The sequence below is a fragment of the Stegodyphus dumicola genome, chromosome 9 (assembly GCF_044657685.1).
Source record: "Stegodyphus dumicola isolate Sdum_Otavi_A_Nest chromosome 9, ASM4465768v1".
Taxonomy (NCBI): domain Eukaryota; kingdom Metazoa; phylum Arthropoda; class Arachnida; order Araneae; family Eresidae; genus Stegodyphus; species Stegodyphus dumicola.
Window position 1 is genome coordinate 67,009,291 of NC_140776.1, and position 263,554 is coordinate 67,272,844.

The window sequence follows — 263,554 nt, forward strand, 5'->3', positions numbered from 1 at the left end:
ACGATTGTAACTGATGACGTCAACCTCAGTATCAACAAGTGAATCATCCAATAGCGTGTGGTTTCCAAGTGGAATGGGGCTGAATTCTTTCTGTTTCCAATAATTAATATGCGAGGTCTCTTTCTATTGACATGATCTTTGCGATATAATTTGTTGTTGTTATTATTGTTGCTAAATCTCCACACCCGAGATTATATCCATATACGAACGATCTTATGAATAATTTTAATTTGGTGGTCAGTTGGTACACCTGCCATTGACTGAAAGCTTTAGACAACAGTGATGATACAACGAATTTATTGCAGCCAAACTGTTTTCGAATTTTGATGCAGAATATCTCGAAGAATTGAAAACAAATGCTTCAGACCATACCACCCTCCACTAACATCTTGAAAATAGTTTCAGATAGGCAAGTTATATCACCTCCTCTCTCCATTCAGAAAAGAATAAAGTATTATAATCATTTAGTCCCTTTCGGGGACTCGAATAGGGCCAAACGACTAAGCAACTGACTTCTCTAACCGTCACAGTGTTACGGGCAGCTTAGTTTCTAACACATGTTGCAAAAATTCTATAACTTATTATTAATTATTATTATATAAATAATTATTGTAAACACGTCTTCTTATAGCAAAGCATATTAATAAAATAGAGAAAAATAAAAACAAGTAATTACGTAAAAATTATTAAAAATTTAACTTTAGGCTTTCTTCCCGAATGTTTTCTCTAGAATCAAAATGCATCAATGCTGCGCTTTCTAATATCCCCAGTCGTCTTTATTTTAGAGGGAAGATATGTCAAAAATAACATGTCTGAAATGATAACAGTCTGGGATGTAAACCGTCAAATCTGCCATTTATTGTGTGCTGGCACATTCATTTTTCTTTTATATAGAACATATGAACGCAAAAATATCGCAGAGAATTAAAAAAAAAAAGTCGTGGCTGGAAGTAAGAATAAAAAATTTAATTTTACTTTATATTCCGTACTAACTTGGGGCTTCATATTATCAGGTTCAATGTTCCGTCTTACTTTCTTCGGGAACATGCAAGGACCTGACTCGGAACAGAGAGCTTACTAAAGCTATGTTCAATAACTGTGGGAAGTAGACAGGATACACAAGAAGGGTATACAAAACCCTTTATTTTTCTCTATTTACAATAATTTCCGTACTTCGGAATACAAAGACCCACTACTTGTGGTCTAAACGTAAGAATATAAAAATAGAACTAAACTCTAACTTAACTTTGAAATAATAAACGTGGAAGATTGGCCTTATATTAATAGGAAGCCGTATGTAGTACAGAGAACTGTTAACACTACAATACGTTTAAAATTATCAAGAGGATTAAACCTCTGGCCTGGAAGGCAACCAGCAACTGAGTAAAACTTCTAAGGTAAGCGGCCTGCTTCGACTAACTCTTTCCTCTCTCTCGCTTGGCAAAAAGCCACAACTTAAGCACTTGGCGTTCGCCAGACAAATTTTGCATAAATAAGTTAACGCTTATAATTCTGGCCGGAAGTAGAAAATAAGAAGTGATAGTAAAGATTTAAAATAAAATAAACGTTAGTAAAACTTAAGATCCTTACATACTTCCCGCCAGAGTTATTAGTTTGAAACTGAGGTCTAAAACGACCTTGTTGAAAACTTTTAGCTCTAGAATCTAACGCGAGGCCAATCGTTTACAAACATTTTTCACTAGAAACTAGAAATTTAAAAAAAAGAAATTTGTTTTTACAATAGCAGCTCCAAGGACACGCAATTTTTTCATCTGTACTGCATCTAAACAGGAGCTTTTATTCAAATCTGGTTCCTTCCAGAGATCTGGAAGGAAAACTAGTTTAATGAAATGTTACACAATGAAATGGCAAGTAACATGCATATTTATATTTCTCTTAACATTCTTATTTCATTCATGACTATTTTAATTATCTCTCCCCGTGCTCTCTGACATGTGTTGTAAAAGAACACCAAACACGAATGTGTTTATGTATACGTGTTCAACACTTCCTCCTACAATCAAAACACTAACGTGTTAAAATTCAACATACCAAGACCTCGTAACACACCCTAACTTCAACTCTAAACCCTGAGGTACTATTCTGAAAGTGGCTAACTCTGAAGTGTAGCGTCAGAGAGCCTAACTACATTCATTCAACCTTTAACACATATTCACCACAATTTAGTCTTTTTACAGTCACACGAATAAAAAAAGTTTTAACATTACTTTCACTTTTAACATATCACGGTATTTCTTAACATTTAAAATAACAGTTCACATTGTATATAAGAACATATTAACATGCCGTTAATATTTCGCATTTGAAAACATACATTAGTAGTACATTGTTAACTTCTATTCTTTTCAAAGCAAGTGCCAATTCTTTCTACATTGAAATACTACATTTCAAAAAGTCTTTCAGACTAAAACTTCTTTCTTGCCAGAATGTTTTAAATAAAATTTATATAATAACTTTTACAATATTTAAGTATTTACACATCGCTATTATACATCAACTTTAGTTTTACGCGCGAGTAATTGAAAAACATAATACCAAAATCGGTAACAACTCATTTCTCGCCCTTTTGGCGATAAAGGTAGACCTCGCATGAGGTAAAACTTCTTGAAATCTGCCACTTGCAGTAAGAATGAAAGATTAACTTAAATTTGCAAAGTAACATAAAATTTTTACTTATCTTTGTGATATTCGGACATTCATTTCTGAGTCCAGTCTTGGAAGGTAGCGCAGATTTTCGTTTGATTTATCCTCCTTCTTGTGCGGGCTCGCCCTTCAGTGCCTTCCTCTAGAAGCTTTCTTTTTTTTCCAGTTCGGTCACCCTTGAATACCTTCTTTTTCGCCTCTGCCTGTGGTCTTGGCCGTTTGATGGCAGCTGGTCTTGGCGGAACCGGGAGACTTCTTTCGCGTTCCTGCTTGGACCTCGTTGCTGGCCGTTCAAATTTTCCTTGTAACTTTTCCTCCGCCGCTGGTGGCCCTTCCGCAGTTCGGCGACATTTGCTGCGGAGAGTCCTGTCGGATGAGTAGATCTTCCGTCTTAGAGCCGGGTTATAGTTGCCGTCATTTCTCCTGGCTCTCTTTGCATACGTCGTCCTTCTCCCTTCTTCATTCTGGGGGTGTTCGTGAGCTCTCTTTTCTGGACGGTGGAACGGCTTCTTTTTCTTGTTACCTTCAATTTTCCCGCGGAGAAACTTTCTTTTCACTTGCTCCTGCCTCTTAATGGCTTGCCCTTGTACTTGTCGTTGTTCCAACTCTGGAGCTTGTGCCTGCAGTGTCTGCCGTGCCGGATCCTGCAAAAGATCTGTAAATATTTGCATTTTATTACGATCATAGTAGGGTTTTATTTGATCAATGTTTGCGGAGCAGGTTTCACCATTCTTGGCTTTTAACACTACTACAGCGTGAGTTATTTTTTCTATGACATATGGTCCTTCAAATCGTGGAAAAAATTTGGCAGTTTTATCTTCTGGTGCTGAAGAAAGTGAATGCTTAATTTTTAATACTTCATCCCCTACTTTATAAGTTACTCCCCGTCGTTTCAAGTCATAATATAGCTTTTATTTTCTCTGTGCTACTTCAGTATTCTTTTTTCCTTCTTTAATTAGTTTTTCTATATCACCCATTTTAAATTCTGGGGCTCTTTGTTGCACATAAAATAATTTATCTAACGGTGTTATAATCTTTCTGCCTAAAAATAACTCAGCAGGAGTTTTGCCCGTTGTATCATGTTTTGCGGTCCTAAGGGCGAAAGCAAATTCATTGACATAGTTATCCCAGCTTTTATGAAAATTTTTAACATAACTACGGATAATTTTCACTATATTTCTATTGACCCGTTCCGCTATATTTGATTGCGGCCTATACGGGACCATTTTTAAATGACGTATGCCCAGTTTTTGGCACATGTCTTCAAATACATTACTTACAAATTGAGGACCATTATCCGATATAACTTTTAGGGGCGCCCCGTATTTTAAAATATATTTATTTAAAATAGAATCAGTAACTAATTTCGCGGAGGCTCGTTTTAAGGGAAAAATTTTGGTCCACTTACTAAAATGATCAACCATAACAAGGAGATAGCGACTTTTATTTAACTGACTTTTTGGGAAAGGGCCCAATAAATCGATGCCAATTATTTCATTTGGAAATTCGGATTTAATGCTATTTAGAAACCCGGCCGGGCGGAAATTAATATAATTAACTGGTTGACATGTTGGGCAGGACTGGACATACGCCCTTGTTAACTTTTGCAGTTCAGGAAAATAGACTGCCTCGCGTACGCGTTGGATAGTTTTTCGAATACCAGCATGAGAAGCTAAAGGGCTGTCATGGAGCTCCTGCAGGATATTTAATCTAAGACTAGCTGGGATAACAGGTCGAAATTCGTTGTTGGAATTCGTAGTTTTTGTATAAAATAATAGACCATCTATTAGTTCGTAATGGGCCGCCCTATTTCTTATTGCCACAATATCTTGGTGGCTAAAATTTTCAGGATCCTTTAAATACTCATAAATGCTTCCAAACTCAGGATCCTTACCCAGTTCGGTTATTACAGTTTCTCGGGAATTTATTGTACATGCTGTGAGCATTGCTACCTTTACAGTATTACCTTCTTCATCTATTTTAATTCTGGATAGGGCATCTGCTACGATATTTTCCTCTCCGGGGATATGCTTGATTACCAGATTATATTCTTGTAGCTTTAGTGCCCATCTTATTAACCTTGGGGATAAGTTTTTCCCTGAGTACAATCTAGTTACCGCCGTGTGATCAGAGTACACTGTTATTGGCGCCTTTCCAAAATAGGCTCGGAACTTTTGCACTGCTAACAGAACAAGTGCCTCTCTCTCGGTCGCGGAATAGTTTCTTTGTGTTTGATTTAAAGTTCGGCTAAAAAATGCCACGGGCTGTTGATTTTGCGAAAGTACCGCTCCTACCGCATAATCCGAAGCATCCGCTGAAATTTCTAAATTCTCATCCTTTTCAGGAAATTTCAACACAGGGGCTTGCGTTAATGCTTGTTTTAATTTTTCGAAAGCACTATTGGCTTCGGCCGTCCACGAGAATCTTGCCTTTTTCCTTTTTAATTTTAACAATGGTTCAGCAATAGCTGTAAAATCTTTTATAAAGGACGTATAATATGAACAAAGTTCTAGAAAAGAAGAGAGCTTCTTCGCCGTGTTTGGAGTCGGATACTTTTGTACAGCGATTATTTTTGATTCGTCTGTCTCGATTCCTTTCTGAGATATTTTGTAACCTAAATATTTTAATTCAGGGGCTGCAAATTTGCACTTTTCGACATTAACTTTTAGACCGGCCTCATTTAATAAAGAAAACACCTGTCTTAAATCCTGTACATGTTGGTCGAGATTATCACTAGTAATAATGATATCGTCTAAATAGATAAATGTGGACTTTCCAAGAACAGGCCTTAACACAATGTCCATACATCGCTGAAATGTTGCCGGTGCCCCTGAAAGGCCAAACGGCATACGCAAAAATGCATAAGTGCCAGACTTGGTTATAAAAGCAGTCTTAGGCACTCCTCAGACCTAAGCCCTATTTGAAAATAACCAGTCGTTAAGTCTGAAGTCGTCATATATTTGGTGGATGTTATGTTCCTTAGAATTTCTTCAATAATAGGTAACCGATATATCGGATATTTAGTTATGGAGTTTAATTTACGGTAGTCAGTTGCGAATCTCCACCTTTTTGGATGTGTCAAAGGATAGTCATTATTTTTCTTACATAAAACCACCGGGCTAGCATAACTACTTGAGATGGGCGTTATGATCTTTTTACGTAGCATATCGGTGATATGCCATTCTATAATTTTTTCCTTATTCTTATTATACCGGTATGCTTTGTGGCGAACTGGCATTGAATCTCCGGTGTCAATACTATGGTTAGTAACCTGGAATATCACTAAATAACGAAGCAAATTCACTTACCACTTGTCGGATTCTTCGTTGCTCTTCATTAGGCAGGTGGTCAAGTTTTAACATCGGCGGTTCAGCCTTTTCTTCACGAACTGGTTTCATTGTCAGCTTAAAGGACGCTTCATTAAAATCTAGCGTTGCTTGTGCCTCTGAAAGAAAATCTATTCCTAAAATAATATGTGCTTGCAGATTCTTTACTATGAAAAACATAACCTTTACTTGTTCGTCCTTGATACGGACATACAGCGGTAATTTACCTATACACTTACATCTTTCTCCTTGCGCAGCTAACACTGTCGTATTATCCGAATTATATATGCGATATTTACAAAAATACTTCCTAAAAAAATCTTCTGCCACACAGGAACACTGCGCGCCTGTATCCAGGAGTGCGGTGGCTGGGATATTATTCACCAAGACTTCAATCTTCGGAAGAGTCAAATTTTTGACCATTACTGTATTTAACTTGAAGGAAGAGGGGTTTTCGTGGCCTTCGGATTTCCGCACCCTCCCGTCAGCAGAAATCCGTTTTAGTTTAAATTATTTTTCATTTCTGTGCTTTCCTTCTTTTTCCACTGGCCTTGAGACTTTTTTCCTGGATTGCTATTGAACTGTCGACGTTCGCCGGCTGTTTTTGAATGCTCGGGTTTCCTTGCCCACTGATTCGCTTTGCTTCCGTAGCCGTGTGCTTGAGTTTGCTGTAGTCTTGGCGCACCAAATTGGTTTCGCTGTTGATATTGGCGTCTTCTTTCAATGTCCGCCGTTCTTCTACTTTCAAACTGGATTGCTAGCTCAAATAACTTTTCCAGTGTAGTCGGATTTCTTAATTCAATAAAGTCTTGCACTTGGGGCAGTAACCTCGGCAAAATCACTTGAATTATCTCAGGATCCGGACGGTTTCCATACAAGAGTTTGAAGACGTGAATTTTTCTTAAAATAAAGCTTGAGAGATTTTCGATTCTTTGCTGATATATACTGAAAAGTTCCGTTTCTAATTTCGCACGATCCCTTACAACAGGGAAGACTTTTAGTAGGGCAGTCTTGAAATTTTCGTAAAAATAGGTGGGACTTCCTGCTTGACCCAAGAGACTTCTGCCTATACATTTGAACCAATTAAGCGCTTGGCCCCTCAAAGCGCTTGTAGCTAAGGTAACTTTTTGAAATTCGTGCACGGGGTAGAGCATGAAGTGATCATCCAATTTTTCCAAAAAACTGGTTACCGGTGAGTTTCCATTAAATGTTGCTTCTGGTTTCATCGAAGCGCGCATGGTCTGGACGACGTAACCAAATCCTTCCAGGGCGGCAGCTGGCATTTCTGGATTCTGAGCCGCTTCTGCAGGCAGCACAGGTTCTTCTTGAAACTCGGCCATGGTTATTCTTCTTCGTTGGGCGCCACTATCAGGTTCAATGTTCCGTCTTACTTTCTTCGGGAACATGCAAGGACCTGACTCGGAACAGAGAGCTTACTAAAGCTATGTTCAATAACTGTGGGAAGTAGACAAGATACACAAGAAGGGTATACAAAACCCTTTATTTTTCTCTATTTACAATAATTTCCGTACTTCGGAATACAAGACCCACTACTTGTGGTCTAAACGTAAGAATATAAAAATAGAACTAAACTCTAACTTAACTTTGAAATAATAAACGTGGAAGATTGGCCTTATATTAACAGGAAGCCGTATGTAGTACAGAGAACTGTTAACACTACAATACGTTTAAAATTATCAAGAGGATTAAACCTCTGGCCTGGAAGGCAACCAGCAACTGAGTAAAACTTCTAAGGTAAGCGGCCTGCTTCGACTAACTCTTTCCTCTCTCTCGCTTGGCAAAAAGCCACAACTTAAGCACTTGGCGTTCGCCAGACAAATTTTGCATAAATAAGTTAACGCTTATAATTCTGGCCGGAAGTAGAAAATAAGAAGTGATAGTAAAGATTTAAAATAAAATAAACGTTAGTAAAACTTAAGATCCTTACAATATTTGTACTCGGCTTTTCTGAAAGATTTATATTTGCACCTGGAAAAGGTGCTTAAGTGATTAAAAGAAATTCTTTAAGACAAAACCAATAGTAATTAGGGAAGATCATCATTATACTTTTAAAATCCAAGCACAAAGCGTTGTTGTATCCTACAGAGCTTCAAGCTTAATCTGTATCAACGGCAACAATTCAAAATCCTGAGATGAGACATGAAATTCTCTTTTATTGTATCTATGCTAAAGCCTAGCTTTTGCTGATTTTTCATACTCCATGTGGGTATTTGTTAATGAGCTGGTTAATATTTCAGCAAGACAAATTACAACTTCTTCCTCGCTTAAGCAGTTAAGTTCTCTTTCAGTACTCTTACATATAACTTTAGAATTTCGATTATTTTATTGTGGGAAAGCAAGCAAAGGCTACTTGCTTAAGAGAAAGATTTAAAGAAACTGGTCCATATTCGGATCGTACTTGAAGGAAACTACAAAAACCTCTACGCAGCCAGCTCGTTTCCTGGATCGAACAACCAGCATTCAGCAATCTTCACAGCTACTGGTGAGGTTAGCTATTTCAGAGCAAGAAGCATTAGAAACACTAGAATTCAGTTATCTCTTGACAGGATTCAAATCATGGATTTTCCAACTGCTAGTCAGACGTATCGCCGTGATTGGTATATTGGTCAACGACGCCAACTGTCATGTCATTGAGCCTTGATTCAATCTCGTAGAAGACATAGACATTGCAAATATATTGTAAATATACAGTGTCAGTGTGGAAAGGGGGGGCACTTTAAATACCAAGGAGCCGAATGTCCTCTCGCAAGAGGCATGGCGTTAATGGAAGAGATCTTGGATCCGTCTTACGGGGTGTTTACCATCAAAATTCGAGGGGTGGGGAAGCTGTACAGTTATTGTTGTAGGATTATACCTGTAGAATCAATGGGGAAGTTCTGGTTTCCCTCCTACTTCTTCCTATCCTGCTAGTTGAACATGTTACCATTACACCAGGAGAGCACGCGTAGAAGAATGAAATATTTCTTTATAATCAGATGAATTGTATAACCTCTTAAAATTTAAACGAAACTGTTCAAATCTATCGCTTAAAAATTTTGTTGCAATTTATCGATGATTGATCTCTTTCCATAGAGATGGCAATAATGGATCAATTCCTTAGTAACGTATCAGCGTAAATTTAGCACACTTTTAGGTATGAGGAAATATCACGACGATAGTAATAGAAAATCGTAAAGTTAGCCCTATAAAATTCTGGAAAACAAATTTGTATTAAATTAATATTAATTGGGATAGCATAATCGGGCATCAAATGTATCCTAGGCTGAAATCTTTAATAACATTTATAATGTCAAAAAAAAATCATCCTTTTAGAACGAAAAACAAAATTGTCTTCTCCTGGCAGACCTTTCCAGTTAAATTGAAATATAGATAATGTTTTATGGTTTGGTTATGAAAATTTGCCTATTTAAATAAACAGCATAGGTTATTTTTCCTTTCCGTAATGTTATGCAATTTACTTTGCGATGGAAAAACATTTAATTTTTTTAGTTATTCACCGTTAAAGTATTTATTGCAGAAATTGCTTTGCATGCCTAAAGCATATAATATTCTTAAATTCCTAACGGTCAAACGTAGTATTACTTTTATTGTATGAGAAGGTCATCCGGTACTTCTATTATCAATTTAAAGCTATCAAACAAGGGGTAAGTGAGGATGGGGGGAAGTATTTGAGAAAATCTTATCGCTCGAGTAGTTTCTCACCCGCAGACGATTGCTCCGACTTCCGGGAAAGTTAAAAAGGAAATAAACAAACAGAAAAACAAAACCTAAAACAGCAACAAAAAGTAAATCCCATCAAATCGAAGAAGCAACCCGAAACGGAAAATCAGAATACCTACATCGTAAGTGGCCATTTCTCAGGTTAAAATAAAATAAAATAAAAGGCGAGAAAAAGAGAAGTAAACAAACGAAACGTTTCCATCGTCGCTCACCTGGTGAAGATGGAGAACGAAGAATTGGTCAATCTTCTTACAGTTCATGAGATTTGTTTGTCTGGTGTCTGCAAGAGGGTAGGTTCCGGTCGAACGGTTGTTTTGTTTTCGCCGTCTTCCTTTTTTTTTTCCTCCCCTTCTCATTTTTCAGAGGTCTCACCGAAATTTCTTGGAAGTGTCCTGGAAGATGGATCGTTCGCAAAAGTGCGAGAAAAACCGCGTCAAATAATTTGGGTTTTAGTCTTTTTAATTTTATTCATTTATTTTTTCCTCTGTTAGTTGATAAAGTGCAGTAATCGTAGGAATCGACGCGTGGTTCCCTAAGTGGTCTGCAACCTGTAGATCCAGATGTTTTTTAGACGACCTACAACCGATTCAGCCAGTTCCTAACTCAGTCTTGACAGCTGTATTTCCAACTGAACCTCAGACAGAAGGGTTGAGTTGTTTTATTCCCGTGTGATCCCATACTGAAATTATCTCCTCGCCTCATTTGCAATACAGTCTGCGATTTTAGATCTTTCACGAACAAAAGAAAGCAAAGTCACTGCTCAGAACTTAATGCTTTTATTATAACTGGTAGATCTGAGATCTGGATATCCGTTATTTCAATTTTAATAGATATATTTCAGTCTGAAAGCCTTGACATAGTAAATTAGGGCTTTGGATCCCCTTTAAATTTCAGTATATTGCATCATTTCTTCAAAGATTGTTTTGTAAAAACCCTTATTCTAACCAGTACAGTAAAGTGCAGCAAGTATAAAAGACAAAACGTAAGTTTTTGTCTTTCAAAATTTGGGGATTAACAAAGTCAGATCACGTGATTGTGTTGTAATAAAGATAAAGCAAACTCCCTCATGTTTATATTTATATCAAAGGGTTGAAAAGATGCTAGAGTGGGAATGATCATCAAGGAAAGCTTTTTGTTTGGATTGAGTTGGGAATAAAACTAGAAGGAGTGAACTGGGAAATGGGTGAATGGAGACATCTTACTTCTGGACTTCACATGTTCTTAAACTTAACGAAAGTAAGGACCGTAATTTCTTCGTAAGCTTTTCAAAGGAGGGATGTTTCTTAATTTCTTAAAATTTCTCTCTTAAATTCTTATTTCAACATGACAGTTCCTCACAAGTGGCATTTGAGCACATCATCCGGGCGGGAACATGAAATTGTCTAGCAGGTGTAATCAGTTATGGGCAACAAGTGACATTATCGCAAAGTCTGTCAGAAACAATCAATCAGCATTATAATTTATCGACATAATTTGTTTAAGTAGTGCTTATTTTTGCTCTGACGGCTGGTTGTTCTGAGTGTTTCTTGTAAATTATTACTATTTTTTTTATCTTTTTATTATTGATGGTTTGTGTGTTAACTTTATTTATTAAATATCACTTTGTGCTTATGCCATATAAAATTCAATCCAGTAGCAAAATCATAAAACATTTAAAAACAGCTTTTCTTGGACAGTCTCGCGCGCTGGAGATAAAAATGTTTTACTTTATGCAGTTTTGTAGATATTCATTAAAGTTTTACAAAATATGAAATAAATAATATGTAAGGTTTATCCTAAGTTTATAACAGTTAATTTTAAATTAAAACTCCTTTCCTATCTCTCCTAATTTCAGCTTACAATTCCTTACCAGAATGAGTTTTTAGAATCACGTTAAATGCAAATGAAAAGGAGTAGTATTTAAGTCAAAGTTCTACTGACTTCGAGAGAGAGAATCAGAGTTCCTGAATAAAGCGCGTTTGCCTTTTGGCCACGTTTATCTAAACTGTTACTAAGCTCGGCCGTATTATGTGCCCTTGATAGCTTCACTAGATAATTCAATATTTAGGGGGTCAACTAGTTAGGACTGTGTTAGCTTCGACTAAATCTCTTTAGTTAGTCATTAAGTAAGTTTTTTTGAGTTTAAGCCGAAGTGAAGGCTTTGTTGTACGTCCTGAGAAAGGGACCGTCTGTACACCTTTAGTTTGAGTAATAATACACTTCTTCAGTTTACGTTTCTATTACTGAACTTAAGCGATTATTCGCTTAGTTGTTCACTAGGTTCCTCCACACTTAGTTAATAGATAAAAGAGAGGAATACTATAAATAAATCAATATATAACGGCATCCTATGAAATTATTGAGTATTTTTAATTAAATAGTCCATGAATTAAATGCATTTTCAGTATTTAAATCAATCCCATTCCAGAGAAAGAAATGAATATTCTTAAGAACTGCATATATTGCTTTCAGGTAGCATAGTTTGTTAATCCACAACAGAGAGATTAAATTTGAAAGAAAAATATCTTACATTTTGCCGTATGGCAACAGACTCGAATGAAAAGTGAAGCGACTCATTTATAGGGATTCAACGCAAAATCCAATTTCGAGACTAAAAGCCCTTTCTGGGCTTAAAAAAAAGTGGTGTTTATTCCTCCCCCCTCCCCCGCCAAAAAAACATGGACAACTTACATGTTACTGAGCATAAAAATATTAAATATTTCTTATAAAATTAGGACTTCTATTAATGAAAGTACAGCGAAAGAATGAATACCGATCGATAATAAAAGATCACAAAAAATAGTGCGAAAAATACAAGCAGAGGCATTTTTGAAAGATAAAAATAAAACAAAATCATTCGTCGAAGCATAAAATTCTTGAACTCATTTGACTTAGATTTTTCATTTCCTCTTTTCTTATCTAAACTTAAAAGTGCCATATTTCTATATTTTCAGTTTTGCTATAGCAGAAAAAAGGAAATTATGCTTATTTTCTGAAATCATTTGTCTGACTTATTTGTATTACTTGAAACAATTACTTTAAGTAGTTTCATTTCTTTTAAAATTATGGAGCACGAGTCACTTTAAATGATGCCATTTATCTTGATAATCATCTTAACATTTGGAATATTTACGATACGACAGAATCAGACGTTTAGTATATTACAGATATATGAATATTTACATTAAACTAGCCCATATTGACTACAGTTCCATTTCATTTGGGAGAAAAGTAATAATAATTGCCGCATTCTTTTACCCAGCATGTGCAAATCAATCGATATTTCGGTAACTTGTACAGCTAAAATTCATTGATACTTCATTAATAAATGGGCACATTTAGTTCTGATTTTAAACGCTAATTAGGGCTCACCCCCCAAACCATAACAAAGCATATGAAGAAATATGTTTCTCGAAATCCATTATTCAAACTTAAATTTTAAAAGATAAAAGGTTAGTTCCAGTTGTAAAATACTAGTAAAAAAACGGAATTATTTTCAAAAATATGACATCAAAAATCTTTGATTAACCTTAATTTAGTTCCTCACCATTCCTATATAATTTTAATTTTATGAAATTATAAAGAATAAACAAAAATATGGCTATATAGTATTTTTTAGCCAAAAGAGCTATTCGTCTCGAAACGTGCACTGGTTCACTTTAATGCACTGTTTCACTTTTCATTCGAGTCTGTTGCTATTGGGAAAAATGTAAGATAATATTCTTTCATATTTATTTTGTCTGTTATTAATTAAAAACTAAACTTTTTAAAAGCAATAACGCAGTTCTTAATAATGTAATTTTTTTTTTTTTGCTTTTTAATCTGATTGATTTAAATAAAAACACATTCAAGTCATGATATATCTAATTAAAAACATTAAATATTTTTATAGAATGGCATTACATATTTTTTTACTTTATAAATATACAGAAGATGTATAACGTTCCCATGTTAGTCTAAGTGCATATTCATCTACTATCCAAAAAAAGGTTTCGTTATTCCACCAGGGACATCTCTATGGATAATCCCTTCTGATAAAGTATATTAAACTTTAAAAAAGTAATAGGCTTTTTTAAAATCTAATCTCTTTCAGATTTAATTTTGTTTGCAAAGAAAATCGTATCACCAACTCGAGAATGCAAAAATTATGCAAAGTATGGTATACATATGTGCTTATTAGATTTTCTTTGATTTTACTTTCTAACAACGTTTTGCCATTTTATTCCAAACAATGCAGGTTTTCTGAATGATTCTTGTAAATTTGTTCGCATATTACCTAAACTTTAATAGAACCTAAATTAACCGTGACTATATAAATAAAGTTCTTTGTCAGCCGAATCGGCACTCAGTTTAAAGAAATGAATGGAATAGTGAAGTAACATAACAAATGGTAAAGTGAAAATCATTAACCTCCGTGAATTTTATCAATAATTGATCTTTTGCCTTTTCTTATCAATAATGGGTCATTTAACTGTCTTCCCAGTACGTTATGATAAAAATATGGTTTACATATGTGAAAATTAAAGCAATGCTGTTGATAATTAGTTCGTAGACATGCTTTAAAAATCAAAAGGATGAGAGGTGAAGAAATCATTCGTAGCATAGCTAGATGAAAATTTCAGTAATGGTAATAAAATTGATAAGGACGACAATGAACTGAAAAACATTAGCCATGATGAAGTCTTGGCTCATTTAGACTGGAGGCCACATCTCTCTATCTAACGAGAGAGATTCGTTTGTGGAAGATTTTCAGAGCAAATTGACTCATGTACACATGACAAATGAGAAAAAGCACGAGAATTTCCTTGCGGCCAACTCATTCACCGGGATTTTAACTTGGGTTGAACTACTGGTAGCTGGTGGTTTAACCTTTTGGCCATTAATATGTGCTGAAATCTTGAGCAGAGTTGGCCATTAATATGTGCTGAAATCTGGAGTTTCAATAAAAGGAAATTAATTTTTATTTGTACAATTTTGTATATTTTCCCTTTCACAATTTTATTTTTCGAAATTGTTCTACCATGAATTCTCTCTTTAATTGGATTAGTTTTGATATTGTGTTAAACCTCTTATATACAGTTCCAATTATTATATTATAGAGGAATTGCCTTGCTTTTATTCCAATATTCCCTCCTTCTATTCCTGATACTATTACCGCTTGAAAACAAAGAGGAGAAAAATACGTTGCGTATACTATTTCTGAAAATATGGCTTAATTGATAAACATAGCGCATTAAACAGCGCACATAAAGGCACACTAATACTATTGTATTATGTATTTCAAATAACATATCAATTTCAGCATTTTTGTTTTCTTAACTTACACAAAATACTTTTCTATTTCTGCACATATTTTACATTGTTGCCACCAAAAATCAAAAGAATCTAAATGGTATGCTGAAAAAGCTAGGGGTGTGGAATTAAGCCAGAAGGAGAAAAATGCAAGTAAATACGGCATTTTTGTCACAAAATAAAATCTTTTATAATTTATTTGAAGGAAACAAGTTTTCAGCAATAAAAGTATTAAAATATTAATAGGTGCACTTGTGTACTCGTTTCTAGAATTTCCAATAAACAGTTTCAGAAAACTTGTTAAAATAAAAATTAGCATGATTTAAAATTTTCTTTCTACCTCTGATAATCGAGATACCAATGTGTTTGGTACTTTTCCACTAAAGCCATACCCGAATTTTTGTGATATTATGGAGCATTTTGGCTTTCGATGATGGACGAAACTGAGTTATCACGAATAATAACTAAGAAATATTCTTTACTTTCATGACAAAATCCTCCAAAATAATTTCGTGTTGGAAGACCTGGCTTCCGTTACTTTAATTTATTTAATTTTTTATAAATTTTAATCTGTTTTTCCTGATATTATTGTGGCCATCGGTTCAAACAATAATTCGAGATAAGTAGAAACTGGCGCATATCTTTATCACGTTAATTACCAGTCCACCGTTGTGTTCTATCTCTTTCATTTCAAGTAAGCTTTGGTTCGTGATACTCAAGTGACGTTAACTCCTGACACCATAAATAAATAAATCTCACTGAAGCAACGAATGGAATGCGAGATTATCACGTTGTGTTCGGAATACCTTTTTTTCTTCCCGGCATAAACGAACGTTGGGCATCCATTTCGATTTCGCGTCGACTTTTAATTTCATGAAATGGTAACTCAAAACAATCTTTCTTTGCTAAGAATATCTTCTTTTTAAAGAAGCAGAATATCACCTTTTTCTCTTGGCAAATTCCAAGCTGTGTGTATGCGTGGGAGGAAGGAAGATTAGGTAAAATCGCGGTAGTGCGAATGATGGTAATAAAAGAAATTATCGCCAGAAAAGAAGAATGATCAAACTAGCGACACCAAGGAAATACAACAGAACAAAAAAAGTACCAAATGATATAGATTTAGGAAAGAAGTTTTACCGAGAATTATTTTCGTTACATACTCGATTCATCATTGACTTAAATTTCACTTCTTAGAGCACTCAAGCTTTAACGGAAAAGGCCCCGGCCAAAAATTAGAACAAAAATCTTCTTTCATGAAAAAAATTAAGAATATAAAAAGATGGCAAGACTTCTTTCCTCCCTAAACCTTCAATAAATACCATGTAGAAAGCATGGGAAAAAATATAATGATTAAAAGCATTTGTTCTAATGACTACAACTAGATGTATTTGTTCCTACAAATACGCACTCAGTGACCTTGTCAATATTATCGACGCGAAACGAAATAGGAAGCTTCTTCGAGAAGTTGTGTTTCTCCAATTGGTTTCGCCCAGGAAAAATTTGAATACAGGTTTCTAGCTGCAAGTTTTGGGCAAGAGTTGCGTTCAACGATACGTTTCGCGTATGTAGCAGCAGTGTTTTAGGACGTTGGGGGGGGGGGAGGTAACTTCTGTTGGCAGTTCTATTTCATACAGTTTTAGATAAAAGAGAGAAATTAATCAGAGAAAAGTTCTACTTTGTACACTACACTTCTGGGAGGATTTCCTTTACATTTCTGAGAGAAAAAATTTCTAATTGAGTTTCACGTCGATAGATCTAATAAGAGTTTAAGTGATATGGGATTACTAATGCTTTCACTTCGTTAAGAAAAATGTTATAGCAACGTGCAACGGCATAGAATAATTCAGCATTCCGAGGTAAAACATCTACAGTAAGTGCCTGTGAGATAAATTAGTATTTATTTTCTTAGGTAATTCATTTGTATTTAATTGTGCCGAAGCATATGAATTACACAAGAATTAATAAATACCATACAATATTTTTATACTCATAAGCTATTAAAGAGAGTACATCAAATCATTAGAATCCCATTAACTTCTGAGATTTCATTCTATACCATCTTAAAAGTTCACTCATATCACGTTCAACTTCATTAAAATATTCTGTATTTGGATCCATAGCTTCAAGTTCCAACAGAACCGCATTCATTATGGAAAACATCTTCTTTTGCAGTTCTTCAGCGTTTTCCTCTTCTGAATCTTGCAGCGTGTCTAACTCTTATTAAATCCTCGTTTGTTAGCTCTCCATCGGCGTAATCTGTGTCTTCAACATCTGAATTAAGAGCATTAATAAGGCCCGCAATTGCTTTACATCAGTTTGTTCAAGATTATAAAACGAATCGATATTGTTCGAGAAACTTTTTATGCCCTTTTTCTATAAGCCTTGCCTACACTTATCTGTCACTTTGTCCAAAGTTTAATATTTTTAATGCAGTGTAAAATGTAAAATGATATCTAAAAACCATGAAGGGTTACTACACTATTTTCTGTTGCTGCTACAGCTTGGGGAAAAGTCGTGCGCAAATTAAACTCTCTGAGCGTAGCTGTAGCGCCCTGGTCCATTGGCTCTAGGACAGCAGTTGTATTTTTAAAAAGGTGCACTAACTTTATGTCTGGCTGTAGATCATAAAGGTGCTGGAGGTGGTCTGATGGAGCGTTATCAGGATGTGGAATAATTTTAAAAGGGACTTTTTTCAAGCAAAAATCCTGGACTAATGATATGAAACAGCTCAAAAACCAATCTTCGAAATTAAAGATAACCTCATCTATCCGTTTTTATTTGCACGGTACTAAGCGGGCAGATTATTCTTACTGACGTTCTTTAATGCACGTGGGTTTTCGGAGCGACAGATCAGGAAAGGCTTTAACTTGAACCCAGCGGCATGCCTTCCCAACAACAGCGTGATCCTGTTTTCAAAAGCCTTGAAATCCAGCATTTTCTTAGCTACTTTGTGCATATAGAACCTTTCAGGCATTTTTAACCACACTGAAGGTGAGGTCCGAGCAGTAGGTGTCCATCCAATTCATCAACAAATTGTTTCGCTGCTTCTACATCCGCGCTTGCCACCTCATCACCTGAAATCATCTATGTCTTGCTGTAAATGGATGGTTCTGTAAATTTTTCGCAGCTTTAATATAAAGTAATTTTTCCTTCCGCAGGTTTAGTTTGGTTACTATGATTGCGGCAAAGCATGCGATGGTTATCTGCCTAAAGGAAGGAATGCCTTTGTGAAGAACTTTCTAAGTGAAACTGGCTCATATCTACTTTACACATTTTTTTCCTCTGTTGAAACCGCGGATAACTAAGTCCACTAACATCAAAGTGTGACTGTAATGTACTTTAATTTACGTTTGTTAATTAGATATATACTAAAAAGTAAGGATTAAGATTTAAGAAATGCGTTAATTGCATTTAACTCTCTGTTAATGTTTGCCAGTCAGTTATAGACTGATTAAAATCTAAAGACAAACTAAAAGTTTTACGTTTTGCCGAAAGGCAACATTCTGACAGCCGGTTATTCACGAGGCGCATATGTTTCTCGCAGCGTAGTACTTTGCATGATGAATGGATGACATATTTATGCAGCGTTACATAACTTAACGGGCCAAAAAATTTGTAAAAGCATTGTCAAATTCTTTTTTATCATCAAAATATATTCCAACCCATTCCTTTCTGCGTTCGATCAAACACTTCATATTCCAAGCATACAACTAAAACTTATACTGCACCTGTTATAACAATGGTAAGTAATTACGATTATCATATCACACAGTATATACAGCATGAAATATTTATGATGAAGGAATATAGACGATTTCCTCCTACGTTTTATAACCCAATTTAATGTGTATCTGCATAAAACGAATTTTAATAAATGGTAAAATACTTTAAGTACTTTTTATTCAAATAAAAATTTAAAGTTATGTATCAAAATTACAGCTGTGGCTATATTTTTACATGTTTTCTAAAATCAACATCACAGTTGCTGATCTTAATTTTTAATTGGCTGCAGTCGTAACAATTAATCAGAGAGGAGAGGAGAAAAGATATTTTCAGGAAAAAAAGAAAGAAAAAGAAAAGTTTTTTTATTTAGTTTCTTTAATTTCTGCACCTTCATTCACTATCAGCATTTATTTATTTATTTATTTTTCTGGTTTCCATCCCTTGGAACCTCCAAATTTCACAAGTGAAACTTCTGTCCGACAGATGGCGCTAGAAGTATATTTCTCAAATGAGAATATCGGAGTTGAAATTACTCGGGAAATAGAAGTGGAAGGATTTTCTAAGTATGTAATCTTCAATTCTTTTTACAATTGTTCTTTCTCTAAAGTTAATAAAAACGAAATGAGACTTTTCTTGAAATAAATTCCTGTGAAGAAGATAAAGGTAGGAAAAAGGGAAAAAAAAAATCTGAACGACGTAGTTATTTTCTGTGATTAATTTTGAGACAAAACAGTTTCCTAAGAGAATTGAATTTTGAAACGATTTTAATTCTAATTTGAAGTCAATTTTAAAATTTATTCATTGAGACTAATTCGACAGTTCCTTTCAATTCTTATCGCATTCCTTTTTTTTTTATTTGCTTTTCATAAAATGGGAGAAAAGTAAAGATGTTAAAGCATAAAAAAAAAAATATATATATATATATATATATTCTTGGAGGTCAGAATTAAGATATGAAATACTACTTATTTCCAGAAGGCTGGAAAATTTAGTAGAATATTTTTGTAGAATTTGACTTGATTCACAGCATGAGATCACGAAGTAATATTTAAATGGTTTATTTAATAGAAAGAAATAAAAGTAAATAAAAAAAAGTATATAAAGATGAAGTTAACGGTATGCAGGATTAACATAATGATGCACCAACAGTCCTTTTATAAACTCTGAAGACGTGTGAGCCGTCTGCTCACGTCTGCCCTCCACTCTCGACCAGGTCTCAGCGCTGTCTGGGATGATTCTTACTGCGCTGGGTGATGCTATACTGATGACGTCATAATCCTGGTATTCTAATTCAGCATTGGACGTTGATGACTCCCACAGCTTCGGCCAGCCTGAAGAGGCATCGTCCTCGATGTCTGTTGAATGGACATCACTATCATGTACCTGCAAAGATAATAAAAAAAAAAAAAAGAAAGAGAGTATCAGGTCCTTAGGTTTTGAGCTGATACACGCATTAAATCAATTTGACCATGGCTTCATATGGTCAGCCGCAGTAGATGTCAAATTTGGTCCTTCATGGCATCCTACTTTCTCGACTTCATATCTATCATTTAATCGAACAGCTATGATTTTATACGGTCCATGAAACTTAGGTCGTAGTTTCAAACCAGTCCCATATTGAGTTCTCTGAATGGCTACCAAGTCGCCAATCTTGTATAGTTTCGGTTTCTTACGTTTCTTGTTGAATTGTTTTCGATTCTCTTCTTGTATCTTCAAAATGTTGTTTTTCGCATCTTCTCTCATTTCGTCACGTTTTTGCATCAATTGTTTTAGATATTCTTCATTCAATATCTCACTAATTCTCAAATCTTCTTTATTCTTCATTTTCGTACCTATGAGAAGCTCAAACGGTGAATATTTCGTACTTCTCGTAGTTGAACTGTTGATTATTCTCTGAACATCTGAAACATATTTAAACCATTTCGTTGAATCTTCATGTGATAATTTTGACAAAACAGGAATCAAAATTCTATGAATTCGCTCAATTTGTCCGTTACCTCTTGGAATACCGGTAGTAATTTTGACATGTTCTATTCCTTCTTCAGTACAATACGCTGAAAATTCTTTCGATGTAAAGGCACTACCTCGATCTGAAATGATTCTGGCTGGATTTCCAAATACAGTCTGTTGTTGCTTCAATTTTGAAATAACTTCTTGCGTAGTTGGTGATTTCACTGGATAGAACCAAGTAAATTTCGTAAAAGCGTCGACAACAGTTAGAATGTGTTGGTATCTCTTGTTCGTCGATGGAAGAGGTCCAATAAAGTCGATATGATACGTACCCAAGGGAACGTTTTCTTTTGGTACAGGATGAAGAAATCCTTCTGCTTTTCCTTGCTTCTTGTTGTACAGTATACATTCTATACAGTTAGCAATTACTTTTTCAACTTTACATTTCAGTCTGGGAATATAGAATTCTTGCTCTACAGCATTCACAGTTTTATCTACAGCAAAGTGACCTTTTGTATGTACCTTCTGTATGATTTCATTCTGTAAGGATTCTGGCTCTACTAGAAGATCTTTACCATTTTCAAATTTGTACAAAATATCATTTCTCACGAAGAATCCATTTTCTTCTCCCTTCTCAACTAAATTCTTGATTAACTTCACATGTTCATCTTCATTCTGTTGTTGTACTAACCGAATCTTCTCAGTTACATCGGATGTGTATGATGTTAAAATTAAAGCATTTCTACTTAAAGCATCAGCATGTTTCATTTGGCTTCCTGAACGATGTACAATTTCGTAATCGAATTCTTCAATAAACATTGCCCATCTCGCAATTTTAGGAGTTAAATCTTTCTTATCTAAAGTTTTCTGAAAAGCGCTACAATCAGTTACAATTTTGAATTTAGTCCCTAACAAATAGTTTCGAAATTTCTTCAGAGCTTCTATTACTGCAAGGGCTTCTAATTCGTAACTACAGAGTTTCTCTTGCTGCGGTGAAGTCTTCTTACTCATATACTGGATTGGGTGATAATTACCATCATCAGACAATTGGAGTAATACCTCACCAAAGCCTTGACTACTAGCATCAGTATGAAGTTCTAATGGATATCCTTGCCTAAATATGTGTAGAACAGGTGCCTGAGAGAGAATTTCTTTTAATCTGCAAAAAGCTTTCTGTTGTTCGGAATCGAACTTAAAACCAATACCTTTTCTAAGTAAGTCACTAAGAGGTTTAGCTATTTTAGCATACTGAGGAATGAATTTACGAAAATATCCCGTTAGTCCTAAAAAGCTTTGTAGTTGTTTACAGTTACGCGGTTGTGGAAAGTTTCGAACAGCAACAGTTTTGGAAGGTGATGGTCGAATAGTTCCGTTTTCAATTACATGTCCCAAAAATTCAATTTTGCGTTTTAAGAATTGGCACTTTTTGAAATTTAGTTGTAATCCATACTCCGAAGCAGTTTTGAGTACTCTTTCTAATTTGTCTAAACATTCAACTTCATCATTAGCCGGTATGACTATATCATCCATATAAATAATTAGTACACCTTCATTTAACAAGTCACGAAATACTGAATAAATGTACCTTTGAAAAACATTTGGACTAATACATAAACCAAAAGGAGCTTTAAGAAATTCGTAGATACCATTATGTGTTACAAAAGCGGTATATTTGGTGCAATTTTCGTCTATGTCTACATGGAAAAAGCCATTTTTCAAATCTAGTGTCGTGAAGACCTTTGACTGTTCTAAGCGATCAAGTACTTCCGGAATTAAAGGCAGTGGAAATTTGTCTTTAATAATCTTCTTATTTAATTTCCGATAGTCCACGCATAAACGTTTCGAATTATTACGCTTGTTACACAAAACAATAGGCGCCGAATAATTAGAATTGCTAGGCTTTATTATGCCCTCTTTCAACCATTCCTTAATTTGATCGTCAACAATTTTTTGTTCCGCGAAAGACATGTATCTTCTATTTTGACAGACAGGAATATCATCGCATAAATTTATTTGCATCTTGAAGTCAGATTGTCTATTTTTCCGTGGTTGGTACGAATTAATTAAATTACACAGTCTTTCTTTATGTTCTGCATTTGAAATATGCGATAAATCAATCTCGTTGACAGAAATAGCATTCACCAGATGTGAAAGGTAATTAAACGTCGAGCTACTTCCGCTTTCGGGACTTTTGTTTACATTAACAGAGACGCCAGACGATCGCGAAGGATCATAAGCATTCTTCAATGAGATAGCAATATTCAAATTTCCCATAACGCAACGCACGTTAGAATTTCGAGATGACTCAGCAGTTATCAAGTTTACATTACTTTTATTCCGATGAGAAATTATTTGAAGGCCATTCTCGGTAAAAGAGAAGTTAAACTGACTCAATACATCCAAACCTAATACAATTTGATTACATAATGACTTAACAACATAAATTTTCGTACGAAGTGAAAACTCATCAATTGAAATATCAGAAATGAAAAAGCCGATGGGGTACGTTTGCTTTGATTCAATTCCGTTTAATGTGATATCGCTACAATTTAAATTAGGAGAACCAATCTGCTTGTGTAACTCTATGCTGCATATCGTTACATCTGAACCAGTGTCAACTAAACTATCAACTAAATGATTATTTATTTCTACAGTCTTCCTAATTCTATCCTTGTCACAAATTCGTTGTAATAAAGCTGCTTGATGTGTCTCGGGGGTCTGCTCTGGACAGTTCGTTGAATAATGCCCGAACTTCTTACATTTTATACATTTTACACCCTTTGATTTGTTTACACAATGCTTAGAATAATGCCCAAATTCCTGGCAATTAAAACATTTGACCTTATTAACGTTAGATTGATTTCGGTTTGATGACGAAAGCTTACTTCTATCTTTAACTTGAGTGTCTACTTTCGGTTTCGGATTTTTAAACTTATCATTGTCCGATCTCATTCTATCATAAATTTTAAGCCTTTGTTTAAATTCAGATATTGTTTCGCAACCATATAGTATAGTTTTCCTAACCACCGAATCGGGAATACCATCAATAACATATTTAATTAATGAAGCATCTTCAATGTTACCTCGCGAACACATTTCTTTCATTTTCAAAAAATACTCATCTAAAGATTCATTAGGCATTAATTTACGTTTACATAACATTTCATGCAACTCAGCAGAATTAAAAGCTTTACCATATTCAGATTTCAAAAGCTTTTTTAACTTACACCAGTCATTAACTTTAGGTTCACTCTGAATAAATAGTTTCGCTTTACCTTTTAATGATCTTTTAGCAAAAACTAATTTATGCAAATCACTTAATTTCAAAGAATTTATAACATCTTCAAATTCATCAATCCATTTATCAACATTTTCATATGCATTACCAGAAAAAGGATTAACAATACTTTCAATATCAGAAAAACTAAGATGAGGTTTAAAATGATCTTAAATTGGAAGCTGCATACTGTTATTTACTTGAGACTCATTAAAACCAGGATTGTCTCTTTGATTATCATCAAGCATTACTTCAGAAAATTTATTAATAGTTTCATCTTCAATATCACTATTTTCTTCATGCAAAATATTTTCAAATAATACAGATAAATCACATAGGTAAGAGACAATTCGGGTTACGACTTCCGTTTTTAAACCTTCTGAATTTATGCACAGTACATTGCAAACTTTAATTAACTCATTCAAAGTAAAACTATTCTGCACTGCATCTATTTTCTTATTAAATTCTTCGGAATCTGGTTTAAAAATAAAGCCAGAAAATTCACGTAATCGTTTCCGGTTATTTCGGTCTCCATCAGTATTAAAAATAAGCTTATGCAAACTTTTGATTTCAGAACTTTTACTGTTCTTTAAAGCTGCTTCCAATTCTGGAATTTCTACTAACTTCATATTGGAAAGAAAGTTTTGTACTCACCCGACAGATGATCGTCGTCAATTGGGTAATCCACACTTTATACGAGTAATCCAATAAATCGAATAACTTGTGACAACAGTTCACTCAGTTCACAGTTCAAAGCACAGTTCTACTACTCGAACATTTTGGAATTCGAGGCCGCACGGTTGGTCGCCATATTTTTTTGTAGAATTTGACTTGATTCACAGCATGAGATCACGAAGTAATATTTAAATGGTTTATTTAATAGAAAGAAATAAAAGTAAATAAAAAAAAGTATATAAAGATGAAGTTAACGGTATGCAGGATTAACATAATGATGCACCAACAGTCCTTTTATAAACTCTTGAAGACGTGTGAGCCGTCTGCTCACGTCTGCCCTCCACTCTCGACCAGGTCTCAGCGCTGTCTGGGATGATTCTTACTGCGCTGGGTGATGCTATACTGATGACGTCATAATCCTGGTATTCTAATTCAGCATTGGACGTTGATGACTCCCACATTATTGATACAAACAGTGTTCGTTCGTATTTCAAGCCATGGAAGAAATGAATCTAATAAGTCAGTCGTTAAGCAGGGAACAGAAAGACAAAAAATATGGGAAAAAAACACGCTTTCAAGAATTAAGTTTTATTTTCATTTCGGAAATTTTGTCGAGAAAAATTATTACAATACAATTAAGAGCTTAACTTTGAACTACAATGTTAAATATTAAAGTTTGTAAAAATTTTGCGATGCGTAAAACCCATGAAAACAGTTCTTTAAGAGAAATAAAATTTCGCGGACAAGTTGTTACAAATATTGTCTTTGTCTCATTTATCTTCGTACAGGAAAAAATCATGTACTTTTTTTCTTCTTTTTTGAACTTCCTGTAGCCGGCTTGATTATTGCCTTTCTATAAAAGCAACAATTCTTTGATAACGTCAACCGAGCTGAATGAATCCAGCTAGGTAATCAAGGACTTTACTTGTATCACTATCGCTATCAAATGAGCAATCAACTAACACCTCTTTCTTATTACTGCGATTCATCTAAAAGTTTCTTCATAACACTTATAGGGTACAAGATATTTGCAACGAATGAAACAGAGAGGAAGATAGTAAAACCATCCTGCCTGGCTAAATTCTGAAATTAAAAATAATTCATTATAATTAAATGTTAGGATTTTTAGGTAAATATTAAAATAGATGAAGGATGAATGCAGTCAGGTAACCAGTAGTGGCACATTGACAGGTAAGCCGGGCCCTATTTTATACAATTTAACTGCAGTTTTTTCACGCAAGGAAAAAATTATATAAAGTTAAAAAAAAAAAAAAAAAAAAAAAAAAAAAAGGCAATTTTGACTTTTTTATCATTCCTATCCGTTCTAGTTCGAAATGATGTATCAACATTCAGTTTACGACTTTTAACTTCCAGCGATTCTTAACATTATTGTTTGTTAGCTTCACCCATAAATTAACCATAACAAAACCATAAATTAACCCTAACCATAAACAAAATAAATTACGTTATCATTTATAACAGCTCACTTATTCCATCAGCCGAATTAATACAGCGACCAATCAGGAGTTGGTTAAATATACGATGGCGTTACATTTATGCAGAGTTACATAATTCAATGGGCAAAAAATTTTGGAAAAGCATTATCAAATCCATTTTTAGCATAAATGTATTCCGACCCTTTCCTTTCTGTGTTCGATCAAATACCTCAGATTCCAAGCATACAACTACAATTTCTACTGCACCTGTAATAATAATGGCTGTAATTAGTTTGTACTGTAATTACGATTATCTTATCGCATTGTATATATAGCCTGGAATATTTATGATGAATACAGAGGAAATCAATACAGCGGCCAATCAGGCGTTGGTTAAATATATGATACGAAATATACGATATAAATATACGATATATATCGTATAGCTGTAAACTTATAAGTAGGTCAAAAGTTCCTTAGCTCTATACTTAACCAAACACAGTGGGAAGAGGAATGATATTAATAAACTCTGGTATTTTCTTTTTAAACTCGAGTCAAATGTTTTCCTCATATGTAATATATGAATCACCTTCATTTGGTTTGATTAGGTTATTCGGATATGGCAAATCATGCAAGGTCAGTCTGCCTAAAGGAAAGGATGCCTTCCTGGAGAGGACTTTATAAGGAAATCTGGCTCGTATTCGCGTTACGCATGGGGAAAAACCACGAAAACCAAACATATAGCTAACCCGTTCGCCTGGGATCAAACCTAGGTAGATTAAAAATTTTAGAGACCCTAAGCACTTGAAATGATTTTAGGGTCCTCGGTTTCATTTTTGACAGTTTTTTTCTTCATTCCATCCCTGTCAGTCTCGACTTAGCTGCACTGCATATTTCGTGATAAAACGTGCAATGGGGAGTTTTTTTTTTTTTCTTAAAGCTTCAACTTTTTTTTTCCTTAAATGTTAATCAGTCTCTCTTCAGCTGTCTATTTACCGCTCGGGCACTGGTGGCCATTTTCCTTAGAAAAAAATATGCATGAAAGTATTACACAAAAACAGATATTCTTCGGATGCTTTTCAACATTAAACATTATATTGACCGTGCATATCATTACAAAAGCGGCATCTTAGTTTTTAAACTTGCAAACCCAGATTAGGGAGGAAATCTTAATTTTGTTTATCATATCAGAGTAGTAACTTAAAAAATAATTTAAAGTAAAATCTGAAATTTCAAATAAAAAGCAAATATAAGTCTAACCCAGCATTTCTCAAACTTTTTTAAACTGGAGACCACTTTTAGAAATTAGTATACTTTGCGGACCACCTTACACTTGTCTCCTTCGAAAACATTTTTTGTCGCATATGTTACTATCAATGTGGAGTCAATAGAGTCCCCAAGGTATTTTTAAAAGGCAATTAATTAAAATTCATTCAGTTTTATATTGGTTACTAGTATAACTGGTAATACATAAAATGTCAATATTGGAAGAAAAGTGACGGGAGATTACCGTATGTAATTTCCAAACTCGGAGATTTTCAGCTAGTTTTGTGGCATAAGCAATCAATTTTAATTTTATTTTTCGTCTCATTGGGGGAATCTAGGAGGACCACAAGGGCATTTTTCAAAGATCACTTGTGATCCGCGGACCATAGAGAAACTCCAGTCTAATCGAACTGCATTTTAATAAAGTAAAATGAATACATGACACAAGAACAATATATAAGTTTCGTCCACATAATATTATGTTTCGGCTTTTCAGAATTTATACTGTTAAAACAAATGACAAATTTTGTAATCATGGCAAATAAAATATTTATCTTATAATCATGACAATATTTTACAATCATGAAAAAGAAAAAAAAAAAAAAAAATCTGAAAAGTTTCAGATTTTACATTACGTCCAAAGGGGCGTTTTTTAAATATTTTGTGTGTTATCTTTATTTATTAAATAGCATGTTTTTCGCACTTAAACCATAAAATTCTGTTCAAGAGCAATATCGCAAAGTAATTTTAAATTGAGCATATCATTAGAATTTCCGGTACACATTCGGAGATAAAAATGTTTTTTCTGTACAAAGTTGCCATTACTCGCTTTGAAATCCTTGTGTTTGTTGATCAAAAATTAGTTAAGCTTTACAAAATATGAAATCGATAATAAAACATATTCCAAATTTCAAATTTGGGCTTCCAGATGCCCATATTCGCAGTAGGATTACGTCATTCAAAACTGGATGGCTCTAGGTACCGTTGCTTTATCACAATGCGAGAAACATACATAAATATATGCAGATTCTTCATTATTTAATTTCTTCAAATATAACACAGGGCGATAATATTTGTCGGCAACAGTTTGAAAAGTGAAACGGACATTCTGAGTGATTCGATGCAAAATCGCAAAACGAAAGTAATAGTCCCTCAGGGGCAAAGCCTCCTTGGGCTAGAAACGAATCTTATAATCATGACAAATAAAGTAATTCTCTAGAAATAATATGATATGGTGGACATATAATTAAGTATATTGTAAATTAACTTGTAAGAACAGATTTTCTTTTTTTGTGTTACGTCCGAGTGCCTTGGATGCCCAGTAACTGATGAAGGCAGACTCCGCAATTTCGATTCCTTAAAATAAGGAATTTTTACGGTGAGCCATGGTGAAGGAATTTTTATGGAAGGCAGACATGTTAATACTCTCCATAAAAGTACTGTAAAGAAGGTGTCTCATTCTTCAGAGAAATAACGAATTTTAAATGCTTGGACGCATAAAATTTTGAAGATTATTGTAATAAATAATACTGTTCTGAAATTTAACTCCTAGACAAAAATACATTATTTGCTACTTTTTTTACCTTTAAATTGAATATGTTCTTTATTTTATTTTAAGATAATCTTATGAAATCAGATATATGTTAATTTTTATCAAATTAGATGACAGAAAGCATGTTAATATTTTATTAAATTTCATTACTAAATCTGCGTAATTTCTTGCACAGTTTAACCCATTAGAAAAATGCTACAGACCTAAATTATCTTATCATACATCTGTCCAACATTTCATTTCATATCCACTATTTTCATTTGCTAATTAAAAAAACTTAACTTCTTCATCATAATAAAAATATTCCATTAAAATTTTAAATTACGTAAAAAAGCAAGCTTTGCGTAGCTTATATATAAAACTCTATTAATTTTAAAGGCGATTAAATTTCTTCATGAGTCAAAAGAAAAAGATATTTTACCCCCTGAAGATAAGACCTATGTGCGGTCACCCTTGAAATCCGTAGAGTTTTATTATCCAATATAAAGCTGCCTTTTTTTTTCGGGGGGGGGGAGAGCTAATTTTAAATTTTAAATTGGGAAGCTTCTTTTCCAATTTAACGATCAGAAACGAAATTATGAATATTGCAGAATTACTATGTGTATTTTTAGAAGTTTTCCGATGTCAGGACACTGAAGAAACCACAATGTCCTCGTAAGAATTCGAACCCTGAAGCTTCCAAATGCATTAGTGTGGCTTCCTGTTACACCACGAAGGCGTGCGGACAGGAAGGTGAAAACAACTTAGATAACAAAAACATTTTACTATAATTAAAATTAATAAAAATTACGAATCTATAAAAAGTATTATGAATAGCAAGAAAATAATTATTTTTTCCTTTCAATGCTTGGTTTACATTATATATAGTTTTTTGTAAGATTTTATTGCCTAATATGTTAATTTTTTTTTTTTTTTTTTGTTTCGAGAAAAGGTCTTTTATTTTTATTTAAGAAGCAGTTAAGGGGTGGAGGAGGGTCTTATTTCGTATTTTTTGACACCTTCTTTCTTTTGATTAATTATACAATTCATTTAACATCTGAAGAATGTATTTTTAATGTTTAAACTCCAAGTTGGAGCCCTAAAAGTCCCCATTGGATTTATTAAATAGACGCACTCTGAGAAGACAGCTCAGAAAGAGGCCAGGAAATCTCGGAAACAGGATTTAACGTCTCAGGGGAAAAAAAAAGTGTGGACGATTTCACAGAGCAGGAAGGCATATTATATGACCCGGACTTTGCAGATTAAGCTTATAAAGCTCATTATTTGAATACTACTTTTCCTATCTAAAACTTTAAATGCGTTTTCCCCACGACACAATTTTTCGCGTGATGTACAACCTAGCTCAAAAATTAGAATACCATTCCCCTTCAGATTTCATACAGATGCTCTTTAATTTATTAAGAAAATCTTGAACCTATAAATCTTGAACCTTTAAAATCTGTATTAAATAACGTCTATAACATATTGACTGTAAAAAAGAATAAATCAGTTTTTTAAAAATGGTTTCAATATGTACTTAATTTTTTTTTTAAATTGGGGTCAAGATCTTCAGTGTTGCGAATTTGGTATTTAAAAAGCTAATATTAGTTCAATTATAAATTAATTGGTTTTATTTCTCGCGCAGTGCAGCGCGTGACGAATATTAAAAGAAAGCTAAGCCGGAAAATTGAAAATACAAGAGCGCGTGCATTAAATAAATAAATATCTCTTTTTGATTTCGAGAAAGTACTGGAAAATTCTAGCGCGTGATTTTAAAATCTTATAAAAGGAGGAAAACATCTCAGTTTGAGTAGTTGCTTAGTTTGTTGTTGTTTAGAAAACTGCTCTTGTTGATTGTAGCGAATTCGCGGATTAGCGTTCTTTAGCTGTTTTGAATTACGTTCTATTGGACATTTGAGTAGTTAAAAGATAACTACTGTGAGATATTGTAATACTGCATGATAATTTGAGAAAATTTAAGCATTTTTGTTGTGATAATAATAAATTTTTGTTCATTTTTCATCGGACTTGTGCATTCATTTCATAACGAACCCGTACGCACGCAACAATTTTTGGTGGCAGCGGTGGGATTTGAATGCCAATAACAAGAGCGATGGAAGAGCAATTAAGGCAGTTAATATCAGCCTTTGGCTCATTTAAAGAAGAAATGAAATTGGGCCAGGAATCCGTTAAGGACGAAATGAAAGCCGTTCAAGCTGGTCAAGAAAAGATTGAAGCATGTCAAGAAGAAATGAAAAGAGAAATTACCTGCATAATAGAAAATAAATTTGAAGCTATGGAAGGCAGAATTGACACAGTTGAAAATAAAGTTGGACAAATTGAAGAAAAAGTTTCTTTCGTAAAAGATCAAATTGAAGAAAGAGTTTCTTCGGTGAAAGAAGAAATAGAAAAAAAAGTTTCTTCTGTAAAAGAACATATAGAAGGGAGAGTTTCGGCTGTGGAGGAACGAATTGAAGGAAGAGTTTGTGCCGTCCAACACCAAGTCGAACAACAAATTGATGAGAGAGTTTTTGCAGTTGCCAAAGAAATGGAAACGTTAAAGAAATTCGTAGCGACGGCAGGGAGCAAGAATGATGATTTTAAATTCTTACCGATGCCTGCTCGTCCATTTCTGAAGCTATCCACATATGATGGGAAGACATCCTGGCAAGTGTACAAGACGCAGTTTTCTATCGTTGCGGATGCGAATGGATGGGATTCCCAAGCTAAGGCCTGTCATCTCGCCGCTTCTTTAAGAGCCGACGCAGCGGATATCCTTCAGACTCTTCCCGAAAACAAAAGGTTAGATTTCAAAGCTCTGTCCGGCGCTTTGGAGCTGCGCTTTGGCGAGAAATGTTTAAAAGACTACAGCAGGCTTCAATTAAAATCCCGTCAACAGAAGCCCACTGAATCACTTCAGGAGCTCGCCACGGATGTTGAAAGGCTGTCACATCACGCCTTTTCGGAGTGCCCGACAGAAACAAGGGAAATCCTGTCCCTGCAATATTTCATCGATGGCATCCGGGATACTGAAATACAAAAAGCTCTACGAATGGCGGATGTAAAAGATTAAAAAAGCGCTCTAGTGTACGCCATGAAATTAGAGGCAGCCCAGCAAGCCACTCGTCAAGACCGCCACCCAGTCAGAGCTGCTCAAGTCCAGGAGCCAGGGGATCAAGTCACCGCTCGTCTAGACGATTTAACTAGACAACTGAACGCCTTGAGACGGAATATTGGTGAGAAGAAATCGACCGTTAAGTGCTGGAACTGCGGTGCTGAAGGACACATACGACGAAACTGCAGAATACCCCAGGGTACGGGTGTTAAGACCGCTTCTAACAAGCAGCAGGGAAACTAATTAGTGGCCATCTCGCGGGGCGGAGGTTGCCAGATAATGAAAAGCCCCAGTTTAAAGCGCTTCAGATTTCTGCAGTGAGAGGCGGCAGTAATGGACTTTTCATAATAGGACATATTAACGGAGTCCCCTGCAATATGACGATAGACACAGGAGCCAACGTTACCATCATCCGAAAAGATTTGGCTCAACAACTGGAAAGCAAACTTATCTGGACGCCGCCCTGCGTTACCCTACAGACTGTGTCCGGTGAGAAGATCGACATCAATGGGAAAGTAAATGTTAACATCACGTTTGGAAGTGCCGCTTACCATCACACGGCATATGTAGCAGAGATCACTGATTCTTGCATACTCGGATTGGACTTTCTAAGGAAATACATTTTTTCCTTGGACTTTAAAAATAACGAATTGCATTCTGCGTCTGAGGACATAACGTTATTTGGAATTAATAATGAAGAAGTGAAATCTGTCCACAGAATCATAGCATAAGGCAATATCACAATACCGGCAAGAACAGAAATTTTACTCCCTGGATCTATAGCCGAAAATAGAAATTTCCGCTACGGCATCATAGAATATCCCAATAACTGTAATAGCCCGAAAGGAGTACTAGTAGCCTCAACACTCGTCGACCTATCGAGAATGGTTATCCCGGTGAGAGTTGCCAATGTAACTGAGAAGGCGAGAGTTATTAAGAAAGGCGACGTGGTTGCAGCATGTACTCCAGTAACCAGCGTTGAAAGAAAGAGCAATATCCAAGAATCCGTGTCCTCATCAGAGAGCATTACATCGGAGTTATTGCAGAATGCGCAATTGAACGATGAAGAGAAGAATGCTGCCGATCGCGTCATCAAAGATCTTCAAGTTGTTTTCTCCCGCTCGTCTTCTGACGTGGGTCGAACTAGTTTGACACAACATAGAATAGATACCGGCGATCAGCCCCCGATCAAGCAACATCCAAGACGTCTACCGTTTGCTAAACAGGAAGAGGTGCGAACACTGTTAAAAGATATGGAAGAAGGCGATGTCATCGAGCCTTCAGCGAGTCCATGGGCATCTCCCATCGTTCTCGTCAGAAAGAAAGACGGCTCAACAAGATTTTGTGTTGACTATCGCCGGTTGAATGAGGTTACGAAGAAAGACAGTTACCCTCTTCCTAGAATTGACGACATTCTAGACACTCTTTCTGGAAGCAAGTGGTTCTCAACACTTGATTTAAAGAGTGGGTATTGGCAGGTAGAAATACAGCCTGAAGACCGAGAAAAGACGGCATTTACTACGGGACAAGGGCTTTGGCAATTCAAGGTGATGCCGTTTGGACTGTGTAATGCGCCGGCAACATTCGAACGTCTTATGGAGACTGTTTTGAAAGGTCTTTCCTACGAAGCCTGCCTAATATACCTGGACGACATCATCATCGTCGGAAAGAGTTTTGAAGAACATTTAGAAAATCTTAGGAAGGTGCTTCAGACACTGAAAGAAGCCAATCTGAAGCTGAGTCCCTCTAAATGCAAATTGTTCCGAAAGGAAGTGACTTACCTGGGACATGTCATCTCTGCAGAAGGTGTGCGCACGGATCCTGAAAAGGTATCAGCGGTTAAATCCTGGAAACGTCCTGAAAATGTCCATCAGCTGAGAAGCTTCCTAGGGCTTTGCACCTACTATAGGAGATTCGTGAAGGACTTTTCTTCCATCGCAAGACCCCTTCACAAGCTGACAGAGAGCAAGCAAAGATTCTTGTGGACAAAAGAATGCGAGGATGCATTTAACAACTTAAAGGAGGCTTTAACATCTGCTCCAATCCTGACGTATCCTCAGCTCGACCGACCATTTATTCTTGACACCGACGCGAGCAATGAAAGTGTCGGTGCTGTTTTGTCCCAAGAAATAGACGGCCAAGAACGTGTAGTGGCGTACTGGAGCAAGTGCCTGTCTAAACCGGAGAGGAATTATTGTGTCACCAGGAAAGAGTTGCTCGCCATAGTCAAAGCCGTAGAACAGTTCCATCACTATCTATATGGCAGAAAATTCCTGCTCCGCACCGATCATGCATCATTGACCTGGCTTTTAAATTTCAAGAATCCTGAGGGTCAAATAGCCAGGTGGATACAGAGACTCCAAGAATATGACATCACTATCCGTCATCGTAAGGGATCATCACACGGAAACGCCGACGCCCTGTCTAGAAGACCTTGTCAAGAAAGCTGCCGATATTGTTCCAGGGTGGAAGCGAAATACGAGCTGCTGACTCCGGTCGCAAGACAAATTACAACATCAACATCGGCTGATCGAGAACCGTGGAGTGATGATGAAGTCAGGAAAGACCAGCTGGAAGACCGCGACATTAAACCGATAATTGATTTAATGGAGTCATCAACCAGAAAACCTACCTGGCAGGACATTTCTATCTGTAGTCCTACAACCAAACAGTATTGGGCACTCTGGGATTCACTTCACATTCAAAACGGCGTCTTATACCGGAAATTTGAATCCGATGATGGGAAGACGTTCCGATGGCAGCTGATACTTCCAAGATCCCGCATTCCTGATGTCCTTAAAGAACTACATAACAGCCCTACGGGAGGTCACTTTGGAATAATGAAGACCTTACAGAGAGTTCGTGAGCGCTTTTACTGGAATAATGCAAAGGATGACGTGCAAAAGTGGTGCCGATCCTGCGATGCCTGTGCAGGTCGGAAAGGACCGAAGAGACGCAGCCGAGGCAAGCTGCAACGTTACAACGTAGGGGCGCCTTTTGAACGTATCGCCTTTGACATCTTAGGACCTCTGCCACGAACTGCTGATCGCAACAAATACATACTCGTTGTCATTGATTACTTCACCAAGTGGCCTGAAGCGTACCCTGTTCCTGATCAAGAGGCTGTCACAGTAGCTGAGGTAATGATACAGCACTGGATTTCCAGGTTCGGAGTGCCTCTTCAGTTACATTCCGATCAGGGAAGGAATTTTGCCTCGGCAGTAATCAAAGAACTATGCAAACTACTCGGCATTGACAAAACTCAAACGACGCCATTGTATCCCCAGTCGGACGGCATGGTAGAGAGGTTCAATCGAACCATCCTTAATAACCTCTCATTAGTGGTTTCCAGAAACCAACAGGACTGGGACAAGAAATTACCACTCTTTTTACTGGCTTACCGCAGTGCTGTCCACGAGACTACCGGCTATTCTCCATCACAGATGCTCTTCGGTCTTGACCTTCGTCTGCCTTGTGATCTATTGTTTGGCCGCCCTCCGGATGCTCCTTCATCGTCTGAGGAATATATTCAAGATCTCCAGGCCCGGTTTGAAGTGATGCACAACTTTGCATGACAGCGAGTCAACTTGGCGACGGAGAAGATGAAGACCCGATACGACACAAGAGCTACTGAACATCAATTCCACGAAGGAGACAAGGTGTGGTTGTGGAATCCGACTCGACGGAAAGGACTTTGTCCGAAATTACAGTCACCTTGGGATGGCCCGTACACAGTCCTAAACAGGCTGAATGACGTCGTGGTTCGGATTCGTAAGTCTTCGAACTCTAAACCTAAAGTCGTTCATTACGACAGGTTAGCACATTACTATGGCCATAGTACATAATGTAAATAATTGTATATAGTATAAGACCATGGTCCATTTTGTTTTTAAATGTGTCTTTGATTTGATTTGTATTTAGTATTTGATTTGAATTTAGTATTTGATTTGAATTTGATAGCATTTGATTTGTTTTATGTATTGCATTTATTGTTCATGTTGTTTATTATTGTAATGTAATGCTTATTAATGCATTTATGCCACAGTTGTAAATTTAGCTTCCTGTCCAGGGATTGTACTGCCCGGGACGTGCAGTCCTTAGGAAGGGGGCAGTGTTACGAATTTGGTATTTAAAAAGCTAATATTAGTTCAATTATAAATTAATTGGTTTTATTTCTCGCGCAGTGCAGCGCGTGACGAATATTAAAAGAAAGCTAAGCCGGAAAATTGAAAATACAAGAGCGCGTGCATTAAATAAATAAATATCTCTTTTTGATTTCGAGAAAGTACTGGAAAATTCTAGCGCGTGATTTTAAAATCTTATAAAAGGAGGAAAATATCTCAGTTTGAGTAGTTGCTTAGTTTGTTGTTGTTTAGAAAACTGCTCTTGTTGATTGTAGCGAATTCGCGGATTAGCGTTCTTAGGCTGTTTTGAATTACGTTCTATTGGACATTTGAGTAGTTAAAAGATAACTACTGTGAGATATTGTAATACTGCATGATAATTTGAGAAAATTTAAGCATTTTTGTTGTGATAATAATAAATTTTTGTTCATTTTTCATCGGACTTGTGCATTCATTTCATAACGAACCCGTACGAACGCAACAATATTGACTGTAAAAAAGAATAAATCAGTTTTTTAAAAATGGTTTCAATATGTACTTAATTTTTTTTTAAAATTGGGGTCAAGATCTTCACCAGATCATATTAATGAAAAATTTGATTTCCGATAATTAGGGCGACCTGCACCGCGCGCAAAAAAAGGAGCTAACTTCAAGTAGCTGTAGAGTAGCTATTTCGAATTTTTACGTCATACGCAGACAAAAATTCTTATAGCATTTATCGTCAATACTACAATGTTCTTTACTCAAATTTATATATATATACAAATCTGGAAGCGTTTCAGATTTTACACTACACCCAAACACGCGTTTTTTGCATTTACATGCACATACCCTTTTCGAGAGCATTATGGCTTTAAAATTTTCGGTAGATAATCTCGTTCGGAGGACATAATTTTTTTTCTGTACAATGTTGCTATTGCTCGCTTTAAAATCGCTGAGATTTTAATAAAAATTCATTAAAGTTTTAGAGGATATGAAACAGATAATAAAACAAATTTGAAATTCAAAATTTGGGCTTCCAGATACCTTTATTTATTAAATATCACGTTCTTAGCACTTAAACCATAAAATTCAATTCAGCAGCAACATCACAAAATATTTAAAAGAGCATATCTTAAGAATTTCCGGTACACAGTCTCGCGCGCTGGAGATAAGTATTCTTTTTTCTTTTTTTCGTACGTTGCCGTTGTCTGCTTTAAAATCATTGAGTTTGTTAGTCAAAAATTCGTTAAAGTGTTACAAAATATGAAATTGATGATAAAACAAATTAAAAATTCCAAATTAGGGGGTCCAGATGCCCATATTCGGTGTAAGATTACGTTATTCAAAATTGGATGGCTCTTAGTACCGTTGTTTTATCACAATGCGAGAAACATTCATGCATTTATGCAGATGCTTCATTACTTACTTTCTTTAAATATAACAGAGGGCGATAATATCTGGTGGCAGCAATTTGAAAAGTGAAACGGACATTTAAAGTTTCCGATGCAAAATGCCAAAAAACCTTTTCAAATTTCATAAATAAATTCGTAAAAAAAAAAAAAAAAAAAAAAAAAAAAAAAAAAAAAATCTGAAATGTTTCAGATTTTAAATTACGTCCAAAGGGGCGTTTTTTAACATTTTGTGTGTTACCTTTCTTTATTAAATATCATGTTCCTCGCACTTAAACCATAAGATCCAGTGCAACAGCAATATCGCAAAATAGTTTTAAAACGAGCATATCTTTAGAATTTCCGATACAGAGACTCACGCGCTGGAGATAAAAATGTTTTTTCTGCACAACGTTGCCATTGCTCGCTTTGAAATCCTTGAGTTTGTTAATCAAAAATTCGTCAAAGTTTTAAAAAATAGGAAATCGATCATAAAACAAATTTCAAATTTCAAATTTGGTCTTTCACATGCTCATATTCGTTGGAGGATTACGTTATTCAAAATTCGATGACTCTATGTACCGTTGTTTTATGACAATGTGAGAATTATACATACATTTACGCAGATTTTCATTATTTAATTTCTTCAAATATAATGCAGGACTCTAACATTTTATGGCAACAGTTTGAAAAGTGAACCGACATTTAACCGTCCGACGCAAAATGCCAAAACGAAACTAATAGTCCTTCGGGATTCAAATCCCTTTGGACTAAAAATGCCTTTTTATGTGGCCCTACGTACTGAACATGCGTACTAAATTAAACATTTCGAAATATACGTTACTTCGGGAAAGTGGGATAATAAGTTTAGAATATTAAGGCGACTAAGAATACAAATAAAGGACAGTATTCAGAGCATTCCCTCTAGAGAACAGTCGATATTAGTCGAAATTAATTTTAAACTTTTAACCTGTGTTTTAGAGAAATCCGAAAATTAATTTAAATAAATCTCTGCTAGATGTTCCTACATAATCAATGATATACGATCGTATTTATAGAAATAACCTGAATAAATATATTAAAATATTCTAAAATTTCTTATCTCCGTTATCGATGCAAATTTATAATAAAGCAAAATGCCTTTTTATTATTTTTCAATTTTATTCTTTCTTTTAAAAAAGGAAATTAATTAATTAGTCTTGTTTATTTTCGAAGGAAATTTCATCAAATTTGCTATTATTAAACAAAATTCCCCAAAATACATTTTTAATTTAATCAGCTGTCAGGTATCAGAAAAGAAAAAAAAAATATGGCATTTTAATTAAAAAAATAAATTTGTCTATTATTTTTTCTCCATCTTATGTGCGGGAAATTAGAATTCTAACTTCCGAGACGAGAAGAAAAATCACAAAATAAAGTGTCACTCCCAATTTCACTTCAGTGGCTTTTTTAAAGTATGAACCAGAAAATTTTCTTTCAACTGCTTTGTCTTTTTTGTTACGTCTAACATTTTTTACCACCAGCATACTAATTAAGTAACTAGATAGATGCAGTTTTGCTTAACCTTTTACATAATTTTGTTCATTATTATTTTCTCAAAGCAAAGAGATGGTTAGTCGGCGGCATTCGATAAAAAAGATCGATAATTCATTAGTTCAAGAAGGTTGCGTTAGTCTTATTATTGTATTTTTACTATAGTTATATTATTTTTTCCCTCTTTTCTTTTCTTGCCTTCTTTTAGTTTTAATTAGTATTTTACTGTCAAACCTTGCTATAACAACAATGAAAACCATTTGTCTTTTTTACAGATTTCTATATTTTAGACACTCGTTAATTATAAAGGTATATTTTATATTTTAGACATATTTTTGGGCAATGTATATCTATATTGTTACGTTCGTACGGGTTCGTGGATTTGAAATGATTGACGACAACACTTAATGAAGGATCAAAATGCAATTTATGAGCCAGTATTACCCAGGACAGCTCCAAAAACACGTTCACAGAAGTCAAAAAACTACGACAAACACGCTGAAACAATCAGCAACACAGCCTTCAGTCTATCAGCCTATAACGGTAAAGACAACTTTACGGCGAAGCACTAGAGTACAGCTCCCGACTCGGTTGGGTCGTTCTCGGAATTCAACATACTCTCGAGACTCTCCACTCTAGAACTCGTGATGCACTCGACGATACACTCGATAGCCTCAACGATGCACCAACTCGCGGTACACTGTTGAGACACTCTCGCGATGCACTAACACGCGATACACTTGACGACCAGCTCGGCACTAGACTACACACACTAAACTGCTATTCTGCGTGCAGGCATTGTTTATATAGCTTTCAGCTTGCTTTCGGGAACATTCTGGGTCAAACCGGTAAGAATTCGTTCTAGAATTCGCCACGACCAGCTCGGCATTAGACTACACACACTAAACTGCTATTCTGCGTGCAAGCATGGTTTATATAGCTTTTAGCTTGCTTTTGGGAACATTCTGGGTCAAACCGGTAAGAATTCGTTCTAGAATTCGCCAATTTTATCTCCAAGTAGACGATTTATGGCCAAATATGGCAACCCGCAATTCTTTTGTCATTTTTTTTAGCAACTCTAAACCCGCTTTGCGGGTCAACATACACTGTGTCAGACCCGCAAAGCGGGTTTGTCAACACATACTGTGTAGTTTTCACTATACATTTGTTAAATTTTACTATAGGGACATAAAATCTGAATGCCTGAGTGTATAAGATTACTAAATACTGGTAATTTATTACGATTTCGAACCCAGGGCAACGGGCTGGCTGCATAGACTTCCAAGTATAACTCGAATGCGAGGTAGTTTCCCTAGAAAGCTCTTCACGAAGATATCCCTTCTCTCAAGCAGATAGCCCTCATATGTTTTGTTATGATCAAATAACCTAACAATAAACGGTAATATTATAACGGTAAAACGTTATAAATGAAGCATATTTCATATTCATAAATTGTAAACTCTCGCCATTAGAAACGTTTTTAGCCTAATCTTTCGATTTCTTATACTATATCACGTTATGTTAACACGATTACTTATCCACTCTACGGAAGAAATTGGAAAATCTAAGAAGTGCTATCATTACCCACGACATAAACTTTTTAATATTATCTCACAAATTTAAAGAGCACACTGCTTAATACAATGAGAGGTTTCAAAAACCCGTGTTTACTAATTCATATCTTTATTCATATCTTTATATATATATATATATATATATATATATTTGGTATGGTTACATACAAAAAAAAATATATTTCATAAAGTATATTTGTACGATGTATCTGATATAGTTCGTAATAGTTTATTCAGCTTTATGCACTTACAAAGGGAGAGCAGTAAGAAACCAAATGAGAGCAAGTAAATGAGAGCAGTAAGAAACGGAAGATTAACGGCCAGGATTTCAAATTTAAATGTCTATCCCTTACTTTTTATTTCTTAGTCTTTCATATTACGATTTTAGCTAGATAAAATGTACACTGAATAATAGCGTAATAATTATAAGTTACACGTCATCGAATTCAAAAATAAAAAATAATTTCAGAATGTTTATCTTACACACAAACATGGTTACTTATTAATTTCTGCCATATTTGATGGTATTTCTGTCACACATGAGGCTTAACCAAGCTATGGCAAAGAGCTACAGTGGATGGACAAAAATATGGAAACACCTTGTGAAATGCATGTTTGAAAAGAAAGATTGATTTTAATGAAATATGTAGGTGGCGCTGGCATTTTTGACTACTAACGCCACCTATACAACTTCGTAAATGTGCTAAACAGTTCAGTTGTTGTCGGAGTACTGTTATGTAAGATTGTCATTCCATTATGTCAGAGTTAACAGACTTCGAACGTGGTCAAACTGGTAGAGCACGTATGGTAGGTGCTTCCGTAAGCAAGGTAGCCGAGGTGTTTAGTGTTTCAAGAGGTAATGTATCGAAGATTTATTCCGCATATTTGAAAAGCGGAAAAACATCATCTGCTAAATCACAGCGCGGACGAAAGTGTGTCTTGAGTGATCGTGACAGATGATCATTAAGGGCATTAAGGGCAATTGTGACGAAAAATAAGAAGACCACAGCTGCAAAAGTTACTGCTGAAATGAATGTTGTGTTACCGAACCCTGTGAGTACCAAAAGAATTAGAAGGGAGCTTCATAAACAGGGAATTGCTGGCCGAACTGCAATTGAGAAGCCACTCATCAGTGATGCTAATGCCCGTAACAGGAAAAGGTGGTGTTTAAGTCACAAAGCCTGGACTATAGAGCAGTGGAAGCGAGTAATATGGTCTGACGAGTCTTCTTTCACATTGTTTCCCACTTCTGGCCGAGTTTACGTCTGGAGAACGCGATCTCAAGCCTATAATACAGACTGCTTGTTTCCAAGAGTGAAACATGGCGGGGGGTTCTGTTATGGTTTGGGGAGCCATATCGTGGTTCTCTGCTAGCCCCATGATAACTGTGTCAGGGCACATGACTGCCAAGACTTATGTGAACATTTTGGCCGATCAAGTTCATCCCATGGTACAAACTTTGTTCCCCGATGGTGATGGTGTCTTCCAAGACGACAAAGCCCCTGTTCACACAGCTCACATTGTCCAGGACTGGTTTTCTGAGCACGAGGATGAGTTGTTCCATCTCCCCTGGCCACCACAGTCACCAGACCTGAATATTATCGAACCTTTGTGGTCTATATTGGAACGGAAAGTGCGTTCTCGTTATCCACCGCCAACATCGTTATCTGAACTTGCCACCGTTTTGCAGGAAGAATGGTATAATATTCCCTTGGCAAACATACAGGAACTGTATTTATCCATTTGTATTTATCCATTATCAGACTGTAAGCTGTTTTGGATGCGAACGGGTTTCCTACACCATATTAAGCAAAGAAACATGTTTTTTTAAAGGTGTTTCCATATTTTTGTCCACCCCGTGTATATTAATCGCTTCTTTGGGGTAATAAAGTGTATTGAAAATAGGTTTCTCAATTGGATGTAAACAAGTGGGAAACGTTAGTTATACCTTTTAGAAGCAACTCTGATATTACGGTTAAATTTGCTATAAAATATATCTTTTCATTATTATAACCATATGATAAATAAGCCCTCAAAAACTTCCAGATTTTTTGCGTATTCACACGACAAAAGCTACACTTTATCGCACATATTTTTAATAACGCCATTTACTTTCGAGGGATTCCAAGTGACAGACGTATCTCACAAAACAAACATTCGAAATCATAAATATAACTCACATACTGTAAGCGATAGGCGTATCTCATAAGAGACCACAGTCTCAAGGGATGAGTCTGGTCTCAAGTTCTCTTTAAAGATATGCCTTTGCCATTTCCAAGGTCGAGCACGAAGTCGATGAAGGGGACATGCATATCCAACACTTCAGTGCGGGCGGGAAATTTTGAGCAAGCGCGATATTCATCTCATATAATAAAAAAATCTGATGTGTACACCACATGACTTCCTTGTACGGAATATTAAATTATACGCATTTTTCTTGCATTTCATTTAAACTTATTGGATTGAATTAAGTCTACTTCGCCGACAGCGCATAAACCACAATAGAATAAATGCATTCTTTAAAATTCACTCTAACATTTGTTTACCATAGCGACGCTCTGGCGCTAGATTCACTTAAGAATTATTACTGTAACTAAATTTGTATTACTGTTAGTTTGCGCGCAGTGCTTCAGTACAAATTTTAAATTTTCGGAAAATACAGTTAGTTTTTTCTTTATAAAACAAATTCTTATACACTATTAAGTAAAATAAATCAAGAAAGATAATTATCGATGTATAAAGATGACACACTGAAAATTTCATATATGTATGACAAAAACAATTTGACTTATTAAAACTTGAAAATCAGCTAAAATTCTCACTTTTTGTGTTGCGAAAAACTGATGACTCCCCTTCAGTATTATATTTCGTTCACATTATAACTCATAATGCACAAAATTTATATCATTTAAAGAATAGAATTATCAAATCGTTGCCACATGTTCTATTCAAATACTATAATAAAGCTAGGATGATATATAAAGAAATTAAGAAGAAAAAAAAAAAAAAAGAGAAAGAAACAGTTTTTCACAGACGATTGAGTATTTCTCATTTAATTAATTCAGTTCTCACTTCGCGAGAAGGCAAAAATACATAAAAACTCAAAATATCTATATTAAAAATTACGAAGTAAATCTCAAACACTTATTTTCTCGAAAAAATTCCAGAAAGAATTAAGCACGATTTAATTGGCAATAATAAATGAATGCGTTATCTTTGTTGTTGCGAAGCTAAGTTTCTCTAGATTGGCAACAAATCCACTAGTCTCCTGTTTCAATGTAAACATCAATGGCCGCCATTAAAATAGGCTTAGCGGCAATTAAACAACTTTAAAATTGCTGATAATTCTAAAAATATTGCACACAGATTTACTAAAGGCATAAAATCCTTAACCGGAAGATAAAAACAACATAATTCAATCATTTTTAAAGCTAAAAATGTACAATTTACAAACATATAAGAGTAAAGAAACTGAGATCACTGAGCCGGGTAACAGAGTGGATATATATATAAATATATTTATATACGTTTGGTGCGGCCGATTGCAACCAAAATACGAGGTGCACATCTACATGTTATAGCAGTCCTATATACAAAATTTCAACGATCTGAGGCTACTCGTTTTTGAGTTATGCGAGATACGTACGTACGCACGTACGTACATACGTTCGTACAGACGCCACGAAAAATTCTCTTCAGAATTCATTTTAAAGCAGTTTTATAATTTTTTGAAGGAAAAGAGTATTTTATTCTGTCCTTACGTACAGATATCACGCAAAAACATCGTTAAATTGCATTCGATAGCGTTCAAAATGGATATTTTCGTTGAAATATGCTGCCTGAAACTTTTCGCTATTACAATACTTCCTTTTTACTTCGTACAAGGAAGTAAAAACCATCAGACATGAACACATATTCGTCTAACTTTAACTGAAATGAGTATATCCGATATTTGATAACCGGTAGTTTTGAATATTGGCGCATTTCTAGATGTTTATTCATGGCAATTAGATGAGGTTGTACAACTGCGTAACTATTTCCTTCTATCCCGTTTCGTTGCAGAGGTGATATTTTTTATTTATTTTTCGATAAGCTGTAACTGCTTTTAGCTGCTTATAAGTAACTAATATAAACGCTATAGCGTTTATATACTTTATTAAACCTAGTTGTGCCGTCTGAGACCATCAAATCCGAAATCAAAGAAATGCGTACGAAGTTTCCTTCGCTCCGTGTGTGTAACAAATCTGGGAATATCAGTAAACTCAGCACAAGTTTCTTGGAATTGAAATCATAAAGAACGCATCTTTGACAAAAGCATAAAGGGTACCCACCAGGATCTAACTCTCGTGGCTTCTAGTTTTCAAGCAGTGAGAAATATGGAATTAGTCGAAATTCTTTTATAGATTGGCGTTAAAATGGCTTAGGAAAATATAAGGACTGGTATTACGGAAATTCAGAAAAATTTGAAATAACTAACAACTGGACTAGAAGAGAAACACGCTAATGTGACAATCAAAACCGTAAAAAACAACCTTATATTTAGCGTAGGTATAATGAAACACTCAATCGATTTCGAGGGCAGCTAAAGGTCCCTCCTCATCAGGAGAAAGAAATACATAGAAAGAAGAAAATAGGAATCACAGAAACACGTGGTGCTTATCAGCACTGCATGTGGTTATAACTAGATTTTTAATCAGAGTTGCACTGGCCGCCTACTTTTACTGAGCCAGGCTGTCTGATCAAGCATAAAGAAATATTAGCGAAGTTAAAATAGGGAGCGAGGGGCAAATGCACATTACGCTCGAAATCTGAACTTCAAATAATGGAAAGCAACCACTGAACGGATTTTTATACCCTCTGGTAGTACCAAGTGCGAGGAGGTAACGCCATCTATCGGCAAAAATAATTGAATTAAGACAGTAGAATTTTAAAGGCATTAGGAAGGACTGGATTGGACTTCAAATCATTAACTAAACTTTCTAAATCTTTGTGAATGTGAAAAGCCTCAAGAAAATCCAATTCGCCTATGGAAGAAGCCTTTTGGATGATTTTTGCAGACCCAAAATCAAAATTATGGTTAAAAGTCCAGCTATGATACGCTATTGAAGACTTGTTAATTTCCCCTTTTTTGACATAAGATTCATGTTCCTTGATACGAAACTTCAACGCTCTTTTTGTTTGGCCAATATATCTTAAACCACACTGACATGATATACTATAAATTCCCCAAGAATTCAAGACAGAAACGCAATCTTTTAGAATCGAAGGGTGAATTTTATTAATAGGGGAGAAACCGACTTGAAAATTGAATTTCTGGAGAATCCGTGCAATTTTATAGCTAACAGAAGGATAAAATGGAAGCACGACAAGGTCATTGATATTATTTCTAACAGTGGAATGTCTTCTTTGATGGGAATCTGAAAATTTTTTGACGGCTTTATCAATAATCACGGGAGAAAATCCACGGTCAATCGCAACTGCTCTCAAATAATTAAGTTCATTGGTAAGCAAAGATTCAGAGGAACAAACTTTTAGCGCGCGGAAAACATAATAGTAAAAAGAAGCCATTTTTTGCTTAACAGGGTGGCATGACTTGGCATGGGGTGGTAAACAAACTGCAAAGGGTTTACGGTACACAGTGGTGCTAAAATCGGTTTCATTGCGGATTATAAGAATATCGAGGAAGGGGAGGGAATTGTTGGATTCAATTTCAAGAGTGAATTGGATGGCTGGATCAATTGAATTCATAATAGATAGAATCTCGGATAAATCCTCTTTATAACCGTCAAAAAGTGCGAAAGTGTCGTCAACATACCGAATCCAAAGACGAAAAGATAATTTATCAAATAATTTCATCTCAAAATAGTGCATATAAATGTCAGCAAGTACCGGACTGAGAGGATTACCCATAGCCAATCCTTCAACTTGACGAAAATATGCATTTTGGAAAACAAAGTGGGTTTGACTTAGAGAAACTTTAGTAAGCGAAACCAACTCATTAATTTCAGTATGTGTGAAGTGAAATTCCACTTTTTGACGGTTATAAAGAGGATTTATCCGAGATTCTATCTATTATGAATTCAATTGATCCAGCCATCCAATTCACTCTTGAAATTGAATCCAACAATTCCCTCCCCTTCCTCGATATTCTTATAATCCGCAATGAAACCGATTTTAGCACCACTGTGTACCGTAAACCCTTTGCAGTTTGTTTACCACCCCATGCCAAGTCATGCCACCCTGTTAAGCAAAAAATGGCTTCTTTTTACTATTATGTTTTCCGCGCGCTAAAAGTTTGTTCCTCTGAATCTTTGCTTACCAATGAACTTAATTATTTGAGAGCAGTTGCGATTGACCGTGGATTTTCTCCCGTGATTATTGATAAAGCCGTCAAAAAATTTTCAGATTCCCATCAAAGAAGACATTCCACTGTTAGAAATAATATCAATGACCTTGTCGTGCTTCCATTTTATCCTTCTGTTAGCTATAAAATTGCACGGATTCTCCAGAAATTCAATTTTCAAGTCGGTTTCTCCCCTATTAATAAAATTCACCCTTCGATTCTAAAAGATTGCGTTTCTGCCTTGAATTCTTGGGGAATTTATAGTATATCATGTCAGTGTGGTTTAAGATATATTGGCCAAACAAAAAGAGCGTTGAAGTTTCGTATCAAGGAACATGAATCTTATGTCAAAAAAGGGGAAATTAACAAGTCTTCAATAGCGTATCATAGCTGGACTTTTAACCATAATTTTGATTTTGGGTCTGCAAAAATCATCCAAAAGGCTTCTTCCATAGGCGAATTGGATTTTCTTGAGGCTTTTCACATTCACAAAGATTTAGAAAGTTTAGTTAATGATTTGAAGTCCAATCCAGTCCTTCCTAATGCCTTTAAAATTCTACTGTCTTAATTCAATTATTTTTGCCGATAGATGGCGTTACCTCCTCGCACTTGGTACTACCAGAGGGTATAAAAATCCGTTCAGTGGTTGCTTTCCATTATTTGAAGTTCAGATTTCGAGCGTAATGTGCATTTGCCCCTCGCTCCCTATTTTAACTTCGCTAATATTTCTTTATGCTTGATCAGACAGCCTGGCTCAGTAAAAGTAGGCGGCCAGTGCAACTCTGATTAAAAATCTAGTTATAACCACATGCAGTGCTGATAAGCACCACGTGTTTCTGTGATTCCTATTTTCTTCTTTCTATGTATTTCTTTCTCCTGATGAGGAGGGACCTTTAGCTGCCCTCGAAATCGATTGAGTGTTTCATTATAACTACGCTAAATATAAGGTTGTTTTTTACGGTTTTGAACTAACAACTATTTTACCGAAAGTAAAAGGTGACGACTTGTATGAAAATGATACATTCAATAAAGCATTTATAAAGGATGAAACATGATTTCCGAAAATATGCTTTTAGATGAGCAGAAATAATTTACTTATGGTTTTAAAAAATACTCCACTATTATCACAGTGTCCGATAAAAATCTTCGAGGTTTTCAGTGAGTTCCATTTTTTTCCAGGCAACGCATATTAACAAAGTAAAATGTCAAAATTCTATCACTCACGAGTGGGAATTCAGTGTCTGTACTTTTTACAGCTGGTAATAATCATCACTATTTAAATATCTAAATGGAATTCTAACTCAGATCCTCTTTGGTTAAACATAGACATAAGAATTGCTTCTATAACGTTGCTGGTATGAGGAGTTTTTTCCTTTTGATATGCAGTATCTTTAATATAGTCTAAAAGAAGAGATATATTAAAATCCGATCAGAACTGAGCTTTGGCTATTCAACGAACCTTCCTCTGCTTATTTGTTTTTTTTTTGGGGGGGGGGAATAGAGAAGAGAAAACAATCCGTATAATTAATGCATAATACAGTGAGGTTCGATCCTCGTGGAAAATCATACCTACTGCAGTATGAGTAACTATAGTATTCTGAAGGAAACTGAGAAGTTTCCTAGTCATACCATACTCGTATTCCGTCTGCTCATGGGAAAACAAAAATACTTTAGGAATGTGATCATGCAAGATACCGCAACAGACAAGACATTAAACTGGCACTGTGAATTGGATTGCGATACTGGATTACTGAAAAACATTCGAGAGTTAATTGCGTAAGGCTCGGAAGACCTTTCAAAAGAGAACCGACTTATATTTATATTATATGTGAAAAAACAGCAAAAAATTTATACGGTAGTATAAACCACCATCGGATAGATAAAAAAATACCTTCAGAATGAAATTGATTTGGAATTTCTTAGGCAATTTACCGAATTTTGTGTTTTTCAAAAGTCGTTCGATACTTTCAGCTGCCGTGTTGTTAACAATGGTGGACTTTTAAATTAAAAGATTAAGTCTTTTATTGATAGCCCGATTATTTTAATTTATGATGCTATTTCATTTCTAAAATGGAATTTAAGAAACTGACTAAATTTGTGCTATCAGATATATCGGAACATGATATCATACGCACTTCACTGCTACTCTGATTAGAAGCAATAATTTTCTTACATCCAAAAGCAATGATTTTCTTCCCTTTTGCTATTGTTATGAAATGCCCAGCTGCGAGATAAGATAGCTTCTCCGCAAAGCGGGTTTAGGGTTGCCGGAAAGTGGCAAACAAAGGTAGGGTTGATAGATTTGGCGCGAAATCGCCCACTTAACGACAAAATTGGCGATATGCCATAGATGGAGCGAGAACATTCTAGAAATAATTGTTACCTGCTTTCCCGAGAATGTTTTTAAAGGCAGGAAAAAGCTATATATACCATGCCTGTACTCGGAGTAGAGTATCGTGAAGAGTATCTAGAGTATGTTGAGTTCAGTAGCAGTGTCTTGAGTTAAGAGATTAGCTCGAGTGCGTTCGACTGAGTAGGGGGCTGTACTTTAGTGCTTTGCTGTGAAGCTGTCTTAACTTTTATAGCCTGAAGGCTGAGTTGTTGATTGTTTCCGCGGTTTGTCGTAGTTTTTCGACGACTGTAACGCCTCTTTGGAACTGCTCTGTGTAATACTGACGAACATATTGTGTTTTGATTCTTCTTTAAGTGTTGTCATCAATCACTCCAAACCCACGAAGGCGTAGAACGCAACACTATCTTTCATGTTCTACAGATAAAAATGTAGAAAAAATCCTTTCAAGTTACAAGGCTTTAATTACATGGGCTAAAAATTAAAAAAATAATGTTTAGGTATAAAAATGTTCTTGGCGATATACTAAAAATAAAGTGAGGTACTGTATATATATATATATATATATATATATATATATAATTGGTATAAGAGTATTAAATGAATTTCAAGGTACAATAAATAGAAGTGATAGTATAGAAATGGAATATAATTATGATTACCTTTTAATGAATTTAAAATTTCTTTTTGATAATTGTGATAAAAAAGTGATATTATAGAAGCTGCATGATTCAGTTCTTAATCGCATATGACCGAACATATTTTGGTAGCTAAAAAATTCATTTTTGCAGTAATTGTATGTAATTTTTAAAACCACGAAATGTAAAAGGTTTTTCTGTGAATTTTATTTATTTTTATTTAATACTAGTCATCACTAAAAGAATCAGTTAATGCATAATTGCTAGGCAACATGTATTATAGCTTGCTTTAACTATTATTATTAATAATGCCACTTTATTAGCTTCAGCTTAACATTCCAATTACGCTTTATAGACGCAATTTTTTAATTCTTCGCTCATGGCAATAATAATATAATTTTAAATAATTATTCTTGTGAAATATCCCGATTTAAATGGATTTATCACCCATTTTTATTCACATTAATAAACAGTAAAAAAAAAAAAAAAAAAAAAAAAAGATGCAACCATGACAACAAAATAAGCCGTAAGAACGGCATGCTACATTAAATCTTATTAATTAAATATCTTATATTTTTATTTTTCAAATTTTCTAATCTTTTGCTAAATTTTTCACTTTTTTTTTCAAAACTTGGGCCTTTCTTTTAAAGCCCCCCTTCTCCAATCTAAATGAAAATGGCATTTCAATTAATAAAAGAGCATTTGCTGCGTTAACTTCGAAAGCAATTAATTTTATTACTGTTTTAATTGCAGAGTTACGCATCTTTCCTTTGTTCATCGATTTATAAACTCAATCAATAACGCAGGGATAAAAAGGCTTACCTCTTTGACGCATATGCTATCCATTCCAATTCAGGTATTTCAGTGATTTTAATTTCAGATTATAAATAAGTCAGTAAATTGGGAGAAATAAGATAAACAATTAAGTGCGTCTTTTCAATTTTCAGTGGGCCTAATGAATAACAATTTTACCGTTCCCTCTCTTGATAATTACATACGCGTTAATTTGGCAATAATTCATTATATTTCGGGTGCCCTGTCATTTGTTAAAGGAAATGCTAATATTTATTTGTTGTACTCTATTATTATTTATTTATTCTAATATAGTAGATATCATATTATTCGTATTAATTGGAATCGCAACCCATCCGGTTTTAGGGAAAATCTGGGTAATTCGGTTTTTTGTTTCGGTAAGTCAAAATGCATACTGATTGCAACAGAAGAGGAAAAATTGAAATTTTTCTTCTTTCATATTTTATTTCAGCAAAAATTATGCAATTAAAATTGCATTAAGTTCCTTAAAACAAAATGCGAGTGATAATGTAATCAATAGAGTTGTAAAAGAAAGTTTTTTTTTTTTTTTTTTTTTTTTTTTTTTTTAAACTTTCGTAAACTTAGAATATATTTCTACTTCAAACAACAAACTTAATCTTTATTTACCCAGAACATGCAAGCTATTTCTGTTTCAACAAGAGTAACTCAAATGTTACTTTTTATTTATGCAAGTCCTAAAACGCTAACCGTAAACCTTGCTTGTATTTTTACTTCATCAAATTATTAAGCAAGGGAATTTTTTTATGCCTCTTTAACTAAGTTTAAATGAACAAAAAATTCTGAAAGTTTTCAGATTTTATATTAAATCCAAAGAGGGTTTTTTTTTAACGTTTTGTGTGTTACCTTTATTTATTAAATATCATGTTCTTCGCACTTAAACCACATAAAATTCAATTCAACACCAACATCACGAAATATTTAAAAAGCGCATATATTTTTAATTTCCGACAGACAGCCTCGGATAGTCTCAACAGACAGTCCCGATGGAGATAATTTTTTTTTCCGTACAGTGTTGCCATTGTTCGCTTTGAAATCGTTAAGTTTGTAGAGACATTAGGTATTTTAATTGGAAGCAGACAAGATGAAAAATATGCAACCGCCTTCGCCAGGAATCGAACCACGGACCTCTGGAATACCGGCCCGGCGTGCTACCGTTACACCACGAAGGCACGCTAGGGAAGTGGGAGAAATACCTTATAAGTTTGTTAATCAAGAATTCGTTAATGTTTTACAAAATAAAACAGATAACAAAACAAATTCGAAATTCAAAATTCGGGTTTCCAGGTGCCTATGCTCAGGCGGAAGATTGTGTTATTCAAAATTTGATGGCTTTAGGTACCGTCGTTTTTTCACAATGCGACAAACATGCAAATATGCAGATTTCTCATTATTTACTTTCTTTAAATATAATACAGGCTGATAATATTTGGTGGCAACGATTTAAAAAGCGATTCGCCGTTTTTAGCGAAATGCTACAAAATGCCCTTTTGAGACTAATAGCCCTTCCGGGCTACCGCCGCTTTGGGCTAACATCATTCTCTCAAGTAAAATAATGATTTTAATATATATATATATATATACACTGACTACCAATAAGTATTTGGACACCTGTGATAGAAAAGAATAACTAACTTTATTCAAAATCAATAGTTGGTAGAACCTCCACGAGAGGTAATTACAGCGTGGACCCTCCGGAGCATACTTTCCGCAAGTCTTTGTATGAGAGCTAGTGGTATTTTCTTCCACTCGGCTTGGAGAAGACATAGAAGTTCCTTCACCGATTTTGCACGGGTAGTGCACCCCTGAATTCGGCGATGCAACTCGTCCCAGAGGTTCTCGATAGGGTTCAGGTCTGGACTCTGGGCAAACCAATCCATTCTATGAACTCCATTGGCACCATACCAAGCCTTGGTTAACGTCGAAACATGACAACTGGCATTGTCGTCCTGAAAGTAACAGGGGTCCAACCCGTAAAACTGCCACAACGTAGGAAGCACACCATGAAGGGGGACCAAGGGTCCCAGCCCATACCAGGAGAAACACCCCCAGACCATAATTCCACCTCCGCCAAACTTGACTGTAGGCACAATGCATTCTGGCAGGAGACGTTCTCCAGGTAGACCCAGACCCTGCCATGCGAACGGTAAAGGGTGATCCTTGATTCGTCACTCCAAAGAACCCGTTTCCAGTGATCTACGGTCCAATTTCGATGTGCTTTGCACCACATTAACCGAGCAACGCGGTTAGAATTTGTGATCAAAGGCTTATGGGCAGCAGCACGACCATGAAAACCAAGCAGATGTGCTTCCTTTCGGATGGTATTCATTGAAAAAATACTCCCGGATGCCTGTTGAAACTCCTCGCGGATGAGGGCCATCGGTTGGGTGCGGTTCTTCCGAATTTCTCTGGACAGCATTCGTCGGTCTCTATCTCCCAGTTTCATTGGTCTGCCGACTCGGGGCACATTCCGACAATCACCGCTCACCTTCCACTTCTTCCACATAGGCCACTGTCGATTTTGGGTACTTCAGATCGCTAGATATGTTCCTTAAGGATCCGCCACATTTGTGATACCTGATAATTATACCTTTCTCAAAATCAGAGAGCTCCGAACTGCGAGACATCTTGCATGCGACTAAAGCCGATGCTGTTTCCTACACGATATATACCGGTGGAGTCCGTGATGTACCTTAGGACCGCAGCAAGGTTCTTTAATATACTAAGGTTAGGCCAGGAACGGAAAAAGCGTGCCATTGGTTGCTGGTAGTGACGTCACCCGGGAGACAAGACGCATCGGCCGACGCGTCTGCTACATGATTTTGGTAATGGAAAAAATGTAAACTAAAGCAAAATGATCATTTTATATGTGGTAGATACACCAGAAATACCGGGTATATACTTTCCGATTAAGTATTTTGTTAAAGAAAATGTTTATTTTATGCACAGAATTCGTACGAATGCTGAAAATAATTGTAAACATTAAATTCTTTTCGTAAAGGAAAGCATTAGAAAATGAAAAACGATATTTAAGTTAATTAAGGGAAATAAATATTGTAAAACAAGGTATTTTTCAATATTTTTTCGTAGTATTGTTTGCACTAAATAAATCTTGTTGAACAGAACACATGATGGCATAACTGCTAAGACCATGGTAAAAACATAATCAAAAAGTATTATTCTATTTATTTTCATTGCTCATGCACTTTTTTTAACACAAATGAACTTTGACATTCCATGAGAAATATATGATCGTGATTTTAAGTTTACATATCTAAAGCAAAAATATATATAAAAAGATTTGACTTAACAAATTCATATTTAAATACCATAAAATTCTACAAATTTCTTAATATCCGTCATTATACTTTTAAATAGTATACTTATCACATTCCTTTTAAAGCGAAAAGTCACTTCATACTGATTCACTTCAGATTTTAGCAGAAGTGCATATATTTTCAGTATAATCTAAAAGTACTCTTATAATCCCTTACACTCCCAAGATTTCTATATAACATTTATCCTGACGTGATTATTTGCTATAGTAAATAATCTTCGATATTGGCATCCTATTCTTCCTTCCATACATTAAAAATGGAACAATTAAAATACATTTTCTTACACATATACGCACAATAATAATAATAATAAACTTGCCCTACATCTTAGTTTCGGCCCACCAGCGGCCGAGCGGTAAAGTCGCTGAACACTGGTAGTTCGGTTCGAATCCCGCGAACGGACTGGCTGCATGGGCGTTTTCGTGGTTTTCCTCATGTGTAACGTGTATACGAGCCAATTTCCCTGAGAAAGTCCTCCACGAAGGCATCACACCTATTGCGCAGATAGCCCTAGTGTGCTTTGCCATAATTAAATACACCACCACATCTTAATTTCAATTCAGCCTGTACACAAATTAAATATTTTTAATTACTAATGTATTTTTATCAGGTTGTTTCTTAAAATACTTTTGTTATACTCGAAGTATGTGTTCAATATTGAATTATTTTTCTTTCTCTTATAATTAAAAACAAGTTATATGAAATCAAAATTAAAACATATGCAGCAGTTAAATAACACTGAACAGAATATCTTACTTACACTTTCGCTATTTTTTCGCTAGCATTATACACAGATTTATTTTCCTTCAGATTCAAGCATGTGTAAGTTATATCAATTAAATTACATCACACATACCTGTATGCATCAGTTAAATAACACTGAAGGAAATATGTCACTCACTCATTCGATGTTTGCATCATAGTGTGGTCGAGAAATTGTTCTTTCCTCACGGTGAGGCATGTATCAGTTTACTTAGTTCGCAAAGCTTAACCCAGACGCTGCTTCAATACATAGAATTACGTTTGGGATGTAAAGAAAGTAACCAAAACATGTGAATGAAGTTGGATACTCGAATTTATTAACTAATCATTCAGGTACTCAGTATCGGTAAACATGACACTGAGTTTAAATATCTCACTACGATGTCTCATACACAAAATGAAGATTATGATAAAAAATTATTTAAAATGAGAAATTTTTCAATTTAAAGGTAAAATAGCAGTAAAATGAAAAATAAATGTAAAATTACATCACAGTTATGCATGAAAACTACATAAATTCATTAAAAAAATAGTTATTTTATCTGGTTGTAAAGAGTGTTTTCCGCCAAGAAACGTATTAACGTGTATAATTCTGACACAACGCTATAGCACAATTTGACACTTCCGCCTAGGTATAATAGCAAATTAACAACACAAATCAAATCAAACTGTTGATGCAACGAAAGTAAACAAACGCCAAGAACTAACGCTGTCACCCACATGACGTCATGCGTATGTGGCATAACTTTCTCCCTGCACTGCGCATCGCTCTTGGGCCCCCCTCCCTGGGACCGCAGATATCGTCATTTGCATAGGTGTCCAAATATTTATTGGTAGTCAGTGTATATTACACATTTTAAGACATTCTAGTATCGCATACATTCATATAAACTAATTTAAAAGCTTCTTAAAATATCTGTGTTGCATTGTATCACATTTTGTACAGCGTAAATCAACAAAAAATGTTTAAATACTTAAATCATTAACTATAGTACTGAAGTTCAGCTATTGTAAAGTATTACATTATAATGTGTAATTGTATACAGAGCTCATCTATAGTATAATCGATTTCTGAAAAAGTGAAGATCAATCACTGTTTAGAATTCTACTTATATTTTTTAAATGCATTCTTTTAACAATCTAATCACCTAGGCACTTTCATAAAGCTTCTGAACTGCTTCGTGAAGTAAACTCTTGCACCACGTTTTCATTTCATCGTTATGGCTTCTAAATTTATAAACTGAACTTTACAAACATTAATAAAAGAAATGCATAATACATAATAAACAAGCATTTAAGGTAAAATTAATTTTTCGCAATTAGAGCTACCAAAATCAGCCCCGTTCAACTATATCTTTGTAAAATATCAATATATTTAATCTAATTAATCGCATAATAAGCAGGCATCTCATGTTCATTTACATGTAAATGAATAACATGAATTGTTGGAAATAAAAATTAATCATTTCTAAAGCAGATGAATATTTTAACTTTTATTAAAGCAAGATAGTCAAACTAGAGGCTGAAAACTAATATTTTGATGTATTTTGAATAAGTAAACAACTCTGAAAGCAACTGAATTTATAAAAACAGTTGAATTAACGGAAGTATTATTTAATTTCATTTACTAAAAAATATGCAAAATGCTTGAAGTATGTGAAAATTAAAAAAAATTACCAGAATTTTCGCCTTTTCTATTTTTAGTAAATTTATAAAGACCGTATTAAAGTCACTATTCGTGCCTTGAAATACAAATTTTTATACTCATCATGATCGAAGTTTAACGAGGCGCTGAAAATGCAAACACAATAAATCATGTCTTGACTTTTCAATACTTTTCCAAGAAATCCTAATAAAATTATTGTTTCATAAACGGCTATTTCTTTCCTGAAGTGATGTTCATGCCACGTCAACGTCCTTTTCAACTCTTTTATCCGCTTCAGCTATTTCCGGTAGTTTGCACTTTTCGTTGAAGAAAATCGCTTAAAAATCTCCCATCCATCATTGAATTTTAAGAGGAAAAAAACGAGATATGCACGAGATCATCTTTCGGCGAATATCACGCATCGTTGGCTATTATCGAGAACAATTCTGAAGGAAGTTACAGAAAAATAAGATAAATGAAAACACTGGTAGAAAATAGCCAACCGCAGTGAGGTTGGAGATTACAAGATCAAAACCAAAAGCTATCCTGTTGAAAAAAATCAGTGTTTTGGAACTAGAATTTATCATGTCTATGATGGATGCTGCGCCATTTTGTTATTACGATGTTATGGATAATGTTCTCCAGATCTAAATTTTCCATTGTAGGATACCGCGGTTAATAGTTTTTTAAATGAAGTATTAGAAAAATTATTTTTAAAGTGATAGTAATAGTAAAAATAGACTTATAAGTATAAATAAAGAGTTATGCTGTCATTGAACCCACCTGCGAATATTAAAAAGGAAAATAACTTTAAAAATAATAATGAAGTTCTATTTGAATAATTTTATTTAATAACATTTCAAATGGAGTGTCTGGAGCTACAGCTGTTATAGTTAGATTAACATTTTTATGATTTAAAACTTGTTAGTAATGTTATGTAACTACGTGCAGAGTAGGACGCAGTGATAGAACTATCGAAACCTTACTCAGAATAGCCGACAAAATCTCATTGCAATGATCAGATCATTTTAAAACTTTTGAATTAAAATGTGATTTGAATTACGTCAGATTTTAACTAATAGCTCTTTCTTCTTTCTACTGAATAATATTTTCTTTAATGTTAGTTGTAACAGCAGTTGATGGCAATATTATTTTGAATTTGTTAGACCGAACAATCGCCATTTGAGATCACCGCCTAGATACTGAGTACCCAAAATACTGAAACCATTTATTTTTTATAATATAGACTGTCTTCTTGCTACCGAAAACTCTTACGCGATGGATACTAGGATTCCAAAAAAGAAGCTCCAGAAGTTGGTGATGCCAAAGCACATATGCTGGGGAAATTGTGTCATGGCAGTAAAGTAAATTCCTATTTTTTTCAATATATCTCTTATTCGCCAATGTGATATACGGTTTATTTTGTTGCTGAACGATGCCATCTGCGCAAGGAAATGTAGTCCATTCAAAGAGGTACACTTAGTCGTATGAAAGTTACGAATATGTTTGGCATAGTAATGAATCCAAGTGCTAAACATTTTACTCATCTGCCTCGCTTTGCATCCACGTGAGAAAGAATCCTTGGATAAATCCATATAGAGGCTTTTCTTTTCTCCAGTGCAGAGAAACAGGAATTCACCTAACCCTACTATACTCACACAATCATCAGTTCACCAGAATCTATGATCAGGCCTCAACTGCAGCTGTTTATAGCAATAGGCTGCCAGGCCTTTCACTGGGTTTGCAATTGCAGGAGCATAAAATAACGTGTATAATCGAGCACTTTGGGCCAATTATTATAATTGGAATGACAGATAATATCAACCACAGTATGTTATGTTATGTTATGTAGAAGTGAAAGGGCCACCTAATATTCACCCTAAGTAATTAGATATTAACTCCGCACAAACTCTTCAGAACAAATTGAGACATCTTGCGCTGACATCTGCCAATTAATAAGAAGGATTCTACCACCAACATCGTGCAGAGCACAGCTTCCACCATTCTGGACACCGTCTTCTCAAACGATGACCCAGAAGAGGACACGATAGAACAACGAAAGGTTCGCAATAACACCACCATTCCTGCGACACCTCCCGATGTACCCTTTAGCGATAAAGAAATCAAACAGCTGTTCCGTCACCTTCCTCGGAAAAAAGCGCCAGGACCTGACGGCTTAGATTATTCAATCATCCATACAGCTTATAAAGCACGCCCCTCCTTCTTTAAGACCTACTTCAATCAACTTCTTCACCAACAAATCTTTCCAGCAGCCTTCAAAAGAGGACATGTCGTTCTCTTTCTTAAAAAGAATAAGAACCCACAAGACCCAAGTTCTTACCGGCCCATCTGCCTCCTCTCTGCTTTAGGCAAGATTTATGAAAAACTCCTCGTTAACAGGCTCAAGCACCACCTGCACAGAATTAACCATCTCAGCCCCCGGCAGTATGGATTCCGCACAGGATTTTCCACGACACATGCCCTTTACAATATTCAGGATACAATACTACGCAATAAAAACAGCGACATGCACACAGCCTTCATTTCTATAGACCTAAAGAGTGCATTCGACACCCTCTGGTGGCCAGCAATTAAGCAGGCCCTCAGAGGAGCACACTGCCCCTCCAACCTATTCAACATCTTCAACAGCTACCTCCACGACCGCCATATTCAGCTTGTAAATAACGACGGTACGACATCCAAGGTACAAGAAAAAGGTTGTCCGCAGAGGTCCTGTACGGGACCGACACTCTGGAACCTCACCTTCAATTCAGTCCTTGAAACCAACTGGCCACAGCATACAAACATCACTGCTTATGCAGACGACGTAGCCCTGCTCGTAAGAGGACGCACCAGGAAAGAACTGGAACGCAACAGTACAGAGACCTGCACCTTATTTACCACCGCATGCAACAAATTAAAGCTCACGATCTCCATAGAAATATCGTCAGCAATAATAATTCCCAGACGAGGTACCAATCCAACTCGTCGTCCATGCATAAAACTCCTAGGCCGAAACATCAAAATTGCGCGGAATCTCAAGTATTTAGGGGTAGTATGGGACCAAGGTCTCACTTGGATTCCGCATATCATGGAAACCAGAAACAAGACGTCAATTATCGCCCGCATAGCAAGACAATTTCAAGGTCGCAACTGGGGCCAAAACCCCCACATCCAAAAAGTGCTATACCTCACAGTTGTAGAAAAAATAGCTTTATACGCTGCAGTGATCTGGGCGCAGCCAATGGGTACTCGCAAGATCAGGCAACTTACAACGCTACAACGCCCCTTCGCCCTGCAATTAAGCAAAGCCTACCGCACAACCGCCACCAGTGCAGCAACAGTTCTAGCTGGCATATTACCACTCCATATAAAAGCAGAGATGGAGGCAACTTTTACTAAATTGATCCACCTACGCAAAGATGCAACTTTCGCAAATACCAGCTACAGTCCAGTCCAGTTCGAACGTCCCTCCACTTCTACCCATACTCATCCAGCTCTCAGAGGAAGTGGAACCCACATCAAAATTGACAAGCAACAGACTCACACCTCGACACACGCACCACGGAATGGGAACCAGATCTACACAGACGGTTCAAAGCAGGAGAATGGTGTAGGCAGTGCTTTTGTGCACTATGAGAATGGCAAAACTGTACACGACTGGCAAGGACAACTTCGCACTCACAATAGCATCTTCCAGGCGGAAGTACTGGGAATTACGGCAGCAGTGCAACATCTCATAGATTGCCAGATCCCACGAGCAAATATCTATACCGATAGCCTTTCAACTTTACTTGCACTTGAGAACCATCATCATGTCTCACCTCTCATACTCAGTCTCCAACATCTCCTTATGCAACACCCTCATTACCATTTCAATCTAGTCTGGGTTAAAGCCCATGCGAATAATGAGGGCAACGAGGCTGCTGACACGTTGGCCAAAGATGCAATTTCCAACCCGACAGCCCAACCCATCACCGTACCTGCGCCCTGCTCTTATCTAAAGGGCCTCCTACGAGAGCAAGGAATGCACCAATGGCAACGTGAGTGGACCGAATGCGAGACAGGCAGACGGACTTTCACCTACCTCCCGAAAGTTTCCGCCGATCGACTCTTTGCCGTAGCACCTCTCACCTACTTCATCACGGGTCACGGCCCGTTTCCCAGCTATTACAATCGCCACGGCATCTCAAATACAGATATCTGTGTCTGTGGATCAGAAGGGTCACCAGACCATTACGTATTTGAATGTCCCTTGACGGCTGCACACCATCTTCCGCTACCTACAAATAATAGGAACGCCTATCACCGGTTCCTTATAACGCATAAAGGAGCGGTTAATTCAATCTCCAGCATCATGAATACCATCGCGGCATTGGGCACAGACCTTTGCCTACCGTGCTAAAATGACGCTATGGTGTACTGACGATAAGCTCTAAGACTAGTTCAGTGAATTTTACAATATCTGGGCTTCACCACAACTGTGTGTTTAAGCTCCCCTGCCCACAATCTAAAGTGGCAATACTAACAATTCGCAAATATGTGGCATCTCCTTACAGAGATGTGTTATGCCTCCATAATGATACGTGTGTAATCCCTTTAACAGCATGTGAACAACATCTTCTTACGCAGTGTTAGTGAACGCTTGTGTGCCTCACGGTGCACACATTGCTGGGCACTGCCCAATAATTAGTGCTACAACATCCTCGTGCCTTTTATCAGTGTTTTTATCTATGTTCTTATCGATGCTACAATAATCAACGCCTTAGCAATCTAACCGCACTCTTCTTCTGCACACATGAGTATTCATGAACTCATCATTCATCATTCAAGATGTACTTGTATTTATATCCAACAGAACTGCCTTACACTAACATTGTGCTCCAGCTTTCATGTGACTTCATGTACTCCATTTATCTTTTTGTGCCTTAAGTGACTATGTGTATGTACCTATTTTTTGTGCTCTCTGTTTATGCATTTTACGCATTGTGCTTTGTGTATTGTTGCCTATGCATTTTTATGTTTTTTTTTTTTTTAATGCGTCTTATTATCCAAGTATTTTTAGTTTAACTACCTACTATCTGCAACACCACAGCTTTCCTCTTCAAACTGTAATACAATTTTACTAATGCCCTTGTAAGGCCATGTACTTCCCTTTGACAACCTCAATAATCTCCTGGAGCAGCCTCGTGTGGTTCCAGGAAGTTTTTGCCATAGTTAGAGGAGGGTTTGGAACACATGCCTGTTTACCTCTGTTAGACACCAGGCGTTCCAGTCCTCCGTAACCTACCTACCTACCAATTAATAAGAAGTAGCCAGACCACGCCTTTTCTATGGCTGAAAGTGTAACTGATTTCAGACTACTTCTGACAAGTAATGATGCCTAGGTTGAACAGTTTGCCATCATTTCTGTTTTGGAAGTGTTTTTATGAAAATATTTTACCACAACGATCTAGCTTTTGTCAAAAGTAAGTAAATCTATTGTTTTTCTTTGTTGAGGAGAAAGAAAATATTGACTGAATAAGTTCCCATCCAATATTGTACATGTTCTTTACAACCTTAAAATGCTCCATCCGTTAGTCATTGCTGCATATATTGGAATAATGCTAGGTATTTAAAAAAAAATTATGCCAGAGATTAGCTCTGTCAGCAAATTTGTAGTCCCCCCCCCCCTACTTAACTTTCTTATGAGTACCACTTTCAAGTTGGGTACCACTTCTTCGCAGTTCACATCTGTGAATTTTTAGAATAGTATTTCTTGTGAGGATCAATTATCTTGTGAGGTAAAAGATCAATTAGCAGCCTAGCGAAACTTACAACCTTACTTATTCACTGACAGTTTTCGCAAATATTTCGGTAAATAAATAAATAAGAAAAAGTTTCGTTGCTGTAATTTTTTAACATATTTTTGAATAACGTAGTTTACATTTAGTAGGGTATTTCATACTTGCTAACTGCCTGACTATTGTTCATCTAACGAGCTTCAACTGTAAATGCTGAGTGTTATAATCATACACTTTATTGTTAATAAAAAGTTACTTTTTTTTTCAAAAAATCCTGCATTCTTGCAATGAAAGTAGCGTAGAAAAGAATTTGTTACCAGTCTGCAATAAGAGCAATGTATTCAACAAATGAAATAAATTAAAAATGCTTGTTTAATCATGAGAGTAACATTAAGGAGTTAGAACACTCTAAAATTTCTTTTATCATTTATGTTTAACATTACAAAGTTAAAGTTACTTAAATTATTTGCATTAAATATATTGCGTCAAAGTCATGCCATGAAAGCAAAGTTTCCTCAATTTTTTTTAACTCGCAAAATTTGCGAATTTTTGTCCTTCATAACTACCTTGTTATAAACGCGCTCGAGCATTTACAATCATTGGCTAGCGTTTGCTGCGACAGAAATCTTTATATAAACGCTCGAGCACAAAGGTGCACGCATTTTTATAGAAGTCAGTTTTTAATCTGAAAACAGCGAACTTCATAGTAACAAATAATCGTATAAAGCATATATTGAAACAACTTTCTAGTTAAGTTTAATGCAAGCTTATGAGTTTGCGAAAATGCTCGCAGAGAGATGATTGGTGAGACGAGGTTCATTTCTTCAGACAATTGCAGTTGCATTACAACTAATATTTTGTAGTTTTTCTCAGGAATGCTTGTGAATTCAGAGGATAGAATTTGGTGGATTATCAATACTTCTTTATAAACGAAAGTAATAAAATTAAAAATGCATTTACAACATAACTTTTCGAAAGGGTAGCATCAAATTATCTTTTACAGAAATCAACAAGGAATTTAAAATAATAAATTAATAACAAGCTTAATTTCATTTCATTTAAAGAGAATATCTGGAATTCCGGTTAACCGGCAGGGTGCAACATTTCAAAAACATATCAATATATTTGCCCCTTGCGAATATTATTAAACATGGCTATTTTTCTGAGAAATAATTAATTCAAGGATCCGTCTGCATTAAATGGCGCTTCATTATGCACCATTGCACTTTGAATCAGAATTCCTTCAATAACAGTATTCATAAAAAATATTTTTTTTTAAGCAATGATTACTCAGGTGGTGATCCACTGGATAATTCTGCCATTGTCAGCTTTTTTACTTCAACAGCCACATACATGGTTCTTTAAACTCCTTCTCTAGAACCTCAAAATTTCACACTCGCGGCATTTTTATCATGGTCGGCGAAACTGTCTGCCTCGTCGCTTATCAGCTCCTCCCTTTCCTCGACCCTAGGTAGACTTTTACGACTTTTTTACCCGTCCTCGTCCGTGTCCTAAAAATTGGAATTTTCAAGGTTCGCAGGACACTTAATGACGGGTAAAATTCTCACGGCATCGACCCACGGCATCCATGTTTCATCGCAGCCCGCAGACGACCGCTTGTCAAAAACTGGAGAGGGAGTTTTAATGTCGTCAGATCTCGTTACAACGGAACGCGGTTTTGATTTATCAGAATTTATCCCTTCCCACTGACATACAGAAAATTTCGGAAGGAATATAGAACTGCATTTGCGAGGGATCAGGGCTGGGGAGAAATGTTCTGCGTTATGGAATATACAGTAAAAGTCTGTAAAAATGTCGTTCGTTTATTTTCAGAACGAAAATACGCTGAAAAATGATGGCCAGTCTTTCCGTCCTTACCAGAAAAGCATTTTCTTATGCGTAATGCTACCTGAGTATAAATAACCCACGTGACACCGGTGGCGCAAATTGCTAGCTTTGTTGCCATTCACGCTTATTAATATATTACATAAATACTGAGAACAAAGTAACTTTAAATATTGTTTATAGTATTGCATATTGTGTTCTATATTAAATTTTTGGATCATTAGTGTAAATAATAAAATAAATTGTTAATACCATATTTTTTAATGGATGCATGCAAATATAATCTATTGTAATCTCTTCTCACACTGCAAATTGAAGTAAAATGTATGTAAAACTGAAAGCCGAAGGGAATGAAGAAGTTGAAGCAAATGATAACTTCTGTAAGCTGCAATCTAGAAATAAACTTTAATGTAGATCTAAATGATGCAGATGAATGTTAATAAAGATATCAGTTATCCATTTAATTAATTTTTTACTTTCATTTACGTGCTTTTGATTTACATTAAAATTTATATAGAGATTTATAAGAAAAGGAGAGTTTAAAAATCTAGCTAGGGCCGTAAAGAACATTTGAACTTTCTATCTAATTCCTGAGATTACATGTAAAACAATGTCAAATCATCCAAATCAAAGTTAAATCAAAATATGTACGCGAAGTAACCTATCCAAGCTGCATATAATAGAAAAATTGTATACCAAAATAAAAAATGTACGCGAAAAAAAACCTATTCGTCTTACATAAAACAGAAATGCATATAAAAACATGGTCAATCTTCTCTAATCAAAGCTTCAAACAGAACTTATCAAGGGTAAATTTATTTGGTTGTACATAACTTAAAATTAGGATAGCTTGATTAGGAAATGCACCAGTTCACTTTTTAATCACGGAGGAGAAGACTGTTGCATAGATGACGACTGGAGGGAAAATCACAGCTGGCTTGACGGTTAAAAATCATTTTTATTTTTGAACAGAGAACAATTTTTCAGAAACACATTTTTTCGTAATTGGTACAACACTAGGGGTGCTAAACGCGCAACACAGTTTTGTATACGCAGTTAGGTATGGAGTTTGGAAAAGTGTGGTTAAGCGAAGAGACGTCATTTAGAAAGCAAGTTAAGGCGGCAAAAGAGATTACTATTTTTAGAATAGAGAGGGCAAATGAAAAATTAAATTTAAGCATTGAGGGGCTATCTTAATTTAAATTATAATTTACATTTTTTTTTTTTTAATTTTTATTTTTCTCGCATATTTCTCCCTTCAAGGAGAAGGCTTAGTGACAGAGAAGCTTTAAAGTAGTAACTAATGAAGAGAAATGATAATCATAAAATTTTGATCAACACAATCAATTAAATAACTATAAAGTATTATTTTTGAATATATGATTTTTTTAAAATAAATAATTTTTAGAATCCTGTTAAATTTTTAACATTTCATTCCAGACGTCTTTCTGATTTATAGTTCACATAATCACAATTCTTCGGGGAAGGCTTTTGTTCTTAAAGAGCATTACAAATAAAAACTTCTGCGTAATCATTACTTGAGTACATGAAAAATAAGCAATGCTCTAGCCGGGACTCCAACTTGCTTTATTTGCCGCGATTAACCTGCGAAATTGCAGGTTGTGTTCCGGCTATCGAACTTTGGTGCTTCTAGGAGCGCTGCAGGTAAGACTCGAACCTGGACCTCTTATACGTGCCGAGTGTGCTACCGTTACACCACGAAGGGAAGCTGGAATAAGGGCGGAGAAATACTTTATACAGGCAATAATAGAAATGATAACAAATCGATGACTTACTAGGAAATAAAGATAGAAAATTGATGACATATGTATACTGTTTTAAACTTTCAGCAGGGTACATCAATTTACACAGTACACTGTAGTCTAAAAATATAGGCTAAATACAGTAAAGAATTTTGTTTGAGATCTACAACTGTAGAATGCAAGAATAAAAAATATTGGAAAACAGGATTTCAAAGCGCAGTCTTCACGAGTCAAGAGTAAGTTGACATAATTGTGTAATACATCTCGGAGCAAAGGACTGCTACGGAAAAAAAGTTTTTTTTTCTTTTTTTCTCACGGCTGAGAAAACCTTTAGGCAGTATGGGCCTTTTCCAGATGAGAACTATCTGTCGCGGTTAAGTGTTGCAAAATGTGGAGAATCGTAAGCGAAGTTTTTTAAGATAGGAAAAAAATTTCTTAAGCGCAACAGCAAATGTTGCGTGTAGCGGTTTTGCGTTTCTTTTATATTTATTTCATATTTTTTTAAAGCTACTACAGTTGTGAGAACAATAATGACACTTCTTTTCGATTAAGTAATTTTTGCTGAAGTTTATGATATCTTACAAATCGTCTCTTTTAAAAAAATGTTATTAATGTAATTATCATTTTAATACTAGGACTAGCCTTTATTCTTTACTGGTATTAAAATTTTTGCTTTTAACATAAATTTGAGTGAAATAAATAAGCTTGTAATTATTCTGTCTTCGCTTCAATCACATTCCTTTCCTTCTGTTTATTGTTTCAATTTTTTTTATAAACTATCTTCCAAATTTTCCATTTTTTTTATACTTGGAATTTTAGAAATTAAGAAAATTTTGGAGATTCCCTTTACTTAATTTAAGTTTCAAATTTAATTCGACTTTTTAAGTTTGCCAAGCAGATTAAGAAATATTTGTTAGGACGACAAGAAAAATCCGAAATTAGCGGTTGTAGTAATCTGATTTTTGAATAACTGACTGTATTTTATACAAAGTAATGGCAAAACCTTTTCCTTTTTGTTAATGGTATTACACATACTTTTTTTACATATTTATATATTAATTAAGTAAATTTTTAAAAAATAAAATTTAAAAAAAAAGTAATAGGATGAATTCATTTATGAAACAGAAGATTTCAAATCATCGTCTTTCCTTCTTGAAGAATAAAAACATGATAAAAGTAATGATAGATCACAGTATGATAAAAATAAGTCTGATAAAAATAGCATATAGTAAACTGTTTTCATGCTTGGATTTGTTTATTCCTGAGTTTCACTGTAACAGCAAGTTTGTTTCGACCAATATCACAGATTTTACATATATTTATTTTATTTTATTTTTCAAAATTATGGGCTTTAATGCTTTATTTATCTTTCTTTCCAATGTTATTCATTTCATTTAGAAAATAACTGTACGTTGCTTATTTATTAGCCCAGAAGGACTATTAATTTCGTTTTTGGCATTTTGCGTTCGTTCACTTTTCAAATTGTTGCCACCAAATATTAGAACCCTGCATTATATTCAAAGAAATTAAATAATAAAGAATCTGCATGAATGTATGTACATTTCTCGCACTGTAAAAAAACAACGGTACCTAGAGACATCAAATTTTGAATAACGTACTCCTCCACTCAAATATAGGCATCTGGAAGCCCAAATTTGGAATTTGGAGTTTGTTTTACTCTCTATTTCATTTATTTTAAAATTTTTAACGAATATTTTTTTAACAAACTCAAAGATTTCAAAGCGAGCAATGGCAACACTGTACGGAAAGAAAAAAAAAAAAAAATTATCTCCAGCGCGCGAGACTGTACATCGGAAATTTTAAAGCTATGCTCTTTTAAAATTATTTTGCGATATTGCTGTTGAATTAAATTTGATCGTTTAAGTAGCAAGATCATGATGCTTAATAAATAAAAGTAACACACGAAACGTTAAAAAAACGCCCCTTTGGGCGTAATGTAAAATCTGAAAGCTTTCAGATTTTTATATATTTTTTCCCTTGCCTATTTTAGTTTTTCTCAGTTTTTCAGCTTTTTTACTGATGCTTATAGGTGTGTGTTTGTATATGCTTTGCTTATATGTAGATATAAAACTAATCTTTATGAAGTAATTTCTGTTTAAAATATACATGTGAACATGTACATATGCATTCATCATGTTATTTATTTTATAATTCATAATTCAATTTCGTAATTCGTAATTAAATTCATTTAAAATAAATTAAAATTTAATTGCATAAGCAATTTTGAATTCTTTTTAAATTTATATCCACCAGAATCATTTCTGTTAATAATGTGACAAAAACATTTCCCGATTTATTATCAGCAAATTCACTGTCTATTCGTGTTTGTCAAAAACATAGTAATTTTTTTAAATTATAAAAATTAATTTAATTATTAATTGTTTACCGGAATCATTTTAATATTGCAATTGCAACGCTGGGGATTACTCGTGCTTAATTATATGAGTCAAAACATCCCATTTTCTGTCACCCGACTAAAATTAACAATATTTCTGTCCAATTTCAGTCTTCAATGAAACTCAAGTAAACACTGAAGATATAGACAATCAAAGCCAATATATCCATGTATCAATTAAGCCAAATTAAAAAAACTATGCCAACTGAAAGGTTAAACGCAACTCAAAATTGCAGGCAACAAATCTGCGATTACGTGAAAAGGTACGTAAACTAAAAGCTTTCACAAACAGGAAATCTGGTTTATGTGATGACACAAAGCCTCGAGAGCTATCTGCCTGTGAGAAGGAATACTTTGTGGAGGGTTTTCGACGAGAAACTGGCTCGTACATACGTTTCACATGGGGAAAACACCCATGCAGCCAGCTCGTTCGCGGGATTCGAACCTCGGACCGAACTAACAATGTTCAGCTACTTTACCAAGTAATTGGCAATATAAAACAATCCAGTATTTTATCTTATATTGGATGAAGGTTTAACTCTCACCTACCTAATGCAAAGTAAATCTCATTCTGATTAGGTAACTTTCATTCAGATTGTCCACCTCACTGAATTCTACTCTGAAGCATGAGAGGCGTCATAACCTCTAATATATTCTATTTTTAAATTTTTTTTGTTCATCTGAAATGAGAGAGTATGTAGGACAACTTGATCCAAATCTTAACTGCTGGTAAAAAGGAAGTGTTAGATTCAAAGCCAGAAAATTACTGATATAACTTTCTGAAAGATACAAACATAACTTTTAATAAAATGATTACATTCTTTTCTTCGTAGACATTTTGCAAAAGATAGCCATTAAGAAATTGTCTTGAAATCGTAACATAAAAGTATTTTATTAGTTTCCTTCACTCTACGGGCTATCTCCAAATTTAAGAAGCCTAAAGGCATAGCAGGTCCATTACGGGTAGGAAATGGCCGCAGGAGTAAATGAGGCAAAAAATAAGTGTATCATTAACCGAAGATTAAGCTAGTACAAGAATCTCTGAGCACTGAAGTGATTATTGCACATAGTGGTTTCCTGCTTTTTTTCCGTGCTACAAACTGGGTAAAAGTCATAAAAAAGTACTTATTCGTGGGAGTCTCGTTGAATGTTGCTGAACTCGAGTATGCGAATAAACTCAGTAATACTCCATAATCAGAACTTAAAACAAAATGTTTTTCTTGTTTTTAATTTCAATTATTTTATTGCAGCTAGAAAAAGTAAAGATTTTTAATAGTAAAGATAATTTGAAGCTTTTCCTGAACTTTCTTGTCTCTTGAAGAATACAGAGAGTTCCAGATGAAGAGTAATTACATTACACGACATATTGGGAAGTTATAGAAAACAAAATGCCGTTGTTAATATTTCGGTACATTGTTTCTTCCAAGACGTATGAGACATCAACATCAGCTTGCTTCAGCTCTACGACGATAGAAAAACTAAAATAGTATTATAGCGTTGTACTTAATCATGTAATGTTATGTAGTCCCCAAAACCCTAATAGGCGTGAAGCAAATTATCGTTGTCTCCGGAGTAACAACAAAGTTTTGAGAAGGTTTAAATAACCTTTTTATTGAAATAGAATTTAGAACACAAAGGCACTTTCTTGTGCAACAGTATCAGCCACAACCCGTAGTGATGCAACTAAACAGAACAGCCAAATTTAAGTTAAATGCTGAACAGCAGTCAGGTACTACACAATTAAATATCACTAGAAGCTAGCTCAGCAACTCTATCTGAGTGCAAAGAACCAAAGTGTCAGCAGCGATAGAATGCAAAGCCGATTAATTACAACTCTTAGAGCAAGTGGGAAACTAACACGCAGCGTGCGCTTGAAGCCAGAAACACTCTCTGCCTTAAACTCTAAAAACCTTATTTTAAATACTGGCTAATCATCTGCATTTGGGCAAGGAATACGGTAGAAGAAGTTATAGTAAAGACCGAAAACATAATAACTGGTTAATTTAAATAATAACCTCGCAAAATTCAAATTACTGAAATCCTCAGAGTATAATTATATCTATATTGTAAATAAAACTTTTAAAATGAACTTCTGAATCAGTGTCCAAAGTATTTTACCTCATATTCCTTGTAGAAATCCACTGTTCGTCAAAATGAAAGTATATTGACAAACATTAAATTACAAAGCAACTACTGTTTTTTTAAAAAAAAAAAAAAAAAAAAAACATTACTTATTTTTAGAAAAATATTATTAAAAACAATTTGTATATAAAGGTTATTTAACATAAATTAAGAAGTATGCTAGTTGATTATTATCAAACTATTGAATTTAAATGCAAATTTTTGGAAATTTTAAAATGGTTGGTCAGTTTAATAAAATAGTCAATTTTCCACACTGTTGATCAGGTATTATGAAACTGAATGCAACTCTTCTAAAAGTGCACTTCTCAGATACTGGAGGGTCCGGAGAGGCTTAAAGTGTATTGCAATTCGGCGGCTTAAGATATCCCATACACATTGAATCGGTTTTAGGTCTGACGAGTAAACTGACCATTCCATTTGAGTGGTATCTGTGGTTTTCAAATATTCTGATATCAGAGATGCTCGGAAAGGGTGAGAGATATCATCCATTAACAAAATTTTTGAAACAAAAGCACGCTTAACAGCCTTATATGGGATTTAAAAATCTCGGCCAGATATCTATGACCGACTACAGAACTTCCATTGAAGATGCAGCATGATGCAACCCTATTTGCTCATTGCACCCCAAATCATGAAATAACTTCCGTGAAAATGATATTTTTCTCAGGTAAAGGAAGGCAAAGTGGTGTTCCTCATTCCTTACAGTTCAAAACACGTATAGAATCTCATTTCAGGCTATATTTGGACTTGTCAGTAAAATCCCGTTGGCTCCACTGAACATGAACGCGATGCCATCTTCATTGGGACCATGTGGAAGATGATGTGAGTGAGACACAAAAGGAAATTTTTTCTAGTTTAGAGTCCAGCTTCGTAAAGCCTTCGTTTCACGGTAGAACAGTTTCTATGGCAACTTGAAGTTTTAAAACCAACTCTTTTCGAATTGTTTCACGATTTCATCTGGCCAACAATGATAGAAAACGGTCTTCGGACGTAGTTGCTGTTCTTGGCCACCCTTGACCAGGCTGTCTATTGATCCACTACTTTAAAAAGCAGTTCCGACTTCTTCATATGTCATTTTATGGGATATTCACATTTTACGCAATTTCCATTTGTGCTTGCCTACCTTCCTTGAATCTATCTTTTACTTATTCACTCATTTAAATGATGCCTTTGAGTCATAACTTATCAATAATGATTACTATCGGAAACTGCATTAATTTAAAACAACCTTACACATTGGGATTCTAACATGCATCCATTGCACAACAGGTTACAGTCGCCTAATTTACGTATTTTCTGTGTTCACTTATGCGCAAAAAATGTAATTTTGGGTTCAGTTGCAGATAATTAACACAAATAATTACACCATTGGACATTTACTGGAAAACTAAACAATGAGTATATATATATACTTTTTTTCATAGTATCCTTTAATTTTGACGAGCAGTGTAATAGTACGCCAGTGAGCAAACAGATGTTCTATTCGAAGCTTTACGTTCTGCCAGTGTAAAACTAGACGCAGAAATTATATTTCTTACTTAATCTTGCGAATTAATATCAAGTCTTGTTTTGTCTGTAAATGTACTTGTAAAGATACCCTTCAATTTAGCCAAATACATTTATTTCATAATTCTTAAGGCAAACAAAATTATGTTAAAACTGAATCAGTTTTAGATGGAATCTAGTAAACAAACTTTGGCCTTAGATCTCTGTATGCCTCTCTCTTCACAGTTGTCTACAAATAAGCATAATGGTTTTAATCCACTGAGATAATGCATAATTTGTCAACTTAATTCAAACCTAAAACTTTTAGTATATTCTAAGACGCAAGGTACAGAGTTCGAATCTCTAGATCTGTATCATTTTTTAAATCTTTAATGCATTATAAACATCTTACTCTTCAACAGATATTAATGGGTAACAAAAGATACCAAAATTAGAAGTTTATTTTTTATTACACTGAAGCAGCTGTACATACCGACTTTGCTATGAGCCAATTTTTGTTCCGAAATTGCTTTGGTTAAATAAAAGTCAACAAGCAGCTGCATAAAATTTTCAAGAAATACTGACTTTCTGAAAGTGTGTAAAGATTTTTACAGTCAGAAGATTTAACATTTACTACATTTCTTCACCAGATTTCTAGCAAGTCATATGTCTCTGCACAACAAAGTCATTAAAAGTCATTAAAAAAAAAGAAAAAAAAAACTTTGGATTTAACGGAGACTTTTTTTTCGGATGCAGGGTGCGACAAACAGATGTTATTTTTGCGACAGATGGTGAAATATTTATTTGCCTTTGGGAATTCCTTCACTTCAACTCTTTAAGCATCTTAACTTACCCTCAGAATTGAAAAATTGTCTTCATCGCCCACCTAATTTAACTTTTTTTTCTCCGAAACCCTTCAGTTCGTAATGGTTTGTATTAGTCCCCAAAATCGTAAAGGTATAAATGAAGTAATTTGCTCATTTACCTCTAATTCATATCAATATCTGGTATCACTTCTGAATTTACGATTCTAAAATTTGGGATCAGCGTAACGTTATCAGGAGATGTTTAGTTTTATTTTACGATTTTAATTTAAAGTTTCCTTTATTGGCTGAAAAATCGCAGCACAATTAAAAAGAAAAAAATAAGCTACATGACGTCCAAAATAATTAATTCACTGTAATCATTGCCATAAGAAACTTAAATTACTCCTTACTTGAGCCCTGGTGCAATGATAAGGCTTAAAGATCCAGGGTTAAAATTCGCCTGAAGATGAAGTTCACTTCTTCGCTCTGAAACATCCAAACTCCTTCGCACTGCAAATGCAAATATCTATTATTGCTGATTTTCTCTTCTGTTGAGATTATTTTTTTACACTTATCTAACACTTTTAAATTACCATACTTTTTCTTGGTTCACATTTTTTCAGCGTTCATTTATATAATCCGATGAAGAATCAATGATGGTAAATGAATACTCGTTGGTCATACACCAATAAAAATCGATGAAGAGAAGCATGAGTCTTCCACATTTTGTCTCAGTTTTGACACAGATCTTCTAGGAGGAACTTGTCTGAAGATCTAGTGCCAATCTGTAGGGAATTATCAAATTTTACAGGGCATGCTTTCATGGTGTATGTAGTTATCAGACCAGCTGGAAGATCTGTAGTTCAAATACCGAGGATGGCAGAGTTATTACTTACGTTTCATGGTTCCGATAAACCTCATAACCTGTACATTGGCGCTTATGTGAAAATTATAGTAGATGGTAACTTGTCACTACGTGAATTTGGTCAACAGGTTCCATGCCTCTGTTCAATCGTCTTTTAGTTGGGGAAGCACGCACTAATTTTGCTTTGCGCGCTCTTGCAGTGTTAGTGGTTTGCACGTCCGGCTAGCAAACTGGAAAATCAGTAGTTCATATTCCGAAAAAGACACAATTTATTTCTCACATTTCTCGGTTCCCCAAAAACCTATCAAGTTTCTTTTTTTTTTGTCAACCACGTAAGAAGTCTTTCAGATTGGCAGATTTTACTGGACTGCGTTATAGAAAGGCTTTATATCATTATAAACTATCAAAATATGATTTGATACATTCAGATACGTGTACAGCATTTTACGTGAATTAAACAATTATTATGATTAAAACCTTAACTGTTTCTCCTTTTTTTCCGTAGTCCTTCCCACGACGCAAGCTGGTTGCGCATTTAAGTCAAGGGTTTTGAATGTTTTAGTGTTAGAAGAGCGATTGGCAGCATCGCCTGCAGCTCTGCCAGTGAATATCCTGGCTTTAGCCACTTCGCTAGCCATCGTTAAAACGCGCCATCAAATTATTGAGCCAGTTTAAGTAGACCATTTTGTGTAGTCTCCAACAACATTATCTTTAGTTTGAAATTTCAAGTTTGTTATTTTAAATACTCACAAGTGGCAAACTTTATTTGTATGCACAAGTTGTGCTTTCTAGTATTTAGTTAAGGAATTAATGAAAAGTTATTTTAACCTTCGTTCATTAATATTTTTATAAAGAGCGATGACTTGCTTGTCAGTCTAATAGAGTCTGAAGGAACATTAGTTTTATTTTTGCACAATTAGGATCTACTCAGGTATAAGACTCTATACAGGTAATCCCTCTTTTTTTTTTCCATATTAGTCAGTTCTTCTGAATAAAAGGATGGACACTGCTGCATTCAGGAGCAGTGACATGACAAGTTGCACTAAATAGTTTCCTCCTGAATGATGAAATTGGACGTTTTGTCTCCTAAATTGTTCTAATAGTTTTAATTGAAATTGTAGCAAAACAATGTATGGATTTTTGCATTTCTGATGGTACGAAAATCTGATGCACTATTTCATTACCCAAAAGAAGAGATTAAAATTTTGGTAGATGCACATTTAGAAAATTTTCATTTTATGCAAACATATTCCCAAGCTTTTATAAACTGAATAACAAAGTCATAACTCTCTTTCAAACAAAGTTACGTCATTCTCCATACATATTTTAACCCTACTTATAAATTTTCTGATGCTGGCTGTTGAGTACTGATATCGAGAAAGAATCCTCATTGGGAGAAAATAAGAATTTCTGTCACTTGTCTATCCATAAGTTCTAGCATCTATGATCTGTCGCTTATTACAAAACGGGTTGAAATATTACTTCTATTGCGAAAGTGCTAAAGAGAGAACTTTGTCATTTTCCTTCAAGCAAGTCTATATGCTCTTGGGAGCGATTTTTATAATCGGTCCATTACCTTTCATATTAAGTGACATTATCTGCGTACAGTATCGTGCACAGCTTGTCATTTTCGTAAATTAGTCATTGGAAGTGCTATTTTTGAAGTGCTTTATAAAATTTTCATCTGACATCAGGATATCTACTGCTTAAATTTGCAAGGGGAATGTAGTCATTAGAAGGGTTATATTATTTACATTTTTCCCAAATTGGCGCAAAAAGTATTTTCATGGAGTTAATTTGCTATGCTTTCTAGTTTACATTTTACCTTGCTTTCGAAATTTATTTTGCATATTAATATCTCCAGTGTTAATATAGTATAAGTTTGTCCATTGCACAAAAATGAAACCTTTTTCACGTCGTTGGTTCTGTTTCGAGAACACAAAAGTCATAGGCCTTTAGTAGCGTGGTTATTTGGCAAAGTGCAAACATTAACACTGAAACTGTAAAAATTATTCCCGACAGTAGCAGCAATGTGGTTCTTAGAGTTTAACCCTGGATTAGCACACAAACATCATAGACCTTTAATAAGGTGGTTATACAACAACGGGCAAAATTAGCTCAATTGTTTATTAATACAGAAACTGTAAAAATTATTCCCGACAGTAGCAGCAGTTTCTTAACACTTTAGTCTTGGATTAAGCCTAGAAATGTATAGTAAAAAATACGGATATTACGGGAAAAATTTCGCATTAGAGTTAAAAATCGTGGGACATGACTAAAATATCAATAATTGCATATTCGAGAAAAATCTCTGCATGCAAAAGATTATGATTAGAAATGAAAATGAATCTGCTGTAGTTTAAATTTATAAACGATAAAGAGAAATTCTTCGCAGATGGTATTTACTACAAAACAGAAACACGGGTAATTATTAAATTGTTCTTTAGATCTTAAAGGTCTTATAAAAATAATGACTTAAATGCTTCACAACAGTGACAGATAAACAAATTAAAAAACATCGCACATTAGTTTGTATTTAATGGCATCAATCGTCAAAAATTGCAATCAAAAATTGCAATTGTCTTCTTGTTTTGTGATTCAGACTACTGGCAGAAAAGCTAAAGAGATGAACGCTGGCAAATCGTACAGTATTATTAATTATCAAGTTCATTGCAAGGGTTCCGGTAGTTTTTCGTTTTAGGCACGTGAATAAAAGGCAGCTTCTTTTAAAAATTCCTCTACATGATTATGTATACATGCCCTTCGATAGATGTCTTTCGCTTGCTTTAACCAACCAACAATTATTTTACTAAAATAAAGTCTAAGCGAATTATTTGATCATCCTCGTAATATTTTTTAGTTATAATTTTAATAGATTCTTTTTCAGAAGAAAAATAAAGAGCAAACGTGAAAGACTAGTTTCCTTTATATATGTCCTTGAATTTTAAGCGAGTGATACTTTTGTGTTTTTTTTTTTTGGGGGGGGGGGTACTTTATTACTTTGATTTGGATAGATAGTTATATTTTATTAGCATTTATAGTATCATAAATTTATCATTAAAAGTCAAAATATCATTCAATATTAAATTCTTGTCCAAGAAGTTCCTCCAAAATGGCGTTACAAGTTTAACACAATGTTTTTAAAAATTATAAGCGTTTAATATTCATGACTAGAAATATTTAACAATTGAGTTAATTAGTATTAAATTCCATATAGGTTTAACCATCTTTTAACAAAGATTTAAACATCTATTAAGAAAAGAATGCTTGCTGTTTAGTTTTCTATTGTTCGATTTCTAACCAGAAGAAACTACAGAAAGCATCTAAAGCAGAAAAATTACTGAATACTTTTTAAAAGTTATTAGTACTTAAGAAAATAATGTAAAACTTCTATACTAATGGGAATAGCAAATTGATAGCAAGTGATTTGATGTGATTACACTAATTCTGGCCTACTCGACATTCCAGATAAGTGTTATATTGAAACTAGAAATTTCGAATAAGATCAAAACATATTATTATGGATGATTCGTTTGGAATTGTCTTTAGAGAGTTCCAAAATGCAGGTAGACATTCTGGTCCAAAATGCATTCTAAATCTTGAGTTAAAAGTTTCCAATTCTTGTTCTTAAATAACAGAACCGCCCTCATCAGCATAGGCGTTTCCATGAAGGTTAACTAACAGATGATACGTTTAACATGACAAAAAACGGGGAAGGGGGACTTGTTCTTTCTACTGCACGTCTTTGCAACTGTTGCCCATTTTTTTTTCTGATTAATAACCAAGCACGTATGAGCGCCTAATATTATGTTCATGTAAAAACAAGCTTTTAATGTGTAAATGATACAGTAAAATATACAGTGAATAAATAATGAAATAGAATGTAAAAAATAATGTAACAGTAATAAGCCAAAAAGTAAAATAATACATAGCCAATAAAAATGCGCTTTTTCAATTCGACTGATCTCGAGTAATATTAAATAAAAAAAAGTATTTTTTTTAACCCGTAAAAGCATAAACACTGAAATCCTTACAATTATCCCTTGAATACAAAATTCAGATTTTTTTAAAAAACAAATTAAAAAAAATATTGTGTTAAAAATAATCTTACATGCACTTCTTGAATTAAAGAATCGAATATAGATTTTTAGTCTCCTAAATATTTTCCCAAAAATATTTTTTTAACTATAAATTGCGAAAAAATTACATAAGTCGATTATTTCTTGAAATGAAAAATGAAATATTCTTTTACAGAGTCTGCTTACGTGTTGATACTTAAAAAGTTTCCCAGTTTGAAAATTGCATCGTTAGGAGTATAAATAATGCGTCAGTAAATCATAGGTATTAGTTTAAGTTATTTTTTAAAAATCGTCGAAATGCTGATGATCTCCTGCGAACTATCTACGGCAAGAAAAATTTTATTCCAGGCTTTAAAAATTAGGTAAGAAATAAACAGTCCAAAAATTTTTGAATTACAGTTTAACACTTCGAATTTAAAACATTAAAGAATGTGAAAATCTGTACAAGTATTTATTGCTTCTCTTCTTAAGTAAGTCTATATAGCATGTATTGCTGTCAAATCATAAATAAAATCTTTACTGACGAATATAATTAAAAAATTAGTTAAAATGAACTTCAATTTTAAAGCTCTATTTGTTTCCACATTTGCTTTTGAACTTTAACTGGTAAAAATTAAAAAAAATTAAAATATTTGTTTTTGTTTGAGCAGAAATCTAACTTTTTACTCGTATATGGCCCTCTCTGCACTTATAATATTCATATTTATTAAAAGTTTATACCTATCCTAAAAATAAAACAAAAAATATTTGAGTTTCGTATGATCAAACTGACCGAGATATCTAATTTTCAAGTTTGAAATCAAGTTTGGGGATCGATCACAAATTAAACAATGAAATATTTAAATTTGTATGCGACTATACATAAAATAAAAAATGATGAATTTCGAAAAATGTTTCTGATTTTAACAGATTAAGCGATGAGGATTGTTAAGCAGCTTGTCGTGAAACATTTTTATTAACACAATTTTTTCAGAAAAAGAGGTCTTATTCAAAGATCTTACAAAATTTGTGATCTGGAAAATAGCGACAAGCTTCAGAATTGGCATATAGTCAATGTATTGCATCATTTACTTAATTTAAAAGTGAAAAATTTCGAATCGAATTCTTTTTTTTGGGGGGGGGGAAGGAGCAGTAACTATGCTAGATTATGATCTTAAAATAATAAAACTGTGTGAATATTATTGACAAAATTTTAGTATTATTAAAAACTTACAATTTACTTTTGTGAGAATCTTTTATGTAGTAAAATTATAAATTAAAGGAGTTACACATTATTCGATCACAAAAGAATATAACTGAATGACAGTAAAGTGAAAAAAGAAAATTAAAAAAAAGTTCAAGAAAAATTAAATAATTTAATTTAGTTTTAATTTTAACATTATGTAAGTAATTTAGTTTTTCTCAATTAACTAACATGTTTTCAAAAACTAATTAGAAAATAACACTCGTTAATTAAAACTTAATAAATTAAAATTTTCAAATGCAAATTTAGTTACATTTCTTTAATTTGGGTGTAACAGTGGTGAATTTGCAATGCGAGCTCTGTTCGTTTGTGTCCACTGTGGTACTTAAGGTATGTGCCTACATACGAAGCACTATTTTAAAATACATAAAATTTTAATTAAACACACATGTTTTTGAGTAATATGAGATATAAAACTATGAATTTAAATGGGATTTTATAAAACGATTCATTAATTTTTTAAATATAGGCAATGTTTAGTAAAATTTTAGTGAAAATTTTCATTTACGCCAGATCTCTTATGAATTCTAATAAATATACTTCAATAATCTTTACACAGTATATAAATAACATACTTACCTGTGTTCTGTGTGTGTCTACTTGTGTTCAAAACTTAGCACAAAAACTCAAAATTAAAACAAACAAAAAAAAAAAAAACAAAAAAAATCCTCTTTTCTTCAAAATACTGTCAATAAAATCAATAAATAAATACAAAGAGGTCAGATTTTGCTACAGAACACAGCAAAAGATGAATAAAACATTTTGGCAAAATTTCATTTCAATTTTCTAAATACATTTTATGAAATTAATTGCAATCAAAAGTAACGAAAAATACAATTTCTCAGAAAACGCATTTAAGTTCATTCACAGCACAAAACGTTTTGTAGCCACTTTAGACCTTTAAAACTCGCCGTATTTGTATGTTAGGCCCTCCTTTGCTTCATTCTTAACTAATTTTGACTTTCTTTTAGCATTTTTCTGGATAACTTTGTTGCTTGTAGAGATTGGCTTTCGATGTCTGAATTCGCTGTTTGTCTATTCCCATGTAGCTTTCAAGCATAATAGGATTGATTTCTATTTCTATATACCTGAAAATAGATAAAAGACCTAAATATCTTGAATTAAATACTAATACAGCAATATGTGCTCCTAAAAGCAATGTTTTCATTTGGAGAAAAGTTTCTTTAGGTAAAATAGTCCTCAAAAGGTTATTAAAACACTCATTATTGTTTCGAGTCTTCCCATGTAAGTATTTTATCAGCAAAGTGTCACACAGTGAAAGATGTGTTGCTTTTATAGTGTTTAATAATTAGAAAATAGTTGTTTAAACTTATTGTTTACATTTTTATGACCATTTAAATGCCAACTTCCGGCATCCAAAAATTCACTTCTGGTTTATTTTTTATACTATAACTTTTCTTCTAGTTATCGTAAAAACAAAAATAAAGCATTTTTGGAAACCTAAATGTATGGCCTATAAAATGAATAAATAAAAAAAAATCGTAAATTTTCACCAAAACGACGAATTTAGGGTAGGCACATACCTTAGCGACCTCTGTTCGTTTGTGCCCACTGTAGTACTTAACTGGAATGCGAGCTGAGCTTGTTAAAGACCATGAAAAGGTTAAGGTAAGAGCGACTTCGTTACAACTTAAGTTATAAAGTTTTGAAGATTTATATTCAGTTTTTTGTTTTCATTCTTTGAAACAAGGTCCGTCATTTTTTTAACAGTGCCTTTTCTCTGGAATTAAACTGTGATCCATTTTTGGAACATAAGTCAACTAAAGTCTTACGTAGCTACTAACAACTTTGTCATCTGTAATATAAAAAATTAAAAATCTAAGATTTTTCATCAGCCAATCGATGGAGTTTGTACAGATTAATAATTAAATATTAGAACTCCATTTTTGAGGGTGCACATGCGCTAGGAAATCTGCATATTTTATCTTTCAGTTTCTCTTTTCTTGAAATATACTTATATATGGCGTTTAACAGAAGCCCAAAAGAAAATTACATATACATAACAGAAGTATGCGCAAATTATTAAATAAATAATGCTGTTCTAAGAATAGGAAATATTAAATAAATAATGTTGTTCTATAATAAGAAATTCTGTCTTTAATACTGCATTTGAAACTAGAAAGTTGCCGTTGATTGTTAATTAGCTTGAAGAGATACTGCATATAAAATGTAACGTTCTTTCATTACCGCATCTCATATATAATTACTTTCAGCTATTAGTCGAAAGCTATTTTGTTTGAGAAAACGAAAACGATTTCAGTTAAATGGAGCTTTTAGAGCAATGCCCCTTAAACGTAACATAACAGTTTTCATCTCATTCTCATCCATTTTGATTTCAAGTCTTTTTCTCCCAATTCCAATAGAATGTAATCTTTTTTTTTTTTTTTTTTTCATTACTCTTACAGAAATGATTTTAATTGTTTCGTTCACTGAGAAAATATTTTATTTAAAAAAAAAAGAGAGAGAGCGAATAGAGAAAATGTAATGCAAAAAATAAACCACATTAGCAGTATTGAGACGCGTTAATAATAGAAGAAAGATTTAGAAAGAAATATGTTTATGCTTTCATTGCAGAGATTACATTCATAATTTACTTGTATTCTAGAGCCTCTGAATGTGAGCTATTGTCGCTGAAAAAATTTTAACTGGCCAATGAACACTATTAGTACCTATTTTCCTCGTCAGGTGAATTTATTGTGGACATTCTCTAGGTTTCAGATTGAAATTCCATACCAAATCTAAACTGAATCTTCCGTCGCTTCCATTGTGAATGAATGTTCTAAAACCTTTGCACTTTCTACGGAATTCTAAAATAAAATGGGAAGTGAATATCAAATTGTTCTTGGAGCGTCTTAAAATGACATTAAAAGCATCAATTTCAGGGCAACTTTTGACACACAAAACAAATAAATAAATAAATAAATCTCGAAATTTGCATTACCATTCCAGGATAAATAACAGTTTCCTAATAAGTCTCTTAATTGATCTACAAAAATCATTTACAAGAAGACATTTTTGATATACTTAACGCCTCTTTCAACATGTAGGAATTCTAAACGGCGCATTAAGGCTTAGTGGAGCGGAGAAAAAGAGTTCCCCTCGCGCAGTGGCACGAGGACTTTTCACCGACGGCCGCATGTTAAAGAGTAATATATCATCACGCGTTTGTCACTTTAATATTAGAAAGCCCTGAAGCGATTAATTAAAGATAGGTTTTTGTTAATTATTCTCCGTCACCTTACGTGGAGGAAACGAAGCCATCGCATTATATGTGAAGGAAGTTTTTCTCATTTTGACCTTGTTGTGCCTATTAATCGAAGTTTATATCTCTTAGCGGTTGTTGACAAAAAATGCCGCTACATGACCGTTCTAGCAAAAAATATTCACTTTTATTATACTGCTTCTGTTGAAAATGCACCAGAACTTTAATGACGATCTTGAACTGGATGAAAGAAAGATGTTGGAAATACTTGAAATATCAACTTGTTTCAAATTCCTTCTAAATATAAAACAGCCTTCATATGGGGTGATAAACCTAAATATGTCGTTGATACAGATAAGAAATAAATGGACAAAGACTGGAAATCAGTTTGAGTTATGTTGAAAATATTAACATAATTTATTTCTGGTGGCATTCCAGTCTTCAATAGGTAATATAATAATATGGCATATTTTGGCTCCACTAGTTTTTCTGATCTCATCGATAATGTTCTCCAATTTTTCAAGGGTTGATAGTTAATTATGTAAAGCTTTTTCTTAGGTCTAAGAAAAAAATGTGCCGGTTGGTCAAGTGAAGTGACAACGTTGGCTACAGAATTTTGGAAGTTTAAAAAGATGTTATGAAATTCCTGTACTCTGCATCATTCAGTTGTGCTAAAGTCTCTATAAACTTTATTTTGCATTTTAGTTCCCAAAAAAACATAGCTTCAGGTTAGCATTTACCTGAAGAGGGACAGAGTTTATTTTAGCACACGGTGTGATGAATATTGATTCGATGTAAGTCAACGTGAGTTTCCACACGTTTTCAAAAATTTCTGCGGATTGATTTGTGATCTGTGCACATCAATTTAGGTTTGGGTTATGCACGAATAACTGTATCTCCATTAAATAGAGGATCATTCAAAATGGTTAATCTTAATTCAGGCGATCATGTTTTTTTTATCTATTAACTATGTTTTTCTTTAATACACATCAACTAAAATTATCAAATTTTAGAATACATGCCAAGCTTCTTGATCCATTAGCCCATGGCTTCCCTTGTAAAACTGAATCCGATGTTCTGTGCATCGTAGCTGGCTCCAGAGGTCACCGGACCTTATTTAATCTGTGCAGCTTTTTCATTAAAATAGATTTAAATATTTTTGCAGCCTTTATTTATGAAAAATTCTAACTGATCCATGGATCAGTTTTTAGTTTTGAAGAGACAGTAGGGTAAAATAGGCTGGAGTGAATAACGCAATAGACAACATTCGTCGTATAGCTACAGGACATCAAGCGAAACACTTATAAGTAATAATCTGAAAAGTTTTCCTTTTACGCCTAAGTATTACTCTTGTGTTTATAATTTTCAAAAATGAAGTCATCTGAAATTATATCATTTCTGAATAATCTGCACTTCATTATCTGAAATCTAATCTCCCGTTAAAAATCGGAATTTAAACTTTAGATTACAGCTAAAATCTTAAAAAGAAAAGTTTAGCTTTAAGATATAAAAACTTAAAATATGAAAAATCTTATAAATATTTTCTTAAAAAATTATCCGTCTGTTGATAAACAAAAATAACACCTTTCCTTTCCACCGACAGTGAGGCAGCCGATCCACTGGGTAGTTAACATATCGGCCAGGTAGCCCCGCTGACGGAAATAACTTGATCAACATAACACACTTATATATACATATTTTGCTCAAGACGGGTGCTGAGGGCAGTGCAAACAAATGCTGGACGAGACGATAGTGCAGTGATGGAAGAAGGGTGCATTGCGGGTGAGAAGAACAATTTCAGGTACATATTTACAGAGTTATGGATAGGTGGTCACAAAAGACATCCACAAAGTGAACAATAAATGAGTATAGTGCAATATATGAGCAATTAACAAAGTGACTGATAAAACAGTAAAAGTAATATCTAAAATAGGGCTAAATACTAAATAACAATACTAAAAATAATAAGAAAAAAATACTAAAAAGCGAAATAATACATAAAATAAAAAAAGGCAAAACAGCGAAAACAATACATAAAATAAGGCAAAATACATAACTCAAGGTTCATAATTCAGGGTTTACAGTTCAAGGAGATACGTATATACTGGGAATAAGAAAAGTCGAATAAGCTAACCTAAGATAAAATTAGTTCATTACAAGTACAGAGCATACAGGGGCTGTGCTGGTGACGAGGATGGCAGCTGAGAATTACTCCAGCCTGTCTGAGATTTTGCGGGCAATATTTATGCAAACGCAAATGCGTTTCAATACATTGCGATTTTTCAAAGTAACTTCGGCTCATGCATGGATGTGGTTTGCTACTGGTTGCCTAAGATGATATTTGGCGGTCTCTCTGCAAGCGAACAGATAGTGGTCCGGATCTCCTACCATCCCGCATGAGCAATGGTTGTTTTCGCGTCGTCTGAAGCGATGCAGGTAAGTCATGAAGGGACCATGTCCTGTTAGAAACTGAGTGAAATGGGACGAGCCATTTTTCAGAAGCCGGTAGACTTTTGGAAAAAATCTGTGAACTCTTCTGACGGTGGTCTCTGTCTCCCACAGATGTTGCCAACGTTTGAATGATTCTCTCTCGAGCTCAGCTTTTAAGAACGAGCAAGGGAGAGGCACGTCAAGTGTGCGGACGTAGGGGTCAGTTGCTGCTCTTTTGGCTATTGCATCTGCAATTTCATTACCCAGTATTCCGATGTGGGCAGGTACCCACTGGAGTTCAGGCCTATAGTATTTTGGTGTTTTTAGTAAGAGTTTTGTATGGCCTGACGAGAGGATTTTTACTACATGTGCCTTGGATTGCCTGGAGGCTAGAGGCTGAGTCTGAATATATACTGGAATAGTTATTTTCCAGTGCGTAGACAAGTGCAGCTTTTAATGCAATCAGTTCAACCTGTAAAACTGAGTTGTGGTGCTTAAGCTTTCTTTCCCAGGTCTTTAAGATCTGGTTCCCACGTAGAACACAGTATCCGCTACCGGTGCCGCATTCTCCTTTGGAACCATCGGTGTAGATTGCAGTGGCTTTGAACCACGTTGGTGACCTGCAGTTAATCGAGATGTTGAATTCGGCCGGGTGACAAGGTGGCTCGGGAATGCTTTGCTCATAGTCAGTATAAACATAATTCCTGTTGTCCCATAAACTTACTGTCTCTTTGAGTCGGAGCACTCGCTCTATTGCACTCTTGCGCTGAGCTAAAAGATGCCAGTATTTCTGTGTGAGGATCTGTGTTAAAGAGAGTCAGCGCTGTGTCGGCTACAAGATTCAAAAGCAGTGGACCCAGACAGGATCCTTGAGGACGCCCTATGATGGAACGTGAGTGCACTCCTGCGTCCGTAGTGGCTTGTAAGTGGCGCGGGCCACTACAAAGAGTCGAAGGCGCCCTGTATGTCCACAGAGATAATGAGACTATGCTGGTTGTTACTTCTGTTATTTGCTATTATTTTTCGTAGATGCTGCAGCGCGTGATCCACCGATCTGCCAGGAATGAAGCCGTATTGTTTGTCACTTATGCTTTGTCCAGACAGGATATAGTGTTTAAATCTTTGAAGGACGACTCTCTCTAGTACTTTACCCAAGGCAGGAAGAAGGCAAATAGGCCGGTAAGACGTTGGTACATTAGGGTCTTTTTTCGCTTTGAGGAAGAGCAAAACCTAACCAAGTTTCGTGCCAGCTGGGAAATATCTGTTGCGCCAACACGCAGTAAGGTAGGCATACAGTAACACCGGATGCGTACTGTTAATGGCTTGCAGAATACCATTATCTATCCCATCAGGACCTGGGGCTGTATTGGTGTTTAATGCTTTAACAATGTCTCTCATTTCTTTGGCGTTTGGCAGCGGTTCAAAATCTGTTTTCTTGGTATTGTAATATTGTTGAACACTGGCTCTGATATTTCTTTATCTGTGTCTGCGTTATCAGATCTAAATATATTAGCGAGTGTGTCTCTCTATGGGATCCTTGCATGCTTGCATTCTGCGCCTTAGGGCATGGACTTTTCTGCGTTTAGCAGTCAGCGTGGTGCTCCCCCAAGGGGTGCATTTCGGGGCTGCATAATTTTTCCTTTTCAAGACTTTTTCGCACCCAATTTTCCAACTCATAAACTACATTCATTCTATTAAGTAGAGTTATAACTGAAATCAAAATTTTCTTTAGTTTTAGGCCTGCCAGCCAGCTGAGCGGTAACGTCGCCGAACACTGATAGTTAGGCCCCAGGCTCGAATCTCGCGAACGGGCTGGTTGCATGGGCGCTTTCGTTGTTTTCACCATGTGTAACGTGTATACAACCAATTTCTCTTAGAAAGTCCTCCATACACTTAGGCAGATAGACCTCGAGTGTTTTGGCGTAACCAAATAAACCAATTTTTAGTTTTAAAATTAGTTTTAAAACAGTCCCGCTGTTTCTGTTCTTTTCTGTGGTGGACGGAAAAGCAAGATTATATAAATAGGAAAATATTAAAATACTAAAACAGTAAATAATCAGTAGAATGAAATTTAAAAAAATAAATAATGATACTTGGTTAGAAACCAGTTTTATAAGTAGTTAGGAATCTGTTTTGTTTATTATACTCATGATGTAAAGTAACATCTGTTGCAAAAAGTTGTTAAGATGTCCAGAATTAATAGCTTGTTATATAATTAACTTATGCCCTATTGAGCAATGCATTTTTATAACTGTAGAGATAAAAAGAAAAGATCTTGTCATCGCCAATTAGCAAAGATATTGGATAAGATGTTATGAAAATTGGAAATAACAAAATAAAAAATTTCAACTCCATTGCGCATTTTTATAATAAACTAAGTCAACGCCTACATTAATAGCAATCATAATATTACTTTGATAATATTCATTTTCTGAATTTGTATGGTGTTTTAGCTAAATTTATGAAAAAATTTAAGTTCTTTACAAAAAATCTTGTAGTAAATATGGAAAACCATTACCCCGTAGCAAATATGGAACTGTATAACTAATTGTTTCGTAATGCGCCAAAGTTACCAAGGAGATTAGTTGTGTTTTATTCCATAAAAGTTATCAAGATCGGAATAGTTGATGAAATCATAGAATCTGAAAGGTTAAAAAAAATTAGTAGACTCCCAGCTTTTTTTAACCACCGTGTAATGGTGCAGTTTCCTTTCTCAAGGCAAGATTATCTGGAATTTTTTGCTTTCCAATTTTGCACAATTTTGTTATGCTGAAAACCACACACAAAAATTAAAGAAAAGAGTTCTGAAAGCTTTCATATTTTATATTATGCCCAAATGGTCGTTTTTTTCATCTACAGACATATACGCGTTTCGAGAGCATTTCGGCTAACTCAACTTTGGGCTGAAAGTATTTAAAAACAGCATATCTTTGAAATTCCGACAGGCAGTCTCGCGCACTGGCAATAAAAATGTTTTATCCCCACCAACTGGTCGCTTTGAAATTGTTGAGTTTTTTAATAAAAAATTCGTTGAAGTTTTACATAACATGAAAGAGAAAATAAAACAAATTCCAAATTCGGACTTTCATATGCCCATGTTCGGGTAGAGGGCTATGTTATTCAGAATCTGAAGACTCTAGGTACCGTTGTTTTTTTAACAACGCAAGCAAAAGACATAAATTCATGCAGATTCTTGAAGAATCTTAAGAACTAGTAAGCGAATAATCGCTTGAGTTCGTGAGGTAGAAAACAAAAAGTGAGAAGGATGAAATAACCTTTTTAAAAAACCTCCGTCTTGGAGTTGTACAATAAAGCCGACACTCGGGCTTCAATTTAAGAGACTAAGAAATAAACTAAACTAATTTTAATTAGAAAGATATAGCCAAAGCTATCAGAATTTTAACAGAGTTGGCCCCTTAACGTTAATTGACTGCGAAGCTATTAATGACCTAAATTACGGCCCAGCGTAATAATAGCTTACGAGAGGGTAGCCTAAAAAGGCGGACGCGTGCTAGCTAGAATATCTGGTATCTCTCTCACTAAGACAGTAGAACGTTGCACTCATAAGGAGGATATTGCAAAGCTAACGGCTACTTTGGAATCCGCTAAAGATCTTAATAACTTACATTATCGTGAGCCAAGGATTCCAAGGGAATCACTAATTGTGTTCGGTGTTCCAGAAGACTTTACTGCCGAAGACGTAGTTCAAGCTTTTGGAAATTTTCATTCTTTTGACGGAGCCACTCCCGTCCACCCTAGAACACCATTGCATAGAGCCGACTCAAGTAACAATTGGGTGGTTCAGGTTGATCTCCCATATTTTAATCAAATAGGTGATCACGGCCGTTTATATTTTGGATTTTCTTCCTGCCCTTTTTGACGTTATTATAGATTACAGCGCTGCTTCAATTGTCAAGGTTTGGGGCATAATAGTCGCAACTGTCAGGAACGGGGCTTGTATCAACTGTTTGCATTCTAACGACGTCTTAAAAACATCCTACGATATTCATCATCCAGCCAGCTCTTCGCAATGTCCCACATACAAGCTGGAACTTCAGAAATTCATGAGGAAATCCCCTCACACTCAGCCCAACGACCTTCCAGCAGTTTGTCAGTGATTCCCTTCAACAAAGTCAAATTTCTACAATGTATTCACGCAACAACTGACCATTTTTAGCGACTCTCTTTCCAGCTTGTTGGCTCTTTCCAATCCAGACATTCGCCATCCCATGGTCTATAAAATTCAACAGACTCCTAGGATTGCCGCTAGCTTTGCGTCCAATATTGAGTTGGATACCTGCGCATCAAGGCTATCTTGGCAATGAAATTGCTGATTCTGTTGCGAAAGAAGCTGCTCAGGCAACAACACACTCTGAATATTCACTTTGTCTCCCATATATTTAAACATATGGGATATATTTAAATGACTCTGTATTATAATACACGTCTCGTAGCACTTTGATACATATATATTTTTTTGAATTGTTGAATTACTTGTACTTCAAAATTTAATGTTGGTACTGCATCATATTTATGTTTCTATTTGTATTCTTCTTAACTATGTTATTCTGTATGAAAAAATTTTAAAGCTCAGTGCACATATTATGCTCCCATTGCATCTTAATTATTTATGTCTATCTTGAACCTTATGCCTATTGTCATTGCCATTGATATAAACCTGATTTTTACTGATTTAATATTTGCACATACTTTATTATTCTCTTTGATAACTAGTCTGCATATAATTTGTTATTGTATATAGTATTTTTGTATATTGACTGTATTAAGTACAAACTTTCTGCATGTATTTTGCATTATGGCGAAGATGTCTTTAATACTACTATACTGTCAATGTCTCTGTACCTTTTGAAATATGCTTAATAAATGCCCGACTGACCTGTCTCCACGGACTGAACAATTCTGATAGGAATTCATAGGTCAGAAGTTCAGCCCATGGCGCTCAGTGCGCTCAGTAGAACGTTGCGGTTAAATAACGCTCTTCCTCATTAGCATTCAAACGTGATTCTAAAACTACGTTCTGACCGGAAGTGTTAAGTTGAAATTAAGAAGCGATAGGAAAGGAAGTTTTACTCAAAATTTAATTGTTAATAAAATTAACATAATCCTCACAAAGTGATGCAACGCATTTAAGTAATTTGAGACAAAATGGCGTTTCGAGGCTAATAGCCCTTCTGGGCTAATAAATAAGTAAAAACATAAATTGATTTCGGAAGTTGTCTTAAATTTTTTACACCATAAACAACAGTTATAAGCTAATTAGTTATCGAATTTCAAAGTAGAATTATAAACAGAATTGCATTTACTGACCAATTTAATTTAATTACTCGTGATATTTTAGTGCGGGTTTTGAAAGTTCGTGATATCTTTTAACATACGAATCCTCAAATTTCCTCATTATAGCCTTCTTAAATGTAGCAAAATCGCATTTCTAATATTCGTCATTATTATCTAATTAGCAGCATATCAAACCTTGTAAAATCATTTTTCCTGCATAAGAAGTATTAACTTGTGAAATAATTTGCCCCATTATTTGATCAGTAAAGAGAATAATACTTGAGTCTAATTGAATACATCCATCTCAGAGTATTCCTTTGTAGCGGACTTACAAATCAATAGTCAGCTTTACTGCAGATAATTAACACTGCAAGTCTTCCCATTACTACAGACTATTGATCTCTGCATCTCTTACTTTCTTACACTGCATTCACTATAAAAGAGAGCATTGAAGATAATATTTCTGAACTTAACCTGAATAATCGCAATATTTTTGCTGAAAACAAGAACTAATTTAGATAACGAATTTAGATCCAGAATTTAGATAACGAGCACAATCAAGTGTTATTACTGAATGAATAAATAAAACCTTAACCTGATATTTCTGATACTTGTTAATTGATTATACAATGATTGACTAGTGTACTGGAACATGTAAAACCCAAGTGTTAATCAAAGGTTAAATGTAATCATGAAGCTGTAGATTACTATTTGTAAGACTCATATTATGTTACATCTTAATAACCTGTTAACAAATAAAGATGCATATAACTGTTCTCAGGCATTCCACCCTTTTTTCAGTCCGAGGGGCAATTTGCCCGTAAGGACTATTAATTTCATATTGGCATTTTGTGTTGAAAACTATAAACGGCGAATCAATTTTCAAGTTGTTGCCACCAAATATTATCGCCCTGTATTATAGTTAAAGAAATTAAATAATGAAGAATCTGCATGAATGTACGTTTCTCGCATTGTGATAAAACAACGGTACCTAGAGCCATCAAAATTTGAATAACGTAATCTTCCATAGAATATGGAAATGTGGAATCCCTAATTTGAATTTGAAATTTGTTTTATTATCAATTTCATATTTTGTAACACTTCAACGAATTTTGATTCAAAAACTAAATGATTTTAAAGCAAGCAATGGCAACACTGTACGAAAAAAAATGAAAAAATTTTTCATCTCCAGCACCTGAGACTCTGTATCGGGAATTCTAAAGATATCCTCAATTTAAACTTATTTTGCGATATTGCTGTTGAACTGAATTTTATGGTTTGAGTACGTAGAACATGATTTTTAGTAAAAAAAGGTAACACACAAAACGTTAAAAAAACGCCCCTTTCCCTATGATTATAATATAAAATCTAAAAGCTTTCAAATTTTTATATATTTTCCCCCTTATTTATTTTAATTTTTCTGAATTTTTTCAGCTGTTTTAGTGATGCTTATATGTATGACGTAATTTAAATCTGAAACCTTTCAGTTTTATGTTTTTCGTTTTTTTTTTTTTTTTTTTTTTTTTTTTTCTTTTCTTTTTTGAACACATACAATTTACAATCTCCTCGGGCAACACAGATGTAAGCTAACTAAAACATTAAATATTACATGCAGAAATAAAATGAAAAAACAACAGAGATCAGCAATCGAGACTTCACGAAAACATAATTTCACTGGCCAAGTTACGCTGAACATTTTCAAATCGTTCAGCAAGCATAATCTAGAGTCATCGAGGATAGGGCATGAACAAATCAACTATTCCACATCTTGAGGTACTTTTTTTGAACACTCACGTAAATTGTTTGATCTTAGAGTGAAATGAAATAGGTAACTTGCAAATTTAGCTTGACCAGATAAAAACTCAGAAACTTTAAAATTAATGAAGAGGGAAGACTCGAAATGTAGAAGGAAAGAACTTTTTGGTGCCCTTAGCATTACAAAATGAAATATATTACTCATTCCACTTAGCTAAAAGCTTCTTATAATGAAAGAACTTCCAATAGCGCTTTGGAATGCTAATATGAAAAAAAAAAAGTTTTAAATAATTTTTAATTCTGAAGGAAAACTGCGTAAAATTTGTTTGAAGCCATAATTTTCTCCCTCCATTCTGCATGCCTTCGTGGTGTAACTGGTAGCACACTCGAAGCGTATTCGAGAGGTCCAGGTTCGAGTCCGGGCGAGGGCATTGCTTATTTTTCATGTCTTTTGCTTCAAAATAACCTAATGAGTACAGAGCAACTGTAAGATTTATTTCCGTTTTACTTATGTTAAAATCTCTCACCCCCTACTGTTTCATCTATTCAATCAGAGTATGTAAATGAGAAAATATTTTAAAAAGAGTAAAAATTTAAATAACAAGAGTCATGGTTGGCAACATCAGTCGGCTGTAGATCACTATTTTGATGGTTTCTGACATGAGCAGTATTTGTCTACCAATTGGGGAGTTTCCCCTTTGTTATTAAATATTAAGTAACTGTTCGTAAAATTTAACGAGCCACGTAGTGTTGTGTAACTTAAATCCGATAATTATAAACAATTTAATTTTCGGGTTATTTGTTTTGTGCGGGTGAAGCGAAAGTGAATTTGTGTCGTAAGTTCTAGTTTTGTTGTTCAAGTTGAAGATGCAATAAATTTCAGTTAATTTTTACTTTCGTTTCATTCATTTGCTGTTCTGACATTGTAGTAAAAGTCAAGAAGAAAATTCTTTGAGATTATTATGCTAGATTAGCTTTAATTTAATCAAAAGCCTCAGATAATAATACAACAAATATAAATTATCTTTAAACCCTCTCTAAGATTCCCAGCCTAGGTTCCAGATGATTTTGATTTGTGAAAATGATCGTATTAGATGGGTGATGCTCAGATGTAGTATTGATTTTGTAGGGATTATTTTAATTTTCTAATGGTTATTTTTAATTTTGAAGCCCTTTCCTTTATTCTCTTGTTTTCCACTTACAGCTCCCTGTCAGAACTGAGTTTTCAGTATCGCGTTTTATGTAATTGAGAGGGAACCAATTCAGTCACTTCCGTAGAAGAGCTCAGAAGTTGTCAATAGAGGTGTTCTGCCTTCTGGCCACGCCGTTGCTTTCAGCCAATCTTACTACGTTCGGCCGTATCCTTACGTGTCTGTACTCGTAAGTCCAATCACATTATGTTTCTGCTACGCGGGACTTGACGTCGAAAGAGACAATTCCCAGAACCCGCACAATTCCAGGAAACACACGTAGCTAGGTTACCATTCTCACTTACTACAAAGACTTGAACGCCAAACAGTAATCAAGTATTGCTCAAATCGGGATCATGTAATCCTTCAGAAGCAGAACTTTCGTCTGATTGGTTGTCTCTTCCCGGGACCCGAGACATTTTCTGTGAGGTTTGAAAAAATCCCGCGCAGCCGCAACATTGCTTCCATAGCTAGGCGGGACTTCGCTTCCGGCGGGGCTCTTTTCTCTAGGAATCCTCCCGTTTAAACCAGTGCTACCAGAATCTCGTTTCTCAGTGTGTGTGTGTGTGTAATTATGGCAAAGCCTCGAGGGCTATCTGCCTAATAGGAGGGATGCCTTCGTGGAGGACTTTCTAAGGGAAACTGGCTCGTATACACGTTACACATGGGGAAAACCACGAAAACGCCCATGCAGCCAGCCCGTTCGCGGGATTCGAACCTCGGACCGAACTACCTGTGTTCAGTGACTTTACCGCTCGGCCGCTGGTGGGCCATCTCGTTTCTCAGAAAAGTCCCTGTAGCCATGTGTGATAGCCTCATTAGTATTCGCCGGTGAGGTTTAAATAAGGGCCTAAAATACTCGGTTAGTTATTTCTGTACAGCTTTGAAAAAGTTTTAGTTAGTTAGAATTAAGTTAGTTTATTATTTTCTACCTTAACCCATTAACCGCCAAAACTACAAGGAATGTTTCTTTTCTCATGAAAATAATAACAAATATTAAATTAAGCATTTATAACATAAATTTACATTGAAAATTTAAAAAAATGCTCTTACCTGTGGAAAAAGCGGGTGTTGCGTTCGCGCAACGTCAGCGGAATAAGACTACGGATGTTTAGTGAGTAGGAATGTACTCGTGTGATGTTTCTTTTGAGTGGAGCGCAGGATTACTTTTTAGATGTATAACGTTTTATAAACTTTATAACTTATGTTCACTTTACTTGTAATTAATTTAATATTAAAATATACATTGCATTTCTTTTATAAATACAGATTATTTCATTTTAAAGATTCAAGCAGGAAAAGCTTGATTACAATCATGATGTAAAGCTACGTACATTACATACTTTGCATCTATAAACAGTCTGGCTATGGTACTCTTTACAACAAAGTCTTTTGTTATTAACGGACTTTACGATAAAATGTCTACCATCTCCATGAATGGTTTTTGAATGCTGAATTTACTAGGTCTTCCTGTTGCTGATCTATTTCTGGCTAATTCTACACTCTCAATAAGAGTTTGCAGAAGGAATAATGCATTCTCGCGTCTGAAGTCTAAAAGAGTATATTTCCAGTAGTAAAAAGTGGTGATATTTAGTAAGTTTAGATACGGTCTCACCTCATATACTTTATCAGTATTGTCAAATGCAAATTCTGCTTCATATTTCTGTACTGCAAACGTGATATCAATTCTCGTACAACAGGAACAGAAATGTTCTTATCAAAAAACATTTTTTCTTGCGGTAAAGAATTATATCCTGTAAGCAATAATCTTCCAATAAATCTTCTCATATAGGCTTCAGATGCAATAAATTCTGGGCCTTTTTTTTTTTTTTTTTTTTTTTTTTTTTTTTTTTTGCTGAGCGTATATATTTGTCTGTTCAACGAGAAGAGAGTAAATGTCTAAACCAAAAAGAAAATCGAAAATCTGTGCACTAGTTTTACCTTGTGTTTTGTCTTTTATAATTTCTCTTCTATCTCTTTCTTCATGTTCTTCCTGAGACATAACTAACAGTTCCTTTTTTATCCACTTCAAGATTTCAGTCTTCTGCTTTTTAAACTTTTTAGTATGACTATAACTGCTTTTAGAAGGCTGAAACTTACTTCTTACGTGAATTTCAACTTCTTCAGCAGTATCATTTGGTAAAATATCATTATCATTATTTAAAACATTGCCATTCCTTTCTTCTTCGTCACTAGCCTCTGCAATTTCTGGGGGAACAACAACAATATCAGTTTCATTCTGGTCATTATTAACATTATCATCATCTGCTTCTTCATCAAAAAATCTTTGAAGGGCTTCTTCTAATGTAAGATACCTCGTTCTAGGCATTTTTTAACAACCAGAACATGAACCAGAACATCGAAAGGAATGAGTGAAAAAGGAGACTGACTACCCGTTTCCTGCTGACGTTGCGTCAACGCATCACCTGTTTTCCCTTTCTTCCCAACACAAATATAAACATCTGACTGATGTAATGTTCTGATAAACGGTGACCTTCACTAAAAATAGATCACTCATAAAGACGCCGATTCTTTCGTTAAATAGTTTCAGCAAAAATACCCGGTCGAAAATTTTGCTTAAATTTTGCTTAGTCATACTAAAAAGTATGAGATTAATTATTATAAACAAAATGATTGTTGAAGGCAAATATTTTTTACAGAAATAATCTTCATAATATTCCCTACAGAAAATCATCTGCTGGTATAAAATATTTTAGGTAGTTATATTTATATACGCATTTATTCTGACCGTTGCGTCAATGCAACACCAGCGGCTAATGGTTTAAGTTAAAGTCCAAGTGGAGGCTTTCCTGTAAGCCCGAAAGGACCAATTGTTAATATTCTTTGAATTTAATAAAAGGGTATTTTAACCCTTCTTTGGACTTTATTTCTGTAGTTATAAGAAGAACAGCAAATAGTCGCCATACTCTTCTCAAGTTCTAGTTATCGAGGACACGTAAATTAACTAGAACCGTATAATTTATATCCTCAGAAATACCTGTCATTTTCAGAGTAGGCTATAAGAGGATTCAGTGTACTTTCTTGTATGTATAGCTTTTATAGTCAGTTATGTAGTAAATATGTTATGTAGTAAATACCATAAGAAGAATCTTCAGCTTTTATTTTTAGCAATTTCTCGTATCAAATTTTATTTTACTTTTTTGCTTTAATCATTTAAATCTAAACTATTTACCCAAACTTACGACAGCAAGATGTCACATAGGATTACATCTCTATGATGTGGTAATATTTTTCTTAGAAGATCATGTTCCTCTTATTGACTTTGAAGTTTTTATCGTGTTCCCTTTGTCGACATTTTTAAATATAAAATAAATGATTGATTTTTCTTGTTATCCAACAATGTGATGTCTAAAATATCAAAGCATCGAATCTTTGGTTTTCTAAATAAACAATTTAAACTCTGTTATTTGTGGTCAGTCGCCAACTTTGAATCTAAAAATTTATATATTTTTTTCTTTTTTTAAAATAAAGAAATTTTTGAGGACATTAGGAAAGTTTTTTTTCAGGATATACTGGTATACACTTAATACCTATTAATCGTCTAAATTCCACTATTCATAGTATCTTTAAAATTTCCGATACACAATCTCGCGCGCTGGAAATAAAAATGTTTTTTTTTCGTACAGTGTTGCCATTCCTCCCTTTGAAATCCTTTAGTTTTTTAATCCAAAATTTGTTTTATTATCGTTTTCATGTTTTGTCAAACTCAACGATTTTTATCGCCAGCGCGCGAGACTGTGTATCGGAAATTCTAAAGATATGCTTTTTTTAAAATTATTTTTCGATAATGTTGCTGAATAGAATTTTATCGTTTAAGGGCGAAGAACTTGGTGTTTAATAAATAAAGGTAATATACAAAATGTTAAAGAATACGCCCATTTGAGGGTAATATAAAATCTGAAAACTTTCAGATTTTTATCATTATTATTATCATTATTTAATGTGGAACCTCTGAGATTCCACGGATCTTCAAGAAACGCGGAACATTACAGCACAATTGTGTAATAGCAACTACAGTTATAAAATTAAAAACGATAGTAACTTTAACATTTGTTGCTGTGTTCAGACTTATTTCATCTGTCGAACAGTAACATCAGAACAGGCCCACGAAATTCATTGCGGCGAGGACAGCAAGATTGCGCCTGTCGTTGGAAAGAGCCTTGAGCACTATACTGGTGACAGTACGACTTCGCTCGGCTTCGCCCCCAGTTTTAATGAAAAACACCCCGGGGGAACAGCTCCGAGGATCTCTTCCTTTCCCCTATCACCAACCACTCGAGAAACTTTCGGCTCGACATATATTTAAAGTGCCCCCATGCAACATAGACATTATACATTTACAAACATCCGTGCCTTCTCCGAGATTCGAACCCAGGCCCTTCGGTACAGAAGTAGGCTCACCACTATATTATCTGGGCGGCACTTTATAACAACTATATATCTATAGTAACTTAATTATAACTAATGCTATAAAACTACAGTAACTTAAATATAGCTTATAACTATAGTGACTTAACTGTAATTTTATAACTATAGTAACTATAGATATAAAATTTTGGGGGAAAAATTGTTATATAAAAGGTATCATGAATATAAAATATTCTAATTATTTTTAACACTGAAGAACTCATGGGAACATTCCGTGGAACCTCAAGAAACAAGGAACACTAGCATAGTTGTGTAGTACAAACTATCATAACACAAAGATCGAAAAAGTGGACACCCATCTAAAAGGAGGTTGAATAAACCCTTAAGCGGGTTGCATATTTCTATTCCCGTTCACCTCTATGACCTCTATCCTTCAAAGACATTTTCCAAAATGTACGCCACTTTCTAAGACCATAAACTTCAATAAATTCCAATTTTCAATACAATAATCCATCAATTCCTTTCCTTTGCAACCAGATCATAATTTATTTTATCCGCGTCGTTTAATGCACCGTTCTTTCAATACTTACTGCACAGAAGTGAAATCGAACGTTTACGTTCCATTATTCAAAGTTTCGGATAGTATTGGGAATATACAATTTTTAGTGAAATACGTCACGCACAAATGGATTTCTATGGTTTGAAGAAGTGTATCGATTGAACGAAGTGAGTTTAGATTTATTCTTTTGACGAATCAGATGCTTTTAAACGATCCTGGTATATGCAAACCACATTGGGAAGGTTCTAAACGGCTGAATAAAGGTTAAAATTTCCACTACACTTATTAGGCATGTATGAATAAGCGAATTATCAAAACTTACTGTTATATTCAGAATATTTCAGCTGGAATATTTCAGTCTAATCAAATACAATATTCTCCACTGAAATTATTTCATTAGTAATGCTATGCAAATGAGGACAAAATTTATCGCAGTCATTCATGTGCAGGTACTAAAATAGGGACTTGAAATCTTTACGAATTTGAAAGTAGTTTAATTGCTGGTTATGGCTAGCTTAGCTAATGCCGTTATCTCCTATCGCCGTGAGACTGTAGACAAAAGAGGCAAAAATGACAAAAATATCCCATTCAAGTGGTTTCTTGGATCTCGTTGAATTGAAAATTATCGCTTCCAGAGTTAAGAAAGAGGATATATACATTTTCGGTATTAGCTCCTCGATTATTGCCAAGAAGCAACCAATTCACCTTCCTCCAGATCTCAATATTTGCTACTTATTCTCCCCCCCCCTCCCCCCAAAGATAAAATTTTGCCACTGAAACTAGCCTCAGTTTACGATCTATTCCTATTTAACCAGCTGTTAAACTCTAACCAGTAACTCAAGGATGTTGAATAATGTCACCCTACCTAGAAGAAATAAATCCTTTGTCTTTTATCTGAAAATTAACAAAAACTATTGATAAAATGGCATTATTATTTTTTTTTTTTTTAACTTTAGATGCATTAAAATTAACTGATTTAAAATCCAAGGACTGCGGCTTTGGTTTTATAAAAGTCTCAGCAAGCATTACGTTTCTACGCTTTCGCAGGAATATATTAAGATCTTGTAGTATTATTATATTATTGTTATTTTTCAGCAATATATTAAGTTATATTTGAATTTCACGATTTAAAGAGGTATAAAAACATTGTTTTTGTAAGTTGTAAAAAGATTGGTATTAAATATGCTTTAAATGATATTCCTTTTCTTGAAAAACATTGCATATGCGTGGTGATTTTTATTCATTAATAGAAGTTAAGCTTCTTACCTTCGAGTATTTAAAAAGATGCAGAAGGTTTTGAGGTATTGAAGGCTTTAAAAGTTAGTTGGGAGCTTTGAATTCCTAAGCAAACGCGTTTGCCTTTCGATTGCCAGTGAAGCAGTCTGGCGCTTTGTTGGTAAGCAGTATACATGTATTTAAATTTTATAAGGAATTATCGCATTTTAGTGTACACCCTTTCCTAGTGTTAGCTTGTCCATATAGCAGCTGGAAGATGGTTTACATAGCAGCTGGTGTGAATGTCAATCAGTTGACTTATTATGTCCCCTGCTACGAAATGCCAAATAATCTTTACAGTGGCGCCAGTAATAAAAATGTAACGGAAGATAACTCGTTGATCACTTGGATTTGATTGATCAGGTTTCGTACCCTTCTTCAGTCGCATTTTAAATGTGGAGCAGTATAAGGATGATCGTATTCTTCCATGCATGTTCTCTTGAGGCAAGTCGTTAACATGTCTATTAGTACTGAAAGATCCTTGGTTCAAATCCGGCGAAGGTGGACTTGATTTATCATGTTACCTGCGCCAAAAACATATTAGCCTATGTGAAAAATCAATAAAATTATTTATTATTCAAAAACTTATGCATAAATAATTATTCACTGGTGAAAGTATTTATTGAAATTAAATAATTCTAACATTTTAAAATAAATCTCATTTTTCTTTATTCTTAGGTCTTATCACACTGAGCAGTTCGTTTTCTGAAGCAAGACAACTTTAGAAGCAACCTTTTAGTTCCAGATCCCAAGTTAAACAATGAATTGGCTGGTCTAAGCAATGAATCCATATGACGAAGGAAAAAAAATGACAGCAAAATCTGCAGGTCCAAATAATCTGCTTCTGTATCATTTGCGTTAGTTTTGTTAAGTTTAAGGAATTTAGATAAATGTCTTGTTTTCCTGTTTCATTGTAATTATTTATGGGAATAATGCCGTCTATATATCTGAAAAGTTCTGTTTTTGATAGCTGTTGACAAAATTTAATTCTTTAACGAAGAGAAATAGATTATATATGTCGTAGGCGAATAGTTGGTACCCATATACCCATAGGAATGCTATTGATTTGTCAATATTGACACATTTTTCTGTCAAATCCCTTGTAATGAATATTTTCTGTTCCACACAAGTTATCAGATAAAAAGTTATATGAATCAGCCTACTGAAGCAATATTTATTTTCGTTTTTACGGATATATATAACTATAATTACTTTTCTCACTGTACCAAGAAATATATAATGTTTGAGGGCACAATAGTAGATATATAAATAGAAAAGCACATATTAGTAAGCAGAAAAGTATTTTCCGCAGTATTGCTTCGACGAATAAATCTGCAGCATAGCAGCAAAGTAATTCATTTCTCAGTAAAAGCGCAATGCAACGCATTTTCTAATTAAGCTAGTTTTCTAATTTTACTAATCAGTTTAATTGAAAATCCAAATACTTCAGAAAATTAATCCAGCAGTAATTGTACAAAATTTATGGCCCATATTTTTGAACCTTATCCAATCACAACTGCAGCAGCATTCGAAAGTTGCAATAATAATAATAATACACATCGGATCCACCAGAAGCTCCAAAAATGCTGCCTTTGTTAACTAACTCTCACGAAACTTTACGTGCCCTTCTAACATATTCGATATCCGCCGATTACCGGGAAGAAATTTTCCAGCTGTTTCCAAATGCATTTAATTAGGCACTGCTATTAACAATTTTAGTTATTCGAACGAACATTGATGTTCCAATTAAATGATTCTGGTATTTGTATATCTAGGGGAATATTTGAGATTGGCGCGCACAACGGTTTTAATATGCTTCAGTGAAACTAAAAGAGACTTTGGAAATATCGAATAGCAAAGCTTTCGAGCATTCATTGCCTTTCATGCGCAGTAAACAGTAGAAAGAGTACCAAAAATCAAACAGGAAGCTAATTAAAGAATTCGGAAAGGAATAATTTGTTTGCAAAAGCGTATCATTTATTCTTCCCGTATGAAATTTTGCTAAGATAATCATGAAAATTTTCTATTAAACATCGCTGCGAGAAATGTTACTTGGAAACTGAAATTTGTAATCAGAAGTCGCCCACGTATGACATGGAAATGAGTTTATATTTGTCTTTGAAGTTTTTGAAAATTAAAAATTGCCGTTTTAGTTTACTGATATTTGTCTTTTGTCAGACTGTTAAGAAAGTAAGGTGAAATCCTTCCAAGCGTAATTTTGGTTGGCATTTAAAACGTTTGCCATGCAAAACTAAAAACTTGAAAGGACCCTGTTTATTTAGAAAACCAAAATTCAAAATATCCGTAGAACTCGTCTGTGATATCATGGATTCGATTCCTGGTGAAACGAAATCGTTGCTGTGATGCTCATGTAGGGGAAAGCTTCTGGGAAAGTAAGCTGATCTATCAATTTGGACAAACTTTTAAAATTCTTAAATGTGTTTTTGCAGATGAAGCCAATACAAGATCGAACATCTGCGTATTTATATGTTTCTTTCTTTCTTTCTTTTTTTCTTTTTCAGTAGAGTTTATAAATGGTCAAGGCAGGTGATTAACTTTGCAGAAAACTCTTCTTTTAACTCCACATGCAAGATGGAACTGTGTCTGAAGAAAGATTTCAGATGGTACTAGACTTCCTTGAAATTATTTGCAAATTGAAACAGGCAAGAACAGGTAATTTTTTGAAGTGCCCCATCTCCCTTGAAGCTTGGACTTTTTATAGCTTTTTTCAAGACAGATGATCCGCTTTGTTGATGATTCAAGGTTCATTATGACATTTTACCTATTTTTTCGTTGGATCCTGAGAATGGGAAAACGACTCATTGACAACATATCGAAATTAAAAAGAAGTGAGTAATAGTTCTTCAGCCATTCAGTAATTCAAGTAAGCAACTATCTGGATTTTTACTAGAAACCCTGAAGCAAAGTCCTGTTACTTTACAAGTAACTAATCATTGGACTCGTTCAAGACGTAGGCTATATTTTAAAGCAAAACTTACTCTATCTACTTAGATAGAATATTTGGAAAAAAGTAGATACGACATATACTTTATTCTATTAAATCCTGCACATGTATCTTAGATTAAGTTTCAGAGAATAAGACAAAGAATTTTATGATCTCTTTGATGTTCACGATATTCCATTTCAAGATTTCTAAAACTAGAATGGTACCTTTTTTATAGGTGTTATTAGTTTTCTAAAATGTCATGTTTCTAATAAGTTGCATGTTTTTTTTTCAAATAATTATGAATTTAAACTGCACAGACATTAAGTTATTTTGATGCTGGAGATGTGAAAATGTACATTGCCCTCGCCGGGACTCGAACCTGGACCTCTCGAATACGCGCCGATTGTGCTACCGTTACACCACAAAGGCATGCAAAAAGGCGGGAGAAAATACGTTATAAAACTATAGCACTATTTGTTTTCCAACCTACGATACCAACAATTGTCCTCGTGAATTTTTCTGATTCCACACGTGGAAACACTGAAATGAAGTGTTATATGCTTAATTGGGAAATATTCTCCTATAGTTTTATAGCTCTAATAAAAACGAAAAGAAATTCCTTTGCCCTTTATTGTTGAATTAAGTTTAATTGAACATCCAAGCTGATGCATTGTTCATCGATTAATAGTTACTCGTAAGTTTTGCAAGAAAAATTCGAGCAACCGTCTTTTTGTTTGCAAGGAAAACAAAAAGACGGTTGCTCGAATTTTTACGAAATATAAGATTAAAATGCATAATTCTGCATATTAAAAGGCACAATTTTGCTTACCTGTGTTATGTGAATTTATTTCTATCTTTCATACCCCAAAATACTTCCCATATGCTATTCGAAACCCCTTTGCCCCAAGTAACTCTAATATACAAAATTCTACTATAGTGATATTTTTTTAAATCTTGGCACTGCTGCACAGTCAATGAATTGCTCGTTATATTCCTAAAAGACATTTTTGTCCTGGGTTACGAACGTTAATATGTTTTGATGATATTGCCACCGTTAGAAAATATTAATCTCTATCATTATCCCTCTAACAGAAAAATATTCTATGTACATATTAGGCTTTAGGCAAGTAACTCCATGCTATCAAAATGCACTTAAATATTTGGCAGCCGATATTTACATTTCCAGAGTTTTAATTACGAAGGTAACCACGAGCAGCCGAAGCATGAAGTGTGAAAAAAGCAACCGAATGTGTTATCGCAATTGCGTTGAAAGTCCCCAATGGATGAATGTAGACATAGCCGCACAAAAATCCCCTTTATCCCATCTTTTGTTTCCCCAGAAAATACCAATCTGTGTGTACTGCATATGTATGAAGATAATGGTGGGATTTACTGTTTCATCTCACGTATCTCTGCTGTGCGTGTGTATTAGAGCACATCCATAGTTGGAGTGCGGAAACTACAACAAAAGGTGGGATCTCGTTTACCTGCAACTCGCTAGTAAAGTGGCCTTCCCAGAAACAGAGCACAGGTAGGGGGAAACCATGGTAATAGAGTTGCTATCGGTTTCTTTTCCTTTCATTTCTTTTAAATTCTGTCATCGTGTTTGAAAGCTTTATATCAAGCAACAGAGCAAGACCTTCATTTAGTTTTCCCGGATATGTTTTTCTAGAGCATTTTGTTTCTGAAATTTGGAATAAGCGTTCAAAGCAACGATTTCCTTGAATTCTAGTGTAAATGCTTTTTATATAAGAATTTCGTGAAATGGAAGTTGGTCAAAGTATAAAAATGCTTCTATAAGTATGGATTTTTAAGATTTTCTTCATTTGAAGTGAGCTGCGATGGTATTAGAACAATTTTATAACCTTATCTTATAACCAAAGCCATTAGCAAAAACATGAAATTTAATAGAAGTATTATTAAGTTACATTCTGAAAAAGTTATCAATTCCTTCGATACCTTATTTGAAAATTTTAGAGTTTGACTGGCTTTGGTAGCATAGACTAATATTAAACTTCTGACAGACGTAGAGTGAAATATCACTACTTTAAAGTAACAACAGAGTCCTGAAAATGTTCAAACCACCTTTATATTAAATCAGAACTAAAAATAAATGCACACCTCGTACTTACAAAATCAGCCACCACTTGTGGTAATGCAACTTAAAGTAACAGTTAAAAGCCTAGTAGTCACAGACTACACAGTTTAATTGAAAACTAAACTGGCTCATAACTTCTCTCAGGCGTGACAATTAAATGTCGGCCGCAATAATTATAAAAGCCGAAGAATTACAATCTTATAAGAGCTGGCGAAGTCTAGTAACGCGGCTTCGAGAGGCAGAGAAACACTCTCTGTCTTACAGTTCGAAATCCTCGGCTTGAATACTCCCAAAGAGAATTGCATTCTGGTGAGGAAACGGAAAGAAGTGATAGTAAAGCTGAAATTATAAATAATGGGTTAATTAAAATAATAATAACCCTCCAAAAAATTTCTACAAAGTGGAAATGTTCTAAAGAAGTACGTTAGTTATCGTCAGTATGACTAATAGCAGTTTATTACTAGTTAAGGAAGCAAAAAATAAGAATTGAAAATTTAAATATTGCGCTTAAATTTGAATTCTTTTGCGCAAAGCAAAAAGATTTAAAAATTGGCTCTTGAATCAACAGTTAACTTTTTAAATCTTAAAAACTTCTTAATGCTCTGTAGGGTGTACTTTATTTTGCATTACATTTTATTTTAAGTTTGATACCTTTCCTGAACTCCTCAACTTCCCCTCGCATTTCCTCCCCAGTACACACCTTGACCATTTCGGATAATTGTCACGCCTGCTAGGTTTTGTTGAGTCAATCTAACTTAGCCATACTTTAGCGTGCTAATCCAGGACTGTCCTAATTAGACTTTGAATTGATTTATATTCTACGTTAAATTTTTACCGCAAATTGACGGTGTTATTATAAAGCACGAAGATCGTAACCAAACTAAACGGAATACAGTTCGAATTTAAGGTGCAGATAAAATACTACATATAAAAATCATTAACACAATAATGTGGAACATGGCCATGAAACTGTAACTCTTAACTGTATGGCGTAACTTTCACATTGTGCAGAAGATCGTACCTTTCTGTTATTAGTTGGAATTAATAAAGGGTTATTTTCACCTTTCGTCTGTGCTGGTATTTCATTCACGCCTGTGCAAGAATTCGCCAGGTTCACTGTAGAATCTAGTTTAATTTAATAGTTAGAATAGAAGAGACAGCTCTAACAGCTCATTCTCAGACCTATGCGGACAGATTATTGCAACCTCAGGCAAATCTCAAATTTGCACTTCTTAAATACATATATTTTATCAATTTCACTTTAAAATTTGGTTTATTCTATTTTAATTTTGCACTCTCTCTCATCTTTTATTTGACGCAAGTGCCTCAGTCAACCGGTCCTCCATTAGGCTCCATTAGTTTCTACAATTTTTTGTAGTTGTTATTGACAAAAATTTCATCTATTTTTTGGAAAACATTAATGATAACAATTGATATAGTTTTACTATATTCGTCCAATTCAGCAACCTGAAGAAATTTGTAGCAAAGGTTCAACATTTTTTATTTCTTTTTACGGAATCAGCAGCGTCGAGATCATGACCATCGCTTTGGTGTATACGCAAATGTGTTTACTGAATTTAGATATTGAGATAAGCAGATGAATTACTGTCTGGAGTCATTAGGATTTCCTTGAAGCAGGAGAGATGAAAAATGAGCACTGCCTTCCCCGGGACTCGAAGCTCGGACCTCTCGAATACGCGCCAAGTGTGCTGACCATTACACCACGAAGGCATGCTAAGATGGCAGGAGAAATACCGCATATACTACCCATTTTAAAGGGCGATTGGGGATTAAGGGACCCATTCGTCAAATCCTGGTGGTGGATAATCATTATCCACCATTTTTTTTAGTGCGGGCACCACTGTAGAGGAGTTTTGTTGAATCAGGAGAGATGAAAAATGAGCAGTGCCTTCGCCGGGACACGAAGCTCGGAACTCTCGAATACGCGCCGAGTGTGTTGACCACGAAGGCATGCTAAGAAGGCTGGAGAAATACCTTATAACTGCACACATTTTCGAAGAATAATTTACTATCTAATGTTTTTTAGGCATAATTCAACCATAGTCTTATAGATAGCGGATATTTTTTATGTAAAGTCCTTTAAATACGAATTAAAATATTGATAGGAATAAAAAAAAGAGCAGGTAAGTCTTGTATACATCTTATCAAAATGACTGATATCGTAGTTTCTTTTTCGGTGTAAACTGCCCAAATGCGGTGTAATATTTCCTAGTTTGCTAATGACATCTGAGTAGAAAATTAGTTAAATTACAAAGGATATTTACTCCGTGATTAATAACTTTTAAACAACATAATTTCACAATAGTATACGTAAATTCCATTCAGCTTTTCATGTTTTGTAATTCTCTGTTCGCAAGCATCACAGATCAAAATTTCTGAGTATTAGTTGGAAATTTATAGATGCAGTGGATTTACACGATAGTGTTTGAAGTCTATCAAGGAAATGTTTTGATTCGATAATTAATTAATAATAACTTTAATTGGAATGCATGCTTTTTTTTTTTTTTTTTTTTTTTGTTTATTTGTTTGCTCCATAGGTATTTGATTACTCTGAACACGCGAATATAAGAATTAATTTATGGACCATTTTACCCGGAAATCAGAAAAACACAGATAATCCGAATGCCTAGTATATAAATGTGGACTCTTTAAGGTTTAAAAAAAAAATTACACTTAGCATACTATGAAAAATGGAGTTTAAGTAAACTAATAATAAAGCTTGTACAGATTTCTACACAAATCTACAAAAAAAAAAAAAAAAAAAAAAAAAAAAAAAAAATAATAATAATAATTAAATTAAAAAAAGATTACAATAAAATCTAAAAGTTTTCAGATTTTATATTACGCCCAAACGGGAATTCTTCTCATTTACAGACACATGCACGTTTCGATAGTATCTGTGCTGACGCCAGTTTGGGCTGAAAATATTTAAAAACAGCGTATCTTTAGAATTTCCGTTAGGCAATCTCGAGCGCTGCAGATAAAAATGCTTTATTCCCAGCAGTCTTGCCACTGCTCGCTTTGAAATTGCTGAGTTTTTTAATCAAAAATTCGTTAAAGTTTTACAAAATATGAAGTAGTCAAGAAAACAAATTTCAAATTCGAACTTCCATGTGCTCATATTCTGGTTGAGGCCTACGTTATTTAAAATTTGATTGCTGTAGGTTCCGTTGTTTTTTCACAATACAACATACATACATACATTCAAGCAGATTCATTATTATTTAATTTCTTTTAATATAATACAATCCACAACATTTGGTAGCAACAATTTGAAAAGTGATTCAGACTTTTATAGTGATTCAACGCAAAATCTTGTTTTGAGACTAATAGCTCTTGGCTAACGCCAATTGGACTAATTAATAATCTTAACTTTTTGATGAATATATATTAAATATCTCACTCAAAAACCTTATTACAAGATAGCGCATTTCACTTTTTATCAAAAAGATTCTAGAAACAAAAACTTATCCCACCATTTTCTCGAAATTGCCTGTAGAGGATCGAGATGGGAAGGAATAATATTGCTAATAACAAAATTAAGCATTTTATTTCTATCATCAGTTCTTGAAAGGGGGATGCAGGATAATTTGTCATACGGATAACTGGAAGTTGAATGACGTATTGCAGTACTACTGAAATAAGAAAGCACAATCTAGGCTCCTCATAAATAATTAGCTGTAATGCAATAATTTTACTAATTATTTCAGGATGTTTAAGATCACTAATTTCGAATTTGAGTAAATGATTGCAAAAGTTTTCAATAATTATTCTTTTTAGCTCATTGAAGCTCCTCAATTATCAAGTAATCTTTTCGTGTACAGGGACTGAGTAGGAATATAACTATTTTAAAGTACATTTTCACTTTTGCTAAAAAATGGTTTAAAGGAAAATTGCAACTCCGATTGAAAAGTATCTCAGTTGGATACATTCAGCACTAGTACCATAAATTACGCCTTTCAGATACAAATCTGATGATATACAAGAGATCGTAAGTCGACTGTTTCCATAGGCAGTCCATAGTCCTTCTCTAGTGCCTTTATAGAAGATCCATATGCAACCTTAAATAGCCCTAGTACAAAATCATAATACTTTTACTGAGTCAAAAGGCAAACTAAACAGAATATAGTTTGAATTTAAGGTTCAGATAAAATACTACATATCAAAATTAATAACACAATACTGTGCCATACAACTGTAACTCTTTTAACTGTATGGCGAAACTTTCACGCGCCATCTAGATGACGGCGCAGACGATATGTTAACGATGACGAATGAAAACGCTCAATGTATCATTCTGTTTTCTTTTCTTTTCATTTTAATTTTACGTAAATAAATCGTAGTTTAGTAATAACTCGATTAATTTTAGTGATAATTACCAGTGATGTTTTTTATATATTAATTTTGGCGTCAGAAGTGTTAAAGCTCCTGCTCCGTAGTTCCTTTCGATTTCATGAATTCTCCTTAGTGTAATATTCTTATTATCAACCGATGTGGATTGTATTCTTATTATCATTGCATTTGGATTAGTCACGTTCAACTATTTCCAAGAGGATTCAAAATCCTATGGTCAACTTTTGATTTCGATGCGGGATGTAACATTCTTTTTTCTTTTCTGTTCATTTTAATTTATGTAAATATATCATAGTTTAGTAATAACTCGATGAGTTTTAGTGACATTTTTCTTATAATCATTCAAAAGCTTACGACAAATTTAATTAGCTAATAATAAGTGCAAATTCGGTATAAAATTAGGTATATAAAATAATGAGTATAAATGAAAAATGATAAAAAATTAGGATTTATAAAACAATAACAAATTGAAAATAATTTTATTTCAAATAGCATCGTCATACAATTAACAACCTAAATATATAAGTTAAAAGATATAACTATCCGCGTCACGAGGCTCGCTATGTTGAGGTTGCTGACAGTTTTTTTAAAGTAGGCAAATCCTTGAATATTAGATTGCTGGTCAGTACAAGCAATAACTTCATCTCAAGCATTTTAGCCCACGGTTATCATATGGGAACCATTTTTTGTATAGTAGACTAGAATTATACGCATTTAATGCGATGCCATTCGGTAATACTTCATTTCGAATGTCCTGGTCTACTGCTGCTACTAGAGAACCCTTATTAAACTAGCAAACTAACGATTAAGAAGAAATTATTCTCGTCAAGGAAGCTAGTTCTAGTACTAGAAACAGAGCTGGATTAACCGTTAAATAAAATAAGCACGTGCTTAGGGCATCAAGGCATGATGACACCACAAATAAAAATATTTCCATTGCCGTTTTTACCACGAAATGATGCAGCTAGTAGTAAATGCCCGTGGGGGGGCATCAAAACCTTTCAAGTGCTTAGGGCTTCTAAAAGTCCTAATCCGGCCCTGATTATAAATAAGGAGAGTAATATTATATTAAAATAAATTTATGCGCACTGAGAAAAAAAAACTGAAAGGTTTTAGATTTTAAATTACGTACAAAGGGTTTTCTTTTTACCATTTTGTCTTACCTTTATTTATTAAATATCACGTTCTTCGCACTTAAACCATAAAATTCAGTTCAAAAGCAATATCGCTAAATAGTTTTAAATTGAGGATATCTATACAACTTCCAATACACAGTTTCGCGCGCTGGAGATAAAAGTTTTTTTTTTTTTTTTTTTTTTTTTTTTTTCCAGTACAACGCTGCCATGGCTCACTTTGAAATCCTTGAGTTTGTTAATCAAGACTTCATTAAAGTTTTACAAAATATTAAACCGGTAATAAAACAAATTCCAAATTTCAGATTTGGGCTTCCATATGCCGTATTCAGAGTAGAGTTACGTCATTCAAAATTCGATGGCTCTATGTACTGTTGTTTTATCACAATGCGAGAAATATACATGCATTTATGCAGATTTTTCATTATTTAATTTCTTCAAATATAATGCAGGACTCTATCATTTCGTGGCAACAGTTTGAAAAGTTAAACGGACATTATAGTGAACCAACGCAAAATCGCAAAACGAAAACAATAGTCCTTCAGGGACAAAACCCTTTGGACTAAAAGACAAAGGGGGAAGGGAAATTCTATATCTCCCGTTCTACTGGGCCGGTTGACGAAATTCAAATTGCGTTTTTCATGTCTCGAAAGCGCGACTTAGGATATGTACTAGATTTATATATAGCTTTGTTCTAATATAAGAATTTTGACACAAAATCGGATTTTTTCTGAAATTAAATGCCCATTTTTACTTCCTTGTACGAAGTAAAAAGGAAGTATTGTAATCGCGAAAAGTTTCAGGCAGCATATTTCAACGAAAATATCCATTTTGACCGCTATCGAATGCAATTTAACGATGTTTCTGCGTGATATCTGTACGTAAGAACCGAATAAAATACTCTTTCCCTTCAAAAAAAACTATAAAACTGCTTTAAAATTAATTCTGAAAAGAATTTTTCGTGGTGTCTGTACGAACGTATGTACGTACATACGCACGTTCGTCCGTACGTACGTATCTCGCATAACTCAAAAACGAGTAGCCTCAGAACGTTGAAATTTTGTATATAGGACTGCTATAACATGTAGATGTGCACCTCGTATTTTGGTTGCAATCGGCCGCACCAAACGTATATAAATATATTTATATATATATCCATTCTGTTACCCCACTCAGTAATCTCAGTTTCTTTACTCTTATATGTTGGTAAATTGTACCTTTTTTTGCTTTAAAAATGATTGAATTATGTTGTTTTTATCTTCCGGTTAAGGATTCTATGCCTTTAGTAAATCTGTGTGCAATATTTTTAGAATTATCAGCAATTTTAAAGTTGTTTAATTGCCGCTAAGCCTTTTTTAATGGCGGCCATTGATGTTTACATTTGAAACAGGAAACTAGTGGATTTGTTGCCAAACTAGAGAAACTTAGCTTCGCAACAACAAAGATAACGCATTCATTTATTATTGCCAATTAAATCATGCTTAATTCTTTCTGGAATTTTTTCGAGGAAATAAGTGTTTGAGATTTACTTCGTAATTTTTAATATAGATATTTTGAGTTTTTATGTATTTCTCCTTCTCGCGAAGTGAGAACTGAATTAATTAAATGAGAAATACTCAATCGTCTGTGAAAAACTGTTTCTTTTTTTTTTTTTTTTTTTTTTTTTTTTGTTTACTTAATTTATTTTATACATCGTTCTAGCTTTATTATAGTATTTGAATAGAACATGTGGCAACGATTAGATAATTCTTTTCTTTAAATGATATAAATTTTGTGCATTAAGAGTTATAATATGAACGAAATATATAAGTTAACTGTTATATAATTATTGGATTATATAACAGTTAACTTAGTTTCCGTTATATAATTATTATATAAGTTAACTGTTATATAATTATTAATACTGTTAAGTGAATCTAGCGCCAGAGTTTCGCTATGGTAAACAAATACTAGAGTGAATTTTAAAGAATGCATTTATTCTATTGTGGTTTATGCGCTGTCGGCGAAGTAGATTTAATTCAATCCAATAAGTTTAAATGAAATGCAAGAAAAAATGCGTATAATTTAATATTCCAATTTAATATTCCAATACAAGGAAGTCATGTGGTGTACACATCAGATTTTTTCCCATATTTTGATTCTACGATTCAAAGTATGCCAAACTGCCAAGTTTTGTAAAAGTCGCACGAGTAAGTTTTAGAAAATTAGCTCTCAAAATTTTAGGTTCTCTATGTTAATTGAATTTTATATATATTTATTAATATCTCTTGTTTTATTAAACTTACTTGATTTCTTCTTCCAGAATTCAAAATTTAGACTTAATCCAAATATAATTCGCACATTTTTATGATTTATTTCCAAAATTTGTATTTTTTAATATTTTTTATAAAATTTTGCATTATAACCTATAAAATGTTTAACATCTTAAAATAGATGTATTTCTAGGCAAAACAGAAAAAAAAAATTTATTCAAAATTTTCTAAGATGTACATGAATTTACATATCGGAGCGTTTTGAAATGTGGCATTTTTTTTAGCCTTAATAACGCCAAACTATAATACCCACTTTGTTAAAATTATTTGAAATAACGAACGATGATCTTTGCCCATTCGTCTACAGTGAAGAAAAGAAAAGGAAATAGGTTGCTACGAATTAAGAAGTTTGCCATGTGAATTATTCTTGGCAAACTGAAAAAATTCGCCAAGATAAATTTTTAAATTTCTCCATAAATTTCTCACCAAAAATTAAGAAATCTAATATCTGAGCAAAATTTGATATATAAATATGGAAAAAATTGGTATGTTATTTCAGAAAAAGCCCAAATTTGTGTCATAATACCTGTGTTAGAACAAAGTTATATATAAATCTAATATATATCCTAAGTCACGCTTTCGAGACATGGAAAACGCAATTTGAGTTTCGTCAATTAGCCCAGTAGGACTAGAGATACAGACCTGCCTTTTTTTTTTTTTTTTTTTTTTTTTTTTTTTTTTTTTTTCCCGCAGAGTACATTTTTAGAAGAAATAGAAATAGAAAAAAAAAAAAAAAAGGAAGCATTGCAAGTTAGTAATGCCTTACTGATTATCTTTGAAAATTCCGAACACTTTTCTGCTAATAACTCATTAATTATGTTAGATGATTTTCAATTTGAATTTTATGTATATTTATCGCTTGAAGCAATCGTATTGTAGAGGAATTATAATAGAATGCTTGCACAAGAATGTAAATTGATAAATTTATCCTGAATTCCTCATATCAGTACGCACAGGTTAGTTGATAATTAGTAAATTTTTTAAATACTTTCAATAATTAATTAAGCAATTATTGCAGAACTTTTAATTAATGATAGCATACATGCCAAATCAATTTTAAAAAATCTTTAATTTTCTTTTCGTTGCTACAATTACATTTAGAAATAACCCCATAAAAATTTCTTAACTTTCTGTAGTATTTGTGTGATTCTTCATCGAAGAACCTAAGCCATTTTAAGAACTTAGTAATACACCAAACATTCATACACCATTTCAAAATCTTCCTCCAAAGCAGGCAGAGGAATGGAACTTATGTGTAAGAGGAAGAGTAAAAAGGGATACGAGGATTAGTGCACTTAGTTTGCAGTGAGTGGGATTTAGGTTTTCTCACTTGGGAAATCTGCCGCAAACTAATCCTCTACTCTGCACATGCGTATTGACTTCCAAAAGGATGGCAAAGAAGATTAGGTACAACTATCGAGAAACTCATTTGTAGTGCTTGTGCTTTTATTGAAGCACTGAGGATCCTGAATCTTTTTTCCCGCATTTCGAGATCCAGATCTGAAAAGAAATAAATAAACATCCATTTATATAAAGTTAGGTTGAATGTCCCCTTTAAAGTTAGATGCATATCAAATTAATTTTTCTTGTTAATTTAATATTATAATACCTTAATTTAACAGTATACTTTTCTCAATAAACATAGTACTCAATTATATTGCTTATTCTTTTTTTTTAAATATGAGAAGCAATAGAAAAGTTAACAGAATGCTTCCTTCCTTTGCATTCTGTTGATTTTTTTCCATTCACCCTTAATTCTAAATCTTAGAATCTTTATCTAGCTGGCAGCTACCGGTTTTTCTTCACATCTCCCGATTTTTAACACTTCGGTGGTTGTCATATTATACGCTCGAAATCTGTCAATCCTAAATTCGTATTGCGAACTGTGTTCGTTTGCGTCCACAGTAGTGCGTAAATGGAATACCAGCTGAGCTCGTCGATGACCTTGAAAAGGTTAATTTTTATCCTTGTTAAGAAAAATGTTTCGTAGCAATAAATGAAATTTATTGAATTAATGTAACTTAAATTAGGGAAATTCCATTCCTCCCTTCCCCTTCTAACGAATTTCAGAAAAAAAATTTTCTTATTAAATTTCATTTCATATGTATTTTATTTCTTATTAAATTTTATTGATCTTTTAAAATTACAATTGATGTGAGTTGTCGTGTTTTATCGCAGATATTTGTAGATTGTTATATGAAGATTCGAGCAATGTTTAATCGGTTAATATTTGCATTTAATTTTATTTTATTTCGATATATGGTATATTACTATGTTTATCCACACAAATATTTACATTAATTATTAATTTTATTTTCATCGTATTTTAAAGTACTTTGATAGACAAAAGCTTTACTTCACTACTTAGGATTTTCTTAGTATAAAATTAAGAAAAATTTAAAAATGAAATTAGCCAAAGAATATAAAATTTACAATATTTAATTAATATCTCGGCTGTTTTATACCTTAATTTAATAGTTGTTAATAATAAGTTGTAAGAAGATAAGAATTGTCGAAATGGCTTCCCACAAATTTTGGGAATCCGAAGGTACCTCTTTCGAAACTCAACTCCCCGCCGTTCCTTAGGAAGTGATGCCACAAACAAACAAACAGACGCGCACAGTTTTTAACCGCAAAGAAAATAAAAACATTTTTGTACTAATTGTTTTTTACTATTCATTTATAAATGTTTAGCTTGTTTCGAATAGCAATCAAGTTTCGTAACGTCAGAACCCATAAAACGGAAGAAAAATTGCAATTACACACGCGCATTTATAACTAGTGAATATACAGATTCACTGCAATTAAGGAATATCTTGCAGTCCAGCGTGACATTTAAAACTACTAGCCCCTTTCATAAACAATGGGAAAAAAGAGAAACGCCAGTTTTGAAGAGAAAGACAATGTTCTGGGAATGATACAAACAACCCTCTGTATTATAAAAAAAAAATATTAAAATGAAAAAGAAAAGAAATAAATTTAAATATGAAATGGAAAAAACTTTTTCTGTGCTCTCCAAAACGACTTTAATCAACATTTCAATGCGAAAAACATCCATAACTTTACATTATTAAAAACAAACTTAGTAGGAAAACTGAGCGTTTGAAGACGCACTTCACACAATAAAGAAAAACGCAGCCTAAATAAATACAAATGAAATTGAAAATATCCGAAGGCTTAAACAAAAAAAATGGTGTATAGCTCTCCGCAAATATCATATAGCCGCATCTTTTCGTAATCTAAATGATTTTCGGAGGTATAGAGTTACGGAGTATATTAGAAATATTTATTTAAACAAAAAAAATGGTGTATAGCTCTCCGCAAATATCATATAGCCGCATCTTTTCGTAATCTAAATGATTTTCGGAGGTATAGAGTTACGGAGTATATTAGAAATATTTATTTAAACAAAAAAAATGGTGTATAGCTCTCCGCAAATATCATATAGCCGCATCTTTTCGTAATCTAAATGATTTTCGGAGGTATAGAGTTACGGAGTATATTAGAAATATTTATTTAAACAAAAAAAATGGTGTATAGCTCTCCGCAAATATCATATAGCCGCATCTTTTCGTAATCTAAATGATTTTCGGAGGTATAGAGTTACGGAGTATATTAGAAATATTTATTTAAACAAAAAAAATGGTGTATAGCTCTCCGCAAATATCATATAGCCGCATCTTTTCGTAATCTAAATGATTTTCGGAGGTATAGAGTTACGGAGTATATTAGAAATATTTATTTAAACAAAAAAAATGGTGTATAGCTCTCCGCAAATATCATATAGCCGCATCTTTTCGTAATCTAAATGATTTTCGGAGGTATAGAGTTACGGAGTATATTAGAAATATTTATTTAAACAAAAAAAATGGTGTATAGCTCTCCGCAAATATCATATAGCCGCATCTTTTCGTAATCTAAATGATTTTCGGAGGTATAGAGTTACGGAGTATATTAGAAATATTTATTTAAACAAAAAAAATGGTGTATAGCTCTCCGCAAATATCATATAGCCGCATCTTTTCGTAATCTAAATGATTTTCGGAGGTATAGAGTTACGGAGTATATTAGAAATATTTATTTAAACAAAAAAAATGGTGTATAGCTCTCCGCAAATATCATATAGCCGCATCTTTTCGTAATCTAAATGATTTTCGGAGGTATAGAGTTACGGAGTATATTAGAAATATTTATTTAAACAAAAAAAATGGTGTATAGCTCTCCGCAAATATCATATAGCCGCATCTTTTCGTAATCTAAATGATTTTCGGAGGTATAGAGTTACGGAGTATATTAGAAATATTTATTTAAACAAAAAAAATGGTGTATAGCTCTCCGCAAATATCATATAGCCGCATCTTTTCGTAATCTAAATGATTTTCGGAGGTATAGAGTTACGGAGTATATTAGAAATATTTATTTAAACAAAAAAAATGGTGTATAGCTCTCCGCAAATATCATATAGCCGCATCTTTTCGTAATCTAAATGATTTTCGGAGGTATAGAGTTACGGAGTATATTAGAAATATTTATTTAAACAAAAAAAATGGTGTATAGCTCTCCGCAAATATCATATAGCCGCATCTTTTCGTAATCTAAATGATTTTCGGAGGTATAGAGTTACGGAGTATATTAGAAATATTTATTTAAACAAAAAAAATGGTGTATAGCTCTCCGCAAATATCATATAGCCGCATCTTTTCGTAATCTAAATGATTTTCGGAGGTATAGAGTTACGGAGTATATTAGAAATATTTATTTAAACAAAAAAAATGGTGTATAGCTCTCCGCAAATATCATATAGCCGCATCTTTTCGTAATCTAAATGATTTTCGGAGGTATAGAGTTACGGAGTATATTAGAAATATTTATTTAAACAAAAAAAATGGTGTATAGCTCTCCGCAAATATCATATAGCCGCATCTTTTCGTAATCTAAATGATTTTCGGAGGTATAGAGTTACGGAGTATATTAGAAATATTTATTTAAACAAAAAAAATGGTGTATAGCTCTCCGCAAATATCATATAGCCGCATCTTTTCGTAATCTAAATGATTTTCGGAGGTATAGAGTTACGGAGTATATTAGAAATATTTATTTAAACAAAAAAAATGGTGTATAGCTCTCCGCAAATATCATATAGCCGCATCTTTTCGTAATCTAAATGATTTTCGGAGGTATAGAGTTACGGAGTATATTAGAAATATTTATTTTCCTTGGAACTCAGCAAGAAACAAGTTTTCCGCCTAATAATAGTGGCAGAAAAAGCAAAAGAATTCGCAAGATCATGAAATACCGTGTAGTAATGAAGATCGTATTATGTTTCCGGTGGAAAAGAACAATGTAAGAAAGGAGATTTCTTTTGATTGTTATCCCTTTAGCAGCGAAAACATGTTTTTTGCATTTTTTTCCATTCACACTAGAGATCCTTCTTATTTTTTCTCTTTTCCCGAGTTCTTTTCTTATGTTTGTTTCATTTCATTTTTTCCTTTAGCTCCCCACTTTTACGTTTTTCATCCCAGACAATTAACTTCTGAAGGAAGTCGACAACAATTAAAACACTTAAGTCTCCTTAAACATTCAGTTTCTCTGTTTGCATCAGTGTAATTTAGTGTTTCATTTAGGTTTTCCAAACCTTGGTCATAAAGTGTGTGTATTACGATTGTGAGATTATTACTATTACACAGTATTGCTTTTCTTATGCTCATAAACATTACGGTAGCTTAAACATTCTGGTTTAATTAATTCGGGAGAAAATTTGAGGGCTGTTTGTCTACTGGAGGCATGTCTTCCTAAAAAAACTGTTATAGATGAAACTAGTTTACATTTGCGTTTTTCAAGGGAAAGGGGAAATTTCACAAAAACGCGAATGAAAATGATGTCATTTTAACGTTGAATAGATGGAGTTAGAATACATGCTTCAGGTATTACCCCAAAAGGAACTATTAGTCTCAAAATGGGATTTTGCATTGCTTCACTATAAACAGCGTATCACTTTGCAAATCGTTACCACCAAATATTGTCGCCTTGCTTTATTTTTAAAGAAATTAAATAACGAAGAATCTGCACGCATACATGTATATTTCTCGCACTGTAAAGAAACAACGATACCTATAGCCATAAAATTTTAAATAACGTAGTCCTCCACCCGAATCTGGAAGCCCAAATCTTGAATTTCGAATTTGTTTTATTACCTATTTCATATTTTTAAAATTTTAACGAATTCTTGATTAAGAAACTCAACAATTTCAAAGCGAGCACTGCAAAGGCACTGTACGGAATAAAATATTTTATCTCCAGCGCCAGAGACTATTGCCATACAGAAAAATGTATCTTTCAGTTTTAATTAATAAACTCGGCTCTATGAAGCAATATGTTGGCTCGGCCGGAAAAAAAGTTATTTTATCTTCCACGCGCCAGAGCGTTGCCATTCAATAAAGTCTGAGATACTCTCAAATTTAATTTGGAAGGTTATTCAGTAATAAACTAAGTCATCTGAAAGCAACAAACAGTTCTTAAGAACATTTTTTACTACTTTTTAATGCGACCGATTCAAATAAACATTTATTAAAATCATGAGATGTCTAATTAGAAGTATTCAATAATTTTATGAAATTACTTTAACTGAACTCATTAAAATTATTATATATAACTTTCTTTTTTATGGTAACTATTTTAGGCGACAGGCCGTGTAAGGAGCTGGTTTTTAAAGAAATAACATAGTGAAAATATAAAATATGTATGGCAACCTGTCCGGATTCTAAAGATATGCTGCTTTTCAATGTTTTGGGATTTTGCTTCTGAATTTAAATTTTATTTCGCGTAAGTGCGAAGAGCGTAATTTAATAAAATGTAGACCAATTCTGCATCGGAAACTCTAAATGTAGGCCACTAAGCAAATGTTAAAAAAATCAGTGATTTTTTTTTTTTTTTTTTTTTTTTTTTTTTTGTTGAATTGTATGTGACGTAAGAAAAGAAAAGGATGTTTAAAAACAAAACTAAAAAAGCAGAAGTGAACGCAGCAGCAGACAGCGAGTTCAAAGATTGCGTAAACACCTTAACAAACCCTTTTGGGTGACCATGAAACTCGAAAACTTTCACATTTCTATTATTATTTATTAGAACACATTCCTTTCCAAGAAGGCGAAATTTTCTATTTCCTGAAAAGTAAACTATATAGAGTCATTATTAATTTTTTTTTTTTTTTTTTTTTTTTTTTTTTTTTTGAAGCAGGAGATGTGAAAAATGTGCATTGCTCTCGCCGGGAATCGAACCTGGACCTCTCGAATACGCGCCGAGTGTGCTACTGTTACACCTCGAAGGCACGCAGAAAGGAGGGAGAAAACTTGTTTAGTTAGGTGGGTAGGGCTGCGCACACTACTGGTACCTTATAATGAAACTTTATCAAAATGAATAGAATTTTTTAAATAAAACCATCGTCGATCTGAATTTGAGTTTCGGTTATTTCTGTAATAAAGCCAATATTTTAATTCAATAATCTGGTATATAAAGCACTTATGAATGCCTTAGGGAAAGTAATTTAGTTATTTATTTTACATACTGAAAGTACTTCGTAACATCAATCGCGCTGCCGTTTCCTGAGCGAAAATACCTGTCCCATTTTCAGTGACATCAGTATAATTTCCGTTAAGGCCATTCTTCGATTACTTTTATCCTTAGTGACATCGAAACGAATTATAAAATAGAATATTCTACACATGACACCTTCATATTGTAAAAATCACTTATAAAACTATAATTCTTCTCATCTCCTATTCTCAGTTTGCTTTTGTCATTTCCGTGCTGGAAGAAAACAAAGAGGCCAGAGATTGCTCGCGAGGCCTTAGAACAAAAGTTAATGTATAGACATTTGCGAATCTAGTTTCTATATGAAGTAGACGCAGTTAGAAATTATAGATACGAAGGGAACTTTCCAGAAATTTGTTGTAGGGATAGATCGAAATGAGACGTTTAGATTCCAACTTATATGATTTCTTGATCAAAATTAAGGTGAAAGTAAGAAAATGTCGCACTATCACTACTGATGTTTCGAGTTTATGTTCAACGACAGATGTACTCATTTCTCCAAACTAGGATTCTTCACGGGCTAGTTAGCTCAATAGCTAGGGAAAAATAAATATAATACAATAAAAACTAGAGGAAGAAAATTAGGTAGAATTTATTTTCTGCCACAACCTAAAACAGAGCCAATCTAAGAGAATTGAGATCAATAACGCATGAGTTATGTTTGTACCCAGACACGTATTAGCTTAGTAATTAGATAATGTTCGTTTTTGTTTCTTGTAATTAAACATTTGCCTAATTACTTTGAAAGAATACAGAGCTCAGATTACAATCTCACATTTGTGATTGGTTTCTTGCACTTATTAATTAAAAGGCTTCTCAGAGATTTTTTTTTTTTTTTTTTTTTTTTTTTTTCTGTTTTACCTTGCCAGCTTAACGACTTTTTAAATTTATTTTTCATTTCTAGCCAAAATGTCGAAATCTGTATACTGCAATCAGTAGGAAGGATTTAAAATTTTTCCCATAGTAACAATTGAGAAATATAGTCTTGCATAACGAACAATCAGTGCTACGTTTGTTATTCGAACGCTGTTATCTTATTTTCTCTAATTTTGTGCGAGGTGTTTAAAAATTATCGTTCATGATTACCTGTTATCATACTGACATAAAGGTCCATTGGATATCGTATCGTCAAATATTAGAATGAATTAAATCCTTAATGACACTTTCATTCCTCTTGAAATAAACAGCTCAATTTTCTGAAGACTATACCCTCTTAAGATTTATTTCTCTATCTACTTTAAGTACTTAATCGTATCGTTTTAATCTTGGAATGAACTCGCAGCAGTTTTAAAAGAGTTGATGCGATTTTGAAAGAGATTCCAAGCATTTAGACGCTAAGTGCGAAGGGAGTATTAATTGTAGATCCTGCCTCGGGGAAATGAAGAATCTAGAATTGACCGAAAGATTTTTAAAGGAAATTAGAAGGATGAGATAATAGAAATAAAAGTTCTTAAAAGTTTTAAAAGGAATAGAAAATTTCATTTTAAGATTTCTTTTCACAAGCTGTTACGAATTTAATAAAAACGTCAAAATGTTTCAGCATTTGGGACATATTTTTTCTTCTTTAAACTGCTATTATGCGTAGACTTTTTTCAAATCCAAGTCTTTATTTGAGTGCAGTAGGAGTAACTTATTTACTTCGTAGACATCATTAAGAATTTATATGCAGAAAACTTGAAGAATTAATAATGTCCAGACCGGAATTGAGACCACGGATTTCCATTACAGGATGACGTTCTGATCATTTATACCATGATATCACGAGCGAGGGATGTAAAATTCCTTATATTCTCGCTCACTTAAAGGTGACAGAGAGAGGCATGAGATCCATTTGACCAGCTGGAGATGGTACCAAATTGCATCCATCCCAGTTTATTTCGAGCAATACTGTAGAGATAATTTGCATTGTAGATGCAGGAAATCTAAAATCCAGATAGCTCGAAAGGCGAAAAATCAACTGTGTCCTCTCCGGAATTCGAGAGCTGATCTTCAGTCCCAGCTGCATATACATCACGACAGCAGACATGAAGGGAATGCAATAATTCTGTACAAGCTAACCTAATGTACTTTATGCGTATAAAATTTAAAACTTTGAGGTGGACACCACATGACTTCCTTGTATGGCCATTTAAATTATACACATTTTTAGCTGAATTTCATAAAAAATGCATTTCTCATTCAATTAATTCTGTTCTCACTTTGCGGTGAGGCAAAAATGCATACAAACTCAAAACACCTTTATTAAAAATTGTAAAATACAGAAAAACATAAAACACCAAATACGGTTAAAACAGTTAAAAAAAACCACAATTAAAATTAGAGTTTCAACTTAAAAGCAAGCAATTCGGCCAGCGTGTAAGAAAACAGATTTTTCGGTGCACGAAACTAAAAGTTTACTTTTGGTCCCATTCGGCAAAAAGACACTGAAGCTGCAGAAACTGAATTCATTATTCTACTGAGTTTCAAATATAAACAAATGGCCGTTCGTTAAGCTTAACTCGCTATTTAAACTTTTAAATTGTTGATAATTATTGCATTCAGATTAACGAAAGACATAAATACCTTAAAAGGAACATAAAACCCACTTAATTTAATCACTTTTAAAGCAAAAAATGCAAAATTTAACAATATATAAGAATAAAATAGTAAATTTCTACAAAATTTCAGCTTTCTACAACTACTTGTTCTTGAGTTATGCGAGATACGCACAACGGTCAAGAAAAAAATCTCTTTTGAATTTATTTTAAAGCCGTTTTACAATCCGTTTTGGCAAAAACAGTCCTGTATTCTATCAGCAGATACAGATGTCCCGCAAAAACATCGTTCAAATGAGTTCGAGAGCGGTCTAAATGGATATTTTCGTTTAAAGATACGCCCGAAATTTTTCGCGATTACAATACTTTCTTTACTTCGTACGAAGAAGTAAAAGTAATTAAGCAGTTTATTTGAATTTTCTGCCATGTATTGTTAGCAAATTATTATTAAAATCATTTAAAATTACCGTCATAATCCCTATTACAGACACAAACTTTCAGACAAAAAATTATTCTTGTTGACGGCAAAAAAGCTATTGTATTTGTTTATATCAGAGGCTATAGAAAGATCAACCTCGCTACATTTGGAAATCTGCATAAGGCCCTTAATAAAACAAAACATTAACCGTATTTCTTCTAATATGTCAATACATATTAGAAGATGTCAATACATATTGTAATACATATTGTATCTAATATGTCAATACATATTGTAAGAATCTTTCAGAATTTTTAAATTGGGAATAAACGGCCTAGGTTGAGGTTGACGTTCAGCTCGAAATAATACTTAATATTTTTTATTATTAAAAAAAATATTTGATATTTAATTGAAAAAATATTTAATATTTTTTAAGCTTCTTTTCCAGTTGTTATCAATTTCTTTGAATGTCCAGTTATTTATTAAAAATTACTCTTATAAAGTGACCCATAAGAGAGCGGTACACCATTAACAAATTTTGCTCTGGGAAAAAAATAATAAGGTGCATACTCCATTTGAATATTTACTGAAGCACTTTATAGCCGATAATGGGAAAGAAACGAGGATGAAGAAGTACTTAAAAAAATAAAGACTAAATTATCAAGAGCAAATTGAATAAAAAAACAAATGCCTCACTACACCACCTTTATTTTAATGGGTGAACTAAGAGGCTAAAAGAAAGAATATGTATAAAAAAAAGTAAAACTTTGCTGCTATTTTAGAAAATTCTAATTACTTTCTTTTTTCTACTAACAAGGTTCTAAAAATCGTCTGCGTTCCGGAGATAGCAATTAATTCAGGTATTATCGAATTCAATTTTCTCAAGCAAATCATTGCCCTTTATTTCTTTTCGCGTTACCGTTGCAGAAATTCCATTTGTATGTTAAATAATATAAATTCTACGTAAAAGAAATAACTAAATTAGCTACGTCTGCAGATTAAAAAAAATTAAATGAAACAGCATTTACTTTCTTGGTTCGATAATTATAAATTCGTTAAAGCCACACTGATGAAGCTACAAAACCGATTAATTAATTAATTAAAAATGAAGAGAAGAACTTTTTGGCAGCAAGGAATTTAATACTAGTTTTTCAGCTTATTTTGTTTCTTCATTTACGTACTTTCTGCCATTTCAATAACTTTTGGAAATTTTGCAACAGGATGAATAAACGTTCATGAACAGTATATATATAAGTGAACAGTATATATATAACGTTACAGTATATATAAGTGAATCAGATATCAGAATACTTATATAAGAATAAAAGTTAATCTACATCATGATTCGCTTACACTTCAGTTTAAATAATAATATTGTTTCGAAAGCCCAGCTGCGCTGAAATTGCTTCCCCGCAAAGCGGAGTTAGGGTTGCCAGAAAATTGCAGACAAAGACGAGGTTGCCAGATTTGGCTCGCCCATTTGGCGATGTTTAGCGACCAATTTTGCGATATGTCATAGAGCGAGAACATTCTGGAACACATTTTTAGCGGTTTTTTCGAGAATATTCTCGAAGATAGTTTAAAGCTCTCCCTACCTGTTCCGGGAGAGAGTAATGTATCTTGAATGCGATCAATCGAGTCAAGAGCTGTACTTTAGTGCTTTGCAGTGAAGCTGTCTTCACCGTTATAGCCTGAAAGTTGTGTTGCTGAATGTTTTAGCGTGTTTATCGTAGTTTTTCGACGGCTGTAAACGTGTCTTTTGAACTGTCCTGTGTAATACTGGGGAATAAATTGTGTTTTAATTCTTCATCAAGTGTTATCATCAATTACTCCAAATCCGCGAACCGTAGAACGCAACATTATGTTAATTTTCAGTAATAAATATTGTGATATTATTCTCTGAAATAAAAATGTTATTGAAATGGGACTCCAATAAAAAATGTACTTGAAATTACAAGACTTTGAAAAACATATTTTTTATAAAAAAAAATAGATAGGTTTCATCTAAGTCTTTTTTTTTTTTTTTCATCTAAAAACGTATATTGACAATGATATATGACAGATTTAATCATCTACATGACGTGAAACATTTTCTCTCCTTTGGAGCTACCTTTCTAAATAACAATATTCTTAATACTATACAGAAAGGAAGTATGCCGATTATAACTTTCTTAATGCAACTTCTTTAAAGGACTTAGAAATTTTATTACATCTATTCGCTTCCCCCCCTTTTTTTTTTTCTTTTTGTCAGAAGCCTGCGACTACAAATATAAATTTGGTTATTTTTAAGGATAAAGAATACAATACACCTCATGTTAAGTTTTCGTCCCCCCTTTACTATGGCAATCTCGACAGTGACTCAGTGAAGTTTACTGGGAAAGAAAACATATCTGTTATCCCAAAAATCTTCGGAGAAGAGCATTCATTTTTGCTGGTACAGGGCTTAATTCCCCCCTTTTTTTTCTAGTCCAAAGGAATTTGAGTCCCGAAGGACTATTACTTTCGTTTTGGCATCTTGCGTCGGACTCCTATAAATGTCGGTTCACTTTTCAAACTGTTGTCACAAAATGTTAGCGTCTTGCATTATATTTGAAGAAATTAAATAATGAAAAATCTACATAAATGTATGTACATTTCTCGCATTGTGATAAAACAACGGTACATAGAGCCATCCAATTTTGAATGACGTAATCTTACTGTGAACATGGGCATCTGAAATCCCAAATTTGAAAAGCGAGCAATGGCAACACTATGGGGGAAAAAAACCTTTTTATCTCCAGCTCGTCGAACTGTGTATCGGAAATTCTCAAGATATGCTCATTTTAAAATTATTTTGCGACATTGCTATTGAACTAAATTTTATGGTTTAAGCACAAAGAACATGATATTTAATAAATAAAGGTAAAACATAAAACGTTAAAAAAACTCCCCTTTAGACGTAATTAAAATCTGAAACTTTTTTTTTTTATTATTTTTGAGGGGAAGGGTTATATGTAACTTTTCAGGTGCCCAGTAGATTCTTCCAGTCAGTGCAGCCTTGCAGATTTCTTTGCTTTTGATGAAGAGTGACCTATACCTGCGTGCCCTCGAAATCGATTGAGATCTTGACTTAAATGTACGCCCAACCCAAATTTGTTGTATTATCAATAAATTATTGAGGGTATTCATTACTGCAATACTTTTAGGCGACATTTTTGTGTTTAATTTTTAATTGTTTAATTATAAAATCTCAACTGTTTATGAGAAGAAGAAGTTCAATTAGTATAGTCCAGTTCTTTTCTACGGCATACAAAAAATTAAATTTTTATTTTTATTACTGAAGTATAGTTATTTGATTTGTGCGTCATTTTACACTTATTTCTCATATCATAACATGAACTGTATATTCTTAAACTTACCAATGTTCTGATTACATCCAGAAACATTTAATCATCCTACAGCACATCGTAACTGTAACCAACTAACAGTCATTCCACGGCTATTCCACAATAAGCGTCATTCAGTTTTTCAGCATAAAAATATTTTGGTTTCAATTTAATTGATTATGGTAAAGCCCACTAGGGCTATCTGAATAAAAGGAGCGATGCCTTTGAGGAGAAATGTCTAAGGGAACTGGCTCGTGCACAGCCTAAAGCTATATAAAAATCCAAAAGTTTTTGTCTTAAAATCAGCTTTTCTTCTGGCTTCTGGTAATAATGAATGATCATTTTATAAATGCTTAGATTTTGATTTTGCGTTTCCTATATAAACATATATATTATCCTGTATATCCTACATAAGAACAATAATTAATTATTTGTTATTTTCTAAAAATGGTTAGAAAATTTATATTTTGAATTTAAACAGCAGAGAAATTCTGTTTCAGAATTTAATATATTCGAAACAAAGATAAATTTCAAATTATAACCTCTTTTCCTTATTGCTATAACTAAATTCGTTCAGCATATATTAAATACGATTAATATTTGCTTAGGTGTACCGTTATTTCATATTACATTATAATTTGTGCCAATGTTAAGAAGTTTCTGAATATAGTTCTGTCCATTTTTTAATTAAATGAAGATATATTGCATATCATAAACGCCAGCTTCACTTTCCAGACCCCGAAAAGTTAGATATACGTATGTTTTAAACTTGAAAGCGGAAAAGGATTTATAAGGTGCAAAAGCATTTTGGCTGATAAATAGGGGACGAAAATAAGATACACACCGCTAAAATTTCTGTAGCAGAAAGTAATTAAAGTTTTGTGCAATCAGAACTGTATAGCGCCGAGTTCATTCGTCAGGCAGCTTATACTATTTCGTAATTAAGGATCATGTTCCATATGATTGGTCGCGTGACCATCAAATTCCAATTACGCCACTGCAGTTGTCTTCTTGAAACAAGCATGTTATGTGATTTCGAAAAGTGGAGAGTTCGTAATGGGTAAATATTATTTTCGGTATCTTTTCTTTTAGAAACTGGCTGAATTCAATTTATTATTTCAAGATGACAGGTTACATTTATGCAATAATTAGAATTCCATGTCCACGTTGTGCGTCATTCCATTGAAAGTTCCAATGTTCTGTTCTGCAGAAAATACTTAGGAAGATGGGAAGGATACTGAATTTCCCATCCTGCCATTAAGAAAATTATTTATCTTTCTTTTTATCGGTACTATTCAAATTTTAATTTTACGGAGCACCTCATATTTTAAGTTTTGTTTTCTTTTAGCCCTCTAGATCCTATGCTCCTTAGGACAATTTTTAGTAAATTTAGGAGCTCTCACTTTCTTTTTGAACACATTTTGTTCGAAAACAAAAATGACAAAATATATTGGAATGCGATTTTATGTTCTTTTACCAAACATTTAATTCCATATTTTTCACATTTTACTAACCTTACTGTAGAAGTTTCTATAAATCTATTTATAGTTCTGTATTCTTATAAATGACAGTAAAAAAGATTATATTTAAAGAAAGTTTTTTTTTTAAGTCCCGCACAGATCCAATGGATCTCCATAATTTAAGACAGTGCGTTGCAAATGAGAAAGCCACTTAGAGTGTTGCTGTTATTTTATTTTTGAGTGTTAATGCATGTAGATGTGTTATTCAAAGGTACACTGCGCGCGCGCAGAAAAAAAAAAGGGGGGGGAATAAAGGGGGGCAGAGTTCTATATCTCTCGTTCTACTAGCCCGATTGGCGAAATTCAAATTCCGTTTTCCATGTATCGAAGGCGCGACTTAGGATATATATATTAGATTTATATATAGCATTGTTCTAATATAGGTATTTTGACACAAAATCGGATCTTTTTCTAAAATGTCATGCCAATTTGTTTCCATATTTCGATTCTACGACTCCAATTATGCCAAACTGCCAAATGTTGTAAAAATCGCACAAGTAGTTTTTAAAAAATTAGCTCTCGAAATTTTAGCTCCTCGGTGTTAATTGACTTTGATATATATTTATTAATATCTCATTTTTATTAAATTACTTAATTCCTTCTTCCATGATTCGAAATTTAGGTTCCTTCCAAATAAAAGTCGCCTATTTTTTATGACCTATTTTTAAATTTTGTATTTTTAAATAATTTTTTTTAATTTTTCGAAAAAAAATTGAATTATAACATATAAAAGTTTTACCATCATCTTAATGTAGACGTATTTCTAAAGAAACTTGCAAAATTGAGTTTCTTATTCAAAGTTTCCTAAGATGTACGTGAATTTACATTTTGGCGCGTTTTGAAGTTTGGCGTATTTGTGATAAGCGATAATAACGAAAATGTGGTGTACGCACTATGTTAAGATTATTTAAAAGTATGAACGATGATTTTTTCCCCGCTCGTGCACAAAGAAAAAGGCAAAGGAATATAGGTTGCTACAAATTCATAAGTTCGCCAAGATAAATTTTTAAATTTCTCCATAAATTTCTCACCAAAAATTACAAAATTTAATCTAGGAATAATTGGAAACGTAGAATCGAAATATGAAAAAACTTGGTATGTTATTTCAGAAAAAGTCCGATATTGTGTCAAAATACTTATGTTAGAACAATACTATAAATAACAATACCCAAACTAAAATGTCGTGGACGATAATTCATCACCACCATAATTTGTTGACTGTGTCCGCACGTTCTCTGTCGCCCTTTAAGTGAAGGAGAATGTAAGGTATTTTCTCCCTTCTTATTGTATGCCTTCGTAGTGATAAAATAACAGGAAAGCACATCCGGTTATCAATCAGAAGGTCTGGAGTTGACGTTACAATACAAATATTGAATTTTTAAAAAATTTAAAGAATATACCTTTCATTTAAATTTTTACTTCGGATTAGCTGAGGTATTATGAATATGGAAATACTTAAAAACATCTCAGTATATTCATTTAGAGTCTTCTCTTGCTTACTCTAAACATCAGATTTGCGTACTTTATAGTTAATATCAAATCTACATAATATTAATCTACATAGATTTGAAGCTAATTATTGTACATGTTTCAATTCACAAAGGTTCTTTCGTAAGCAGCACTCAGAGGCTTTGATCAAATAAACAATTATTTATTTGTTTAATGAATTACGGCAAAGCACGCAATGACTGTCCAAATAATCAATTGTTTCCGTTTTAAAAGTGATAAATCTTCTTCACAAATCTAAAATATTTTAAAACTGTCATCGTTTAGGAGGGACTTCAGTTACGAATTACTTTTGTTTCTCACTCTACGCGACAGATGGTACAGACTGGCCAGACCGTTTGCTTATTGAATCGGAACATTTCATCCGCTGTGAAATGTGGAACAGGACTTTTCACAGTCCGGCGGCTTGTTGAAAGGGTGGGAAAAACTTTTCCTAAATCTGAATTGAATGTTGAGTTGGAGATTTACCCTAAATTCCATTGTCACTTTCTTTTTCTTAAGAATTAACGACAATGGAAAGGAAATTTGGGAATTGATGAACGTAAAACTAAAGAAAAAGGAGAAGGGATGTTTATACATGAAGAAAAGGGAAGTAGAGCGTACACTTTTGTTAGTTTTGTCATTGGGCGCATCACAGCAATTCGAAAATCCTTATTTTGTCTAACTTATTGGACTTCATTGGCTTACCTTACAGCAATCCATGTTGGCATATTTGAAGTGTTCGAAAAAAAGTAGCTTTATTCCTTTACATATTATTCCTGAACAGAAATGAACTCCAGTTATCAAATATCTCAAAATAGTATTGAAAATTGTACGGGAATAATTTCAACTCTATAGACGGGAAGGTTATATAAATATAAAATCCTAATTTTAACATGATTTAAACACGGAAAAATTCCACATATAAAAATATAAATTTTACTTTATATAGAAAGTTAAATACAAAAGGTTTCATAACTATTCCTACAAAATTAGCAAAGATATGCGTAATTAATATTTTCACAAAAGTAGTTACTGTTTCAAGAACGAGTGTTATCCAATGCAAAAATGAGCATACCCCCCCCCAAATCTATTGTATTAGATTCTTAAATTTGGGCGCAAAATCTTAAATTTCGTTCCATAAAATAATTGGAAAATTGTACAATTCAGTAACTTCATTCTCGAATATCTTCATAAATTCTGTGTATAAATGTATAGAAAGTTTCACATTTAACGTATTAAAGAATAATGTGTAGTTAAATGAAGTTTTGCTTTAAGAGGACGATCTAAAAAAAAAATAGATCTTATATTTACAGAAGTACCACTCCAAGTTATAATTAAAAAACTTTTCATAAATCTCTTAACTATATTTAGGGAAACTTAATAACTGGAATAGCAGGAACATTAGAACTTGTAGACATTTTCTTTGGTACAATCAGGGTGGCTGTTACGAAACATTATAAGTAACTTCTTATAATGTTTCGTAATTCTATAATATTTTTGTAATTCTATAATTTGGTATATTAAAATGCGTAACTCTTATTTAGGACGATGCTTGAATAGAAAATTTTATGAGAAACATACAGTTACCTCTTTTCACATCAATAAATCCTACCGTCCATGAAATTAACGCTTTTCATCCATTTTAGTTAATCGATTATTATTATTTTAGCGACTTGATTTTTTAATATTAGAACCTGTTGTAGAAGATGAAAAATCTAATAATTTGATATGCGGAATATATATAATAGCAAACAGAATATTTCATTTTTCGCAATCTAAGTGTTAATCTAAGTGTTAATAAATCAACAAAATTTGCTAGTCGTTATACGTAAGTTTTCCAGCTGATAAATTACTGAGGAAGAAAGAAAAACATTGAATACATATTCTTACAAATTTTGTACATATAAAAATAATTACAAGTGAAACTGTTGCAATTTTTCTGTATGATGCAGCATGAGAATCTAAAAGGACAATGATCTGCCGGAAATATAAGAATGCATTGGCAAGTCTATTTAACACCGAGTAAATAAATGGCTATCTCGTTAAATTGGAGAGATATCGCCAAGCTGACAATGGTTTTGGCATCTAATTTTTGTCACCAAATTTGCGATCATTTGGAAACATTTTGGTCCTGTTCCTGTATCGCTGCGATAGGTATTGTAATTGATTTCATAAGTAGCTGAGGCCCACCGAGCGGTAATGTCGCTGAACACTGGTAGTTCGGTTCGAGGTTCAGATTCCGCGAACGGACTGGCTGGGAGTTTTCATGTTTTTTCCATGTGTAAAGTATATACGAGCCAGTTTCCCTTAGAAAGTCGTCCACAAAAGCATCCCTTCCCTTAAACAGATAGCTCTCGAGGCTTTGTCGTAATAATACAAATAAGCAAATAATATGTAGTTGTAACCGTATCCGGCCCTCTATGCCTTCCAGTAATTTCGAAAAATACTATAGTTTTCTCGGCGGCTGGATGAAAACTATATAAGTGCGCAGACGGCAGCTGCCGAGTTGTTAGTTCACAGTTGAAATTCGGAGGATTGAGATATCCGTGAGAGCTTCGCCTTTTAGATGCGCTTTGCATTGCGTTGGGTTAACGTTCTTAGTATTTTGAAGTGTAATTATTGATTGTATTCTGTGATACTGTGAAGAGCTGTGCGACAGTTTTTTCCCTTTTCCTAAGGCTTTTCCACTTTCCCATTTCCTGGGGAGTACAATCGCTGGACGAGAAGTCAAACTTAAAACTAAGGCAAACCAATGCGACACTTAAACAGCAATTGCAATATTAACATTTACAAACTTTGCAAACATGCGAGACCTAGCGCAAACATGCGAACAAAACTAAAATATTTAAATTAAATTAAATATATATTTACAAAAGCAGCACTTATTTTACATTCGCTAACATTAGTCACATTCAGCAGTTAAAGACACCAGAGTTTCATTTAACTAGAAGATGAGCGCAGGAATTACCGAAATAAAAATAATTAATATTAGCAATAGAAAATATTTGCGGCCCCTTAATAAAAGCGCCGATCCAGAAGAGGGTCGTGACCCAAGGGCTATGCATTGTTGCCTTGGGGCTTTTCTACTCTCGTTCATTTTTCATTAATTAATTCATTTCTTGCCATGAGCAATTTTTGTCAGCTGTCATGAGTAAGGAAATAACGCAGGAAAGTTCCCCTTTATTAATGAGATTTTAACCAGTATGATATCATGCAACACAAATAGGATTATTATAGCAGTTCAGAGAACAATGAAATTAATTAAATAGTAGAAATGATATGATATGGTCCAGATTTCATTCACATTGTTAATTTGGGAACATTTTCTCTTGAGGTCGATGAAAGTTATCTTGCAGTTTCCCTCGATATTTAGTCGCCTCAAATGTTAGAATTGTCTCCCTTATTATTTTAATAAACGAAACGTTATAGATCACAATTAACGCAAAAAACAGGAAATAGAATTAATTGTACATGGAGCAGAATATTTTAATATATAAAAAAAACTTTAAAATTTTAATAAATTTTTTTAAAAAAATCACTAAATGTTACAGAAATTACATTAAATAACAAATTTAATTATGCAACACAGTGTATGTCAGAAGCTACCACATATTCACATTAGTCGATCACAGAGTGTTTTCCCGATGTGAAACGTGAATACAAGCCAGTTTCCCTTAAAAATTCCTCCATGAAGACATTCCTCCCCTTAAGCAGATAGCCCTTGAGTGCTTTGCCGTTATTAAATTAACCAAATAAATAAACTGTTTCGTATTTATTGTTCTGTGTTGTATTTTCCAGGAAAGTCTTTCTTAAACGGAGAATATTTTATTATTCCAATCTGTTGTTGGCTATACCCAAACATTCAAACATATTTTTAACGGTCAAAACAGCTAAAACGATCGAGGGACTTCGATTATGTGTTAGAAATCCAGTGCAAATTGTGACAGGCATGTTTTAAATATGGGGCAATCTTTACAAAAAATTTCGATGTTCTAAAAAGGAAGTGGCTGTTAGCCTTGCACTGTTCCACATGTTTTCAAATGGTACAAAATATTCATTATTTAATTAAATCAGTCTACTTCTCAGAGTTACAAGGCCTTTGCAACATAACGGATTTGTTATAAAGAGTGAAAGTAACAAAATGCAGGTTTCGTGACCCTTATGATAAACCATACATGGTTTTCAAATCGAAAAATTAAAGCAGAGATTATATGCATTTACAGAGCCTATAAATCATCAGTTTTACTAGTTTTCTTATTCTCACTAATTTTACTTTCTTATATTAAGTAAAGGAAGTATTGTAATCGTGAAAAATTTCGGGTATCATGGTTTCAACTTAATATCCATTTTGACCGCTCTTGAATCCATTTGAGCAATTTTTTGAGTGACATCTGTACTTACGGACATAATAAAAGACTCCTTTTCCCAAAACGGATTGTAAAATGGATTCAGAAGAGATTTTTTTCGTGACCCCCATTTGCACGTAAATACTCATGTATATACTTCGCATAACTCAAAGCAAGTGGCCGTTTAAATTTTCACATGGGTCTGCTATAACATGTAGTTGTACACCTCCCTTTATAAATATATATACAATACCCACTCGTTACTTAGCTCGATAAGCTTAGTTTTTTTTATTATTATTATTCTTATATATTGGTAAATTGTGCATATTTTGCTTTAAAAGTGATTGAATTATGTTGTGCTTACGTTACGGTTAAGGTTTCTGTGCCTTTAATTAATCTGCTTGCAGTGGTTGTAGAATTATCAGCAATTTAAAAGTTGTTTACGTGCTACTGAGCCTAATGAAGCAGCCATTTGTTTACATTTAGAACTTTAAGTAGAACAGTGAATTAAGTCCTTTTCTGCACTTTCAGTGTCTTTATGACGAGTGTGACCAAATGTAAACTTTCAGTTTTGTGCACCGAAATATCTGTCTTCCTGCACGCTGGCCGAATTGCTTATTTTTGCGCAGAAACTATAATTTTAATCGTAAAAAAAAATTATTGTCTTAACTGTATCTGGTATTTTATGTTTTTCTGCATTTCACAATTTTTAATGCAGATGTTTTGAGTTTTTATATAATTTTGCTTTGCCGCGAAGTGAAAACTGAATTAATTGAATGAGAAGCGTATTTCTAAAATGAAATTCGATGAAACAAATTTAAATGAAATGCAGAAAAAATATGTCATTTAATAGGCCATATAAGGAAGTCACAGTGTCGACATCAGAATTTTTAATTTCAGTTTCCAAATTTTTACTTTAAATCATCAAAATGTCTTAATCCTATTTTTTTTCCTTAATTACGTGATTTTCTAAATTTCGAAATAAAATTAATTTTCTATGTGATAAATTAACACTAAATCAAATAATACATAAAATACCAAACTCTAATATCAATTTATTCCTGCATATAAAGCTTTATAAGGTATTTCTCCCGCCTTCTTAGAGTGGCTTTATGGTGTAATGGTCAGCACACTTGGCGCGTATTCGAGAGGTCCCAGGTTCGAGTCCGTGCGAGGACACTACTCATTTTCTATGCCTTTTACTTCAAAATAAGCTAATGTTTCTATAGTTTAAATATGAGTTTAGTTTATTATTTGTTTAAATATGAGTTTAGTTTATTATTTTAGTTTAATATGAGTTTAGTTTATTATTTTTTTACTCCTTCTCTCTGAAAATTTTTAAATGTGTACAAAGATTTTCAAATATTGCATCCGTGTTCAGACGCAGAAGAAAATTATGAACTTTCTGAGCTGCTAAATTGCTCTAAAACATTGAAAACAGAAAAGAATTTTTCTAATAGGACTTCAAGAAATGCCTTTTTCAGCGTTAACGAGTTTACAGAGTTCGTAAGACATTTCAGAATTGATGCTGCATGTGCTGGTAAAAGGAAAAAAACAGCTGCAGCTGAATAATAATCAGTAAACTTTGTGTCGAATACGATGTAGTATACGGTAAAGAGTTCCTTTCAGTACTCTGTATCATTTCAAATGTAAATTGAAAGCCGTTTGTTAACTTCCACTTCGAGCAGAAAGAAACATCCCATTTGTCACTTGATAGGATTTAAATACATTTTTTAATGGCTCATCAACGAAGCATAACGATACGTTTCATTAAATGAACGATGCCGATGAATTATTGATGAACGGCAGATGTTCATTAGATAGATGGAGGGGGGAAGTGACTCACAGGGAAAAACCAATAATGGCTTTGGTAATGCAATTGGTATAAAAAATGACAGAATCCGTCGCCATATGTCATATATTGGAAGGTTTCAGAATGTGTATAAGCAATTATGTGCAATTATGTCGGGTCCCTTGACTCAAAGGACTAGGTAGAAAAAGCGAGCGTGTTAACACCGGAAATTTCATGGAAATTTCTTCTCTGGTAAATGGCCGTTTTGGAAGGGAGTACGTGTTTGTGGAGAAAATGGAAATGAATGTGCTGAGAAAGTGATAATATATATAGACCTTTTCTTGTTCATTTTTTTAACGTCGTGCTTCAGAAGAAAACAAATGACAGAAGTAAATTTAATTTAGAAACAATTTTCATAATGTATTATTATGAAAATTAATTAGTTGAACGCACGTAAGAATAAATTTTTATTGTATCAGCAGACTCAATGGGCGTTCATTCGTGTTCTTTAATTCACAAATCCGAGCCCAATTTTGTCACGCTGGTTTGGATGTTCATGTATTTTAAAGTAGAAAAATCTACCTCGTATAGCAGCGAAATTTCGACAATAATATAAGGTTACAATAATATAAGGACAATAATACAGGTTCTATTAATTTGAAAACTTTACTAAAACAAACATAAAATATGTTTTTTACTAGCAGTAAAAGAGGTTTTTTACTTTTCGGAAAATGTGTTTTTAGCTTGCATAGTTTTACAAAATAATAATAATCTAGTTTTTCTTCATAAGAAAATGTATTAAACGCTGAAATAAAGCAAAGTATAATTAAAAAAAAAACATATAATTCCCTTATTTTCACTTGCACTACTTTAAATTCGGCGACAATCTGGCGTTTAGAAAAAGTTACCTGAAGTTTTCGAATATCCTTGAAACTGGATAAACCACCAAGGCAGCCAATCGTTGTAAATCAAGATTATTAAGTGTCTTCACACGTAAAATGCCACTTGTCTTTTACGTGTGGAGTCATTTAAAAATCCTGATTTACGCAAAAAGACGCGCAAAAAAACTGGAGGAAAAACTTCGTCATGCTTGTAGCCAGATTCCTCCTACCATTGTTACCACTTGAACTGACATCATCAACTGCATCTGTGGAATGTAAATAGATTCAGTTTGACAATATTCTGAAAATGCCTCTTATTTTGCAAGAAATTTTCTTTTCAACTTAAAATACAATTTTTTATTATTTATTGATAGCTGGGAACATCATATTACAGTTCAAAATTCGAGCTGATAAGTCATCTTTAAGTAATTTATTTATTTACATTAGTTTGGAAATTTTACAGTTACAGATATTTGTTTGCAGTTTTCGATGTTAATATCCGTAGTTTTGTCTCCTTTGAGCTGAAAAATTACATATATTAATACCAAATAATGTTTGGCGGGAAATATATGCTTTGAACAAGTCGCATTTACATATATAATATGGCTGTCTATTAATTCACCTTTTCCCGAATAATATTTTTACAGATACTGTTTACTCACAGTAACATCGCTGAAAGTTAAAATTTTAACTACATCTTAAGCGCGGTGCAAACAGCTTTTATGATTTAATAAATGTGAGACCCAAAAATATTGTTTCACGCGTCAAAAATACTTTGCAAACATCAGGTGAAAAGCGCAAAATGCGGTTACAGTTTCTCTCCCTCTCTATTTGGATAATAAAATTGAATTATTTCAATTCTTTGGCACGTAAAACATGAGTTTATCCACTCTTTTTTTTTTTTTACAGAGATGAAAAAAATAAATAAAATATGAAAGCGCTACGCGAAGTATTAAAATACTGAATTATGCATTCGCATATATGAGCGAGATTTTAAACTGAATGCACGCTTTCTGAAATCATACGGCACAAGAAGGGAAAGAAAATGAAGAATAAAAAAAAAAAAATGCTATAAAAAGGACACCGAAGAATTTAGATTAAAAATGGCTTTCTATTTCAACTACACCATTATACATTCCGGAGGAATTTTCCAAGACGAGAAGTTAATTCCTTTTAAAATGCACATAAATGTGCATAATGTTCGGCCAAATAAATATTTAGGGCCTATTTATATTCATTGAGTTTAGTCAGCTATATATTGCAAAACTTGCTACTGCTTTGAATGAATGCGTTTTTTTTTTTTTTTTTTTTTTTTTTTTTTTCCTGTTATGTGAATTACAGCGTAAATATTTTAAGGCATTGTGTATCATTTCAAAGCTCGAATTACAAATGCAAAAGAAAGCCGCTAGCATTTTAACACTTTTTTCCCTGTATTTAATGAACACGCCTTGTACGAAAGTACAATGTCACTGTTGAATGTTTTCTAAGCACTGGCAAACTTCCTTTCAGATTTATTAAATACTTAACGAAGGTAATAATAGTATGCTACATTGAATGTTGTAAAAAATTTTATGCTTTCTACCCATTTAGTAATTTTACCAGAAATGTTCGCATCTTGTATCAAGTTCGGTGATGATCAAATTAAAAAAATCGATGTGTAAAATACTGCACGTGTAAAATAAGAATATAAATATCTAGAATAGCTCTTATCACTTGTTTCTTCGGTTCCTGTATGCAAGCCGGTTCCTTTACAAAGTCATCCATGAGGGCATTCGCTGAATATCTATCGTAGTGTTTAAGGCGTCTTAGGTTAGGTTTCGCTTTTTATCTTGCTTACATTCTTCTGCACGCTTAGCCAACTGAAAAGTATACATCAGCGTAAGTTTTTAATAACCACTGAATTTAATACTGTGCTATAACCACTATTTCTTTAGGTAGATTAAAAATCAATAACCAGGATGAGTAAGAAGGAAATGAAAGGCACATTACTAAATTTCGTGCAAAGAATGGGGTCTCCATAACCAAGTACGTCGTTCGCCCCTTCGAATACAGATGAAGGTAAATAAAGTCCACAATCTTCCGAAAAAAGAAAAAGCTTTTTAAGGCACTATAATCGCAGACTATTTGAAATATGGTTTTGTCCTTTGGGCACAATCAGAAGAAAATTGTCCAAAACCTTAATGTGTTGTTTGTAGAGATGTTCTTTCCAACGAAAGCATTATTTTGAATACCGATTATTTCAGTTGTTGGCAACTGAAGACAAAAAGAGGTTGACAAGTGGCGCTTCGGGTATGGTAGATAAGGGATCCTCCTTCGCTTGTCCAGAGAACATCACTGATCCAAGGGTTTTTGTGATTATTTTTTTGTAATATTATGTGATTTTTCTCAAAGGTTTATTTACTTATATATATGATAATTAAACTGATATGTAATAATTACAATATTTACTTATCTTTATATTTAAATATGATTGTAGGAAAATGGTAATAAGAATATCACAATTAACTTATGTAGTAATTCCTGAATACCTTGTCAAGTTTTGGTGGGGAGGGAGGGAAAAAAAAAAACCACCGGTCCGTGGACCAAAAAATGTTGAGAAGCACTGATGTAAATGATGTAATGAAGTAAAAACAGGAATTTTTATTGGGGGAAAAAAGACGTATTTATTTAATTTGAAAATTTTTAGAAATTCTCAATAAATTCTTTATTCCTCTCCCCCTACAAACACACCAAAAAAAAATAAGGCTTTTTTCTGTATGAATTACTTTGTATTACGGATATTTTACCAATCTGATTACTTCTATTCTATCTATCATATCTAGATGAAAATTAAATAAAACTTAATTTTTGACATATTACCCTTCATAAATTATATGTTGATTACTATCGTCTCTAAATTACAGAATAAAATCAGTTTAAAAAAATCTGTTATGCATAAAGTGCTATTTTAACTTCAGACTCTATAGCAAAAGATTTTGTTTGATCAGTTTATCAGGTGCATTCATTGAGAAGAAAGTTAATTTATTTAAGATTTCGTCGAGGCCGCCTAGACGATATAGTAGCTAGGGGAGCTTACTGGGATACCGAAAGGTCCGGGTTCAAATCAAAAAGGCATGGATGTTTGTAAATGTAGTTTCTGTGCGGCATGGGGGGCACTCTAAATATGCGGCGAGCCGAACGTCCTCTCGAAAGGTTGTTGGTAGGGAAAGAGAGACGGGAGACCTTCGGAATCCGTTCCCCGAGGTGCTCTCCTTCAAAACTGGAGGCGGAACTGAGCTAAGTTGTCTTGCTACCTGTATGGTGTTCAAATCTCTTGCTAACGACAAGCGCAGTCTTGCTCTCCTTGCTGCGATGAATTTCGTGGGCTTGTTCTGATATTACTGTCAGGTAAGAGATTTGCGACACCAGAAGAAGCGGTTGATGCATTCAAACGCATGTTTTGGAGTTACCTCAATTGCAGTGGAAAAAGTGCTTCGGTAATTGGTTCAGACGCATGAAAAGTGTATTGATCTTCATGGAGAATATTTTGAAAAACAATAAAACTAGTTTCGATCACATACATACAATTCTGTACAATGGGTTATATGTAAATCCATTTATTTTCAATTCAGGCTTGATTTTAATCAAACCTGAATAATAATATATTTATTGCATAAACGCATATTTTATACAGCAAAATTCTGCAACACTTTAAATGATTGTCTTTATCCGGTTGGGATAAAAATTTTATTTACCTAACTCAGGCATTAATTTATTTTCATTTGTCTGCAAAAAAAAAAATACACGATATTGTGAATTTATGTAAATATTTGAATCCATTTAATTACATTGTGATTCTGCGTATTGTTTTACTCATTTGTTTGTTTAGATTTTTTACTTTAGAGAATAATTTTTTAGTGTAATGTTGTGTAATTCAATTTGTGGCCACATATTAGGCATATAAGTGCTCATTTCTTGTACAGAATTGTATATTCTGTGATTCTGAATTTAATAAGTGTTTAATTTGTGAAAATAGCTCAAATATAAGCAGAAATGCTCCTAGCGTAAGAAAATATCGCCAATAATGTTTTAGGAAGTTTCAAGAAAACGCATTTTTGAAGCATAGGCGTGATGTTTCCAAAAGTCCATAATACGTATATAAGTAAGACTCAAGGAGATATCAATTAGTTAATAGTTAGTTATGAGTGATTTCGGAAAAACTGCGGTTCAAAATAGTTAGCTGAATTGCGTTTTAGAGATTACTTTATGAGTGATATCGTAGATTACTATTACCTTTTGTAGGTCTGTGAGTATTATTAGTAAGTACGATAGGTAATCGCACTCACAGATTTATGGTACTTGCGATTACCTACTGTAATCTATGAGTGATATCTCCACGGAGGAAGGAAATTCCTCCTTGAAATTCCTTCCTCTGCGAATATCTCTAGGATTCCTCGTATAAAAAAGGCACTTGCCTCATTTCTGCATCCTCGTTGAGTTATGACAGCTGTTATTTTAGTTGTGTACTCTTGTTCATTACAATAAATTGTCAGTTTCTTTCTGCTTAACTGGAGAGATTATTTGGAGAGACATAAATGGACCTGAAACTCGCAACAGAATGTTCAACACTTATCTCTGTTTTACTTCTCTTGGAATCTAAGATATCCAGTAAATGTACGTTTTCGAGGAAGTTCTTTAATAGATTTATTACAGGAACCTCTTGCAGGAAATATTCCGAAAACAATATCTAGTAAAATTGTAAGGTTTATTCTAAGTTTTTAACAGTTATCATTAGTTGAAGTTACTTTCCTATCTCTCCTAATTTCAGCTTACAATCCCCCCCCCAGAATGCCTTTTTAGAATCGCGGTTAATGCAAATGAGTAATAGCGGTATTTAAGTCGAAGTTCACTGACTTCATTAGAAAGGTAGAGATTCTAACTAGAGCGCGTCTGCCTTGTGGCTACACTCTCTATAAGCTATCACCACGCTCGGCCGTATTTGAGGCCCTTGATAGCTTAGCCAGTTTAATTGATATTTAAGGGCCAACTCCTTAGAATTTTGATAGCTTCGGCTATATCTTTTTAGGTAAGCATTAGTTAAGTTTTATTTCTTAGTACTCTTGAGTTCAAGCCCAAGTGGAGGCTTTTCTGTACGCCCTGAGAAAGAAACCGACCGTTAAATTTTTATTTTGAGAAATAAAGGGTAATTAACACTTCTTGAGTTTACGTTTCTGTTCCTGAACTAAAGCGATTATTCGCTTATCAGTTCACGAAGTTCCTAAACACTTACCTGTTCTATTAAGGTTGGAACCCCACAAAATCATTAAATGAAGTATTTCTTTTTCTTTTTTTCTTTTTTTTTTTTTTTTTTTTTCAAATATTACAGATTTATCTGGCGCGAAACACCCTCTAGTTTTTAAGCTTTATACAGTAATCGGATGTGTATTATGTTGTTATTGTTAAATGTAACTAATTTCATTTTGTATATTTTTTTTAAGTTTTAGATTAAACATATAATAAATTCAGCATGTGAACTTGAAGTAATATGAACTTGAGTCTGCTTCTTGTTTCCTAAAATAAACTTACCTTTTGTTTACTTCTTGGCAGCTTTCTTGCTTCTTAGTGGAAAGCTAGTGATATAAAATGATAAGTATAAAATCAAAATTTTACTTTTCTATTCATTTTTCCGCAATAATTTTTAGATTAAAAATCTTAATATTTCAGGCAAGAATTTCATTTATTTTTTCTGTAATAAAATCTTATCCTTAGTGGAAATTATTGGTTTTAATGATGAAGTATTTTTAATATTTCTTAAATACAATATAGCTAGAACTCTTCAACATTATCCTGCCCTATTCATGAAGCTGAAGTGTACTAATAATAAAACGACATTAACGCTCATTTCAGAAACCATTAAGTTTTAAAAATATATATTTATTTTTAATTTTATTTCTCAGCGACATATCTTTCAGATAATTGCATCATAAAAACCACATGTAATGCGAAGTTCTGTAGTAAAGTAAATGTGCAAGGTTTTACTTGACATCGTATACTAAGGTATAATATTGTAAAATTAAGAAGTGTTGCAAGCTAAAAATCTTCAAAAAATGGTGATTTGGGATTTTTACATTTTCAAATTCTCTACACTTTTAGCTTTCTAAAAATACCACACTTTAATCGCTATGAAAATTAGAACTATAAAAAAAAATCTTTTTTGTAATTTATCATCGAATGCATTGATAAATGTGGATTTTTACATAAAAATGCGTTTTTCTCCCAAAGGGATTTTTTTATACTCGACGCACCTTTTCTCAGGAACTACTGCTCACAGTCATGTAAATTTTTATGACTTATTTATTACATTTCTAATATTTACTAGAATGAGACTTTTGTGATAAACTAAGAAAAAAAATTGTTCCCAATTTTTTTAATTTATTTTTATTTCCGAGAAAAGTGCTAAATTACCTAATACAATATAAATTCTATAAATTACTCTAAAAATCAAAATGTTTCAGAAACTCATTTCAGTATTTTCAGATAGGTGTACTTTAATTGCACAAAATATTTCAAATGTATATCCGCAGCACATTTTGAGAGAAGGTACACCGAAAATGGCCAATTTAACATGGTCAGTATAGGAGCTTACGACTCGTCTTAATGAAACAATTATATTTGTCCACGAAATATATCTGACATTCTATCTAGCATAAAATCTATCTAACATATCCTCTTAACATAAATTCTACATATATTGCAACATACAACCAGTGCAAGCACATCATATAATGCAAAAATTCTGTTTACCAAACTGCAAATGAAATTTTCGCACTGAAGTAATGTTCCTCTAATTTTAATATTGCTGAGCAGATATGTGGTTGTGTGGCGTGGAAAAAAGAGTTATTATTTGTTTCATCCTGAGCGCTTTATATATTGGCATCCTGTAGTAGAATTTACATGAAAAAAGAAAGTGTATCTGTATAATATCAAAATCTGTGTACGATCAACGCAATGTACAATCAATGCAAAAATCAGTGTATGATTGAATAAGCCGCCCAACCGTTATAGTGGTTAGCGTCGCTGACTGCCGTGCCGAAGGGCCCGGGTTCGAATCCCGGAGAAGGCATCAAAGCTTGAAAATGTATAATGTCCGTGCGTCATGAAGGCACTCTAAATATGCGGTGCGCCGAACGTCCTCTTAAGAGGTTGATTGTAGGGAAAGAGGGGTGGGAGACCCTTAGACTCTCCATCAAAACTGGGGCCGGAACTAAGCAAAGTCGCACTGTCACTAATAAAGTGCTCAAGGCTGTTGCCAACAACAGGCGTAATGTTGCGCTCTTTGCCGCAAGAAATGTCGTGGACTTGAGTTGACTATAGGTCAGACAAGTGAGCATCAGGCAACAAAAACAACAACAACGATCGGAAAAAAAGGCAATAAAATTTTCTGAGAGCTGAGAAAAAAATCCCCCTTGGGCGTAAATTTAAAAACGTTTCAGATTTTAAATTTACGTAAAAAGGGGCGTTTTTTTAACTTTTTGTGTGTTAATATCATATTCTCCGCACTTAAACCATAAATTTCAGTTCAATAGCAATGTCGCAAAATAATTTTAAAATGAGCCTATCTTTAGAACTTCCGATACGCAGTTCCGCGTACTAGAGATAAAAAGGTTCCCCCCCCCCCGGTAGATTGTTGCCATTGCTCTTTTTCAAATCGTTGAGTTTGTTACTCAAAAATTCGTTAAAGTTTTACAAAATATGAAATCGATAATAAAACTAATTCCAAATTTCAAATTCGGTCTTCCACATGCCCATATTCGGAGGAGGATTACGTCATTCAAAATTCGATGGCTCTATTTATCATATTTTTATCACAATGCGAGGAATATATCTACATTTATGCAGATTTTTCATTATTTAATTTCTTCAAATATAATGCAGGACTCTAACATTGGGTGGCAACAGTTTGAAAAGTGAAACGGACATTTATAGTGATTCAACGTAAAAACGGAAAAAATAATCCTTCAGGGACAAAGCCACTTTAGACTAAAAAGACTACAGTGCTTACAACATGTAAATGCCAATATTATGTAAGTTTGCGGATATTCTGTTTAAAAATAGCCATGGCTTGCCGACACCAAAACTGAGGATAGTTTAAGGTTAGAAACTTCAGTCAACTAGTTTGCGTTACAATCTAGAGCCGAAAGGTGGAGTTCTAAATATTTCTGGTACAACTAAACTTTTTACATTGCTAAGTTTAAATTCTTTAGTTTGAGTTCACTTAATTTCAATGTGTTCTTTTTTTTCCAGTGATTTTCATACTGAAGTTCTTAGTTTTAACGTGTTTCCTACCTAATATTGCAAATATTATTCTCACGTCGAAAGATAACACGCGACAGTTTCGGCAGTTTCAAATTTCAGATAGCTAGAATAACTTGAACATTTGCGATTTAAAATTACTTCTGGTTGCCCTTTTTGGTCCATAGTAAAATATTTTACTGTACTTAGTTAAGTGAAAGTTTAGTCGCCGTTGAGTTCCCATTTTGTAGAAAAGGAAAAAAAGTAGAAATATTAAAACTTAAACTAAAACATAACTAAATGGGACTCTGAAAACTCACTCATACGAGCTAAGAAGCAAACACGCACTTAATCACAAGTGAAATATTCAAAACGAATTCGAAATTAGTATGAACAGTTCCATTTGTTTTGGAATGTTCTTGAAAAGATACAAATTATGTGCTCGAAATCTAATAAATCAAAAAAGGGGTGAAAACAAACAGATAAATAAACTACAGTTGTTCAGAATTGTTGTCACCTACAACACCTTTCTTGTTGAGTTATTTAATAATTTCATCGCATCATTTTCTTTCATTCGTCGGCTCCCCTTTCTTTTTCACGGCATCCAAATCAAAAATGATACGAGAAATGTTTTTGATATATGTTCCAAATTTCCCTCTTCTGTCTTATCTGCCCAGTTAACTTGGCGTCACGATACAAACAACTCAATGTAATCTAGGAAATTCTCGAATAAAAATTCTGTCCTACTCGCACGCTGGAACGCATAATGAACTTATCTCTAGCTTTCTTTATTGCATTTCCATCCAGTTGTCAGATCTCTTGATCACTTTATTAGACTTGCGATCTCATTGTGAATCAAAGGTAGTACGCGGTGCGAAAAATATGCTTTAAATTCAACTTACGTGCAAAGAGGGGAAAAAAGCAGAATATTGAAGAAGAAAGTAATACTATCCCCTTTTTCATTATTTTTTTTTTATTATTTTATTTGTGTGTTTTCATCGCTTTGTAAAAATCAAACCAAGAATGCTTTTGCCTTTTCTAAAAAAGAAAAGAAATGAAATTTTCGATGGATTCAGCTTGAGACATGAAAACTATATTAAAAATGAGTGAGGTTTCTTTTGTTTCTCGTCTCTACTCTTTTCGCGAAGTTAAAGTGTTGATTCTACGACCAAATGAGTATACGAACTGAAAAAATACTCAGTATAAGACAAATACTTGAAATGAAAGTCTTTGCAACTCCAATATTTTATAAGAAGCAGGAACATTTGAAAACGATCTATATCTACACTAACCACCTATAGTAACCTAAACACATAAAAATATCTCGGAAATAATATTGATTTTATGATGTAGGGGTTTATTTGAATTTCATAACAGTTATTTTTATTTTGGAACAAACTTTGCTTTATTCTCCTTTTTTCCCCCTACGATTCCCTACCAAACTGAGTTTTCAGAATCGCATTTTATGTTAATGAGGTAGAAACAGTATTTAAGTTGAAGTCTCGGTCACTTCAGTAGAAGAGCTTTGAAATCCCTAGTAGAGCGTGTTCTGCCTTTTAGCCACGCCGGTACTTTTATATTACAACTTTTAGGTCGCATTGTTACGTGCCTATTGGTATTCGCCGGTGATCTTTAATAAGGGCCAACTCTGTTAGTTATTTCTGTACAGCTATGGTTAGATTTACTTTAGTTAGCATTAGATTAGTTTCTTATTTTCTATCTAAGCTCGAAAAGGCGCCATCTGTGAATCTTCTTAAATTGGAATAAAGGGTAATTTAATCCTTCTCTGGACTTTTTATTTAAGTATGTGAACCCTCCGATACTTCGCTACACAGTTCGTAAGTATTCTAGATTTCAAGGAATTAGCTAGAACATTATAATACATTCAAATAAGCCAACAAAAATTTGGAGTTTAATAACAATAATTATAGTATTTTTATAGGAAGCTAAGTCAGAAAACACTGGAAATTTAATTTTAAGAAGCTTTTAATAGATCTAAAAAGATTTTAATATGTGGTCCTGCCCACTCATTCGCTGGTTCAGTATCCACGATTTTACATCAGTATCCACACATTTCAGGTTGCCAAGGGGGGAAGAAAGCAGAGAACTGGAGATTTCGTAATTCTTTAAATTTTGAAATGGAAGCGAAGTGGCAACAATCCATAGCATAGCCCAAATAGCATCCCCAGCAATGTTCTTTCACGCATCTGCACGCTCGTGTCAGGCCGATTATATTAAATGTGCTCCTCATCAGGAAAATGTTAGTTGTTACTGAAGAATGTTGTGTACATTTCCTCAGGTTACAACAAACCCCTCAAACACAGAGTTCAGCCTTCATAACTTGATGACTCTAACTATGCTGACTAGAATATCAACTGTGAGTACTTTTTGAGTTTTCTTTGACTCCGTCTTCATCTCATTAGCAATGTATTATTCTAGTTGTTTTAATCTTAGACTTAATATTTTTCATTAAAAAAAACTTAAAATATAAAAGTATTATTGCTACAAATGCTTTAATCCTAGCAGAATAAATGATTTTCGTTTCTTCCATCTTTTAAAACAGTATATTATACTCCTCCGTGGAATGGTGTATACACTAGGGTGCCTAGGTGGCCAGACCTTACTCTTAATCGAATAAGTTAAATTTTTCTAATGAATACCGCGCATAAACGAACAGTATATATAATACAGTATTCTTCATTTCTTGTATTGCATATTTCTTTTCAAATTGCAGTAAAAATCTTAGAATCCTTGCTTTCATACGATATGAGAAAGAATGCATTCTAGGATTCAATATATTCCACATTATTTTATCTAGACTATGGTTCATTTTTTATTTAGATTATAGTTCTATAGTTTTATTCAAACTTTAATTTGTTACTTTAGAATAGACACTTCAAGACCATTTTCTCCTCCCCAAACAATGCTTTCTAGACGACAGTAGTAGTAAAATGGGAGTTCTGCGTCAAAGGAAATGAAAGCGTGACCTGTGACATCACACAGAGGGCATAACTTTTAATTTTAACTCCTTTTTTATAGTTTCTATTCATAATAACATTAATTTGCTGTAATTTTTAGTATTTAACTTTTCTAATTTGTAATATTTTATTTAAATTATTGAATTATTAAAATTTTGCGCTGAATTTTCCATTATCCAGTCATACAACGGTGAGGCAATCATTAACTTTTCCGATGCAGCACTTAAGTGATAACATATGATAAGGTTTCTTATCATATATTATCACTTAAGTATCACTTAAGTAATACTTTCATGATTACATGAGAGTATTTGTGATATGAACGAAACAAAAGAAACCTTCTCTTCCCTATCAGAGTAAAGAAATCATGTCATATCATTTCGCTAACGTGGTTGTAGATAATTTCTATAATTTAAGAAAGCTACGTGTTCCTGTTTCATTTGAAATTGTCATTGGGTGTTAAAGCGAGTATGATAGATTTAACTGACGCAAAGTTAAATGTGAAGAATTTTATTCACGAGATGAGATTAATATTTTGCGAGACAAATTACCAACTCATGAATTAAAAATATTAATATCCGAATTAAAGGGAATCAATGTGTTACTCGAACAAAAGTTCTCGGATTTTGTGACGAAGGACTTAGTTACGAATTCTCTGGAACGAATATTGGTGGGGAATCTGAACGCACTATCTTTTAAATATTAAAGAAGACGCTGAAACAATGACAGGCAAAAAATATAATTTTGTCTTATTGGACTAGTAGCCTGACGATCTTGCTAAAATATCGATGCATAAAGAAAAATAAGCTTGTCTTGAACAGTAAAGTGCCAAACTTATGATTAGTTTAGGCGCAAAATATCGAATGCCTCTACTCCGAAGATATGACAATGACAAACCTTATATATGATTCAAACCAAGATACTTATGCGCAGTAGCTACCTCCACTGCCCATTACACTGATAGGGCTACTTTATGGTTAGGTTGATATCAATGATAATAATAAAAATTTTTCTATCGTTAGCTCCGGATTTGAATCCCGCAAAAGGCTTGGATGTTAGTAAATGTATAATGTCTGCGAGGTAGGGTGACACTTAAAGTACAGATGAGCTGAAAGTTCTATAGAATGTTTTTATGGTGGGGAAGGGGTGTGGGGGACGCCCCGATTCGTCCTCCAGGGCGTCCTGCATATAACCAGAGCGAAGCTTCCCAGTAAATGTAGTGGAACTATGTCTGTACGACCGATGGTGAAATTATTCTGTCTCGCCTATTTTAATATATTATGTATACATGTATCAGTATATCATATATATCTGTACCTGTTGGACTATATTATATACATTATTACGTGCAATAACATTTGTAATCTAATTTCCTTTAAAAGGTAGTGCAAAAAAAAGTTAATTTACAAGTTGTTGTTTTTTTTTTTAATTATTACTATTATTATTAAATCTTACAAAACGTTACCTTCATTAAAAGCATGATGTATCAAGTCCTAAATGTTGCCGCCAGTTACCAGGCATTCACAAGGGAATTGGCGAACCCATCAATTATTTAATCGTCTTATTACTGAAATTTTTGTGCCGTAGGCACGCGCGAGATAAATCGAAACAGCAGCTGTAAAAGAGGTAGCATCAGTTTCATTATTTGAGATTCGAATAATTTGTGGCAAGCTAACGGGTTCCGTTAACGGTCATTCAGAGAATGCCATAATTAGTCATAAATAGTAGTAGTCAGCGAATTAAAGTAAAGGCATCAGCGCTGAATTTTTACCTCGTGATAATTTTAATAATTCCTTCCTCTCACACACCTCAGGTTTCTTTTTATTATTAATCACAAAGTCTACACCTATGTCGATTATTTTCCCAAAAACATAACCCAAAATATTATCAACGGATATGAATTCAAAATTATAATGATTTGATTCACAGAAGCGAAAGAAAGATAAATAATATAGTCTCTGAACTCAAGATAAAAAATAAAACATAATTTAAAGTAGCTCATCTTCTCATTTTTGGTATCAACAAGTCAAAGAAAGAAGAGAAAATAAGCCAGAATTTTACATGAAACAGAACCCTTCCCCTTTCAAAAGGATTCAGAACTGTAGTGAGTTAATCAAATTTTACCTCACGGTGCTGTCTGATAATGGAATCATCCCTAATTCGTCACACTTAATTTAAATACTTTTAGGAATCACAAATAAAAACGCTTGGCCAGTTTCTGTATGTGTTGAATCGTTTTCTGCATTCAAAACAACAAACCACTCATATATGAGAATGCGTCGGGGGTAGAAAAACGACAGGGTTTGAATACACAGTATTCTACCGTGTTTCGCGCTAGTTGCCCACCCTTTCACAGGTCCCCGAGGGTGGGCTTCGAGAACAATGCATTTTATCTAGACCACCCAGGTAGTCTGGATAAGTCAGCGATGATGGGCAGTGTTTGTTTTCTAAATGTGTAGCGGGAAATAGGAAGGTTTCGGTGCGTTCTACACGCTTGAATTTACTCGTGGACAGTAAAGGAATGGCTCGCGTCAAAATTGATAAATTGGGTGGAGTGTTATATTACAAAAAGATGCGATTTAATGCAGATTTGCTGTATTTGTTGCCTTATATTGGGACCTCTTTCGGAATTCTGCACAACTCCCTTTCAGGTTAATTGGATAGTTAACTGATTGAGTGAAATATACGAGGGGCATCTGCCACTAAAGAGGGCAATGCCTTAGCGGAAGACTTTCGAAAGGCTATTAACTCGTATTCGTATGAAACGATTGAAAAACCACGGAAATGTCGTTAGCAGAACTTTGAACCTAGGCTACGCTGGTCTGATAGTTTTCAGTTGTCTTAAGCACTCGGCCGTTGATAGGTCCACCTCCCTCTTCCAGATACACGTGGTTTTGTAACTCGACAAAAAAAAGGAAAGAAAAAAAAAAAAAAAAAAAAGAAAAAAGAAAATCTGAAAGGATTCAGATTTTAAATTACGTCTGAAGGGGCATTTTATTAACCTTTTGCGTGTTACCTTTATTTATTAAATATCATGTTCTTCGTACTTAAACCATGAAATTCAGTTCAAGAGCAATATCGCAAAAAAATAATTTTAAAATGAGCATATCTTTAGAATTTCTGATACACAGTCTCGCGCGCTCGGGGATAAAAATCTTTTTTTCTGTAAAACGTTGCCATTGTTCGCTTTGAAATCCTTGAGTTTGTTAATTAAAAATTCGTTAAAGTTTTACAAAATATGAAATCGGGAATAAAACAAATTCCAAATTTCAAGTTTGGGCTTCACGATGCCCATATTCGCAGTAGGATTACGTCATTCAAAATTGGATGGCTCTAAGTACCGTTATTTTATCATAATGCGAGAAACATACATACTGTTGCGGATTTGGTATTTAAATAGCTAATGTTAGTTGAATTATTAATTAAATTGTTTTATTCCCCGTGCAGTGCAGCGCGTGATGAATATTAAAGGAAAGCCAAGCCGGAAAATTAAAAATACAAGAGCGCGTGCATTTAATATTTGATAAATAAATATCTCTTTTTGATTTCGAGAAAGTACTAGAAAATTCTCGCGCGCGATTTTAAAATCTTATAAAAGTAGGAAAACTTCTCATTTCGTAGTCAGTTATTTTAGTTAGCTTGTTGATGTTTTAAGAGTTTGTTTAGAAAACTGCTCTTGTTGATTGTAGCGAATTCGCGGATTAGCTTTCTTTTAGCTGTTTTGAATTAACTTCTGTTGAACTTTTGAGTAGTTGAAAGATAACTACTGTGAGATATTGTAATACTGAAAGAATATCTGAGGGAATTTAAGCATTTTTTGTGATAATAATAAAATTTTGTCCATTTTTCATCAGACTTGTGCATTCAATTCAAACGAACCCGTACGCACGCAACAATACATTTATGCAGATCCTTCATTATTTAATTTCTTCAAATATAATACAGGGCGATAATATTTGGCGGCAACAGTTTAAAAAGTGAAACGGACATTTATATTGAACCAACGCAAAATCGCAAAACCCTTTATTTCACTCAAAATAAAATCAACAGTCGGCCCCTTTCTTGGGGTTACAGCAAAGCCTCCACTTAAGCTTAAAATCAAAAATAAGAAATAAGAGCTAACTTAGAACTAACTAAAAAAGACTTAGCCGAAGCTAGCACAAATCTAACTTAGTTGGCCCTTAATTTAAACTAGCCGACGATTATCAAAAGGCACGTACACTGTAAAAAAAAATCTGTAAAGTTACTAAGAAAAGTCGTGGAAACTGAGATGCCATGGATTATTTGAGTAATCAAAACAGGAATTTTCTTAGTAACTTTACAGAGATTATACCTGTAATGGTTACAGATGTTTGACATGTAATGTTACAGGAAGTTATTCTGTAGGCATAACAAAGTTTTTGTATGTTGATTACCGAAGCATATGCCTGTAAAGGTTACAGATCTTTGATCTGTAATGTTACAGGAAATTATCGTGTAAGTATAACATGTTTTTCATATGTGATTTACCAATGTAAACATCTGTAAAGATTACAGGAAATAATAGTGTAAGTAGATCGTAATTTTTGAATGTGAATTACTAAAGGGAATATTTGTAGATTACTAGTGTTCTGCTTGTAAGGTTATTGCAAGTGATTATGTAAGAACATGTATTTTCATGTGAAATTTTAAAGGATATATATGTAAAAGTTGCAGATAATTTACTTAAAAGTTCTTCCAAATAATTATGCATATAGAACATATTTGTCTTATACAAAATACAAAAATGATGTATTCCTAAATATTAAATATTTTGATTGTAATATTACTATAAATAATTACATATGTAGAACATATGTTTTATGTGAAATGTCTACAGCTACTGCTTGTAACAAAATATGCTGCATTTATTTATTTGTGGGGAAAGGGAAGTTATGTAACTTTAAATATTAAGTTTTTTTTTTTTTTTAAAAAAGGAAAAATACCTTAGATTTTCTAAAAGATATACAACATTTTCTTTCAAAATATTTCCAATGTTAAAAAGAAGCTCAAATTTTATGTTTTTCTTACATCTGCATTACTTTCCTTTATTGAATTTTAAGACATCTCAAAGTTACATATGCATCACGAAATAGCTGGAAAAAAAACTTGTGTATTAGACTTAATGGTTTTTTGGCAATAAATTAGTAATGTTCTAGAATTCTCCCGCTGAACACTGGTAGTTCGGTCCGAGGTTCAAATCCCGCGAATGGGCTGGTTGTATGGGTATTTTCATGGTTTTCTCCATGTGTAACATGTATATAAGTCAGTTTCCCTTCGAAAGTCCTCCACAAAGGCATTTCTCCACTTAGGCAGATAGTCCTAGTGTGCTTTGCCATACTTAAGTAAACTAAACCAAATCATTCTCCTTATACCCAACAGTGTAATCTAAAGAAACTGCAATTGGATATGATTACAGTAAAAAAATATTTTAATGAAATTGTTTCAATAAACAATTCTAAATATTTTTTCAAATTCTAAAAAAAATTACTTATGTAACTCAACAATGAACTTTAATTCAGTTATCACAAGTTATCCAAAATTATTTTCATGCTTAATTGCATTATTCATTTTAATTACAACATATAATTCTTTTAGGCATAAATGCTTTTTAATCTCTTCTGCTACTGACCATTAATTGAAATAATAGATTAATTAATCGGACAGTTGTACAGGTATTTTCCCAGATTTAAAACTTTATTAATAAATTACATTCTTCTCATTGAATACAAAATTGAAGAATTAGTTAGTCCTAAATTTAATTTTTCAAGTATTCCTTCTACTAAAACATTTATTGCCTACAGGCAGCCAGACAGTAAGCTGAACACTAGCATTTGGCTCTAGATTTAAATCCTAGAGAATGGGCTGCCTGTGTAAATGTTTGTGTAACATGAAGTTTTCCTTAAAATATTCCTTTCCTTGGACAGATGGCCCTCTCTTGCTTTGTCATATTTCAAATAATCAATTCAAGCATTTAATGTAGGTATGACTTCACAACTTCGTCCCAAATTCTAACTGAAAAATTGAACAGAATCCCCTGATACTGTGTCTATAATACATGATGAATATAGAATGATCTTAAAAATTTAAGGAAGAAAATATAATGTATTTGGAAATGCCTTGATCCTAAAATTATATTTTTCTCTGCTATGCCTAGAAAATTAAGAAAAGAATGTAAAAACTGAAGATAAAGAATTTAGCATTAATAATTGATATGATAGTAGTAATAAACTAAAAAATTTTTAATGAAAAATTGATAATGCATAATGGGTCCTTAAAATTTTAATTTTCTATCCTACTATTAATGGAACTAATTTATCACTATAATCAAAATGACTCAGATTTTCTTTCTTTAACTGATGTCAAAAATACGATGATTATTTCAAAATTCCTGTGGATGATTTAATTGTTCTCAAAATGTTCTATTCATTTATTAAATGGTTCAGATTAATGTTTTTGTTATCATTATTTCAAACGACTTTTTAAATCTTCGGGGAAAATGTTTAAATCTTCATTCAACAAAATTATATTTTTAGATAGATTTTTATGGAATCAAAAATTCTGTAAGATAATATTCATTCACACAAGATATTAACTTAGTATTTGCTCATTACTTTACAAGTATTCGATGAAGCCTTTTAATGTAACATACAGGTTACATAAGGAACCATTTCATTTTAACGTAATATTCCATAATCATATATTTTATTTCAAAAAATATCATATTTTGAAAATATTGGATATTGCAATGGATTTCGACTCTTTATTCCAATACACAGAATATAGAAACAAAAATAGGTTTATTTTTATTTGAAAACTATCCAAAAGGAAAATAAAATAAAAAATAGGTAAAATTTATATTATTGTTATTTTTAATTAACTAGTTGTGAAGGTGCAGTCCTCTTCTTCTTAGGATTCAAAGCATGGCTCCTAAATAAAGAAAAAATCACATTCGTTAGAAGTACATAACATATTCTAAATTTGTTATGTGACATTTTAATTTAGAATCTCTTCATAATAATTGCATGCACTTGCACATATTCCAAATGATTTAAATCTTTTTTTAAATTAAATAATTAAATTGCAAACAAGATTCCTTTTGGTCCTTTCATGAAATCATAAATTGCATGTATCATCCATTTTTGAAGCAAAAACAGTACAAATTTAAATAATTCAGAAATATTGCAGAAAATAATTTGAGGTTTATTAGATATTTACTATATTTATTTGTAATATAAAATAAATCTGTAAAGTAGTTTTAATAATGATCAGATTTTTTTTAAGATTAATTTCTCTAGAAATTGAGATGTATTAAGGTAGCACTTCTCAATCTGTGGATCATACAGCTTGCCCTCATGGTCCTCCGAAGTTTCCAAAGGAGACAAAAAAATTTAGTTGAAAAATCTCAGAGTTTAAAAAGTTACATATGACAATCATCTATCACCTTTTCTCGTAAGATAGACATTTTATGAAATTTATTATTGGTTACCCTACTTACAGACTTCCCACTCAGTCTTAGCAGTAAAAGATGGATTTAAAGCACTATAACTGTGGTACTTACCACCATATATCCAAATATACTATCATATATCCACTAAGACTGTGGTCTTACCATCATATATCCAAATATAGAAGAGCCATGCAAGAATTACAAATCATCCTTCTCATTAATAATCTTGAAATATTAGAAATATAACTTTTCTTCAATGGACTTAATTATGAAATATAACGGATTTTAATTATATATTAAAATATAAGTGCACTAGTAGTAATATATGCTAAAAAATTGCTTTCGAAGGGAACAGCAGCAAGGTGATTCACAAATTATGATAATTCACATAATCTCTATTCAAAAAAAGTTTGAGAAACGCTGAAACAGGAGAATAATTAAATTATGGTTAATACTGGTAATTTCAGCCATATGCTGAAATTAAAAAATTAAAAAATTCTCAGCAAGTGTTAGATCAAAAACTACTTTTCCATATAATATGAACTTATACGTAACAGCATTTAATACTTAGCTCACTGGCAAAATATACAAAATTTTGAAATGCAAGTATATATATATAAGGCCAATAATATAGTTATCAACAATTAATGCATGAACTTCAATACTTACACAATTAACAAACACATGAACAATGATGTTACATGCATTCATCCTGTGAATTAACTAGTCAGTTTGGGTATTTTCTATCTTAGATGTCGCAAAAATTGATCATGGATTTAATATTTTAAATGTTCCTCTCATAGACATTTTAATACTTGTATTTTTTACATAGAGTGTCATCTTTAGTTTTACAGATATTCATTTGTTCACTTATTACGATTAAGTTTTACAGACAGAACAGATGATACCTGATTACATTAAGTGATATTTAAGACAAACTTACTTACTGGTACTTAACACAGTTGCTAGAAAAATATTACATAGTGAAAGACAGGGTACAAAGTCAGAATCTGAAAACTTATTGACTTACACTAAGCTATTTAATGCTTGAAATATTTATGATTAGATAATATCTTTTACATCATCAATATCTAACAGTGATATGATATACTTTAAGTATACAGTAAAACCACTCTATAACTTTTCCATAATTTTGTACAATTTTGATATTTAATGGAGGTGGTTACTTCACAAAGCATGATTCTCAGTGATAATTAATATCAATGTTTGTATCACCAGAATACTTGACATAATCACTTAAAGAGGTATAGTTGCTAAGGAAGGTTTTTCTATACTTCAAACAATGGTTTACATATTTTAAAAAGTATATTTTTCTGACACTGTTATTTAAAAAGTGTATAACTCCTCCTACTCTTAAGCATAAAAATTTGAAATTTTTATGCTTAAGAGTCATTCATTTAGTTGTAACTTACAGGAAGATATCTTAAATGCCTAAAATGTTTTAATTTATGAAAAACAGCAGTTAGAGTATATTGAAGGGTGCTCCCTGTATTATCAAGGGAGCGCAAGTTTGTGCAATTCTCTGATGTTTTCTTAAGTGAAAATAGGTCGATGTGTACATGGATAAAGTCAAGGGAGTGCGCGATGCCAAGTTTGCACAATTCACAGATTTTTTTTAAAGTGAAAATAGGTCGGTGTGTACATGGATACCGAGTATGTGCAATCTGTCTTCGTGTAGCGGCGGTTTTTGGCACACAAATCGTCGCTACACAAGCCAAAATAACATGGTCAAAGAATTGCACAAACTCGGTATCCATGTACTGCCAAAAATCGCCAAATTTTGCCAAGGGGCATTCATAAATATGCTTTTACCAAAACAAGCTTTAAGGCATACTGTCAATTACATTTTAAATTCCAGTGATTTTTCAACACTAGTTCATATACTCTAAGCATATGTTTGCATAAGTTACATAACTTTTGCATCAGCAAAATTTATAACTTAGCAAATATGAACTATGAAAAAAAATATTTGAGCTTACCTTGACCCTTGGATTTACTAAATCTATGACACTTTTAACGCCAAAGAAATTCGATGACCGAAAATACGCGATGATTTATTTAATCTGGTTTTAAAATGGGTCATTTTAAGTTTGGCTATATCAACAACATATTACTCAGTATTGTTGGATAGTGAATTTGTAATTCTTTTTCATTCTTGAAATATATACACATGACAGAATTGGAATAAAAATTTTAGGTTTTTCAGATGAACTCATAGATTGAACTAATTTGTTGAATTTTATCAAGTAGTTCTTAAAAATACAACCAACGATTAATTAAAACCAACTGCAATTCAAATGGATACTCTTTGTCAAAAAGGAGCAGTAGAACTTATTTTAAACATTCAGCAATAAATAGTTTTCTGAATATATTTTTTAGCGTAACGGCAGTTTCAAACATAATAAAGAGAACAACATTCATTCTAATGAGGATAATTTTGAAAATAATTCACATTAAAATATATCTGAAAGAGATTTTTAAATGAAAAGATGACACAAAATAATTATTTTCAAAAAATACATGTTATCTCAGATATAGAAGAAATTTCGCATTGAGCTGAGTATTGAAATTAATATATGCAACTGACGTATCATTACTAATATTTCCATGATTTGATATTGAATGCTATAACTATTAAATATTAGCAAATGCATTTTATAATGAACTTTGCACCAAAATTTATAGTAAATTTATATGTAAATTTACATTGTAAGTACTAGAATGAATGTTGTACCATTTTATTAATATTTTACTTTTCAACAAGCATAAAGGAAAAAATAGAATTTTTTTTCTTTAATGTTCCTAGTATGTTACATCATAGTTAAAAATATGTCAAAGTCACGGCATTTCGATTGCCTTTTGTAAATGTTGGTTATAATGTAACTTAATAGATGCTTTATAAGTTGGTAAAGACTGTCCTGGATTAAAACTATCTTTAACACAAAAAATAATATACATTGAATACTTTTACAAATATGTAATTGCTATCCGACTAAATAATCTTTTAAGGCGAACTTATCGCATGTATTAATGAAATGATATTCCATTTTTAATGTATGTTAAGTTATTTTGTCGAATTTTTTAAATATATTACATTTATTTTTTCTTTTTCGTTGAGATTAGTAATAACATACATAGTGTAATAATGCTCTGAAAAATATTCTAAAGCAGTTCACGCTGGGATTAATGATAACATGTATGGAATAATAATGTTACATCTGTCAACAAAATGAAAAATATGAATATTCTAACGCGATATGTTTTAAAAGATACATAAATATTTAACATGAGAAATTATTAGACTATAGATAGAACATTAATATTAAGCATATTTGTTTTTAAACTAACATATTAACAAATTTGTTTCTGTTTATAAATATGAGCAGTTTAACTGCAGACACCTGCAGATGTAACGAATAAAAGTTGTTATTTTACTAAATGGAACACAAGCTCTGTGATTTGAACTCTAACAATAATTCAACACAGGTTTATTTAGGAGCATTAGAATTATAAGCTAAACATTAAAAGAATTTAATTATAGATAGTGTAAAGAACATAACAAATACATTACATAAAATTAGTAAAATACACGTCAAACACTATTCGAACTTACCTCGACCATAGCAAAAATAATGGCTAACATGGCGACTATCGTTGAACTCTCCCGCTAAGACGCTGTTTTTCCACCTTCTTCCTGATTGGTTCTTCTCTCTCAGCCGTTTTAAGCCACGTGATCGCATGCTACGGACAAAATCCAAGCAAAACTTCTTGAAAAACTCCTGTAGAGTTTACAATTTCGTTTGGTTCTGTGTTCGTTACAGGTATTTCCTTCGTAATTGTTCGCATTTCTGTAACTATACAAGACTTTTGTCTGTAAACTTCGAGGTTTTTTTTTACAGTGTAATATACGGCCGAACGTAGCCGCTTTAGAGAGACTTAGCCCGATGGCAAACGAGCGCTATTCAAGATTCTAGCTTTCTCTCTCGAAGCAAGTTGAACTTTTTTAAGTACTACTACTTACTCATTCAATATGATGGGAAAAAAAAACTCATTCTGGTAGGGAGGTTGTAAGTGGAAAAAAAGAATTGATAGGAAAGGTTATCTAAATTAAAATAACTGTTATAAAATTAAAATATACCTTACAACCTCGATGAAAGTCATGCATTGAATTCTTTGAGCTCTGAATCAACGGATCATCATACCATATTGCTTCCTGATAACAACTCCAACGCTTATTCGCGAATTTTGGACATAATCGGGTAAGAAAGCCCTCATTTTCAACATAGACTCCATCTTTTGCTCTAAAATCGCGAGATTTTTGTATTGGCTATAAGATTATTGAAGTCACGGTCACGGTCACGGTGCATGTAGATTTTTTCATAGTTCTGGTAATATTAAAGGCCCACTCCGACGGCAGGCATGAATCATGCAGAAGTGCTCTATGAACTTGTATAATATTAAATACTTCCCATTTTACTTTCTGTGCTTTGAACATCACTGAGTATCATCGAAAAAAATGTATTACAGCACGGAGAGAATCCAAAATACTTATTAATGATTCTACCAGTTTGAGTTTTTCTATAAACTCTCTTTGTAGATGAAGATTTAAATTACGTAAAGCGATAAAGACGAAATCTTCATGCATCTGATTTTGATCTAATTGAAACTGTGTTGCTATGCATGTATTGCCATTTAAACTGTGTATGCCTGCAAATAGTATATGGAGACAAAAGTAAGCATTAAGTATGAGTGCAATGTAACATCACAAATATTAAAAGCATACGGTTCAAGTGACCTTAGAAAGAAATATTTTGGAGGAAAAACATTTCCAAGATGTAAATTCCTTACCTGACTTACCTGATTTCACAGATTGTTTAGTGATATCACTCTTGATACTTACAACATAAAAGTAAATGTTTACTAGTTATCATGAGAAGCTTATCTTATGGTCTCAAGCCATTAACTCATTCGCTTTCTGTATTTGTACATTTTCATTATTTTTAGTGTATCAAAAGATATTTTCTTGAACTTTTCACTTTGATAGCTGGGTAGTCACTTTCATTTTACATAGCGGCAAGTACAAGGAAATGGAGATGCACATGAGACAAACAAATTTAAAAGATAAAAGAAGTTAACTTCATTAATGTTAATAAAACCTTCATTAACATTAATTATAGTATTCTTAGTAAAAAATTATAACATCATTCACTAAAAATTCAAAATAATTAATAAGAAATGAAATTTGAAAATTTAGTTTGGAAATGCTGTATTATTTTAAATAAGCCCATATTGTAGAATAAACAGGAATTAAAACAGCTCATAATTAATCATTCCGGCACAAATTTAGATTTTTATTAATGGAAGTTGAAACACATCGCAAGTGGTAAGATAGGAATCAAAACACCTGACAAATGAACCCTTCTTCCATGCCAAAAATGTTAGACGCTGCTAGACACACTTCGTTAACTATTTTAAGCCCAAAAGGAGCTATTAGTGTAGAAATGGGATTTTGTGTTGTTTCACCATAAACGACGTATCACTTTTCAAATTGCTGCCACCAAATACTATCTATCGCCCTGTATTATTTTTGAAAGAAATTAAATAGCTAAGAATCTTCATGTAATGTGTGTATGTATGTTCCTCGCACTGCAATTTGAAGTTTTATTTGACGTAAAACCTTTATTCTGGTATCTGTAGTACCGGCATCACTAATAGGCATAAAAAAGTTACTCCATCAAATCAGAAAGTTTCTCTAATGAATGTTTGCAAATTTATGTAATAAGACGCTTCCATTAAATTCCACTCACTATTTAAAAAGTGAGTTTTGAATATCTTAAAATTCAAAATTTTCTACTTCTTAAAGAACATATGGAAAATATTTAAAACCATATAATTTACAAGTGTAAGAGGCCAAGTTTAATAAATTATTAGTATTTTTTTAATGCTAATGATTTCTTGCGTACAGATGTCATTCTCACCTATAGAAGAGATTCATAGTATAAATAAGAGGCTACATCAAAGAAATACTCAGTTTTAATGACCAAGCCAAGACTACATAATTCCACAATAATACGTGCTACATAATTCCGTTAAGCCTTCTCTGTAGGTCTGAGGGATGTGCCTTGAAATTATTTTTTGTTAAATATCACATGATTTTAATTTGTTATTATACTCTTTTTTTTCCTCCCATTGGCGGACACTTAGCCAACTTAGGCTTGGGCACTACTAAGTGCCGGCAGTGGTGGTCACGTTATTGTGAAAGCACCTAATAGGTGGCCATTGTCGCCTCTATGAAGAGATGGACAATTATAGCCATACCTTTTCCTAAATTCGAACCCGCGCCCTCCGGTACCGTAGTAGACTCCTCTAACCACTATATCGTCTGGGCGGCCTAAAATAGATAAATAATGTACTTTCCATTAATCGCATCTTTGCAATAAAGCATTGCTGGATTCATTGATTGACGGCTCATACAAACAAACATAACATCAAAATGATTAATTTGTGATGCAACAACTAAGCTGGTGCTGAAGAGTTTTCGAAAATTCTGATTGTAATCAAGTCGGGTAATATCAAACGAAACAACTATTTAATAGGATAGAAATTAGATTCCCTTAGATGAGCACATCTGCGACAAAAAAGATTTCCTGTTTCAGAAGAAAAATCCCCGTTTGAACAGAGTGTAACGATATGCACACCTCTGTCGAACATTTGCGAATGAGAAGAACTTCCTGTTTTGTCCAGAGACTAATTGTCAGTTAGAACTTTGAGGAACGGTGTTGCGGAAATCCCCTGGTGCAGTTTCCGAACACAAGTAACATCGTAAATTACCCCATTCCAAGATATTTCCGACAAGACGCTTAACAAAACGAAAGAGAGGGCCTTTTGTGTGAGTTTTTGATGCAGTGAAAGACTTGAAAGAAGATGCAACCTGCGTCGTCACCGCATCTATCGGCCCTTGTTTTGTATTATGGCTGTAATCTTTCGATTATTTTACTTATTAGTACTCAAGAAATTCTTATTAAGTTTTTTAAATAAATATTTAAAAGACAACTGCTCATTTCTTTTCATTTAAAACGGGTGTTCAGACGTCACAGCCTTATTAAATTGGTGGGATAAGAAAATCCATGCAGAGATTACAGACCATCAGGTTCTGAATTTCAGCTCGAAAAAGTGAATACAGTTATTCGTTAAGAAAATGTGATTAGAAATCCACGAAAAGTTACGAACATCAGTTCGAAAAAGTGAATACAGTTATTCATTAAGCAAGTGTGATTAGGAAATCCACGAAAAGATTACGGACGACAGTCCAGTGTTAAAATGATTACATCTCTTCGAAGCAGGTGGATTAGCAGATCCAAGGAAAATGTAACGGACGCCAATTCGTTGGACGAAGATTTTCGATCTGCTGAATTTCGGCTGTGTCCAGATAACGTCAGCAATTTTTTATAATTTGTGCAATCGTCTTGTGTCCGAGAAAATTTAGTGCAGTGAAGTGTGTGAGACAGTCATTGTCCGAAGATCATCAGATTATTGTGAATTTGTAGTGTAGTGATAAAAGGGATATATCTGTAATAAAAATGTCTACAAATATGATATAAGTGTCTACAAATCCAGACGGGTAAGTACCTTGGATTTTTTTATATTGAGGTAGTGAAGTAGTTTAATTTCTGTAAATTAACTGTTCAGTTGACATTGTTTTCTGTAAAACTTAAAGAAAGGTGTTGTTTGGTTTATTGTTATATTAAGAAGCATAAAATTTAGGTTTGAATCTGAGTTCATAGATAGTTAATATCTGAAAGGTTAAACGTTGTGCTGTTATTGAGCTTATAAAATTGAATGTTTTAAATGTTAATATTTTCAGTAAGGTGTAAAATATTATTTTAAGAACTGAACATTTCTTTTGGTGAACTGGTAAAAGGGAAAGCTAGAAAGCCCCAGTATCTTATAGTAGCTGTGTGCGAGAAATCAATGTTTAATCATGAGCATGTGGATATGTGTTGTTTAATTTATTGTACTTTTGAATGCATATTTTAACATATCTTAGATTTTGATGAAAATATGCGGTATTATCATATGCCTTTGAGTTAACGCAACTGAATTTTAAGTTTGTAAACGTTAACAGTATTTGTAATCTGAAGCTCTCAACAAATTATAATGGGCATATTATGGTGTAAATTGTTTTGCATTTGTGTTTAGATCTATAGAATATGTTGTGAAAAAAATTAAGGGTTCAATTTTACTCTCTCTTTGTGAAAATATTTGTTTAAAGCAATCTCATATATAGATAGTGTGAGGGAGCTAAAATTGTTAGGTTTTTATCATAATTTTGGCTTATATCATGGCATTCTTAGCAAAAGTTAGGAAAGAGGATTTGGCTGAAGAGTTAGGGGGAAAAGTCAGCCCTGAACTTAGGATACTGGATTTAAGACAGGTGATTATGGGAAATGAATCCTATGAGGAGGAACTAGTGAAAGGTCTGTTAGAAAATATCACTTCAACGAGGCTTGAGAGAGAAAAGGAGCAGGAAAGAATTGGGAAGGATGAAGGAGAAAGGCAGGAAAGAATTATGAGAGAAAAATGGAGTTTTAATTATCGAAATTAAGATTACTTGCTGTGAATGGAAATGAAATTGTGGGAATCTGTAAATTGCGGGAATCTGTAAATTGCGGGAATGAATAAAATGGATTTAAGAAAAGCCATTACGATCTGAAAGAAATGATCTCAAAATTTGATCCTGAAGAGAACGCTATTTGTTTGTATCTAGTTATGTTTGAGCGCCAAGCAAAGCATGCGAATCTTCACCAATCAAAATGGGTTTCTGTTTTATTGACAATTTTGCCAACTGACATAGTTCTGCGAATACGAATTCAAAGAAAATTCGCCGTCTGCTCCTTCAGTTGCCACAAGCAGTCCGTCCCAGTCTTCATTGGGTCCCGGCTCACGTTGGGATCCAAGACAATGAAGAAGCAGACAGGGCAGCGAAGTCGGCAGCAAATGATGTGGGCCTACTTGAACATCCAGTGAAACTTCCAATCTCTCAAATTAAAAGAGTCACACATCAACAGGTCATTGCACAGTGGCAACAGAGGTAGGAAATAGCAACAACGGGCACACGAACATATGATTTTTTTTTAAGTGGGGGAAGCACTCCGAGTCAATATTGTTGAATTAATCCACTACTTCACAGGCCATGGCCTTTTTGAATCTCATCTACATCGCTTCCACCTAAGATCAACAGATACCTGCGGCTGTGGAGAAGTGGGTGACCCAGATCACTATTTCTTTTCTTGCTCGACACTGCTCATCTTCATCAAAAGAGAGAAAGCCAGCAATTTCTGCCCCAATGGGCGGAAAATCTGATCAAGAACAATATCGCCAGAGTAAAGCTGAGAAAACTTATTATGTACTGTGCATCAGAGAACTCAGCTGTAAGTGGACACAACAGGGCATCCTAGCACTTGGCACCTTGCTGGATCAGAAATTATCCAATAGCTATGCACACTTTTTTCTCAAAACATCATAATTCTCTATGATTTGTAATACTATGTAATGATACTCTGCAAAACAGAAGCATAACAGTAGGCCTCATTACACAAATTTTCATTAGTGGTATAAACACCTCCTTTAATAATACCTGCATACATGCTGATTTTTGTGTGTGTTCAATTGCTTATTGTAATAATGGAATTCAATCTTTGCTTAATTTGTATTATGATTACTACCTTGTTCAATTCTAATATCATAATTGCTTCATTCAACAGAGCAAGTAATTTCAATAGCACCTTCATTATTCAATAGAGTTTTGCGAAGTTAGCCTGAAAGGGGTATAATTGTAATAAATATTCTAAATGTTAAGTCATATATCTGCAATGCAGCCTCATGAGATTGTAATGTTGTAACTGTGCTTGATAAGTCTAGTCTGAACACAGAACCATCAGTGATATCACTTAGTTGGTGATTAGGACAAGACTGTGTAGCCTGCGAGGATTTGTGCATTGCTGTAAATAGCCTTGTGAAATTTGTATTCTTCATATGTTTGCAGCAGTTTGTTCTGCCGGCTTTCCTGTGGAGAGGGGCGCAGCAGCATTACATCGCTTCTGCAGGGAGGACAATAATGCTGTGAGGCATTTTTTTTAGCCCGTAGGGTCAGCAGTCTTCTTTTGCAGCGTAAAAGTGTCAAGGTAAACTGTATGCAGAAGGCTTAATGAAAAAGGCTTCAAAGCGAAAAAAAAAAAAGAAGTCACTGTCTTCACAACAAAACAAAAAAAGGATTGTTTTAATTGGTACAAAGAACATCAGAACAGGAGTGAATACCAATGGTCCTGTATTCCCTTCAGTCATGAGTCGACGTTTAGTTTAAAAGTTTATTCTAAACGTTTTTACATCTGGAGAGAAAGTCAGGAACACGAAATCTTCCTTCGAATATTATGGAACGTGATCTTTTCGGGAATACAGGTGTGTAGGCATGGGAAGGAATAATGATCGGTGGATGTACACCCTATATGTTTTCAACAGCGGCTCTGTAATCCATATAAGATAAGGTCTTAATCCTATGCAAGACATTTCAGAGGTGCATATTGATCTGACGTTTTATTCACGGACGATAATGGTCGTCCACATCGAGCAAACCTCTTGACGAATTCCTTGAAAGTGAAGACATTGAGCGAATATCGTGGGCATTGAACGGATATCATAAAATCTTCTGATCCTTTGAGAACTTATGAGATTACCTTGGGAAAGCAGTTGCACTGAGACATCCTTTTGCCAGAGATGTAAATGCCATGAAGCCAGCATTGCTCGAGGAGTGGAACTTCATTATTCAAAATGTGGTTAATAACGATATTGCCAACATGAAAATATGTTGTGAGATGTGTGCCCAAATCAAGGGAGATCCTATTTTATTTTAAATTTACAAGCCTTATTTTGGAGGGAGGTATTCTGTTTTATGAACTCTCCTTGTAACATATAACTACCCTTTTTATTGTTTCTTTCAATCTTTAAAATTTTTAAGCTGTTAATCTTTTCCTTTGTATTATGCATTATGATGATATGTATCGTTCCCCACCCCCACTGCGTGCCATCCCACCCACTGTTAACTATAGGCTTATTTTTTTAAATTATAGTTCACAGTTTCCGAAAAATCCGTAATTTCTTGGATGTAAAAATAATTTTGGAAAGAGTGCATATTAGTAACTTGTATTATATCAAGTATATTTATTTACTCTCATTTATTTCAAATATGTCAAATTCATCAATCAGTTTAGGCCATATTTGGATGAAGAGGTTGAAACTTCGCAACGAATCGCTGCAAAAATGCCTAGATGCAACAGATATGAACAAGAAACAGAGAACAAGAACTGTGTAGGATTGTTTCTATTCATGATGAAGTATTCACTTATTAAAGCTTTATAATATGTTAGTATTTCGCATTAGATCTCGCGGCTATCATTCGGTTTCAGAAATATTACCGCTATAACGCAGATAAACGGTTTAAGCGAGTAACACAAGACTAAATAGAATAAGACACAAAGGAACAATCCATTCAGTAACAAAGTTGCAATATTGGATTTTCTGCAGTGACCGAATAAAAGCCTTTCTTTACCCCACAATACAGACATTCTTCGAAAGAAAGAAAGAAAAAACAAAATTATTGACATTTTTCTCCTGCTGTTTCTGAAACAGACTCTTAGAAGCGTCTAATTCAGAAAAAAAAAAGAAAAGCTTCTTTCTTAAAAATAAATTTATTTTGTTTATCTTTCACATAAGACATTACGTAATTAATTTTAACAATAGCAGTTTCTTAGCTACATATTAAGAATTGCTTTCAAAAAGCTTTTCAGTGCAAAGCTACAGCGATTTCATAAAAGTTCCAGTAATAATTCAGGTATCAATGTTCCAGGCATTTGCCACTTCTTGTAAAGAAACGTCCAAGGCTTGTATCTACATTCGAACAGAAAGCTATGGATATAACATTTTTTTTTTTTTTTTTTTTTAAAGTTTTAATTGCGTCTTGACTAATAATTTTATTTTCTCTAGTAATACCAGTAAAATAATGCTTCTTATCATCCCCGTTTTTGTGAGGGGGGAGGAAAATCTTTTAATTCTGAAGCTGACGTATCAAAACAGGAGAATTTAATGTTCATACAAAAATATCTTGGTGATTATCAAATTCCTTTTCTAAATATCCCATGTCCATACGGTTTTCAAAGTGAGTGATAAGTCTCATTTCTTTGGTATTTATCGACTAAAGATAAAATAAAATAAATATGTTATGCTAGGGAAGATCAAAGAAATATGCTATCCAAAGTCATATGGGCATTTCACAAATTTGTTCATAGATCATTATCTTTTATCAGATGTGTTGCATTATTATCTAGTTAGAAGCAGAATAAAAGAGAGGGTGATGACTTTACACAACTCATAACACGACAAAGAGTAGTGGTGTCTACAACAGTCTAAATAAGCGTAAGTTGGTTGTCGATTTCAGCCTTGAATCAGTCGTCGGCACTTGTTGCCGGAAATTTTATTCTTGTATGTAGGAATTTCGGCATCAGCGCTGAGAATGTACTCCGCTTCCTTTTGTTCACAATCGATTCCGTAAGAGTAAATTCTTTAATACAAGACGATGTAGTTGCTTCGACCAACCGGCACAAGAATCCACACCCGTATCGCACGAAAGAAGACATGAAAGCTTTGAAGCCACCGTAGAATCAAGAAGAAGAGGCAAGATGACAAACAGTTTTAGATACTTGGATTCCATCGAGATATTTTCTAAATTGCCAGAAGCGACACTCTTGAGAGTAATTCAATTTAATCCTTTATAAAGAAAGCCTAGAATGGGTAATCCACATAAATAAAACCAAGCTGGTGGAATATAAGGAGGAGGTACTTACCTGGAAGTAAGGAAATGAATCTACATGAGGTGAGAAACTCTTATTCCACGGCCGCTCGCGCTTTATAACAGAGTTTCATAACGTCATTTCTTACCACCGTAGCAAGAAGGAATGCAAATTTCTAACAATCTCACGGAGATGAACTGCTGAAAGATGTCTGCATGTACGAATATCAAATTATTTAAATTAAACTTATTGTTTAATATGTTGGTGTTTTCCTTTAACTCGTGACGTTGCTATGCTTTGTCATAAAAGACCGCATACATTAAAAGCGTGACCTGCAAACTTTTACCACGTATTTTACGACTTAAGAAATTAAATTTATCAATGGAACGTGCTAGTGTAAGATTTCACTGAATGGTTTTAAAATTATGAAGTTCATGCAATTAGCATAAAATAGTAAGTTCTAATCGTATTTTAAAATCTTTCATAATTTTCCAAGATTCGAATCTTCCATTTCCTAATTGGAGGACCTAAACTCTTATACTCGAAAAACATGCACGGGGAAATGCAAAAAGAAACGTCCTCTCTTGAAGCAATAAGAAACGTTCCACCTACCCAATTATATCTTTCCCATCTGAAGGGATATTAGGGATGGGCATACACATATTCGAAATGCACATATTCGCTTTATCACCTTTCGCATTTCTTGCCAATATTTGAACCATGGACGACGGAATTCGTTATTTCATTATTTATAAGCTTCAGTTAAAACTCATCAATTAAAGAATATGCTTTCAATATTCTTTTGACATTTCTTTTTAAGTAATCAAAATATTCTAATTTAAGGAGACTGCAGTTCACTGGTTTATTCTGGCAGAAATTAAAATTTCAGATTTACGAAATTATTTAAAAGATGGATGAAAATAATGCATATGTATATTAATTTCAGAAATCTGTTTTTTTTTTTTTTTTTTTTTTTTTTTAGAATTAGAATAAACTGAAATATGAAACTAAACTTCGTTCAGAAGTTTGAATGGACATTCAGAAAAATACCATTATCAATTCAGCTCGTTAAATGCACTCATCATACAAAAATTTAGCTCATTAAATGCATCATTTTTAACAGGCAAAAAAGCCTTATTTGAAAAACAGATATGGTGGAAAAAATGCGACAAGAAGCACTGACCATCTGTAATCACTCAATGTATGTCTGTCAGTGTTAGTAGATAAAAAATTTCATTTGGACGCCTGTCATCAAATGAATAGCGAAGTCAAGGATTTCCTTTCATCACTAATTGCCGCAGCAAATTGGAAATATATGTCGTTATACGTCAGCCAGTTGTCATATTTCAACGAGAGAGTAAGTCAACTGAACAAATTGAATAGATGATAAAATTTCAGTTCATTTAGATGAAATAAATGAAGAGATGCCTAGTTCAAAAATCTACATGACTTTCCCAATTTAACTACCAGCTTTTCGTGAACATCTTGCTTTCCAGTAACCGAAATCCTCCAGATAATTTACAAATCTGCAGAAACATTTTGATGTTTACGAAAACCACTCACTATAAAATGTTTTGCACCTACAAATCAAAGTTAATATCTAATCAATGAGCTGTTGATATAACAGCACAATTTACTAGTCGAAACAGAGACATCGATCTATAGTATTTTATTCCAACTTAACTGTTTTCCTTCATTATATCTCATTTCTACGTAGAATGAAAAGTTGGCGAAACTTTAATTTTTATTCAAATTTCTACTTTGTTTTTTACTTTTAACGGTCTTAAAAACCTTATACCAATTCCTGCTTTTGAAAAATAATAATAAATGGAATGTTAACAAGCATTATGCATTATTATCATAATAACTGAAGCTTAAAACTGTTGTGTACAGTTTTTTGTTTCTAAAAATACAGATTTGGTATTTGGCCAGCTTTCCAGAAATTCAACTTTTTCAGATTTTACTATAAATTCTAAAAAACAGATAAGCAGGAAAAGTACTTGTGTTAAACAATTTACTTTAGCTAAAATAGTATTCTGCTTTTATGAGTCGCTAAAATTATTTTTTTAATTAATCATATAACCCCTTGCGGAGCGCTTCATGATTGTATAGGTTTTGGGCTTAGTTGATCATGGGAAAGCACAATAGGGCTCTCTGCCTAAGCGAGACTCTATAGGATTACACTTGATCTGGTAATGCTAGTTTAGAGCTACAAAAGATATGAAGCAAATTATCGCCATGTCTGAGGTACATGACAAAGTCTAACAATATTTGTATTAAAATAGTACTTGTAACAAAAGGGCAGCTCCTGTGCTACAATAATCACAACTCGTGGTGATACAAATAAATAGGACAGTCAAATTTAAATTAAACGTTGAAACACAGTTAAATATTAAATACAGAATTAAATACTAAAATTCTCACAATTAAATACTAAAATTCTCACAATTAAATACTAGACAAGAAACTATAATTAATGTATCAGCCGCGAGAGGGCCGCATAACCGAACAATTACAACTACTAGAGATAGCAGAAACTAACCACGTAGCACGCACACGATGCCAGAAGCACTCTGTTCGTCTCAAATCCAAAAACAGCAGCTTAAATAGTGAATACTAATTTTGCATTCTGGTGAGGAAAAAGAGAAAGGAGAACTAATTTATGTATTAGCTGGTACCGCGATCTAAGGTAGACGCACAACCAAGCCCGACCCCAACTTTAGACCTCTGTATTAGGCGGAAGAGACTGAAATCCTAATAAATGGTTCATTGACATAAGATACCCTTCCTACATTTTCCCCACCGGAATTTAAGTAATCACAAAGAAGGTCTTTAACGACCTCGCTCAGATTTTAAATTCTAAACCTACAACATGAGCCAACTTTTACAATCATCAAGTTAAATGTCTGAAACTAAATTTAGATTTTTGTAAAAGTGCGGATTTCCTTGGAAAAAACTTCATCGTTATTTAGTTCAAATGTTATCTCCCTGCAGGAATCTGGAAGGAAAAATAGTTTAGCAAGGAAATGTTATAATTTTTACTTTTCAGCTTGCCGTTAACTGCTTCATCAAAACCTTTTTAACATTTTACTTCCTCTGAACTCAATTTCTCACTCTTGCTCTTCAGCACTGTAATGCCTGAAACAGTGTGTAAGAATGAGTTTCGACATTTGTTAACAGCTTAGACATAGTAGATCTCAACAACACCGTATTTCAGGACTGTATAGCTAAAGTTCTAAGTTTGATTTTCATCAAATCTATACATATTGGCTGGAGAAACTAATTTTTAACCACTTAAATTCACTACTCTGGCTTTTACTTTACTTCAAATCATTGTCACTTGTAGCTTGTACTTGAAATTTATCAAATTTTCGGCGATATGCCTTTACTAAACTCATGTTGCCTTTACTAAACGATGTTGCTCAGCGGCGCAACATCGCTTAAAGAGCCATGGAATGCAGGACCCTGATATCTGCTTTCTTGACCGTACATGCCTTTACTACAGAACACACTTCACGTATGAGTACAGTTTTCCTCTGTAAATTTCAAACTAAATTCGTTGAGTTATCCCACGACGTCTGTAGCAAGTGGTAATTTCATGTAAAAAAAACAATATCAGCCGCGAGCCGGATTAAAAACAAGCGGCGGGGAGTAGTTTGCCGACCCCTGTTCTACATGAATAACGGAAAGTGTTGCAGTGCTTCAAAAATAATATCCGTTTTATCAATAAAATGATTACAAAAGTTTAAAAAAAAAAAAAAAAAAAAAAAAAAAAAGAAGCACTGATTTTATTTAAAAGATTTGTAAAGTTCAATCCCTTTCAAATCTAAAAGAATCTCTAAACACAAGTTCGTCAATAAGAGATCAGAATCGCTTCCGGCTCCAAAGGTTATATTCCTTTTGGATAACGTTCATAAATGAGGGAATTAACAGCACGTCACCAATTTCATACAGAAATGAACGGAAGAGGCTCTAATTTACTCATTTATAAGCTTATCTCGAAACAATGAGAGAAGAAGCAAAGGAATTGTCACCCCAAACGAGAGAGAGAGAGTTTTTGGCAAAAAGCTTTGCGCCGTCTTGATTCATCGGCATATCACTTTCTGAATATTACTTGCATTTATCTTCAAACAAAATTGCTCAACCAAAGTTCCACGTAAATCCAGAATTCTGAAAGACGTTACAGATTGTCTTAAAAGTAATTGTAAATGGAAAAGGTTATTTTGCATAATCTCTCTTTGTGGAAAACTGAAATCGTCTCTTGGATTTAAGCTTTATTCATATTTATTTCCCCATATAGTTATCATGTAACTGCTAAGAGTGTTTAAATTTATAAAAAAGCAACTAGGCTTAATTTCAAGAAAAGAACGCTATGCCTAATCGCTTCTTCCCTCCCGAAAAGGTTAGCTAAATAGGCTTCAGTTTCAAATAATAATATTCATTTACATAGTCCATAGACGTTTGTGATCTTACGTGGCTGAAATTATGGATAGGTGTTTTAGGCTTCAGAAAAAATAGCAAAGCCAACCCCAAAATTAAACAAATAAATAAATACATTATTTCATTTTAACACTCGTATATTTTCAAGCGTTGATTATTTTTGCAGAAAACGGAACGAAACAAATATACATAAATAAATTCGGAGTAAGATTTCCTGATTTAAAAGACCATTGACAAAGTTTCTGTCGCATAGCCATATCCAGGACCAAAAAGGCCCAATTTGCCGAACTGGAAGCCTAGGACAAAGTCTCTTACGGAAGCTCTCCCATTTTTAATTCTTTTCTACAGATATCACAGAATTTCAATCTAACAGTGAATTTTATAAATTATTTTACAAAACAACCTAATAATGTACTTTTCTTTTCTTTTACAGATATGTAAACAAAAAATACATCTCAGTTTTCTGTAGTTTGTTTTTAAGCTTTCAATTTACTATGCATTGTACAAAATATAAAGATTTACATTTTAAAATTGGGGTTTTTTCCTCCCCGGAAGAGGGAAAACTCGAATAAAGAGGAGAATCTTAATAATTTTTCATAATATTATTACAAACTTTAATTAATTAAATTACAGAAATAAATCCAAATTGTCATGCAATGAGAGTGTAAAGCGTATCTGCAACTAAAGCCAAATCAAAAACCTAAAAAATTAAAACACGAAACACGAAGATTCTTCTTGCTTTTAGTTCTCAATTTTTAAAACGTAAAGTTGGAAAAAATTAACATATTTCAGATATTATAGGTGAATTTGAAAGCCTTCCGAAGTGGAGACCAAGGGCACATGTCCGTTTGTGAGTCACATATTACAGAGTCGTATATATTTGTAGCTATATATATAATTCCACTAATAAGGCTAATGTGAATTTGCTTTTACTGTTTATGCAGCAGTTGGTGTGACCAAAAAATTTTCAAATATTTTCGTTCCAGACAGAATGATGAGTTCTAAAGGACTCTTGCAGGATCATAAATACCGTCCCATGGAATTATTGGCTTCACGAAATTTTTTCTTTTAAAAAAAATTCTTGAATACTACTTTCGTATACTACTCTCGAAAGTTTAGTACTACTCTCGCTCGCAGTATTTATGAAAGAAATATATAAAAGAGGGTTTTTTTTTTCTTTTTTTTCCCATCTGTATGAAACTTTATCTCAGTTCCGAAAGTGTTGCAGAAAAATGTGATGATAAAGATAGCAAAATTTACTTACATATTTTTCACTTTTTTCAATTTAATGTTTGCTATTCATAAAATTGGAAATACCACTAAAACATTTTGGTATGACTTTGAAATGCCGTTAAGTACGCCACTCCCATCCTACTCAAGCTTCCTAAGTCTTCCAATTTTTCAAAATCTCTCTGCCTTCTCCAACGCCTCCGATGCCATCAAACTGATATCCTTTAGAACCTAGAATTTTTTTCGCAGTTCTAAAGGACTTCAGTCTGATGTGAATTTCAGAATATTATTTACCTTAATCTTTTAGTTGTACTTAAGTGCTGGATCTAAAAAGTAAATTCTAATAAGTAACGTATAAAATCCCTCTATCTAGTCTCGAACAAATTTATGACATCCTTGTAAACTAAATGAATTTTAAGAATGCAAACAGATCAGAGAGAGTCACTGTATTCTAAACGATAACCGATGCATTTGATGGAGATGACGAAGCAGAGAATCGATTGAATCCGAAAAGTGGTAGATATTGGCTTATTTAAAGGGCGTTAGGCAAAGCAAAAGCGCACAGCACCAACTTCCATTCATTCCCTCATGATTATGTTAAGTTTGCAATGCAAATGAGCTTCTCGAAATTCGATTTTCTTTCGTGATTTATTGCTTGTTCTTTCAGCGTTGCAGCTTGTTTGTCAGCTTGAATTAAGTACAGGGGATTTTGAGCGTGGGCTGTAAATATGGTGATTGAGATACGTCTTAATTATTTCCGATGCAAGAACATATTCATTATAAAAGACATGTATGAATAGCGAACGAACAAGAATATAATTAAGTTGATAGTATCTACAATTAAAAAAAATCTGATGTGTACACCACATGACTTCCATGTACGGAATATTAAATTATACGCATTTATTCTTGCATTTTATTTAAACTTATTACATTGAATTAAACCTACTTCGCCGACAGCGCATAAACCACAATAGAATAAATGCATTCTTTAAAATTCACTTTGTTTACCATAGCGACACTCTGGCGCTAGGTTCACTTAACAGTATTATATTTCATTCATATTATAACTCAGAATGCACAAAATGTATATCATTTAAAGAATTATCTAATCGTTGCCACATGTTCTATTCAAATACTACAATAAAGCTAGAACTATGCATAAAAGAAATTAAGCAAACAAAATAAAAAAGAAACAGTTTTTCACAGACGATTGAATATTTCTCATTTAATTAATTCAGTTCTCACTTCGCGAGAAGGCAAAAATACATAAAAACTCAAAATATCTATATTAAAAATTACGAAGTAAATCTCAAACGCTTATTTCCTCAAAAAAATTCCAGAAAGAATTAAGCATGATTTAATTGGCAATAATAAATGAATGCGTTATCTTTGTTGTTGCGAAGCTAAGTTTCTCTAGATTGGCAACAAATCCACTAGTCTCCTGTTTCAAATGTAAACATCAATGGCCGCCATTAAAAACAGGCTTAGCGGAAATTAAACAACTTTAAAATTGCTGATAATTCTAAAAATATTGCACACAGATTTACTAAAGGCATAAAATCCTTACCCGGAAGATAAAAACAACATAATTCAATCATTTTTAAAGCAAAAAATGTACAATTTACAAACATATAAGAGTAAAGAAACTGAGATCACTGAGCCGGGTAACAGAGTGGATATATATATAAATATATTTATATACGTTTGGTGCGGCCGATTGCAACCAAAATACGAGGTGCATATCTACATGTTATAGCAGTCCTATATACAAAATTTCAACGTTCTGAGGCTACTCGTTTTTGAGTTATGCGAGATACGTTCGTACGCACGTACGTACATACGTTCGTACAGACGCCACGAAAAATTCTCTTCAGAATTCATTTTAAAGCAGTTTTATAATTTTTTTGAAGGAAAAGAGTATTTTATTCTGTCCTTACGTACAGATATCACGCAAAAACATCGTTAAATTGCATTCGATAGCGGTCAAAATGGATATTTTCGTTGAAATATGCTGCCTGAAACTTTTCGCGATTACAATACTTCTTTTTTACTTCGTACAAGGAAGTAAAAATGTGAAATGTTTAATAGTTTCACATTAATATCAAGACGCAAAGAGATAAAAATTTACAAGTAACGAAACAGAGCTGTTTTTATATAATATACGCCCGAGCAGTAAAAATGGTAACAGAATCATTAATGGCTGATGTTTTAAAACGGCAAAACACTGGTAACTGTATCTTAGATTCGAATGCCCTTGATCAAATAGATTTGCTGTTTGAATAAATTCGGGATTTCATGATAGGGAAGTAATGACCTATTTTGGTTTAAAAAGAATAGTATGGCACAGCATATACGAGATAATTATCTACTTTCATCCCAGTTTTTATCGAGCGCCTTCAAAGGGTGGAATCCGAAAGTCTGTTGATCCTCTTCTTTACCAACAGTCTCTCCAGAGGACATTCGAATCGACGGATTATATGTTCCCTCATTTCGCAGACATGGTAGACGCACACATCCCTACGTAATCCAGGAGTCCTTCTCCGGACCCCATGGAGATGACAGCCACTTTTTTCTAATTGTTATATTGATATGGACAGCAAAGGCACCCCTTCCTAATCACACTGCCTTAAAAGGCATTGCCGAAATTAATTAATTAATGTGATATATGGCAGTCTCTAGGCGTCATACGGATTAAGAGAATTTGAAATTTTTTAAAGGGACTATACAATGTATTTAATTTTTTATAACATATAGATCATTAAAACTAAAAATTAACGAAGTAGAGTATTTTAAAATGTATTTTACCCATTGGCTAAACGGGCAGAAGATTGACAGTTCTTTTAGTATTCAGTTTCCGATGACCAAACAAGCTTGCTACATCTTTCTTTCTTTCTTTCCCCCTTTTTAAAAAAAAAAAAAAAAATTAATGCGAATATAAATCAATTCCCTTTAAAAAAACTCTATATGAAAGAACAATTAAAGAAACGATACTCGTATACGTTGTGGTAAATAATTGCCTAACCTATTAAAAAATACACAAAAATACCTCCGCCTCAGAACTTGTAACATCTAGATGCTTGCATATACGCTGTTGCCCAATAAAATTGCTATATCATGAAGGAAGCACACTAAAAACTTGAAATCTGCATAAGAAGTAAAATTGAGATACGCAAATGATTATAATCTCAGGACATGCGCAAATTATAGGTAAGAGTAATGACTCCTCGATGTTGTATAAAAGGTAGACTGAAATGCCGAAATAAATAGAAAGAAGTATTAAAGTACGAAGGTATAATTTTTTAATCTCTCTTTCATAACTTTTTCTTGGAAATCACATTTACTCGTCGCTTTTGCTGTTGGAGACCGTTTTATGCCTTCGATAAGAAGAGCAAACTCATGCCAGCATGTCTCAGAATTTAATAATGTTGTTAGCTTAGACAAATAAAAGAATATTAAATCCAAAAAGATGCAAATTAAGCCTCCCAACAGGAATAGTGGTTAGCGACGCTGACTACCGTACTGAAGGGCCCGGGTTCGAATCCCGAAGAAGACATGGATATTTGTAAATATATAAGGTCTGTGCGGGATGTGGGCCCTCTAAATATGCGGCGAGCCGAAAGTACTCTCGAGAGGTTGGTGGTAGGGAAAGAGGGTGGGAGACCCTCGGACCTGTTCCCCGGGATGCTCTCCATCAAAACTAGGGAGCGGGACTGAACGAAGTCGTTCTGTCACTTGTACGGTGCTCAATATACTTGCCAACGACAAGCGCAATCTTGCACTCCTTGCCACGGTTATCTTCGAGGGCTTGTTCTGATGTTACTATCAGACAAGTGAGATAAATCACAACAACAGCAAGATGCAAATTAAAGAAAATCCAAGATTATGCATATCAAAGAGAGTTTTCCCTCAAGTACATAACGTTTTCATTGTTAGCTCTCTGAGATGCAAAGTTCAGAAACGAGTAAATACATTTGTTTGCACTTAGTGTTTCCACAAAGTTTTAGGACTAGTTTCTTCAATTTTAGTAAACCTACTAAAAATAATTGACGCATTTATTACGATGACATCTTAACTTACTTTTTAGAAAGCGTAGAATGGAATTTTCTGGCAGTTAATTGTTTGCGTTGATCTGGCGAACATCTGCTGCGATGGGTACGAAAGCTAAGTAAAGAACAGCAAAAACAATTTTATGTAAAGTAGGAAAAGCAGCAGAGTATTTCAATTTAATTGTGATTACAGATCCTGAGATAAAATGGCAATCATTTCCTTAAGTGGAGGAGTTTCAGCATGAACATAGAAACTTTGGTTTCAGAAATCTCGAGTGAAAACTACTTTATTTCTCCCCCTCCCCGAAAAAGGGATAATTCACGAAGAATTTATTCCTGAGAAACATGTGATGAACTCTATATTTAATAATGGTAAACAGATTTCTGAAGTCACTTCATTGCGTAAAGCCTGAAAAATCTTAGTAGAATAATTGGATTATGTCACACTGGCAATGCACTGTCACACAATTCCATTCCCTTCAAGCAGTTTCTACCAAAGAAAATTGCCCCAGTTCTTAACCATCTTTTATTCACCAGAGTTGTTACCTGCAGATTACTCCCTTTCCCTTTAAAACGATGTCTCAAATCATAGGTAACTACTTTAATAGCACTTAAGGAATTCACAAATACTTTAATAGTATTCCACAAAAACCAGTTCTACGAAAGAATGAGAATGTGCCAAATGTTGTGAATTACAGCGACTAGTTAATGAAGGTTAAGAAGTTAGAATACCTTTTTTTTTTTTTTTTTTTTTTTTCAATTTTTATTTTGTATCAACTTAGTTCTAAAACTCTGTAGACGAACTGCATATATGCACTGACACCTCTTTCAAACACAGAATTTATAAATCATGTATCCGTATGTATGACTATCTTCTTAATACTCTCATATCTTAGAACCATAGCTTCTGTGAATATAACAAAGATTAACACATCTATGACTATAATACTCTTTTTTTATAATAGGAAATCAAGAATACAACAGAAAAATTTGAATGATTTTTAGAGCTATCAGTATCGCATGCATCAACAATATACGCAATATTGCGGTCTTCACCCCCTGAGCAACTAAACAAATTTTGTGGCATTCTTTGTGTTCTTGTGCCAAAATAGCATTCACCGCCCTATTTTCTTCCGCGTCAGCAAACTGTATTAATGGTTTTCGGAGGCCCTGTGCGGTAATGAGACTACTCAGGTAACGCTTATTTCCGCCATTGCCATGGGTACTCAAGATGCTTAACATCTTAAGTCATGTAAGCATTTATGTTAAATAAATAAGAAAGATGGTAATTTGCTGTACACAATCGAGCGACAGACACAGATGTGCCTAATTGGAGGTAATTGTGATGGGTGGGCCAGGTGAAAATGTCCCCAGAAAGAACATTTTACATGATGTGGTTTTAAGTAATTCCCTAAACACGCGGTTGAGTTCGCTGCATAGCCTCTGGCCGTATGAAATAATTTTGTGTATAGAATTGTTCCATGTATTAACTGAAAATTGATTAATGGAGAAGATACTTTTTCTTTTTTAACATCAAGCTGTTGTATAAATAAATACACCTGAGGCCCATTTACGAAATCAACTATTTAAGTTGAATTCGTGTACTGAACAACATTTTAACTTAAAGCAATATGGCAATGAATAAGACTTTTTTTTACATGAAAAGAAGCATATTGATAATATAAAGAAAGACTATTTAACAAAAATGATTCATTTAGTATGCTCTCAAATAAATTTAGAAATGACTCATGATTTAGAAAACATTTACGCATAAGTGATTTATTAAATTATTTCAAATTATTATTGATGCACAATGAAAGAGCATTACTAAGCCATTCCAAATACATATTGACATAATGCACCATTAAATTAGAGTATTTCGCAGTTTCTCTTTCAGATCACATCAGAACCCCAGATTCCGACCAGTGGCCGAATGGTTAAGACCGTTGAATATTGGGAGTTCGTCCAGAAAGTGAGTACGCGGTAAAATCGATGAACTCTGGTAATTCTGACCTGGGCTCGAATTCAGGTGAACGGGTTAACTGCATGGGCGATTTCGTGGCTTTTCCCATGCGTAACGTGCATACAAGCCTGCTTCCCTTAGAAAGTCCTGCACGAAAGCATCCCTTCCCTTAGACATAGCCTTAGCATGCTTTGCCATAATAAACTAAACCAATCGACCAGAAAACGATTCCAGACGAATGAGCTGACTGCATCATTGATTATTTTTCATGTGTAACGTGAATATGAATGAGGTGGGTTGCCTCGGAAAGTTTTCCATGAGGGCATCGATTAGGCAGATGGTTTTTTGGAGTTTTTCCATATTCAATTAAGGTAACTTAGCCTATCATAACTGAAGCCCAGAATCAGAGTCGAACTTTGCCAGTTCAAATAGCATAACAGTTTTCATTTGTCTCCCATGTTAAAGTAGTTGAGCTTTTTTATCAGCATGATAAAGTGAATCATTTAAAAACAGTCCCAGCACAACCAGTGGGCGAGTGTTTAACACAACTAAATACTGGGAATTATTAGGTTTCGATTCCAGGCAAACGGGTTGGCTTTATATTTGGTGTTCGTTGTTTTTTGTTTGTGTAACATGAATACAAGCTAGTTCACCTTAGCAAGTAATCCATGAAAGGCATCTCTTTTTCTAGGGAGATAGTCCTCGTGTGCTTTACCATATTCTGATGACTTTAAAACAACCTGTACTTCTCAGTCATATTGAGTAGTAGATTTATTACTGTTTGTATTTTAAGTATAGTTAATGAAGCACACATCCAACGTCATCTATTATGAGCTTTCGCTACACATTTTCTCGAAATAGGTTATCCGTACACTATGGTTCGAGAATGGGGATAAATAAAAGTAAATGAAATCCAATTAATAAATATAAAGTTCTCTTTGAAAATAAAATATGTAATCGTTTGTATGCTTTTTCTTTACGCTGTTGCTTTCATATCAATAATAAAAAGATTATTATACCTACAATAATATTTAATTTGAAGATAAGTTTATCGCCTAGGAAATGCGAAAGAAAATTTAGATAGTAAAGGTGTATTATTGTGGAAACTAGAAATGGGAATTTATAATTAATTAAATTAGAATTTATAATTTATAAATGCTAAATTAGTAAAAAAGTAGATTTAAACTATTTAGCAATTAAAATCGCTGTTGATTCCACAGAAAGATCCCGACTTTTCAAGACAATTGGAAACCCTGTATACAATCATCAACAATTCATAAGGATCGCGTTTCGTCTTTTTAGTACTTCTGAACAAAATCCCTATTCCAGTTTTAAATTTGTTAATCAGTTTTATAAAATTTCTGAATTTAAATCTTAAATTATTTCTGTAAGCGCTGAAATAAATGGCACATACTGCTTTCTTAGTAATAAAACTGATCATTGATATGAGGAACTGAGAAAAGACTGAACAAAACAAAACAAAATGTAGGAAAACATTAAACGCTGCATGCGGAATTCTAAACGTACACTGCTATCCTGCTATTAAAATTTTCGCGGTTTTCCTGTTGGACCATGCATAGCGTAAGTCTGAAGAAAATGATACTTTTTAATAAAGCTAAAAAGACAAAAAAAAAAAAAAAAAGGGGTTAATAGGAGTGAGGTTTAACAGCAGACTAGTAGACTGTGAGCTCAGCGAGAGCGTAAAAACCTTAACAAACTCTTTTGGGCGACTGTTAAAACCAAAAATCTTTCAGATTTAAAAAAAAAAAAAAAAAATTAAGGCGAAATTTTGATTATACGTTTAGGAAAAGCAATAGCGATTTTAGGATTGTGTCAGAGTGGAAATTTCAGCGTTGATACTTAAACACGCAAGCAGTAAATTTGCAATATATATATATATATATATATATATATATTTTTTTTTTTTTTTTTTTTTTTTTTTTTATCGTTTAACAGTGGCAATGGTCATTTATAGTTTAAATTTATGTTCTCTGGGGTAATGTTAACATAAATGCATCGAATATTTACCGTAGATTACAATTAATTATCCAATAATACAATTAAAAATTATTAATCTAATACAATTAATAATCTAATATAATTAATTAGATTACAATTAACATTATCCTTTGAAGTATTAGGTGGGAGTCTGAAGGATCAGGATCGAAATTCTGTTCCTTAATTCTCAAAACTGTAGCCGATAGCATGAATACCTCTAAAAATTAACAATATTAAAATTTTATTATATTTGAATGACAATACTTCATGCTTCTGTAACTACGTGATTCTCCATTATATATACAGTTTGCGGTTTCGAATGCTCGAGGTTATAATTTCTACATGTAATAAAAGAAAGAGTCTGTCTGTGTGTGCGTGTCTTTCGTTCGCGCTTGCGCGTAAGCTAATAGACCCACGGCTACGAAATTTGGTACATAGGTTCATCTAGACAAGAGCCAGAGCACCTCGAAGCGATTTTTTCGAAATTCGAATTTTTATTTTATTTTATGTTTTGTGACGAAATCGCGTCGTTTTGAGACATAATGAGCTATAGGAAAGCGAGATTTTACTCTACACACTCCATTTTCGCATCGTCATGAAACGTAGGCACTTAGCTATTTTACAAACTAAAATAAATTTCGTGTTTCAATAAATCGATTCAATACGAATTTATTTTAACAAAGGGAGCTTAACACCTTTTCAACGGGATTTTTTCTAAAAAAAGTTTACTTTCAAAAATGTACTGTTTATTTATTTATTTTTTTTTTTTTTAATTTAATTTTATTTTTTTTTTATTTTTTGCTTTTTGGACACGTTAAACTTTCATCCTTGAGACTGCTTTTACAAAAAGAATTTTTGGAAAAATGATAATATTTTGTATTTTTTTTAAAAAAAAATTTAAATGAAGCTTCCGAGTACGCTTCTCACATCTCACATCTTTAAAAATGTGATTTTGGCAACAATTTTCCTGTCTTATTGTTGTTGATAGATTTTTGATGAAAACGCATCATTTTGAATAGTTTCATTCTTTTAGAAATATGGGTTTGGCAACAATTTTTCATCGTATTTCTTATGTCACTGTTTTTAAAAGATTGGCATACTTTATTGTCATTTTTATATACATATATAATATATTTTTATTGATTTTTTTTTTGATAAAGTTGTTCTGTAGAACACAATTCTACGCGAAATTTTATATTTTTTTGAGTTGCTTTCATGTTATTCTTTGCTTATTTCACTGTTTGTAAGATATTGAAACGTTTTGCATGATTTTTTTTCTTCAACGGAAAGTTGGTTAATTTTTTATTAGGACAATTAATATTTGTATTAAGGGATATTGCTTATTTCATTGTAATTTTGTTATACGTAATAACTTTTTTTTATGAAGTTGTTCTGCAGAGTAAAATTCTACGCAGTTTTTAAATGTTTCCTTCAGCCATTTTTCCTGTACATTTAAAAGACAGACGAAGGCTGGCAGCGAAGCTGCTAGTAATAATAATAATAAACAAAATCTTATTTTAAAAAGTGCTCGAAGACGGCGAACATTGTTCATATGCATAAAGAACAGAACTGATATCTTCAATCCAGCAGGCGCGGTTTGTAATTTCAACAGTCGCCGTCATTGGATATCCGTAATAATTGTTTGCTGTTGTAAGGTTTCCACAATTGGTTAATTGTCTATGACGTATTTACAGTCACGCCTACCATCAAAGATAAGATTAACTTTTTATGCCGCATTTGTCGATAGAAGGGGGAAAAAGGAAGGATGAACAAAAAAACAGTGACTGCTATTATTACTCACGTTTTTTTTTAAAAGGCTGTCGTATTTAGATCTGACCAGTTACGATCTCAGCTTTTGTTAAGAATTATTATTAATATTTGTTAATGACGCAGTTTGCATGCTACGCGTTATTTACGTTCTTTTCGGATTACAGCCAAGTTTATGTCATACAGTTTGCTATAAAGAAGAGTAGATCTATTGCGCGTTAGACGATAACGTAAAAAATTATCCAATGGTGTCAAAACATAAAGCAACAAGTTTTAAGTATCATAATGGATGTTTTGTACCAGTGCCAGAGCTCAGGAGTATTTACGGAATTATTTCCATTTTTTTATGCTCAGATGTAAACGTGAATGGTTCTTTTCTGCCTATGTGCAGCATTAGCAGAAACTAGGGGTTGTTATATTTTTAACTTTCATTACCTGAGACGCTATAATAGCTATTTTATCGTCCTTCAGATGACGGCAAAAACGCAAGAAAGCCAATAGATGAAATATATCAGCTATCGCGTTTTGCTTTTTTACATTGTTTCAGCATGCTGCTTATAAATATATCAATGGTATGTTATTTCCAGATTACCCGAAGATAAAGGTATTTATCATTGGCATAGAATTTCATACATCAAACAAACACCATTCCTCTTCATTAAAGCATACACAATAGGTGTAGGAAGACACACAACTAAATTTGTTCAAAATTGAAAGTTAAAGAAAGCAACAAACATTCTTGCTTCTTATTCTTCAACAAACAGTTCTTAAAACTCTGGAATTTGATGACAAAAATAGATTTTATATTACACCCAAAAGGGTGTGTTGGGGGGGGGGGTTCATTTACACATACATACAGGTTTCGAGAGCACTTAGGCTAAAAATATTCAAAAACAGCACATCTTTAGAATTTCCGATAGACAGTCTACTCGAGCGCAGGAGATAAAAATACTTTATTCTATGCAGTGCGTCGCCACTGCTCGCTTTGAAATCGATGAGAATTTTAATCAAAATTTCGTTAAAAATTAAAAAACATAATTCGAAATTCAAGATTCGGGTTTCCAAGACCCCATATTCGTTTGGAGGACTAACGTCATTTAAAATTTGATTGCTCTAGGTATCATCATTGTTTTGAATGCGAGAAACACACATACATTCATGCGGATTCTTCATTCTTTAATGTCTTTAAATATAATATAGGGCGATAATATATGGTGGCAACAATATGAAAAGTGATTTTTCGTGATTCGATGCAACATACCGTTTCGAGACTAATAGCCCTTCTGGACTAACGCCCCTTTGGGGTAAAAAATTTTTGTAAACCTACATGAAATTTTTGGAGCTTACTTAAATACGAGATGATTTCATATAGAGTTATTTACAATTTTAATACGTCTACATTAATTTATTCAAGTACAACGATTTTACCAAAGTTATCCTGAGTCAATAGAAACCTCCGAATCTAAAAAAGTATAATTTTTTTAAGATTAACTTAATTTTAATATTTTAAGCTAACTGCTATAAATGTAACTATTACTGCACTATATGTTTTGAAACTAACTGCAATAAAGGAAAGAAAGAATTAAGTAGAGTGTATTCTCGATAATTAGTGCTTGGTGGTGCCTAAATGCGCATATTCAACGCTGTTTGGGAGAATTTGTAAAAACCGAATGAGCGCAAACCCGAACAGTGAGAAAGATTCTTCCTACTACAGAAATCGGAAATTTATCTAATTTTGAAAGAGTCGAGATAATAATAGTACTAGTATGCCAAAAAAACTGAAAATGTGAAATTCTTCGGAAATGTTGGTCGGAAAAACATCGAAGAATGGCGTGACGGCTATTCGACTGCAATCGAATGCTCGAGTCGATTCATGCTCGAGTGATGCGGATATAGTTCCAAATGTGACAAGAATAGAAGAGACCGAAAGTGGTTCCTGAAAATACAAGCGAAAAAGATACTGACAATTGCTTTAGCCCCGAGACAGCAATAGCTTCTGTTCAAACTGAAATTATTGTACTTCAAAAAATTCACAGTGAAATTCGACAAATATTTAAATGATCTCAAAAACGAAGTAAAATTACCGATTATTTTTATGAACTAAATACAAACAAATATCATGATAATTGATAGTTAGGATTATTCGTGTTTTTCAATTGTCATTGCCTGCGGATAATCGAGAATACGCTCTAGTCCAGAGTTATAGTATCAATCGACTGTAGATTGACTGTTCATATGTTTGAAGAACTAGCATACGAATATGCAAATTGTGTAGACGTTATGAAAATACCCAAGAGATGAATAAAGATCATACTCAACTCAGGCTATAACTAACTCATAACACATAATGCATCAATACATCGTGATTACTCCCATCACCTTTTCAATCAAAGTTTTAATTTAAGTTATTTTTAAAGATTTTACTAGTTAGTTAAATGTTGAACATTTTGTACCAGACAACGCAAAAATATACTCATTAATACTATATTACGCCGTTTTTTAACGTTTTGTGTGTTACCTTTATTTATTAAATATCATGTTCTTTGCACTTAAACCATAAAATTCAATTCAACAGCAATATCGCAAAATCATTTTAAAATGATCCTTTCTTTAGAATTTCCGGTACGCAGTCTCGCGTGCTGGAGATATTTTTTTTTTTTTTTTTTAATTTTTTTTTTCTTTTCAGTGTTGCCACTCCTTCCTTTGAAATCGTTGACTTTCTTAATCAAAAACTCATAAATGTGAAACAGATAATAAAACAAAATCCAAATTCTAAATTTGAACTTCCAGATGCCCATATTCGGGTGGACATACGCACGTTACTCAAAATTTGTTGGCACTAGGTATCGTTTTATCACAATGCGAGAAACATACATACCTTTATGCAGATTCTTCATTATTTAATTTCTTTAACACAGGGCGATAATATTTGGTGGCAACAATTTAAAAAGTGATTCGCCATTTATAGTGAATCAGCGCAAAATGCCAAAATTAAATTAATAGCCCTTCTGGGCAAATTGTCTTTTTGAGCTAAAAAAAAAAAAAAAAAGAAAAGAAAAGAATATCTGTCCCTGCGGCCTTGCGTTTGTACGTTCATGTAAGCATCATTTGAATCGACTAATCGAAGAATACTAGGAGGTTTTAACTATAGTACACAAAGCTTATAATACTAGATAATACAAATTGAGCAACGAAAAACAATGAGTAAGTTTGAAAAGTTAGTTTCCTATCTTGATTTCGATCACTAACATCTGAAGGAGCTTTCTTCATGAAGTTATCTGGGTCTTCCTGGCAGATTTTTTTTTTTCATCCGCGAATATTTCCTTTCTCTTAGGCAGGTAATTTTCAACTCATAAGCACGAATCATCAATAAAAATAAAATAGACATTTCGGCGATAAAACAACATTTTTGTCTCAGTGCATTAACCTCTTCTAAAACTAAGATATTCTGCATTACAACATTTGATTTGAGGGAAAAAAAATATATATATATACCGATGCTGCAGTGTGTTTCCTTAAAGAAAAACTGGCGTAACATCATCTACTCTAGAAAAGAAACTCGGGCTTTGCGAAAAATTACAGGTGCTACGTGTGAACAACCCAGACTTCTTAATTACTCGACCGCTGAAATAGTGGCATTTTTTAAATCAGAGATTTAAGGTTACAATTACTCTCCACAACGCTAGCTTTCGCAATCAATGTCATTATAAAACACAACAACACAACAGTGACAACTAAAAAGTAAAAGAGGTGTAATCAAAAAGGAAAAAACAAGTAGACGGGGTGGATCTTAAAGCTGTGTTTACCAGGAAAGGAATTAAAATAAATAAACAAATAAATAACGAAAAAAAACACTATTTTCTAACTCAAATGTGAGAACTTTTCGTTTTGTTCTCACTCTCTCAGATGCGTTTAAATAAATAAATAAAAAATAAAAAAAAAAAAAAAGGGTCTTAATGAATTTTATCGATTGTTTTTACGTCTTGATCGTCTTTGTTTCCTGTGAGAGTCAATCTTCATAAAATGAATCGTAACACTCAGATTCGCAGTCAAATATTTTGAAAGTAATGTTTCTGTAAATGGGGCGGAACACGGTTTTTCGTTTAAAAAAACTCTATGACTCCTCATCTCGTAACATAATTGTTGCACACTGGAACAGATAATAATTGTCTCCAAAAAAAGAAATTATCGTTCCTCTTCGCCCAACAATTTCTTTGTTCTTTCCTTATTTGTTTGTTGCACAGTTTGATTCAAACAGCTCATCAGCAAACATTTTTTGCAACAGATTCAACTCTTATTCAACTACAATAATTTCTTAACACAATTCCTGTTCAAACAGTTCCACCTAACCACTAAGCGTAAATTTTCTAGTCGAATGGGAGAAGACAAAGAGAAAGCCTTAAAGATTATCTTTTCAAAAACTGGAGTTGATGGACAACAAAAAAAAAATGTGTCCATGAATAAAAGCATGTGGTCTCAGGCTTTAGGACGCATTAAGCTGTCTTTAATTCCAATTTAATGCGCACACGAAACTCGACACTTCTCATTCTCCGATCAGTATCATATGTAATTCACTGCTAATTTTGCAAATACTCTCAAACTATTTACATGTTCTTTATATATTTTCTCGAAAAAAGAAATTTTGTCAAACAAGGCGATAAATGTAGTTTGTCTGTTTTGAAAAAGAATGGCAACAATGGGATCGTTGTTCGTATATTTTGAAAATCTCCAAAAAAAAGTTCTTCGTTCTTTTACTGGCCATACTGGCAATCAAATAATCAAAACCTTTTAATTTGCTTTATTTATATTGGGCTTCTAAGTATCCCCTCCATTTTTCCTCTCTTCAAACGAAAACTGCAATAACGCAGGTGAATAAAAATAAAAAATAAAATTAAAGAAAGAATAAAAACCTGGCTCTAAGACTAGGCTCTAAGACTTTATACTACTAGCCCAAAGGGGCATGATTTTCATTTATAGATGCATACACGTTTCGAGAGATTTGGGGCTAAAAATATTTTAAAACAGCAAATCTTTAGAATTTCCGATACATAGTCTCGTGCGCTGGACATAAAAATATTTTTTTACAGATGCCTAAATTCGGTGAAAGATTACGTTATTCAAAATTGGATGGCTCTAGGTACTGTTGTTTTATCACAATGCGAGAAAAATGCAGATTCTTCATTACTTAATTTCTTTGAATGTAATACAGGGCTATAATATTTGGTGACAACAATCTGAAATGTGAAAAAATGTGAATGGACGCAAAATGCCCAAACGAAATTAACAGTCCTTCTGGGCAAATTGCCCCTTTGGACTAAAAATAATGAAAACAAAACAAGAAAACCAGAAACGAATAAATATAAAGTCTTTCTGCGCACCGTCAGGATATTTTCAGTATGTGATAGTGGTGCTGAAAGTATGGGCTAATCAAAGAACGTACTAAATAAATTTTTAATTATGTGCAAATGACGTAGGTAAAACTGAGAAAGTGAGTCTTATACAGCTCACCTAGCGCTTGTAGAAATTAATGATACCAGACATACGTGTCTGATGGGAATATTAACACGTTACATTAAATTTGTATAATTATAATATTAAATTTCCTAAAGGAATTAATTCTGAAAGTTTTAGATACAGATATTCTTACGCTACGAAATAAAATTCAGCTTTAATTTCTAGAACATTCAAGATACGGAAGATTAAACTCAGAAAAAGATCACCCTTTAGCACAAATGCTGTATAGACCACGCTCTGTGATTCCATAGTATAATCTTCGTTTTTTCTTAGTTAATATGCAGAGTAATCGGAGATAAATTACCTTAGATATAAGTTCAAATTCGTATGGAAAACGAGCGCGTATGTTCATGGCCTTCTTTATCTCCTAAAAATATATATGGACGTATTAAGTTTTCATGGATGAGAAATCTTACGGGTGAAGAAGAAAAACACCCAAATAATCGTTCTGTAAGATACCACTCGAATGATGGACGGTGTCAAGCTGTCAGTTACGGAAAGACATACCATAAAGGTTTTTTAGCATTTATTACATTATTTATATCAACATGTTAGGAACAGAATACCGATTTTTTCATGGCGATGCTCACTCTTCTCCCCTCAAATGCCATTCATCATCCTAGTCGTTGCTATCACAGATTTTTTTAAAGCAAACACTGACAAGAAATTGTTAACGCACTAATAATGAAATTTAATTTTTCCTCCCCTGTTGCTAAAATTTCCATTAATCTATCAGCAGACTGCATTTGCATGGACCTTGAACATTCTATACATTACCAACGACAAAATATTATATTTAAATATTCAGCTCTCAAGTCACTCGAGCAGCTTATTAACATATTTTGAATAAGGGAGCGAAAAGTTATAATACCTGATTATATTGTATATACTAAGCTAACAAAACGCTCAGATGCAGAATTTAGTAAATAAGTTTAAGACTTTGCTAAGCAAGTACGATGGTAACCTATTCATTCCCCATCTTTTTATTTACACATTTCCTTATTACGTTCTTTAGGAGGAAGATTGATCACTGCAGTATCTCAACGGATGAAACTAGCAGGTTTGAATTTTAAAAGGTTCGTTATAGCTTAACTGTAAAACTATTTAAATGTATGCAAATTATACCGCCTAAAACATTTGCTTTGTAAAAGGTTTTATAGCATTCGGTAATACAGTGCTAAGAAATTAAGAACAACTTTCTCACCCAAAAAGCTTATTATAGTTCTACAACAATCAATTTACTGTAGTTCTATCAGAAATACTTCCTTGCTAAGAATTGTTAATAAAAAAGATCATAATAGCTCAAGTCAATAAAAAAGATAAAAATCAAGTTAATAAAAAAGATCATAATAGTTTAACTAGTCATCTTATTTGTCAGAGCATCGGATAAATTTGTGTTGTTTCAACAATTACTAATACAGTAGAATCTCGATTATCCTAGGTAACTTGGACCGTAATCATTTCGGATAATCCAAAAGTCATTTTAAAGAGACTAAATTTTAAATCACACCAATTTTGCATTGGACAAGATATTTTGAAATTGTGATTATTTGAAATTTTAAAAATAAATGACCTAGTATTAGATAGCTCATCTTAACAAACAATATCCTAACGGGAAAAATAAAATAAAATAAATAAATAAATAAAACTATAATACTATATACTTCATCGAAAATTAACATAAAATGTGAAATTTTATTAGATTTCTTACATGGATTTTTCTAAGACTTTTCAGCCCAAAGTGGCAATTTGCCCAGAAGGGCTATTAATTTCGTTTTGGCATTTTGCGTTGGTTCACTGTAAACGGCGTTTCACTTTTCAAATTATTGACACCAAATATTAGAGCTCTACATTATATTTAAAGAAATTAAATAATGAAGAATCTGATAAGCATATGTATGTTTTTCGCACTGTGCAAACACAAGGGTTCCTAAGGACATCAAATTTTGAATAACGTAGTCCTCCACTCGTATATGGGTATCTGGATAGCTACATTGGAATTTGTTTTATTGTCTATTTCATATTTCGTAATCTTTTAATGAATTTTTGATTAGCAAAATCAAGGATTTTAAAGCGAACAATGGCAACACTGTACGAAAGAAAAACGTTTTTATCTCCAGCGTGCGAGACTGTGCATCGGAAATTCTAAAGATGCGCTCTTTTAATTTTTTTTTTTTTTTTGAGATATTGCCATTAAATTGAATTTTATTGTTTAAGTGCAAAGAATGTTTAATAAGAAAGGTAACACACAAAAGGTTAAAAAAAGTCCTTTTGGGCGTAATATAAAGTCTAAAAAGCTTTCAGTTTTTTTTTTTTTTTTTTTTTTCCCGTTATGAAATGTGTGAACCAATTTCTCGTTAAAACTCCCTCAAAAAGGCATCCATCTCTTTAAGCGCACACAGGAGCCTTGGAGTGCTATGCCAGTTATTAAAATAAAGCAAGAATACTTTTTCGGCATGACTAATTTTTACATTTTTCATTTCATTGCCATACTCCGAATTATTGCAATATTAATAGTTCTCCAGATCTTCGCCTCCAGTAATTTCTTTGTCACTTAAAACTTGAAAATTTGGTTCGCTATTTTCGACGTTTATCCACTCCAAAACGTTACCCTTTTTTGCTTTGGAACATGTTCACAAATTAATTGTCATTCAGTTTAGCTTTCCTCTTTAACTCACGCAAATTCCATTTTCACCATAACGCAGAATTCGAAGCACGTTAAATGATCCATCACTAATAACTAAGACCAAATGATCAAGCACTGACAAAATTAGCAATGTGACTGATTTTCGCTGTATTCTTTTAAACATCAGTATAATTTCCCAATTTTTTTAATTAATTGTAACTCAGTTAACAAGGAACTCAGAAACTCGATAGAAGAACGCTTAATAGACACCCTACTGTAGCTGAAATATATATTTCGAGTTTGAGATCCGTCAATCAATGGGAAAGTGCACTCATTGCTCAATAAAAAATCGCTAATTACTACTGTTTAACTTCTCTGTTGAGCTTCATGGACAGGACGCCTTTATACCGTAAATTCCATTGTTTGAGTATTTTATATTAGAGAGTCCAGGTCATTCTTACTTTTAACTTAACAAAACGCTGCTCAACTGGTATGGTAGTTAACGGAACTTTATAACGGAAATATCAGTGGTCGAACTCCAGGTAGTCATAGAAGTTTAGGACTGTAACTTAATCTAATAATTAGCCCAAAGGGTGTTAGCCCAGAAGAGCTATTAATTTCGTTTTGTCATTTTGTGGCGCTTTACTAAAAACGGCGTTTCACTTTTCAAATTATTGCCACCAAATATTAGAGTCCTTTATTATATTAAAAAAATTAAATAATGAAGAATCTGCATAAATGTATGATGTTTCTCACATTGTGATAAAACAACGGTACCTAGAGCCATCCAATTCTGAATAACGTAACGTCTCAACCCGAACATGAGCATCTGGAAGCCCAAATTTGGAATTTGTTTTATTATCTACTTCGTATTTTGCAGAGTATTTAAGAGTTTTTCATCAAGAAAGTCAACGATGTCAAAGCGAGCATTGGCAACACTGTACATGATTTAAAAAAAAAAAAAATCTCCTGCACGCAAGACTTTGAATCGGAAATTCTTATACTCTTTTTAAATTATTTTACGATATTGCTGTTGAATTGAATTTTATAGTTTAAGTGCGAAGAACACGATATTTAATAAATAAAGGTAACAGAACACGCAAAACGTTAAAAAAAAAAAAAAAAAAAAAAAAAAAAAAAAAAAAAAAAAACGCCCCTTTGTGCGTAATACAAAATCTGAAGGTTTTCAGATTTTTTTTTTTTTTTTTTTTTTTCTAAATTTTCCTCGAAAAGATTGTCGAGAGAAATCATATATGCAAGAACCTTGGATTCCATATCTGAAGGTGCTGTTGATCAAAACTGAAGTTCAAGCAATGCACCGCCACCATTAACTGCAAAGATCAACCATAAGTAAACATCAAAAAATAAATAACCCTGTTCCGACTTTGATTGCGGCGCATTTAAGGTCTTGAGATCAGCAACAATACTTACTTAACAGAGCGAAACGAAATAAAGATGTAAATGCAAATAAATTGATAAAAATGTTTATTAACATAATCTTATTCGTAATGATCCACTTAATCAAAGATTATGTAGAATTTAAAATATGTTGGACTAGTAGTAAATCATTTCGATATTCAAATTTAAATATTTAAATATGAATTAACTTATATCAGTAAGTTTCAAGTCGAGGGGTTCTTAAATATTTTCAAGAAAATTGGTCGTTTAAAATTTTGATCACATAAACATAACTGCATTTCGAGCTCAGATAAATTTTAAAGCAAAATTAATTTTAAATGAAGCAAACAAAATGTAGAGCACAAGCGGGTCGAATAATATTTTTAATGCACCTGACGTACGAGAAAATTGCAGTTAAAAACAATCCTTAAGATAAGGCAATATTTCTGAAAATATTAAAGTGAATATGATATAAAGCTCAGAAGCACGTGATATAATTTCACGATAAATGGAATTGATTTAATGTTTCAATCGTAAATGAAGCAAACCGCACTTTTAAGTGCTCGTTGGAAGAAAAAAACAAAAAACGTTTTTAAACATGCGGCCCGGTCAAATTTCGGATCTGAGAGCCCAGCAGATGGCGCTTTACTTCGCAGTCCATTAAGTTTCCGAGTTAAAAGCGAGAAAGAATTCAGACACGAAATAATCACAAAATCCATCCGCGCTTTCAGAAAAGAACATTTAGATACTTCTTTTTGAAGGGTACGAAAAATTTTTATTTTATACCAGTGCATATCTTTAAAAATGGACAGCAAACATTTCGGTCATATCTTTTTTGAATTTAACTGGTCAAAAACATGCTTCTTTATAAATTAATGAAAGTGTGTTAAGATTCAACTTCAAATCCCATTGAAGAAATTAACTTTTTACTTCACGATTTACTTATTGATTGATTAAATATTTATATATATATTATAAGATTTATTGATTTATATATTTGCTCTAAAGCAGATTTCCGAGGGCACTGCTCATTTTTCATGTACTCTTGATTGAAAAAAACTGAATGACTCTATATTGGCGGCCGAACGAAAAGATGATGGACCATAATTCATCACCACCAGAATTTAGAGATAAGCCCCCCTAATCCCCAGTCGCTTTTTGAAGGGGGGAGTATATAAGTTATTTTCTCCCTCCCTCCACCATGTCTTCGTGGTGTATCGGTAGCACACTCGGCGCGTATTCCAGAGGTCAAGGTTCGAGTCCTGGTGAGGGCACTGCTCATTTTGCATATACTCTTGCTCAAAATAACCTAATGACTATATTGAACTTTATTTAATTGAACATTATAATATATTGTAGCGTATAAAATATTTTATTATTCTTTATTTAATGTCGGTGATGTTTTACCATTTATATTTTATCAATTACAGCGTACTTATGCACGAACATCCTGCTCTTATATAATGTTCAGAATTATCCGCGCTTTCATATATCGGAGATAAGTCATAGAATGTATTATCAGCTGATATGGGAGCAGGACTGCAGTGTATTGTGACTGTATTGACCAGAATACACTGCTCAATTTTCTCTCTCAAACTTTCTTTAGAAAGTCAAATGCAGTTTCATGTGCAACTTAATATTTAAAAAAATATTTTTAAATAATTTATTTTCTATTCCTAAATTTTTGCGCTAAAACAAAATATATTTACCTCAAATGTGTCGCATTTAGACCATTCAACTATATTTCGTGTAATCACCTCAACTATATTTAGTGTTCATTCAACTACATTTCGTGTTCTTATCTTCAGCATATTACGCTCTTATTATGCAACGCTATTTTTTTAACGCTAATCCTTTTTTTTTTTTTACCTGATAAACACCTTGAAAAATGCAGAAGTCGTCTTACATTCACTCCAATATGCACGTATTGAGAACGAAAAAAAGCAGAAATCTTCTGTTCTAAACGGGAGGAAAGAAAAATATGAGAAATGTGAAGTCATATCAAATTTCTAATTTGAGTAAAATTTGTAGTTCCCCAACAATTCTGGTGCTTCTGTGAAAAGTGGTAGTAAATTAAATTTCAAAATTTTGTGTGTTGTCTTTCTGATACACAACTGAAATTTAAATAATAGTACATTACTTAAAACATCGTCTACAAGACTGTAAAGGCTAAGGGAAATATCTGAACGTTACTAGCTATTGAATATTTCCTGCTTAACCTGAATTCTCAAAACTTTGCTATTTTTAATAATTTTGTAAAAATACCTCTTATTGTTGTGACTTGACAATAAGCTGAAAAAGGTGTTATCTTATTCCTTCGGTAAACGTTGTCAGTAATAAACTTAATAAAGAATGTGTATGCATGCTTTACAGCGATATCATAATCTTTTCTCGAGTTTATCCTTTACAGAAAGGATAATTATAAAATAAAGATCATCCTGATTTACAAATACTCGCCTTTATAAGCCAAGAACGAATGTTTTCTGTTAAACGTTTCTTTGTCTTCATAAAAAATTTTTCTAAAACTCAAACCGGAAACTGTAACTGCTTGTAATTGAAATAGCTTATAATTTGAATTATTCGCGATGGATTTGGAAGAGTTCAGCGAAATTATGATGCTTTTACACCTCTATTAAAAAATTTTTTACAAAATATAGACACATAATATTCTAAATGATATACTGCAAATATTTTAATACTGAGTTTGGAAGATAAGACTTTTGTTGAGAGAAAGATTTTTCGGTGTTCTTGTGCTAAAAGAAATAAGAAAGGTCTTTTTGAGTATCCTGGAAAAACTTTTTGGAATAAGAAATGCATAACTTGAAAACACATTACAGGTAACTTCCAAACTATAATAGATCGTAGAATTGACGTGGGGGAGGGGGGGAGAAATAAATTAAAAAATTCAAAAATGTGGCTCATCCTCAATTTCTGAAGTTTCTCAAGAAGTTGAAAATGTTTGTCAAATAAGTAATTTTATTTTTTCAGTTTAAAAAATGTACTTTTACTTTCTCAGTCTTAACGTATTTTTATTTTTTCAATTTAAAGAAAGTACTTTTGACATAAAAAATCGATGATAAATTTCATATTGTTTAGAAAAAAATTAAGGAAAGAAAATTTTTAAAAGTAATCAAACTATCTTAACTAATATTATCAAAAATTTGAATAATTTCAGAGTATTAGAAAGCACATTGCTTACGATATTTCATGCGAATAGCGTGGATAATTTTGCAAAACAGGCCTTCAGTACTCTTTGTACTGTTCACATATGCAATGAAAATAAATTATTTATAGAAAGAAAAACTGCTCTGTTAATAAGATCGCCGAATACCGATAATTCGGCCCAATGCAGTCTGACTGGAAAAAGCTTCTTCATATATAACTTAAATAAGAGCTAATTTTCCTTAAAAGTCGACCATAAAGATATCCCTTTCGCTAGCAGAGAGCTCGCGCGTTTGCTTTATTCAATTTACAACCTAAGAATGCTTTTCATACTTAATTTACAGTTTCCTTAGAAAGACTTTCACGAAGGCATCCCTCCTCTTCGGCAGATAGTCTTCGTGTGCTTTTCCATTATCAAATAAACCAAGCCAAATCAATCATACTCAGTTTACTATCCAATCGTCCAATCACAGATAAACGGCCGATTTACCCAAAAGAAACATGACTCGAATCCTAGGTAAGGCGCGGACGTTTGTAACTGCAGTATTTAAGCAAAAACACTTAAAATCTATTATATACAATGTCTTCTCGAATTACAAATGGAAGTTATTGCACGATTTTCTGACTGAATCCTTCAAATAGTAACAATTTACCAAAGCATTATAATAACTGTTTGTCTGTAATCCCTATTTGTACCATGACGTTTTTACATATTGCAGATTAGCTGTTCATGATCCATATTACAGTGTACTTAATATTTGTTTACTTACAACAAAATGTTAGGTTGTGCAGCTGCGTCCAAAATATTATTGATCTTTCTCACAATCTTAGTTCAGCATCATATTTTATAATGTATATAACTCATATATAATCACGACACCTGGACTTACCTGCTTCTATATCTTGTGAGTTCTGTTAGTACAACAATTAATTCCACTTGTCTTGCTATGCTGGCTCTAGTCTGGTTTGGCAAATAATTGATCCTTTCCGCTGGATGGACATACAAAACCTACGCTAACAAGTAGGCCAGCTGTCCATCACATGGTTCTTGATTAAAATTGGAATAAAACTGACCAAAAGTCATTAATGATTCCCAACGGCATGGTGGTGTACGTGTCAACGACAGATGTGCAACCTAGCCTATGGTTATTCATGCGCTTGCTCGCTCAAGGACTGAAGATAAACAGGAACAACAAAATGGAAAGTATTTTGTTAAAAAAAAATCTGATGTGTACACCACATGACTTCCTTGTACGGAATATTAAATTATACGCATTTTTTCTTGCATTTTATTTAAACTTATTAGATTGAATTAAACCTACTTCGCCGAAAGCGCATAAACCACAATATAATAAATGCATTCTTTAAAATTCACTTTGTTTACCATAGCGGCACTCTGGCGCTAGGTTTACTTAACAGTATTATATTTCATTCATATTATAACTCAGAATGCACAAAATGTATATCATTTAAAGAATTATCTAATCGTTGTCACATGTTCTATTCAAATACTATAATAAAGCTAGAACTATGTATAAAAGAAATTAAGCAAACAAAACAAAAAAGAAACAGATTTTCACAGACGATTGAGTATTTCTCATTTAATTAATTCAGTTCTCACTTGTCGAGAAGGCAAAAATAATAAAAACTCAATAACTATATTAAAAATTACGAAGTAAATCTCAAACGCTTATTTCCTCAAAAAAATTCCAGAAAGAATTAAGCATGATTTAATTGGCAATAATAAATGAATGCGTTATCTTTGTTGTTGCGAAGCTAAGTTTCTCTAGATTGGCAACAAATCCACTAGTCTCCTGTTTCAAATGTAAACATCAATGGCCGCCATTAAAAACAGGCTTAGCGGCAATTACACAACTTTAAAATTGCTGATAATTCTAAAAATATTGCACATAAATTTACTAAAGGCATTAAATCCTTAACCGGAACATGAAAACAACATAATTCAATCATTTTTAAAGCAAAAAATGTACAATTTACAAACATATAAGAGTAAAGAAACTGAGATCACTGACCCGGGTAATAGAGTGGATATATATATAAATATATTTATGTACGTTTGGTGCGGCCGATTGCAACCAAAATACGAGGTGCACATCTACATGTTATAGCAGTCCTATATACAAAATTTCAACGTTCTGAGGCTACTCGTTTTTGAGTTATACGAGATACGTACGTACGCACGAAACAGACGCCACGAAAAATTCTCTTCAGAATTAATTTTAAAGCAGTTTTATAATTTTTTTGAAGGAAAAGAGTATTTTATTCTGTCCTTACGTACAGATATGACGCAAAAACATCGTTAAATTGCATTCGATAGTGGTCAAAATGGATATTTTCGTTGAAATATGCTGCCTGAAACTTTTCGCGATTACAATACTTCCTTTTTACTTCGTACAAGGAAGTAAAAATATGTTCGCGGGATTTCAATAACCATACCTCCAAATAAAGCCATGTTCAACAAAGCAAAAGCACCTGCAAATGGCAATTACCGATAAGGCATTCAAGGATAAGTTCCTTGGAATGTAAAAGCATGGGGAAAAAAATCATAAAATACTCAAATCATCAGATCTCCACCCCTATTTCGTTGCTACAAAATGCGATAATGAACACTGTGAGTGACCAGAAACGTAAGCCATAATGCACCTTGAACGAAAGTGAGGTGAACATAGCAATCTCAACAAAAATTTCACCATCGTTTTCCGCTATATATACAAATTACACACCGCATTTCAAAAGTAAATTTCACACCCCCACATTCATTATACATTTTACCACACGGCCAAAGGTAATAGCTCCAAACAAACCATGACAAATTTTCGCACGAATCACATCTAATGGAGCCTGGAGAAAGATTTAGCCGCGTGAAAACAGCGGCTCTAACTATTATCTTACGAACATAAACAAAGCAATTCCTAGCGAATATAATGCTCGTTAATGCACAAAACAATAAGCATTCCAAAAGAAATGTTAGTACGCTCACCATAACACGCTACCAAGGGAAAAGGGGTAGGTAAAATATAACCACCACTTTCGAGGGTGGGAACAAAAGAAATGGAAAGAAAAGCGAGTAAATGATCGTAACTATCCGTGATGGCGTTTGTTCCACAGCATCCCCCGTGAGAAAGCGCCGAGGAATAATCGAGGTAAATAGAGTGCGTTGATGCGTTCTTAAATGTAAACTGTGATGCGATGAAAAGGTCTGTTTAAATGGGTGCTTTCCTTGCAAAAGGAATCAGCGAAATGGAATCGCCAGATTCTTGAAGAGAAGGATCGTATCACATTCGATGAAGTTTAAACACAGAAAGCAGTCGAGCAAAGAGAAACTCGGTAGATATCAAGCGAACTCATACCGCCGAAATATTTTAAGAGAGATAAGTAAGTATGATAAACAATGGGAACTTTCTCTTCAAAGAGATAAGTACATTAATGTTGTTAAACATTTAAGTGCTTATAATGCTCTGTTCTCTAAAACGAGCAGTGAACATTTTAAAAGGTAGTACTTATTTTGAATAAACGCTGTATACTGAAAATGTACTTTCTTAACTATAAAGATGATAAATAGTGGTTTTAACAGTTTCGGTTACACTGAATCACTAATTTATATTGAAGCAGAATAATTGTTGTTAACTCACAGATTGAATAATTATGTAGAACAATATTTAAGTGGTTTAGCCATCATCATACTTAATAAGTAATATACTGCCTAGTAAGAATACCATATACTTCAATGAAAAAGACTGATGCGGATTATCATACAAAATACTTCTGTCAATACACTCTATCGACTGCCCAAACGGTATAGTGGTTAGGGGAGCCGAATCCGATACCAAAGGGTCTGGTTTCGAATCCCGGAGAAGGCATGGTTGTAACTGTCCGTCCTTTCATAGGAGACAAAGGTGGCCGACCTATTAGGTGTGTCCATAATAAAGTGGCCATCACTTCTGGCATTAGTAGTGGCTAAGCCGAAGTTGGCTGAGGGCCTGCTAATGGGCGGGGGAACACTGTACCATGTTCTATCCACTACTGATCGAACTGATAAAGTTAAAAAACATTTTTTATACCTGTTTTTGGTGGAATGCATTGGTGCTTTTCATTACCTTGCATATGGATAACATAAAAAATTACGGCAACAATTTTTCTCTACATAGCCCTCTTACAAAGGCATTCTTTCCTGAGAATTTAATGCACCATCATTTATCGCAATAATTAATGTATTAGTCAACCAATCAATAACTATGAAAGCTAATCAACAAGCCAAACGCTATTGAACATTATTAGTCACGGAAAAAGCACGAAAGGTCCGATTGTCGTCTTGAGTTGGCTAACTAGTTACGGCAAAGAACGGGATGATTGTCTGCTTTAGAAAGTACGAAAGAATGTATTTATAGAAGTTTTTCTATAGGAAGTAGTTTATTCGTAGTTCCCTCCTAGGTTACAAATTCTTTGCTCTGTTTCCTTAAAAGTAAAATTGTAACAAAATATACCTTCAATCACAGATACAATGATAACCGTGAAGAAAGTGAAAATCTTACAGCTGTTTATATAAAAATAGTTTTATACGGTTATTTTGTACATCTTTTAATTATTTTTCATTTGTTTTTTGATGTAATAAACTACCTTGTCATTATTTCTCAGAGATATTTTAAACAAAAATACTACTAGAAATAAACAGCGAATAAGTACAAGAAAATAAAATCCAATAACGTCCTATTCTCCGAAAATACGAAGCTTGTTTTCCAGAACTGACTTTGAAACCATCACACTTCAAGGAACAGAAGCTGAAATTCCAGTGCGTCAAAGTGTACAAAACGAGACGGGGTGGAAATTCTTGTGAAATGAAATACCGATGGGGGAGGGGACAATAAGAGCGCGGCCTCAACGAAGCTCATACGCATTACCGCCCCCTCCCCGTGTTCGGAACGAATTGAACAACGCTGACTGATACAAAAGCGGGAAGCAATAATACCAGACAGAAGACGACCTCGAAAAAAGAAGGCGAATCAGACCCAGTAATTTCCATATGAATTTTGGAACTAACATAAAATACATATATTTCTTATGATCATGCAATAAAGCAGTAACTAATAAATTCAGGCCAAAATATGAACAACAAGAAAAGTTGCATTGATTTCGTCGTCACGAACGGTACAATTTCTCATTTTTTCCGCAGAATAACCACACTTTTTTTTTTTTTTTTTTTTTTGGATGCGTGCGTTAATATCAGTCATCTTACCAATAACAGAAGAGGCCTAATAGTGGCTGAGGGAATAAAATCCTTCAACAAAGATTACATTCGTCTAGTCGTCTCGATAACGAGCTGAACTGACGAGGGGGGAGGGGAAGTACCAATGTTTCTGTGGTATTACTCCCCTTACATCTATCATAAATATTAGCCGCTTTTCTCTCGACGGCGTCCCACGAAAGGAGTTCAACCATGGCAAAAGCAAACATCCTTTGTATATTTTATAATAGTGAAATATCTAAGTTTAGAGACAGGAGAAAAGACAACAATAAAATTTAAAAGAAATGACTTGTTAGCTTTTACGATCACATCCCATTGCAAGAGTATACGTATGTTGGTTACTTTCGAAAATTTTATAACAACAAATCCTGAACCATGCACCTTAAACTCATGACGCAAGAAGATCTGTAGCTTAATGTTAGGTATTTATTTAATAAGTACTGGAGTTCATAGATCACCGGAAAATGGGTATCTGGGAGCCAGAATTTGTTTTATTTGCCTGTTTCATATTTTGTAAAATTTTAACGAATTTTTTATTAAGAAACGATTTTAAAGTAAGCAGTGGTAATACTGTACGGATTAAAACATTTTAATCTCCAGCGCGCAAAACTGTCTATCGGAAATTCTAAGGATATGCTATTTTTAAATATTTTGTGATTTTACTGTTGAATCGAATTTTATCTGGCCAAGAGCCTGATATTTCATAAATAAAGTAAACACAGAAAACGTTAATAAAAAAAAAGACAAAAAGTTTTGCAAAGCTATGTTAGTAAGAAAACTGACCATTGATATGATGAACTAGAAAAGATTGAAAAGATTGGGGGGGGGGAAACTGAAAAATGTGTGAGCACATAACACTGCGTTGGGAATTCGAAACGCATACTGCTATGCCGCTTTTAAAATTTTTGTAATTTTGCTGTAAGTGCAAAAATTATAAATAATAATAAAGATTAAAAAAAAAAAAAAAAAAATGGTTAGAAAGAGTGAGTGTAACAGCAGACTGGTAGACAGCGCGCCCGGCGAGAGCGTAAAAAACTTAACAAACCCATTTGAGCAAACATTAAAATCTAAAACCTTTAATTTTTTTTTTTTTTTTTTTTTTTTTTTTTTTTTTTTAATTAAGGAATTAGGTAAAAATAGGTAAAAGTGAAGTCTATTTTTCCTCATAGCTGTTTTAAAACCAGAAGACCAAAAAATTCAATATGCAGAATTTTGGTGAAGTATGCTCAGATGGACAAATTATGAATCCGATTAAATAATAAAAGCTGACATATTCATGTATAAATTACCGAATCCTAAAGTAAATATAATGCAGAGAATTGTAAAGTTCCTACGTTGTCAACACATAAATAGCGCACCGAAGATCCACAAAATGTACCCATAACATGTCCGTCATAATTCCTTCATACGACGCATTGAACTGCATTATCACCAACAGTGCATTTAAGTAAACAATAAAATAACTGCGTTAAGTTGAAAAGCGCCAGGTTCTAAATAAACATGCAATAAAAGGGAAAGCATAATTCAATGTCAAAATACACTACCTATTCAAATCTTAAAGCACAGTTAACAGAACGGAATACACTTCTCGAAGTAGAAATCTACAAATTTCTCCTTATTGAAATTAAAAAATTAAATGAATTCTGATAATGGAATGCCGCCGATTGAAACTTTGAAATTAGGCAAACCCCAACCTTGGATTAGAGGTAATTTACAAAAATCTGTATACGCGCGCTTCATCAAGAAGTATCAATTACATAATTATCAGAGAAGTTTCAAAATCATTCTGACATAGTTAGCCCAAATGAATAATGAATATGTGACTATAAAGATTATACGCCTATCATTCAGAAAAAAAAAAAAAAAAGTCTGGATAACAGTATTACTTGTTTTTAGCCACAGACTGATTTTTTAGATGCTTTTATAACCATCACCCAACATGACAGTAATAAAGCAACCATGTTCTTAAAATAAAGAAAAATGACTGTTATATTGTACTAAACTCGTGCATACTCCTAAAAACAGAGCTGCATTCTGTTTAATGCATCTGCATTAGTACTCGATTTCCTATTAGTAAAATTAACCAGGTCTCTGAAGATGCAAGCCAATAAAAATTGATTGATAGTCTACATCTCAAGATTTGTATACTCAATGGAGCTACCAGATAAATAAACTTCAATAAACTAAAAAATGCAATCTTCCTTTGGAGTAGTTTCAATAATAAACGCAAAAAGTTCTTGATATGTTTTAAGAAAGAAAGTTGATTCAATTTCACCAAAATCTTGAGTATCTTAAAGTAGTGCTTTCGTTATTTCACACGCATAGGTAAACGCATCGTTATAAGAACAAAATAAACGATCGATAACAACCCCTAACTGAAAGAATGAAAAGAGAAATTAAACTAAGAGAAATATTTTGGAGATTAGCATAGCTAAGTTATTGTGCAGCTATGTGCAAGTATGGAAAGACATGGAAACTGAAAACTTTACTCACAGGAAAGAGTGAAAATCCAAGATGCTTTAGAGATATTAAATCACTGGAATAATTATTATGATTCAAATAACTTAAATATCGTTATGAATATTATTATAGAGGGTGTTTACACATTTTTAGAAAGATTTCGACAAAGAATAAAAAAGCAAATGTTTTCGAATAAAAATAATCTGGTAACAGCTTATTATTTGAAATGAGAATAATCGTCTGCTATATTAAAATTTATTCTTTTTTCAAACTGTTGCGTGTAAACAAGCTGTGCGAAGTGTTTCTGAGCTTTACAAAGAGAAGTATTCCAATTCCATATTTCAAAAACATTGCGAAATGCATAGTATTAAACTTTCGAAGTCTAAAATAAACAATATTATTAACGCGAAAAGGAAAAACCGTTAATCATTACTTCTACACGGGAAAAAAAAAAAAAAAAAAAGAGAGACTCCAAAAAAACACATTTACTCTTTCTTAAAGTTTCTGGAGTTAAATCTTAAGAAATAAGAGAAAGTTCGCCAAAGTTGAAGTCAAAGTCTTTAAATTTACCCATAAAAACAATAAAAAAATATTTAAAAAGAAAATCTGAAAGGTTTCAGAGTTTAAATTACGTCCAAAGGGGCGTTTTTTTAACATTTTGTCTGTTACCTTTATTTATTAATCGCACTTAAACCATAAAAATTCAGTTGAAGAGCAATATCGCAAAATAGTTTTAAATTGAGCATAACTATAGAATTTCCGATACAGAGTCTCGCGCGCTGGAGACAAAAATGTTTTTACTGTACAATGTTGCCATTGCTCGCTTTGAAATCCTCGAGTTTGTTAATCAAAAATTCGTTAAAGTTTTACAAAATATGAAATCAATAATAAAACAAATTCTAAATTTCAAATTTGGGCTTCCACATGCCCATATTCGCATTAGGATTACGTCATTCAAAATTCGATGGCTCCATGTACCGTTGTTTTGTCATAATGCGAGAAATATATATATATTTATGCATTTTTTTCTTTGATAAACTTTGGGTTCATACAAATAAGTGCAACAAGAAAAAGGTCTACTTATTATCGAAAATAATAAGCAGCATTATTTTACAACAGGAAACTAAGAAGAGTGGAGAAAAAACGCTAAAAATCAACTCAACATGCAATAAAGACAGTTTTGCGTTCGATATTTACAGGAAAAATTCACTTTCTTTTTCTCAATAACTTTCAAAGAGTGAAACTTCATCAAAACAAAACAACAAGTCATACTTCAGAAAGTACCACAGCATTCCTTGAAAAATGGAAGACTGACGCAATTATTGCGAATATACCTTTTCAACGTATTCCCAGTAAGTCCCATGAAGTTTCACTTATGGATTATTGTGCCTTTGGTCTCTTGAAAAGAGTTCTTTCTAAGAACAAACCCACCACGACTGATGGAGCCTGGGAAGTAGTGGAAGAGGAATGGAAATCAATACCCCTGGAAATTTCACGAAAAGGCCATCTATCATAGAAATTACAATGCGAGCTTATAACCCAGAAAAATGGCTTTCAGGTCGAACATTTTAAAGAAATACTCTTTACATTTTCAACATAAATTATATACAACCGAAATTGTTCTAAAAATCTGTATTAATACTGAAATAATTAAATGAGAATCAATAATAATAACCAAACGCATTCATATATTCCTCAGTCACACTGAAAAGAAAACTTAAGACTCGTTAATTTTCTTAAAAAGGTAATGCAAAAGATATAAGCCTAAATTACCTGAATCTGTAGAATTTTCCATACATTTATTTCGATAGCATCACGCCGGCGTGTTCTTTTACTCGTTCCATCCGAATGTTTTCATTCAGATTAATTCAGTGCTCAGTACAACAATAAGAACTATTTAAAACTACGATGTGCGTAATTATACCTTTAGAAAGGATTCTGTGGCATCAAAGACGATACCGCTTTTATTGCTTTGCACAGAGACATAGTATGAAAATGTTTTCCAGCAAATAAAGAGCTATATAAGAGCAGCTAAGACGAAGTCTCCGTCTGTCAATGTATCTTGAAATAATAATAATTAATGATCAATATTTCTGCTTTCATATATTGTAAGTTACAGTTTCCTTATATATCTCAAATTTATAAATCTTGACAAATATATAAATTATCAAGACTTCAACAAATAAAGCACATATTTCCAACAAATGTGATGACAGATGAAATGTTTTAAGAAATGCCGAAAAACAATTTAGTAAATAATGTGGAAAGGAACTGACAATACTTTAATACACTACAATTCTTACAACAAACTACGCTTTTGAAAATTTAAATTTTCGTTTTAAAGAAATTAGCCCTTCCCATTGAAAACATAAATAGGTATAATTTTCAAATTTAGCTTTCGCCTTCAATATTCTTATTATTTAAGATGCACCATTACTAATTCCAATATTTTTTCATTTCACAACTTTTTGGAGCTTCCTGCATTGAGCAGGAAGTTAAAGCCACTGAACAATGGTAGTTCCTCCCGGGCGGAAATACTGTTATTGGAACGTTCTTTTCGTGTCACCGCAGCAATCTTAGTGCAGTGCAAATGGTTAATATTAAATCCTTTTTTTTTTTTATCTGACATACTTGCTGAGATTTACATGATCTCAGGTTTTTTCATAAAAATTTACAGTGCAATGTGGATATCAAATAATTTTCATCGACTATATAGATACAACAATATTTCTATAGTACATAACTCATGAATAAAGGTTTTGATTATGTAATACAACGCATAACATAATCAAATATATACCCCACGAGAATTATCGGTAGCCTCACTTTATGACGCACGAAAATGTTTTGAAATTAGAAACCGAACTATCAGTGTTTAGCAGCTTTACCTCTCGGCCGCTGGTGGGCACTTAATCGATTATGTCAGACACGCAAAAGCTAACGATAAGGGAAGACATTAAGAAATAATTATTCGTATTGACGTTAAATATGTCGTAAAGACTTCGTTGTTCAAATTATCGACTATGTACTATATATATAGAGAGAGAGAGAGTGTTAGTATAATTTAAAATACATTGTATTATAATACAGCCAACTGATAATTTTTAGGAACATTTGCATGCTAAGCGGATATTAACATAAGACAGGTGTTTCTAATGTCATATATGATGTAATTTGTAGACGTAGTTTCTCACTTTTCAGTGGATAGAAGTAGTTTCCAGACCAAATGGGGTTAGCAAAGTAGGGTTATTAGTGTCAAAACGGGGTTTTGCGTTGAATCACTATAAAAGGGCGAATCACTTTCTAATTGTTGTCACCAAATATTATCGCCCTGCGTTATATTTTTAAAAAATTAAATAATAAAGAACCTGCATGAACGTGTATATGTTTCTCGTATTGTGAAAAAACAACCGTACCTACAGCCTCAAATTTTGAATACAGTAGTCCTTCATCCGAAAATGGTATCTGGAAGACCAAATATGGAATTTGGTTTTATTGTCTATTTCATATTTTGTAAAGAATTTATCAGTTTTTGATTAAAAACTGAACGATTTCAAAGCGAGCATTGACAACACTGTAAGGAAGCCCAAAGTGAGGTTAGCCCAAATACTCTCAAAACGTGTATTTATTTATAAATGGAAAAAAAAAAAAAAAAAAAAAAAAAAAAAAAAGCCTGTTTTGGCGTAATATAAAATCTGAAAACTTTCATATTTTTTTTAAATTTTTGTTTTAGACCCAGGAAATTATTTTATATGGTTTCAACCCGTGTGTTTTAAAGAATATTCAAAAGGAAAGCAAATTTAAATACAACATTTAACTTTAATCATATACATCTACTTTTCTTAAGCGTGCAAAATGTGAATATAAAAACATCACCATAAAAATGATCAAATAAAGTCAAGAAAGGTAAATATAATTTCTAAATTTTTGAGAATTATCAGACATGAAGCTTAACCTTAAAAAGAGTAATTTATTTTGATGTACTTCAACCAAAATATTGATCACAGAATAAACTCAACGTTAAGCAGGCAAAATTATTTTTAGACAGCTTCTATTTCAAAAATGTCCATCTTTCGCAATACATTAAGCTGACAACATTTTTTCCTTGACCTTTAGAATATATCAGCTTTTTTTTTCAGCTGCAACACGTCTCAATTCTAAAAAATTTCTTCCGACAAAACGGTAAGTTCGTGAAATGAATTTTTGATATTGCTGCAAAGTACATTTTTCAAGACCGTGTCCATACTACAAAACACCACTTTTCGCGAGCATAAACTATTTCAAGTTAGCTTTATGTTTATCCTTTCAACATTATGCGTATAGAATTATTATATACACTTTAATATATAAATGCTCGTAGCATGCTTTTGAATGTATTTTAGTTTTAATGTTTTTGATTCTTTAAGATATATGAATTCAGCCTTGAGATGAAATGGATGCATAAAATATTTTCTAGGAGGAAGCCAATGAAGGCTTTTTGGCCAAGATGAGCAATGGGCATGAGAGGTCCATATGGACAAAATAAATCTGTCATAAATAACAAGAAAAGATGAAAATTTCCTCTGAAAATCTCAAGTCTATTAGAGCTGAAACGTCTATAAGAAGTATTATGATTATTAATATCATCCGATTATTAAGCAGAATATAAAATGCTGACTGAAATGGGCATGATCAACAACATCACACTCCACATATACACAAAATAAATAAAATGAGAAAACTACTAAGATAATTGGGATTTAAGCAATCTAGTCACCAATTACTTCATTGCTAATTTTCGATATTGTCTCATACATCTACTATCCAGTTTGGATCATTAAATTCAATTGAATGTGAACCTATCATAATAATTGTGAAAAAAGAAAACAAAGTGAAAAATTCAGACGAGCAGCAAAATTAGGGCTGCGAGAAAATATTACACTTTCGTTACTGCGACTGATTTGACGATTTCAAAGCACAAAATTTAGTTTTCTTATCGGAACTAACGTCACAAAATACTGGTATTTCGTCTCAGAACTGTAACAAGGGTGTCAAACGGGCTGCTTCTTGGTGATTGTCAGGTATGTAATGCAAACTTTAATCACTTTCCCTTAGGAAGATCTAAAGAAAAACGACTAAAACAACGAAGCACTGGTAGTGCTTTATCTTGAATTAGTGCTTCATTTTATATTGAATGTTCAATGGATTTGCTTGCACGAGGTTTTCCTCATACAAATTACTCCATGAAGAGACCTCTCTCAATGAGCAGAAAGCTATAGAATGCTTTGCCATAATAGAAATAATCCAACTCACTAATTCAACATTTTCCATATCAAGAACAAACAGCATGAAAATACTCATCCAAGTTTCTTGACTATTTTGAAAACGAATATTGCTTGCTCTCTATGAATAGAAAATCAATATTTTGATACTAAATAATGCAATCAATGTCTAGTTAAATCATCAAATTATAAAAAAATGCATAATTTTGAAAGCATGATTCGCATTTTCGAAGTCTTTTTCAAAAAAAAAAAAAAAACAAAAAACAAAAAAAAAAAAAAAAAAAAAAAAAAAACTACGAATCAATATAATTGTTGTCACTACACAACGGAGTTGAATAATAGTTACTAACTTTATTCTCACATAAAGGAAACTCTAAATTATTTAACAATTTTAGTGCTAATAACAGAATTTATTTATTTATTTATTTATTTTTTACTTTACAAGCGTTTACTTAGACGCTCTTCAATATTACGACTTAAATACGATTACTGTAGCAGTCATTGATGTACTGATTCAAACGTTATTCCATGAAATTGTGTTTCGATTTAAATTGGGAGCGTTTTAAGAAGAATCGTATAATACCATGATAATTCTTCCTATTCTAAATACGAATCAGCAGAAAATATGCATCGACACAAAAGAAAGTAAACCGTTTCTTTTATACCCGCTCTTCTGCCACATGCGGCGGCAAGAATCAACTTACACCAACCGGTCGTTTTTACACTAACGACGAAGTAACAGATAAGTGTTCTTTTAATTACATGCTTCAAATTTTACGATTTTAAGAATAATTACATTGTGTCTTTCAACTACGCTGCACAAGTTAAGCATAACTTCCAAATGTTTATTAGTGCACAATGGTATTTCTACAAAATAAGGAACTTATCTAGAAAAGAAAACTTATGGACTTATGAAATGGACGATTCGAGCTTCATTAAAATTGAGAACAATTTTAAAAAGTGCATTTTTCAATACATTAATATACACATGCGCGGAAAGAGAGATAAATAACAACATCAACATTTTCCTCTCCAGAAATACTTCATAGGTAACTTTATAATGGGATATTATGGTACCATTCGTAAGTTTACTAGGTTAACTGGACAACACTTCAAAATCGCTGCAAATGTAAATCAATTTTGAAAAACTGATTCATTTTTGTCTGAAGAAGTAGCTAATATGTAGCATACAGCAGGTTAGCATATAGTCTTATTTCTAATTCCAGAAATATTCTCATTACTTAATAAGGAAAAACAATTTTCACATCTGCAATAAATAAATATGGTACCAGCATATATGCCAACTACAATATTTTCCATTTTAAAGATATAGAGACATATGCCATTGCACAATAACAAGAACAAACTATTAAAATTTAGGAATAACATATATTTTGTTGAAAATAACAAAATTCGAAACTTTAAAATTCGGCGGCAAATCTTTGAATGAAAAATTTTAAGGAATAATATGCAGAACAGATTTAGGAAGAATTTTTCTAACGTCATTAAAGGATGGTTAATCATTCATGTTTATTTGTTTGAAAATGGCAAAGTGCACAAGGATTACCGCAATAAAGAAAGAAATATCTTTGTGGAAGACATTACAATAGAAATAGGCTCGATAACTGATGTTACACTCAAGAAAAACCTCGAATGCAATCACTCCGTTTGCCAGGATATGAACCGGAGTCGAACTGCCAGAGTTCAGCGGTTCATAATTTACTTGACTATAAGTCGGCCCAATAACTAACACTCTCAAATTTTTAACTTTCGCTTATAACAATTTCCCATTTCATATTGCATCAGCATGCTAAAAATGAGATACACAGGTACGAGATATATGCTCCCTACAAATATTGATCTTTACTGAATCATATTTACCCTTTTCACGACAAATGTCTTTCGCCATTTTTAAGAATCCTACATTTAAACGCAAACACTCAATTACATAGCAACAAATGACGAAATTCGACATGCACAGTACGTTAACATCTACGTAATTTTTAATGAAGTAGTTTAGTTACTTTTATGATATTTTTTAATCGTATTTACATGTTTTTAGTAATAATGTATTAGATTAAGAAATTTAATTTTTCGTGCTAAGTGGGTAATAAGTTACGCAGACAATGTTTAATAAATAGTAGTACAGAACTCAAGGCCTAACAGCTTGGAAATGATACCTAACGATAGAGGTTGGTTTGAATTTGCACAATACAAGAAAGAAAATAGGAAAATTCTTGGGACATCAAGGTCCTTCAGTCACCTGGAATTCTAACTGGAACTACCAGTAAATTACGTATTTATCCATTCAGCGAGTAATGCGTATATGATTGAGAACGGAGTGAAAATTTCCCCGGAATGTGTGTGTTCATCAATGGAAAGAGAAAATAAAATTTTCTTTTTCTTTTAAAAGTCTGCTGTTTGTTAATATGGCATAAATTAAATACATAACTCAATCGCTCCCCCCTTTAAAAAAAAAAAACGCAACTTGGTTAAGTAGAGTAATGTACTAATGAAGGAAAAAAAGTCTATAGTAAGAGCGAAGTGCAAGCAGTTTTTTAAAGGAAATCTGAATTTGCTATTCATTGAAGCTTACACTGTACTGAAGCTGTTAAAGTATCATAAAAACATAAATGGTATGCATAATATTCATGAACCAGTATACAATTCCGTGGCAAGAGTTTTCAGGCTGCGTAAAATTTATAAAATAAGCTTTTGAACACGTGCATTCTTTTAGCCAAAACAATGAATAAATTTCTTATAAAATTAATAACATGCATAAACTTTTATAAAAAAAATTGTAGTTTCTTTAAGCTCTCTCAATGTCATTAATATTTTTCAACCCAAGTCAAATTTTCTCTCTTATGAAAAATTTCATCTCCACTATTTTTATTTAAACAATTTCACTAAATAAAAAAAAGGGGGGGCATTTTCCTTTGTTTTTAAAATTCGTACTTGAGTGTATATATTTCGCAATAATCTATTTACACTTAAGATAGCGTTTTGCGTCAGGTCAAGTGATTGCTTTTCTTCATACTATTTGAATGCATGGTCTCCAACAGTCTTCTGACGTAAGAAAATGTATTTGCATGGATATTTTAAATGGTTGTGTAATGGTCACAAGATATTTTTCTCAAAACTTTGCAATGTAATGTAATGATTCAATGCAAACCCCGTCAACAAACACCTTGCAAGGAGATTTTAGAGAAAATCGAGATTAGAAATTACTTCAAGCTGAAAAATTGTTCTCATGCCAGCATTGGACTCTCCAGTTCAGCAATATGCAACGTTTTATTTATAACAAACAATACAAAGAGATAAAATAATCTTCATTCAATCAGCCATTTTCATATCTTTACGGAATTCCAGAAACTCTGGTATTCCGTACTCACATCATGAACGCACAGAATAGGTGGGCCACCGTTACTCCCTATGAAGGGACAGACAATTTACATCCAAGCCTTCTCCGGGATTCGAGCTCGGGACCTTCGGCACAGCATCCAGAGCTAACCACTTTCCCATCTAGGCGGCACAAAAGCAATTCTTGCTTTAGTTAGTTGATTACGCCAGTGTATACGAAGGCTATTTACCTAAAAAAATATGTCTTCAGAGTACTTTTCAAGGTAACATTGCTTTCACGTTACCCAAGGGAGGCAAAGATCATCTGATCTTGCATCTGATCTGTTTGTTGGAAAACGAACCTAGGTACAATCAGGTTCAGAAGTCATCTCGGCTGTGTAAAGATCGCACTACCACAGTTCAGTGAATCTCACGTTTATACTCGACCACTGGTCGCCTAAAAAATAGCGAGGCAAAGTTTTTTTTTGGGGGGGGGGCGTTGTTTGGTATATAACACAGTTTTCAGAAGCTGCCTGAAAACGGAAACAAACGCATGAGAGATTATAGGGTTGAATGCAGAAATTTTATTGAAAAGAATGCTGAAATTCAGCATATATGTACAAATTTATCAGCTCACATATTTTACAATTATATCTGATTGGCTACCTATTGTATTCTTCCTATCAATCTATAAGTAAAATAATCCTTTATTTACAATTCTCGGTGAAGCTTCGAAATTTATGTATAAAAATTTAATTGAATATTATGTCATTAAATGAACGTGATTTTCGTTAATAATTTCATAGTTATGTGCATTTTTGTCGTATCGACAAAACGCATAACTCTAAGTTATTATCGTATACGTACTGTAAATTTTTATATTAATTACAATATAAATATCTTTAAAATATAAATTTCAATATTCAACTATATATATGACAGCAGAAAATATTTGTTGGTACTTCGATTGCTAATTTACCAAGGTAAGATTTTTAAGAAATTTTTTCAGTTAAATATGATTTGTAATTTAAGCTTATTTAATCTAAATACTCACTGCTGAATAATAAAGACAATACATTTTTCTTTTCCTTTTCTGGCAAATAGAAATTATGTAAAATTCGGATCAACAGCAACAAAATAACTACGAGCAATGCTCTTAATATCGAGACAATGTACTATCAATGTGTACTATATTTTAACCATGTGGCAAAAAATCTGCTATTTTGAGGAAGTGTTAGTTTTAGAGTTAAAATTATGTACTATTACAAATAAGAAAAGGAAAAAGATAAAAAAAATGGACTACCTCAGTAAATAAATTTGCAAAAAATATATCTTACAAATTTCCTTTTTTCATCAATTTTTCAAAACAAAATATGTTTACTTTGAAGCGAAAAAAAAAATTCTAACACAATAAAAACACTCGGCGTATCAAATCTAAGCAACAGAAACAATAGGGATCATCGAAGTGTATCTAATACGGAATTATAAAAAAATTCAGACTTCATTTACAAGAATCAAAGTGCCAATGTTTTCAGCTTTCCGAAATACCTTAGGGGCGAGTAGTAATTTGTTCGCAACTCCGAGCGGAGGGGGAGATAATATATGGACAATAGACTGAATTTGTCAAGAATTACGTAGCTATTCCATAGCACTGCTTTTCATCATAGATAACTTTCTTTTCCAATAGCACATTATTTTTTAATTTTCGCGCTAAAAGTGTTCAGCGTCTTTTCAACATAAATGTATTTTAAACCATTGATGTTACTTGATTTAAATACAAATAATGGGCACTATTGATGTGTCAGAGAAATTATTTAACATCCTTACGCAACTGCGATGAAAGGAGCTACTTTCAAATTGAATGTGAGATTCCAAGGAATTCAACATTCAAAATGCTCGCTTTATTCCTTGTCATTTAAAGGCCGTCTTAACAAATCAGAAATCTAAATTCAGAACGAAAAACCATGAACAAATACAAAGGCCATCTACAATTTCATTCAAGCAAGGAAATAAAGCTGGAATGAATGAAAGCATTGAAAATCATTTTGCCGTGCTTGAGATTATCACCTGCCTTTATCACAAGCGGCACGAATTGAAAGAATGATTAAATTTTGATAAAAATCGATTGAACGATGCGGCTTATCTATCGGTAAATAAGCTTCTTTAACACTCTCCACTAATGATCAAAAGCCTTAATGCATTTTACAGTAGCTGAGTCATTTCGAATCTCCAGACACATATCACGTACAAGGCATCATAATGATGCTAAATTCCGAAACAATCAGAAAAATCCAGGGATGGAAGTTGTATTGAAGCTAGTTGACCAAAGCGCTGATTGAACTTTTAAAGACAGTTTTTAAAGGCCTTTATTTAATATAAATGTTTTAACATGTGGCAGCAGATCATCATCACAACATCTTTAATAATGTACCACACGGTTAACGTGTAGATTAAAAGATAATCACTATGCTTTAAAGGGCCAAACTACCACCGATTAGATGGTTATTTAATCAAGGAAAAACGCACAAAAAAGCTATATCTTTAAGATACATCCCAGTTTTGAACGAGAGCATCTTACTGAATATAACACTTTCTCTTTCACACACAAAAAGTTGCATATCCCGAATTGGTATGGAAGGACAACTACCTGTACTACCTGGCTAAACAAAGAAGCTGGATGAAGTTAAGTATTTGCGACATATTAGCATTTAAAGTCGTTTTCACATGCTGAAAACATTTCCTAGTTCTTGATTCACTAGAAAGTGTTAGTTTATTCACTTTCAGTGGTACTATAATTATGACTTACTCAATTAGTCAAGAACAATCTAATTTTGAAAGTTACTAATCCTTTTGGCAATTCAATACATTTGTTTGCTGTGTACCGTTATAAATTTATTCTTTCATTTCATTACTCTCGAAGAACAGAGTTTAATTAGTTTCTTTTTCTCACTATCCAAAAAAGAGGTGAGGGTGAAAGAAAGAAAATGCGATTGCCAACTTTGTGTATGTACTTATATTTCCGGAATACAAAATGGAGACTAAACAAGAATTAAAAAGATGAGTTCTTTTAGATACTACTCTCTTCAGAATAAACTTTAAAAGTGACCGTAAGTACACAATGCTGCTAGAAAAGGAACGTCTTGCAAAAAGATCGAAAATTGTGTTTATTATTGGCAATATTTTAATGAACAACACAAGGATCAGTTAAAATACTGAAATTATCTTTGCAATTATGAATACCATTAAAAATGAAATACTGGAAAACATTTAATTCATTTTTCGGCCTAAGGTTTTTGAACAGACAACTGACAATTTCATGATCACCATAGATTTTTATCAGCGTATTTAAGTACTTCAAAAATATTGCAAAATATTCATATTCTTGGAGCTTTCAAAAATAGCAAACTTTATGACAGTAGTGAAAGTAAATAAAACAACTTGCATAATTTTTTGCATAATTTTTGCAATTGCCTCGGTTATATTTTACCACTTTCTACTATAACTCACATTTACATTGAATTGCCCTTTCTGTATGTTTTCTAACTGTCAATGAATTTGCATAGAAAGATAAACATACTATTTTATGTCAATAAATGCCTAATTACTGTAGCCAAAAATTCTAATTATGAAATTTTTTTTTGGTAACATTAGATACCGATTTTCTATTCGCCGGCCTTCATATTAATGTCAGTTTTCAATAGCTGAGTTACTTAATTACAAAAAGGCATAAGAACTAAGAGTTTATTGGATAGGATACATACAGTAAGAAATTTTTATAGGCAAATGATTTATATTAGCGTTTCGTGCTACATATTTTGTTCAATTATTAGTTTTTCTGTAAAACCAGAGTCTATAAACCATTGTGTTCACATTATGGATTGGATTATTTGCATTACGGTAAAACAACCGAAGGCTGTCGTCTGCCTTCAAGAAGGACATTTTAATGGACACTAGTCCGTATTCACGTACACATGGGGAGAATGACGAAACACCCATGCAGCCAATGCGTTCGCACCGATTACTTCCATACACTGAACTTGGGTCGAACTACAAATGTTCAACGATCTCGTCGGTGGTGGGTTGTTCGCATAACGATAATTTCGTTTTGGAATGGGATAATTAAATAGACAGATAATTAATAATAACTTTGTGTGTTAAGAATACAGTTCGATTATTCTTTTTCCGTGAAACCAGAATCTAATGATTAAGTGTTAAACAAATTCATTTTCTTATTTAATTAGCATGCTAAGCTTTCCTAACTAGCAATCTCTTGTAATTTTCAACTTTTGTTTCAACTCAATATATACTCAACGAATTCCTGTTCTGTACCTAATTCTTAACATCTTAAATGAAGTGATAGGTGATGACAGTGTCCGTGTGAATGTTTAATGACTAAAGCCTGACAGGTTTGTTAAAGACTGTCGGCTCTTCAGATACTGTGTTCAAGAAATAAATCAGACATTGAGATGCAAATAACAAAAACAGTGTCAAGCAATAAAGACTTTATCAAGCTTTATATTAGCATCAAAATAGGAAAAATATCAAATGAAAGACTAGGATAACATGTAATCATCTTGACTATCCGTCGGCATATGTACACACAACTGAAAATAAAAATTATCGAACAAAGTACTTAGAAATATCACTGTCAACAGCAACGTAACACTTTTTTGAAACGGTTCACAAAGACGTGTGATGCAGATTCACATATGTGCAAGGAGGCATTATGACATTTTATATACACAGATATCATCTATGTAATGAATGAAATGCTGAACTGGTTTCGCAACGCATTTCTGTTGAATTTTGCTCGTGAAAATTTTAAATATGAAACGCTTAGATCTGACAGAACATTGACAAATTCATTTTGATTTAGGGCTATAGAAAATTGACAACTGATGTCTGTAAGCACGAGCAACTTTTTCTAATTCTACTTTGGCTTTGTTTGTTGAAATGCGGTGCGAAACTTTCAGTATTCAAAATAAGCTCTGAAAACATGAAATATTGGAACATATATACAAATCACAAAATCAACATACATATGTACTTACCCAAATAAAATCACATTTGTTACAGTCATATAAACCATTTCAATCACAATAAAATTTTACTATGCATGTTTTACTTTAAAGATAACATAAGATGCACATAAATTTAAACAACATATGAGTTAGACAGTAGTGTGGTATAGAAACAACTAAAAACATTGCCAGATACATACAAATCAATACGATCTAAATTTAAACATATAGTCAGTTCCAGACACCAGTGTCATTGAATACATTCTTTAATTGATTTATTTAAGAATCTCAAGAGGTTAATCAACATCATTTAATTTCTGAAAAGTAATTAATTAAATTTTAAGGAGATACTTTAAATTCCTTTATTTAAAACAAAATATCATCTCTAAGCGGAGCCGAAACGTCAAGATTATAAATGCTTTTTTTTTTTTTTTTTTTTTTTTTGGTTGTTGTTTATTTAATTATGGCAAAGCAATTAAGGACCATCTGTCTTAGGACAGGGATGCCTTCGTGAAGGATTTTCTACGGGAAACTGGCTCGTATACATGTTACACATGGGAAAAAAGTCCATGCCCGTTCGTCGGGAATAGAATCCCTGATGAAAAATGTAACAAAGAAAATATGTTAAAATAAAAATTACTTTCTACGATACAAGTAATGATAGCCTGCATCACATTTTCTTTGTTTTTATGTATAATTATGATCTTGGTTATTTTCAAATACACATTACCACACCTTAAGCAATGACATGATTTTTCAGATGCAACACAAAGGAACAGTCCTAAAGGGAAGTGAAAATGTTAAGAAAAAGATTTTAAAAAGAAAATTAAAATTAAACAATATGTTTTATAATTAGCCCAAGGGGCGTTGGCCCAGAATGTCTATTAATTTCGTTTTGGCATTTTGCGTCGGTTCACTATAAAACGGCATTTCACTTTTCAAATTGTTGTCACCAATTATTAGAGCCCTGCATTTTATTTAAAGAAATTAAATAATGAAGAATCCGCATGAAAGTTTTTCCCATTATGGAAAAACAATGGTACCCAGAGACACCAAATTTTGAAAAACTTAGTCCCCCATTCGAGTATGGGCATCTGGAAGCCCAAATTTGGAATTAGGAATTTGTATTATTATTTATTTCATATTTTGTAAAACTTTAACGAATTTTTGATTAACAAACTCAACGATTTCAAAGCGTTCCACTAACATCGCGTGCATCTTCAAGCACGGATATTTTACGCGTATATTTCCTTTACATTTCTACTGGTATTATGTTGATAGCGTAGCAATGCAAAGACGTTACAGTGTCCAACTGTATTTTGCGTCGAATCTACGTCGCTTTTCAAATTCCGTTTTGAATTCCCCACAAAAAAACGCCTCTTTGGGCGTAACATAAATCTGAAAGCTTTCAGATTTTTCTCCCTAATTTTTTTAAAGTCGTGAATTATCATAAAATCGCATGTGAAGATTTTTCAAGCTAATATTTGCTACCTCAGAACGCTGACTTTTAAGACATTTTAAAAGGTCTTTAAAAGGCAAGACGTTTTTCTATTTATGTTTAAGTTTTAAGCCCAATGATCGTATTCTGTAGAAAATATCCGCTTATTACTTTCGAAATGTAATAAGTGTAATTTGAGAGGATTTTTAAGAAGTACGATATATTTTTTACGATAAGTATCCTGACACCGTATTTCAAATTATCGCAATAGGGAAAATGGAATGATCATTAATTAATATACTTAAAAATCAGGGATAGGAGTTCTAAAAAAATAATAATGTTACGTTTCGTACTTTTTCATTTCTGTATATAGCGATTTAATTATTAACATTTCTTAGTATCCTTTTCTACTCAATTTGTATAGATACAAAGTATGTAAAAAGTCAATAATTTAATAAACCGTGTATCGAATCCCGCCACTGTAAATCTTGTACAAATCATTTTTACAATACTCCGAAAAATACTAATATTAATAATAAGTATTACAGAGAGACACAAAAGAATACTTAAAGACTCAATAAAAATATTAAAAGAATTCAATTTAGGAATGCAGAGAAATAAATGAGAAATGGCTGATTTTGCTTTATTATTTCATGCTAAGAGATGGAATAACAAATTTATAGTTTTTACGCACTCTTCAACCGAGGAATAAATTAAAATAAATATCATTAACTGATAAATGATAAAAACAAACAGAAAGCAGCCAAGGCAATTGTAACAAAATGAGAAAAAGAGAAGAAATTTTTTAGTTTGTAATGCGGCGGTAAAAAGGTTTTTCTTACATTATCAGTTTAAATAAACAAATTAAAATTATGGTGTTTTATATAAAAAAAAAAAGAAGCTTTCTGAATCCAACAGTTCATATAACCATCGCTTGGTTACATATTAAATATTAAATTTGCAATTACTAAAACTAATTCTTTTTAATTCCTCCAAAAATAAAAAACACAGTGAACGGATAAAAAACATTCTAATTAAATTCGCCTTTCTGTGCATTTGAGCAAAGTCGGAAATGCAAGTAATATATGCCAGCTTAATGCACGTTAACATTTAAACAACGTGGGAAACAGTTCATAAATAAACCTGAGTATATAACACTACGCTAGCCATTCGACGGGAATACACTCAAACGTGTAAATATAATTACACTGAATAACGGAAACATATTAGCGCTAGTTTGGTGATTTAATTACTATATCTCAAATTAAATATATCTAGTAATTGAAAAGTACATAAATGCGAAGTTAATTTAATGCTCCAGCGTGCACTGGCTAATATTTAAATACTGTTACAAAGTATACAGTATAAATCCTAGATTCTAATACTAAATAATACTAAATGCAACGGTTTATCAGAATTTCTGCGCTTAAAACACGGGGAGTTTATCAAAACATATATTTGAAAAATACAGAATGAATTAACAGGGGATTCTTAAATTATTAAACATATTTATAAAAGTTACATTTTTAAAGTTTTCGGAGAATATCAACAATTGAGGGAGGTCTTATTTTTGTTCGAAAATTCAGTGACACTTTACTTAATACCAATTTTTTCAAAATTTTTATTTTATATGCCATTTTTAATCTTCATTTCTGTAAGTTAAACGATATTTCAAGTGAAAATGGTTAATCTCAGCCCTCAACGTGCATGCGTCTTAATTCAGTTTGCAGGCATCTGTTTTAAAACATTTTTCTTTGCGTTTTCTTTAGTCCAATATACAGTTAAAGACGGGCTTGGAGAAAAAGGTTGAATTTCAGATTAAAGAGAAATGTAAACGAAACACACATTTTCCGTTCCTTCAAAGCTCGAACTTCATGAAATTTCACCTTTTTCAGTTTCATTAAAAAATAACTCAATAACGAATTATAATGAAGTCATTTTCCTAATGCCAAATTAAAATTAGCAAAAGCAGTTACAGTACATCAGATCAACTCTTAAAACAATTCTGAACCCGTCCCAGGTTCGGTTCTTCATGAATAATCGAGCTATTATAGATTACTGGGATTTTAAAGTTTTCCGCGAGTCCAATAGAAGAAAGAAACCTTAAATGAAGTAAATAATGTCTATTACCGAAAATTTCAGCTCTGGAAATAATTTTACAATTATGTTTCTTGTTTTTAGCCCAAACGGCGTTATCTCAGAAGAGATATTAATTTCGTTTTGGCATTTTGCGTGGAAAACTTTAAAACTCTGAATCACTTTTCAAATTGTTGCCACCAAATATTATCGCCCTGCATTATATTTAAAGCAATTAAATAATGAAGAATCTGCATGAATGTATGTGCTTCTTACACTGTGAAAAAAACACGGGTACCTAGAGACATCGAATTTTGATTACCGCGGGTCTCCACCCGAATATGGGCACCTGGAAGCCCGAATTTGGAATTTGTTTTATTATCCGTTTCATACTTTATAAAGCATTTATAAGTTTTGAATAAGAAACTCAACGACTTCAAAGCGAGCAATGGCAACACTGTACGGAGAGGGAAAAAAGGTTTTATCCGAAGCGCGCGAGACTGTGTATCGGAAATTCTAAACAGATGCTCTTTTTAAATTATTTCGCGATTTTGCTATTGAATTAAATTTTAGAGTTTACGTGAGAAGAACATGATATTTAATCAATAAATGTAGCACACAAAGCGTTTAATAAACACCCCTTTAGGCGTAATATAAAATCTAAAAGCTTTCAGATTTGTTTATTATTATTTTACTACTGATTTTTGTCTTAAACTGTCACTACATAAATTGTGTATGAGATATATTAAGTGTTACTTTTCATTTTGGTCATTTGGGTTTAAAAGAAAATAACTGGGAGTATTTTAAACCACTAATTAGATCTCTTTGGATGGCAGTACCATTATAACAGGAACATCATGAATGAAACTACTACACACATTTTCATTCGAGTAAAGGTAGATGAAATTACTTAATCGATATAGCGAAAAAAAAATTTTTTTTTTATTGTGAGATAGCAACATTCACGCAACTCTAAACGAGGCCATTTTTCTGAGGAAAGGGTCCCGTGTTTTTCCTTTACGAAAAATTGCCGTCACGCTACATTTAATGCCGTTCTTAACTTATCAAAAAGGAACAGAAATTTGTCAAAAGATTTCGATATTAAGTATTAGAAATAGCCGGCAATGTATGGAAGGGAAATAAAAATAATATAAATCAAATTCTTGAAAGCCAATACGGAATTTATAGAAAATATTCATATAATTATATAGTTAAAACTTTGTGGGCCAATTATGCGTTTTGGAGTACAGAAATTTAAGTAACATATATACGGAAGATTTATTCAATTTTCCCATTTAAGCTATTAAGAATTATCTAAAATTTTCGAAAAAATATGTTGTTTTAATTCTTGAAAATTTGTAGATGGTGACAAGAATTTATTTTTTATGACTGCTAAAAGAGATAAAAATAAAATAAGATTTAAGAGTTCTACAATATCTCTTGGCCTAATAGAGTCGAGCAAAATATATGACGGATATCTGCCTAAGGGAAGTTATCCTTTTGTGGAGAACTATATAAGGGAAACTAGCTCACATTTAGAATTCAACAATGATATAAGAGAGTACAGAAATAAGAAAGCAAGCACGAAATTACACATGACCGAAAACTTAGTATATAACCGAAGATGAGCATTTCATACTGGATATGACAGACAATATCTATTTTCCAACTGTGTGTTTGGCCTAAATGATCTGCTTGTTAGTCTTCTAGTAAATCACAGGGGCACAAGGAAACTTTTTCTAATAAAAAAATCGACAACTAAGTTGAGACTTGAAACCTCTTTCGATATATATTTAGGAGATGATGAATAATCTTTAATATTCTGTTACGAATGCCAACAACACTTTGCGTATCGCAAAATAATGTCGATGGAGTCACAGCCATCGAGAGAAATCTTAAAGTAATTTCTACAATTCTGAAAATTTATTTGCAAATTTATTGAAATTTTCACAGGTCTAGTATGTATTACAACAAAAGATATAACATCCGATTGATATATATATATATAATTTTTAATTTCTCGAAATACTAGCTATGATTTTATTGCAAAAATTACAACAAAATCCGCCCTTTTCACCTCTTTGCAGTCTATTGCCAATTTGCAGCCATCGCAGCACAGTATCATTGTTTCCATACGCAAACTGAGAAACCACATTACGGGAAATGCCGGATAAATTTCAAAGCCGGATAAAATGCGGTGGGTACGCTTGGTACTGAAAAAAATCTCCTCAAAATATATTTTAAACACATTTTACTATCCATTCTGGAAAAACGAGTACTTTATTCTGTGCGTACGTACAGACGTCAAGCAATAAAATCGTGCAAATGGATTCGGGAACATTCCAAATAGATATTTCCTTTGAAATATGATACCCGAAATCTTTCGCCATTATAATACTTCCTTTACTTCGCACAACATACCATAATGGATGTCAAGAATTTAGTTCTATGATTTTCAAAATTTTTTCTTATGGCTATGCTAATAGAATTAAAATGCTAATTCTAATGCTAATAGAATTAAAATATCCGCTCTTTTTTTTACTCTTCAAGAAATAGGTTTTATTAAAAGACATCAGAATTCGTTTATTTGAAAAACTATAGTTGATTGGCTGGTTGATGTGACGGCAAAATCTCGAGTGCAATCTGCCTAAGGGGAAGGATGCTTTCGTGGAGGTCTTTCTAAGTGAAACTGGCTCGTATACACCTTTCACATGGGGAAAACGGGAAACGGCCACGCAGCCAGGCCGCTCATGAAATTCGAACTTCGGACCGAACTAACAAAGTTCAGCGACTTTACCGCTCGGCCGCTGGTGGGCTCTGAAAAACTATGAATTTAACTTCTACTCTATATGCATGAACCAATACCGTGCCATAATCTCATCTTCGCATCACAGATTTGAAACAAGCTATACATGGATTAAGTACCAGACATGGATTCTGGACTGACTGTTCTCTTTTTTTCAGTCACCGCATTTTAGTACATTAAAAAATATGTATAAGAAAGAAAAAAGTTATTAAAATCTGCACTCTTGAAAAGTACCTGGTTCGGTAAGATTACCTCTACGCATACATCACCCTTTTTAGGTTACAGTCGTAACGTGCAAATGCATTAAATCAAACCCGCAGCAGGCTATATTCAGTATCAGAATTGGCTTTTGTATCTTTGAAATGACACAATAAACAATCAATCAAAACAACGACGGCATGGGGAAAAAGTCTTTAACCCGGCACATAAAATTAATCTGGTGGAAATCAAAAATTCTAACCATATTCAGTTTTAAGCCTACCACATTCTTGACAAACAGCCTCTCTCAAGAGAATTTGTTAGACAATAATAGATTAAATAATTTTCTCATGTGCGTAAATTAAAATATAACCCCCCCCCTTCTTTGGAAGTGTTCATTACAAGTGCATTTACATCGTAATTTGCGACAAATTGGTAAAACTGTACTTAGAGACGTAAAACCATAAATCACGAGTAAATCTATAGACACAATTGCGATCAAAATGAAACACACTACTGGTTTAGATACAAGTAACCAGTAGCGAGTTAATTACAACTACGGCATATGGATACGTACGATGGGAATGTAACTGTCCTTTAATGGGAACCGAAACCATAACACACTTTGCTAATGATTCTAATTAAATACATGACAGCGACATTAAACTACTCACATACGTGGGTTTATTATCATAGTCTGCTAGTCATTTTAAAGCAGTTATGCTTTCGTAATATATTTTGATAACCTAAATCACACTTGTCTTATAAACTCTCTGTCCCTAATGCATTCCGCTTCTTAATTTATGTTCCAAATAAAACCATTTCGGTACAAGCAAATTTAAATGTAATTCGAAAACTTGGCGAAATACACATGACTGAAAAGAACCAGAGAGTCATTAAGTTACAAACATCATATAATAATGAGTAACTATTTCACAAAGAAGTTTTACGGTCACAAATCAAATGATTTGACAATGATATAATAGAATGCTTGCTTGGTTGAATCAACTGGATTCCTAAGAAATGATGTTATACGCTTTCAAATCATATCGCATCTGTAGTCGAAAATTACTCTGCAAAAAAACAAACTAAAATATATTTCCCATAAGATCTGCTAAAATTTTTGCTTAAAGAAAGAAGTACAGACTATCACAGTCTGCCAGTTATTCAGGTTTACAGTAAAGAAGTAGGAAGAAAAGATTGTAGTAAAGACAGCTTACTGAAGTTTTTAATTACTAAATTATTACAATCGACGTCTAGCAAATAGATGCTGGCTACGAAGCAAGAGCTTTTCTAGTGCGGCTGGAAGTGGCTTGAACTCCGTCAAATGTGCATTTGCTGAGTCCCCGATTCCACGAAGTGTCACATCGCATATACAAGACAAATACTACTATTGCAAACCAAGTGTACCAAAAGTCTGCGCACGCTTCTATTATAAACTGAATTTCGTAGCAAAGTTGTGTTTTTCAGCTATAAATCTTACTATACAGTGTTTTTCGAATGTTTACCCACTGTATGTAAATACAACTCATTAAGAAACAGCTGAGAAATTAAAAGAAAAAAGCAGGTGATTCCATTATGAAATACACACATAAAAATGGCTTAAAAATTATCCATTACGAAATTTTTTTCATCTAAAATCTTCCTTTTATCATAAGTGCCCACCAGCGGCCGAGCGGTAGAACACTGGTTGAACACTGGTAGTTCGGTCCGAGGTTCGAATCCCGCGAACGGGCTGGCTGCATGGGCGTTTTCGTGGTTTTCCTCATGTGTAACATGTATACGAGCCAGTTTCCCTTAGAAAGCACTCCACGAAGGCATCCCTCCCTTTAGGCAGATAGCCCTCGTGTGCTTTGCCATAATTAAATACACCACCACAACACACCACCTTTTATCATAATTATAATATAATATATGCGTACTTCAGTTTTTAGAGTTTAAAAAAATTATTTGCCAGCGTGACAACATAAAATTACGCATATTTCTTTCAGCTAAAGGTAGACTATGAGGCAGCAGTTGCAATCTTAATGCTGGGGAAAAAAAAAAAAAAAAAAAAAAAAACTGAGGCGCTAAATCTTCAAAAAAATTTTCTTTTCAATTTCTCGCGGATATTTTATGCTTGGTAGGGTCGTAGATAAAAAAAAAAAAAAAAAAAAGGCCCATTTGTTTTCCCAACACATGTAATTTAATAAAAAATTACAGCACATTTTAGAAGAAAACATTTAAGGCTATTTATCGAAAATAAATCTGAGGATACACAAGGGGATAAAAATTCTTTTGAAACTTGATGTTGAAAAAGATGCAAAAAATACTTGTTAAAGTATATCACTCTTTTTTCTTTTTTTATTTTCTTTTTTTTTTTTTTTTTTTGTGTGTGTGTGTGTGTGTGTGCAAGATTTTACCATTATCGTTGAATATTTCTGAATACTGACATATAAATCCATTCCCGTCACAAGAGATATTCCAGTTCAATAGACTCGAGAATGACGGAGTGAATAAGATATCCCGGAACATTTGAGTTCATCCCGGGATCAATTCCCGGCGAAGGACATTTTAAGGTGTTCTAAGCCGCGAAGGAAGAATTTGCAAAGACAACTCTACACATGACTTTATGTTGAACCACATAGATAAAATTAAGACATCATTTCTTCTCACATAAATGTTAGAAGACGGGATAAATTATTTAATATATTTCTGAGCTCGATAAGGAGGATATGGTTTTGCATAATAGCATTTTAAGACACGTTTCCTAATTTAATTATTAATACTCTTGCAAAAATTTTAATTTAATTTCGTCTTCAAAATTATTAGATAAAATTCCAACCCTACATAAATAAAGCAAGCATTAAATTACTCGTAATAGCTACAGCTGTCTGAAAGAATCGCACATTGAACTATTTTCAGTAACAGGCCCTTAAGTACAGCCGTGTTTAGGACAACGGAAAGCTAATCGTTTCTTGCAATTATTGCAAAATCAAGCCGCTATTTATAGAGATCATCAATAGATAATTAATAGATAATAATATATAATTATTATTTCAAACACATTCTATTTAATTTTACACTTATTTAAATGCTTGCGCTAATCTTTTATCAGAACGTATTAAAAAGGCCAGAAATGTATCTATAAATAGCAAAACCTTGAAAATCGGGTGGTAAGTTGAAATTAGGTACCGAACTACGTTAGCGAGATATCGTTAATTATTTTTTGATATCAGTATAGCCATTTTCTCTCTATCAAATGTACAGAAAAGCGTGGGGAAAGCGGTAGAATGGCGTACACTTTTCTAGAAACTCAATTTTCTTGTATTCTGGATATCGATCCTGCTTACCTCTGCAACAAGAAAAACATCATTCGCGCAGGTCATAAAATTCTAAGATTACAGAGAATAACTCGGATTCTATATTTGCAAAATGTACTTTCTCTTCTCTCTCTGGGCGAAATTTTTGAAAAGCATAAAGCAATTTTTTGCAAAATGCATCAAGTCAGAAGAACGTTCGGAGTTTTACGGAGATATTTTATAAACGCTTCGCCATACAAGCAAAAGCCATCGGGTAACTTACCCAACCAAAACTAACCTTACCCTACGTCATTACAGGCACTAATAATGGAGCGGATAAGACTGCTAACACTGCCAGTTCGACCCAGGCTCAAATCTCGGCGAATGGGTTGGGTGTTATCTCTTACGTGCAACATGAATAGAGGCAAGTATCTCTTAGTTAAGTCCTTTACGAAGTCATTCCCCACCTTAGAGAGAAAACCACGATGTATTTCGTCTTAATTAATTAATATTCGTCATACATTAATTCCTGTATAAGTACTTTTCAATCATTAAGTATATTCCTTACAAATTCTTTTTCTTTTAATTCTCTTGAACGACAGTGCTTTCATTTTAACCAGTTTTACTGGATGTAGACAAAGATAATATCCATTTAGATTAATCTTAAGTGAGCAATTAAAAAGTATATTAATAAATCCAGTAAAGTTAATAATAAAATCCAAATTAGAAATGTCGTTGAAGAAATCTACCAAAGTATCATCATTGTTTACAAATTATTTTGTATACGAACAACCTTTTTTAATTATTTAAGTAGCTCTATGTTTTGCAATTCTGCGCTTTTATTATGAATATCTTCCACTCCAATAAATCAACACTTGCCGTAAAGTCAACAAATGAATGCTACAACAAGTCAATATTTACAGAACTTCGCTTAAATTAAAACTCTGGCTAATCGATGTTTACTTTTAATTTCAAAACAATTATGACTACGCTCTACGGCAAGTGCAAAGTTTAGATTTAAAAATTCATAGGTTTGAAGAAGATTTAATTTGTTGCTAACAATGCGTAACTGATATGCTCAAGCTGCTTCTTTGTACGCTTAACAAAAAGTATACGGGTTTTAACCAATTATTTAAAAGCAGTAACATTTTAACTTATTTCATAAGGCATTTTGATGCTCCTTAAAAATTCAAATTCATCCTTAAAACGCTGAGAGTAACTTTTTACTCTAAATGCATATTTTTAAGACGCTTCAGATACTGTAATGATGCAGAAGTCGGTAGTAGAAAAGTCAAAACATTACCAAAGAATTAAATTTAGAAATTAACAGCTATTTTAAAATAAAACACGTTGTTAATAAAGCAAAAGTTGAGGGATAAACAATATGAAAGCCTTTTTTTATAGCTGACAGACACATCGTTTGTTGAAATATAAACATAATATTGCCCCCAAACAATTTTTTTTTTTCCCGAAGACATACAAAATAAAAGTCTTTTTTACCACGAATTAAACACGTGACTTCTGTTTTACGGTTTGGGTGCGATTGCAAAAGAGTCGCGGGTTCTTTTATTATTAGGTGGGTCCATTTCAAACGTGTTTTACTTAAAAATGCATCCGCCTCACACAAGCGATAAAAATAGTCTTGTAATTCAACGCCCAGGTCTTTCACATCTCTCCCTCAAGGTCAACGCTGAAATCGTATCTTCGCTATCAAAAGTGTGTGCTCATTCTTCAGACAATCCTTGCGATCTGTTTCCAACTTAAGCCGGGATTGTCATTATTTATCATGCTATTATTTAGTGTTTCACAGTAAGGTAATGTCAAGAAGCTGCAATGGCTTACAACGCATCTATCAATGATTAGCGCAAACTTTTACAATACCAAGTAAAAGTTTCAGTATATGCTTTAGTTTAACCTCAGATGTGTTTTTATGACTTGCCTTTCGACTTGTTGTTCGAAGCAATCTAATCTCACCTGTTGCATTTTTAAGATTTCTGTTGCATCTCCAATTTAACTTCTTTCGCAAATCGTAACAGAACCCAGAAAAGTTATTTTAACTTTATATTAAATAAACAATAGCGGTTCTGTTCCTTGCCTTATATGGTCACTTCACTATCCAAAAAATATGTATTTTGCGCAAATTACATAAAACTATATTTGTGTCGCAAATTTCATAAAGTAGTTGTTAAACTCAAATGTTACGTCATTATGCAAGTTAAATTACATTAAGTCTCTCTCTTACTCAAAAATATACTACTCTTGTACAACGAAAGCATGATTTAAATAATAACATTTGTTTGCAGGAGATTGTATCCACGGAAGTCTGTGGTTGAGCAAGAAAAAGTTGCATTAAATTTTACTTCCAAGAAAACTTAAATCGCTTTTTGGATTTATACCAACTATTTTACAGAAATTACTTAACAACTAATGACTTGTATTCATAGCAAAAAGAGCCCTGAATGTTGAGTAGCATAACATCGCTAAACACCTGCAGTTAGATGCATATTCGATTCTCAGCGAACGGGTTGACTGCGGAAGAAGGTTCTTGTGCTCTGCTTGGTATATAACGTGAATGAGCCAATTTTTCCATTAGAAAGTCTTTCACAAATGCAGCCACTGTATGGCAGATAGCTGCACAACGGCCAAAGGGGTGTTGTTGTTATCTTGTCCATGCATTTTATGAAAGAATGTTTGCCAGAACCTCGAGTAGGTTAAACTTCTATTTCAACCCCATTTCGGGGGACAGCACCCGGAGTGGTTCCACCCCTCTCCCTTACCAAACCCCACAAGGGGACTTTCGGCTCGCCATATATTTATAGAGAGTTGTCATGACGCAAAGACACTACACATTTACAAACATCCATGCCTTCTCCGGAATTCGAATCCAGATCCACAATACCGCAGTAGTCTTCCCTAAGCATCATGCTGTTTGCGCGGCGGCCAAATGGTTAAGATCCTTGAATGCTGGGAGTTCGACTCAGGTGAAGCCCTGAGCTAATGAGCTGGATGCGTGGTTGGTATACCCTAACTGCAACATGAATACGATTCTGCTTCCCTTACAGAGTCCTCCATAAAGACACTCATCTAACATTCAAGTTAGCAACCAATGTTTTATCAAAATCAATTAACTAACCAACCAAGTGTAACAGAAACATAGTCTGATGACGATGATGTAAAAGTTATTACTCAAAATTTCTTTTTTTATTATTATTAATGTAAATAAATGATATACTATTGCACGTTACCTGCTTTTTATAAGAAAGGAAGCAGGTTGTTTATAATCAGTTTTAAGAAGAATAAAGAAGCATTTTAATAGTAAGAGAAACACGCGTAATGTGGCTATCGTTTTTGAAACTTCTGGAAAAAAAAGGTTAAAAGATTTCTCTACTCGGAAAATGAAAATACCGTCGCTATCTTGCACCAGAAAAACAGAACAGTACTAACATAGCTCATAAACTTCTAAAAATGATCATCTCTAGAAAATTACACTCTACTCCAGAAAATAGCATTGTTAATTTTTAACAGATTATTACCCTACTGATCTCATAAGTTGTTGTGGACTCTACTGAGTCAATACATGGAATAATTTAAATGATAATTCCAGAATGGATTATACACGTAGAGGGAGCTACTAAAACGTATAACAATGACGCTACGGGTTTCACGGACAAAAACCCTGAAAAAAAGGGGTTACTCTAGTCATAAAATGGAGGTGGAAAACAATTTTTTATAACTTCGTATAATAGCCGTACTTTATATGATGATCTAACACGACGAAGCAATTTCAAAGCACACCATTATTCATTAAAATGAAATTCCTCATTGCCTGTCCAAGATGGCCGACGATTTATTGTTTACATTAAATCTTGTTTAAGGTTTATGTCACATACAGGTAGATCCATCCCCAGTGACACTGCCACCAGTCCCTCGTGAACGTGACACGAATACATTTGCCTACACAATTAATTCTGCAGCTGTTTTGATGGTCATCGTAAATGGATTTTTTTTTCTTTCCCTCACAGTTCTCGCTATCCAAAAGCAAACAGATTTGAGCTTCCTTTGTTGCGGTTCTCACGCGATGCTGCTTCTGGGAAACTGCAAAGAGCTAAACACTGGATTGGGGGGGGGGGCAAAAATAATAAATAAAAAGAGGAGGAGAGAAAGGAGTTATTATTTCTTTTAAATTTATCCGACAAGAAGCATGGTGGTTTCCCTTATACCACCGATGAAATAAATATAAGATAAAAGGAAATGTCTGTAAACATAACGGTGCAGTTAATGTTTTTAGGATTATTCGATAGGATGGTAATGAACTAACCTGTACGTTTAAACTAATCAAGGTTCTAATTACTTAGCATACAGTTTATAGACAAAGCAATCATGATTGTTAGTAAAGTCTAGCTCGCACCTTTGTTGAGAAATCTATGAATCATTCTTTAATCAATTTTTCGTTTTTATATGTCTCGAAATGAATATTTTGTTCGAAATACATATAATGTAATTTTTGCTCAAATATTATTAATTTAGTTGCGGTATTATCTGCAAGAGTTGCAATAAAACATTACAGATATTACGAAATCCATTTTCTGCAGTAGGAGATGTTAGCATTGAATACCGTGATCGTGATTTAAATAAGATATTTTGGTACAACAGAATAAACACACACAAAAAAACTTGATGATATCTGTAGAAGGACATCGAAAATATCTACAAGGATTTCCAACAACAAAGTTAAATGTTCTGAATATGAATTAAATAAGAAAATTCTGAAAAAAAAACTTAGTGAGTTCAAATAATACTGCTCACCAGCAGCCGAGCGGTCAAGTCGCTGAACACTAGTAGTTCGATCCGGGGTTCGAATCTTCGCAAATCGGTTGGCTGCATGAGCGTTTTCGTGGTTTTCCTCATGTGTAATGTATATACGAGCCAGTTTCTCTTAGAAAGTTCTTCACAATGGCATCTCTCCTCTGGAGCAGATAGCTCTCGAGTGCTTTGCCATATTCAAATAAACCAAACGTAGTTAAAACAGGAATATTTATCTGCAAGCGTAAAAGTTCGAAAAAAAACAAAGAATTTTCAAAGATTTCACTAAATTATTTATAAAGAAATCAAATTTTTACTTATTCTGAAAGAAGAAATAGCTTGAACAAACACTCTTTTCTGGAATGTACATGAATAAGTACTTGGAATTATCTACGAAAGTGATCTTCTAGAGCAGATTCCGCAAGAGATAGGTCAGTTATGCTACTCGGGGTAGCGAATAATAGATTTCAAGGACAAAAGGAAGTCAGAGAACGCTTGTGACCGATTAGCTGATCTTGAAAAATATGCTTTGTGAGCACTGTATTTCAACAGTTTTTCTAGTTGCAGCAGACATTTAAAACAATAGCAACACAAAATATCATACTGAAAAACCTGTACGGCATAAAATTAGTCAACAAAACTTCGAAAACAGTTCTAGATTTACAAAATTTCGCTACAATTTTATGAAAAATTATTGATAAGAAAACTACTATAATTCAGCCGCTCGAAATTGTGATTATGACAGATTTCTGTCCAGTATAGCATAAACGTTAACTTGTGAAGACATTAAATGTATAATTAAGATTATAAAAACAAACTGGGACACCCCTTTGAAAATGTTATACGGAAACTTCACACATAAATATATAACAATCAGATTGCCAAAACTGTAAAATAAATATATTTACCTAATTTGTAGACGAATCCCATGATGCAGGCGCTAGGATCTATATGATTTATTATTAAGACTATTATTTATAGAGCTAAGTACGTAGATTGACAAACGAATCTCGTGAGAACGCAATAAATTCAGAAAAAGATTTATCCAAGATTTCATCTTTTATTTACATGCTGTAATTAAAATTTAGTTTTACTCAGTCCCACTCGCTTTCACTAAAATAACGTAATTTCTGCAACAGTAAATCCATCCGAGCACTGCCATCAAAACAAAAATACTACTGTGGGTACACACGCAACAAAATCTTTCATAAATTTAATTCTCTGACAAATCGAATTGCAGAAAACATGAATCAGTTTTAGATTAAAATATGAACCAGAAAAGGGATGATTAAAAACATGTTTACATCTAACAACGAAATGATAAACAGACATCCAAATAGCTGCCATTTATCAGTCATGAGAATAGACGAATGCATGGAAGTCGCGAGAATAGACAGACTAATGTATAGAAATACTTTTTTGGTCAAATAATAACTCGGTGTTAAGTACTAGCTAGCTACTTATAATTTAGATTTAACGTAAATAATCTTCTGGTGTTAACCAAGAAATTCATTAACTTCAGTGTAATTATCTCAACCGATCCATTTCAGTACCGTAAAGATAAAAAATTTCCTTCAATATATACTTTAAATGAAATTTCTTATCCAATTTCATTAGCCCAAAGGACCGTTAGCTCAGAAGGGCTATTAATTTCGCTTTGGCATTTTGCGTTGGTTCGCTATAAAAGTCTGAATCTTTTTTCAATTTGTTGCCAAGACATATTAGAGTCGAAGAACTTGCATGACTGGTATGCTATGTATGTTTCTCGCATTGGTGAAAAAACAACGGTACTAGAGACATCAAATTTTGAATAACGTGGTCATCCACTCGAATATGGGCATCTGGAAGCCCAAATTTGGTATTTAATATCTATTTCACATTTTGTAAAACTTTAAAGAATTTTCGATTAACAAACTCAACGATTTCAGAGCGTTCCATTAGCATTAACATCGCGTGCACCTTCCAAGCACGGATATGTTATGCGTGAGGTTTCTTATTTCTTTTTCTTTCCTTTTTTTATATTGCTGTTGAATTGAATTTTATGGTTTAGGTGCGAAGGAACATGATATTTAATAAATAAATATAGCACACAAAACGTTAAAAAAGCGCCCCTTTGGGCGTTTCAGATTTTATTTTTTTAATTTGAAAGCCTTCAAATTTTATTTTTTTCATCTTCTATATTTTTTTAAAGAATTAGAGGTCATTTTTCTAATGCTTTTATGACTTTTGAATAATACGCTTCCACAATCATTTACCTATCATCCACTCTTGGCTAAGGAGTTAAATGCTGTTTAGACTTTTCTTTAGATTTAATCTGAATTATTGAGCTATGATGTTGTATATATTTTGTTTGTGGGGGGTAGGCGATCAATCAGTTTAATGATTTATTTATTTATTTATTTGTTCAGATACATTGCATAATACGTAATTTGCGGGTCTCTACGCATTTCGGCTTTGCCGGAAAGTTTATTTTATTATAATTAGGCACAATATTTTTATCAAAAGGAAGAATAAAATGTTTGTGCTTCATTAAATATTTAAGGATAAACATTTGTTAAAAAACACTTTTATCCGTCTTCTCCGTTTTTTGTGCGTGGTTTCAGAGCTAAATTTAAATGCTGTAAAATTTGTTGAAAATCAGCGCCGGACTCTTACTTTAAATAAAATGTTGGTCGGACATCATTTCATTTAATCGTCCCACATTCTTTTGACACTACCACGGATTACGTGCAGAAATAACTGGTCAGTACATTAAACACGTTTATATAAAGCACTATTTATAAGAAATAAGGACTTTCTTGATAAAAAGGGGAAAATATATTTATTATTAGCAATAATTAATCAATATACGCATTCTACTCTCTTTTTACTCATCCTTTCTTTAGCAAAAAAAAAAAAAAAAAAAAAAAAAAAAAATTATTTCATTTTTAAACCATTTACATTCAGTAATATATAATTTACGTAATAAAAATGAAATAGCTTTGTTAAATTTTAGAATCAGATCCAGATGAAGACGGCATTGGGGAGGTGGGGGCATTTGCTTTATATGAGTACATTTTTATAGAAATTCAACAAATCTAAAGAGGTGAGAAACTGTGACACTAAAATTCATTTATAAGCATACAGATAGTCATATGATGCACATTACTCAGAACTACATTAACAATCATTTACTACGTTTACCTTCTCTAATGAGTCACTTTGAAAAGGAACCGAAACTGAGATCTCTGAATCCCCAGAAAAATGGCCATTAAAACCTTCTCCTAAACATTCTTCGACTACGGTCACCATGCAATTAGACGAAACTTTACGAATTTCCCAAATAAGTAAATTTTGTTACCTTTCTAATAAAAAGGGAAAATGACAAATTGTTTGAATAAATTAAAGTTTGAACTTCAGATATGTAATATTTTTCATCAAGATTATGCTCGTCATTAGTTATGTTTTCTTATTGTAATAAGTAGAAAATGCAGGTAAAAGTCAAATGAGCTTTTATACTAAATCAAAACAATTTACGGAAGGAAAGGACAGAAGAAAAAGCGTTTTAGATAAATGGCGAAAAAGCCATTTCCAAAAAAGTCAATGAATTAGTTTGCAAATGCTAAAAGTTTAATAAACTCAGCCTCCTTGTGTCGCAGATGTTAATATTTTTCGAATAGTTACGCATTACTCTAGCATTTAAATTTTTGAATAGGTTCATTTTATGCCATGTATTTTTTGTTCATTAAATTTTTGAATAGGTTCATTTTATTCCATGTATTTTTTGTTCATTAAATTTCAAGACATAAGACATATTTGATATTCTCCGCGTATCAACAATTATTACTTATGTTATGCTAATTATAAATAATAATAGCTTATTTTTAAGACAAATGACAAAATAAATATAATTTATCAACGACTTCATGTGGTTCATTAATCCTAGTTCTCCAAGGCGGCTATTGGAACGGATTCAGCAGCTTTTTCTGTTACTTTCGAACAGTGAAGGACCGTTAATCTCAAGCAGCTGCTTTCAGCCTGCTTCTTGAAGACAGAACTGCTAAGACTGGAGTGAAATTCAACATGAAGGTTGTGGATGATAAATTGCATAATCGCGAATCAACAACATTTGCACAGGAAAGCATATTATCAATCATATCGCCTCTTCATCCCATTTTATAACGCTGTCTAGTAGAGCCAATCCTGTGAGCCTTTTAATCCGCTTATGCTATCGGAAAAGGGTTCCGTGAATCGATAAGAAAAAATCGATTGACATCGCAGAATCTGCGTTGGGATACGATGATGAAAATAAAAAATGACAGCAAAGAAGATCAGATGGATGCGACGGGATAAACTTCGAATTGGCTCAAAATTTTTCCCAAAGTCACAGCATGAAGTCCGGGAAAGCTAAATTTTGATAAATGATGCTCATTATGATAGTCGACGAACCACTAAGCTAGGGGATTTTTTGCGCGCAGAAAAATATGTCACTTGTTGTCGTTTATTTCAAGAAACGTAGTTTACTTTCTAGCAAATACAAGTTAAGACATATTCATGAAAAATATCAATATCGCTTATCAGGTATTCATATTTTTTAAATAAGTATAGTATAAAAAGACATTTCGAGAGAGGATGAGATGAATAAATTAACGGAAATATTTCATAACTATCTTAAAGCTGATTTTAAAAAAATAAACACACAGGCTGAAAGAATTACGGGAGTCAGGCATTTATGAAACGTTATCAAATAATACACGAATATAAGCTCGATTCTAATAAAAATTTCTTATCTAGCTTATTTTATTTCCCACACAAGTATAAAAGCTTTAAATCCTTTTAAAATTCCGGCATACAGACTTACTTAAGAGTTCGAAATAAAGAATGAACAGTGGAAATCAAAGACAAACAATCAACAGTGGAAATCGTACATTCTTAGTTTCAAAACAACTAAGAGTAAATTTCAGTATCACAAATCACGATTAAAGTTGTTTAAATGGTAAAACTGGAGATGATACGAAAGCGAAATACCAAAATAACTTTAGTAATAAAATTAAATAATAAATGACTTAGATTAAATTATTTATGTCACATTGTTACATAATCACACTTCAAAATTTTTTAAAGCAACTAAGCACGCTTTATGGAGAATTACGCTTAACAGCAGCAGATTTCTCCTCAATTTCCAAAACATGGGTCTTATTCTCAGTTTTTTAATTGTAAATGAATGATATGGGAAGCGGGGTCTCCTTGAAATACAGAATCCTCGTAAATGCGACTGTATAAATTTGCCTCTCAAGCTAAATATGTAATCTGCAAAACTAGACCTTTATTTCCATTCAAAATGTTAAGCTTGCATATACAACATGGTTTTCTTAACTGGCATTTAAAATCCAGTTGTTTAAATATCTCACAATCCTGAGTACGGCCTTACTGCACTAAAAATATTATTTAGAAATATTATGGTAACTCCTGAACTGTAACACACAACCCTCGGCACAACTCAATTAATGTACTCAGTTATTGTTAGAAGGGAAGTTTCCCGGATGATAGATGAATACAGCAGTTATTAGGGGAAAGTCTACCAAATGATAGATGAATAATTTAGCAATAGCAATTCTGCTTGAATTTTATGGTAGCAGTTTATAAATCATACGGACAGAAGAATATAAGATTTCATAAATATATATTTCATTGCACAAAAAATTCATTCACTATTAAAAAAATAAGCAAGAAAATAAATTAGATTTAAAAATTTCTAAAAATAAAGCATTTTCTGAAAATAAATAGCTATGACAACTCATTTTTTCATGCTCTACATATTAAAAAAAAATGACATTTATTAATGGTTATTCTCCTAAAGGGGAAATGTAAAGTCGCATTTATATAATATAAGAGAGAAACATTAAAGTATCTCCTTAAAAGTACGATAAACTTAATAAATATAATTTGTTAGAAGCTTCACTGAATGAAGTACAAGTACCTTTATCAATACTTCATATTAGTAAAAAATATTTACCCTGAAAATAAAAATACCATTGAACATAAAAATGTTGTTATTAAAAAAACTTGAAACTATTCAGTTATTAATATTCAACTACGTTTATAACATTAGTAACCAAAAAAACACTCTTATTAAAAATTTCATGTTATTAATTTCGACTAATAATTTAATATTTAAACATATTTGCATAATATTCAGTTCATATATTTAAATAATTTTAAGCTTACTTTAAATAAGACCATAACTTCAGAAATAAAATTAATTAAGACCTGGTGTCTGGTATCAATATCAAAATCTAAAATCTGTAACTAATATAAAAGCTAAAACATAATGCAATTAAAATTGGGTGAGTACATGAACAATAAAACTATTATATTAATAGGAGGGAAAATAAAATTAGAACCAACCGTTCCCAGATGTGCACGTTACTGTCTTAATATAACTTCGTCCATTCTCACGAAAATAAAATTAATATGAGTAATAAAAAGCACTATTTTCAAATATGTACAGCTACACTCACGTCATTTCTGTTCCTTTCTGTCTTTCGGTGTCGAACATCAGGCATTGCATATTTTAGCCTGTCCCAGAAGAGTTTCTCACCCCACCTGAGGACCGGACTCTGTTTCATCCACAGTCGGATATCAGGGTCCAGCTCCTGGGGGTCCACTTTGCCCAAAGCTATCACTAGAAGTCTATGCTGGCACGCGCTGAGAACTTCCCTGTGCGCCGATTTAAACTCATATCGGCACCATTCACTTTTCAGAAAGTTCTCGGACAAAATTAATATAGTTCGTCTGCTGCTTTCCATGGCTTCCATGATGGCATCTGACATGTACCCTCCGACCGGTAGGTCTCTGTAGTGAAGGCACAAACGATAGGTCGGCATTCCACATTCCAACTCTGGAGCTAAGATTTGTGTCACGAAGGCCTCATCTTTCTTGCTGTAGGAGACAAATGCATCGAAGAGTTTGTCTTCGTCTCCACCACCCCGTTGAGAAGCACGTCCTTTGCCCCCTTGGAAAAGGCGTACACCATACTTCGCGTAGAACCACACACCCATTTCTCGTCTGTAAATAAAGATGAGCACAACCGCGAAGATCACGCAGAATAAGACTGATGCGGCAATGATCAGCATTGGCAGCATTTCAGTAACGTCGAACTCACTTCGAATTGCTGTGGCAGTAAAATTGTTGCAGGCCGTCGTATTGAAGTCTAGCAAGGCATGAGCACTGCTATGGTTAAACTGGCACTCTAAATCGTAAATATCACGGACATAGTCACCTTTTAAATGAAGATATTCCTTTAATTCCCCTATGAAATAACAATCGCACGTCCAGGGATTATGAGCAAATCGGATTTCTTGCAAACGAGGATTCATGTTGAGTAACCACACTTGGAAATGCACTATAAAGTTGTGATCTAGATGCAATATTTCTATAGATTTCAAAGCTGAAAAAGTGACGTTGCTGATTGTTGTGATTAAATTGTGAGAGAGATAAAGCTCTTGAAGAAACACCAGCCTTTCAAACTCATATCCGTGAAGCGCGGTCAGACGATTATGGTCTAAATTGAGAACTAGAAGGTCTCTCAGCCCGTTGAAAGTTCTATTATCGATTGTATGCACATTGCTATTGTTAAGGTACAAGATTTTCATATTTTTTCTGCCAATAAATGTATGACTGGATAGAGTTGGAATATCACTGCCGTCGAGATACAGTTCAGTAACGTCCATGGGTATCTTTCTAGGCACTGCTGTATGTCGCTTGCTACCACAATCTACGATATTGGTATTCCAACTCTGATCATAGTAACAGGTGCAATTTTCAGGACACACCATCTCGCAATCGCAAGCATCGAACTCACAGCAGTGGCACAAGGCAAAACAGTGACTTTTGTAACTGCATAAAAACTGCGAACTCTGAGCTCTCGTAAGCGGCACTACTGCTCTCCGCCGAGTGAATGTTAAACTGCATATAATATCTTCGATATCCGTCATTCTCGGATATTGTCTAGATTCATCTAAAGTAGCCATGCGCTGTACCCATTCCATGTTACAATCACAGATATACGGATTCTGCGAAACCGTAAATTCTGGAAGCGGTCTTCTACTTGGTACTTCACTTAATCTAAATGCATTCATTTCTAAAGTCTGTAAATAATTATTTTTTAGCTCTACCCTAGTTAGATTTTGCTTGCCTAAGAAGGTAAAAGCTTGTATATTTCTTATCAGATTATTATTCAGAAATATTATTTCTATACTATTCGGTAATGACGATGCGTCTATTTCCCCTATTCTGTTGTAGGATGCATCCAAAGTACGTAGTCTTAACACAGATTCTAGCTCATAATAATTTCCTAGAGTTTCTATCTGATTATCATGAACATCTAACCAATGCAATCCAATCGGAATAAGTGCATAATCGAACCAAGAAATCCGATTCGCTGAGATATTAAGTAGCATCAAATCATGAAGATTTATAAATAAGGAATTAATATCCGATATCAAATTGGAGTCTAATCTTAGAGCATGAAGCAGCGGCACTTCATCAAAAGTACCTTGTTCAATAGCCTGCACATTATTATTAGCTAAATTTAGTATTCTTATTGAGGGTAAATCTTGAAATACACCTTTACTTAAATTCCCTATCAAATTTCCTGCAAGTTTCAAACCGTACAAATGCGCTAAACCTTGGTAAGACGCGTTACTTATCACAGAAATCCTATTGTTGCTTATATCCAGGCTTCGTAGCTGCTGCAGAAATTTTATAGTTTTTGGCACTTCTATTAGCTTGTTGACATTCAAAGTCAATTCTTGGAGATTTGTACAGTTTTTCAGAGCCTCACTGTGAATTGCCTGTATGCTATTAAAATCCAACGATATGATTTCCAACATCTGAAGGCCATTAAAAGTAAGAGCATCAATATAAGTTAAATTGTTCTGACTCAGTATCAAACTCTGGAGGTTGTACAGCGATGAAAAAGCGTTATCGGCAATGCTGACGAGCTCATTATGATGCAGCTGTAAAACTTTGAGGCTATACTGCGAGCGAAATGTCGCTGAATCGAGGTGAGACAACTTGTTATAACTTAGATCCATGACAACTAATCGAGTCATGTCAGCAAAAGTATCACCATTAAGCCACTGGCTGGTGAGCGAATTTCGACTCAAGTCCAATATGAGCATCTGCTGCAGTCCAGAAAACAATCCAGGAGGCAGGACACTCATAGAGTTATTTTGTAAATAAAGTTCTGCAAGCAACTCCGAGCCTTTCAGGAAACCCGGTGGAAGAGCAATCAACTGATTATTAGAAAGATCTAGAATTTGTAGCTTACCTAAGCCGGCCAGCGCTGTATCCTCCGCACGAGATATCCTGTTCGATTGAAGGTACAAAGTCCGCAAATGCCTCAGTGCCGAAAATCCACGATCGCCGAGCACTTTCAAGCGATTTTTCGTTAAATCCAGATGTTGAACATGAACAGGACAAGGCGTCCGGTTGGTAGCCGCGAAACCCAAATTCACGACTTCGCTGAAATCATTATGAGAGAGATTTAAATGCTGTAGATTTGGCAAAGAACACAATAATGATGGTGCTAAAGCTGGCATATTGTTCCGACTAAAATCCAACCTGTTGAGTTTCTGAAGAGGGGATAAACTGCCAGGGATTACTTTCAGGAAAATCTCACCCCAGTCGCTGTTGTAAGTTCTCACCGTCAAGTTGGTCAACTCCGTCAGACCCCAGAATGCCTTAACAGGTATCTCCTTCAGTTTGCAGAAGTCGATGTGCAGGGATCGTAGCTCTTTGAGATGTTGGAAAGAACTATTTGCAAGGGCACTTTCGAATAACACATTTTCGCATTTGACTTTCAGACTGACTGTATTTTGAGGCTGGATGAGGCTGAAATTTGTGCTATCGAAAGCTCCATTTATGGTACGGACGGTGCATGTCAGCGCCACCGAAGAAGAACCGAGGCTTCCAGCGGCAGTCCATTCACAGTCTTCCGGTGCTACGTACCCGCGAGATCCCGCAGCAATACGGCAGAACACCGCGCCGACGATTACAACGTAGATCCAACTGCGTAACATAGCTGTTAATGCTTCAAAACCCTAAGAATGCTTGCTTTATGTATGCACAATGTTTCGAAGCACGAAATCTGCAGCACTTTGCCATCACATAAAAATTCTGTAATACAATCCATTGTCAATCTAGTACAAGCAAAATATTTTCATCAGCAGAAAAGCTTTCTTCTTTTCTCAGATATTAGAAATTTAAAGTTCAATATTTAATGCGCGATCACATTGCTACTATAAAATATAAAACAGTCAAAGTAACAGCGAAATCACAGGATCGGAAATTTCTAAGAAACGCTGATTGTTGATTGGAAATTTACTAATTCATTTGTCATTGATTTAAATAATAATAACCAAAACAAAATACGGAAGATTGCACAAATCGAGTCCAATCACAATTTTTCTCCCCAAATTCGCGATTTAAAAAAAGATTAGTAATCCAGGAAAATTTTGCTCATTATCTGTTTTTTCGAAGAATATGCCATTGGATGAACACTTCAGAAACGCTAACTTTTGTCCGCTATAGAAATTGTTTTTAAATTAATATATCTACAAGATGTATATTTTACGATTGGCACATTAGCGGAAAGTCATACTTCAGCTCACAAATCCATTTGAAATCGGAAGAAGCACTTAAAGAGCATTACTAAGTCTGATCTAATTGCAGCAAATCTAGCAGCTTTTTCGCAGATCGAGTAGCATTCCAAAGGTCAAGCTTTGAAGAAGTTTGCGGATAGGGGAAAAAATAAAGCGTCAGCTGAGATCGAATCTGATATACAGCCGAGGAGACGCCAAGCAAGAACGGGTTTTCTCGAGCTGTTGGATAACATTTCGTGCGCGTCCGCCTCGCACGAGTTTCACCTGATGAACAAGTGCGGCGGAGTTTTTCTGCTCGGCTACTTCGAAGTTCGGACAACAGATGGCGCAAAAGACGTAGTAGCTTCCACTTCTCTCGCAGGGGTGAACGGCACGGGAATCGCTAGATGACGTGTTCCGTGCTAATTCAAATAGAATGTTGTTCGAGGGGAGAGGAGCTATCTTTCAAGGTTTGGGAAGGGATTGGGTGACGGTCCACACCCACAACTCCCCTCTCAAATTTATCTTCATTTCGATTCTTACTCGGGGCACAGGGCTTACATATAAATTATTCAGCGTATTGTAAGAATGCTAGATGTGAACTATACCGGTGTTTTGTTAGTTTCTCCAGTAATGTTTATTAATGTATAACGAATAATTTTCTTATGTTTTACTCTTTTCTTGCTGCTTAAGTTTGATTTTGTATTTATTTATTGATTCTTAGCCCTTTGTAAATTTGTTTTAAAAGAATATTTTGACAAGCAAATTTTAAAGTTAATATTACGTTAAATTAATGAATTTGGTTATCTAAAATCTATAAATACATGCAAAGACAACGCAAGAAGCTGCTCGAACGTTGCATGAAGCTATCGTGGCTTCCAATGCTCAAAAAAAGAAGTAATGCAGAACCACCAGCGGCAGAGTGGATGAAATCGCTTTATCTTAATACCACAATTCGCATTAGATTCGTGGTACTAAGATTTAGCTGCAGAGCCGTTTTTGTATTTTTTCCTATGTTCAATACAAATATGAGGTAGTTTCTTTTAATAAGTTCCCCATGACAACATCACTTCCTTACGTGTGTAGTCTTTACATGATTTAGCCTAATATATTAAACTAAAGAAAACAAGAACTATGAAATAAACTGTTCTTGATATATTGGGTAATATCTGGTTGGTATAGCAAATAGATTAACTATTAGATTAGAAATTATCTTTAGGTCTTCAAGAAAATGTAATTGCATGCTTACTTAAATTTAGCAAATAATGTGTATTTTTAACTATCACGTTTCGCAATTTTGAATTATAAAAGTTAACAAATTGAAGTTATTAAGAGTTTTATATACGTTATGAGTGTACTTTCCTAATTTGTACGTAGATGTCAGTGGCCTACCATTTCGAATCCCTAAAATAAGGGACGTGAACATTTTTGACTGTAGTGTTTGTGTTGAGTGTGGGTACCTAAAATCCGCTGATTCGGATGTTTTTCAGAGAGGTCGGTGAAAGAGTAAAAGGGAGAAAGACCTTGGATTTTATTATTCAGGATATTCTCGTTGAAAACTGGGAATGGAGTCATACCGTCATTACTCTTTTGCCCGACGCCAGTGTTTACCTAAGAGAGATGCACCCATGTTTATTGACGGGATCATACATAGCTGTGGATTTGGACAAGTGCAAAACGACTTTTGATACCTATAAAATTGTTTAACTTTAATGATTAATATCGAAAGCAATATTAATAAGATGCAGAAAAGCTACAATTTCCAAAACTGGCTTTTAAAATTTTAAAATGCATATAAATTTTCTGAAACTTTACGGTCGACAGTTGAAGTAATTTCTTTTCGTATCCGAATGAAGCATAACCTTTTCCGATTACATGTTTCTATTTAAATGAACCGGAAAAAGTACTTTTGTTAATTGCTTCATAACTTGTTTAACAGAAATTTCTTCTGTAAAAGAGTTTTCTGCGAAGATTTCCGAAGCAAATAAACTTTTAGTTATAAACCTCCACATTGCTATTCAAGCAATTTACAGTAAAATGAAGCATTTTAAGCACGGTCTTTTTTTCTCAAATAAATCTTCGGGATAAAAATAAAATAAAAGTAAAGAAAAGCATTTTTGGAGAGCACAGCCAATTCTGACAGCGGAAAGAAATAAAGAAATGAACGAATGAAAGAACCAGAGAGATAGAATTGTTCGTTCATTCTAACACTGGCAAACCAAAGCTTTTGATCGGGTCCTGTCAAAGGCTTGAAAAACGTGATATGCCTTTTTCATGAATCTGGAAAGGGTTCTGGGGATCGAGCGCCAAACTGGCGGATTTATCGCGACCAATAAATATTTCAAAATATTTATTTAACCAGATGAACTACCTTTGGTATATTTTTTCGCAATATTTTTCTTCCTTGCCAAGTGTTATTAGCATAACATATTTAAAATTTAAATACATTTATTCGCAAATCAATTGGGTTTGCCAGCGGCCGAGTGGTAAAGTCGCATATCTCTGGTAGCCTCTAATTCGGATCAAATTTCAGCGAACGAACGGGCTGGCTGCATAGAAGATTTTTTGGCTTTCCTCACGTGTAACGTTAATATGAGGCAATTTACTTCAAAATCTCAGCCACGAAGGCATCAACCCCCCTTACGAGTTTACGTTAATCAATTAACTCTTAAAAAAATCCTTCATGAACGCATCTCTCCGGCTAAGCCTTCGTGTGCTTGGCAGTAATAATGTGTTCTTCACATGGTTTGCACATTGCTGCACTCGACTAATACAGTTCGTAAATACACTATGACGCCTGAATCTTCTGTAGGGAAAACAAAAACATTTTTAGTCCAAAAGGGCGTTATCCCAAAATGGTTATTAGTCTCGAAACGGGATTTTGAGGCGTCCGCTATAAAGGGAGAAACACTTTTTAAATTGTTGCCACCAAATATTATCAGCCTGTATTATATTTAAAGAAATTCAATAATAGAGATTTTGCATGTATGTATGCATGTTCCTCGTACTGTGAAAATATGATGGTACCTAAGGCCATCAAATTTTGAATAACGTAGTCCTTTACTCGCGTGGAACTGGAAGCCCGATTGATTATTTTGATTTTCGAATTGTATATTTCATATTTTGTAAAAGTTTATAATGAATTTTTAACAAACTCAACCATATGAAAGTGAGCAGTCGCAACACTGTACGGATTAAAACATTGTTATCTCCAGCGCGCGAGACTGCGTATAAATATTCTAAAGATACGCTGTTTGTAAATAGTATTTTGTGATTTTGCTACTTCAACAGAATTTTATGTGGTGTAAATGCAGAGATTAGGATATTTAATTAATTAATTTAACACGCATGTTGGATTGCGCATGGCGTAAGTGAGAAGAAAATAATGCTTAATAATAAATGTTAAAAGACAAAAAGAAATGGGTTAGCAGATGTGAGTGCAACACCAGACTGATAGACTGCGAGCTCAGCGAGAGCCCAGAAAAACCTTAACAAACCCTTTTGAGCGACCGTTTAAATCTGAGCCTTTTAAGCTTTCTCTTTTTTTAGCACAAACGGGCTATTAATCTCGAAACGGCATTTTGCATCGATTCTCTATAAATACCCGTTTCACTTTTCAAACTGTTGCCACCAAATATTATCACCCTATATTATATTAATGAAGAATTTGTATGAATATGTTTGTTTCTAGTGTTGTGAAAAAACAACGGGAGCTTCAGCTATCAAATTTTGATGTAGTCCTCCATTTGGAGATGGGCGCTGGCAGCTCGAATTTCGAATTTGAAATTTTCTTATTGTCTATTTAATATTTTGTGAAACTAACGAATTTTGATTAAAAAACTCAGCGAGCGACGACTGCATTGTACGGGAAAAAGCTTCATCTCTAGACTGTCTGTTGGAAATTCTAATGATATGCTATTTTTAAATATTTTTAGCCCAAAGGGACATTAGCCTAAATGCTCTAGAAACTTTTAGGTGTGCGTAAATTAAAATTTCCTTTCCGCATAATATTGTTGTTATTATTATTATTTATTTGTTTATTTCAAGTGGCATGTTATTGAGATAAAAACTCAAGGAAACGAATAGATTATGGCAAAACACTCCAGAGATATACGCCTAAAGGCAGGGATATTTTCGTGGAAGACGTTTTCATGGAAATTGGCTCGTATTTTCTTTACACATTTATAAAATCATGAAAACTTCATGCAACCAGCTCATTTGATAGGATTTGAATCTGAATCCAACTGTCAATATTCAGAGCTTTGACTGCTCGGCCTGGTGGGCGAGATTAGACCTAAAACATGTTGGTTTTTCTTTTGAATGGTTAAGATTCTCTACTTCTTTCGTATTAATTTTATATGTAAAGAACTGCAAAAGGCAAACAATATATTTCCCCTTTTTCATGAAACTTATTCTGTTAGTTTCTTTAAATGTAATTCATTTCTGGAGAAGGCAGATCAAATCACTTCTCACTGGAAATGCGTTGTTTGCACCGAACATTTGCATTTTCATTCAGGGGAAAGTAAATAAATAAACTAATAATAAATCACCCCCAAATGCATTATGAAAGGGATATTTAGGATTATTAAATAAAAGTTAAAAATAAATTTATAAATTATAACGATTACAAACATTACAATTCAATACCGTACCTTCAGTAGATAGCCTCCCCCCATCAAACTTTTCGAGCAAACGAGAAAATAAAAATAGCAGTACCGTAGAGCAAACGGTAAATATTCCTCAAATATAATCTGCTACTGCTGCACCTATTACTACAAAAAGTATATTTTTGCGGCCTTGATGGCGGCGCCTACTTAAGAAACTGATAATATATTCCAGACTTCTTTTATACTTCAGATCCTCTTGCTGATAAATTTCTTTGAATCCTCCAGTTAGCGAAAAAGTCTTTTCTTAAAAACTGAATTACCCCGTAGACATTAAACGAGGCCGCTTTCTTCTTATTTAATTTAAAATACTGGACTTAGTTAACTAGGAATCAGGGGAGGTCTTCCGGGACTCGTTATGGTCCCTAAGTAAAGAACACCCGTGATCATGGCAAAATCACGAAGAAAAGATTCATTCTCTTCTTAGGAAGAAATAGATCATTCAGGCAAACCAACAGATAAACATCGTACGCATACAAACTGCTATAAAAACCTCTTCAATAACAATAAAACTGTCGTCCGCGACGGAGCGGGGCGCCAAAGCTATTCTTGGTACTCGGCAAACTAAACTTTTTCCAGGGATCTTTATGATTATACGGCCTATCTATTATTTAGCGTACTATGTATCGTACGGATAGTGGGTTTGAATTGTCTTTACGCCATTCCCGAACTAACCACGCCTTCGAGAGGCCGTGTCAAAATGCCCTGCATAATTGGGAGAGCGCCCAAACAGTTGAAAGAGATTCGGATTGCCTTTCAAGATTTCATGGATCCATACTTACTTGTGTCTCGCCATTTTGGCGAGAAATGATGTTTCAGGCAAAAGTAAATTTTCCGGTACAGATTCAAATTTGATTATTTGAAATGCTCACAATTTACATTAGTCGATTTTTACTAGATCAGACTACCTTGATTATCATTTAATCCCCAAGGTCATGTACCTTTCAAATTTTATAATAACTTTATTGTAAAATATCTTTTCCTTTCTTTTTTTTTAAAATTTATTATGTGCTTCTCCATTTGGCATTACACGAAAAAAGAAAGGATGTCCTGTGGAGGACTTTCAAACGGAAACTGGCTCGCATCCGCGTTTACACATGAGGAAAGACACAAGAAATGTCCATTCATCCAGCCTGTTCGCCAGGACTCTAACCCCGGACCGAACCACCAGCGCTCAGTGGCTTTTACCAGTCGGCTGCTGATGGACCTCTGAAACGTCTTTACTTTTAACTAAAACGTATAAAATGTGCCTTGTCATCAGCGGTGCTGATAACATAAGTGCTGATAATATATACTTAGTCATAAGAAAAAATTAAATGCTAGCTTTAAATTTGTTTTGCCTACAATAAAATCACAAGTATCGAGAGAAGGCAATATTTCAGCTTTTCCATCATAAAAACTAGAAAAATGCCTCAAAAAATGTGTTCTAACAAGTATTCATCCACCACACTGTCTTTAAGCAAGTCCTGTAACTCCAATTTCAGCTTATTCGAGTGAAACTTAAAAATTCACAAAATATAGACATTGTTTAAATGAATCTCTCAGAAAACTGTTTTATAGCATCTTCGATAGAAATATTACGAAGGTGAATTCGAAAATTCAATGTCGATTTTAAATCTTCAATAATTAACGCAATTGTAATACAATACTGCAACTCGTTATAAATTAAGTTCGTTTCCTTAGTCATTAACAATAACGGCTCAGTTTGCTTAGTTATGAAAACCATTAAATAATGTTGCTTTATAATGAAACAGAGATAACATGGTTAAAGATTTTAAAATAGAATTGGGTAAACGCATTTTATAAAGGAATTTTATTAAAAATTACCAATTAGATTAGCTTGAGGATCATTTATCTTAGAGGTGATGTCATCGTGGAGGACGTTCAAAGAGAAGAGTGTGTGTGTGATTATGGCAAAGCCTCGAGGGCTATCTGCCTAATGGGAGGAATGCCTTCGTGGAGGACTTTCTAAGGGAAACTGGCTCGTATACACGTTACACATGGGGAAAACCACGAAAACGCCCAGCCCGTTCGCGGGGTTCGAACCCCGGACCGAACTACCAGTGTTCAGCAACTTTACCGCTTGGCCGCTGGTGGGCCTCGTTCAAAGAGAAACTAGCTCAAAGGTAAAAATGAAGAAAATCTCGTACAACTAGCTTGGTCAGCAATAAGAAACAAATTCAAAATTACTTAACAAAATGGAGTCGGACAGAAATGAGTTAGGTAAAATTAAGAACGTTTGATAAACAGTGTAGACATAATTTTGAATTCAGATATTACTTGTGCTTTAACAGTTTATAGTAAACTCTTTTGAAAATATTCCGGAGTTTGAACATTTTAGGTACCTGTAAAAAAGTCTGAGTGATTTTAGAAATCAGATATTACCTATAATTCAGTATTTTAATACTGAAGCAACTTTTAATATTAATACTTCCATACAACAATCTCATGCAGTTCTATCCCCCCCCACTGCTGTTTCATTTGCAAATACATAATGAAGGAAGGAAGATTGATTATTTCGTTTGGGTAATTAGCTGAGATAGTTTTCATGCCAAAGTATTGGGAATGGATGTCAAATGGGGCTGAGATTAATCGATCAAATCAAAGCAACTCGAAGACTATCTGTCTATGGAGAGAAATGCCTTAATGGATAATTTCCTAAGGCAATTTTTTTCCCCCATTCTGCGGCCAGTAGCCATTATTAGGCGTTGATCATTACTAAGGCCAGGGTCACTTTATTATGGAGGTACCTAATACGTGGGCAACTATTCTCTCCTATGAAAGGGCAGACAGTTACATCCATGCTTCTCCAAGTTTCGAACACGGCTCCTTCGGTACTGCAGTAAGAGTCACTAACCACATTCCCCGTCTCGGCGGCCTTCTAAGTGAAGTGGCTGAACCTATGTAACACACGGTGAAAACCATTAAAACGTCCAGGCAACCAGCCTTTTCCCGGGATTTGAACTCAGGGCGAGCGTATACGAGTCAATTTCCCTTAAAAAGTCCTCCCCGCAGGTATCCCTCCGCTTAGGCAGACAGTCTTAGTGTGCTTTGGCATAATCAACTAAACCGAAAGCAAACCTAAGTCGAACTTTTGCTACTCGGCCGCTGGTGACCGGATTCCAGTTCCAGTCCCGGTCATCAGCGGCCAACATTTGCGATTATAAATTATATAGAAGTTTGCAATTGTTCTGTTTACTGGAAACTGCAACACATGAAATCTAACGATCGAAAAGCCTCATCAAGAGGTAGGGAAAGATGACTAGAAGATTCTCAGTTAATATTCTTGATGTGTCTCAATCAAATTAGATTTTTGTAAACGGCAAAATGTCATCAATGGTATCTAAAAGGAATATTAAATCAATTAAGAGAAGAACAAGCACTAAAAGTATTCGGACTAAGTAACTGCATTTTAAAACAGGCAGTCTGAAATGAAATCAACCAGATCATCATCAATGAGCTCGTATTTGATAATGATGACACGCGATCTTTATTAAGCTCATAAAGGCTAACAAAGACATCAAGACAATCTCTGTATTATTACTACCAATTAAGAGGTGTTTATCGTTACGAATCTTTATTACGAAAATACTTAACTTTATCTTGCTTATTGGCATCAGTCAGTTACTGTGGTACCATTTTCTCTAGTCTAGACCAGAATCATTTTATTTATCTCCTGTCACAATTTTTTTTATTCCGGGTATCATTTTTGGTTCAAGTTTGCATCATTGAAAAAAAGACCTCAGCATCTTGCTCTCGCCAAATTTGGCGTCATTTTCCTTAGAAAGATTCCTGCCAAACACTCCACGGCAACCCTCCGTCGGTCTTCTTCCTTCGCAAAGCGTGACAAACTACCACTTGGCTCAGACGGCTAAATGGTAAAAATGTCTCCCTCAAATTTTCTTGTGAGCAGCATTACGCGGGGGGATCTTAATGGCTGCAACTCCGTCCTCTCTATTCTTTTGTGATTAGACTTCTTCGTGGTTTTAATTGTTAGTTAGACGCCTCTTTTTTTTTTTAAATTTCTCTTTTCATTTTCTAGGGGATGATAACCAGTGTTACGCACACGCGAGAACTTTTTTATTGAAAGCTGTTTGCAGTTTATATTCTTTGAGCTTATAATTTAAATGAGTACCGAAATCATGAGGATCATTAACTTGAGATTTTTTTAGGCGGCAGATCTTGAATGGCTTCCATTTTTGTTCGCGTAGAATATTATTTTAGTTATATGTCTGTACATATCTACACTAAAACATAAAATAAATAAATAAAAATAAAATATAATACAGTACCAAATAATACAATAATAAATTAATAAAGAAAAAGATGAAAGCTTCCATATTTTATATTACGCCCAAAGGGGCGTTTTTTTAACATTTCGTTCTTCGCACTTAAACCGTAAAATTCAATTCAACAGCAATATCGCAAAATATTTAAAAGAGCATATCTTTAGAGAATATCCAATACACAATCTCACGAGCTGAAAATATTTTTTTTTTTTTTTTTTTTTTTTTTTTTTACAGGGCTTTAATGTTTGGTAGCAGCATAAAAAGTGATTCACCGTTTATAGTGAATCCACGCAAAATGCCAAAACAAAATTAATAGCCCATCTGGGCTAACGCCCTTTGGGCTAAAAATAACTGCTATTAACGGTAATTATAAAGCTGTAATTTAAGCTAATTAAAATTCACTCCAGTGCAAGAAAGAAAGATATATGTCAAAATTATCCATAAAAAATTAAACTGGCCCACTCAAAAACATAAAAATATATATATGAATTTCCTACTTTAAGGAATATAATTTAATGAGAATAATCCAATACTTGAAAACAAAACCGCATTAATATTTAATCCATCGTTCTACTTTGTTTTCTCATCTCTCTACTTTGTCCATTATTCTAAAAATGGGTTCCGTTATATATAAAAGCGTGCAGGTGCGATAAGCACCCAGAATGATATATAAACATAATTATGCTTATACAGAATGTCCACGAATAAATTAATGCGTTATTTTCGTCAAGTCTGTTTCCGTTATGTTATCTCAGTGAATCTACGCATTAAAGCCTTTTTAAGTATAACTCATCGTTGACAGCTAACAACGATGAGTCAACTACAACAAAGTCAACTACAGAATTGTCTTCTTCATTTCAATTACTTTTCCTAAATATAGCGCATATATGAAATAGTTTGTCTTAGAAAGTGCGCCTCAAAAGCATCCCTTTCTTTAAGCAAATTCTCATCGCTGACTTTAATTTAATGTATTATTGAACAGCTCATTACATTCTTAATTACACGGCAAATTTGGATTACGCTTTTCGGATCTGGATCCAAGTTCCTAACCTGTGTTTTCGTTTCTTATAGCAGTATAAGATATTTTCTGAGAACACTTCAAGTTTATTTCCTTTCTAGAAAGCTTTCTTTTTAATAATAAATTTATCACTATCAAAGTCATATGAGTAGTAACCGGAGGTACTCGGTAGGCGGAAGTGACGTCACAGAAAAGGGGCGTGGTCGTCGCCATCTTGAATCACGTGACAACCGGAAATGACGTAGATGGAAGGAATGACGTAGACGGAATGATATCCTCAAAGTTTCGTTTTGATTCTGTGGCAACGATTTTATGTCTCAAAGTTTTTATTTTTTGGGGCAACGAACATATATTTTTAGGTTTTGTGGCAACGAACTCTTGAACCACGTGTTTGGAATGACATCTCTTTTAATTTATTATTTTTAATTATTTGACACGTGATTAATATTAGTTTGATATTTGATTAATATTAATACTATTTTGTATGTCATTAATTTTACTTATTTACTCTTTTTAATAAGTATCTTAATTATTTAGTACGTCATTATTTAATTAATTACTTTTAATGAATTTGTGTGGAAATTAATATTATTTTCCCTGAATTTTAAAAGTAACACCACGGCTGAGATTCGAACTCGCTATCTCTGGGTTGGGAGTCTAGCGCTTTACCGCTCGGCTACCCGTTCCTCTTATCAGACTTGTTATTTGAAACCCTCTTTGGCCCTTTGACTTTTTGCACCATTGATGACATAAGGCTGAAAGTCTGAGCATGCGCTTCATTTGTTTTTACACGACGGCTAGGATTTCTTTTGGCTTCTTAATCATTACTTTATTCATTGCTGTTTTAAATGTAAGATTTTCCCACAGTTTAATTTTTTTTTATTATTAAGATATTTTTGTTTTCATTTTTCATCTTATTCTTACTATTTTTTAGTTAATTTATTAATTTTTGATTTCATTTTTTTCCCTTTCCCAAACATAAATTTTATTTTTAACTTTCGCAAATTGACGTTTTACTTCCACAAAAGTGAACTTAATTTTCTTTTTACTTTTTATCTTGCAAAGTTTATTTTTTTATATTTAATTTTCTTTTTGGTTTTACAAAAGTAATATTTATTTTTACGAATTGAATTTTTCCTTTCCACTTTTTTATTTTGCAAAAGTTTTTTTTTTTTTTTTCCAAATTTTTTTCCTTTTCGTATTTTTACTTTACTTTATTTTAATTTTTTGTTTAACATTTTTTTTTTTATTTTACAAAAGTAATATTTTTATTTACGAATTGAAATTTTCCTTTTCACTTTTTTATTTTGCAAAAGTTTTTTCTCCAAAATTTATTCCTTTTCGTATTTTTACTTTACTTTATTTTAATTTTTTTGTTTAAACTTTTTTTGGTTTTACAAAAGTAATATTTATTTTTACAAATTTAATTTTTCCTTTCCGCTTTTTATTTAAAAAAAAGGTGTTACTACATTTTTAACTTAATTTTTTACAAAAGTAATATTTAGTTTCATAATTTTAATTTTTTGATTTTTTTGTTTACACAAATGCAGTTTTGTTTTTTCCCTTATGCATTTTACTTCCAAAAGTAAATTTTATTTTTTTCCCTTAATTTTTTTTTGTTACATTTTTATTTTACCCTTAATTATTTTCCCCCCCTTGTTTTAAATACAACATCATGTCACACTTCCATTTCTCCAAAAGTAAACTTACCTACATTTCTCCGTCTTTGAAATTTTAAGCTGGAATTTACATGCATATAACTTCACTAGATAATATTTTCTGTAACATTAAGCCAATATACACAATGCTCTTTCTATATAGTTTAACTGGAATACTACATTTCTTACTTTTTACTACTAAGTTGGAGATACTCAGAACTTTTTCTTCTAATGTATTTTACTAACTATACAAAACTTTGTTGATTCCCTTTTACACGTCTTACATTTATTCAAAGGATTCACCAAACTATGTCTGACTAATGTAATTTTTACACTTTCCATTTACACATTTACCCTTATATTTAACTTATAAAACATATTCATGTTGTATTTCTGATTCCTTTTCCCCATAATAAATACAGACTTACACATGTTTCTTTATTGTAAGACCTACTGACTTTAAATAAATCTTATAAGGAGCAATAAATTTTCATGGTATAAAGCCACTCAAACCAATGCATGGAACATTTCTACCCATTTAAGTTTAGATACATACCAATAGCACTTCATTTCTTCTTATTTTACTCTACAGACATTTATACATATATATTCAGAACACTCCCTTTTATTCAGTAAGATTCATTTATACTACTAACACAAATTTTGCTAACTCTTTGAAATATTTTACAAAAATATCTTGTATTTTCTTGCACATATCCTACTTAAATCACCAAACATACACTGAAACCTTGATTTTTTCCTTCATGTGAAAACGTCACTCGGATTCTTATATGATTCCACCATTTACCGCAGAACTTTATAAACACTACTCTATTTCAACTTATCACAGCCTAACTCTCTTAACAAGGTACAGAAGATTGAATTATATTTTAACTACAGAGAAGAATATCCACATTGTGTCGTATTATTTTAAATTTGAATTATAGTCACATTTTGTGAAGGAGAACTTAATGTCTATAATACACATGGAATTAATATTCAGCCATGGAAATGAAACTTTATCGCCTTTTCCCCAATTTGGAATATAAAAATTTGTTAACTTGGAATATTTTTAACGTATTTATTGTAACTTAACTGAAAAAGACCCATATTTCACATTGTCAATAATTTATTTAGCACTGAACTCTTACAGCCTTTTGAGAACGAAATTTAATTTATCATACCTGATAAATGACTCCTACATAGTTGTGATACATTACACGAAATATTGAGCAGAGTTACAAATAATGATCTAACATAGTAATTAACATAAAAGACCTAACACAAATAATTTTAAGATAGAAATTTCAAACTGACATTGCTTAATAATGAACTTTTACAGCTTTTTTGACATTTAACTTCTCATAGATAATAAATAAAATTACACACAAATAATTATACAAAATAGGTAATAATGACAGAAAGTACATATAAGGATCTACTATAGTCACCAACTTTAAAAATTTTAACGCATTTTGAATATGTCATAAGAAAGACCACACTTTTTGAAAAGCATTATTTTAACTAAACATTGGAACCACACAGTCCTGCGCACATGTATAACATTTTTATTTTTATCATGAGCATGACACATAATAAGTAAATAAAATGTTCGCAGTGTACGAAACACATTTCTCTTTTAACTGACTGTACTCTTAAGAACAATGCAGTATGGAATGCTTAGAACACTGAGTGCGACAGTTCCTCTTTTCCCCACGCATTGACCAAAATATACACGTACTTTAAAATCAGTTAAACAAATTCAAATGTTAGTATTCAAACAGGAATACTTCACAAATTAGATAAAAGAGAGGTACACAATGAACTTGAGTGATAAATACAGAAAAAGATGTATTCGTGGAGAACTTTTTAAGATAAACTTGCTCTATTTTTGCACATGGGTTACATTTTGCATTTCAGATTAAGGAAACATTCAAGATAATTCCTGTATAACTAGGGATTTTCACTTGTTAGTAATGTAATTTATTAGAATGGTCGCAGATATATAGGACAAGGATGCCATTTCCAAGGAAAACAATTTTCCCCAAGCCAGACTTTAACAGTGAAATATAAAATGAAATAAGAAAATGCCCTATTTCCAACAAAATTAGTATCTGAGTATGCAAAAACATGAACAAGAAACGAATATTTTTTCTGAAAATGTTCCGAATGGGATAAGTCAGGACTAGTTTCATGGACAGAGCGTGAAAAATAATGATGAATTTTTAATTTTATTTTGTCTGTAGTACATTTACTTATGCTAAACTCTTCCATTTGGTTGACTGTACTTTACATTTAGACGCAAGTTGATAAATCAGAGTGATTTTGTGTTTTAAAGCTTCAGATTCAGAAATATTACAACTTCAGAAATAATACAACTCAAAAGCAAAAAGATTAAAACGAAAAGAGAATATACTGCAAGCAAGCGAACGCGATAAATGACTTTTTTGGGCTGATTTTCATGAATTCATAGATCGGGTGCAAAATTTTAATGCACTGTATATGAACTATTTTTCAAATGTATTACCATTACTGTTTTTCAACTTTACATAGACTTTAAGTAAACATTTCATGTTAATTTACCATTTTTCTTGAGATTTATCTACGTATTTACTAAATTTTTGCATTTTGTTCATAATTTTAATACCAAAAGGACATAAGAGAACATTTTTTTCTTGAAAATGTCCATATTTTTACCCAACTGTAATTTCTTTCATAGCTTTGAAGTAACCTATTAAACACATAGTTATCTTGTATTGACCAGACAGCCGTTGGTCTTGCCAATGTTTGAGGGAAGTCACAAAGCTAGAGAATTTAAGTAATATTTTACCAGTACGGAGAACTTCTTACGGCGTTTTTTGATGAAAATTGACCGAATTTAGTAGTTTATTACTAACCTAGGAGCCTTTAACTATTTTTTAATTCGGAAAAAACACACTCAGAAATTATCATCAAGATTTTCCATACAGATATATTGTACTACTTTTCATGCCATTAGATTTCCAATGAAATTTGATTCATTGTCACATAGTTAAATGTTTGTTATTTTTTCGCATACGAATGCATTTCGCGTCTCACATACGCTCATTACATATGATTTAACAAAACTGCAAACAAGTTAAATGAATATTTCCTGAAATACTGTACATTTCATTCCGGAAAGTTTACATGAGTACCTTCATTTCAAACCCCTAATGTTTCTTTTCCTGCTTTCACAGTCAATTTAGAGTATAGAATTTTCAGTTTTGACAGAAGTTATTTGTGGGTGGCTGTGATGTGTTCGCTTTTTTATAAACAGTTTTTTGTGGAGTACCTTTTCGATAACCTTTTGAACACTTTGAAGGTTACCACTTTTACATTACTGCCACTGCAAATCATCGAGTTTTCAAATACTTTCCTATTTATCGTTTACAACGCTTCGTAAAGACTTGAGAACAAAGTTTTACTAAATAGTTATATTATTTGATTTAATAATTGTGTTACACATTTAGAAGATTTAACAACACTACCATGCTGAACCAGAAATTAAGAAAAGAAATGGAATTTTTATCTTAGTATATTATAGGAATAGATTAATTTTCTCTGACTTAGATGTATTCTGTTAGATGTTAGATGTATGATGTATGATGTTAGATGACTTAGATGTATTGACTTAGATGTATTGAATGTAGATAATGGAGACTTTTAACTCAGCTCATACGGACTTCGAATATTTTCTCTAAGTCACCACGATCACTGACTTGCATTGTCTTAGATTTTTCTCGTAAAGACTATTTCTTAAAAGAAGTTTATATACTAATTTCATTAGAAGCATGTCTAAAAAATATCTCATCTTCTTAAGAAACATCAACGCTTTGATTTAAATTACTAGGAAAACAAGAACCATTGTTTTGTAAACATGGTTTCTCTCTGACTCAAAAAGTTTATGCTTTGTCATATTCGAAATAAACAATTAACCTTACATACCTAATATATTGTATTGATGAGTTATATTTTAACTTACTGCATTACATTTCAAGCGAATGTGTTTATTGAATCTTTTAATAAAATCTTAAAGGCTGAAATGAGTGTTTCATTACCAAATTTGTACTTTCTAACTTCATTCTACTGAAACGAAAACATTCATAACTTATTGCGAAGAAAAATGTTTACGTGTTATACTTTTTGATTAATTTTCATACCACAGTATCATCTTTGAAAATTTGTTTCCTACTCCACTGCTAATGAATTACTAATTTTCGCTATTTCAATACATTTCGTACGTGACAAAAAAACCTCAGTTTAGAAATTTTTTTTATTTAACAACTTGCATTGCATTGCTGAACCGGAGCCATGCTTTCATTTTTATTACATATCATGTGAATATTTGAAAAAAGGGATTTTTTCCCTTCGGTTAGCACAATTTTAACCAGCATTTTACTATTACAGAGACTTCTTTAGTAAAATCTCAAGGGTTAAATTGAACGTTTCATTATTAATTTTGAAGATTCTGGACATATCCTACTTAAAAGTTCATAACCGATTAGCAAAATAATTTATATATGTACTTCGTTGTGCTCTTGGTTAATTTTTAAATCGTTGTTCATTTATAACACTTGACTTCTAGAGAAGTATCGAAATGATTATTTACTTTTCGCTTTTTCCAAAGAATTTCGTAGACATATATATTCAGTATAGAAAATGTTCCTAACTTAAAAGTATTATTACCCAAATAGAAAACATGCAAAATTTTCCTAAAAATTTATATATTTGTTTTTTACAAACATGTACACGAATACCCACATTTACTTACTTAATGTGTATTTTCCTATATCAGAACTAAAATTTCGAACGAAAATTTTTAAATAATGTCATGTTCCATAAAATTTATGTCTTTGTGAGATCATTGTCTTTTCGCAAACGTTTTCAGAGTGTGCTCTAGGTTGTCGCTTAGACATTTCGAAACTGTTTTTTCTTTGCTATTGGAAACTATTTTATCTTTGCTGCTTTATCTCTTTGAACATATGCCAATGAATTCCCGATACGCTTTTGGTTTATCTTCAGCATATGAAATATTTAAATACTTAAAAATATATTTGTATATCGTTTATGTTGACACTTGTGAAAGATTTTCTGGATGTTTGTTTTTGAAAATGTATTTATTCACGTGAATGAAGTTGATGTTTTCTTAAAATTTTTATTATTCAGAGTATTAGTCAATTATGACAGAATGCTGTATTTGTTCTCTTTATTCAACATTCATATGAACTTCAGTATTCCAAATCTCTCATGTAAATGTAATTTTTCCTATCAGTAATAGGAAGACGAATGGAATAAATGCAGGTTATACAGACATAAGGTAAAAATCTGGAAGTAAAAGAAATTCTTCAGATCTAGGCAATTCAGTTGAATGTGCTAATATTCATCCTATTCGAAGCTTATTTTTGGAATTAAAAGTGTAAATTTGGTAAAAAACAGATGTAATGAAGATCAAGTACTCTGCAAAATCTGAACGGTAATTATACAAAATTAGTTATAAGGCAGGTTTACGTAAAATGCGGTTCCTGCGGAGGAAACACTCCAGCAGTCTCCTAAAACTTTAAGTGAGCACCTGATCTTTGCTCTTACAAAAGCTAAGTAGAATTGTAAATTCTACGTAATTACGTAATATTCTACGTAATATTAGCACATTCAACTGAATTGCCTAGATCTGAAGAATTTCTTTTACTTCCAGATTTTTACCTTATGTCTGTATAACCTGCATTTATTCCATTCGTCTTCCTATTACTGATAGGAAAAATTACATTTACATGAGAGATTTGGAATACTGAAGTTCATATGAATGTTGAATAAAGAGAACAAATACAGCATTCTGTCATAATTGACTAATACTCTGAATAATAAAAATTTTAAGAAAACATCAACTTCATTCACGTGAATAAATACATTTTCAAAAACAAACATCCAGAAATCTTTCACAAGTGTCAACATAAACGATATACAAATATATTTTTAAGTATTTAAATATTTCATATGCTGAAGATAAACCAAAAGCGTATCGGGAATTCATTGGCATATGTTCAAAGAGATAAAGCAGCAAAGATAAAATAGTTTCCAATAGCAAAGAAAAAACAGTTTCGAAATGTCTAAGCGACAACCTAGAGCACACTCTGAAAACGTTTGCGAAAAGACAATGATCTCACAAAGACATAAATTTTATGGAACATGACATTATTTAAAAATTTTCGTTCGAAATTTTAGTTCTGATATAGGAAAATACACATTAAGTAAGTAAATGTGGGTATTCGTGTACATGTTTGTAAAAAACAAATATATAAATTTTTAGGAAAATTTTGCATGTTTTCTATTTGGGTAATAATACTTTTAAGTTAGGAACATTTTCTATACTGAATATATATGTCTACGAAATTCTTTGGAAAAAGCGAAAAGTAAATAATCATTTCGATACTTCTCTAGAAGTCAAGTGTTATAAATGAACAACGATTTAAAAATTAACCAAGAGCACAACGAAGTACATATATAAATTATTTTGCTAATCGGTTATGAACTTTTAAGTAGGATATGTCCAGAATCTTCAAAATTAATAATGAAACGTTCAATTTAACCCTTGAGATTTTACTAAAGAAGTCTCTGTAATAGTAAAATGCTGGTTAAAATTGTGCTAACCGAAGGGAAAAAATCCCTTTTTTCAAATATTCACATGATATGTAATAAAAATGAAAGCATGGCTCCGGTTCAGCAATGCAATGCAAGTTGTTAAATAAAAAAAATTTCTAAACTGAGGTTTTTTTGTCACGTACGAAATGTATTGAAATAGCGAAAATTAGTAATTCATTAGCAGTGGAGTAGGAAACAAATTTTCAAAGATGATACTGTGGTATGAAAATTAATCAAAAAGTATAACACGTAAACATTTTTCTTCGCAATAAGTTATGAATGTTTTCGTTTCAGTAGAATGAAGTTAGAAAGTACAAATTTGGTAATGAAACACTCATTTCAGCCTTTAAGATTTTATTAAAAGATTCAATAAACACATTCGCTTGAAATGTAATGCAGTAAGTTAAAATATAACTCATCAATACAATATATTAGGTATGTAAGGTTAATTGTTTATTTCGAATATGACAAAGCATAAACTTTTTGAGTCAGAGAGAAACCATGTTTACAAAACAATGGTTCTTGTTTTCCTAGTAATTTAAATCAAAGCGTTGATGTTTCTTAAGAAGATGAGATATTTTTTAGACATGCTTCTAATGAAATTAGTATATAAACTTCTTTTAAGAAATAGTCTTTACGAGAAAAATCTAAGACAATGCAAGTCAGTGATCGTGGTGACTTAGAGAAAATATTCGAAGTCCGTATGAGCTGAGTTAAAAGTCTCCATTATCTACATTCAATACATCTAAGTCAATACATCTAAGTCATCTAACATCATACATCATACATCTAACATCTAACAGAATACATCTAAGTCAGAGAAAATTAATCTATTCCTATAATATACTAAGATAAAAATTCCATTTCTTTTCTTAATTTCTGGTTCAGCATGGTAGTGTTGTTAAATCTTCTAAATGTGTAACACAATTATTAAATCAAATAATATAACTATTTAGTAAAACTTTGTTCTCAAGTCTTTACGAAGCGTTGTAAACGATAAATAGGAAAGTATTTGAAAACTCGATGATTTGCAGTGGCAGTAATGTAAAAGTGGTAACCTTCAAAGTGTTCAAAAGGTTATCGAAAAGGTACTCCACAAAAAACTGTTTATAAAAAAGCGAACACATCACAGCCACCCACAAATAACTTCTGTCAAAACTGAAAATTCTATACTCTAAATTGACTGTGAAAGCAGGAAAAGAAACATTAGGGGTTTGAAATGAAGGTACTCATGTAAACTTTCCGGAATGAAATGTACAGTATTTCAGGAAATATTCATTTAACTTGTTTGCAGTTTTGTTAAATCATATGTAATGAGCGTATGTGAGACGCGAAATGCATTCGTATGCGAAAAAATAACAACATTTAACTATGTGACAATGAATCAAATTTCATTGGAAATCTAATGGCATGAAAAGTAGTACAATATATCTGTATGGAAAATCTTGATGATAATTTCTGAGTGTGTTTTTTCCGAATTAAAAAATAGTTAAAGGCTCCTAGGTTAGTAATAAACTACTAAATTCGGTCAATTTTCATCAAAAAACGCCGTAAGAAGTTCTCCGTACTGGTAAAATATTACTTAAATTCTCTAGCTTTGTGACTTCCCTCAAACATTGGCAAGACCAACGGCTGTCTGGTCAATACAAGATAACTATGTGTTTAATAGGTTACTTCAAAGCTATGAAAGAAATTACAGTTGGGTAAAAATATGGACATTTTCAAGAAAAAAATGTTCTCTTATGTCCTTTTGGTATTAAAATTATGAACAAAATGCAAAAATTTAGTAAATACGTAGATAAATCTCAAGAAAAATGGTAAATTAACATGAAATGTTTACTTAAAGTCTATGTAAAGTTGAAAAACAGTAATGGTAATACATTTGAAAAATAGTTCATATACAGTGCATTAAAATTTTGCACCCGATCTATGAATTCATGAAAATCAGCCCAAAAAAGTCATTTATCGCGTTCGCTTGCTTGCAGTATATTCTCTTTTCGTTTTAATCTTTTTGCTTTTGAGTTGTATTATTTCTGAAGTTGTAATATTTCTGAATCTGAAGCTTTAAAACACAAAATCACTCTGATTTATCAACTTGCGTCTAAATGTAAAGTACAGTCAACCAAATGGAAGAGTTTAGCATAAGTAAATGTACTACAGACAAAATAAAATTAAAAATTCATCATTATTTTTCACGCTCTGTCCATGAAACTAGTCCTGACTTATCCCATTCGGAACATTTTCAGAAAAAATATTCGTTTCTTGTTCATGTTTTTGCATACTCAGATACTAATTTTGTTGGAAATAGGGCATTTTCTTATTTCATTTTATATTTCACTGTTAAAGTCTGGCTTGGGGAAAATTGTTTTCCTTGGAAATGGCATCCTTGTCCTATATATCTGCGACCATTCTAATAAATTACATTACTAACAAGTGAAAATCCCTAGTTATACAGGAATTATCTTGAATGTTTCCTTAATCTGAAATGCAAAATGTAACCCATGTGCAAAAATAGAGCAAGTTTATCTTAAAAAGTTCTCCACGAATACATCTTTTTCTGTATTTATCACTCAAGTTCATTGTGTACCTCTCTTTTATCTAATTTGTGAAGTATTCCTGTTTGAATACTAACATTTGAATTTGTTTAACTGATTTTAAAGTACGTGTATATTTTGGTCAATGCGTGGGGAAAAGAGGAACTGTCGCACTCAGTGTTCTAAGCATTCCATACTGCATTGTTCTTAAGAGTACAGTCAGTTAAAAGAGAAATGTGTTTCGTACACTGCGAACATTTTATTTACTTATTATGTGTCATGCTCATGATAAAAATAAAAATGTTATACATGTGCGCAGGACTGTGTGGTTCCAATGTTTAGTTAAAATAATGCTTTTCAAAAAGTGTGGTCTTTCTTATGACATATTCAAAATGCGTTAAAATTTTTAAAGTTGGTGACTATAGTAGATCCTTATATGTACTTTCTGTCATTATTACCTATTTTGTATAATTATTTGTGTGTAATTTTATTTATTATCTATGAGAAGTTAAATGTCAAAAAAGCTGTAAAAGTTCATTATTAAGCAATGTCAGTTTGAAATTTCTATCTTAAAATTATTTGTGTTAGGTCTTTTATGTTAATTACTATGTTAGA

General features: G+C 33.2%; 1 protein-coding gene across 6 annotated transcripts; it reads right to left on the reverse strand.

The window, feature by feature from the left end:
* Window positions 1-79,663: 79,663 nt before the first annotated feature.
* On the reverse strand, window positions 79,664-242,392 carry LOC118194994 (toll-like receptor Tollo). 6 transcript variants are annotated; one of them, XR_015043005.1, is made up of 4 exons: window positions 237,995-242,392; window positions 175,880-175,974; window positions 113,221-113,390; window positions 79,664-79,998 (listed from the first exon to the last, which is right to left on the reverse strand). XR_015043005.1 is itself a non-coding variant. In XM_035366230.2 (3 exons), exons 1-2 carry the CDS (start codon window positions 241,556-241,558, stop codon window positions 175,915-175,917), a joined length of 3,624 nt encoding a protein of 1,207 aa, XP_035222121.1. In that variant the 5' UTR covers window positions 241,559-242,392; the 3' UTR covers window positions 79,664-79,998; window positions 175,880-175,914. The 6 variants fall into 6 exon arrangements, 4 of the variants coding, with proteins under 4 accessions (XP_035222121.1, XP_035222126.1, XP_035222113.1 ...); XM_035366230.2 differs by lacking the exon at window positions 113,221-113,390; XM_035366222.2 differs by lacking the exon at window positions 79,664-79,998 and having other exon boundaries at window positions 112,996-113,390.
* Window positions 242,393-263,554: the final 21,162 nt, after the last annotated feature.

Excerpts from the sequence above, each read along its gene's own strand:
- LOC118194994 (XM_035366230.2), bottom strand. The coding sequence starts at position 241,558 with ATGTTACGCAGTTGGATCTACGTTGTAATCGTCGGCGCGGTGTTCTGC. Across the intron at positions 175,975-237,994 it reads CAGAAAGGAACAGAAATGAC|GGGGAAAGAAAGAAAGAAAG; the intron begins GTGAGTGTAGCT and ends TTTTTTAAAAAG.